Raw genomic sequence first — 278015 nt, 5'->3', positions numbered from 1 at the left:
ATTTTTGTATTTATTCATATTTTTGCTCATTATGAGAGGATAATTAAACATAAAGTGGGACACTGTGAGACTCAATCAAATCCAATTTGTTGGCAATACCTCTGAGATTAATTTTAGGTTCTACTTGTGATTGCAATACAAATACATTCCACTAGAGGGCAAGTGACACAGAAAGTGCATAGCATAGATGCTATATTGAACGACTAGCTTTAACCTTTAAATCTTTAACTTAACATTAACCGAAATGACTGAAGAACTATAACTGTCATCCTCACAGATCAGGTTAAGCTTAAGAAAAAAAATATTATTTTCTATTATGAATGTCCCCTGTTAGACTGCCCCCCTGAACAAAGTTTGTCTGTAGCCTACTGTGTAATCTTCCTCTTTGAGTGTCTTCATTTGGCACGGTCAAATTTGATTAAACTGTCAGTGCTCTTTGTTCTGGCTTCTGGACTGTGAATAGTGTAGGCTATAGACAAGTTGTCCAGGCTGAATGCATGTGCTTATGACGTGTGACCTCTTGGGATGATGGCTAGACCGCCAACTGTGTGAAGTATTTCTCTAGACAATGTCTGAAAGAGAACTTCTCCAGATTAGTGTGTCTTGCTTTTGTGCTACAATAGGGTAAAACAATATGAGACAACTAGTGAAAGTGCTTTTGTTTTTGTTTTGTTTTGTGTTATATATAGGATATGGCCTAAAATTAACACGAAGTGCCTAATGCAAGTACAAATAGGCATGGTCAATTTAAATATTAAAGCGCAATAAGACGCAAAAGGGAACTCAATTACCCACTTGCTGTGTGGGAAGTTTCCGAGACAGGGTACAGGTCGGAGTAATGGGCGTGACAAAAGGTGCTTCAACAGAAATTAGCCCCGAACCCTAAACCCCACATCCTGACAGACAGATTTTGCGACCAAATAAAGAACTTTCGCCATGCCCCAATCTTTCGCCACGCCCATTACTCCATTACTACGAGTTTAAATCTCGCAATTCTGGCTTTTGTTCTCAGAATTGCTTGATATAACTCGCAATTGAGACATACATTCTTAAAAATATATTTTTTTCTTTATTGGCATTAATGGTTTCATGAAGAACCTGTAATACCATGAAACCTTTCCATTCCACAAAAGTTTCTTTATAGTGGTATTAAAATTTTCTTTAGGCTACAATAAGAAAAACATGGTTCTTTTGAGTGCGTTTCACTAAAAGTTTCTTTGGGGAACCAAAAATGGTTCTTCCATGGCATCACTGCAAAAAAACTATTTTGGAACCTTTATTTTTAAAGTCGTCATGAAATCAGAATTTACCCTATTTACTTTGTTAGTGCTCGTTATTAGTCTTGTGGTCAACAATTAAACCGTGTAAATTAATTCACACAGAAAGAAGAAAAAAACATTTTAATCATGGAAAATTTTTGTCATGGAATTTATATTTTTTGTCAGTGTAGATTTTTTTCTTCAGAATTGCGAATTGTGACTCAATTGTGAGTTATAAAGTCAGAATTGTGAGATATGAACTCGCAATTCTGAGAATTTTTTTTTTTCTCAGAATGGGACTTTATAACTCGCAATCGCAAGTTTATATCTCACAATTCTGAGAAAAGAAGTCAGAATTGTTAGTTTATATCTCGCAATTATGACTTTATTTCTCACCATTTATATCAAGCAGTTATCCCGCAATTCGGACTTTATAAATTGCAATTGCTATTTATAGCCTACAAACTTGCAATTGCGAGTTATAAAGTTGTAAACTCAGTTGCAGTTGCAGTTATATGTCAAATTGTTTTATTCTGTGACTGAAACAAGCTTCCATAGATACCCACACTTGGAGAATTCTATGCGCAAATATCTGAAGTGTGCACCCAGACAGTACAAACAACGTCTTCATGCGTTTGAGAGGACAAATTCACACAAAGTTATGACAAAAAATGCCCGTCTTGGCGAGTATCCTTGTAAACAGTTGGTTGTGTCTTAACTGAACATAAACAGATGACAAATAAAACGCATTTGTATTAGTATATTGGATCTGTGCAGGTCTTAAAGTGACAGCAGCCTAATATTCCTGCTGCTGTCTGTGTCATTAATGTTAATACAACAACAAAAGATAAAATCACTCCCTGCTCTTGTCTGAATAACGTTTGTAACTTTGAGAATTAATCTATATTTAATTTATACAGGGAAGACCATTCAGTGTTATTTTACATTTGATTACTTTATTGAATTTCTGTCTCTGAAAACTAGGCCACTGTTAGACCTGAAAAACATTGTTTATTTCATTTTGTATCTTTGTTCCATTTGTTTGTGCTACTGCTTGTAATTCGATTTTTTGTTCTTATTTTATTACTGACTGTTTACTTGTCTTTAATGTTTAATGACGGTTTCAGCAGTTTAAAAGGCTGCTATACTGTATCTAGGCTTTTTAGTTGACACATGATGTAAAGTGTCAATTGAATGCACACTGCCATAGCAAGTTTAGATCAATCATAGCTCTTAGCTAAAACACGAGACATGATCAATTTGTATTTGTGCTAGTAACGCAGTTATGAGACAGGAACAAAGCTGTAGTCTCCCTGTATAAGTTCAGCCTGGGTCTTCTCACTCATCATTCAGTCAACGAATTTATGTTAAGGCCACTCAAAACTCAGAATATGATTAACACACTGAAAATATATGTTGATTCTATAGATGCCTTAAGGATAGTGGGTATCCTCAAAAGATACTCTCACTTTCTCCTCAGTGTTGTAAACTGCGTCATGAGATCTTCTGAGGCCTAATAAACACTTTCTGGTCAAGTATGCAGCTAAATGTGATTAATCCTGTTCTGTTCAGACAGAGTTTAAATTACTAGTTTGAACTAATATTGTAAATTGCAATTTCAGGACGACTCCTGTATTCTGTACAAACAATGTTCAAAATATTTTTAGTTAACTGCTACATTTAAAGGCTGTCGTCATCAAGACCTTGGTGTGTGTATGTGACCTCCTCTTGAGATAATTACTTATACTCCACGATTGGCTCCAATTTGACATGGACTCTGTCATTTTTGGACCATAAGTTTATTATTCAGAGGTCTGTTTAGAAATCAAGAACAAATATTGTCATCCCTGCTGTTTTTAGATGGGATAATATAGAACTTGGACTATTTTAGTGTAAGAAAACACCTGAAATAGATCCACAAACAAAGCAACCTTTATATGGTCAAATAAATCAGTTGTCGCTTGCACAGAAGTTTGCACTGAATCTGAGAGGGAAAGTACTGATTTATTTTTATAGTCAGTGTTTATTCTCGTTCAACTGCTCCTTCTGTCAGGTTGGATTTGCTCACACTCTCAACCCCATGAATGATCTCTTCTACTTGTTATCCATAACAACATGATTCATCAACTTTAAACTCCTTAGTGTTATAATCTAAACGTGAAAACCTATATGGGATAGCAGATCATTACTATAAGAGTAAGATCATTGAATAGCAAAAGAGATGGTCATTTAGATTTCTGTGAGTAGAAGCACCTTGTGTTAGTGTAAGGACATAAATCGGGTTTGGGTTTTATTCCAAAACCATTTAAGTTGAAGAAAGGTCTTTCTGTCAGTGCTTGACACAATCCCAATGCTTGTAATACCTGAAATATCACATATTGCATTTTTTAGAGCATTACCTTTCGCTTGGATAAAGAGCTATTTTTTCACACATTTGTGTAGTAGGTTTGGTTTAAAAAAATCTGAAGAGAGAATTAATATTTATGTAAGTTTTTGGCTGATCTTAAATTATAAGATTATCTCCATTCTGGGCTTCATTCAAAAATAAATTCTTTCATTCATTCATTTAGAATTTTTATACTGTATGTCACATTAGAACTGCCCTGAAAACTTTTTATCATGCTTTTTTTATAAACTGACAGTGCAACTGACAGTGTATTAAAGGGGTCATATAATGGTACATGCACTTTTACAAGTTGATTGCACTGAAATGTCTGTTGGCAGTGCCTGTACACAACCATCCTATCATGATAAAAATCCATCCAGTGGTTTTGTTTTAATCTCCTTATGTTTGACCATCTCTGAAATCAAGCCGTTCGATATTGTGACGTCATAAGATCGTACGCCCCTCCCGCTATTGTGATTGACAGCCGTGTTTCGTTTCAACACAAGACCCGCCCTGAGCAAGCTGTGACAGCCGTCGTCATAGTAGTCCGCCATTGTTGATATGCTGGAGTAGAATGGCGTCTAAGCGATTGTGGTGTTCTGTTCTTAGATGTAATAAGGAACACAGCGACAGCAGTCATTTGGATGTTCCTAAATCCGAGCCGTTGAAGAAGCAGTGGCTGAGTTTTGTTTTTGAAGCAAATGCCCAAAGGATTGACGCGGGGATTCCCTCACGGGGATTCCCCACGATCGTCTGTGCTTTCATGTTTGCGCGAATCATTTCACACCAGACAGCTTCACAAACGAGAAAAAACGGATCGGTACCTGTTCCTGCTGAACCTCCAGAAGATGTGAGTGTAATGTTTTATTAACCTTTATATTAGTATTTATATTAATCTTTGCGAAATTTGCAAACCTTGCTGCAGGCTTCACGATGAATGCGTCTAAGGTTTACATTCAGGGTACATTACGGCATGTTTTCTATGTACGACGTTCTCAATATAATTCATAATCCCACGTTTATAACGAATAACACGTGGTTATTGTGTTAGATACGGTCAGAGAATGTCTAATACGGTGTACCCACAGAACAGAGGGGCGGGGTGAGCAAAGCTCATTATCATTTAAAGACACATGCATTGAAACGGCGTGCTGAAAACAGAGCTGTTTTTGACCAGGTAAAATAAGTGTTTTCTTACAATACTAATGAGAATTTTTAATTAAAGTATATTACAAACTTTTAATTTAGACCCTAAAGAATCATATTAGCTTGTACAAAAATGGCATTATATGACCCCTGTAAAGGCTTTTACATTGTTAAAAATAAATTCTTTATCATAACATGGTTGAATTACATTTAAAATATATTAATATAAAAATTGCAATAATGTTTCACAATATTACTGTTTTTTATAATCTATTTTGATCAAATAAATGCAGCTTTGAGGATAAGAGACTTCCTTCAAAAACTATTTTATATATAACTTGTCCTAAATTGTCCTTGAAACAATACATAATATCATAAAATTTCAAAAAAACATAATATTTTTATTATGTGGATTGTGCATTTACATTAACAAAGCTTGGTGCACAAACTCTACTATTGTTGGGAGACATTGTTCAGCTAACCTTGAGTTTCTCATGGTTAAATGTACCGTTTTATCTACCACGGGAGTTCACTTCCACTATTATAACTGCAGCCTATATTCCCCCGGATGCTGATGCCAAGTTTGCTATGAAAGAACTTCACGCAGCCATCAGTAAACAACAGACCGTTCACCCGGAAGCTGCGTTTATTGTTGCGGGTGATTTTAATCATTCAAACTTAAAGTCAGTGCTACCGAAATTTCACCAGCATGTTTCCTGTCACACCAGAAGAAACAAAACCTCAGACCATGTTTACACAAACATGGCTGGAGCTTACGTCGCGACACCCCTCCCCCACCTGGGACAGTCAGATCACCTTTCTTTGTTCCTCACCCCCAAATATGCACCTCTCATCAATCGCGTGAAGCCATCAGTGAAGACCATCAAGGTGTGGCCTGCGGGGGCAGATTTCTCACTCCAGGAAAGGTTTCTACACACAGACTGGAGTATGTTTGCTTCTCAAGCCACCAGTGGCTCTCACACGGACATTGACTGCTACACCTCCTCTGTACTGGATTATATTAATACCACCATTGACAGTGTTACAACCCAGAAGCAGATCACCACATACCCAAATCAGAAGCCATGGATGAACGGGGAAGTGCGACTCCTATTGAAGACACGCAATACTGCCTTCAGATCAGGAGATGCACAAGCCTAGCACATCCAGAGCAAATCTGAAAAGGGGCATCAAAGAGGCCAAGCACTGCTACAAGCTTAAGATAGAGGGACACTTTTCCAACGCTGACCCTCGGCGCATGTGGCAGGGCATTCAGGCCATCAGTGACTACAAACCCACTCACTCCACCCCCGCAGCCACTGATGTCAACTTCCTGAACGAGCTAAATTACTTTTATGCTCGCTTTGAAAGAGACAACAGAGAAACTGCCACCAAGCTCAAATCCTCAGCTGACCACCCGCCGATCACACTCTCCTCCACAGATGTCTGCAATGCACTGAGCAGGATCAGCGCGCACAAGGCTGCTGGACCAGACAACATCCCTGGACGCGTACTCAGGGCATGTGCGGAGCAGCTCGCTGGGGTTTTTACAGACATTTTCAACCTGTCTCTTGCCCAAGCAGCTGTACCAACATGCTTTAAATGCACTTCCATTGTGCCAGTGCCAAAACACTCCAGCCCGAAGTGCCTTAACGACTACCGCCCTGTAGCACTCACACCCATCGTAATGAAGTGCTTTGAGCGGCTGGTCATGGCACACCTAAAAGACTCTCTACCATCCACATTGGACTCACACCAGTTTGCCTACCGTAGCAATAGGAGCACAGAGGATGCAATTTCCATGGCACTGCACTCTGTGCTCACACATCTGGACAATAAGAACACTTATGCACGCATGCTGTTTGTTGACTTCAGCTCAGCATTCAACACTGTCATCCCAACTAAGTTAATAGCCAAACTTGGAGACCTGGGCATTAACACCTCCATGTGGAACTGGATTTTGGACTTTTTGACCAACAGACCCCAGAATGTTCGATCAGGCTCCAACTGCTCCACGTCCATCACACTCAACACTGGTGTACCACAGGGCTGTGTGCTAAGCCCGTTTCTCTACTCCCTCTTCACCTCCGACTGCAAGCCTGTGTACGGATCTAATTCCATCGTCAAGTTTGCGGACGACACTACGGTGATTGGTCTCATCAGCAACAATGATGAGACTGCCTATAGGGAGGAGATCAAGCACCTGGCCACATGGTGCACTGAAAATAACCAGCTCCTCAACACCACCAAAACGAAGGAGCTCATCGTGGACTTCAGAAAAGTGTCAAGAGGCACACACGACACCATCCACATCAATGGAATGGCTGTTGAGCGTGTCTCCAGTTTCAAGTTCCTGGGGACCCACATCTCGGCGGACATGTCCTGGACAACCAACACCTCCTGCCTGGTCAAGAAGGCTCACCAGCGCCTTTTCTTCCCGAGGACACTGAGGAAGAATCAGCTTTCCTCGACTATCCTGGTGAACTTCTATCGCTGTGCAATAGAAAGCATCCTGACCAACTATGCTACAGTGTGGTATGGGAGCTGTTCTGTTGCAGAGCGCAAGGCACTGCAGCGGGTGGTGAAAACCGCCCAGCGCATCACTGGGACTCCACTACCTGCCATCGAGCACATCCAGAGGAAACGCTGTCTGCATCGAGCTCGCAGCATCCTTAAGGACTCCTCTCACCCAGCCCACAGACTGTTTTCTCTCCTGCCCTCCAGCAGGCGTTTCAGGTGCCTCCGGACCAGGACCAGCAGACTAAAGAACAGTTTTTTCCCCAGAGCTGTCTCTTTATTAAACTCTAACCCTCATTGATCCCACTCCCCTCATATACTGATTGACTCTCCTTTCCCTCCTCACACCTGCCTCCATTTTGTTATTTGCAATACTATAATGTTCATTTGCACTGCTGACTGTTACTATAGTAACAACTGTTTACATATGCATCTTGCACTACTTACCTAGACTGGAATATGCTCAATTTGCACTGCCGACTGTTATTTACAGTACCAATTGTTTACATATACATTTGCAATACCGTACTTTAACTGTAATATGCAATTACTTTCCACTGCACTTTTACTCGGATAGCTTCTGTCCAAACTTTATTTGCACTACTTTAATTCCATTGTTATACTGCTCATCTTAGCCTAACTTATTACATATATCTATCTGTAAAAATCTGTTTATAGTAATAACCATCTATATATTATGCTCACATTCTGTTTATAGTAACAGCCATCTGTATATATATGCATAGTACATATTCGCCTGTATACTCTGTTTATAGTAATAACCATCTGTATATTATGTTCACTGTACATATCTATCTGTAAAAATTCTGTTTATAGTAATAGCCATCTGTATATTATATTCAGTACATATCTAGCTGTAAATTCTGTTCACAGTAATAGTTATCTGTATATTATATTCATAGGACAAATCTATCTGTAAAATTCTGTTTATAATAGTATTTAACTCTATATTTATTCAGTACATATCCATGTCCTGCACTTATGGAACCACTGTATATCCTGCACTTGCTGCTATTGCACTTCTGGTTAGACCTAAACTGCATTGTGTTGCCTTGTACCTGTACTTGTGTAATGACAATAAAGTTTAATCTAATCTAATCTAATAAAATTTCAAAAAAACATAATATTTTTATTCAGCCTCATTTCCAATCAAGTTGTTAAATTATTCAAAAAGCATAAATTTATTAAGCATAGTTTTATGTGTATTTACATACAGTAACCATATATAAACATTACATGAAATGCTAGAAATGAAATGTACCTTTGCATGGCAAAACAGTTTCTACATCAAAATGCTTAAGCACAGCACATTTGAAATGTGGTAGAAAATTCATAGTGGGAATTTCCCTTTTTACAAAAAAAAAAAAAAAAAAAATCATAATTACTTAGTGCCCATAGTTGAAGAAACACTCATATGCACATTGTTCAAATCTTTTTCTGTAATGACTATAATGCAGGCAATATTTCTTTGCCGATAGAATCAAATAAATAAATAGGCGTATAGTGACCTAGAAATCACATAACAATTAAGGACGAGGATCAAACAGACATGTCCACAGGTGTTGTGTGTTTTCAGTGTCTCTGGCCACTCATACTGTACGCTCTGCTGCCCCAGAGTCCAGCGGTGGGAACAACTGGAGCAGGACAGTAGGCGAGGCTTGGGGGTGGTTGTTGTGTGCCCCAGATTGCCTCTTCCTGAAAGGGAGGGGGTTTATCATATTCTAAAATGGGGTCAGCTGAAAATACATGTGTTACTGAACGTGCAGCTGCAACATTTAGAATGTGAGAATAATTTGGCTAAATGTTGTGCTTTTTTGCAAATATATAGTGGAGCTTTCTGACTGTAGGCAGACATAATCTGTCGAAATGATATGGATGGATGGATGGATGGATGGATGGATGGATGGATGACAATGATATACAAAGATAACAAAGATATAATGCATAATGTATATTATGATAATCTATTTAATACATTGTACATAAATGCTGTTACCATCTTTTGGTTTGTTGATTAAATTGCTGCAATACAACCCACATTACTTCCCCAATGGTTATACCACAAAGCATTTGTCATGATCAGAACAAAGTCTAGCCATCACACTCGATAGATGCCATTCTGCATTGATTGGTAATCTTACTTTACTCATTGTCAGACAGAATAAGTATAAATACATGATCACACCGACTCTCGTAACACATGCTGGTTCTCGCCTGCTGCAGTCCATAATTATTGACAGGTTTGATGTGCTCATTGAGTGGAAAGTATGGGAGAATTGGAGTTGCACAGAGTGTGTGTGTGTGACTAACTCCCACCATCCCACCCTCAGGCCCATTGCTCTGTAATGGAAAGATTAAAAGCAGAGCACCAACCCAAAAAACACCATCCTCTCTCTCTTTCTCTGTTTCTGTCCATCTCACTCTCTCCCTAGCTTTACCTCTCTCCCGCCCTTATACTATAGTCCCCTCCCTCTCTCATGTTAAATAGATTACAGAGGATTCACTTATTTAAAGACTTCGACAAAAAGCTGCGCATGCATATTTTGGGTACGGCTCAGAGCAATTACACCCACACACTGTGAGCACCTAACTGGAGGAATCTAATTTCAACCAACCACAAAGCCAAGCCCAGCCTATCGTCTACAGTCTGGAGTCTGGACCGCACATTGCCTTCAACGAAAGAGTTCCTGAGAAGCTCCAGGACAACATCAGCAGCAGCAGCAGGAAAAGCAGCCACGTCTGACCTAGCTGGATCATCTTATTACGCCGGCTGCACCCTGCTCCGTTTTTTCTTTCCAGGAGACAGGAGCCTCACAGAGAGCTCCACAGACCAGCTCTCACGCTGTCTCTTCGGCTGCTTCCCGCCATCCTTATGGACAATGAGGAGGACGATGATGGGAACTTCACCAAGTGGATGAGCAGTTACTGGGGGCACGGGGAGGAGCACGACAAAGAAAGAAAGAGGAGCTTCAGGAGGCCCTCCCGGAACAGAGTTGACCGCCGTGCCTCTTTGCCCTGCATGGTAAGGTAGTGATCACACGTGGAATCACGTTAAGGGAATGGGATTGCTCATGAATGAAGCCTATGTTACTAAACAATTCCCACATTGGATTTTGGTATAAAATGGATAATTTCAACTTTAAATTCTGATTTGAAATGTTCAAAGTCATTGTAAAATGAGCCAACTGTTAGGATTATGAACTATATCTCTTGGCGGAGAATATTGTTGAATATTATTGAATGTTATTTAATTTAACTTGTTTTTATAAATACAACATCCAACTTATTTTGCAATAAGGTACTTTATGTGAACGTGCAAGACTCATGATCCATTAGCCACTGTATAAATTCTCAGCTCATTATATTTTGTTTCTTTTTTGCATTGGCTTTTTTGGGGGTTATACTTCCAAATTTTGAGATAACTTTTTATTTTATTTTGTCAATTCAAATACATTGGACAAACACCAATCTGCATTGGACAAACACTACAGTCAACACAGAATAACAAAACTAATTGTGCATGTAGGCTAACTACAATAAAAAAATAATTATATATATATAATGTATTGTCGTAATTACAAACACAATGGTTATATATATAGAACCAGTGTGTTTGTAATTACGACAATACATTAGAATAATATGATGAAAAATAATAACTTTCAATATCAAGCAGCTGTTTTGTACAGTTAAAAAAGGAACTGGAAATGAAGGAGACCGGAAGCCAAACAATTTACATACAGTATGGCCGTGCCCGCTCTTACATTAAAAATAAGGTATATAATATAATATAATCATAAACTATACATATTTTATAATTATAAATGTATAGTATAAAAATAATAAAAATGTAACACACAAATGTAATATTATTTATAATGATTAACTTTATTTTTATACTAATGATTTTTAAAAATATAATTATAAAAATTCTATTGTTTAGAATCATTATGCTGGTGTATTTTAGTGTTGTTGGTGCCATTTTTTAAAAGGAGTAAGCTAGTGATTTTACCATAAATAAAATAAGAGCAACCCTAATCATGGTAAAATCACTGTAATGCAGCCTCACACCTTATTTCTTTAATGCTTCTGGGAGCAAGTGAATCTATTGACAAAGTCCAGTCTAGAAGTCCAATTGGGGACTATTTTTGTGTGAATATGGCTTATGGAAGGATTTTCACTGTGTTTTGACATGCAGTCGATCTTGAAAACAAAGCTGGGCAAAATATTGCATAATGGGTTTTGGAAGAGAACCTCTGTGAAAACAGGAAAGTGTGCTCTGATTAGAGGTGGGGACCCAGCAGAAATGTGTTCTCTTCCCCCACAAATCAGTGGATCACACGCTCTTTCTCATGCCTCACAGCCTCCTTAAGTAAACAATGTACAGCAAGACTGTGTTTATAAGTCAGGAGAGAAGAATGTTAAAAGAAAATGTGTGATGGCTGCCTAGATTACTGCTAATTTAAAATAAAAACAGATGAAAATTAATGATCTAATGATTTAATGATTCTAAAAAGAACACGTTTTACTGGTGAGCGAGATAGATTTAAACCAGAACCTATTATTTAAGTGGAATATCCTTTACTTTTTCCTGCATGTAGTTAGATTTAAATATCCTAATTTACGTAAACAGTCAAATAAATGTTACGTAAAGAAAATAAATTTGAGGCCGACTTGTTACGGCACTTTGTGCAGCGTGGTTTGTCATTTCATAAATGTAATTTATTCCCGCTAACTTTTATAAAAACTGAGAGTGGACATCATCATTTACATCTGGATATGCATCTAAATTTTGTTCTGAATTTAAATGTAATCACTGTAAAAAAATGATATTATCAATAAGTTATGACAACGTATTTTGTACATTGCTTTAACTCAAAATAAGTTAAGCAATTTTCAACTTTTTTATAAGTTAAAATGACCTTAACATACAAGTTGATTGTACTAAATTTAAGGCAGCCCGTGTGCTTGCAATATTTATTACACTTAAGCCCACGTGCATGCTTGTATTGCAAGACAAATTTCCATGTACACGGACAATAAAGTGCTATCAATCAATGCAATATATGTTAACCTTCTGCACATTGTCTAATAATACACACACCACTTTAAAATGTGCAAACAAACAATAATCATTAATGAAAGCATTACTAAATTAGCTTTTAAAGTTTCTGATTATTTGAATATGTAGCTTATCACTTCCTATCCCATCCATATGTCATGGTTTTTCTCCCTTTCTTTCGGTCTTGGTTTCTGTACTGAAAAGTCTCAGCTAGAAGCCATGCAGTTGAGCCATCTCCATGCTAATAACATGGCCCCTGCCCACCTAAAGAGCCGTGAGGAGAAGGAGGTGCGTTCTCACCCTCATGCCCGTCGTGTGTCTTCAGACGAAAACAGCCGAACCAAAGCAGGGGGACCTGAATGTCACATCACCACCATTCCAGAGCTCTCTGAGTGCTTAGAGAAGAGGCTGCGTTTCCACAACCAGAAGGTGATATCAATGGTGGGTAAGAGGCCAGATCATATGTCACATACAATGGACCAAAAAGGTTTTGAAAATGTTATACTTAATGTGAAAACAGCATACCCACCAAAACAAGGTCCAAACCATTAAGTGTCACAGTGTGGTTATCTCAGGAACAGACTGAAGACTCAGATTAAAGATGCAAAGTTTACTTAAACTTTAATAACTCTCCGGAACAAGTTGACAGGCAGGGAAAACGTACATTAACGCAACAGAGACCAGGCAAAGACTGAAAGCAAGGGTGCATCTTAAATAGCAATCAGAAACAAGATAATTAATCAGACACAGCTGGGACAAATGAACTAATGACAGTGACCATAGAAACAAAGGAGTGGTTGGAAACAAATGAACGGTTGGAAACAAATGAACTAATCAAATATACAAACAGAAAGTCCACACCCAAACTGAATCGTGACATTACTCCCCAAAAGGTACATCCTCACGCCACAGACTGGGGTGGGAGCCCTGGAGGCTGTCCAGGGGCAGCTTAGGGTTAACAGACAGCCACTAGGGCAGCACCGGCAGTTCAGGGCACCAGTGTGGAGCCGGCAGCTCGGGAGACCAGAGCGGAGCCGGCAGCTCGGGAGACCAGGGTTGAGCCGGCAGCTCGGGAGACCAGGGCGGATCGGCCTTGCCGATGTAGCCAGGCTCGGCCACTATGGCCAGGGACGTATAGCCCCCTCCCTAAAATTTTCCTGGGGAGAGCTATGGGTTTCTGAGCTGGAGAGGACTCAGGGACTGGAGCCACCTCTGGGCTGAGCTCGGAGACTGAAGGCCACTCTGGACGGGGACTGGAGACTCGAGACTGTCGCGGCAGTGGCGGCCGCCATCTTGGCAGAGGGCTCCATGGTGGCCATGACGGGACAAGACTCGGAATGGCGGCTATAATGGAACGAGGCTCTGGAGTCGGCTGTTTTCTGGATCGGGGGGTACATGTCTTCCAGACACTTGAGAATGCTGTTGCTCCAGGGAAGTCCTCAGTTGTCTGGGAGTTCAACTGGGTGGTAGTAGTTGGCCCAGATCCAATAGAGTTCTGAGGGTTTCGTCAACATAGGGATAGAGGATGGCAAGACAGCAGAACTCCACGGAGTAATCTACAAAGTTGAGACCCTTTTGTGCCAAAGCAGCGAACTGCACTGCTATATCCATTTTAATGGTCCAGTCTTCTGTCACAGTGTGATTATCTCAGGAACTGACTGAAGACACCAATTAAAGCTGCAAACTCAAACTTTAATAATAACTCTCTGGAACACACTGACAGGCAGAGAAAACACACACTAACACAACAGAGACCCAACAAATACTGAAAGCAAGGGTGCATCTTAAATAGTAAACAGAAACGAGATAATTAATCAGACATAGCTGGGACAAATGAACTCATAATGACAGTAACCATTGAAACAAAGGAGTGGTGGGAAACAGAACAAATGAACACAGGAACTGATAAAAAATATAAACAGAAAGTCCACACACAAAAAGAAACATGACATTAATGGCGCGTTTCCACCGAGCGGTACGGTACGGTACGGGTCGGTACCCTTTTATTTGCGTTTCCACTGCCAAAAGTTGAGAATGGTACCAAAAAGCCGAACCGTACCGTACCACTTTTTGGGTACCCTTCCGTTGGGGTACCTAGCACAGTGGTACGGTACTAAAAGGTGGAGCTAGACTCACTGCAGGACGTTGATTGGTTGACAGAGAATCGTCACTTGCGCGTGCTACGAGGGGAATGACAACATAAGAAGCGCCATTTTTTAATATACAGTTTAATATAATACTACTGTTAATGTGTCACGAAATGTAATTTTAAGAGTTTTTCAGGCGAGAATGTAGTTGTTTAAAGCTCAAATCTGTGGTTTATTTATAAAGATGATTAGTTTTTCCCCGGTTGTGAGATCCATGCGATCAGCGGGCGCTCGGCGCTCATGTTTCCCAGCTGGATGAGCCTTTCCTCGGCTAAGTTAGTTCTTCTGACGTTCGCCGATGACTCCGACGGTAGTGGTTAAACATGAGATATAATTCGTCTTGTGTAGACCTAACGGGCGATCTTTGGTCTCGTGAATATATAATTCGTTCCCTGTCAATCGTTTTGGCTGAGGGCTAAGTTTAGTTTCATATTATAGGCTATTTGTATTTAACTTTACTGTTGTAATGTTAGACTAGAGCGCAGCATTTGGACATTTGACTGAATTGTTTGCTTTATTTCTTATTGTATAGCTTCTTGTACCTTTTACTTAAACTTTTATATTGGCTATTATTGATAAAACTGAAATTTTACAAAAAGAAATATGGTTTCTTGTCATTTTCTTATTACAAGATTATCACTTATGTTTATTGCAACATTTGTACAGATGCATATATTGCCTGTAATATGTGTAATTTTTTTTATTATTAAAACGAAAAGAGGTAACGTTAGGGTTGTGTTTTAATTTTTCGTTTTGTTATAAATAGAATAACGTATAACGTTGTGCTTAGGGCACCCAAATGGCTAGCGCCCGCCCCCTTGCGCATGAACCACATTTGTGTCCCTATAATGTTTAATTTATTTAAATGAAAACGAAAAGAGGCAGAGTAGTGTTTTATAATATATTTCGTTGTATTGTTGCTTAAAATGTACATAGTAACAGATATAACCGGAGTAGCAGATCGCGAGCTGAGTGACGCTTTTAAGAACGCGCTGTAGGCTACCATTTGCATGTAGAGTCGCACATGGCAAGTACAAACTTTGCTTACTTAATATTGAGAAAAGCCTAATGTCGGCGCTTGTCTTCTTGTGACAAGCATGTCGAGGAGCAAGAACAAGATCTGCTGTATATGTCATCCATTGTAGTTTACTATGTTCTTCTTCGCGCGAAAATGACGTCGATCGAAACACCACGCCTATCAAGTAAGGGTACTGTTGGCAGTGGAAACCTGAAACGCTAGCCAGATCATGGTTAACAGACCCGAACCGTACCGTACTGTACCGTACCGTACCGTACTGTACTGCTCAGTGGAAACGAGCCATAAGGCAGATATCATTTTTTTCAGAAATACTTTTTGTTATACAGGTTGAAACTCTCTTCACATCCCGATAGCAATCAATAATAGAAGTGGTCTAAATATAAAAAATGTACATACACCTTCTGTGGAAGGACAAAAAAAAAAAGTTCATCCAATCTTTGCATTCAGTCCATACCTGCCTGTCAATCTTCTCAATCAGAAGATTCAATTCATCTCAATTCATCCTCTGAAGGCTGCATATCTCATACCACGTCATCAAACTCTGTCAAAGGATGTTTCAGTTTAAAGGATCCTTGGAAGGCAATCTTCATTTCGCATCCTTCATTCGGCTCATTTTGAAGGATGCATCAAGTGTATCCTTTGCAGCCTTCAATCACCCACAATCCATTGTACACATTCCAATTCACAAAAAATAACTGATGGAAAACGAGTCGGCACTGAGCTCTTCTGAGTTCATTATGAAATGTAAGACAAAAATAATGTTTTTCGCAGATAACATACATATTATCTGTGATGAATGTTCTCTTTTGTTTTGTTGTAAATTAATTAAATTAAGCCACTGGGAAACCACAGACGAGTTATTCACTGTATTGCATTAATAGAAGGCCAGTTGATATAAAGATTTTTTTAATACAAAGTATCTTTCCAAAATGAAGTTTTAATAGTATTTTCATGCCGTGACTGTGGGGGCAGGAACGTGTGTGATGAAGCCATGCGCACTTACTATAGCGTTTCATTCTAGCCTTTAATTGTGAGGTGGACTCCGAAGGACTGGACTTGGACACAGCCTCACTGGGATGCAGCCTTCCGTCTGAGAAGCACCTGTAGACAAACAGTCACTGAGCACCACAAACAAACAGCAGCCCCCTTTTACAGTTCCTCCTGAACCCAAACAACCGGTGACATTCTACCAGGAGATGTTCACGCGTTCATGCATTTCTATATCGACGCTATCAGCACCAAAATTAATCTGCAGCATTCAGGTGGTGCAAGTCAGAGCTCTAAGTTGTTTATGTTCATTATTATTGTAAAGTTATGTGTTTGAGACATGAAGTAATTTAATGCTGTCTCTCATGTCATGACGCTTTGCAGACTCTGCTCTGGCTGTCAAGTCAAGTCAAGTCATCTTCATTTATATAGCGCTTTTAACAATGTAGATTGTTCCAAAGCGGCTTTACATTGATAATAGGAAATTAAAGTAACAGAGATTGTTTTGGCTTTATAGCAGCTCTAGTATAAAATTATTGTCCAGCTAAAGTTAGTTTTGATTGATTCACTTCCGTCGCAATAATCATTAGTTATTAACTTAGGGGCCGCTAACACGACACCGTTTTAACAGAAAACTCTTAAGCTCTCTCTGCGCAAACTTTAAATGGATACTCCACTTTTTTTTGGAAATAGGCTCATTTTACAGCTCCCCCAGAGTTAAACGGTTGAGTTTTACCGTTTTCGAATCCATTCAGCCGATCTCCGGGTCTGGCGGTACCACTTTTAGCATAGCTTAGCATAGATCATTGAATCGTACAAGACCATTAGCATCTCTCTCAAAAAAATTACCAAAGAGTTTCGATATTTTTCCTTTTTTTAAAGGTTTAAAACTTGACTCTTCTGTAGTTATATCGTGTACTAAGACCGATGGAAAATGAAAAGTTGCGATTTTCTAGGCTGATATGGCTAGGAACTATACTCTCATTCCTGCGTAATAATCAAGAAACTTTGCTGCCGTACCATGGGTCCAGGAGGCGTAATGATATGATGCAGCGCCTGAAAATAGTCGACCCTATAGTCTACCGAGCTGGGGATTTTCAGGCGCTGCGTCATATCATTACGCCTGCTGGACCCATGGACCCACTTGTTTTCCGTCGGTCTTAGTACACGATGTAACTACAGAAGAGTCAAGTTTTAAATAGGAAAAATATCGAAACTCTTTGGTAATTTTTTTGAGAGAGATGCTAATGGTCTTGTCCGATTCAATGATCTATGCTAAGCTATGCTAAAAGTGGTACCGCCTGACCCGGAGATCGGCTGAATGGATTCAAAACGGTAAAACTCAACTGTTTAACTCTGGGTATATACACCACATTTGTATCAGGGATACTCCACATTTCCAAAAAAGTGGAGTATCCCTTTAAAAACACGAACCTGTGAGAACGCTGATGGCGTTGCGTGCACATGCGTATTACAAGTTTAGTCTTTAGGTATGCGCTTTTGAATATATATGCACAGGCGTGTAGTGCGCAGGCGTGTAGTCCTTCCCTACAAACCAACCCTCAACAAACTACTTGTCTGGCCTTAAAATTTATAATACAGAATTTGTATTGCTTCCGTGTAGCCACGCGAACCGGAAGTAACCCGACAACGCTTTATAGAGAGGGGAGGGGAGGGGAGGGGACTCATACATTTTGGGGCATCTCGCCCGGGGGGCGGGGTTACGTCCTGCGTCACATCTCTCATGCGGGTTCTCGTCGACCAGGGTCAGCGCGCACCATAGCGCACACAGGCAGGCCTAGCTAGCGAACCTAGGTCTTAAATCTAATAAGTTATGTTTTTTACCACACGTTTTTTGATGGAAAAGTGATGTTTAATTTCCATAGTCTTTGTTTAGTGAACGAAAGCGAAATCAGGAATTGCGGTCTTTCAGTTTGTTTATCGTTACAGCTACCAAGGGTTTAAGTTGTACAAGATGTGCTGTAGCCTTAATTACAATGGCCAAGTCGCGTTTCATATTAACAGATGAATAGGCTTCGCTCAGTTTATTAAATACATACAACCTGAAATGTCTCTTACAAACTATGAAGGGACAATGAATCAATACACTGACATGTCAATGCTAGACAGAAAGCCTACTTTGTTTGCACAGTCCTACCGTGATTTTGTCACTCTTCTCTCCACTCCTAGACCTACGTCTGGTGACAGCGGGGAAACTTTTACCTCGATAAAGTTAGGCCTACTTATTGTATTGCAGAAAAGAAAAGTAAACTTCCAGTAAACTCCAGTTAACCAGTTCATATGTTTCTTCTTTAGGTGATTCAAGCAGTAACGACTAATTAGACTCAATATTGCTATTACAGGTGGAATTATGAAATAGAAACAGGCCTTAATGCAAGATTTTAATCATGTCAATACACAATAAATAGAACATTTAATTAATAAATTAATCAATAAGTCAGGACAGCCCATTCATGCAGGTAGTGAAATAGTTAAATCAAATACAAATACACAGTAAAAAAAAAAAAGGTTGTTAACCTTAACCCGTTATCAAGTCAATTAAAAAAAATATTTCATGGTGTGTTAATTGTTTGTGTATGGTGTGTATGTGTTTTTTTTGTTGTTTTTTTGTAATGCAATGTTTTCAACATAGGGAAATATATACAGCATTTGTCAAATTTTCCCTTAAATAAATCCTGTTCTTTTGAACTTTCTATTCATCAAATAATCCTGAAAAAGAAAGTATCACGGTTTCCACAAACATACTGTATTAAGCAGCAAAATATTTTGAAGATAAGAAGAGATGTTTCTACCAAATCAGCATATTATAAAGATTTCTGAAGAATCACGTGACACTGAAGACTGGAGTAATGGCTATTCAAAATTCAGCTTTGCCAGAAATAAATTACATTTTAAAAATATATTCAGATACAAAATTGTTATTTTAGATTGTAACATATTTAACTCTGTAACTCTTTTTACTGTTTTTGATCAAAAATCTTACCGACATCAATTTTTTTAACGGTATAGTGTTAGTGTATTCTGCAATACAGTACAGTTACATGTATTAGACAAAGTGCATCAATGCCCTATAATAATTATATTTTAAGATGATTTTGGCTGCTTTATTTGTAGGGTAATGCAGATAGCATATGTCTTGTTTGCCATGAAGAACTGCGGAATGGAAGGGGTGGCATCCAAGAGCTTCCCTGCAGCCATCATTCTCATAAAAAGGTAAACACATCCAGCATCAATTCTCTCCTCTATTGCCTGCTAACAGCGCCAAATCCATCCCATCAACATTTGTACAGCACACCCATAGCGCTTGATCATTATCTCGCATTATTCCCTCCTCCTCAACATACAGGTGGGGTTCAAAGTGTAACCTCATTAGTGTGTGGAGTCCAGACACCCCATGTTAATTTAAGTGGTGGGTTAATGGATATAGAGGTTTACGCGTGACACCAAATGAACGTTTTCAAAATTCCCCCTTGCATGCATGTTTATCTTGTTTTCTGCTCTTGTATCAGCTGTGACACTGAATATTCTGTCTCTGGTTGAAGATTGGGCAGGCAAAATGGCCAGAGCAGCGTCCACGTCCACGTAGTGGGAGTTCTGCACCTGCGTGTGAACGAGGGAAGGAGACACCGTTCTGCCCTGGACAAGAGGAATATTGCTTGCCCCGTCGTCAACTGTCTTTACGCAGACAGCGTTGATTGTTTCCAGTGAAAAATACCATGGTACCAATAGTAGTTCAACTAAACAGTAATCACTCAGTGTATTATCAAAATCATGTTCATTTGAAATTGTCAATTTTGGTTTGTGTTTATCTCCACAGTCCTTTTGCTTAAAAATGTACCTTGTGAATCTCTTGTTTGGAGGAAAAAGCAAAGAATTAGATACTTGTTTTTATTTTTTATTCCAAGTCATATACATTTAAATATTACAATTAAAAATGTCTCAAATACTTTTTGTCATTTTTCTTTAGTTATAATGATATGAACCGTAATATGGTTATGCGTATTAGTGAACTTTCAATCAAATTTTTTTTTTTCAGTGAATAATACACAGCTATTTTGGATAGAAAACTAAGCTGTGAATATAAACGATTAGGGTTATTTTGGTGCTAGACTGGATGAATTATGGATGCTGAAACTGGTATCCTGAATTTGCAGGTCAGGAGTTGCAGTTGTGAAGATACAGTAGCTTGTTAAATGCACATGCTGGAAATAAGCTGGTGGCTAATCTCACCCCTGTAATGGAAATCAATAGTGGGCCACGGTTTTGCCCCTCAAAGGTCAACAGATCTGTTTTTCATGCATGCAGTTGTCATGCAGGTTCCATCATGCCTCCATTATGGCTCTTGTAAACTGCTCAGTCATAGAAAATTGTATGGGTAAAGATTTATATATAAAAAGTTCTATTCTTTTCTTTGGTGGAGAATAAACTTATAAACAGAGAATAAACATTTCATTTAACATTGTTTTCTTTAGCATTTATGTCACACACTACCAGTCTATTTGTTTTAGTAATGTTCTGTATATTTGTCAGTCAAAAATCAACAACAACAAAATATTCTAAACATTTAATTAAAAATAAAGGTTTCAATGGGTTTCTTCAGTGATGCCATGGAAGAACCTTTTTATTTTTTCAGTGTGAAGAATATTTTAATATTCTGAAGAACCTTTTTCCACAATAAAGAACCGTTGGCTTTGGCAGAGACAGTCATGTCCCACCTGTCGAGGTCATGTGACCATGTTTGAGCCCCTCTACTGGTCCTCTGCTCCTGTCCAGTTTCCCTGACAATGTCCATATTTCTTCCCTTTCCATGTCTGCCTGCTGGTCCACTGATTTAGTGTGTTTATATGTAAATAAAAACAAAACAAGACCATCATCTCTGGGTGGAGGCATGGGTTTAAGACTTAAATTAAGTACCGGCGAGTGTGTGTAGCAATCCTGCATGATTATATGGTCTGTTACTAGCACACGCTGTCTATGAGTATTGGATGCACATCTTTATATGACTCTCAAGAGCCTCAGCTCTATACATTCCTTACCCTCCTTTTCTGTCTTTCTTGCTTATTTTCCTTTGTGGTGTCATGAGGACATATTTGACTAGGCTGAAAACAGTGGATGCTAAATGTATGACCTTTTTGTTTTCACTTTTTCCATCTCTCCACTTTTGTGTTTTGCACAAAATGCACATCTGCATTACCCATTAACGTACATGCCAAATTCAAAGGCAGACTCTGTCCAATGTATTGTGATGTTTAAATGTAAATATAGGCTCCAAAGATGTAGAATATGTTGTTTGTACAACCATACTTTTAATTAAATATTTCTAATTTAATTTAAGAATTCACACAAATTAAGAAATACCTAGCCAATATTGTTGCAAAGTTTTGATATAGTGCTGTTATTTTGACATTATTGTTTCGTATGTGTCATTACTTTGTTTTTACAAAACAGATTGAATTTATAGATGTGTAGGATGTTATTTAGTTTGCATTCAATTTCTATGTAAGTGAGTGCCACGTTATAAACTGTGAAATAAAAAATGAATATACAGATGAGATGATGTTATTCTCTCCGTTGCCTCGAGGGACCGTGCTTTTGTGCACGTAGGCTATGTGTCCCGCCCTACTGTACAATTATAAAAGAAACAATAACTGTAAACCCAATTCAACTCTGTGAATACTGTTCTTATAAAACAGTATGTCAGCTAAATATTATTCAACTTTTGTACCAAAGCATTAGTAAAACGTTAGTGTTTAGCAAGCGTAGCCTATATATTTTCTTGCAAAGTACCAAATTTGACCGAAATTGTGGTCTATCTATTCACAATAATTGATTTGTCAATGTTTTCAAAATATGTAAAAACCGTAAAAACATAGCAAAATAATAATAATACACTTATATTTTTTTAATAACTAGCCTACTTTTAGTTTCTTAAACCACTGGACTCAAATTTCGGTCTGAGAAAAAATGCACACGTGGAAAAGAGACCAAGTGTTGATTGACAGGTGAACTAACCAATCAAATTCGAAAACAATGACGTTTAGTGGCTTCATGAACGAATCGTTGATGGAATGGGAGGTTCCCTTAGGAAGACGCTCTGAAAAAGATAAACCCCACAAATCTGGTTGCGAAACAGCTGGAAAAGTGGAAAAGAAGTCGATACGCGAATTTCTGATGGAAAAAAGTGATGATGGTCAAGAGGGACTAAAATGAACCGTGTGAGGATGTTTGAACATTTTTAGAGAACTGTTACAGAATCAAATGCAGACACTCGAGAAAAACGTCGACTGTGAGGTTCCTTCTTATTTTTTTCAAGACTATCCTAATTATTTGGTCAATCGATAAGGTAAGAACTCTTAAATCATATTTCAGACCACTACTGTGCCTAAATGAAGTTATTATTTCCACTTTTGTTTCTTAATGAAATAACGGACCCAGAAGGCTTTTTCTCTAAAGCCCAATAAAAAGTGAAATCACAGAGACCTTTTTCCAATAAACATTATAGGTAAAGTTGTTAAAGCCATTACGGTGTAATGCGGTGTTTTTCAGGTAAGGTTTTAAACTATTTTAAAAAGCCTATTTGTTTTTGTCATCTTTTCGTGAAACCTGCTGGATAAGCTATTATGCCATGTATTTTTAGATCCTATTGTGTGTGTGTGTACAGTGTGTGTGTGTGTGTGTGTGTGTGTGTGTGTGTGTGTGTGTGTGTAGCCTAAAAGTGCACTGCGGCTTCAATTTTAATTTTTTAATTTTTTTTGGTTCAGACAAAAATGACTTTGTTTTTATGTACAATTCCAAATAATGTCGTCCTTATGTTGTCATAAATACATGAAAGGATCGGGCCTCTTCACTGGAGAGACTCTTAAAGCTTTAGTTTGTCTCTATGGTAACAGCAGAGCATCCTGAAAAACAGTGTGTTTAGATGATAGATCAAAGCTGCAGAGATGCTATTCATTGCCTTGATTTTCATAAAGTCATATAGTGCATAATAAAATAAAAATGTTCTCACCCTCATGTCTGTATGAATTTCTTTCCTTACTCTCAAAAGGTGAATTGGTTTGGAACAACATGAGGGTGAGAAAATTATGACAGAAATGTAATTTTAAGACCAACATTTGAGACTCTGTTGAAATATGTATTGCGGATGCATAAAGTCTATGCAGTATAATTGCATAGCCTCCTTTTCACGTGTTTGATTTCTTTCTGAAAGCAATTGTAAACCGGAGACTTTTATCTGATAAAAGGTATTGGTCTCATGGACACACATCTGATAATGGCAGTGATGACCACCTTCCTTTTGATTGTCATGGGACCTGAATGACATTGAGGCCAAGTAATGATCAGCCTGTTGATTAAATATTACTCAGAAATCATCCTCTACAAGAGAAAAGGAGGAACATGCCATTCCTATAATTTCCTTATGTACTGCTTTGATTACTTTCAGTGATAAAAAATAAAATAGTTGACTTTATTGATCGTTAAAGTTAAATGTTAAACACAAAATTAACGTTCAGTCAAGTACAAATCAACTTGCCATTTAGCCTGCTTTTTTGTAGTTTTATACTTCCAAGATTAACAGTGTAGACTTTGTGATTTGGATTGGTTTTGGGCTTTAAATCAAATGATCTATCCTCACATTGCTGTTTAATATAACTCATTGCTAAATATAGTGTGTGGAATTGTTTGTTCAGGAAGGCAATTATATGACATCCTGGCGTAACGAAATCTGTTTTTACTTTACAATAAGGTTTCATTAGTTAACATTAGTATAACTACTTTAGTTAAGATGAATTAAGAATGAACAAGACTTCTACAGAATTTTTTTATCTAAATTAATGTTAATTTGAACATTTACTAATGCATTATTAAATTCAAAAGTTGTGTTTGTTAACATTAGATAATGCACTGTGAACTAACATGAACAAACAATGAACAGCTGTATTTTTGACTAACATTAACAAAGATGAATAAATACTGTAACAAATGTTTTGTTCAATGTTAGTTAATGTTAGTTAATACATTAACTAATGAGACATTATTGTAAATGTAAAACGTTATCACAAAATAACACAAATATAATATCACACCTGTAAAATGTGAGATCTTGTATTGATATGCCAGTCCCGAGGATGAAAAAGTGTGGCGTATCAATACGACGTCAATCATTTTATCTTTTTATATATATATATACTTATTATCATTATGAGGTATTTTGGTTTTGTAGTTTTTATTTCTTTATTATTTATAAATAAAATTGTTATTCTTATTTCCAGGAAATCATGGGAAGTTTTAAAGGCCATGCATTGCCTGGAAGTTTCTTCCTGATCACTGGTTTCTGGTGGGCAGCGAAGCAGACCTTTTTGTACGCCACCCGCAGGAACAAAAGTGCTGGTGCGGGCAGACTTGCATCTCGAGCTACACAACGCCGCATAGAAATCATAGAAGGAGCTGTCATTTTATCATTTTCTATTATTGGTGAGTTGCTGCCATGCCTTCATCAATATAATGTGTGGTTTCATTATAGATGTAGACAAATAAATGTTGTCAAATGTGTATTTAAATCACCTTAAGTTCAACAAAGAAATACATTTGGTTTTAAGAACCTTTCTTTTTTGCTATAAAGGGTTCTTAACTTGACTGAATGGTGTAAAAAACAAAAAAGAGTTTTCTGTTAAATTATAGGTTTTTACAATAAAGCCAGTGATTCTCAACCTTTTTGACTCCAAGGCCCCCATTGTCAACAACAATATTCGAAGGCTCCATAACTTTTCCAGTTGTATGTGTACTGGATAAGGATTAAGGATAAAGATTTATAAAAATATTTTCTACAAAACTGTCCATTGAGTTATTAATTTACATTTATAATTTTTTTCCACGTCTAAATATCACACTTTTATAATATGGCTTGGCTTCCTCATATATTCAGGTTTTTCAAGAAGTGGGAACCCTGATTCTTCAAAGACAAAATACAGTTGTTGAGGGGGTCAATTGAAAGTTTGTCTTATTTACTTATTTTACAGTTTTGTCTTATTTTACTTAAATTGCTCCCCCGTGAGCAATCTTATGAAAGCATGTTTATTAGGGGCCAAGTACCGAAGGTGCATAGGCACCTATTGTACCCGTTGTTGTTGTTTTTGTTGTTGTTGTTCTGGTTCTTCTTCTTCCTTTTGCTCTTGAAGTCTATGGCAGCCCATAGAACCGTATGGTAAAAAGTTGTGACATTTGGCACACAGATAGTGGACAGTCTGAATATTAACCACAGCAATTTTGGAGTCTCTAACCCAATCCCTCTAGCGCCACCAACTTCCCAAAATTTCACTTACGTTGATGCTAATAACTTTTCATCTTCATCACTTCATACTCTTCAGACCACGCCGACAAAAAACTTGGAAATCAAGTTGATTTGTCAAACTGTTCTTGAATAGCGTGCAAGCGAATTTAACAAAGAGCATGCCAAAATGGACGCGAGACTATATCTCTGCAACGCTTTAGCATATTCTGACTTGGTGTGTGTTATGGTTATGACAACCATGACCTCAGGGTACCTGTACAGTTTTGGCACAGTGCCACCTAGTGGTCACGAAATATGAAAAAAATGAAATAATTTGCTTGTAACTTTTGAACAGTTTGACCAAAAAATCAAAAAAAATATGTCCTCCAACATTGACCTCACCAGATCAATTTGGTGTCAGTGCCACCTATTGGTCAAAAGTAATTAGGTCACATTACAAGCGATTGTATTTATTGGCTTTCAACCATTTTGATTAAAATGTCTCCAAATGTGTTTACTCATTTTCTGCCTTGATTACTAGCTCATCATTCTGTCTATGTGGTGCTTGGCCCCGTAATTGCTGCTTATTATATTTATTTTTCTTCTGCCATTTACACAGGTATGTTAGCAGAGCAGCTTCTAGCAGGTGGGCCCAAGTTTCAACTGTATGATTCTTCCACTCAGCACTGGGAGCAGCTGATGAACTGGCAGCACACCACCATGTACCTGTTCTTTGCCATCGCAGGGGCAATATCTCTCACTGTCCACAGCACAGACATCGCCCCTTTGGCTTTAGACCGAATGCTGTTGGGTCTTGCTTTCTTTAATGAGGGTATATTGATTTCAAATTGATTTCATGCATTTTTAATGTTGGAGAATGTGTGAATTTTTACCTAAATTGAGGTACTCAATTTGTTACTCTTGAAATTCCTAATTTTCTGTTTTTGGGATTATTCAACACATAAAATTGAAAGTACATGTCTGCCTCTTGCAGGATTTCTGTTCCTTTATCATCTCCATGGTAGAGACCTGCTTGATGTCCATGTGCACACTCTTCTCCTTTATGCCATCTTCGGACAAGCTTTCATCTGCCTTCTGGAGGTTTTCCACAGGGGGAATATTCTACTAGAACTGTTCAGAGCCACTCTCACCATACTGCAGGGCAGCTGGTTTTGGCAGGTCAGTGTGTGTGCCTATGTGTACGTGCGTAAGTGCATACATAATGTGTGCGTATTTAAGTCATTTTGAGGCTGTTTACACCTGGCCACTTCATGCGTTTTCTCAGATCGGATAGCTATCTGATTTATCAAAACAATTCCATTTACACCTGGTCACATAAATGTGTTTTTGCAAAACGGATTTAAATCCGATCTTCAATTCCCGCGCTATATGCAGATTTAATGGAGTGCACGTCACTGAAAGCAACAGATATGAGCTGCATTGTATTGATCATCAGCTAAATTGTCAAAATCAAAGACCGCAATAAGAGAGAACGGCAACAGCCCTGGTAAGATCATTTCGTTTCTTTACTTTTAATGATGATGACTGTGTGTTAAGCGTCTGCGACTGACTTTCACTTTGATTTGCGATAGTTTGCGCGTTGGCTTGATGAATAGATGCTTAGCTTCTCATCTGCGGTGATATGACTGCAGTAGCGTCGTCATATCTGTCTATAATGTTATATATAGCCTATAACACGCTCTCACACGTTTTTTTTTTTTTTTTGCATTTTTGGGAGGAGTACAATTTACATATGTGGTTTCAACCAGCAGATGTATTTACACTTGTCCAGTTTCGTCTTGAATGTGGCCCAGACCTCCTCCTGAAGTGGTTTGAGCGATCGGATTCCAATCTGTCTCGAATGCATTTCAGAGGGCATTTACACCAGGTCTTATCACGATTGGATAGTTATCCGATCACAGAAAACGCATGAAGTGGCCAGGTGTAAACAGCCCCTTTGACTCAACACTGTTTAACTATTTTTTCTTGTATTTTTCTAGATTGGCTTCGTGCTGTACCCACCCAGTCAAGTGAAATGGGATCTGACAGACCATGGCAATGTTATGTTTGTCACATTATGCTACTGCTGGCACCTCGCGTTTGCATTGTTCACTGTAGCTGTACAGTACTGGTCTGTTCTATGGTGAGCACAACATATTCTATCTATTCTAACATGAAATACACAAACCTACATTAGATCTAAAGGAACATAAAATGCCTTTTTAAAAGATTAGGGTCAGTACTTTAAAAAATTTGTTATACTTTTATTCAACAAGGATGCATTAAACTGAGACAAGTAAGTACATCTACAGTATGTTACAAAAGATTTATATTTTTAAATAAATTCTGTTCTTTTGATCTTTCTATTCATCAAAGATGAAAAAAATATATCATGTGCATTTCCACAACAACATTAAGCAGCACAACTGCTTTTTCAACACTGACAATAATAAGAAATGTTACTTGAGCACCAAATCAGTATATTAGACTGAAGACTGGATTAATGGCTGCTAAAAATTCAGCTTTGCCATCATAGGAATGAATTACTTTTTTAAATGTAAAAATGTAAATGTAAATAGAAAACAATTATTTTAAATTGTAATCATTTTTCACAACATTGCTGTTTTTTCTGTATTTTTGATTGAATAAATGCAGCCTTGGTGAGCATAAAAAAAACACACCGACCCCAAACTTTTGTAGTGTATGTATACTGCATATGAAATCATATTTATTTATGGAATTTCCTTTCTGTATGTTAGATTTATTGAATTCCTTTTCATTTTCCTTCATTGTTCTCCCTCCAGTGCTGTGCGTTCCAGACTGAGGAGGATGCCACCCATGGAAATGGGGCTTTTGAAACCAAGGGACAAGGAAGTAGAGTCTGAAGACGAGATTTTATGAGTCTTTATCATCTTCACATGTTCAACCCTGCATCCCAATTCATTTGGGCCTCAGACCAAAGATAAATATGGAGACAGAGAGAGAGAGATAGATAGTAACAGTCGAGGCATTGTCACTAAATATTAGCTTTGTCTTAATTTCCTGAAGAGCAGATGAGAGATGACAAACAGTGACTGTCTTGCCTCTCAAGATTTTTTTCATCAAATTGCAAAGTGACTCTGAGTAAATCACAAGAGCCATAGTGTTAAATCTCTTGCATGTTCCCAGTATGATCACTCCAGTTACAACAGTCTTATCTTTTTGTGGTCATTCCTTTTTATTTCATTATCTTACTTCCACTTAATTTCTCTGATGCACCTCAGGACCAACCCCTGAGAAGTTAGTTCAAACTTGATTCTTTTCTATACAAGTTTGGATTAAGTCAATCAAAAATGATCTATTGATTATTCTTGGGTCATTACGTAGATTATTTGTTGGCATTACATCATTTTCTCTTTGACACATTACTGTGTATATTTGAGTATTTTCTTTGTGTGCCTTGTCAGTATTTCATATGTTGTCACTCAAGGGAATATCATATTTTAATCATATTGTTTGTAATGGTACTATAAGATCTACATGCTGAAATAATTATGTTTTAATGCCCCTAGGATTTTGGGGGTTTTAAGTCACTTTTCAGTCGCCAAATAATGATACTTTTGTATTTTCTTGACAATTCTTGACAGCCATTACAATTTCTCTGTTAGTCTTTTGTGTTTGTTTATTCCTCAGTTAGTCTTTTGTGTTTGTTCCATGGTATTCTTTGGAAAAGACAAGGGAGAAGAAAAAAAACAGGATTGACCATTGTATGTGGAATCTTGACATTATAGTATTTTATCACATGCATTTATTGATTAATTTAATTTGACTTGATACATACATTTTCTAAAAACAAAACTTTTTCCAATAAAATATTTTATTAGTCTATTACAGTGTGCAGTGACTGTATTTATATTAATTGCTATGTATTTGGCATGTGCTGGTATTCACATATTTTTCCATATATTTCTCTTTCTGAATTGTTCAAAGACCCAACTAAAGATAGATAGATAGATAGATAGATAGATAGATAGATAGATAGATAGATAGATAGATAGATAGATAGATAGATAGATAGATAGACAGACAGACAGACAGACAGACAGACTGATAGATAGATAGATAGATAGATAGATAGATAGATAGATAGATAGATAGATAGATAGATAGATAGATAGATAGATAGATAGATAGATAGATAGATAGATAGATAGATAGATAGATAGACGAATGAAAGAAATTGTCTCTCAATAAGTGTTCCAGTAACACGAAAAACCACTGACTATCATCATTCATACTCTATGCTAAGCTACTTTTAGTGCACTTGAGAAGGTAGGTGGCGTGCTTGAGCAAAATGTGATCATGTTCATTGAAGGGAGCCCAGAAGGCAAAGGTGAGCACGGGTGATGTCAAGTGAGTGCCAGCTGGACGATGTTACAACAAATTCTCTGGGATTTATTGTGAATTGATTCATTTAATACAGAGAATTGAATGTTCAGTCATGGACAAACTCAGAGCGGTTCTGGGTGGTCGTGATGGAAACAATGACAACACAAATATACTGCAGGTGAGGAACTGCTCTGATATAAATCTTCATTAAGATCTTTTATATTTAAACTAAAATATAAACGTTAAATTATGACGCTAATTTGCACATATTGACATTCAATTCCAACTTCACATTTTGAAAGTTTTTATTCTGAAGGGGAAAAAAAACATGTAGCCTAAATCTCAGTTGTCTGTTCCATTGACTCAAGGCGGCGAATGAAGCGTCCACGCTGGGATGGGGGTCGCGCCTGAAAGGATTCCTCGCCTGTATGGTCATCGGAGTAGTGTGCACGATCCTGGTCAGTGACTTAAACTTTAATCAACCTTATTATTTTTATTATCATCGAGATTTTATACACAGGTAACTTCCTTTATATTGAGAAGGGATAGGCGATGAGTTGGAGAAATGTTTAGAAGCAGGGCTGTGTCACCGGTTTGACCTGCTCTCAGGAATGTGTATTGCGTTGAAATACCATTTCGCTGTGTAGGCTACATCCAAGAATTTTGAGTGAGAAGTTTAGGAAAGAAACTAGTTTTATTTGGTAGGCTATAACTTTGTGACTATTAAGTATCATTATATTAATAACTAGCTTTTTCTTTCTATCTTTTATCAGGGAGTATGTTGCCTATTTATTCCCAAAATAGGACTGATTCTGTTCATTGTGTTTTACACCTTGGGCAACATATGCTCCTTAATAAGGTAGGTTAACAAGCTATAGCAAGTTAAATGCACTAACTTTGTGTTATTTTATTTTAATTTTCTCTTTGAGACAATACTGACTTCTCTGTTTAATTTGAATCCACCCCCACAGCACAATGTTTTTGATGGGACCATTAAAACAGCTGAAACGCATGTGTGACAAGACCAGAGCCTTTGCTACTGTTGTTATGATAGTGAGTTATTCCTTTTTTCCTCATATAAAACTAAAAAATGAGAATCTAATTGTGAAAATAATGCTGACATGTTAGAAGAGTCTTTGAATTTGCAGAATATTCGGACTGTTTTTGTATAGGGCCTACAAACATGTTTAAAATTTACTTTTTTTTTTTTTTTTACCTTTTAATGCATGTTCTTGGTGTTATTGTAAACAGTTCATCTGTGCACATTTAAAATTTGTTTATCCTTGTAATATTTTAACTAAAAAAGTTTTTCCATCTGAAACAACAAACTTTTTTTAGACAATGTCACCAAGAGGGGAGTATGGTGATAATAAATGTTCATGCTGCATTCTGTTTTCTCATTAATATCCTGTTTAATATGGATATAGGCGACCTCTCATTTTGAAAGTTTATTTTTTATTTTTTTTATAACTCCTAGAATTATTGCCATATCTCAAAAACAAATCAGATGCACTAGAAAAAAATATTATTTTAGTTTATGTGCAGCCTTTAGATATATACCATTTACAGCAAATTCAGATTTGGATTACAGATACAGTATTTTTGACCAAGCATTAAGACTTCCACTTTTCATTTTTTGGTCTATAGACATGTCTGGTTCTCACACTCTGTGCAGCTTTTTGGGTGAGTTCTAATCCATCTATATTGTATATTTCAAACCAACTCTGAATCAAATACAGTATTATTTGAACTTTTTATTAACATTAATCTCTGTACCACAGTGGAAGATATTTGCACTCACTCTGCTGTTTGTCATTCTGCAAATCCTTGCATTTGCATGGTAAGTTTCCATTGACACAGCATTCAATATTTTAAGTATATTTTTAAACCAGTAGCACAGCATCCAGTGTTTATTATTGTACTAAAATACTTTTTTTTATCAATTAACATTTTTCTTCTCTATAGGTATAGCCTGTCTTACATTCCTTTTGCAAGGTTAGTCTGAAATTGCACAGTATTAGATATTAACAGATTGACATTGACAAATGTGTATTTTTTTTATTTATTTTTTTATTCTGTTATAAATGAATTATTTTGCAATAGGTAGATCTGGTAAATGACAGCAGTAATCATGCACAGGCTTTTTTTGGACCTGGCTGCTTTAGAATATTGAGTCTGTTAGAAATCTTTTAAAAGACCTTACATTCTCTTTTCCTTCACCAGAGATGCCATCCTGAAGTTTTTCTCCATGCTGTTCACCACATGTGTGAAATGACAAGGCTGAGGTTTTGCCTTTCACCACTCCAGATACTTTCTGGTCAAGTATTCTGTGATTCCCGGATCATCAAAACATCATTGACAGAATGGCACAATGGGACACTGCTAGTTTTAATGGCAATTTCTTAACTCTGAACATAAATAATAAGACTTATTTTTACTGAAGGTGTTTTATTTTAAATATGCTGTTGAACAGTTAGGAAAGATTGTAAGATACCTGAAAAGGGATATTTATAAAAGCAAATATTTTGGGGGTGGCTTCTGAAAGTTGCACTTTCTATTTTTCTCTGCCTTTTATTGTATAATGATATTATCCTGTAAATAAAGAAAAGTTTTATCAGATAATTTTAGTTATTTTGTTTCCTTTTATGCAGTTTATCTAAAAAAATGTGTTTTATAATTTTTTATTTCTCTTTTAACACTGGCGCCTTTAAAGTAGACTGTACGTAATTGCATTGCCGACTACTCATTGGACTACGTCTGTCTTGTACACGCCCACTCGCTGTTGCAGGAAGTAGTTCACGTCAAACTCCTCTGTCGCGCGCAACCTAACATAACTTTAATATTCGACTAAAGTGTCGAAAGTTAGAGAGCTTAAGAAAAACGTAATTAAACCACAACAATGTCAATATTTCTTCAAGCAGTCAGAAGCAACATACCAGAAAAGGACAAATCGGAACTAACTGAGAGTGACCTGAAAAAATGGGGACTAGGAGGTGGGGGAATGAAAAGCTATTATGTTTAAAAGAAACACGGAAAAGTATTTGTGAATTTAAGATTCAATGCATGAATATATTTCACAAACGACGTGTAATATAAATAAAAAATATTTTTATGGAGTAAAGTTACGTCTATAGATTTATATATTGCAGTGTCTCAACCTAATTAGGTGGATCCCTAATGTAAGTTCTTGAGCACAATTGAGTGCTGAATACTTGTATATTTCCAGCACATGACTTCACTTGAGTCAAGTAAATTATACTTTTTATTTCTCAAATTTAATTTAATACATTTATGCAGTTAATCATGACTCCATGTTACCTCGTCTTGTCTATTATAATGATACTGAAATTACACCAATGGCAATTCCAATGGAATCCATTTCATGTTTAGGCGTGATTAGCTTTTCATGTGTCTCATTAATTTGACCAGTGAGAAAAAAGGCTTTGAATGTCCATTTTATGGTTTGAAAATTTTCTTTGGAACTTTGGAAGTTTTCTTAGAAACAACACTACAATACTTTATCTTCTTCCTAACAGCTATTAATCTGAGGTCGTATCAGGTGGATGGAGTTAGATGGCTGTCACAGTGCATGGAGATCCAGGAGGGCTGCATCCTTGGTGATGAGATGGGTCTGGGCAAGACTTGTCAGGTTAGTAATGTTATGGAATGAAAATCTTGCTTATATTGCTTGCTTTTAAGCCAAAGATTTATTCCAAGATGTCAGATATCAGATAAGTGAGATGTCATCCTCTGCTGTAGACCATCTCTTTGCTGGCATATGCTCGAGGATGTCTTAAGATGAACGGACCATTCCTTGTGCTTTGTCCCTTATCAGTTTTGGATAACTGGAGACAAGAGTTGGAACGGTAAGGGATACTAATGTATGATCAGACTTGTGTGGTCGGTGTATTAAAGTCACTGCATGAAATCAAAATATGTGACAAACTGTCACTCACATGAGATCACAGCAATAGCAAACTACAACCATCCAATCAATTCCCTATAGACAAAATCAAGACCCAAGCTATTTTTTTTTCCATGTTAGAAAAGCCTCTTAGATATGCATCACAATAGAGAAGAAAAGACTATCAACTTCCGTTTCATGATGACTTTAAACATTTTGATTTGTTACTTTATTGGGACTATGAAACATGTGCTATTCAATGAATGTGTAAATAATCCAGCATGAACTGATTTGACCTGAAAGACAATATGTTGTCACTGTCACTAGATGGAGACAGTAGCATATAAACTCTGGATTAGTATCTACCTACCTTGAATGCAATATAAGCTTCACATGTAAGATTATTTAAGGTTCTCTTACTTTCCTTTTTCATTCAGCTTCTGTCCCAGCCTTTCTGTGCTCTATTACACTGGGGATAAAGAGAGAAGGGCAGAGCTCCGGGAAGAGCTTAAGAATGGCAAAAACTTCCATGTTCTTCTCACCACCTATGAGGTTAGTGCCCCTGTTTTCAGAGGATAAATGCACGATTACTACATTCAAAAGGTTGCTTTCAAAGTTTTTGCACTGTTTTTAATGTGAAATCTTTCTCGTATTTAATAGATGTGCCTCAAGGATGCCAGATTCCTGAAAAGGTGATCTATGTTGGTGAACAGATATATTATGAAACTTTATAAAAAATACAGTCTATTTACACAATTCTGCTACACAGACATTTTACGTGTAATTCAATTACCATATTGATACCATATCGATTATTGGGTGATATTAAAGCTTTTTTATTTTTCGTTATCTGCCATAATTGGAGATACTAGTATATTGGTCGATTTTGGATATTAAATGTTTAATTGTTCATGCTCATTTGCCCTATTTTTATTTTTAAAATGATCTTTGCTGTCATCTAATACTTAAAGTTAATCTTTTTGAAACCTAATTAGTAATAATTGTTTTTGTAGTGGTTTTTTTAATGTTTTTTTTCTTTTACATAACATTTTTTTTGTGACATTTATCAGTTATTGGCCATAACATAAAAATAATTATCAGCTTATCGGTATCAGTGACGGTATCAAATTTTGATCCAAATTCAACTGTCCACTCCACTCTCTTCTCACAGTTGGAAATGGAAGATTTTAGTTGTTGATGAGGCTCACAGGCTGAAGAACCAGGAATCATTGCTGCACCAAACCCTCAAACAGGTTATACGATTGTATTTTAATATAGGCATGCTTTAATGTTTTATTGTCACTGTCAGTGTGTAAAACCCCTGATAATAAACTGAGCACTGTCTGTCAATTTTTCAGCTTTCCCCTGATATAAACTGCCATCTGATGTCTGCTTTTTCTCAGTTTACAGTGGGTTTTCGAGTCCTGTTGACAGGCACTCCCATTCAGAATAACTTGCAAGAAGTCTATTCCCTTCTCACCTTCATCCAGCCCAGTCTGTTTCTCCCTGAAGATGTTGAGGACTTTGTTAGGGCCTATGCAGACGTACAGACTGAACCTGCCCTTGGTATGGCATCACCAACCTTTGCTGTTTCAGTTTGAAAACCAAACTGTTTGCGCCGAAAGACAACTTATCTCTTCCACCACCCTTATTAGCACTTAAAGTCACCATGAAATCAAAACTGACAATTCTTGTTTTTTAATAGAATACTGTGGTATTTATTATAAATGATTTATCCGTGCACATCATATTTTTTTCAAAATGCATATACCCTTGTAATTTTTTATCAAAACAACTTCCCCTCTCTCTTACACTGACATCTCTTCTTTCCTCGTGTTTTTAGCCGCAAGGGCAGGACAACCTGTCACTCACTGTACGCTTTTCGCCTTCATACCAAACTTCATACCGACAAAGTTTAAATCCTGTCTGGCTAGCGCGCTTCCCATAATGTTTACTCAATAAATTAGTAGGCGGAGAGAAGGCGGTCTTTTGTGGCATTTCGAACGCATTCGACCACACGAGCGCTTAAAAATGCGTTTTCGACTACCTCTGGAACTGGTTGAAAGTGAACAAGCTCAAAACGTTTTAGACCCCGTTTACACATGTATTTAGCTTCATCCACTTGTGATCCGATCGACCAAAATGCATCTTAATACCAGGTGTAAACAGGGCCATATGAGATAACAGCAATAGCAAACCACAATGATCCTATCAATTCCCGATGAACAAAATCAAGTCCCACCCTCCTTTTTCTTTTGTTTAAGGAGCCGTTTCATTCGGATACACATCACAATAGGGAAGAAAAGACTATCGCAACTTCTGTTTCGTGACGACTTTAAGGTTGTTGGAATATCAAAATGTTGAATATCCAAATGTTAAATATCCAAAATAACTGCCATCATTGACCTTGAGGGCTTTAGTTAAGCAATCATGTTTTTAATATCCCTTTTCTTTCACTGGTAGAGATTTAATTGAAAGTGAAAGTGAAAAAGTGAAAGTGAAAGTGAAAGTGAAAGTGACACGTGATGGCCAAGTATGGTAACCCATACTTGGAATTTGACCTCTGCATTTAACCCATCCAAGTAAATGCACACACATTAGGAGCAGAGTAGTGAGTAGTTAACACACATACACTGCAAACGTGGATACACACACCCAGAGCAGCGGGCAGCCTTTGTGTGGCGCCCGGGGAGCGATTAGGGGTTAGGTGCCTTGCTCAAGAGCACCTCAGTCATTTCCCACCAGCTCTGGAATTGAACCAGCAACCTTTGGGTTACCAGTTCAACTCCCTAACCACTAGGCCATGACTGCCCCTTGCTGTTTATGGTGAAAATTACTGTGCCATGACTCCCTCCCAAAACCAATTTGTTCTGCTCATCAAAAGAGCACGGATATAACTATTCTGGGACACAGAAAAATTTGACAGATCTGGTGCCAAACTGAACACATCAGATAACTCACAAACTTGGCAGAGCACAAAAAAGATGTCAGAATAGATGATCTCTCCTTGACTCACCAGTCAGATTTGCCAGTGGCTATTAGAGGATATAGATCATAAATTCATATTTGTTTGTACTCTGGTGACCTTGTGTGGAAGTTTGTAACATTGTTGTTCTTGTCTGCAGCTGATGAGCTTCATCGAGTGCTCCAGCCTTTTTTGCTACGCAGAGTTAAAGCAGAGGTGGCAGCTGAACTGCCCAAGAAGACAGAACTTGTTGTTTTTCATGGGCTGTCTGCTCTTCAGAAGAGATACTATAAAGCCATTCTGACGAGAGACCTTGGTAAGACTGCCCTTAGTCATGTCACAACAGGCAAAATTGAATACTTTAGCAACAAAAGGATGAGTGTTCATTCTAGTGTTAAATAATTTCAGATGCCTTCAGGACAGAACAAAGCACTAAGACACGACTTTTGAACATTTTAATGCAGCTCAGGAAATGTGTGGATCATCCCTACTTGTTTGATGGTAATCACTTTATCACTTTCTGTGATTTTCTATGGGAAACACATTTATTTATCCAACTAATTGTCTTTATTCCACACCATTTCCATGTAAGGTGTGGAACCAGAACCGTTTGAGATGGGGGAGCATTTAGTGGAGGCCAGTGGAAAGCTCTCTTTGTTGGACACAATGCTGGCGTATCTTCAGGAGGGGTTTGTCTTGTTGACCTAAAGTCTAGCTTCCTTCCAAAAGCAAACTGATCTGGTCTATTGTAGATATTGAGATTTTGTTATTGTAGATATTGAGATCATAATCAATTGATGGTGAAACAGAACTTTCTGAACTTTTTTAGTCATATTTGGCCTGCAGCAATGTAAAATACCTTCCAAACTGTTTTAGAATCATATCATTTATTTATTTATTTATTTATTATTATTTTAATTTTTTTATAAAAAAATTACAAAATGTAATGATAGAATGGCACCAAAAAAAAAAAAATCTTCCAAATACACTGTCGGAATGATTATATGTAATTTGCCAGTGTGTCACCATATCCGTACACTGAGAAAAGTAGCTCAGACTGTGGGTAGTTTCAAGCTGAAAGTTTGATGTCACAACAAACAAGAAAAAAATGATGGTTCATTCAAAACGGCAAACCTCAGGTTGTAAAAACAAAGTTGTCTTGTATCCATGTGTACACCAGTGCCTTGAACCACATTCATCTAAGCAGAGGAGCATAGCTAAAGCACAACTAAAGATGCATGCAGTTTTATTTTTTAAGCTGCCAGAAGGCCAAAAGATACAATTGTGTAGCTTTAAATGTGTTTTATTGATTTGGTGATATAAAATATATGTTTTTGTCACTGTTTTCAGGGGCCATCGTGTTCTTCTGTTCTCTCAAATGACCAGGATGCTGGATATTCTGCAAGATTACTTGGAGCACAGAGGTACTAAGACACACTTTGACTTTATCAGAGCCTTCACCTTTACTTATTTACCTGTGATCTGACTATGTGCATGAAAGTAAGAAGTGCTTACTGCTTGCTTTTTTTTTTTTTTTTATAGACTCAAGGCAGAAAAAAAAAAAAATCGTCTAAACAGACTTTAAATGATGAAATTAAAGTGAAATCACAAACCACGTAATGTTACCACAATGTGCTTCCTCAGGCTTTTTAATTTTAAAATGAATGTGTATTAGCTTTGTGTTTGTAAAACAGTGTACGTTTCTTTTCGATTTGGAACATTTATGTAACCGTACCCTACATATTCTTCTAGTAATCTAGCCCTCTGATCTAGAGCAGTTCATGTGGGTTTAGTATCACATCCTGTGTTTGCTGCTTTGTGTCTTATTGTGCTACTGGCCGTGTAACTGCCAGCCCTCCCACTTCTCCGCAGGTTACAGTTATGAACGTCTGGATGGTTCAGTCCGGGGAGAGGAACGTAACCTAGCTATTAAAAACTTCAGCACCAAAGATGTTTTTATATTCCTCCTCAGCACCAAAGCTGGTGAGTTCACAGTCAGGGAAAGCCAATCTGAAATTCACACTATCACACTCTATAATCAACAGCAGTGCAAATCCATTTTTTTATTAGTTACTTTATATAATATTTAGAGTGTTATATTTAAATACCGTTCAAGGTTGCAATATTGGCCTTATGTGTTTGATGCGAATCTTATTTGCATCTTTTAGACAGACACAATTAATTGAAAGCCGAAAGTCGTGACAAGATAATGCATAAATATTGTGAACATGCACAGTCTCTGTATGAGATGGTAGTGCAAAACCTGTGTGACGTAGAGAGAGATTCAGTTCATCTTGTGCCTTTTTTTTCCAGAGCTGCTCATATTATAATTGCAGCCTCACTTTCACTCTAACATTTTATTTAAACTCTTCACACACTTCCGTTCAAAATTGTGAGGTCATCAAGATTTTTTACTTGACAGTAAAAAGACTTTACTTTATATTGATACATATATACATATATATTACATATTACATATAAAATCCTCGAAAAGGTATCACGGTTTCCACAAAAATATTAAGCAAGCACAACTGTTTTCAACTGTGAAAATAATAATAATAATAATGTGAACTTGAGAACCAGGGTTATTATAGTTAACTGAAACTAAAACTAAAACTATAAAAAAAAATTAAATAAGCTTGAAATAAATCAAACGTTAGGTGAAATAAAATAAAATATTAAAAACTTAAACTTATTTTATTTTATTTCAGCTCGTTGCCAATGCACCATTTCTAATTTTCATTTAGTTTAACTTCATGTACTGAAATAAATAAAAATAAAAATAAAAAATAAACTATATAGACATAAAAAAAAAACTTCTTACAAAATTACTAAAACAATATTGTTGAGAACAAATCAGCATATTAGAATGATTTCTGAAGGATCATGTGACACTGAAGACTTGAGTAATGGCTGTTGGAAATTTGGCTTTGCCATCACCGAAATAAACTACATTTTTAAAATAAATTAAAGTAGTTATTTTAAATTGTAATATTTCACAATATTACGGTTTAACTGTATTTTGGATTAAATAAATGCAGTCTTAGTGAGTATAAGAGACTTTCTGGGCCCTTTTAAATGGTAGTGTACCTGTATTTGCTGACTGTGCGGCACCTTGGCTTACAACAGAGTCTTTGTTTTTAGGAGGGGTAGGAATGAACCTAACAGCAGCAGATACTGTGATATTTGTGGACAGTGATTTCAACCCACAGAATGACCTACAAGCAGCAGCCAGAGCCCACAGGATTGGCCAAACAAGGTACTCCACTGGAAAAATGCATATTATATGTTGTTCCAGCAAGTTTTGAAGTGTCAAGAATAAAAAAGGAATAAGTGCCACAAAAGTGGTTCATGTGATGGTTTTGTGTGAGGACCAGACCAAAATGTCATGTGGACATTGGTGTTTTTTGTCCTGTTTGAACACGCTTTAATTTGTCCTGTTTGAACACGCTTTAAATGTTCTCTGTTAAGGGCATTTTACTTGACCATGTAGATAAATTCTCATCTTTTATTTGTGTGCAGGCCTGTTAAAGTGATCCGGCTCCTCGGTAGAGACACTGTAGAAGAGATCATCTATTCCCGCGCTGTGTCTAAACTACGTCTCACAGACACAGTGATTGAGGAGGGACGTTTTTCTCTGCTGGACCAGGCTCAATCCGCAGCTTCTGGCCTTCAGGTAGAAAGAGTCCTCTGACTCTCTTCGTCTTATCTCTTAAGCTCATTTCTGTGCACTGTTTCCTGGTTCATATCTTTGTGCACTTGTGGTTTTGCTTATTGTGAAACTGCACACGTTTACAGTTTCTCAGTATGCTGTTTTTTTATATCCCCACCAATCTAGTTGAGTGAGATCCTGAAGTTTGGTGTGGATAAACTGCTGTCGTCAGAGGAGAGCTCTATTCAAGATGTGGACCTCAGGCTGATCCTAGGGCAGTCTCGAGATGGGCAATGGCTAACGGATGAAGAGCATGTCAAGCTTAATGAGAGTGATTATGAGGACATGGAGGGTCAAAGTACAACACTTAGCTTCTTTCCAGAAATCTTGTAATAACTCGCACTTGAAAATGAGAATGAAATGAACTGTTAATGTGTTTCCTGACTTCCAGACCACATGTACTACTTCGAGGGGAAGGACTACTCTAAAGACCCCAGTGCAGAGGATGAGAAGACCTTTGAACTGTTACTTGAGGAACAGTTAGTTGATCTAGAGGATGCTGGGAAGGAGGGCCGCGCACTTCGTAACAAAGCTGGGGTAACTTACATCTTAACACACATCTTAAAGATCAAATTTCTTCCACACCTATTTAAATGAAATAATTTGGGGTCTGTATTTATTTTTTATTTTTTTGGAAAGAAATTATTACTTGTATTTTTATTCAGCATCAGCAAGGACGTTACATTGAAGACTTTTACACTGTTACAAATATATATATATATATATATATATATACTGTGTGTATATATATATATATATATATATATAATTATTATTATTATTATTATTATTTCAAATAAATGCTATTTATTTTAATATTTTGAACTTGCCATTCATCAAAGAATCCTGAAATGATCATGGTTTCCACAAAAATATTAGTCAGTGCAACTGTTTTCAACATTGATAAGAAATGTTGCTTGAGTAACAAATCAGCATATTACAATAATTTCTGAAGGATCGTGTGAAACTGAAGACTGGAGTAATGATGCTAAAAATTCAGCTTTGCCATCACAAGAATAAATTACGTTAAGATATATTAAAATGGAAAACAGTTATTTAAGTTGTAATAATATTTCACAATAGTGCTGTTTTTGCTGTATTTTTGATGAAATAAATGCAGCCTTGGTGAGCATAGAGACTTTTTAATTAATTCACACTGTTTAATGTGAATTTAACTGTTTAATTTGTTGTCATTCTTTTTCTTTCATTATAGCTAATGATTAAGATTTAAGATTGTTTTTATTATATTTAATCATGTACTTAATTGGAACTAAAGCAAACAAACTAAAATCAAAACAAACATCTGTCACTGCCTATCAGGTGTCCCTGACTGGACCCTTGATTGACCCAGGGAGGAAGAAGAGACCTCTTACAGAATCAGAGTTAGAACAAAGACGTCAAAAGAGACAAGAAGGTGCTGCAAAGAGGGCAAGGCTACAAGAGGAAAGGAAGAAACAGCAGGAAGAACTAAATTACAAGAAGAAGTAAAAAAATTCACATTTTTGACCAGTATATAGTATATTTATTTTATGTTCCTATGTATGTCTATTTAATTGCCTGTGTGTATGTGTATCTCTGTTTGTTTTTCAATGGCAGGATGGCATGGTGGGACTCGTGTGGCTACAGATCGCTGTGCTTGCCAAGTGTCGACAGTGAGGGTGAGGAAATGGAGTCTGATGAAGATGATGATGTCAGCTGGAGCTCCACTAATTCGGAACACAAAGCCATTCGCTATGTGCTGGGGGATGTGACTCGCCCTCAGACTGATCGAGAAGATGCCATCATTGTGCACTGTGTTGGTACGTCACTATTAAAAACTGTAGTTGTGGCCCATTTTGCCATAGGTGAAGTACCCCTATGTGTGATTAACTGTATTTGATGTAGATGACTCTGGATATTGGGGCAGAGGAGGATTGTTCACCGCACTGGAGCTCAGATCAGATGAGCCGAGGAAACAGTATGAGTTGGCTGGTGACATGAAAGGTGACAAACCTTTTTTGTTTGCTGTGACAGGTCTAAGGGGCCGATCACACCTGACGTGTTTTTGCAGTGAGAGGCACCTATTTTCAATTGGTTTCCTATGGCAGCGAGCGTTCTGCGCGCTGTTTATGCACCTGCTGCCCCTCTCGTTTTACCGCCTGCTGCACCTCGCGTTTTCGAACCTGAAAAATGCGTTAGGTGTGATCAGGGCCTAATTCATGCTCTGCCATTACAAACATTCCATTCTGATGTCGGGATCCAGTTCACACAGTTCACTATGTTGCTTGCAAGCTGATTTTCCATTAAACTGTCAGAATTGATTTAATACCCATAATTATTGTGTTGTTTTAAAGTTGTGTCTTTCACAAAGTTTGTGGTATCAGAACTATAAAACTGGTATTTACACTTTAGGTAGAACAGTTTACTGTGTACTTTCACATAATAATGTAGTTCTGTTCTGTAGTTCTGTTCTACACTGGGGTGATTGTAGACATTTGTAAGCCCGTTTTCTTGTACATTTTAGCAGTTTAATCATACAAAAGTAATCCACTGATATTAAAATTCTGGTACAAATAAGCCAATAATTATTTTCATGTTATTATGATAAATTCTACATTGACTAAATAACATATAAAACACTCAAATTATAATAACTAATTTTAAAATACAAGTAGATCACAAAATTATAATGTATAGTATAAAAAAGATATTAATTATGAGATTTGATAAAGATTACACTACTGTTAAAATGTAAGTTCACCAAGGAAGTATTTATTTGATTAAAAAACAGTAAAAACAGTAATATTTTGATATATACACCATGATTTTAGTTTTTCTAGGATTATTTGATGAATAGAAAGTTTAAAAGAATAACATTTATTTGAATTATAAATCTTTACACAATTCAATATCCAATATCAGTATATTTTATTGAATATTGACCAATACCAATAAATTAAAAATGAAATTAAATAAATACCATTTGAAATGACAGCTTACTCAACAGACATAGATTCCATTCCATAACTGATTGGGTCAAAATTGAAGGGCAATGAACAAAATATATAAATGATAAAGTGATAATTGTGTGTTGCAGACTTAGAACTTGGGAATGTTCTGCTTTTTCCTATTGATGATAAACAGTCAAGGCTCAGTGGAAGAGACTACGTAAGTCAGCAAGCTGTTTATGTCTTTAATCTACTGCTGTTAATTATTTTAAATCATTAATTTATTTAATAATTTTATACCTCCTGTCTCTCTAGCTGGCACTCATAGTTGCCCAGCAGAGGGATAAAGCCAACAAGTTGTCAGGCATTCGGCTCACTGCCTTGGATGAGGGCCTCAAGAAGATATACAAAGATGCCAAACAAAAGAAGGGTACTCGGCACTCATTTGTGAAACTATTGAGCTAGTTGCAATGAAATGGCGTCATAAATTCACTTTTAAACAAATGACTTGGGTTGATAATCTATTAATGCGGCTATTACAGCTGAATTACACCATCTGTGCTGCAAACCTGTCTTAAAACCCAAGTTTACTGCATGGTGCACATACCTTTTAGTATTATAGAGGTTTGATTGGGATTGTTTCCAAGAGGTAGATTCATTTCAAACTCTTTTTCTATGTAAACACTAGATCAGAGCTAGGCAACTCTGGCCCTCGAGATCCACTTTCCTGAAGAGTTTAGCTCCAACCTTGTTTAAACTCAGCTGTAGCTTTCTAGTAATCCTAAAGACTTTTGATTAGCTTGTTCATATGTGTTTTATTAGGGTTGGAGCTAAACTCTGCAGGAAAGTCAATCTCGAGAGCTAGAGCTGCCCACCCCCTGCGCTAGATGGATGTGTTTGACCATTGACACACCGTTCTAAAAATGTGTTTGACCATTGACACACCGTTCTATTCTGTGTGAATGCCCGGTTAATGTTGTCTTTAACCTCTGATATTAAACCTTTTCTGTGTTATCTTAAATAGCAAGTGTCCATCTACCTCGGATTGGTCACTCCACTAAAGGCTTCAATTGGTACGGTACAGAAAGACTCATTCGCAAGCACCTGGCCACCAAAGGCATCTCCACATCTATGTATCCTATTCCAGAAGTCCTAATTTTTCACAAAAACTGCTTATCTATCAATTAACTATCAATCTTAAGTTTGGACCACATCAAATGTGGCAAGTGTGAAAGACCCCTAAATGAATACACTTATTAATTAGAAGTACTTTAGAAGTAATGGATTTGATATCCGCATTAGAAACAGGAATATTCCTTGACTTGTTTTTCAGCTACTATTATAAACGAGCCGCTTCACACTCTTCTACAGTTTCTTCCACCACATGCACAGCTACTCCATCAACCTCAGACCATGCAGCATCAGCAGCAGGTTCCCCACACTCCTCCAGGCCTCTTGGTAACAACAAAACAAAAATCTCCACTATGTCACATGAAAGTCAGGACACACCTGGGTTGGCTGACTTCATGAGAGGTGTTCATGTCTACTTCTACAACATGGCTGCTACAGAAAAGAAGAAGCTCACCCGCTACCTTATCACATATCCTTTCACGTCCCTCCATTACCCACACATTTCCTATGCATGAAACAATAGTGAACAAAGGCGTTTAACCATTAGACTACATCAACACGTATGTCTTTATCACATTTATGATAATAAATCGTGTTGAGCTGATAGTTTACTCCTTAACATTTCTGCACATATGATGGTGATGAAGAGGATCTCATGAGCTCACACGTCACTCATATCATAGGAGAGGTAGAAAGTCCTGTCCATGCAAAGGTAGTACCATCAAAACATTTAACTTTTTAAAGAGGTATTAAAGAGGACCTGTTATGCCCTTTTTCAAAGTCTTGATTTTGTTTTTGCGGTCTATTAGAATAGGTTTTCATGCTTGACTTATATGACGCTCTATGAAGCCCCTCCTTCTAAAAAGTGCAATTTGCTATGATTGGTCGGCTGGACCAGTGTTTTGTGATTAATTTTTGGAAATGTCACGCCCCTTTAAATGAACAGTGAGTTTCAACACACTATTAAAGTCCCCCTGTAGTCAATAATTATATCCCTTAAAACTTTTTTCCCTTGAAAAAAATCTTCATGCCTTAAAATGGCATGAATGTACAGTGGGGAGAACAAGTATTTGATACACTGCCGATTTTGCAGGTTTTCCTTCTTACAAAGTATGTAGAAGTCTGTAATTTTTATCATAGGTTCTCTTCAACTGTGAGTGACGGAATCTAAAACAAAAATCCAGAAAATCACATTGTATGATTTTTAAGTAATTAATTTGCATTTTATTGCATGACATAAGTATTTGATACATCAGAAAAGCAGAACTTAATTTTTGGTACAGAAACCTTTGTTTGCAATTACAGAGATCATACGTTTCCTGTAGTTCTTGACCAGGTTTGCACACACTGCAGCAGAGATTTTGGCCCACTCCTCCATACAGACCTTCTCCAGATCCTTCAGGTTTCGGGGCTGTCGCTGGGCAATATGGACTTTCAGCTCCCTCCAAAGATTTTCTATTGGGTTCAGGTCTGGAGACTGGCTAGGCCACTCCAGGACCTTGAGATGCTTCTTACGGAGCCACTCCTTAGTTACCCTGGCTGTGTGATTCGGGTCGTTGTCATGCTGAAAGACCCAGCCACGACCCATCTTCAATGCTCTTACTGAGGGAAGGAGGTTGTTGGCCAAGATCTCGCGATACATGGCCCCATCCATCCTCCCCTCAATATGGTGCAGTCGTCCATGCTTCATGGTTGGGATGGTGTTCTTGGGGTTGTACTCATCCTTCTTCTTCCTCCAAACACGGCGAGTGGAGTTTAGACCAAAAAGCTCTATTTTTGTCTCCTCAGACCACATGACCTTTTCCCATTCCTCCTCTGGATCATCCAGATGGTCATTGGCAAACTTCAGACGGGCCTGGACATGCGCTGGCTTGAGCAGGGGGACCTTGCGTGCGCTGCAGGATTTTAATCCATGACGGCGTAGTGTGTTACTAATGGTTTTCTTTGAGACTGTGGTCCCAGCTCTCTTCAGGTCATTGACCAGGTCCTGCCGTGTAGTTCTGGGCTGATCCCTCACCTTCCTCATGATCATTGATGCCCCACGAGGTGAGATCTTGCATGGTGCCCCAGACCGAGGGAGATTGACCGTCATCTTAAACTTCTTCCATTTTCTAATAATTGCGCCAACAGTTGTTGCCTTCTCACCAAGCTGCTTGCCTATTGTCCTGTAGCCCATCCCAGCCTTGTGCAGGTCTACAATTTTATCCCTGATGTCCTTCACATCTCTCTGGTCTTGGCCATTGTGGAGAGGTTGGAGTCTGTTTGATTAGTGTGTGGACAGGTGTCTTTTATACAGGTAACGAGTTCAAACAGGTGCAGTTAATACAGGTAATGAGTGGAGAACAGGAGGGCTTCTTAAAGAAAAACTAACAGGTCTGTGAGAGCCGGAATTCTTACTGGTTGGTAGGTGATCAAATACTTATGTCACGCAATAAAATGCAAATTAATTATTTAAAAATCATACAATGTGATTTTCTGGATTTTAGATTCCGTCTCTCACAGTTGAAGTGTACCTATGATAAAAATGACAGACCTCTACATGCTTTGTAAGTAGGAAAACCTGCAAAATCGGGAGAGTATCAAATACTTGTTCTCCCCACTGTCTCTACACCCTTGCCTCATTTAGTATACACGGTTCTATGAATATGCAAATTAGCCTCGCCTCCGCTCACTTACACCAGCTCAGAGATCCACTTGTTGACGATCACACGTTGACGTGATTGGTCACAAGGTAGTTTGTGACGTCAGAAACACCAGCGATTTCTAAACGTGTTTTTGAGACTGTCTTCGTTGAAACTGCAGTTCACTGCAGTTTTAAGGAAATACTCAGCAATGGTGTTGACTTCTGAATTTCTTACATGGTTTTTCTTACAGCATATTAAAAACACCACATAGACATATAAACAACATTAAAAGCTTGATTTCCACCACAAGGGGACTTTAACACAACTCAACCAGGCCTCGTCCCTTTTTTGCATATGCCTTGGGCAGGAATTATTTAAATGAGGAATATTGTGACGTACATTCCTGTAAGAAAGTTTAAGACTACAATCATGCTGTTTCAGGGGGTTCAGAAACGGTGCTTACGGATATAGAGAATAACTCCCTATGTAGTGATTGTGCTTCGTGACTCACATAGCAACATTACACACTAAAGAAAGTTGAAAATGTACAAATGCATAATAGGACCCCTTCAATATGCATTATGCTAATTAGATTAATATTATTAATACAAATATTTTGGTATTAGATTTAGTAACAGAAATATACTTTGCATTATTCTCCTTTTTTTTTTTTCAGGAACTGCAAGATCTATTGCATCAGTACCCTCAGGCTCTCCTTGTAAATAAAAAGTGGCTGGAATCCTGCTTTGCTAACCAAAGGAAAGTCAATGTGTCCACATATGTTATTAGGTTAAGTTGACAAAGCTCCTCCTGCATTCCTTAGAAGTGACTGATCAAATCAGTTTGCCTTTGGCTAATCTGCAATCACATCTATTTTCTGTTCAGGGTTTGAAATTAACTGGTCTGTCGCTGTATATCATCCAGTTACGGCTAAATTACATCAGAAGGTTTGTCATAGTATGATTTAAATAATGAAGCATTGCTTTCTGTTTAAAGAGAAACAACACACCCAGGAGAGACTTCACAGTAAAAAACACTAATGTATTTACTCTATGCTCTTATCTGTGTTAGATTGATTGCATGTAAAACATTTACATTATTTGACATTTTCCTAAATTTCACATGATAACCAGTGCTTTGGTTTAAAACGTCACCATTTTTTAATTATGTTAACTTAATAAATAAGCTCATATCTGTTACATACCTATAAAAAGATGTTCATGGCACTAAATATGTAATTGAGCAAATTAATAAAATTGCAAAAAGACACCAATACAGCAAATCTACTTTACATACTGTTAATAAAGCAAAGTCACAGATAAAGGTGTAAAAGCTGTTAGTTCAGAGTCAGATCTCGAATGTCGGTTTTACTCAGAAATGTATAGCTCTAAAAACCACAGATGTCTATGATAATGTACTTATGTTTCTGGAAAGTGATTCTCATTGGCCATTTTTAGTAATAAAAAGTAACCCCCAAAATACTGCTCTGAGTTGTTTATCCTTTTTGTTTTAAACAACTAATATATAATAGTCCTAGAGTATATATATATATATATATATATATATATATATATATATATATATATATATATATATATATATATATATAAACGCCCATGCTTAGGCTATAGTTATTTTAGTAGAACTCTTGTTCATTTAGTCCTTCCTGTTTGTTCAAAGATGTCACTCAGAAATGTGCACAGATATTCTTGTGTGGCAATTTAACTTTCATTTTTAGTGAAATTGCCGCATATCTAAATACGGTTGAAATGATGTGTTGTTGTTCAAACAGTATTGACAAAATTAACAATATTGTAGCCAATAATATTAACTAATATTATTCAATTATTATTAATCATATTACTTATTGTCAGTATCCTTGCAATTTAGTTCCCATTTCACAGTTTTGCTCTCAAAGTCAACCCTTAGTTTAATGTCAAGTGGTTTACAAACACTGTGCGAATCGGTTCGTCAGAATCTTTAAAAAGAATCGGCTCATAAGAACGATTTTTGATGAAGGCAGATAAGCAAGTACTAGGAGGATGTGCTTTCTGGGAAGTGGGGGGAGTTTGTGTTGTGAAAACAGGCAGGTGTTCAGAAACTTCCAGGCAGTATGTATCTTTTGTTCGAGTGCTACAGCTCGTGCGGTCTGGAATGTCCAGCGATTAGAGACTGATCGGAATTAAATCATTCACGTCACCAAATCTGCTGGTCAGTTTACAGGTATGGACGTGTTTCATGTGACGTTATACGCCAAATATGTCGAATAGGTGAAATTGAAAGAGTCGTATAAGACCAGAGTCTAAGTTTTATACGTTTTTAAAGTATTTAAGCTGTTAATCTTTTCTAAGATTTAATTTTGGAAGGTGTTACTTTTATAGTACTAACAGTTACGTTACGAAGCTAGAAATATGAAAAACTTAATATGCGGTTCCGGTTCTTGTACAATGTTCACCTGAGTACGTTAATGCATGTTATGAAACCCGCGGCAGTGACAGTTTTATAGCGTGAACACGGAAAGCGGAACACAACGAAAATGTCCAAAATAGCCTACTAATTTTTTTTTTTTATTTTTTTTTTTTTTTTTTTACAGTAAACACAATTCTTATTGTTACAATTATTATTATTATTATTTTTATATAAAATAAGCGTCTGCTCGCAGATCCCATTATTTTGATAATATACAGTATTTTGATTTTGAGTGTTGTGGTAATGGAAGTTATTGTATTGGTATCCTCTCTGCCTCATTTGTGCTTGAGGTTGATGGCCTTAGTTACTTGTGAATTCCCATGTCTCATGTTGGTTTCCACTGCATATTGAGGTGTTTTCCGCTGTTTATGTAAAGTGCATTGAAATGTCATACAGTAGAGAGAGAGAGAGAGAGAGAGAGAGAAACCCTTGGCATAATTGTGGGTTCCTGTGTTTCAGTAGCCAAAGGTTGTTCATTTTCTCAAATACAACTTTTTCACAGGGTGATCAAGCAGTCAAGGCTTCCTGTATTCATATCTTATTAACCACGTTACAGATTTTTGTGCTGACTGGGGATATGAAATGGCTGCAGCTCTTTTGTATTAGGCACAAGGATGATGCCTGCTCAGCACTGCTTACAATATAGGTAAAATATACCTCCCATAATGACACAAATTTGATCAAGATACTTATTTTTACTTATGGCTAGTAGATTAAGAATTTATAAACATAATATAAAATATGGTATGCAATATATAGTAACATAAACCAACAGCTCACACTGGCACTGGGCTGTCTTTATTTGTGTGCCCTGTTTATTCAAAAAAAAGTTGTCTGACGGCCGCCTTCTGGCATCTGGGAACCAGTTGTTACGTTTTCAAAATGCATGAAGAAGGTTGTTTGATTGAAACATTGCTGTTTGAATAAATATTAAAAAGTCTGCAAGCTACAGCAATATTCTCAATCTATTGCAGTGTCATTGTGTATTGTCACTCTTCAAATGTTGATTTTCCATTTCTTTTCAAGTAGGGCCTACTCTTTACCTGAATTTTTCAGGTCTTACGTATTCTTTCTCAATAACTAGGAATCTTTCTCCATTTGGCCACTACAGTTTACAATCCCTCAACTTTCCAGAAGAGAACGACGAGACTATGGATAAAATCATTACTGAGGACGGCATCTGTGACTCAGACTCCACCGATTCCCAGCTCTTCCACGCTGACTGTTGCATTTCTGAGAATGAGTCTATGAGCGCACAGGCTGACTTCACGGATATCTGCCGAGACAGAAAGACCAACTACAGATCCACACAGTCCAGCTACAGACCTTACCAGCCCCCGCTAGGTCTACCCTCCGGCTACAGTCCCCAGACGCCCTTTCCCAGTCAGACGGAAGCATGTCTGAGCACCCTAGAGCCACACAACGGAGACCTGCTCCACTCGAGTTCAGTTGGCAGAAGTTCAGTTGAATACCCTAGTGGCAACCTTCCCTCTTGCTTGGTGTCTGGAAATTACTCCAGTTATCCTGGTGATTCCTGCTACTCTTGCTCTCCAGACAGGCACAGTCTGGGAGAGGGGAGCCTAGAACAGCCACGTTCACTGCACTCTATCCCAACTGCGTTCCCGCCTCACAGCTACTGCATGCCAGCGCAACCCTGCGCGTCCCGTGGGCCGCCCTGCTGTAGTCAGCACCCTGTGGATGTGTATCAAATGGATCATGGCTGTCATTACAGACCACATTACCAGATGCCCTGTTGGCCTTCACGTAAGTCTCGGTTCTTTGTAAAAATTCAATGCCTGTTATGATTGAGTCATAAGTGAGTTTTTGGGTTTTTTTTACGTGAAACTTGTAAAATTGTCAATCAAGACCATAAACAGTGATGAATAATACCAGCTTTTAAAACAAGCCCATTGTCTTTAAAATGACTTCATAATTGTACGCCGTCTTTATCACGGATCGTTATCAAGCCTACGGCAAATCCAGCCTGTGCCAAATCAAATTTATGCAATTTAGTTGAGCAGCAAGTTTCCATTTCACTCAACTTACTGTCAGAAGGTTAAATATGACTTTTATGTGCGGTATGTCAATTCCCACCTACATTTTATTCACTGAGCACCAATCAACAATATAGTTTAGACAAATGTTGAATGTACTGAAATACTGTAGCTGAACCATATTTAAATGAAGTAATTGTAGCCCTTTTTGTTTAAATGCATAATTTCTGAAGTGGCTGACTGGCTGTGTTTGCAACATCTTCCATTGCATTACAATCGACACACATATATAAACTTCCCACTTTAATAAATGTATAATATATACTACTGTTCAGTGATAGTCCATCTGACATGCCTAAAAGCTGAAAGTCTAACAACTCTAAAGCTGATTGGTTGCACAGACAAGTGAACTGAACAATAGCTTTTTTTTCATCTTAATTGACAAATGGATAAAGAAAAGAAGCTGACAAATGTCTTTTTGAAATATAGTTTACAATGTGCATTTGAAAATGACTTTTAATTCAATATTTTATTGTTTTATTTAACCACATTTTTAACCACAAATTAAATAGTCAGTTTATTTGATTTTTCCAATTAAAAATGCTTCTTTTTTTTTTTAAACTACATTGTAAGATATTAATTAAAATAAACATTTAAAGTCTGTTGATTAGACCATTTTAAAAAAAAAGTGATTATTTCCATTTTATGTTTCAAACTTATTGCTTAATTTTTATTTTAAATATTTGTCTGGCACAGTTAAAGGTACAATATGTAAGAATTTTGCATTAAAATATCCCAAAATCTCAAGGCCAATGTTATATATTTTGTTAAGTTGATTACTTACAATATCCCAAATGTTTCCAACTATTTTTAAATAATGAGAAAATTGCGATTTTAACCAAGGAAACGGGGCGTTAGAGCAGGGGGGAGCTGGGAGTCGCCAGTCAATTGTCAATACTGGACAAATGCGGAAGTTGTAGGCCTAGTTGTAGCGTCTATCAAGCTACAAACGTTAGCTTGTTTCGTGCTGTCGTTATGGAACACAATTATTATTTACTGATTGCAGCTGGTTCTGTCGACAAAGCATGCTTAATTTTATATTTTCCAAATGTAGCATTCGGTAATAGTTATGTTTATGCAAGGAAAGTATTATTGCTTTAGGTTTGTGTTTAACGTTAGTTTATTGACATTGTTTATCACGTCTGGTGTTTATGGCCATGTAAATAAATATAGCATGTGTTATACATAAAGATTAATCAGTATTTTGGCAAATGATGTGGGCATGTTCGAATGTACTTTTACAACAATAGCAATCTTTGACCGTGACGTCACGACGCGGTTACGTGCGCTCTGGTTGGCAGAAGAAAAGTAATGGTCGCTTGCTGCGCAGCGCAAACACTTGCTACTTAAGAAGTAATTCACTTGAATACAAGTATAGCCTACTGAAAAATAATATGACAAGTAAGAGTAACTTATGATGTTCCAAGAAATCCCTTATATGGACACAGGCATCCAGATTTTGACCACATCCCAAAGACTTTCAATGAATTTAAGGTCTGGACTCAGAGGAGCCGATTCACGAGTGAAAATTATTCTTCATGCTCCCTCCCAACTATTCTTTCACAATTTGAGCCTAATGAATCTTGACATTGTCACCCTGGAGCTCAAGTAAAAGTAGCACAATTTAGTTATACTCAAAAAGATTTTTAAAGAGAATGAAAAAAGTACACAAGTACTGTAACGACTTGTAATTACCTTTCAACCTGTTTATTTTATTGTAGCCTAAATATTGTACAATTTTTGTACAACCAGGTACAGAATTGGACATCAGTACTTTAATATAATTCTAGACCTGGTCAGTTTTGGTGGTGCTGCGCTGTATAATCTCGATGTCTTCAGTGCAGATGAAGCCATTGATCTGGAGATTGTCTGGGCTTTTGCTCCAATTCTCACTCAGGTGATATGGATCAGGCAGAGAACATGAACCCTGGTTATATAAAAGATTAACCTTATATCTCCTTTTAGCTTCTTCGGACAAAGAATTAGCATATGCTGACAAAACACGGGTAGACTGCTGCGACCATAGGGCTGCGACATGTTTTGGTTCAACTTCTTTCTGCCAACCAGTTCGCGCCCACGCCCATATCGTGACGTCACATTTGACTCCGGCGAACATCGCTATAGTTTAGAACACGTAAAACTGCGCAGCGTTATCACAACAATGAATTCGACAAATACAGTAACATCTATGATAACCAATTTAGTATTAAACCTTACTTTTCTTGCTGTTAATTCATTTTAATGAAATAAAAGTGTGATGAGGTTCAAGAGTCAGGAAGAAGACGGGTCGGCGTGACTGGGACTCGTACTTTATTAAAATAAAACAAAACAAACAAAAGTCGCGCACAACGCGCATTCACCGTGGCGACGGCACAAAACAGTTCAAAAATGAGAGCTCGGATCCACCGGGTTTTTTTCTCTTCTTCCAATTTTCTCTCCAGTCTCTGATTCCAGCACGGTCTCTCCACGCCAATAATACTGCAAAAAGACACAGGTGTTCGTCATTTGCACTTGACCTACTTACGTCCCGCTCGTCTTGTTTCTATCTCTCCCGTTACAGACCGCGCTGAACCACGCCCCCCCTCGCCACAAAAAGCATGTCATTAAACGCAACATTTATAAAAATAGAACATCCATGAACATGATTTTTCGATTCCCGTCTGACTGATTTACATCCACGGTGGAGTTGAAAACAACAGTTCCCATCATTCTACGCTCCTTTACATCATCATCAAGCTACGCCGTTGTTGTTGTTTGGAATGTAGCGCCCTCTAGCGGCAGAAAATGTTGCATATTGTACCTTTAAACATTGAGCTATTACTGCAGGCGGTAAACGTAATATTAATAAAATGAGATGTTTGTGTGCATTTGTATTGATCATGCCAGCAGAAATTCATCAAATGATGGAAAAGCATGTTATAAATCGGCAAGTATTCATAATAAAAGTTTTTTTTTTATTTGATCTGACTGACAAGTAACTCAATTTATCAGGCGGATCTAATCATATTAAATAATATTTTGGTTTCAATATAACCTATATGTTAGGTTACCAGATAAAAGCATTTTTACAGTGTATGCAGATTACTCACTTAATCTCTCACTCAGTCTCACTCACTTTCATCTCCAACAGGCCTTGAAAACAGCAGACAATCAGCCTCAGAGTTCACTCATAGGTAATGTATAATAGTGGTGGGACTGTGGGTCTTGTGTTGATTGTAGGTGATTTTACAGATTGCTGGTTTTCAATGATCAATTTTCTGAGGTCTTTATACAATTCTCTGATCTCTCACAGTGGCCACACCTCTCCCCATCCTCGAGCTAAACTAACTCCAAGCACAGCCCCTCTGTCCCTGGAGCAAAGTGAGTGTACACACTGATGTTGAGCAACACTGAAAGAATGTGGAATTTGAATAAGATGTGTGTGCCAGTAGCCTCAAATTATAATAAAGAAACAATTTAAACTTGATCATATCTGTTCTTCTTCAGAGTCACCTGATTATAAGGTGATTGTGTTAAAGATGCTATATGTAAATTACATTTAGTTAATGGTACTTTAAATCAAATTCCCCAAAAATATATTTTTTCAAAAATTAATTTCCCAAAAGGACTAATAATATAATATAATAATATGTAAGGGATAATGTACATCCAGCCGGCTGTTATCGCAAAATAAACCTAGACAGAGTGATCAGGATGCGAAGCGGAGGGGTCTTGCATCACTCTGAAGGGGTTTCTTCAAAGGAATAATCTACAATTATGATTTTTGTCATAATCGTGCAGCCCTAACGTGTAATTAATAAATCGATTAATTGCATCTAACAAAACATTTCTTTGTTTATAATATATGTGTGTGTATATATATGTGTGTGTGTATATACACAAATATGTATGTATGTATGTGTATATATATGTATATATATATGCAAACATATATGGGTGTGTACACACACACATATAATAATAATATATATATATATACACACACACATATATATATATATATATATATATATATATATATATATATATATATTATATAAACAAAAACTTTTATGTTACATGCGATTAATCACGATTAATCGATTTGACAGCACTAAATAGAATAGAATATCTTGAATTATAATTCTGGAAGGATCTATTAAATGTTCTTTTTCACTCTTCATTATTGCAGGGAAGGTGTTTGTTACTTATGAAGCAGACAGTGAAAAACATGTCAAAGAGATCATCAACTTTGTTGCCTTACTGAGACACAATGGCTTCTACACTCACGTAAGACATGCAACCTGTGCCAAACACTGCCTTGCAGCCATGCTTGTCACCTGATACTGGGTCTGTCAGGGATCATGTTCAGTCCGTTTGTTCTTTTTGCACAGATTGACATGTTTGAACAACAGTTCAAGAGCATAAGCAAGATTGACTTCATGGAAAGATACATCAGCGAAGTAAGTAGACCTCCTAGTATTTCAGAGTGTGTTTTTTATAGTTTGACTTGCACAGCACAAGTTCTAGACCACATTGCAGCTTATTTTGGCCAAGAATCACCTACAGGGTAATATTGTAAGACCGAAAACTGTAAAGCATCCAAACCATTTTTGTTTTTACAGGCGATTCAGGAGCAGTTTTTTTGGAAAGAGATCCTATTTCACAATATAGATTAATAGCATCATATTTCACAATAATTGACAAAGTGAATTTTTAAAAAATATAAATTTGTATATAAAACACCCGAAAAAGAGACCATAAGACAATTTTGCATAGTGATGTGTTAAATATGACTTCAAGATGGTTTTTATCACTCAATAGCCTAAATCATGTGTGGATGACTGTAGTGCTTCTACTCTGTATACATACATTTTCATCTGTGATCATTCTTTTTTATTATTATTTATGAATAGGCCATAGGTCATTTGTGAAGGTCTGTCTATGAAGTTTTGGCTTCTTAAATAAACAACCAAATTCTAATGCATCATCAAGGACATGAGATGTATGTAACCTCTTAAGCTAGGAGAACTTGTTCAATGGTTGCATTTATAAAACAATGCTTACTATTGAATTGCAAGCAGTGGGAGAACTAATATCGCTGTTTATAATCAACACATTGAGCCTATTGGTGGGTGCTCTCCTTTGTTGAGGATGTCTTCAGTTCTTACAAATCTCAAAAAATTGTATCACTGATGTGATATGTCTGATGAAATGTCACTGTTTAACCTTATAAACCGTATAAATGCCAAGGATTGATCCCTGACACATAGTTGACCTTACAATAACATTTTCCCTTTAAAATGATTGTCTACAAGTAGTAGTTTTATGATGCCCAGGTATTCTTATTTTGCATTAATCTGAATGGCATGAACAATCTTGGCACTAACAAATCCAGCAAAACTTTTAATTGTATGCATTTTTAGACCATCTAATAAAAAAACATGTAACCCTGAAACAAGTAGTTCTAATTAATTTAATTCAGACCTCAAGTGGGGGAGGACATATTTCTAGCATATTTCTGAACAATAAACCCTGCTTTTCTAGTTTCAGCATTTACAGAGCGAACAAACCTTTTTAATTATTATGTGAAGTAGGCCTAATTGCTACTTTCTGTCCATAAAGTTGTCTTATTTTGTGTTTGTTTTTTTAAATGCACAGAAAGACTATCTGATCATCATAGTCATTAGTCCAAAGTACCACGAGATTGTGACCAGTGCCTCGTTTTACATGGAAAACGATGAAACACTCAACACTGTCTACATACACAAGCAGGTACAACTTACAAATAATTAGTGGAAATAGCTTTTTCCTTATTTTTCTTGTCAATTGACTTAAAATCTTTGTATTTTAGTTACAAAACGAATTCATTCAGAATGGGGCCAGGAATTATAGATTCATCCCCATTTTGTTTCCTGGTGCCAAGAAGGTAAAACTGTCTATCTTTTCAGCAACTGATTAAACCTATTTAAAACCCATAGTTCACCCAAAATATGAAAATTGTCATCATTTACTCTTCCTCAAGTTTTCCAAACCTGTATGAATGAACCTTTCTTCTGCTGAACACAAAAGAAGATATTTTGAAGAATGTCAGTAACCAAACAGTTGATGGACCCCATTGACTTAGTATTTTTAGTATTTACAATGGTATTTTTTTCCTACTATGTTAGTCAATAGGGCCCATTAACTGTTTGGTTAACCATATTCTTCAAAATATATTTGATTTATGTTCACCAGAAGAAATACATTTATGCAGGTTTGGAACAACTTCAGAATTTTCATTTTTGGGTGAACTATCCCTTTAATGAAAATGATATTTTTGTTTAAACAAGTACTCGCTCAAAGAGCCAAAATCCTCATTTGTGATGAACTATTGTGATAACAGCAATAGACATCTGTGGTTGTTTGTACAATGCTCTGGTAACACCTAAAGGATTACTCCAATATATTCCTCTTAAATCCAGTTCAGATGTAATGATGCCTCTGCGTTAGTTTACAACATTTCTGTCTGCTTTTCAGTGCCATGTCCCTTCATGGCTTCAAAGCACGCAAATCTTCACCTGGCCCAGGGACCGAGATGACATTCTTCGTCGACTCATGCGTGTTGAGAAGTACAACCCTCCGCCCATTGGAGAGCTGCCCACTATCGTCTCCATCCCCATTTAGCCTGTGATCCATTTGAAGTTTATTTGCCCCTCTGAACTGCTAGATGACTGTTTAGTATGTTAAAACCCCTGAAGCTTGTGTCATAGTTTGTAATATTTGAATAAAACTCCTGTCATTTAATTAATATTTCACCACTCATGACTGTTGAATAAATCAGAATCCCTACTAGTGCTGTCAAATCGATTCATCGTGAATAATCGATTATAAAATAAAAGTGTGTTTATATAATGTATGTGTGTGTGTGTGTATATATATATACCGCATTACCACCGTGATTCATCGTGAATAATCGATTCTAAAATAAAAGTGTGTTTATATAATGTATGTGTGTGTGTGTGTATATATATATACCGCATTACCACCTCGGGTGTGCATTATTTTTCTAATAATTTAACGGCCTGTCGTCAATTATTCCTTACATATATATATATGTATATATATATGTATATATGTGTGTGTGTGTCTGTATATATCCATCTTTGAAGTTAAATTTTTTTTTATAAACTGTGACGTTTTGCCAAAATTTCACCATTGTCTATTGTTAACAGTGTAGAAATGTATGAAGCAAAACTCACACAGAATTTATTTTCAAACTAAGCAGCTTTCTATTGGTCAATGCCGCAAATCCGTTGCGAAATCTGCGTAGGGAAATCTTTCGCCCTCACACAATGTACCTGACCTTGTGGATTCTTATTGAAATGACTGGATTTTGAAAATTCATAAACAGTGGAAGTTTTTCTGTAATAATAGCTATAGAAGAACATTTTTAACCTTGACTCACTGTAGCAGACCAGGAACTTTTAAAGACATGTATCCTTTTCATTACGCTTCTTTGCTGTTGGATGAACCTGAAATAGATGGAGGACAGAATTTACCTTTAGACCTGGTACTATAATATCTTCACACACACTGTAGAGAGTTTATTATAACAGACTACTTGTGCTTTGTGCCATAGAATTTTTCTTAGTACACCAGACACAAACATTTAGATTAATTTCAGTTAGCAGGTTTCCACAGTTCATGCTCTGCCAGTGTCATGCTGAGATTTCATGATATTTCATGTTCCTAAAATGCTGACTTGTTTTTATCAGCATTTCCCTTTTATTGAACGAAAAAAAAATTGGTTTGTTAGTACAACTTATTGATCAAATTAAATGTCAGAATCAGGGACATTATTAGTACAGTTTAACGTACCGTGTTTTTGAGTTGTTTCAAGAAACTGAATAGAAAATACTAGTGGAAGATCCTTGGGATTTTATTTTTTAGATGAATGGATGTGTGTATGAGCACATATTTATGTAATTGCAGTCATGCTATGTGTTTTGCCATAAAAATGTCATGGGGTGCAGAACAATACCTGCTCTAGAGACTCAAAATGAGTAACTACTCAACACTGGCTTAACAAACAAGTTTTTTGAACTGATAAAATGTTTATCTTGAAATGCAATGTCACTTTGGATAAAAGTATATCAGGCCATGGCTATCAAGCAGAATATTCAGGCAAAATTTTCAGTCAATAACTTAAATATCTGTCTGTTCCCCACACAATTCTATTTTAGGGTCACCTTTTTGCAGTTTTATCAGCTTTGGTCCCCCATCCACTTTTTGTTTTATGTAAGAGAGTATAATGTCTTGTATTGGAATGACCTGAGTAAATGATATCAGAATTAAAAAATTTGAGCAAACCATTCGCTGAAGCTTCTGAACCCTGTTGAACATAACAAACCTGTCAAACATCTGTCATGCATGGAATCTCCGAGAGCTCAACCCAGTTAGTTAGTGTCTTCAAGGAGTTACTGAAGGTTAATTAAGCCCCATTAAACAAACTAACCCCTTCTATTGAGGCTTATCAGGAATTAATTATTATAAATCAGCCGTAACAATATAATCAAGGGGATTTGGTCATAGAGAGACTGACATTATCCTCATTTGAAACAATATTAGCAGTATCCAAAAATGATTTGCTGAGGAAAAATGGTTATCAGGTTGTAATTAAAATGAGACGAGAAACAGAATGATTGATTACTCGACGCAGTGACAGAAAAGGTTATGGGAACAGGATCTCTAAAGTAGTCTTTTTATAGCTGGTTAATTTCTAGATGAAACAAGTTAATTCCAGGAATATGTCATCCATCAACTGCACCACGGCTCTGTGAAATATTGTGAAGTCTTGTCACTGACAATAGGAAGTGACAGTGTTTTAACACCTTTACATTCATTTAGTAAATCCACAATGCATTAGAGATGCATCAGTCATCATCTGCAGGACAGAGCTGCTGTTCATTGCTTTGTTGTGCCTTAAGATGGCACTGTTCACATGTGTTATTACTGTAAATAGCAACATTTTGAGTTCATTGAAATAAATTTAAAAAAATTAGTTGATACGATAAAGGAGATTGGTTTAATAAATAGACAATTTAAAACATTATGTTATCTGAACCACATTAATTATCTAAGTTGATTTGACAAAAGATAAAAAAGTTGTGATAAATCCTGGAAAAGGTTTTTTGCAGTGTGCCAATAAATAGTCCACATACTATAATGGTTTCTTAAAGAACTCTTTATGCCAAAAAGGCCAAATAAAACATCTTAAATTATTGCATAAAACTTTCATGTGTAATTAGCTATTTAATTATAATATTTTTCTTGGGATAAAGCAAATTTTTTGAGCTGTTTAATTTATACAATTTAATAAAACAAAATAATGAATCGCCTGTCAGATCCCTTTAAGGTTATATTCTTGTAAGAGTGCATCTTCAATTAGTTAGATATACATTAAAATATGAATATATATATTGAATATGAAAATCTTTAAAATAATGTTCAGTGACTTGTAATTTTTAGTTTTTTTTAAATATGTTAAACACTATTTAATGTTATAATGTTTCTACAAAATATTATTATTGAAGTTTATTATAAAAATGTATTTTAGTAGAGGTAATGTCTGCAATTTGTTTTCCAATTAGGTAGTAAAATTAAATATATTATTCAGGTTTTTCTACATGTCCTAGTTACACTGTACGTTTAAAATAATCTGAAACAAATGAGGTAATATTGAATTTGTCTTTCTAATAACAGGATACTGCTGGGGAAAAAATGTCCGTTTCTGTACATTAACATTCTGACCTAATTAGAAAAGAATCCATGATAAAACATGATCTGCATTGCTGTTGCAGTCCTGTAGGGGGCAGTATCTCATCAGCACTTTGTTTCAGATAGTTTTTCAGTTCCACCCAGAATTGAAGGTTTCACACATTCTATTTTTACACTGCTGAATAATTCAATACAGAGCCATATATGATCAGTGACATTTCCTCTTTTCTAGCAGTCTGACAATGGGGTTGCATCACTTGATCCTCGATGTGGAGTCTAGAAAGTGATACAGCTGTGAAACTATGAATATCTTTGTTCTAGAACAGAAAATGACATTAATAAATATACACAATGACCTAAAAACCACCCTCAATTTTCAACTTCAATTGATTCTCTGTTTACAGAAAGGATATAATGATGCGAAACGAGGCTGCCATAATAGATTTCTTTGAGCATGCTCTGTAATGGTCCGTTGCCATGCTTCTGAACCCCCACTAGATCAGTGACACAGTATTTCATCATTAAATTCCAATTTAATATGTTCTTTATGGCAAATAAGGACAGGAATATCAAAGAAGGAAATGAACTCCCATAGGAAGAAAAAGAAGTGTTCAAATCACATTTTTGATGCTTCCGAAGGCCCTGTATTTCTTTCATTTTGATTGCATTTTGTGGGAACGTTTTATAGGAGTTACTTCAGGAAGTATCGAGGGAGTAATTCTACGCATGAAATCTTGGCTTCTGTTTCGTTCCTGCAAGGGGAAGCCGGGGTGATTCTTAAACTTGTAAAGTGTTGTTGCCATGGTAACATCACAGTTCATCAAGGTTCCGTGTAATAAAATGAGTCAAAGTTTAAATGGCATTTATGGACTGATGCAATAAGAACATGCGATAATATACATGCTGATATTCATCAAAAATGGTAATGAAATCACATTAATACTAAATTTCACCTCTGAAAGATTTTGCCTGTGGTGACACTTTCTAGCCGTTATTCAAGTAAACATTGTTAGTACTGTAATTATTAGGCCTATATCCAGTTCTCCACCAAGAAGTGAGTTGGGAAAAGCAACCAACACTCACATTTTCTAATTGTGCCTGTTATCATTCTCACTATGTGGAGCTCATTTTGGTCAGGAATTCAAATGTGTGTTGGTCGCAGCAGGTGAGATACGTCTAAGAAAACTAAATATGCGGTCGGCACATGCATCCAAGAAACGCCTCCGGCTCATTTGCCTGAGTATTTTTGTGACTCACAAAGGAGAAGGCATTACAACTCTATAACAACTGATAAAGAAGCTTTACCTCCATTACATCAATGCAGTCAGGCTCAAAACTCAATGCTTAGGTCAGTTCTGTGTTCAAGGGCCTCCTCCACAAAAATAACTGAGTCTACAGCAGCAGTCTTTTGGGAAAAGCCTTCATCTCTTGCCCTGTGGGAAACAATGAAAGCTGAAATGAGACAAAAATCAAAGTAGTCATCTTCCCAGACCTGCTCTTCACTCAAGAGCAGAACGAGTCCTGACAAAAACGATTGAACTGGTAAAATGTGTCTTTCTGTACTACTTGAAGTTGTGACTGTCGGATATTTCTGTCCTGAAATGATTACTTTCTAATATTTTTTTGGTATTGAGATACTGCAGTGTGTCGACAATAATTAAACCTGGAACATGGGAAGTAACTCTAACCAAGGAAATCCCATTTTAAATCAAATTAATTCCAGTTTATGAATCATTCCAGATTCCCCAGAAACAAACCCTCAGAACCACTCAATCTCTTTCTGAAGCCATGTTTCACGGTTTATTTTAAACTTTCAGTTTTTTAAGAGCTGCGAAGGGGAAGGAAGAGGCAGAGCTTTTCTGGGAATGAAAACAAGTCACTGTCATTAACAAGGATTACTTTCAGCTATAGGCTAATATTGCATTTTTATGTTTAGCAACATGAGCATGAATGTCTGGTATTCAGACATTTGGATATTTTATACAAGTTCAATAAACAAGAAGCTTCATAACTAACATTTTACTGACATATTGCCAGTTACCTCATACATTTTTACCCCAAATATATGTTTCACAAACAAGGCTTAGCATAGTTCCAGACTAAATGCATGTTTGAGCTGTTTATATCTTAAAATATGTCAGTGCCGTTGTTTTGTCTCAAGATGCACATTAGTAATGTTTTTTTTCTAAGGTATGTTCATAAAAGCTATTTAAATGCTCTAATTGAACTAAGGCCCAATCCTGGCTTAATCTAAGCCCTGTCTATGAAACCAGGCCATAGAGTCTTAAATCGACACTTAATTAAATTTGAGGGGGTTGAAGAAAATATATCCCATGGTTCCAACTAAGCAGTAAGCATCAAAATAGATCTATTGAGTTTCTGATTTATTAAAAATATGATTGAATATAAGCTCTCAATTCTATAACTAAAACATATCTCAAACTTTATTACAATGTCCTTATTCATGTCTTCCTGTGCCCTAAGGCTAGGAATTGACATGAATGGCTGTCCATTATAAATGAGCATAGTATGGAAAACTGGGTCAGTGAGTGGAAGGTGAAGGATTCCATACATATTTTGCTCATGTGATGGAATGCCAAAAGAACCATTAAAATCTATCTATCTATCTATCTATCTATCTATCTATCTATCTATCTATCTATCTATCTATCTATCTATCTATCTATCTATCTATCTATCCACCCATCCATCAAACCACCCACCCATCCATCCGCTGTCTTTATATTCTTAAACTGGAGCCCACAATAAATCCTGTATTTTTCTAACATAAGGCATGAGTATCACACCAACCTCTGGCTCTTCTTTCCAGCTGAAAAAGGTACATTTAAAATAGCAGAAAAACACTCATGCCCTACCGTGACCCCGTCCTCTTATAAAGAGATGAAAGAGAGAGAGAGAGAGAGATAGAGAGAGAGAGAGAGAGAGAGAGAGAAAGAAACGAGGAAGATGGATTAATTACCACAGTCAGTTTCCACTGTCTGTCCAGGGGAATCTCTATAGGAATGTGGGTCCACCCAGACCCCTGCTGCTCTCTCCATCTGTTCAGCACTGCTCACTCCCTCAACAGTAGGCATATCAAAAGGTGCATCGTTTCTGATGTGCCTTAATTTCAGGGAGAGTAGAGTGTCAAGGATGTAGGGAGGTTGTCTTCTGGCGTCGAGATCAATCATTTCGGTACCATACGCTTTACTTTCACATCGGTTGCTTTTGCTCATTTATATAATGTTTCCATTTAATGTTTATTTTTTCACAATAGACTGCGTTGTAATGTCTCAAACATTTGTAAAGGCTGGTTTCAGTCTGTCGTCAATTTAATTTCACCTTCCGCACACAATTCACAGAAGGGATGAGATCAGGAGATCAACTGTACCAGCGAGCCCTGTAAGGATGTGGGCATTTTCTTTATAAAACCGCATCACAAGTCATTTCCAAGTATTTGCAGAATGTCATTTTAGATGGAAACTTGTGGAGACACCGTGTTACAAATCTGCAGAATCTGAAAATGAGACATTCGAACTGCAGGTGGCCTCCAAAGATGACTGAACGTGGTGACACTACAAGGTGACATATTTCCAGGTCATTGCTTTGATGAAGTAGATGGGGAAAATGAAGGTGTTGATCATAACTACAGCAAAAACATATTTTATGACCGGAAAGTTGTTCTCTAAGCGGCTATACTGTATATTGAATACAGTTGGATGAAAAAAGAGAAGAAAAAAAAGGAGAGAGATTTAAGTCGTATCGGCAAATGTGCTCAAGATGTAGAGCTCATAATCTAACATCCAATGATGTGTAACGAGCAGACTTTGCTAAAAAAGGATTTTATGACAGCATCTCTATTTATCTCAAGTTAAATGTGATGCTAATTTGGAATTAAATAATTCAATGTGAAGAAAACTATTTGCAGTTTGCCCTTGTGAATCCTCTATGCTAACTTTTTCAGTATGTACATGATTGATGGACCTCTATGTGCCAGCTGAATGAGAACTTTTGATCATTTGGAACAGAAATAGGAACATTTGCACACATGAATGATCAAACTAAAAGGAGACCCCCTTCCTTTTTTTTTAAGTACATACACCGGGAGCTAAATGTTTTTCCACATCATTTTAACCTAAATCAGTAGAATAATGAATTTTACAATCCACTGCCTTTTTCCTCTTCCTTCTAACAGTTCCTAGGCGTGTGCTATCATTGACTGGCAAGCAGAAATCTCTTGGGATTACAGTACTTTGTTTAATAAATGTAGTATATAATAGAATCACAATCTATATTGAGATGCACAATATGAAGTATACATCTAGCGGTTTAATATTCATGATCTTCAAGATGATGGTTTTAAATATTTATAATATTTTGAATATCGTCGAATATCATCAGTATTCAGAGAAGTAAGTCAGCCGAGCCCCAGCAGTAATCACCTGGCTGAGAGGTTTAGGTTATAACTTTATGATAACAGAATAGGTCATTTAGCAGTTCTTTGTAATTCCCTGTGGTCATTATATGCAATATATTAAAAGGAGCTCTAACCGAAGGTGATGTGGGCTTTGACATAAATGTATTTGAAAAAAAAGAGAAAAAATGAACGCAGTTATTGGAGAAGACAGCGAGCAGCTTGAAAAGATTAACAATTTGATGCAGATCCTGTCATAAATAGGACGTTGGTAAATTTGTTGTCTTGAATGCAATGTGACCCAGGTTAACACGAGACCTTTGTTGTCACGTTATCCGTGAACCTGCGAACAAACGAATGCAGCCCAGACAACACTAATACACAGAGGAGACGTCGAATGGTATTCTTAAAACAATACCAGGCACGCAAGTAGAGAGTTGACTATGAATTGTGTGCTTGGAATATCAGGCCTTATTGTAATGCAAGCAGCAATTCGTGTTTTGAAAAAAGAGAAAAGAATTACTACTATAGAAGGAGGACAAAAGTACCAAATCAAATCTTATCCCCGGCGCTTGTTTTCATATGAGCGAGGTGTGATCACAAAAAGCATGTTGAATATGAAACATTCAAACCTTCATTCAAAGGCCGTCCCAGAGGGCACATAACTGCCTGTGTCATCTTCGAGTATCTTTGAATCGCACTAAGACGCCGAGGTCCCCCTGCAGAGGAAAAAAGAAAACCTGGTTGAAATGCATCAGCTGCATTTAAATGAAGCCAAAGTAAGGAAATCAATTCAGGTGGTAAACTGAATTTACCACATGGAAACACCAGCATACATTTAAATTGGCAAGTAAAAATTCAGTGCATCTCCTGAACCGGCTCAGTGAAGATGAAATGGACTCCAACCGGCTCTTCAACTATAGCACTATATGGCTATTTACTTATGCTCTGCTTGTGTGTCTGCAGATATTGGGTCCTTACCACAGGGACCCCACTGGAATTGGATAGCATTTCTCCTCACACAAACATGTTCACCTCCATTGCTTCTGCTCCGCAGTGGCTCGCGGAAATTGTCAGGGACTACAAATAAAAGCTTGTGCTTATGTGGCAAGAGAAGCGGCGGACAAAAACAACATGGGTGGATAAAGAGTTCTCCTGAACGTGAGGTGCGAATCGTCAATGTGCCCACCTTTAAACGGCTTTCAGCATGCCTGGAGGCCTTTTATCTGGCCTGTCTGCCTTGCCCCATCACTTCTCATTATCTTCTGCTGAATATCACAATCTAGCCAATTCCAGACTGAATAAGTTGCTTCCTGCTTTCTCCTAGGGTTTATTTGCCAGCCACAGGAGCGAGAAGGGAAGAGTCTAGATATTGCTGGTCATTTCCTGAACTACTCACAGCCCTCAGATGTATTTTATTTCCCGTTTTAATGAGCCCCTTGACAGCTACCGCCAAAAATGCTTGCAGTGTGAGCTCTGGCTTGGTCACTGTGTATCTCTGTATAAAATGGAAAGCAAACTTCTAATAAAATGTATGATCTTGCACAGAGAGCTACTTCGTTTTTTTTTTTTAATCTGTGGACTTATCGATCTGAATTAGGTATTCTGAAATGATCAGGCAGCACAAAAGACCTCTGAAAGTATTCGAAAAGACTGCTGGAGGGCAGTCCTTCTCGTCTTTGAATGTGAGAAGGTCACCACATTCATATGAATATATTGATCTTTGCTAAATGTGTGACATGGCCTCTTTAAATAGCTTCCTCCTCCCTATTCACAGAGTGCCAAAGTTGGTAGAAACGTACAGTAAGACGGTGAATATTCGTTCAAATGCGGGACAACATTAGTGAAATTTCCAACCTTATCTCACGATAAATGTAGTGATTTTGTATTAATTCGTACTATGTGAATCATACAAAAATTTACAATTATTAGAAAAAATGGTAAGCATGAAGATCCACCCCACTCCCCAAACGTAAACGGATTACAAAACTGTGCGAGATCATATGAACATATGATCATATTCGCTTAAATGTAAAATAGTTACGAATTAACATGAGATTGTGTTGAAATTTCAGTGAAATTTTGTCGCAAAAAAAGGTTAGCTGTGTATTTGTAAATAATGTAGCCTACAGCTCACACAAACCAAGCAGCTTTCTGTTGGTCAACACGGCGAATCCGTTTGAACAACTCGAACCCCTTAACGTTACTATGTTGGGAAACTTTTCACTCTCAGGCAAAGTTTTCTATTGCGTGGATAAAATGACTGAAAAATAGGCTATTTTTGTTAATCTACCTGAGTCAAACATTCGTGTAAAAGCATAATTAGAATGGAAACGCCACTTTTAAGATTGACCGTATTTTCGTTTTCGGTCAAAATGCCTTTTGAATGGGAGTGTTAAGGGGCACTACAATTATAGCATCAAAATCGCTATTTTTAAAACACTAAGGAGGCTCGACACAACATGAAACTGCTTGAACTTGAAGTATCACCAGTGGCTCTACAAATGGACTTGAGCATTGACAACATTGTTTGTGTACACAAAGTTTACTAAAAAGAAAGGTTTTGTACAACTCACTTTATCAGTTAGTGTTTTCCAGTGGCTGGAATTTTGTCTGTCAAAAGTAGTTGATCTCCGAATGCAACGTAACATGAGGAGAGTAAAGCTCTTTCCATCTTTTCATCACAAATATACACATACAAAATAAACATAATATTAACTTAAGATCCACACAAAATGAATTTAACCTGAACTTCACCTAGTATAGTCAATATCTAGTTAAAATATATAAATGTATAAAAAAAAATCATCAAATGTTTTTAATTTTGCACTTTTATTTTCATTGGCTAAAATTACATAATTTTAGATTGAGCAAAACTGACTAAAATTAACAGAAACATTTGTCATCAATGCATTTATGTGTGTATATATAGGCAAGTTTATTTATATAGCACATTTCATACACAATGGTAATTCAAAGTGCTTTACATAGAATAGGAATTCAAATAATCATAAAATAATCACAACACATACAAAATAAAAATATCATGCATAAGAATGGGGGAGCCAGAGAGCTTTGGTTTGGTCCAGAGAGCTTTGGTTCGCGAGGCACACTAGTTTCACTATATTTAGGGGCGTAACAATACATCGATATGGATCGATGCATCGATGCCACACACAAAATATCGATATACGGTATCTTTATTTTGACACTCTCCACTTCCTTACGTAACTTTTCTCGGCTGAAATAGACGTCTGACATGATTGACTGAACCCTAAACACGTTTTGTCACAAAAGCCGGTATTGTCTACTGTCAAGGCATCGCGAGTTCATGTTTTACACACTGATCTATATAATGACATTGTACAATGTGTACAATGTCATTCTATATAGATCAGTGGTTTTACAGCAGAAATGTTTACAGTCTATGGAAGAAAACCGACAAAAACCGTTGTTTGTGACCATAGACTGGTTTGTGACACAACCTGAAAAGTCAGTTTTAGCGAATCAGCGCGCAGTATTCAGGTCAGGTGACAAGGCTGAGTCACTTGGAAAAGACGCGCTAGCTCAGCTGAGAGGAGTTTCGTCGAAGCTGACTAAAAGTGATCGAGGATGGATCATTTATTTTAAACGAACTTGATAATCGCGTAATATAGATACAGACGGTTGGTCTGGGAACGCCCCCGGGAACTCCCCGTCACGTGATGTGAATTTAGCCCGTGGGGGAAAACATTGCCTTGGCGCTCATTGAAATACACGGGGCAATCATGCCGAAGAGTTGCTGTGTCGTTTTCTGTACCGCCAATAAACAAACAAATTATGAATTGATGTTCTACATCCTTCCTAATAAACACATTTTTAAATATTACTGTGTGAGTAGATCCCTGTGTGATATAGTAGTGGGTGTTAAACTCGTATTAGGCAGTGGTGGGCTAGTTTTGTCTACATCCCTTACGAAAAAGAACTATAGTAATCCTATAAGATTTCTATAGTAGTGTATAATACTTATGTGATGTTCTGTAATACCTCTATAGTACTTCTATAGTATGTCCCAGAATACTATAGTATTCCTATAGGATTACTATAATATTTTGTCCCAAAATACTACAAGATTCCTATAGTTGTTTTTCATAAGGGATGTCTCATTCACATTAGCGTTATCAGCTGAAGGCTCATGACGCGAGCCGTGAAACTATGGAGTAGACTGCAGTCTGTGAGTTACTAGAGGACTTTATAACTCCTTAAGTGATCACCGTTTTACAAAAGGATTAATAGTTTGGAGTGAAGCATACGTAGGCCTACAATTGGTAAGTGACAAGGTTTTATGGAGTTATAGCATGCAACATAAGTTGATTGAGTTATAGGCTAATGTTACCGCTACAGCTGCCGCGATGTCTTGGAGATTCAACCAGATAACAAAATTGGCTAGCAGACCCCACCCCACCTGCTGTTAGCATCCCATTGACTCCCATTCATTTTGGCGTCACTTTGACAGCGAATAACTTTACATCTGAGGCGTTTAAAGACTCCATTTGTCCATCATTTATTTCTAAAGAAACACGAAAATGTATAAAAGGCTCCATTACCTTGTAGCTTCCGTTATGGCCCTGTAGAAGCAATTTTTGTAAAAATAGGCTAACGATTGCGTCATAACCACGCGACTCTCTGTCGCACAGTAGAGAATTACCGTATGGACAGGAGGAGAAGCTCGCGGGGACGTGGAGGCAAAATGACAAAATAATTAATCAGAATACATAGCAAAAGTTTCTCCTGCTCCTAGCTCATGGACACCTCCACTCACACTCTCCGTCTCTGCAAGTTTCGGAAGGGAATGATTTAGATTTCTCTTGGCACAGCTACTAAAAGACAGACGGGTTGCTCACGTCACATCTACGTCGTCAAGCTCAGTTTGAGTCTGCGCAGTATGCTCGACCCCCAGGAAGTAAGAGCTTCTAACTGACTTCACTTGTCTCCGTTGAATCCAATGGGGTCGCTGTGTCCAGTTTATATACTGTCTATGGTAATTAGCCTAGAAATCTAGACGCACCCTAGCGGCAGCAAAATGTATTTTGCAGCCAGGGTAGTCTAGCAACTCTCCGTTGACTTTCGGAGCTGTAAAACCTAAATTGGGTCAGGCCAGAGAATGTCTAATAGGAAGAGAATTGGCACTCTCTGCTTACTTCCGGTTTCTGGACTGGCTGCAGTAACACGTCTCTGTCCACGCGGGGGTGCTCGCAGGCGAGTGCAGAATGAGTGGAGGTCTATGGCGCTATACCCATCAAAATCCACTTCTCTCAGGATATAATTTTTTGTCTAGTAATTTGAATGTTGTATTCGAAAGGAGATGCAAAGAAATTACACATTGCTTGGTGTTAGATTTTTTAGAGTCACTTATTTGCTTTAAAAAGTCTTTTAAAATGTCAATGACGTCATACACATCGTACGACCAGAGATACTGCTTTACGGCAATCCTTCAGTCACTTTGGTGCTTTCGTGCTCTGTACTTTCTTTTCTCTCGAGGCATCGACAACACAGCTGACACAGGTAAATACACGTGCTAGAAGAGTTTTTGTTTTGTTTGTTTCTGGTCCCGCTTCGGATGCCACGATGCCATCAAGCGGTATCTCTGGTTGTAATCAGTCCTTCACTGACCAATCAGCGTTCATTAGCAGAATGCTAGCGTGTTACGGGCAACAACAACTCAGCCTGTAAGAAATCGAAAGGACATAAGTACTCGTTCATTCAATTTTCGACCTATAACCCATGTTGAACTTGCAAAACCTACAATAAAATTTGAGATTTCTCAACGGCAATCAGGTGAAAGAGACACATTTAGCCGTCTAGCCCCATAGACTCCCATTCAGTCTGCACTCGCCCGCGATCACCTCCAGTGGAATTCTAATGGAACTGCAACCAAGATCGATACAATGGGGCTAATAGGAAGTGCCAAGGCTCTCCGTAGACGGGCTCTGGTCAGGCCAATCACATCGTGTATAGAGTAGGCGGGGCGGGCTTAACATAATGACGACAGAGTTGCGATGGTTCCCTGCTACTTGAAAACAAAGAATGGCGGCTGCTGGCGAACAGTCTTTCGAATCGGCTTTGGCCGCGACTCTGGAGGACTTGGAGTTAAGTTTTTCTTTGAGCAAAGAACATTAAGTCATTCTTAAAAAAGGAAGATGTGTTCGTAGTTTTGCCCGCCAGATTCAAAAGTTGAATCTATCGACTAACGTTAGCTCCGCTGTTGGGAAAACGCTCTGGTTGGTTGAAGTGCTGTCCTATTGCGTGCAGAGGGAATTTGAAAGACAGCCGTTTATCCTGCCCCTCGGATTGAGCCGTGTCTATGGTGAGTTGCCAGACCTAACATCTTGATGTAGGTCTGGCTTGCCAGGCTAGCGTGTAATCACTAGCCTATGTAATCACAACCATATCTATGATCACAACAACAAAGTTTGTCATGGGTCAGTTATGTATGCTGAGGAGATTAACATTACAAAGATTAACCGAGTGTTTTATTATGTATCATAGCAATTACTTGGTTTTGTTTAACTCTGAAACATGAAATGTGGAGTTATCTGCTTTTGCCACACACACACACACACACACACACACACACACACACACACACACACACACACACACACACACACACACACACACACACACACACACACACACACAAAAATTTATATATATTGTTGGAGCCTTTGCAAATTAACTCTTCTATTGTAAACGTCACAATTGGGAGAGGGTGTGCAATTTTCAAAGAGTTTAATTACATGTTCATGTTATATATTTTTGTTGCATTTGTGAGTTAATAAACGTAACTGGTTGTGTAAACTTGGCACATTATATCTAAATATCGATAAATCAATCCCTATAGCCCTGAATCGAATCGTAATCGTATCGCAGATTTTTTTGAGGTATCGGCAAATATTGTATCGCTGGCTGAGAGAATCGATATCGTACCGTGATGAACTGTCTGTTTTACTGATATATATATATATATATATATATATCAGTAATATATAATATCGTATACACACACATATATTATATATTTACAAACTTTTATATTAGATGTGATTAATTGTGATTAGGCTAATCGATTTGACAGCGCTAATAAAAATAACATAAAAAATGAAATAAAATGAGTTCTAACATTAGCATACTGAAAGTCTGTTTGCTTTGTAACTCACCAAGACCTTATAGGCTACTCGTTGTTTCAGTATTGTATTAGTATGGACATTCAGCTCAAGGCAATGGATCTAAATTGCATTTAGGCTGAGCTCTGATAAAGCCATTCGAGGTCTAAGTGCACTGTGGGTAGTCTACCTTTCCACGTGAGAGGGTCAGGCAGATTAAAACCTGCTTTGAAAATCCCAGTCTTCCGCAGCACTATCTGCAGGGGAAACTCAGCCTCTCTGATCACTGGCTTTAAATGAGATGTAAAATTAACTTCCAGTCTGGCATATGAAGGTCAGACTCTTGAAGTGGTTCTTTCACTGAAACACTGTCTATTTTCATTGGAAAGATTTCCCTCAGTGTTGTAATTTAGAGAAGGAATCTGACAGACAGTGTAGTTTTCAGCATTTTTTGTTGTGTTAAAAAAATTGAGGCTAGAGATAATTGATCAACGACAAAAAAAAAAACTACAAATGGTTAATAGGAATATAATAGAATTCTCTTTTATTTTATTTTTTGAAATCAAAAGTCTTCCAAGTTTATACTTTGCAGTCACAAAAGATCCAGTGTATTTGTAAAGTTTTTAATGTTTAAATCAAAGAACTGCAAGACTCCAATTGTGTTTGTGGTGGGCAATATCCTGTTGGCTTCCACTGTCACTCTCTTTGATGATGCCAATTGAGCATAATGAAGGATAGAATTTTCTTTTTCATTTTGGCAGAACAATAACTTTTCAGTGTGGTGGATATTTTGCATGGATAACTAAATTCATCCCAATCTTCCTCCTGTAGACCATCTCTGTTTACAGAAATGAAGCCTTTTGATGAACATATTAACGTTCTGAATACATCTTTAAACTACTCTCATTATGCATTAATTATATCTTGCCTGCCATGTCTCCATCTACTAATCAAAAGTGAAAATGTCATCAAAATGCCACCTTGATAATCAAAAAAGTTATATCATTCTTGTTTATCTTAGCTGTAAACAATAAAAATAAGTTCATGTTTTTATTGCAGCATTTACTAAGGGCAGAATCCTTAAGTCCTCTGAAACTAATATAATTCGACTCAAATAACTTCAGTCGTTCTTGACTTGGTATTTTACAGTTTCAAATTTTGTTATGCATTTATTTGCCAAACAGCATAGGCCCCTATCTACAAAGAATAATACCTGAAATGGATTTCACCAACCACATCAACCAGTCAACATGCAATGTTTAAGAGAAGGTTATCTCTAATGACCCCATTTGTCACTGTTTGATGCATCTTAAAGGTCATTCTTGGATCTTGAGATTAAATGAAGGTATAAATCAAATACTTCAAAGCTTGCAGGCCATGATTTCTACCATGGAAAACATAATACTACTTCTTTACAAATAACAAATTATTACAAATAATTACATTTTTGTATGTGTGATTATTAACATAACAAGGCTGTAAAAGAGGACTAGTGCATAGACGAGTTTAACTTTTCGATGTGATGGCGTTTAATATCCCTGAAAATGTATTTAGCAACTTGTTAGCAACTGCCTTCAAGACACGTAAAAGAGCGGGACTGGCACTCATTTTTTTTATTTAGATTTAGATTTATAATAACTTTTGGGGTGATAACCTTTTGATATACAGTAAGTGTGAAGGGAGTGGATTCTGGAATCCACTGCTGCTTCAATGTATAACTAATGAGTGATTATAATCAAGGTATTAATCAATATTTTTCCTTCTAAATATCAAATGAGTTGGATGACTTCTCTAAGCTTATGAGATTTTTTTTTTAGTTATAGAAGTTACTAGTGCCATTACTGAAATGTTCTTTCATGTATTCTCTAATGTCTGTATTTGATATCTGAGAGGTGACTGAGGGTCTGGCCCATGCAGGAATGCAGTAACAGCCTGGCTTCCAGAGATTAAATATGGACTCGTTTTGTTTGAGAAAGGTCTTCAACATGTGTTAAAACATATATCTGTTCTTCTAGCTCACCATGACAACTATAGGTCACAAGGGTCATTGGAACCAATAGTTTGAGTGACCATTTCTTAGTTAAAGCATTTACTTTACTGTTCTATATTAAAGTGCACTCTCACTGAGAGAAATAACATGGATGTTTGGGAAGAGTCTCCTGGTTACAGTTAGAGCCCGACCAAATCCAACCTTGAAGAAGCTGTGTGTGTGTGTGTGTGTGTGTGCGTGCGTGCGTGCGTGCGTGCGTGCGTGCGTGCGTGCGTGCGTGCGTGTGTGTGTTAGTATTCTTGGTTACAGGTTAAGGAACAAGTGGCATTATTGGCGACTGACTGACTTGTTTTCTTCGACATGTTGGCGACTAGACACACAGTCCTGTGACCTCGGAGGGACACTCCTAACTCAGGGTCCTGCTGGCAGCCGTACAGACTATGGAGATGTGCTACTGCCCATCAGTCCATGTGTGGAAATGTATTTCTTAGCCAATCAGAATCATTCAACCTGAAGCAATGACGTAGTTTAGACCTTGGTGAAGGGTATAACTGCTGTGATCTTTGTAACTGTAAGCGGGACGGCCTACGAACTCCTTGTGAGTCTTGAAGCTGACTTCTGCCTGATGAAACTGCAAACTATCTTCAGTAAAAAAAATTATTCAATTTATTATAATTCTGACTCTTGTCTTAAATTGACTGCACTTCTAACTCCTGGTCTTCATTAATCATATCTAGTCCTTGGGTCTTTAAAGCAGCACTCAGTAGCTTCGGGACTTCTTCGCTGTATTCTCGCTTTTTGCTCACAGGTTTCTCTCTAGAGCTCCCCCCACAGCTTCGGAATAGATATTTGACAACACTGTTGTAAAAACTCGTTGTTGATTCTCAGACACCAGAGGCTATAGATCAACGACATCAGAGCAGATGGGACGTTCTTTAAAGCGTCTTCTTCATTCGGGTTCGGACAGCGTGAGGGAGCGCAATAATGACAGCATTTTAGCAGATTTCTTTTGGCCGTAAAGCAATTGTTTACATCGCGAGACCTGATATCACGCGAGACTTCCTGACGCAGCGGCCGGCGGCCCGCCGGCTCAAAGTTGCAAGTGCGTATTTTCCGCTCACGGGCACCAGGGGGGTGCGAAACGACCCCCATTCAACCCGAAATAAGTAATATAACCATTCCAATGACTCCGAAGCTGTTCAGTTAAGGTAAAAAAAGTTACTTAGTTCACCTTTAACTGTAAATTTCCTTAACAAGTGCAATAATTCCAAACAAATGTCCACAAAATAAATCAAATAAAAAATTAAATATCTCTCTTTCTTGCCGCCCTATAGTTCGCCTATAGGCACGCGCCGGCCCTGAATGTCCTCTGACTACATAACATCACATTTATTGTTGAGTTCACTGCTTATTCTTGGACTGCTCATGTCAAGCATGTAACCGATGTCATGCAAGTGTGAGGGGAAAAAAATGCTGTGATATAAGCCTTCAGCCATGCAGGCTTACTTTTGGTAGCTAGTGCAAGAAGAGATGAAAGTTTCCCTGACTAACATTGTACGTTATTCTTTGAATCGTTCACATTCTTTTAGTGATACAGCTTGTTTAATACACGGGGGTAAAATAATAAGGACTATGGAATCAAAATGTGCTTTTTTTTTCTTATAAAGGTTTTGGCAAGACAGCACAAAACAAAAGACCCTGCCACTGAGGTAGAATCCTGGGCGTCATTTATCTTGTCCATTATTTCAGGTGCTGCATTGTGTAAAAGTGTGAAAAGCTCCCATTTCCCTCACATCTTCACAGAACTGTGTTGAGGATGGGGAGTAATAATAATCACAGCTTTCATGCATGAGCAGGTAGACTCAGTTGTGTGTGCTTGAGAGAATTTCAAAAGTCATTCTAGTTATTAAGTGAGGGTTTTGCTGTATTGTTTTGTTGGGTGACTCAAACCTGTTACCTCAGCCGTTGAGACTGGGGGCAATTGTAATTTTGGGCAATTCATTGTGACACCAAATATCTTCAATCAAAATATAAGAGTGATGACACTTGCTCTGCAAAGTTCTCTCTCTATCTGAGATTAATTAATTAATTTCTACTACAATCTAACAGTTGGTTGAATTCAAACGAATATCTTTTCCATCTCTCAGTTGTTGATTAAAAGTTAATATTAACCACACTGTTGTTATTCATTATTTACAACTAACAAAAAAATCACTGAATCTAAAAATGGAATACCTAGAATATGTAATGAACATTATTAAGTAGTTGAATAAAAGCAATAACAGTCCCTCAAGGTGAAAACTATTTCAAAATATGAATAATGTAAAAGCACTGATATTATTATTTTGCTCTTATTTGAGATACATTGGATTGATATATTTAATTTTCAAGTTACAGATGTTCCCAACTACTATAATTGGGCGAGTGCAATATAATCTTATATATGATTAAGTCTAGTTATTTTGGCACACATAAATGTTTCGTATGCCAAAAGATGGCAAGCAGTAGTCTGAGAGTTATGAAGGAAAATATAAAACATTATAATTGGCCCCAGCCTCTCACAGCAGGTGACAAAATACCAACATGATTGCATTTATTTTCTTTTTAACATCTGGTTTATATTTTTCTCTCTCCGTTATTCTCAATAACCCATTAAACCGACATCCCATTGTCAATATTATCAATATAGTTGTTACTTTTCCAAAAAAAAGTGTGTATTTAACACACAAGTGAAGTGTGTTTAATATGCATGTATTCTTGCCCTATTGGAGGCATGATGCTAGAATTACCTAGTAATGAGTGTTTGGCTTTTGGCAGCATAAATGATTAGCACAGACCAACTATGCCAGTTCAATTTAGATACAGAATGGAATGAAGGGACTTTGGTTGCCATTAACGCTAATGACATTCAGGCAATTATATCCAAACCGTGTCTTTCCCAATTAAAAGGCAAATACGCAACAGGAGCAGGTTCAAAATGCTTTTATCAGAGCCGTTTTACAAATGGCCCAACCATGTAAGTGAGTCAACAGTAAATATATTCCGTATTAGATAAATCCATTAGTTGCATGATGCACAATCTATAAAAAAAAAAGCATGAATACTCTAAATGTGCTGATAGACGCTGACATGTAGTACCTTATCCACATCTAAAGAGAAACCTTTGGCTCCACTGACATTGAGTGTTGTGCGATTGTACAGTACATTCAGTGTATTATTAAAAAGAAAGAAGGCAGTACCACAGAAAGCAGAGAGAGAGAGCAGTAACAATGAAAATATATATTTTTAAAAGGAAACAAAAAGAATACCAGCGAGAGGAAAGGAAATCAAAGGAGTGGTCATCATCATGAGAAGAAAATGGAAGAAAAACTATATTCCATATCAAAGCATGTCTGTGCACCAGAAGATTATTCAACAACCTGCACATCATCCTCATCAAAGAGAGGCGAATGTGAGCAAGCATACAAGTTGCTGCTGTGCAAAGTGCAGTGTTTCAAATGGCGCCAAATAAAAAAGGAAAAACTTGCGATGAGTGCAAGAAATTCCCCTAGCTTATTAGTGAAAATGCTGATCTGGACCTCACTTTATGTTTTAAACTATACTAGCTGTATTGTACTCTACAGTGACTCCTAAAACCAAACATGCTTTTCGTCTTAAAGAGAGGCTATAGAGGAAAAGCACTGGCGATTATAGCCTTGAGCAGCATGGGAAAAAAGAAAAATGTAGGTTACTTTAATGAAAGATTTTGTTGTAGCCTATAGCTTCTATTGTGGGAACTGTCGACCATTATTTAGCTGTGAATGATTTTTCCTTCAAGCACTTTTTCCTTTGTTCTAGCAGTGGCTTTCTCAACTGAAGTGCCGCAAGTCTGTAGTGATTGGGTCACGGACAGCAGGGAAAAAATTCTAAATGAATATAACAAAATGAAAATAAATAGACTAATTGTGTGTATTGATTGCCAATAATAAACTAGTTTATCCTCATTCGAAAGGCAGAAAATGCTTCCATATCTTTTGTTGTTGACATACAATGTCATTTAAGACCCAGAAACTACCACTGTAAACTACCACTTCGATGCTTCAAAAGGTTCATAAAGAGATCATAAAACTAATCCATATGAATTGATCAGTTTAGTCCAAATTTTCTGACGAGACTCGATCACTTCATATGATGAACAGAATTGAATTTAGGCTTTTATTCACATGCAGGTTTACGATAGTTTTACAATATGAACTTTTTGAAGCGTCAAGGTGGTAGTTGCGTAGGCTGTCAATTTTCGATGTAAAGCTTTAAAGGGATACTCCACCGTTTTTTCATATTAAACTATGTTATTCCCTTAACTAAGATGAGTTGATACATACCTCTCTCGTCTCAGTGCGTGCGCTCAACCGCTCTGTCTTGCGGCGAAACTTTGTTAGCACTTAGCTTAGCCCAGTTCATTCAATATGGGCCAAGCAGAGAAGCTACCAAACACCTCCACGTTTTCCCTATTTAAATACAGTTACTCGCGTAGTGTAACTCGACCTAGGACGGTGACACAAAACAAAACGTTGCGCTTTTCTAAGCGTGTAAAATGGATAACTATATTGTATGGCGGAATACCATAGCAAGTGCTTGTAAGCACTTCGACTTGGCGTAGTAATATCTTCACTCGTGAAAAATCCTCTCACCGGCCCCCGCTCCCTCTAGTGAAGATATTACTGCGCCAAGTCGAAGTGCTTACAAGCACTTGCTATGGTATTCCGCCATACAATATAGTTATCCATTTTACACGCTTAGAAAAGCGCAACGTTTTGTTTTGTGTCACCGTCCTAGGTCGAGTTACACTACGCGAGTAACTGTATTTAAATAGGGAAAACGTGGAGGTGTTTGGTAGCTTCTCTGCTTGGCCCATATTGAATGAACTGGGCTAAGCTAAGTGCTAACAAAGTTTCGCCGCAAGACAGAGCGGTTGAGCGCACGCACTGAGGCAACCACAGGCGGCCTGTTTTTTTTTTTTTTTTTTGTAACAAGACAGGTTTTTTTTTTTTTTTTACAGTGTGGGCTTAGCTATTTTTAGTGTTATGTAATATCAATATCATATAGGCCTGTATGAAATGTTTCATTTAAGGACATTTTTGTTTAAATTTGAAGCCAAAAACCAAAGAGAACTATGAAATATGTCAAGCTAGCCTGCTGATAATGAATAGCAGCCTATTGCAGGGCTGCACGGGCCACTGATGACACAAACAAGACCTGACCCCTGTCATTTTAAATCTCGCCCTTTTCAATGACTCGTTTTCGAGACGTTACACGCAATAGGCTAATCCTAAAACAAAGTGCGTGTTTGCAGGAGGACGTCTTGAGGTTGCAGGACGTTAAACCTCGGGTGGTCAAAACTCACTCTTTTTTTTTAAATAGTATTGCCGTATCAAGAATAAGCACCCGCTTAACTGCTCCATCACGAGCTACAGGGAACAGGTTGCCTGGGAAACGGCCGCATGGCAACAGGATCAGAGCCGGGGGGTTGTCTGCTGCTAGCTCTGCTCCCGTTTCCCATTTCCTCACTAGATGGTGTGCAAGCCACTGGAGAGTCGACTTCCTCCCGCGGTCTGGTTCCGATCAAAACAAATCTGGAAAACTACACGGAACGCCATTTCTCGGGGTTTTCGCGGAGGATTAATATATTTTCATCCAGATATTTGTAGCCTATTTGTATTTTTGATAACGGCGCGGATCGTACTCCATTCGGCGGTGATGGACATAATGATTGCAGTGCAGGATGCGTGCGTCTCCGGTCAGTGGCTCACCGCTATAATTCTTAGTCTTTGCTGCTTTTTACCATCGTGTTTGCCCGCAGGACAAACTGTGGACTATGCGTCCAGCGAGAGTGTGGTCAGCAGACAGGGGGACACCGCGCTGCTCAGGTAGGAGACTCAAGTCACTGTAGAAGTGTTCAAACTAAACTTGCCTGGCACCTGCATCGGTCGCTCTGCTCTCAGTTTTGTAAACAACACTCGGCAGATTCCCTCAGTGCCGCTCCGTCACTTTTATTTGGGTCACAATCCCTGCTGGTTCCCATACTGACCAGAACAGGTTGGGACTATGATGGGGGTTTTTTTTTTTGTTGTTTTTTTTTTTTTGATTTTTTGAACCGAGATAGGCATATACATATATTTTAGTTTGGGAGATGCACTGGCTTAATCATAGAAATTGAAGTGTAGGGTGCAGATTGTCTCTATAAGGGGTTGCATAAGGAGCTGGGGAAGGGGGTAGAGTTTTGTAAACCCCGCCAAGCGGAACACTTTGCACAATTACAATGAAGTCATTCATGATTCCCACCGTCCGAATGAGCCTCGCGGATGTTTGCGTCCTGGAGAAAAATAAAGATAGAGAAGTTGCACACGGTTTTTAAATTATGAATTTGAGTCACACGTTGTGATTAAAACATGTTATAAAGAAATTTAACCCGTCCACGTTGATTGAAATATTTTTTTCATGGGTGTGTCTGACGGTATTGATGCAAGTGTCTGACTCTTAAGTTTTTATTTTATTTTTTAAGTTTCATATGTCCATTCTCGTCGTTTTCTGCTTGATATTATGCTCTAATTTAAACAAAATGGCTATTCACAATATCAGAAATTGACTGATTCCCCCATTGATCATTGTCCATTTGCCTTCTTAAGAACTGATCCAAACGTCGTTCACATATTGCTACAACTGCAAAACCATTTAAAATATTTTGCGTCAGAATATATTTCTGATGTAATTTTGACTCGCTTTGCATATTTATTTTGTCTCCATTTTTATTTCCAAATATATTTTAGCACACATATTTTTAGCACAGGACCACTAGTGGTGGGAAAAGTGATGGGAAGTCCGACTCATTTCTGCGAATCGGCTCTTTTGAATCAGTTTCAGTGATCCTGTTCAAAAAGTCAATTTAGCAATACTTTATGTAGGCTAAGTTCGTAATCACGTTGTTCTCGGCACGTTGCGCGCGCTAAAACGTTCCAAAAAGTACATGTTGCTCTTTAAAAAACAATTCATTGAAAAGATCCGACTCAAAAGAACAATTGGTTCATAAATTGTTCATAAACCCTTTATACACACCTTTATCTGGTCCATTCGATATTTCAGTTAGGCAGCCTAAAGGTTTTCGTATTATCTGTGTTGATTGCCTCAAGCTGTGGCAAAATAGTTATGGTCCAGCAGCCTTTGTTAACCTCTTGCCATAAAATTGTTTGCTTGGCTTAAGTAATGGTCAACTTCCTCAATTGGTTAGGCTGTGTTTACAAGGCTATTCATGCATCAGTTTTGCACCTTGCTGTTTTTCTTTTCTTTTCCATAAAGCCTTGATTGTTACCTTAGATTTTTCGCTTTAACTAAAGTACACCCTAGAATGTTTCTTGTATTGTTGTTACATTTTCAGAAGTGAAGGCACTTATGCCAAGTAATTTCAATGTGACAACATTATTGTATCTCAGAATTGGGTAAAAAAAAAAATGCAATGGGAGGCTATTGTGTACTGTGAATAGGGCTGTCATCATGACTGTCCCAGATGTCCAGAGAATGTCAGTTGGTGGTCTGTGAATGCTTAGTGCCTGTACTTTAACCAACATCAGTGCTTCTTGGAGCCGTGGGTGGGAACCTGTTCCTTTTCTCCTCAGGCCACACCTCTTACTGTCAGTGATGATTAATCCCAAGGATGTTACCAAGGATGTGACGTTTTCCCCTATGTTATCTCCTCTGTTTTATTATTGACTTGAACTGCAACTCTCTAAAATATTTAATGGATGTGGTAGAAATATTGCTGTTTTGCTGATGTACAGCTAGTTATTTCAGATGAATTGTATCAATCATGTGGGAGTAGTATAGGCCTACCGTATCGGTAGATCCCATAGATAGATAGAAAAATATATTTACAAGCAACTCCTTTGCTCACAAATTTAATCATGTATTAAGGAGAGTGTTTTGGATTTAAAATGTTAATGGCTTCTTAGAGTGGATCTAATCTGTCTTTATCCTTGACATTGTTGTTCTCCTGAGCTAAAGAGCATAAATTATGACTGTGATCTTCCTTAAATGGTTCTTGAATTTGTGCCAATGATCCTACATTTAATATTTGCAATTTGGCTGCAATAATATATTAACATATTCTACAGATATGATGACAGTGAAATTGAGTTAAGTAAAGAATAGCTCATGATAATAGATTATTAGCTTCAATATTTATTTTGCCAAGGAGTCAAACTAAATTCTGCGTAGTGGTTCACTGAGAGTTTTTTTTTTTTTTTAATGACCGATGCCAATATCTTAGAGAGAGAAGGGTGGCAGATGGCTGATATACATGTTTATATTTATTTTATTTAATATTTAATACATTTTAAATAAATAATTAGAAAATGTATTCAAAATAAATAAACAGTCTTATACTTTAGATGGCAACTTCTTAATTCTGTAAGATTCTTAATTCATCCTATTACAGTATTTTTCATAAAAATAAATTGGTTAAAAAAATATGAATAAAAAGAAAGTAAGCTGTTACCAACAGGGAACTCAGTTATATCTGGTAAGTTTGTGCACTCTGGGAATCTTATTTTTTCAAATAAAGACAAGTTAACACTCATTTTTACATACAGCATATACAGTAAAAATGACATGAATATGACAACTGAATATAGCGCAGCATTGCTTGAAGTCAAGGTTTTAAAGTTTGCTTGTGCGTGACAGCTGTACTCCAGTCATGCAAAGAATACAGGCGATCATGCAGGTTACACATGCACACTTCAGAAGATTTCACAGCTGGATTCAACACGAGCCTGCAAGGTTTTTAATAGATATAGCCTACTTAAAGATTTGTTTTAAATTATATAAATGCGTATTTGCTGAATAATGACAGTAAATTAGAAAGTATTACAGTGTTTGCCTATCAATTATTAATAATATAAAAGAAAACGCTATAATACTTTTTCGTGTACCATTTACTTTCTATTTAACAGTTCTATCTAACAACCTATTAGAAAAAAACTGTTAAACAGAGAGAGCAAACTAATGAAGATGGAGAATGGGAGCGCGGTGCACTCATGTGCTGGCGTTCTCGGCACCTTCAAAATAAAAGTCCCACTTCCGACACATCAGCCGAACAGAAAAATGTACAAAAATGCCAAATGTCGGCCGAGGCAGTTTTTTATACAGCAGTTTTTACCGCTGATCTATGACAGTTTTCCAGCATCCCTCCACCACCCCATCTCCTTACTAGTCCTATCCCAAACCTGGGATGGGGGATTACTCTGGGTTCGGGCCAAATATGCATATCCTTTACTCTATCTAATTGTAAGTGTGAACTCGTGAAATGCTGCTCTTATAATAGAGAGAGCCCTGGATATTAAAGGTGATAAAGTTATTAAACCAGAACTTAACATCAGGTATCTGACAATTAGCAGCCACGAATACCAGAAGGCAAGATATAATATTGTAATATTCATGTTTTTTTTTCAATGTTGAAGGCACTGAAGGAATTTAGTAAATATGAAAAAAAATTGTTTAGCTGTTACATTGCGACAGAGTAAATGTGTATATGTATGTATGTGTATATACAGTATATATATATATATATATATATATGTATATATATATAATGTATGTATATGCAACAATTTAATGGAATATTCCTAAAGAAGCCCCCTTTCCCAGTTGTGGGAGAAGTCATGAGTCTATGAGATAAAATATGCAGAAAAAAATAATCATTGCTACCAGATAATGGTTATATTCAAAGCAATTATACCTGAAGCACTTCTGAAAAAAAAACAGTAGTGCCTTTTAAGTAGATTTAACCTCCCTTCTCCTCAACCTGTCACTGATTTTCATGGCTTTTGATGAAGCAGGCTCACTAGACACCAGATAAGCTTCTTTGTCCCTCAGGTGCTAGACACCCACTCTACTCTCAAACTGGAGAGCATACAGACCTGCGCAGTTCACCTTAACAGTAATCCTATCATCAGTCCTCACCATTCACTGTTAATATTGAAGGCTCATTTCTCATTGGGGGATGTGCACACAATAACTTTTTTAACATTTCTCATTGGCTCCATACTATATGGCTAAGTATTGAGTTTCAGCTGTAGACATCTATCTATCTATCTATCTATCTATCTATCCATTCATCCATTCATCCATCCATCCGTCCGTCTATCATATGTCTAACTGTCTGTCGACAAATGGTTTAAATGTTTGTAATGTTCTCTGTTCAGCATTAAAAGGAAATTGTCTCTCAATTCAATTGTGCACAGTGCATTGCCTTGGCTGCAGGTTTTTAAATGGAGTCATGTAAGCAAGCCTTAAATTAGTCCCTGTCATTTGCATAATGAATCAATGTGTGTGGATTGCACGTGGCTGTAAATGTTAAGTAGAGCCGAGTAATTGGAGGGACTGCATTGGTAATTATTAGTGAATGGAATACAAAGCAGTGAAGCAGATCAATAGCATTTAGGCTTTCTTTCCCCCTCTGAGAGCTTAATGTGACATATCACTATGTTTGCCAACAAAGAAATCAAAAATTGCTTGATGTAAGGCAATGTTGATTGCAGTTTCCCTTGTATACTGGAAAAAATGTAATATTCTGGATGATTGGGCCCTTTTATAGGGATTATTTATTTAACAGATTCCTATTTCACCTACCAAATGGTTGTATTTTGATTTTTGTATTTGGTTTAGCAATCTCAGGTATAAGTACAAGCTTGATAGTCAGTGCAATTTTCCAAGAATGAATTGTATTTATTTTGCAGGCGCTTTTATCTGAAACTACTTCCAGTGTATTCAAGGTAAACTTTTAATCAGCATGTGTGTTTCCTGCAAACCCGAACCCATTTAACTTAGTTTATAGCACAATACTTTAACAATTTAGCCTGTAAAGCTCCTTAGAGTTCTTGTAGTTCAAATGTCTTAGACAGATTAGAAGGTCATGTTTTAAAATATATTAAATATCTGATTGTGTGTTGTTAGCTTTCTGCTAAGAAGATTGGCAAAGCTTCACACTGAGTCTGGTAGTGTTTTAAAATTTTGAATAGCCATTGACCACTTTAGTGTTACATAACAGATTTGTCTGGCTGGTTGGATGGCTGTTGCAGTTTTACTTTGTTAGTGTCTGTGAAAAGCATAGGGCTGTATCATGTTGAAAACACTAGATCTTCCAGAAACTGTTTTCAAATCTGAATTGACAATGCTTTATCAATTTATATATATATAGCTTAATCTGTTTTACTTGAATCTTATCAGATAAAAACATAATTAGCATGTGATTCGAACTAATCAAACAAGCAAAAGTAGATCATGTGATTTTTGTCTTCTGGGACTCATTAGGAACAAAAACATCTATTTCACCATTTTCAACCTAACTATACTTTAAATGAACTGTCACCCGCAAGCTTGATCAAAACATCAAAATTGGAAATTTCTCAGAAATTACATGCCTGACACAGGTTTCTTCAACAGCCTCTGCAGTGCGAGTGACACCTTACCAGCATGACAGTTTTGGACGTTCATAAATTGAACCAATACTGGACAGTTATCAGTGGCTAATTTAGTGGACCACAGTCTCAGAGAAGGAATTTGCAAGGTTGTCCAATTAGCAGTGAAAAGTGTTGGGTTGTGAGTGCATGTCAGCAGGGAAGAGAGGGCCAGTGGAGGCGTGTCATCAATCATCTCAACAGCTTTGCCTCTGCATTCTTGGCAGACTGAAGGCCTTGCTCCGACTGGGAACGCCACACCATCATCACTGACAGTCAGCTGCTAAGATGCTCGTCAGTTCTTCCAAACGTTTTTCTTTTTTCATGCGTTGCATATCTCGTATTGTTTTCGCGCTGCCTAATAGGTCGCGTAATGTTGTATTTTCCATTTGTCAGAACCAGAGAGGATTGGCATTATGACACAATATTAGCTGATGGGAAGTGAGCTTATTTATGAAATTAAAGCAGTTGCCTCTTGAGAGATGGCAGCGCCTGGTTTCCTTCAAGAACATGAGAATTTTAATTGCAGCTGTCAAAACCCAACCAACATGAACAATGCCATTTAATTTGTACTAGCTCTCTACTTTTAACTTTTTGGATCACCCAACTTTTCTTTGTTGTCAGTTCTCTAATGCTTTAAAGGTGTTTGGTACCTCTATAAACAGCTTGAGACTCTTTTAAAGGCCATTAATGAAATTGTGCTAAAAGCAGTGTACTCAAACTGCAATTATTTAAGTGCTGTGCTGAGATTATGGTTTAGTCATAAAAACAAACTCACAATGCTTGCCATTTTTCACACATTGTGGATAGTGTAAAAGGCTTCTATTGTGTCAGTTGGATGACGCTTGTGTGCTACATGAATTTCTCGGATAATGGGATAGTTCACCCAAAAATGATAATTCTGTCATCGTTTACTCTCTCTCATTCTAAACCTGTAAGACTTACATTCTTCTGTGGAACACAAAAGCATGTAATGTTTCAGTTGTTTTTGTCCGTACAATAGAAGTCATTTTTAGGAATTGCGATTCTACAAGTATTGCGATTCGATATTGCTATTGTGATTTTTAGTTTGCTTTTATACTGTAAACCATGGGGAAAAGTTGAATACATTTATACATGATGGTGCAGGTCGTATATTCCTTGAAGTCTCCATTCTACGTCCGCCATTTTTCACTCTCTCGTGTCCAAGTAAGAGATATGACGTCATGTAATACTCAGCGCCCTCTCAGGACTTTCTCTGGATTTTTTTCTACTGTGGCCCCACCACAAAAAAGAATAAATAAATAACATAGGCCTAGTTATTTGTTCCTTGTTTTTGACCCATAACCTTAATAAATAAGGTTGTGACACCAAAAACTACTGGCCTAACTAAATGAAATATATTTCAAATATTGTTAAAGACAAGTAAACTGTCAGTAATAAAATAATCAAATTACGAGCAATAGCACAAATACAATAGAACAAACATACAAATAAAATAAACAATGCTTTTCATGTTGTTTCAGGTATAAGTCTATAACAGTAATTTTTAGGTAGAGAAAATTAATAATCAAATGTGAAATAACACTGCATAGACTTCACTGTATATGAAATATAGATTACTGTAATCCTTCTTAAGTTACAAAAGTTATTCAGTCAAAAGCAGTGAGTGATTTTTTTTCTTTGACCGTTGCGCTCGAGTCTCACATCTTTTGCTGCGTCTCTTGCATGAAACGACTTTCTAAAAATGCGGCACTCAAGTTAAAATAAGTTCAACTTTTTAAAAACGCATCTCAAGACCTTGCGCTTTCCCCCCATTCCACTGCCCACGTCTTTTTTCTGTTTTTCAAAGCAAAACAACTTTCTGTGTGAACCAGCACTAAGAAGCAGAAATGGCCAAATGCGTATTTCCATGCAAATACAGCTGTACCTTAATTCCAGTAAGATAACCATCTCATGTAAATGAGGCCACACATGTTAGACCACACTGAGCAGAAAACGGGAAGAAAAAACCCCCAAATAGCCTAGCATATCTAGCCCACAAATAGACGTACATTTGTCAGAGTAGAAGTAAACTAAATGTCTGGTCTGCATAGAACACATGAATATGAGTATATGATATTAAAAGATGCAATAGACAAAAAGCATAAATGGATCAATACAAGAATAATGTTTGAAAGGATTAATCATAGAAATAAGCATAAAAGAATAATCATACGCATATTTTTTTCTTTTTTTTTTATAAACCACATGTTTAATAATATATAATTTTTAATTTGAATGACTATGAATGAATATTTTTTACTTTTAAGTTGCATTTGTTTGGTTCTTTGTTAAATCTCAAACAATTATTTTATTTTTATTATTAAGAGGTTTGCACAAGAGTTAACTGTAAACTGCAAACATTAAACTTAAATGTCTTTAACTGGAAGTGTTCTGTTAACTCTGCATAACCATAATTAACTAAATTATATATTCATATATAAAAACTAAATATAAATGTGTTCACAAAATAAACACTAAACTAAAACTAACAAAACCATTAATGAAACTAACTTAAATTAAACTGAAATAACTTTGAAAATGATATTAAAATAAAAACTATTTTAAAAATGCAAAACTATAAGAACCTTGCTTGTGACCAGCGTCAGTTGCATCGCTACAATGCCATTCATAAATCCTCTCATGTGGCCTCATGGGATAGTAAAGTGAAATGCGCACTTCAGAATCTCGCCACAAGTAATAAGTCATTCGGGTAGGCCTACTTTTTGTCTAATGAATTTCGAATACTATAGATTCTGACATTCTACTCTTACTACTGACTACTACATAGGCCTAGTAGGGAACAAGTTCGCAGTACAAGTTCCAGTGAAAAATCTTCACAATCCTCTATGATGCCTTTAATTGAGTTTAGATTTACAGTGTGTCTCTTCCATTTGTTTACGTAAAAATAGTTGTTTACGAAGGCTAAAAGTAGCATAAGTGGACAGGATATGAGCCCTTCACAATGTCAAAAGGAAAAAGTGATATAAAGTCATAGGATAGCTTTAATGTTGTTTTTAGGGCTGTCGTTAATTTAATTATTTAGTTATGGAAAAATGATGTGTTGAAATAATTAAGGCACCACCCCAGACCTACGTAGTTCATCTTGCATTTTGTATAGTTGATTGGTGATGAACATGATGCAGGGCAACAACTCACTGGGTGATATAGGCTATAGCCTATAGAATGCAGTTAGAATGCCCCTAAAAGGTATCAGGGTAATCATGGTCCCCCCTGTATGAGTTTTTGTCTCATACATAGGCCTGTGATGTGATATATCACACAAGTAATAAGCACAATATCACACAAGTGCTGTTTTTATCCTGAATAGCATGAGTGCAAATGTGATATTGATTGGTAGGAAACCATTTACAAGACAGTGAGGTGGCTTTGACAGTTACAGATTTGAAAAACAAAAAGGCGGGAATAAAGAACCCTAAACTCTAACACAAAAAATCATTTGCTCATAAAAAACAGTTTTTTCAGGACGATATGGTTCTAAGTAGAACTGCTACTACGTGTAAAGTTTGGCACAACATGAGGGTAAGTTAATGATGACCAAATTGTTATATTCAAGTGGACTGTTCCTTGTTATGTAAATGCCTACCAAGGTGTTTGAACTAGTGTTAGATAGCAGAGGCTATCTAGTGCATGTCCATAGGGTGTGTTGCCATGGTTACTTTGGCCGGGTGTCATTTTCTGTATCGGGAACACAAGTGCTAAGAAGAAACCAGTGACAGTGTCTCTAATGTACATCATGTTGCTCACTGTTTCTTAAAGACATCTTAGCATGGACGCATTTTTAACGGATCTTCCTTTGATTCAGCCTCCCTTCTCTGCAGCATTTCAATTTTCCCCTATTGCAGCATCACAGCACCTATCATAGTCCCTTTAAAGAAAATGGTCCCCCCTGTTGACTCTCATCTAGTATTGAAATGCTCTGCAATTGTTTTCCTATTTGACTGTCAGCATGGTGGAATATTTTCCCCCCTTCTTTGCCACTATGCTATTACAGCGTAGCCGGGTTGTTGTTGAAATGCTTTTGTATGTGAACGCATTAATGTTTTAATCACACTGATTACATTTTAGTGTTTCTAATCCCTTTGCTCTGTAGCTGTATCTGATTAAAGCGTTCTCACATGCACTAGTTACTCGATGAATGTAAGTGTGCTTTCAAATCTCTGTTATGAATCAGAGACCTTTGTGGGACGGACGTTAAGCTGGGCATAATCTCTGCCAAATGGTCTCTGAAAAAGCTTACCCAAGGAGGTTCAGCCCCTGCCAAAAATGCAGCGTTTGTGAGGGTGGAACACTCATTAAATTTCCTTATTCATCTACCTTCCATCCCAGTCAAATGAAGGGGTCTTAACACACACGCCTTCATGTTGTACGTCTTCCTCTTGCTATAAACGGCAACCTAGTACATATCTGTTGGTAGTTTGTTATGTCATGATCCATCATTGAGGATGATTTTTCTGACAGTTAGCACCTTCAATACTGGCACAGAAACAACAAAGAACGGGTTTCCTTCACTCGCTGCGTCTTCTTTTGAAGCACTGAGATGATATCTCCCAGCGCAAAGAAAACATCAGGGGTGAATGATCGAGATTTTCTATAGCCTAGTTCTTCCACTACATTAGGTGGCAAAGGGTGTGCTGGCTTGCGAGAAATATGTCACTTAAGGAAGGCGGTGTGCAGAATTAGGTCATGCAAAATATGGCAGGGTCCCAGTGGGCCCGAACAGACATAATTTATCCAGTATTTGTTGTATAGGAATTAGAATTAGGCCCAAAATTGAGAGACACTTGCCCATCTCTGTTGATTTATGCACATACTGTTAGTCTCAACAGGGGTCGAGTCGTAGTACAGTGCTGAACGCTCCTTGTTCACATATGCTGTTTGTCATGTTCGATTCAATTCAGTGATATTTGTATGGCGCTTGTCATAATTCGAATCATTTCAAAGCAGCTTTACAAAGAATTCAATTCAAATCATCCTGAGCAGGACCACTTGTGTATAATCATTGGAATGATAGCTTGTATAATAGCTTTTTAGGGTGTAATTAAAAGGCCTAGCTCTATTTAACTCCATATAAAGAACAGACTGTTGCATCTCTTCCACTTTGACAATGTGGCGCTCCGACACTTTTAACCTGGTATCTGAGAGATTGGCACAAACCCTGAGATTATGGAAAAGCTGCACCTTCTAAAGGGAGAAAAAGCTGCCTAGTTGAACACACGTGAAACCTGATGATAGACTGGAGCTACAACAAAATGACATAAAAGGCTAAATACAGAATTTGCGCTCCTCAGTTATATTGTGTACCTTATACAGAGAAGCCTAAATCTCTTAAATTAGTGTGCAGGTAATACAAGTCATATTTTTTATAATTTTTTACTGAGCACTTGTATTATATTGTATTACATTTTTTATCCTTTTGAATATAAATTTACTCTGAAATGGGTTAACAACCCTCTACATTGTAAGTAATCACTTTAGAGGCTAAACAAAAGTTAAGCACAGATATATTTTGACTGTTGCATCCCATACGACTTCTTTACTTTAAAACATGGGTTAGGTATTAGGGTTAGGGTTAGGTTGGGTTAGAAAAAGGCAGGTTAGTCAGCTGTTTTTGTCAATTGTAAGTTTTAATTTAAAATGTTTGTGATTTTAACCTTTTAACCTTAACCACATCACCTACAGCCCCTGATTATTGTTGTTCAACATTCACTGCACATTAACCCCTCTTCAGGCAACCCCCATTTTGGCAAGGGGGGCATAAATGACATACCCAAAATAAAGAGGTTGCTTCTCAAAAGTCATTCTAGAGACAAAACCAACATATAGGCTAGGCCAAGGCTAGACACAGAACCAACATATATTTAGAAAGCCAACACTTGAGAGTTTACATACTGTGAATTCCTCAGACTGTAATTAATATGGAGATATATAAGCTCAAAGATAAAAACAAAAATACAAATATTAAGAATATTATTTTTAAATGGATACAAATATATTAGTATGTGGCTGTGTTGTAGCAACTTATGAAGCTGAAGCCACAAGTATGCTCATGCTTCTTTTTTAATCTTGAGGATGTTATCTCTAAAATTATTAATATTATTAAACATTTTCTAAGATCATGTCGTGTGTTTTTAGAGAATGCTAATAAAAGGCTAATGAAAAAATGTATTGCCCCCTTTAAGCTCACTTGCAGTCTATTGTCCGTGTATGGTGTGGCAAACTGCCCCATTCATGTTTCTATTGTTTCCTCTCGACAAACGTTTCACACCTCTGTCGGGTATGAGACCTAATCTTTATTAGCCTATTCTTTTGTTTTTATTCACAGGCTATTAGCCATTATTCTGGCATTATGGCTTTCCCATCCATATCGGTTTGATTTCAATACATTTATCCACCTATTATAAATAGTCTTTCTAGAAAACAAAACAAAAAATTTTCTTAAGAACTTACAAGAATTCTTTTGACAAAATACATTATGTATAACTGCACCTGTGTAGCAGATGCATGAGAGCTACAATCAGCAACAAGCTACATAAGACAATTACAATTAATAATATGCTTTACTCAAAACTCACTTTAAACCACCAAGGAGTGTTTGTAATAACTTCTGATTGTGATCTAATGTGGATTTTAGTCATATCATTTTGTTGAAATATGGGTTACACTTTATTTTAAGGTGTCATTGTTAGAGTGTAATTATATATTTAAGTACTGAGTAATATTAATTAACTACATGTACTTACTATAGGGTTAGGGTAGGATTAGGGTTAATTGCATGTATTTATGCATAATTTACTGTTATTACTATGGTAAGTACATGAAAAGTGTAACAAGGACACTGTAAAATAAAGAGTTACAGAAACATGTTATGTATAGCGTTTTATAAGCAGCTAATCGCTACACCTGCTTAGCATTTATAATCTAAACATCCATTATTGATATGAAAATACCCCAAATCGCATGAAAATCACACAGAAATCATATACTATCGTAATTGTGTGTTTATTAGCTTCTTGTTTCATGTGTAGACATGTCTCTGGGTTTTTTTTTCGTGCTGAACTACTACTCATACAGGTCACTTTATTTGACAAATTAGAATTGTGAGGTAACGCAGGTCTGTTTTACTTCGTCAAAACAATCATACTAAAATACATTTGAGTGTGTTGAAAGTTATGACATTATTCTGTGCATTAGCTCGGTGGCTGGTATGAGACGCTTGTAAGCTAGATAGGTATTAGAATATTATATTAATAAAAGTTGGATGAGTAATGCTGTATTACTGTTTCTACAAATAAAGATCTTTCTAATTATGCCATGTCACTTGGCAAAATAGTGTTGTTTGATTTAATTTTTGGATACAAACGTTACTCGCTGTACATCAAGAAAAAGAGTATAAATCTAACTAATAAGATAACAATGATTAGTCTTTTGTCATTAAAGATATCCAAACAGTTGCTTACCTGTCTGATAGAACACGTGCATAATTACAAATTACAACCATACATAATTACGTGGAAACATATTCCACATGAGGGAAATCATTGTGGTGTCCATGTGAATTTTTTTTTATAGATCTAGCTTACACATTTACCAAAATTATTATGTTTAACCTAAGCTTATTTGGGTGGGTTTCTCCCATCCCCATACAGTGTCACTTCTCTGTGTTTTACGGCCCCGACGAGAACGTCGGTCTCCTCGGCTGTGAACCGCTCCTAGCGTGCGCCTGGCAAATCCGCCGTTATAATAGCAACCCGCCATGGAACAAGCGCGCCTGCTCTTAAAGGGAATGTGAGATGATGCTCTGATTGGTTTATTTCACGTTACGCCCAAACCACACCTATGAGTAATGTAGCTACTTCAGACCAACCCATTTTAGATTTGCGTCGGGCGCAAGGGTAATTTATCCCGCCGGTATAATAGCAACAGCGCCCGAGATCCGCCCACAAAGTTATTTGCGTTTCGCGTTTGATACTTGCGTTTCAGATCGTTAAAATAGGGCCCAAGATGTTATACTAAATTCACACAAGCTGATTTCTTTGGATTTAATCATTGTTGGAAACATTTGGGATAATGTAGGTACACAAGTCAACAAAATATATAACATTGTTCTATATTTTTTTTGATTAATTGAATCCAAAGAATTTAGGCCTACATATTGGGCCTTTCAGATTAGATTTTAATCTGTTTATTAAACAGCTTCATACATAGCAGTGGTACTAGTCATTATAAATTAATTTAATTGTTGAAATCTGGAAGCCATAGAAAGAATACTTAAGAAAAATGTTTTATTAAAATATATATTTCACATTCATTAAAAAACGTTATATCATCATTAGGCACACAGCAGTCATAAACCATTACAATTCAAGTCTAATTTATTTGTTGAAACCTGGAAGCCATAGAGAGAACACATTTGATTTATTTATTTTTATTAAACAACATACAATATAAAACAATATGTATAATTAAATTATCCATTTTCTTTTTATTCATTTAAAATGCATTATATCAACATCATAGGTAGGCTATGGCAGTTATAGTCATTACAATTCAACTCTTATTTTAATTGGCAAACTTGAAAGCCATATTTTCTTTAGACAATATACAATATCACATTATATTACAAACATCTATTATTAAACAGTACAATGCCGCAAATGAGTCCTAGCTTTCACAACATTCTCTACTCTACCTTCTCTTATAAAATAACATTTTATCATACAATTTACATAGTTCCCAACAAAAGTATTGTTTAGTGTAAACATGTTGGGTCCTAAAATGCCTTTTTACGAAGTCTTGAGTTTGTTTTTGGGGTGTACTAGAACAGGTTTTAATGCTTGATTGTTCAGAAAACATAATTTTTCACATATATGACATTATTGGAAGCTGTCATCCATAAAATGTGCAGCACAGATAGATGTTGGGGTTATAATATTAAGGAACAGTGTTTACCAACTGTTTTCTAAGTTTGTCCGTGCACCTTAGGAAGGCAAAACAAAGGGGTTTTGGTCTCTCGCTCAGCTCAACCATCGCCCTTTTTTGGCATTATTGAAATGAGTCACATTGTGACTTCACGACAATCCGAAGACTTTCACGAGATCCGGAAGAAGCGCGTTGTAGTCCCAACGAGCCATTTGTTGTAGGCCTAGTTTTTGAAAAATGTTTTCTGTTAAAGAGAATATCTCCCTTTGGAATGGACTTTGAGCTTTGTAACCTTGCAGATGTTTTTTATGCCCAAACAGCAACATCAGCTAACTAAAGCTGAAAAAGTGGAAAAACCATAATAGGACCCTTTTAAATAAGCTATTTCCTCAAAAAACGGCCACTGGTCTCCTTCCCTGCAGCGTTAAAAGGCGTTATGCTTCTTCTTTTTTTTTGCTAACCTCGCAGACTTGCCTTAAAGTGGCTTTGGTTGCATCTTTACTGTGCACTATTGCCGATGAAATCAATGCAGTGTGCGGGATTAGTGTGGTAACCCCATTCCCCGCTTATTAAACATGTCCATGTTTTGATTTTAGCAATTAATATTAATATTCATGAGTCCAGCAGCCTATCAGACTCTTATTTCAGAATTATTGTTAGTCTTTTTAACAGAAACATTGAATGAGCACCAACACCAGCCCAAAATGCTCTCTCTCTAGTGTGTTGGGCGATCTTCTCCATGTCTTCTGATGTCGATGGAAGCAATAATCAAAATAAAATTTCAAACATAATTTGACAGTTTTATTCAAGCCATGCAACATTGTGTAGGTAACTATAAAGTTTACACTGGTCTTCTCTCAGTTCACCAGCCACTTTCATGTGTTTGGGAAGAAGTGGATGAATATAGACCTATCTGTAAATCTGACCAGAATTACGTGTAATTTGAGTCCAGGGGCCTCATGTATAAAACTTTCCATAGTTCATTTAAAAAGTGTGAGCGTACACACAAAAGCTATATTTTGCATACGCACAACAGTTTTCAGATTTATAAAATCCTGTGCACGCCAGAACCTGCGCAACCAGTCAGCTGAAGATTGTGCATACATGCATCTCAACCCCGTCTCCTCCCCGAAATAACCATATATGGAGCTTACAATGCCTAGTTTTACTATGCATAATCCTCATTTTACTAGCCAATGGTGATTCTGTTGCCAATCTGTGCTTAAAATGATTTTTTTTTTCAGTCGTAATTTTGACCAAACAGCTTTTTTTGCCAAATAGATTCAGAATGTTTTAAAAATCTAGATAATGTCAATGCATGTTTGTAGTAAACACAGGGAAAAGTTACAATTATTTCATATGCTCCAATAATTATTGGTAGTAAGTAGTAATTGCTGTCTATTGCTAAAACATTTTAAAACATGAAAAATGTCACATTCAGTCAGTTTACTACTACATTGACACTATATAAAAAACAAAACATCTCTGCACTATCTGCAGTTATGCTTCCATCACAAGTCACAAGGAAGGTTTGAGAAACGAATCGAATAACACTCTTTAGGAAACATAATGGCCAGATTAAAAGTGCATTAAAATCATTGCTATATTTATAATAAGGTTGGCAGTACATTATGGCCCAATTAAATAAGCCTGTGTCTTAATATATATACAAACCCAAAACTTTTTGTCCGTTTATTTTAAAAAAAATTGTTGGATTTCATGATTTCTGTTACATTTAGTTTGGCTACTTTAAAAAAAAGAAAATTATGCTTTTTATATCCTTTTATGCATCCTGTTAATTTACTTTCATTTTCTATTAATCAAGCTATAATTAATACTGTTAAAGTTTAATTGATAAAGTTTAACTTCTTTCTTAAAATAGTACACAAGCATATTTTCTTCTCTTGTTTTTTGAAAGTTCAAAAGGTACTGCATAATTGAAATGACTTGCAAAATGTTATATTTAGCACAAAAATATACAATACTCCGGCCAGCCTTAATTATTACAGTTTTTTTTGTTTTGTTTTTTTTTTGTTAGAGAGAGAACAGGATCTCACCATGAAATTAATAGTAATTGGAGCGATGAACTTGTCTTGCATAAAACCAAACTCAGCCAAAATGCCTTTAGGCAAATAGCAATAAATGATTTATTGAGAAAATGTGACATAATTGATGATTGATGATATAGGATTTCGGCAAATTTTAGATTTAATGAAAATATGGCTCACCATAATGCTCTGCTCCCTGACTTTAATGTAAAATGAATAAAACACAAAATACACAAGTCAAACAGAGTAAAGACATATTCAGAACAAATCACGTTGACAGGAGAATATTGTTATTATCTTGCAAAAGCTTGTTAGGTGAGTGGAATCTGAACATGATGTAAATCCAAATGGAAACTTTAAATTCGTCCTTTGAGAGGTAACACCGTAATAACCATAACTATTAGCTGTCTGATGGTTTGGACTGGAGCACAGATGGCTAGGGGAGGCTGAGATCCCTAGTGGATTACTTGATGTATTTTTGCCGGTTTTGAATGGGTAATTTTGACACAGGAGATACAGTGTTCATTTGAAATAGCAGATGTTGAGATAATATTGTGCATGCATGTGAAAGTATGTGTATGTGAGTGAGGGAGGTAGAGGTAAATGGTAGTTAGCTGCAATATAATGTGCATTTTACTTCATTTATTAAAACTGCATAAAAAGAACTCTGTCCTTTAGAAATGAGAGCCTATGTGCACTTAGGCAGCATTTTAATAGCTTCTCCACATTCAGTGATCTTCATTAGTTTTGGCCATTGTTTGGCATTTGGCAGCCAATAGCCTCTGTTTCCATGTCCACGTACATCCAGATGTAATTATCATCATTTCTCATTGCTAAGGGCACTTATGGGAATGTTGCCAGGTGGTTTTCAACACATTACAGACAATATTATAGCTTGGCTTTGACATTTAATCTGGTGTTGAGAACTTGTGGCACATTGTGAGACAAGATTTGTTGGCTGGGATCAACTTAATCTTATTTTAATCCTTGGTCTTCACAAAAGAGTACCTCTCTTGCTTTAGCTCTTTGGCACACGCAAAATCAACAGTGGGGTCAACAACAGGCAGGCACATATGTCTTATGAAAGAAAAAAAAGACACAAATAGTGTGTGTGTGTGTGGGGGGGGAAATCCTCCTTTGGGGTTTGAGGAGGATGCTGCAATCCCAGTGACATTCTGTGCTTGAATCCCTGTGATGTTTGATCTAAATGCCTCTTGTAATACAAATTGCTCTAGTGATGCGATTCTCATGGTATGTAGGTATTTTCAAAATTGACCCTTACTTGTTCCTGCTCTTATTGTGGCCGATTCATCTGTGCATGTCTTTGTAATCTTTAAACAAAACGTAATAACATGCTTCGTCTCTGAAACGACTTCTCATTTCGCCTAACATCATCATGATCAGCAGGGAAAAATAACATGCTTCAAATACTGTCTGCTAGCTAGCTGCAGCCACCATATGAAACTAGCGTAGCGAACACAGATATGGCTGGAAGGTGCGTTTTCAGCTTTTTCCCTCCCAAAACTCTGTTCCCTATTCCCACTCCCAAACTAGCCTGGATGTGTGCCTGCTGGCTTGAATTGTTCCACTTTGAAGAAGGAAGAATATCACTGAGTTTGTGGTTTAGTTTGAGGCATTTCACTCCTGAATGCTTCCACAATATGTGTGTGTGTGTGTGTGTGTGTGTGTGTGTGTGTGTGTGTGTGTGTGTGTGTGTGTGTGTGTGTGTGTGTGTGTGTGTGTGTGTGTGTGTGTGTGTGTGTGTGTGTGTGCGCGTGCCCACAAATATAATATTACTAGCTACTAGTAATTTTTGACCTTGTGGGGACATGTTTTGGTCCCTATGGGGAAAACAACTTATAAATCATACTAAATTATGTTTTTTGAAAATGTACAAATGTAGAAAGTTTTCTCTGAGGGTTGTGTTTAGGGGTAGGGTTATAGGGGATAGAATATAAAACAACTTTTTGTGCAAACTGTATAAAACGTTTTTTTTCCAGGATTATTTGAAATAACATATAACATTATAAATGTCTTTACTGTCACGTTTGATCAATTTAATGCATCTTTGCTGAATAAAATGATTAATTTATCTAAAAAAATAAATGACTGACCCCAAACCTTTGAATGGTAGAAGGGAGAAGGAAAATAAACACATTTATTCTGGTAAACGCATTTATTTTTTTTATAAAATGCACATCTTTCTTAAATAAACACACCGTGTGTTCAGAGTTCTTTAAACCTTAATGGAATCTATCTCAAAGGCTTTGCCAGGAAACATACCTTAAGTGAATCATTCAGCTGGAAAGAGGGATCAGAAGAACAAAAAAAAAAATCTGGGTCAATCTGAAATGAAAACAAAATCCAGTTTAGATTACAGAAAACACCCTGTACTGTAAAAGCAACTGTAATTGGTGGAGCTCAACGTAGTCAGTGTTTAAAGGATATCAGTGTGTGTAACTTATGTTGGCACGATTCTTTAGATGCGTCAAATCCGAAAACGTGCACTTCAAGCCAAAAAAAGACAAAGGCCTCATGAATCTGCTTTTCAGAAAGCATGTTTTGAATCAGAATAAACCAGATGAAGACCTAATCAGTGTTTCACAATGTGTAAAGCCTCTGTGGATTTTGAAGAGATCATGAGATGAAAAATCCCACCAGTGAAGAGGTTTGCCCTTATGAGCTTCATAGAGCAATGCTTTGAAGGGATGAATAAGGATGATTAAGGGAAATTTCAGGGAGAGAGGAGGAACAAACATGACTTGATTACAGTCTCTTCTCTCTGCTGTTTTGAGACTTTGAGAGCACATGCTTATTTAAATTAGTAACAATGCGAATTGGCCTGGAAATACAAATCTGGATGCAAAATATATAGGGCTGCAGTGGTTTTGGGATAGAGGAGAGTGGGGTAAGATGCGACAGTGGGTAAGCTGGCATTTTTACATAGACAGCTGCCTGTGATTGAGAGATATTCATGAAAAAATATATATTTTAATTGAGGTTTTTTTCATGATACAATCTACTTTGCATGTCAAAGTAAGTTTTCTACATGGAAGGTAAGATGTCAAAAAATTTTTTTTTAAATCCAGGTCTAAAATATATCATATACATATCACAAATGTAAAACCAGGCCAAACCTTGGCTAAAATTAGCCATGAATTGTTAATGAAAGTTATAGTGAGCATATGGTTTATTATCTTTTAGTTAAAAGGCTTCCTTCTGCATTTCCATTAAATCAATATAGTTGTGCTGGTATTTCTGTACTTTAATATCACATTAGGCCTATATTTTTTAAGCATTAGAAGCACAATTCACATTATATGTAACAATAACAGTAACATTATTTGAACCCGTTCAACCCATAAGAAGCTAAATAATCTCATTCTGTTTTATTATTGAGTGTTTACTGCATTTTTCAAGTTCAAGTTAAAGTATTGTAAGATAAAATAATCTTTAATTATTTATTTTAATTATTTTACTACAAACCAAACTAGCTAGCCCCTAGTGAGTTATAGTGTGCACACACACAGAAGTCCCAAGGTTCAAAGACTAGGCTAACACATGCTAGTAGGTGCATGAAATCGCCTTTGAACCTCTTCCACTTGTTTCTTTCAGGTGGCACAAAGGAAATATAGCACACATGGAGGTCCGTACTCTTTCCTTCACAGTATCCTACACCTCAGTGGGAACTACTTACACCTTTGTGTGGAGGTATGGTGGGCTTTGTCCGAGTAGATCTTTGCGGTGCTTTAACACCAGTCATCCTGCTTTTTCAGGGGTTAGAATTGGTGATGAAACCTTCACTGTCAGGGATGTAGGGAGTCTGCCTGAGGAGCTTAAGAAGATCAAAGAGTTTAGTTTTTACCAAATAATCAGACAGTTTTTATCAAATAATTTATAAGTGATTGTGGTAGATTTTTCCCTAAACCTAACTATCTGGGGCGTCTCCAAATCGACACCCAATTAAGCTTATTAACTGAGGCGTCTCCAAATCAAAACCAATACCTTTATCTGGGGCGTCTCCAAATCGACACCCAATTCCTTAAACTGGGGCGTCTACTAATCGACACCCAATTCGCTCCGTGCACAATATGGTGACCGTTGACGTTCGAACTTGAGTGTGTGGGCCAGTACTTCCGGTGAAAACTTCCGGTGATCTGACAGCGAGAGCGGGAGACAGCGAGAGGAGCGAGAGACAACAGCGACCGAGTTCCATTACCACAGAGATATTTTTTCACAATGAGTGTTTTTAGGATTTAAGAGAGGTGACTTGCCTTTCAGAGGGTGACAGCCTCAGCACTTCATCGTTGTGTGCCGTTATGTACCATTTCGTCACGTTACAACAGAGAAGTCAGCTTTCATGCACTCCCCGTTGACGCTGCATTACGGGCTGAGTGGATACAGAAGATCCGGAGGGATGACTTCAACCCGACCAAATTTTTAAATGCAAATAATTTTCAGTGTATTTCACCTGTGCGTTTATATGCTTTCTATTACTGCATTTATTTTGTGCAAGTGAGATGAGTAAAGATCTGTTTCATAAATCATTATCTGTCTGGTGTTTATAAGCAGCACAGTATTGTACTACGTGTAAAATATACACAAACTTATCTATATTAAATTGTTTGTGGTACCTACAGTTAAAAATGTAAATATGTGATGATAATATTGATCGCAGAAAAATATATGCGCAGAATTGAGAAAATAGTATTTATGGAGATAAATTGTAGCCTATCACAGGGCAAACGTGAATGATCACGGTGCATTTTATGCAAACCACTCGTATCTAATCGTACTAATCGTAGTTGTAACTCTATATTTACAGTAGGCGTAATTGTCATTGCGTATGTGTATGCAGCATGAGTCAAATACAATCTTCTGTTCGTGAACAGTTGTATTTCATTCATTAATCTGACTATGCATCCGTGCATTTAATTGCCATTGGCTCGTGTGATAGTAATATGGATCTTAGTAGTATTTTAAGTGATAATTGATTCTATAAACAACTATAAAAGATAATTTTCGTCTTTCTCCGGCTCCCTGCACCGGGCGTAATGCGAAACCGGAAGTGTCTAAGCACACACTCGCTGATCTGAAATCCAAAATGGCGGCCACGTGCAACTAGCCTAACCTTTATACTCTAGCTCTTGTGTCTTCAGTCGACAACTGGCCGAGTCTTACTCTAACTAACTTGCTCCCCTAAACTAGCTTACTTCCTGCGCAGGAATAATCGACAAACAGACTTAAGCAAATGTCCTTCAAATGCTTTAATCACGGCCGGGAGATCTTCCCGAGCAGTTCTCAGGGAATCTCTCCCAAGAAGCAAGGCCGGAGGATCTCAGACAAATTCCATTGAGAATCCCACCAGAAAACACGGATACAACAGTTTTTATAGAATCGAGAAAACAAATAAGAATAACATGTCACCTTCAATATGATTGGTTCAAAAGCCCCAACCTTTTCCCTCTGTCACTGGCACTAGCAAACTCTGTTTTTGTGATTACTTATCACAAGGTTTGAGAACTAGTCATCTAGTTTCACTTCCCCTATTTGTTATTTACACACACACACACACACGCAATCAAAGTCACAAGTTTTCCCCAAAGAGTTTGGAAACATTTAAAAGCATATGAATGTCGTTCCTGCAAGAAAAACAAATGTTAGTTTATTAATTAAAGTTGATTAATTAAAAAATCCATCACATGATCTAACATTGCAAATCACACTCTTAAAGGGATAGTACACTACTAGGAAATTCAAAATTGTCATTATTTACTCGGCTTCATGTCTATCAAAACCCTTGTAACTTTCTTACAAATTTTTTTTGTAATATCTCAAATAGTAGCGAAATAACATGAAAATAGTCTGATAATACTGGCATGAAATATGGAAATTACATAAGATGTTAAAATCATGTCAATCAAAACCCTTGTGACTTTCTTTCTTCAAAATGTTTTTGTAATATCTCAAATAATAGCGAAATAACATGAAAATAATCTGATAATACTGGCATGAAATATGGAAATTACATAAGATGTTAAAAGCCCCTGTGGTGAAAATCAAGTTTTTAATGTTGTTTATATGTCTATGTGGTGTTTTTAATATGCTTTATGTGCAAATTCAACAGTCAAACCATTTCTTAGTATTTTCTTCTGAAAACTGCAGTGTATTGAAGTCAGTCTCAAAAACGCAGTTTGGAACCACCCGTTTCCTACCATCACAGACATGTAACCAGTACCGACAACGTGTGGGGCGGGGCTTTTCCACAGTGAGCACAAGAACACCTTTAAGAAGGGACTGGAAAAATCGGGTACATATAGCAATATAGCTGGTGAATTATGTATATGATGTCACAGACTTTCTTAATGTTCAAAGCGTTTCTAAGGATGCTGATATTTAGAAGGCAGTTGTCTGACTTTGAGGTGGCGAAAGGAACATGTAACATTAGCAACACGTAATTAGCTGTTTGATTACGTAGTCAAGCCAAAGGCTAATCATATTAATTACCATTATGTGTCCGACATTGTAGAGAGCGATACATAAAATGCATTACCATTCTGATACATCGATTTGTAGATGACAGTTTATAATTCACTCTTCCATTTCTTCTTCTAAATCATGTTTCCTTTTCAAACATATATGGCTGAATTAAACCAGTATTTCCACTTGCTATGTGTAGCGTTTACTACAGTTGACCGAGTGGATCAGGTAGTCTGAGCTGGTGTGATTGATTGGAGGCGGGACTAATTTGCATATTAATGGTTCCGTGCATGCTAAATGTAGAAAGGGTGTAGTAGAGTTACATTCAAGCTATTTAAAGGCATGGAGAAATTATTTTCACAGGAAAAAGATATTTAAATATGTCATTTTGATGATCAAAGATGAGTTTTAAGGGATATAATTATTGACTGCAGGGGGATTCCAGAAGAAGAAGAATTATGGCTTTTGTAAGAACAAGTTGAGCATTGACATTTTCCAGACCCTAGGAATGTGCTTAAGACGTGTTATTCCATGTTCTGCAGTCACTTGTAGATGTGCATGCTTGGTTGAACACTTAATGTGAAGTTATGGCTATATACTGTATGCATGCTCATTTAGCACAAGTTTTTATTTATTTGGATAATTATTTATTTAAGTGTAAAAACTGTTGCAGTGTCTCATATCTATTATGACATTAATGCTAATGTGAAGGCTATATCATCTGTATTGAAATTAATTAGTTATGCTTATGAATCTAAGCCTACATAAGTTATACCCTATTATCTGTCATTGAAATTCAGGGATGTGGCAAGCATAAGCTCTGGGCAAAATATGATCACTAATATTTTAGATGGTTTTTCATACATTTCAGATTTAAGATGGTACTAATGGTACTAATAAAAGCAACAATTAATGTTTTAGTTGTTACTTTTATTGGATTTATGATGCTGTACACAGTTTGCAATTTGACATTATGAAATGTTTTTAATTTAGGAGGCTGTATTCTAGAAGCAGCAATACATTTTTTAATAAGATCTGCTCTAAATCACATTCTCCAGTGGGCTTTTCTCATGCATAATGGTAACTCAACTGTGTCATTTTAAATCTTGTCTTATCATTGTGTGTACACTTTTTAACAAGCCCTAGTAAAACAAAAGTTAAATCCCGTTTCATAACATCAGCCTTTTTTTTTTTTCTTTTTTTTTGTGGCATGGGAACATGTCCATCACATTTGAGAAATATCCATTCAACTTCGAGGAAGTTAGCTGAGCCCCTCAAGGTACTGACGGATATGTTGACTCCCATCTCACCTGTAACCTCAAGAGTATCCTGTGTGAATAACTCTCATCACTGCTGCTGACAAACAACAAATATGTTAGACGTGCTACCAGATTAAAGTTCCAAGCTGCATCTTTTTTTGTTTGTTTGGTTTACGTTTTCGAAGTCTTGTGTTTCAAGGACAGGACTGTCAATTTGAAGATGTCATGTTTAAATGAATGAGGGCGAGTAATTATGGCAGAATTTAAAGTTTTGGGTTAAATTTTGCATACCAATCTCTGTTCAGGTTTAGGATAACAGTAAAATAACGTACAACATAAGATGATGTTAAAAGGATAGGTCCCCCTTCCTCCCCCACTCCTCAATTATGACAAAGAATTGTCATAATTTACTCTCATGTCTTTCCAAACCTGTGTGACTGACTTTCTTCACAATTTTTTTCTACAATCTTAAATAGTGTATCTCCCCAACATGAAAATAGCCTGATAATACTGCCATGGAATATGGAAATTACTTGCGATTTAAAAACATTAAATATGTGTGTGTTGTGTTTTGAAATCAGAACTGTCAATTTGAAAATGTTTAAACATATACAGAAGATAGAAATCCAGAATCAAAAACAAAACAGGATGACCTTGAAATTACAAAACAAAAACATGTTTTTTGAGGAAGAAGGAATGTCTTGCAACCTGTCCATGTTAGGATCTGCATAATGTGGCTTCTACGAAGTGACAGTTGGATTTGCACCAAAATACTGTTGGTTTTAATTGGGCTGCGTGGCTTTTGACATCAACAGCAAAAGATATGGGAACCACTTTCTCCTTCCTTTAAAAAGTTGATAAGCCTATTTAATTTGCTCTCCTAAATGGATGATTATACACTTAGTTGCATTTTAGTTTGCATTTAACATTGTTTTGTGTTTTTTAGAACAGACGTGTGACCCATTTTTGGGTCTCGACCCACCAGCTGGGAGCTACTGCTTAAATATTAAATAGTTATTTTGTTGTTGTTGTTTTTGACAGTTTCTTTTGTGCACACCAGGGACTGATGTCGTTTGTATGAATTGCACATGGTATTTATTAAACAGTCAGAATGACTTTTCCCACTGTCTAAAATAAAATACTTTTTTTATTTTTTATTTTTTTATCCTAGTCAGTTTGGAGTGTTCCGCGTGGAAAGACGCATTGTGTTTTGCAAAAATGGAAACAGTCTTCAGCTAGTAAATCATGTTCTTGGTCAATATGTTCTGTGTAAATCTGCAATTTCATTCATAGAGGCAGAATTACTAACAGCTTGCTCCAGTGCAAACCCTCTTTTGGCGTTTAAAAACTACTGACAGGATTTACTAAAGATACGCAGTGAAAAACTAGCGCTAAAAAGGCGTGGACACAGTTATTTTTACGGCTGACATTATTGCATATGTAGGCTATTTGTAGGAGTTTCCCTTTCAGACGCAAAATTTATGGGAGGAGAGTTTTTAAATGAATAATGCAAGGTGATTTATTAAGGTTTGTGAATTTCTGCTAGTCAATATACTGGTATTTGCGCCCATTATTTAAACCAGTCTTAAACCAGACTCTAATTTGCGCTGCTCTCGGTACATTGAGTTGGTCATTATGGAAATGATCTGGCTGATGTTGTAATATCTGTCGTCCAGGTCCTTAGTTTTGAAATGTCTGCCTTCATTCTGATTTCAGATGCTACCTGTTGGATGGGATCTCAAAAGGAGCATGGTTGAACCGTTCCAGTATCATTTACGCAGGGAATGACAAGTGGTCAGGGGATCCTCGTGTGTCCATCGTATCGAATGTGGGGGATAAACATGAATACAGCTTACAGATACAGAAAGTGGATGTAACGGACGAGGGCTTGTACACCTGCTCGATACAGAGTGAACGTAACCTACGCCCAAAGCTCATTCAGTTAATTGTAAAAGGTGAGTGTTTCATCAGATTTCATATCAACTACTTTTTTTATTATGGTTTGCCATGTTTTTCATTGGTAAATAACTACTTTAGCGATGTATTACTAAACTAGTTTGGTTTTTAGGGGTGAGGGTGGCTTTGAACTGCATTGCATTAACAATATTTTTCCTCTTTGCTGACTATATTTATTAAAATAATCGATACATTTGTGTTGAACTTGCATCCATATTCATGAAAGTATATTTTGACTTCAAAGGGCCCAAAATGTCAAACAAAATTTTAATTAAAGCTTAGAGTCGTTTTTCATACATGTATGTTTGCAGTCTTACTGAAAATATGGAATGAATGTGTTACTAATGACTATGAAATCATCAAACGTTGGTGAAAACCTTTTACATTTCATTATGTAAATTGGGATTCTAGTTCTACATGTGTGTTCCCCTTTTAAAAAAATAGCCTATAGGCTATAGATAGCAGTTGGAGTGTAGGATATAGTATGAGATTTTATGTTTCGTAAAAACATGATTAAATACTGCCAAATTCAAGTGGATCTAAATATATATTTTATGGGGTTTGATTGTTAATTTTTATATGTATTGATGAATTTTCTTTTTAACGTTGGGCAAATAAGTCAAAAGTAAATTAGACTGTCTTTAGAGGAGTGGCTCCATTTATGGTCCAAATTTATGCTGAAAAAAATAGGGAGAAAATGGGAGACCAATCGAGCCCATCAACTGTTTGGTTACCCATATTCTACAAAATATATTCTTTTGTGTTCAGCAAAAGAAATCCATTTATACAGGTTTGGAACAACTTGAAGGTGAGTAAATAATGACAGAATTTTCATGAGGTGCCACCTGGGATGCTTTTTAATTTCTATTGAAGGAGTTCCCATGTGTGCTGGTTCCCATGTTGGCTGCTTTTCCTTTACTATCTGTTCCAACTCTTTCATTTTTTTTTTTTTAGCTCATTTAAATTGATTACAATTTTAGCTTTATAAAGAAGTTCATATTTAGGCATATAAATATGATATCCATTTTTACAAATATTGAATTATTCTTTTGAGCTGTTGTATAGATAGCTGCTTTGTTTATTGGCTTCCCCTCACATTCCAGTCATTAGGAGATAGTTGCATGATGAATAAGTCTAAATTCTCTGGTAGGCTGTTATTGTGTGTTTCTCCGGCAAAGTAAACTTGGTGTTTATGGTTGACACCTCAGTAGGAGGTGCTGACTCTCAGCAGCGGCAAATATGCTTATTTTCTATGCGCACTGTTTTCTAAGTCCACTGTCTATAATTAACTAGAGAAAGATCACTGTAAGGACCCTAACCCTCTTTGAGATAAAGCAAACTAATACAGACCATTCATATCTGAAGATGTGTAGTTAGAGGCTGTAACCTGTAGCCCATCACTGAGTCTCTTCTGTGTAATTATAATCAACAAAATGAATGTCCTTCTTTTTCACTCTCTTAGCCGAGGGCTGTTTCATGATCATGATGGATCTTTTGTCCTTAGAATACATTACTTGCATGTATCTCTGCATGATCTAGGATAATTAATAAGTACTGCTAAGAAAATATACAAGCACTGTTGGGGTTACGACAAAAACTAAAGAGAGAGAGGAGAAACGACAGGAAACACATGATGAACAGCAATCTTGTAATAGGAATCGGTGAGTGGTAAATTTAATCTCCTGCAGAATTGTATCAAAAATGAAATTGCTAGATTGACTCTTACAGTGGCACAAATCCTGGAACCCCAAATCGTACGTAATGCGATTAAAATGTCTTATTTGTCCTTTATGGGAAATTTGAACAGACTGTACTTGCGGGCTCTTCGAGCTATCTTGATGTATCCTGAACATTTGTGTGGACGAAACAGTTTTGCTAGGCCATTCTTTCTAGCCGACGGGTCAATACTGGGCATCATCAGAGAATGAGTGTGCTTGTTTGTTTTGTAGGGATCGAATGAGGATAGCCCACACACATTTTTTGGAGAATAATCACCTATCTTCTCCACCACTTAAATCTTAGCCTTGTTTACCAGACAGTACCATTTGTCAAAGTCCTTGGTGAGTCACCATTAAATAGAGCAGTTTGAGACCACCACATTATTGTTTTATAGATGTGCTCAGTTAGTGAATGACAGATAAAATGTATTGCTATTCTGCGCATAGACCCTATATATCTAACTTAGGTAAATATTAGGAGCGATGGTCTGCTTGTCATCAGCAACCACCATTTTGTTTATTGATCAAGAAGAAAAAAGGCAGCCTGGCATTGCATACTTTCCAGTATAGCGGCAACAGTAAGACTGAATAGAAAGGACTTTACTGTTTCTATGACTTTACTGTTCATGACTAATATGGAAGAAGTTCAGTCATGATATATTGATTGATCTAAATTTCAAGGGCTTCTAAAGTCATACAATAGTTTTGTAGACAAACAGACTGAAATTTAAGACGTTATTCAGAGAACATGATCTCTCCGTGGCCTCTCTCAAATGCCATTCCCTGTTTCACATTGCCAAACTGGTCTGTCATGTTCAGTTACATCAGTGGCTTCAACTTGGCTTGATTGTGTCACTGACATCAAACTAGGGGTCGGTGATATACCAGTCGGCATGATAAACCAAAAGAAATTTGTAGAGATTTTGGACTATCGTCTCTATCGCGGTTACGCTGAAGTGACGTTGCTGTGCTGTGCAGTCACGAAAGCTTATCATTTGCATTCGTTTTTAGGCAAAAAGCCTCGTAAACAGTAATTTATGTCTTAAGTGAATGAAAACAATTGAGAAAGAAAACACACCTTTAACAGTATACTGGATCCATGTAGTCTTAAAGTGACAGCAGCCTAATATACCTGCTGCCGTGTGTGTCATTACTGTTAATCAAACAACAAAAATGAGAAAATCTCTCAATGCTCTTGACTAAATCACTTTTGTCATTTTAATAAGAATAAATGTATATTTAATTTACACAGTAAAGACTGCAGTGTTTTTTTGATTAATTTATACAATTTATGTAGTTCTAGTTATTTCTAGTGCTTGTAGTTTTCAGGTAAATCTATTTAATTTTTGTCTTTGTTCTATTGTAGATTGGTGTCCTTTTGCTGGTAATTAGTTTCTTTGTTCTTATTTTATCACTGACAGTTTACTTGTCTTCAGTAAGCTTGAGAGTTTTTTTTAAACTTTTTTATTTAATTTAATTTTTTACTTATGCTAGTATTAGTTCTTTGTGATATTGAAATTGGTAACAAGACTTATAAAATGTCAATGGTATAAAAAATGTTGATATTATAAAAACGTATTTAAAGAAAAAAAAGATAAATATTGTTATTGTGACATTAAATTATCGTAATGTAAGATTTTGATCATATCGCCCACCCCTTCAACATGGTGCAATTGTAATTGGTTACTTCAGTGATAATTAAAAAAAAAAATTCGTGTAGAAGTTCTACACTTAAATTCTCTTTGATTTCTTCCTCCCCCACTGAATAGTTCACACTTATGGTAAATGGTAAATGGACTGCATTTATATAGCGCTTTCACAGACCTATGGCCACCAAAGCGCTTTACATAGCCTCACATTCACCCATTCACTCACTCATTCACACACCGACGGCGGTGTCAGCCATGCAAGGCGCCATCCAGCTCGTCGGGAGCAGCTGGGGTTAGGTGTCTTGCTCATGGACACCTCGACACTTGGTCAGGTGGAACCGGGGATTGAACCACCAACCTTTTGGTTTGTAGACAATCTACATGAACCACTGAGCCACTGCCGCCCCCTATGTTTGGAATTTACTGGAATAATTATTGGACAGAAGATTTTTAACTGAAATTATTGTTATTTTTGCTTCTGCATTATCCAGTAGCATAGTTAACAGTTTTTCTTTTTTCAAAGGCTACACAAATATATTTTTTTTTCTGATCTACTGCTGTTTTGACATTTAAATTTCTGCATTTTTACAAAAAAAAATTTTTTTTACTTGTATTTATTTATTTTTACAAATGAGGACATCCATGAAAGTAGTTTTAGTCATTTTAGGTCACTTCTGGGTACAGATTTGTCCCCAAAATAATTATGGCTAAGAAGGCGCGTGCACACACACATGCAAAGTTTTCTATTCATATATTTTAAAATGTAATTTATTTCTGTGATGGCAAAGCTGAATTTTCAGCAGCCATTACTCCAGTCTTCAGTGTCACATGAAATCATGTGAGCCTATCAGAATGAGTACATTTCAATATACATTTATTAGAATGAGTACATTATTATTTATGTGTTTAAAAAACAAGAAGAAAACAATCAGAATATTGTACCTGGTGGGAAGTGCCCAATGTTAACATTACCTATATTGCCATTAACTATATTGTTATACAGTGCTGCAGAGGCCCTTCATAATGCAGAGGGTAACTGCAATGGCCCTATAGTATGTAGTGTTTAATAAACTATATTAGTGCAGACCCGTATCATACTGTATATCGTGGCCTGTGTATCGTATCATGACATTGTTGCTGATACACAGCCCTAATATGTATGTATATATGTATGTGTGTGTGTATGTGTGTATGTATGTATGTATGTATGTATGTATGTATGTATGTATGTAAATGTATTAAATGCATTTATGTATGTAAATGCATTCATTGCATTTAAAATGTTTTAAAATATTGGCCATACCAAAAGAATGGGAATGATATTAGTTGGCTTAATTAGTTTAGCAAATAGATATTTCCTTCAGTTATTTTGTCTTTCATTTAATAACACTGCGCATATATAGAGATTCTCCAGCAAGGCTCAAATCTAAGGATTTTTTCTACTGGCCAGTAGGCCCAGTGGTTTAATTTTTTAGAGACCCAGTGAAATATCACAATTCTCTAGTCCAATGTAGACACTACTGCAAAAAACTATTAGCATAACTGATATAAATTTAAAACATTATTGTGTGTATGTATTGGCATATATAATTATTCTGAATTGATCAAGCAAAAAAACAACACTGGTATCACAGTCATTAGTCCTCAATTTTGCTGGAACATTGTTAAGCTAGGTTAAGATGTTTTGAACTTCATCTAAAATGTCATGAAATATTAAGCCTCATTTTAGATTCTGTACCAGTGAGTCTGCACCTCACAGCAACTCTGCAAAGTCTTTAATGTGAAAGTTGATCCTTTCATGAATACCTAATATTCCTCTCCCTGATATCTCTGTTCATACTGTAAGCACTCTTGCCTATGATACAGTGTGCTGGGGAACAAAGCAGTGTGTCTATGTCAGAATGTTACTTGTATACCTTTTATATTGTATTAATATCTAAAATGAGACATAAATAAATGACGAGGAGAATATTTCGAAATATCAATGGAATATTAGAAATACATCATTTTTTACTAATTTCATTTAATCAAAGTACTACATTTCAATTAACTCTTCAAATGGACACGTTGTACCAAGAGAGCTCATGTACTGGGTCGTGCACAACCTCACTGTCTCACGTTCCGTGGCATTACCAACTGAAGAAATCCCTGTGGGTTGAGCAGCCTGTCAGAGGGTTTGTGTTTTGTTTCTGTCTATGACAACTAATTAGGGATCTAAGTTGGTTGGTTTTAGCAGCCTTCAGGTTGTATGGGGAATTGGGAACCGCTATGAATGAATGTGAAATCTGGCAGTTTTGCAAGTGTAGCGTATTTCCACTTCCAGCCACATGAGTATATTTAAAATACATGTGCATATTTGTACTACAATATAGTCTCTGGATCAAAATATTCAGTATTCCCTGTAAGGGTGTGTGTGCATGGATGAATCATAAGGAGTATTCCCAGTATGCACTCTGTTTTAAATCATGTTACGCTTTCTATTAAGGATGCATCCTAACTGATTTGGAATGCTTTACATTTGCAGCAACTCTGCATCATACAAATAGCAAGACTACAAAAAAGAGACTAATTTGGTGTTAGCATGTTGCTAGGCTAACAAAATTATACTGTTAGCATAAAAATACATACAGTAGTGCATAAATTATATTTTAGAATATATTCGCTGTCTCAGAGCAATTAGGAAGTTGATTCTCTTGTGAAGAATACCTGTGACGGTGGATTATAATTAGGTTATTTCTTCTGTTTTTCTTTCCTTTTCTTGTTCTTTTGGTTTACATTATTATCCTAGAAGGCAGCAAAATCATGCTTTCTACCTTTTGGAACAGCCGTAGCATTGGGTTTGCGCCTAGGATTTCTTCAAGTGCTGCCTATGTTGGCAGCTCTCTAGCTTTTGGAAAAGAGCCGCATTGTGAATCACATTGGATGCTCAGGACACAGAAGTTTATTATTATGTTCAAAGTTGTTACTGACCCTCTGCCTTCCTGATCTCACCGTCTCTTTATAGAGAAGTCAGTGTGAGCTTGATGCAGTGAATGCAATGTCCTTCCTAACATTTCGTAACTGAAATCCTAATATATTTTTTTGTCAAGTGATTTATGGCAGGATTTTCAGACTGAAGACCCAATTGCATTTAAACCAACTGTACACAGGAAACATACCTTTTTTCAGGCAGACTCTGATATGGTTTGATGTGCACACACCAAACAACTTTAAAAGGTTTACCTTTTGTACCCTAAAGGGTGCATATTAGTACCTTAAACGTACATATATTAGTACATAAAAGGTGCATATCAGTACCTAAATTGTACATATATTACTTTTACCACCCCAGTAAAAGCTTTTATAGCTTTTTTTCTGAGAGTTCACTATAAGTTCATGAAAAAAATGTCTTTCCACTGACCAAATGAACTAAAAGCTCTTGTGCGAAAACTCATAAACTCTGCTGGCTTCAACAGTAATAACATACAAGTTCATTTTATTATACATCCGTGTTAGCTTGTTTTTTTCATAATTTTTTTCAGCCAGAAGACAACAACTAGATAAGACTGCATCTGATTTCTGTGCCTGTCTCTCATTGGCTCTTTGCCTATGCTAGTCTGCATCATGACAGGAGCCCACTTTTCCCTCAGCTCTGTAATTGGAATGTGGGCTGGCAGTGTGTGAAGCAATGGGGTCTTGGAATTGGGTGGCAACAGTCAGCCCTGGAGAACCTGTCAGAATTTATAGAAAGGCAAGCCATGTACTCCACTTTATTCAGAGGAAGCTCTGCATTTTAATAGCTGTAAGCGTTTCAGTAATTCAAGGTGGCGTCATTAGAGGCTTATTTATTCACTCTGGGGCTGAGAGACAGAAAATGCCTCCCCCATCAGCTGTGGCAGCTCCATCTCAGTGCCTCCCGCCGAGGAGAGGAGGAAGAATTAGAGTTGAATGGGCAAACATGACAATCGTGCAACAGTTAATGAATTAAATGGAAAACAAAGCATCAGGTTGTCTTGAATGGGGCCTTGGGGTAGGGCTTTAGCATTGTCTTGTTTTTCTCTTGTCATCATTACCTTACCAATTGAACAGACATAGTGGAAATAAACTGGTTAAAAATAACTATGGCCAAAAGCATTGAGGGTGACAATCGGAATGGATTCATAGAAGTCAAATTGTGGTTAGACCTTGAGATTAAATAACACGTGCTTTCATTATGAATTTAGTGATAGTTAAAAGAGCATGCTGGGATAGGTTGTTGACCTTTACATCTGTTTATGTTGCCATTTCAGTGGAGTGCCGAGGCATACCAGTCCTCTCTGCTTTTTTAAGCTACTTGAAAATACAGAGAGGTTTTCATTTCATCTGATAATATACTCTGTATTCACAGGTGGTACACACAAGACCAGTAATGAAAGTCAAAACTGTCTCAGGCTGTAATGAGAGATATTCCTTCAATGCACCAAATCCTCTAGACTTTTTCACTGCCAACTTATAAGCTCAAAAAGCTCAATTGTTTCAACACAATTTTGCTATTATTGCATTGTAATAGTAAAGAAGTGTGTGGGGGGGAGGGGGGACACACAATAATAAAAGACTTCAAATCTGATGGTGCGCCTTCACAGAGAAAGTTCTAGGATATATGGCAAGATGTTTCTTCGAACATGTTCAGCTTAAAGATCTGCAAAGGCCCCATATCTCATTTAAAGGGCCGGTACCCTGACTCCTCAGGCATTGACTAATAGGCTCTTGACCCTGTTGAAGGCAGATATGATCAGTAGACGAATGCAACATTTTGCCTTTGTGCTATCAGTGATTGTGGACATTTGTCAACAGTGGGAGGAAGTTCAAGTAAACCTGCCGTGGAGAGCATGACCGTCAGATCAGTGCTTTCAAACAATGAAACGGTTCATTGGAATTTCAACCATCTATTTAGTGCCAACAGATTACAAAAACCATGATAAGAAAGACTTAAACTGGAGATCAAATTGTGTAGGAGTGAATGATGTTGCTGTTCGTTTGCAAGGTACAAATTCCTGAATGTTTGATTTCCTTTTGCTTGGAAGTAGCGGCATTTCATTGAAAACTTGAATGTCCGCTCATTATTTCAGTCCAGTATGTTTTAAAGGGTCTTATTTTGATTCTGTCAGTGTCTTGTTTTCTTCTAATTGATTTCCCCCAGATGAGTATTGCTTATTCTATAATAGCATAATTCATGAATATATATATATATATATATATATATATATTGCAGCTGGTTATACATGGATGCATTGGGAGGATAACTTTTAAGTGACGTACAATAAAATACAAATTAATTACAATTCAATTTACTGTTTGAGAAGAACAAATATCTCTTGAGAAAGATCGGCCATTATACATGCATCTCCAGTAAATGCATGGTGTTTAGAATATTATATTGGAGGAAGAGAGGGAAAGGATCAGAACTGGTCTAGTTAAATGCTAAGCACTTCAAACAACCTGAATCATAGCCGGACCTCAAAAAAATGAACAAAGGGAATAGCTGATTTTGCAGACTCCTGACAATTTATTGCCTTGTTATGTAGGAAAGCAAAACCAGGAGGTTAGGCATTAATTCATAAACCCCTTGACAACTGACGTGTTTTTTAGAAAGAGTGAAGGCCATGTGTGATGATAGGTGTAAGGGACTAAGGGTAAAGAAAGATTTACATCTAAACTTATTTTTTTAGTTATTCATCTGCCAGAAAACCATCACTTTAATTTTAGCACCAAAATGTTACCTAAGATTCCTTGAAGAATTCCAAATCAGATGTTTTATTGAACACATTAAATATTACATATACGACGTATGTAATATAATGTATTTCCATCACAGGTTTGGTCTTAAATTTCACACAAGGTGGTATTAAAAAGATCTTAAAAGTCTTACATTTAACTTGTTTATATCTGTAGACACCCTGTATTCGAAAATGCCTGACAATACCAATTAATTTCTTCTTTCCTATATTTTTGGGGGTCCAGTCATACAATTCTGAGAATTCTATTATTTTTTGTCAGCATTGTTACTGTATACTTTTTCTGCCTTACAATGAAATATACTGAACAACATAAAAAAATATTAAAAAATCTCCTTCATTGTATTAACAACATTTTTTATTTCATTGAACTCAAAATTTTAAGGCAACCAGGTTGGTTACTTTTTAAGTTTTTACAGGGTAGATAGTAGAAATAGGGAATAAATTAATCTGATGTCGCAATAGTTTTTAGTTTTATTTAATCATATTACCCTTAGGCTTTATAATTGTGAAGTAATCCTAGGATTTTCACCCTGTCAGAATGAAACCATGGAAGATGATTTTCTGGTCTCCAAATGTCAATAATTATCAAAAACAAGTTGATATTCAAAATGAATGAGTGATCATGGATATATCAGGTGTAGTCTAATGTAAATGGTTGTATCTCCTTAATTAAAATGACAGATTTTCACAGAATTTGACACACATACGTAGAGCATCTTTCTAAGTGAGAGGTCATATTCTGCGGTGGGACCCTTGCAAAACCAAATAGGCTTATCTATTCTAAACTATATGGCTACTTTTAGCCATCAACAATAATTACAATGTTAACAATGTCCAACAAAAAGATTAGAGCAGAACAGTTATTCTTTTAAAATATGAATGACAGACCTATGACCTTGTTGGGATAAAGTGGTATTGTGTTTGGACCTCTATAATTGCTGCTTGCTGCTATATTGACTCTTGTTGTTGTTTATGCTTGACATTCTAGATCCAAGCATTTGGCATTGAGCTCATTTGCAGCTTTGTTTATCTAACTGTTTGTTTTGTTTCACAGTTCCTCCCAAAATCTATGACATTTCATCGGACATTACAGTAAACGAAGGCAGCAATGTTTCACTCATCTGCACAGCCAGTGGGAAACCAGAGCCCAAAATCTTTTGGAGACACATCACCCCATCAGGTGAGTTCAAAGCAGTTACTGTAAAATATGTCACAATAGGGCTTTTCACACTGCGCTTAACCCCAGGTTCTCGTCGTTGTAAACCTAGTTTCAGACTTAGTCATTTAGAAGTGAGATTAGCAGGGATAGCACCGCTTTTGTGGTGTTAACCCTGCATTGCGGTGTTAAACTATAGTGTGAAATGATGTAGTGTTAGAATGGTACACCAGATGCTTAGCAACAGACAACGAATTGCGTGTCTCATATTCATGTGCTTTGAACAGTCTCGAAAACACAGAACGTTGAATAAACAGTCGTTTAAGCATTTGAGGAGAAAAATGTCAAATGGTGACAAGAAAATGTGAGGAAGACACTATTTCATTCTTGCCTTTATAGTTTGAGAAGCCCGTTCAGGATAAACTTGGTAGTACAGTCAGCAATATATAATATGAGGATGCACAATGCTAGAGCCTGTATGTAAACATATCGTGTGTAGCGTTCATCAAATCTGTGACACTGCAAATGTGTAAATAGGGACGTTAACTTGGGGTTCAGGAATGTCCAGTGTGAAACGTCAACTTATGAATACCCAGGATTAATGGTTAACCCCGGGTAAATTATGAGCAGTGTGAAACGTGAAGCAAGATAACCCAGGATTACGTTTACCCAGGGTTTACAATGACCTAGGGTTAACTGTTTAAGTGTGAGACACCCTAATATGTTAGACAGAATTTCACATCGTCTTTAAAACAGAGTAGAAATGTCTGTCCCTGTTGTTCAATGTGGTGGAGTTTGAGGCTCAGAAGATTAAGGTGATGAAACTAACATGTTTCCGTTTCTAAACCCTCCATAATTGAGTTTAGGGAAGGCTTTTAATCAATTATCGCTTCATTTTTCTGTTGCTCTCACAAAGATGTCTTAGTTATCACTCTGTTGCAGCGTAAACAACATGTTGAGGAAAAAGATCAACCTCATCTTTACCTTTTATAGTTTGTATTCAGCTGTTAAAGCATAAATTCTGGCACATTTTCAAAGCAAATTGAAAATTCAGTACAACATCAGTATTTTTGAGTGGTTGTGAATTTTATTGAAGTCGGCTACACTTATCTTTGGACTGCCATATTCATTTCATTCTCCAGTGTATTTTGCGATTGAACCGCTTTTTGAGATTCTGATCAAAAGAATCATAAAACCCACTTCTTAACAAAGGTAGGATACTTCAAATTATAGAAACATAGAAATTCTGTCATAATTTACTCACCCTCAAGTTGTTCCAACCCTGTATTCATTTATTTCTTCTGTTGAACACAAAAGAAGATATTTTGAAGAATGTCAATAACCAAACAGTTGATAGGCCCCATTGACTTCCATAGTATTTATTCCATACTATGGAAGTCACTAGGGCCCTGGGCCTGTTTGGTTACTGACATTCTTCTGAATATCTTCTTTTGTGTTCAGCAGAAGAAAGAAATTCATACAGGTTTGAAGCAACTTGAGGGTGAGTAAATGATGACAGAATTTTCATTTTTGGGTGAACTATCCCTTTAACTCCATATTCAGACATCTGTCCTGCATATGGTGAACTTTTACTTTTGATCAACAGATTCAGTCTGGCTCAGATGTGACTGAAAGCCATTTGTCAAAACTATTCTTCTTCTGGCTAATTAACGTCTGGGTGGGAAGAGAGGATGACAATGAGCGAGAGCCAGTGAGAATAGAAACTTTTTAAAAATACTACTGCTTCTGCCACTGAAGGTTGTTCTTTACTAAAAAGATTCATTTATAATATTTAAACGGCTCAAACAAATATGCATGAAACTGATGGTTGTACGAGGCTACAAAAATACCTGGAAAAATGCTAAAGGCTCAGCCTTAAAGTAGACATTTTTCCTTTGAACAAGCCAACATTATGTTCAAACTGATATCAGTATCTACCATCAAGTATAACAGTATTTGATGCATATATGGCAGCACTGTAGTAATAGTGCAGAGCTGTAATCACAGAAGGCTGTGGGCTGTGATTTCCAGTAGTTCTCGAATGACGCTGCAGGAGGCTGAACCTTCAACCTAGAGCCACTAGATTTAATTGCCGAAATACTCTAAATGCAATTAGCCTCATTCGTTTTTGTGTGTGTGTCATCAGACCTTTGACTTCTGTGCTTCTAATTATTGCTTGGCATATAGTCTTTTCATTGATAAACCTAAGAGTTAATTACTCTTAAAGACCTTTTAAAGACATTGTGCGTTGAAGACCTCTTAAAGACCTTTCACTTATAACGATGAACAGCTTTCCATCTGATTCAAAGGTTTGGTCCACAAGAAGTATTTGTTATCAATGGTAGTTGACTGAGTGCATTATTATGCTCAAGTATTCACAACGTTATAGATTTTAGACTAAAACGTACAATATGGATGTATTCACATCATCTAAAATATGAATGTATTTACAAATTTAGAAATGTTAGAATTTTACTGTGTGAATCGTTTTGTATTATAAATAAATTTGTATAGTTATTTTTTACTATGGTATAAATATTTTGATTAATGGAACATTTGAATAAAACAGAACAGAATGAAACTGTTGTAACGAAAGATTACATAATGCATTCATTAAATATGTGATGCTATTGAAAAAATTTTTTTTAATGTCATTGATTAAATACAATAAAATCGACCTATTAATGCATGAATTCAAAGATTTTTTGAAGATTTGTCAATTTCTAAAGCTTTTCATATGCAAAATGTGTATGTTTTAGATGCTGTAAATAACTTGCACTTCAGTTACTAAAACTAGAACCACACTACACGCAAACACTTGCAATCATGTTGGACTGACTTTCAAGTATGCAGCACACTCTCTCCAGCGCTGCAGATTTTGAATGATTACTGAAGAACTTTAAATGAGCACTTCCTTGTCTAAGCTTTAAATCACACTCTGTATTTTAATACTTTCAGTACTCAGGGCATTGAAAATTGCCTTATAGACATGATTTCAAATGCTGTATGCTAGATGATGAAAGTGAGCCCTATATAGGGGCGTATTGAGGCTGCAGGGCGGCCTCATGCTCTTCGTACAGCCTGGCCCAGCACGCTTGATCCCAAACATGCTTTCATAAGCTTTTTCCATTGTGATTTAAGGCCTCGGGATATAAGGAACTCTGACCTTTCAAATAGCTGACTATAACACTTCAGATTTTATTTTTTTTCTCATATGATAAGGCTACAGTGAAGCGTTCAATTGTCCTTTTGTCAATCCTTTGTTCGTGCCTCAGCCTCCAAAAATTGTCTTTACTCTGGTTTATTGTTTCCCGAACAATAGCTCTGTACTCGGCACTGACAGTCTGTCTAAACATCGCCAAATGGTTTCAATACAAAGACAAGCTCTTAAAAAGTGCTCGGACCGATATTCAGCAATTGTTTTGGGGCACTTTGGGACAATGAGGAGGCTATCGGGGTTAAAGTGAGATACCGGGAATGGAAAAGTGGAGGCGGTTCATGTGCATGTGCGTTTTGTGTGTGAGAGAGCCAGAGAGCGAGTATGTGTGGCGGTTGAATGATGGTTGATGGTTCATTGCTGACAACTCAATGAATGCCTGGGGGAAGACTCTCATAATGCAACATTTGGGCTGCCGCAGTGTTCTCTCACAGGTTAAGGGAAGGGATGTACAGAGAACTGCCACCTTAGCCCATAATGTATTCTTCACCAGCGCTCATCATATCAGCAGCAGGCAGACCTTAAGGAAATGTACTTTGTGCTCTCCACACAATGTGGGAAAGTGCTTACTGTGACTGCACTTAACACAGAGCAATGTGGAATCCTAGATTAACCTTGCTATGATTTGGCTAATTTGGCTGGAGTGACATTTCCCAGAGGCTATACGACGAGTCTCTCTTGAGCTTTTCAAATAACTCTCAACATGCACAATTCGGCAGCCAGCCGAGATTGCGGATGATAAGGGGCAAGTTTACATTTGAATACGTTTCTGGCACATAATCAGTGTCCCTTGAGCCTTTAAAATGCTCCAGTGTGTGTTTTTTATGTAGTATAGCAAACAAGTTGGTTGATGCATCAAAGGTTGATTTCACAAAGGATCCATTCTTTATTAAATGTCACCAAACTTTGGTAATTTCCTCTTTTGGTGTAATCAGTAAGATAAATGATAGTTCATTGTGAAGTCTCTGTTAGGAAAAAGAAAATAAATCACTGAACTAAGGGAATTATGGAGTGAGTTAATCACTGATAATGATCCCTCTGGTTTTTAGCTGGAGGAAGAAATATGGTAGGTTATAGTCAATGTTTGTTCATTTTGTAAGTTCGCCTCTTACCTGAGAACAGTTGTTTTAATAATGTGATGATTGTCACTGCTGTTATTGAGATCTATTGAGTATTTGAATGTATTTTACGTTAAGTGTACGACACATACATTTACTTGCGTTTCCATAGACACTGAAATGTACAATATTGATGTATTTACAGGACTAAAACGTAAATTATTTTCATATTACCAACTTTTTAATATTAAAGGTTTAGTTCACCCCCCCAAAACATTTTTTTGTCATAAATTACTCACCCTTATGTCGTTCCATACCCGTAAGACCTTTATTCATCTTCAGAACACAAATGAAGATATTTTTTATGAAATCTGAGCGCTTTCTGACCCCCCATAGACTGCAACGTTATAACTACTTTAAAAGCCCGAAAAGGTAATAAAGACATTGTTAAAATAGTCCATTTGACTACAGTGATTGAAACGTAATGTTATGAAGCGACGAGAATACTTTTTGTAAGGTTTTTTTTTATTTTGTATGTCACATAACATTTATTTAGCTTAAGTTTATTTTAGTTTAGTAATATTAGAACTTCAACTTAAGCTTATTTTCAGTTAGTTGCCAAGGCAACAGTTGTATTTTTTTTTCATCTTATATTTTATTTTATTTCAGATCTATTTCAGTTAATGAAAACAATTTTAAATAGTTTTAGTTAACAATAACAGATGGATTTAGTTAATCTTTTAAACATTTTACATACCGAATACTTTCTTTGAAAAGCATGCATTATGTCCTGCTTGGCTTAAATCTTTAATTTGTGCTCGGTCAATGGCTGTTAGATGTCATGCTATACAACATGTAGTTTTTATGGTAAAAGAAACAAACATTCCTTAAGTTTTGGGTGAGCAATCTCATACTATAATGTTTACTTCCTCTGATTTCCTATTTTTCTTTTCATCTTTGTACATTTGAATATGGGTTGTTTTTGCATGAATACGTTTGATACAATTTATCCTGTTTTACAGTCTTTGCCTCTATTCATTTGTAAAGCATTGGGAGCCAAATAGCACCTTGTCAGCTCAGATACACGTCTTTGTCAGTTTCTTGATAACCCCAAAGCAAACTATTTTGTTCAATTTTTCAGTTTGTTACCTACTATACAGATGTAATTGTTTTCATGCAACACACAAATATTTATGCAAATTACACAAGGATTGAATTTCTTGTATTTCTATTGGTGTTGTACCAGCTAGTCAGAATAATGTTTTTTTTTTTTTTTTTTGTGAGGAGCAGTTCGAAATGTACGTTTATGAGAGATGTAATGTCTGATTTGTAAAAAAAAAAAAAAAAAATCATTGGCTGTTTCTCAATATGCGTTCTTCAGTGATCTTGTGTCCTTGTGTTCTCGTACTACGTCATCATCAACCGTCGAAGTTCAATTCCAATACTCAAGAACGCAAGTACAGAGGACGCATGAAGTGCCCGGATGTGTCCTTGATATCGAGGATGCATCAAATGCAGACTTGAGAGAATCGAACCGCTAAAAATCCCAGAAGACGTTGCGGGCAGTCGACGTACGGAATTCCGGAATTCAAGGCTGTAAGCTTTAAACTTCTCGTTCTCACTTAAGAGATTCCCACTGCAAGCTCGAAATACGTGACAGCTCGTGAAAGTTTACATTTGGCGGTCTCTTTTGCTTCATTTTAATAAAGTGATAAAGACCTTAAGAAAGCGGCAGTATTTGTATTGGCATATTAAAAAGAATCTTAACATTGACAAAACATAGGTAACACATAGGCTACTCATAAATACACATGGTCAAATAAAAAAGATATAAACTATGAAAACAATGTCTATAATAATATGAAAGAAATGTTTAAAAGGTTGTGACATATGTTTGTGGTGATGTGTTGTATTTGCCGAGATGGTCAGTTAAGCAGCAATATCGCAGCACATCTCAATTCTCATAAAGATGCGTTCTGTGTTCTCGCGTCCTTCTGAGTTCGTTCTTTCAAGGTCGCCTGGCAAGACCAGTCTCAAAGAGAACGCAAGTCTGTTCTTTGCGTTCTTGGAATTGAGAAACAGCCATTGTTTTCAGTCAGATCCTTTCAGTGAATCAGTGCTCCAGTTTACAAAACTGATCTGAATGATTCTTTCTTGACTCAGACTGATTTTCTGTTAAATTAACTCCAACTTCATTTAACTTTAATAATTTTGTCTCAGCTGTTAACAGCTCACTGGACAATCAATGTCAAATATCAAATCAAATCAAATATCAGTGACCCTATCCCTAACCCTAACCAACCTAAATATCTATCATATATTTGTCATAAAAACATTGTTTCCCATTAATTATTAAAATATTTTTAAACCTCATAATAACATAAAAATGTTTTATGCCATTGCTTTGGCAAAGCATCTGCTAGACATTCAAATTGATCATAATGATTACGATATATAGAACATTTGGCAGTTGTTGTGTATGTTTATTCAGAGTTGGTGTCATCTCTTCACAGGTGTTGGGTCATCTGAAATCTTTGTAAGAGGCTGGATCTAAACTGGAGATGGCATAATAGATGGGCATCCTGAGATAGAAACAGACAAGCAAATGGAAAATAATTAGTGTAGCTGCTGTACGTAACATTACAAGCAATAGATAGTCATGCACATTTGATCTGATATAACTGGAGTGCAAGGTGATGCGAATGCTTGGCTAAAGTAATGTGTCTTTAATCTAGATTTAAACTGGGAGTGTTTCTATTTCTATGTTCCGTAGCCCAGCAGTGTTTCTGAGGTGAAAGGCTGTTTTTGTAACATATGAAATATGATTTGAATATGAAGTTGCTGTCTAATATAACACCCAGGTATTTAACTGTAGTGGATGAAGTAACAGTACATCCTTCTAGATGCAAATTGTAATCTAAGAGATTGTGTGTGCAGGTTCTTGGTCCAGTAAGTAATACCTCGGTCTTATCCGAATTTAATAGAAGAACATTACTGGTCATCCAATATTTTTATTCTGACACCTGAATGTGTTATTTTGAATCTTTAACACACATTGTCGACTTTGATCATTTAGGGATTTCATCTGGTTGTGATTAAATAAATGATTGAGAATCCTCGGTATAACAGTGGAAATTACCAAGGGGCATCATGTTTATTGAAAATAGCAGAGGGCCAAAAACAGACCCTTGCGGCACTCCGAAATGTACTGATGTTAACTTGGATAATTCCCCATTTAAATAAACAAAATGGTAACCTAGGTAGGTATGATCTAAACCACCTTAATGCCTTTTTCCTGAATACTGTGTAATTTTGCAATCGATCTAAGAGTATACTATAGTGTTGAACGCAACACTAAGATCAAGTAAAACTAGTTTTGGTCAAAGGCTAGAAGCAAGTATTTTGTCATTTTAACAAGTGCAGTTTCTGTGCTATGATGGGGCTTAAATTCTGACTAAAATTGTTCATAGATATAAAAAAAATTTTTTTAAGGAGGATCACAATTGAAGTGAAGAAGTGAAGAAACTGACTTTGAAATATTCTTTGAAATAGAATTTGAAACATTCAAAACCTTTCTAAACGGCCAGAGGCCCACCATAGTTTCACAAAATCCTGTGGAAAACACTGCAGAGCAATCTTACGGCTAGTGCATGAACCATTTTAACATACTTGTTTTTATACCTTCTTTTGTGTCCTTTTTGGAACTTGAAAACTCTGATCCCTATTCATTTTAATTGTATGGAAAAGAGTGACAAAAACACTATACAGGACAGGTTTGGAAAAATATAAGGGTGAGTAAATGATGACAAAGTTTTCATGTTTGTCTGAAATATCCCTTTAAAGCTTTTAGATGTCAGATCTTGAATCACTTTGATGCTTTACGTCACGAAGCACTTGGTAAAAACACATCCCCCCAAAGCCTCGCAATTCTCTCTTTTTTTGCATCGCTCTCCTCGCTTTTTTTTTATTCTGTGGGTTTTTTGCTGAGTCAAAGGCTCCTCTTCCGTATGCCAGTGCAGGATTTACCTCTCTGTGCCATGAGACAGATTCACCTCACTGTAAAGTAGGGTATAAATAGGTTTCACTGAGGAATATTACAATAAGGTTGGATCCTGGTCTGGGGAACCCTGGGAGGTTTTTAGTCCAATAGAAGCATGGCCGCCTCATGCTGTGCTTTATTGCCTCTCATTACTCAAGGACCTCAAGTCATATTTGTCATATTGGCACAGTTCTGATTTCCTCACAGTATTTGACACCAATAATATTCCTCCCTGTGTGAATACGGCTCATTGGGGAGATGCTTCCCACTGGATGTCTTGCCAACAAAGCAATTATGTGCCTTAAACCTTTTTTTTCTTTTTTTTCTGGGTGCACTTGGGTTTCTTTTACTGTTGTTTGTACTGTACCTTTAAGCATTTAGCCATGAATTAGTACTTGGTTGTGGAAGAACTCTTCTGAAGGATTGTGCTTGTTTATTTTCTTATGTTCACAGCCAGGAAGTACGAAAGTGGGGAGTATTTAAATATCACAGGCATCACTCGGGATCAAGCAGGGGACTATGAGTGCGGCGCCGAAAACGACATTGCTTCACCTGACACTAAGACCGTGAGAGTCACAGTCAACTGTGAGTACCAAATACTTATTTTGTTTATGTTTGTTTACTGTCAGACAGTGTAGAATCACATGCACAATGACATTGAGTCTTTTCCCCCTCTCTTACTGGAGATACTTACTGGAGCTCTGTACTGAAACCTAGTGAGGCTGTCAACTGTCTACTGCATCCTAACTGAAATGGGACATTGTAAGTGACCGATTTGGAAAGCTCTACATGAGCAGAAACTCTATGTATTATAAAATAGCAGAAATCTTGCAAAGCACACAGGAAATGTGCCTCACATTTGATTTAAATGGAGTGTGGTGCTAGCATGTTGATAAGCTAACGGGACAATAACCTAATAAAATCTGATGGAATAGGCTAGTCTTATTTAATTACACTGAACTATTTTATCGATCCTGAATAGTTTTTTTTATGATTTAGTTTATAATTTTACCTTTTATTATAATATGTTTTTTATACATAATACTATGTACTTATAGTAATTGCAATAACTAGGTAATAACTGGTACTAACCCTGAACTTACCCCTAAACCTAACCTTAACCCATGTAGTTACCTTATATCACCCAGTACTTTCTTACACTGTAAGTCCACGTAAGTGCATATACTGTAAAATAAAGTACAACTATTATTATTTTAATAATATATGGTCAGACTTTAACTAATTACTTACATCAAAAGATATATACCGGTAGGTGCAATGTACTTATTGTGCTCATGTTGTATTGCAAAACACTTCTGCTTCTATTGATGTGGGATATGGGGTAAGGTTAGGGACAGGTTTGGTGGTATGGTTAGGTTTAAGGGTGAATTAAGGTAGAAGGGAAGGGTCAACAGTGTAAGTTTTATAGAAATTAATTACAGCTGTAATTACAATCAATGTAAAAACATGTATGTATACAATAATTGCATTGTATTAAATGATTCATTTAAATGTTACTACATAGTAGATAAAGAAAGTTCATTTAAAGTGGGACCTAATATAATATTCTATATTATTATAATTATGTAATATAATATTATAATATATAATCCACATTTCGGTCATCTGCCATCTTAAATTCCATTTCAGCTCCTTGTTGTGGCATCTGGCTGCTCACTAGATTTTGAAACAAAGCTACGGTCTTACTTCTGTATCTCCAAGGCCGACCAGGATGGAAATTAGAATAGAATTCGTGGTACTGGAGTTCCTTAATATTTAACGAAAGAATTCCCTTTTTTGTCTGGGATGGAATGATTAATTTTCAGTGAGGAATGGTCTCAGTGTTATACGGAGTCTTCTATTATGCAGGTAATGAGTCTCTCAAAGTGTGAAAAGACAGTAATGAGCACTCCAAGCATTAATGAATTATACTGACTTTACCCATCATGCTCATAGTGAGGCACTGCCTCCCACCATATACAAGGGGAAGGACACTTGACAGTTTCTCTTCCTCCTCTGTTCTCTTTTAAGTCATTTTGTCTCATCTGCGGTCACAGGGATCATTAATCTCTTTGTCTCTGTATATACCATATGCTGAATCATGGCACAGCGAGAGCACATAAATCAGATAGCCCGACACTCACACCAGAATAAATGTGGCGTTCAGACCATCAAACGCCAGCTCTCTTTACTATCATGCAAACACAGACTAATGGGCAGATAACCACTTGGAAATGTCAAGATTTGAGCGGGAATGGCTAGATGACAAGGATGAAGTCATAAGTCATATCACATCTCCTCCCCGTCGATTGTATTGACACTCTCTAATGAGGAGTGAAGCTGAGAAGATAGAGGAACAGATCAGTGCTGAGTCTGCTGGTCCGCAATTTCTTCAGCTTAATGACCATTTTCAATGTGCAATTCCTTCATTTTATACCCACTCTTTTTTACACTATTCTACATGCTACATACCGGTTTCTTGGGTTGGATGGTGGCAAGGGGTCAGGGTTTGTTGGGACATTTGAGACATTCTTGTGGTGCCATCAGCCAATCACCATTGTACTGACATTTTCCTGTGGCTCAAGAGAGTTTAGTCACGTGCATTTACACTAATGGATGGCTTTTTCCAGGCATTATAGACCTCCCTGGAACCAAGAGGTTGATGTTTCGGTTGATTCACAGTGATTTACAGTGACATCTAATGGAAGCAGTAACAACTGATCTTGTTCCCTTCGAAACATTTTGCTTTTGAGCAGGAAAAGGGATAGACATAATCCCAATGTATCAATCAAAGCACTTTAACCCACTAGAGCTGGGTAAAGAATTAGCTGGAATGGAGGCACCAATGCTTGATTTAGAAGAGAAGTGTTATCTCACCATTATGTCCCAAAATAAAAGTGAGAAGGATGCGAGAGGACTACTCTGCTAGTGCCCATTCCCTTGCTCAAAGAAATCCTTGATGTGAAATGTGCAGAGCTAATATGTTTTTATTCAACCACTCAACAGTAAAAAGAAGAAAAATCTCTGCATCAGAGTATGGTAATGTATGCTGTACTGTATCTGAGGATATTACCAGTGTAATGTGGTGGGCATGGTTTCAATGTGTATTGCAGGTTGTATCATTCTGTATGAATTTAGGTTACCAATTCATTTCAAGTAGGCTAGTTAATTTACACAAAATCTGGTAAAAAAAAAAAAATGTTTAAATGTTACATGGCCAGAACAACTGATGATGTGACATCTGTGACACCTTTCTTTGTTTTTGTAGTTTTATTAGCCTAACACGACTGCAGATAGTGTGACTCGACTCTGACATTTCAAGGGTAATCAGTGTAATTAAATACACGCGAAAATAATCCGGTTTGAAAATAATTACGGCTTTTAGGTATGTGCAGAACTGACCTTCAGGTTAATTGCAGATTATGACCACTAATTGAAATAAGCTAATTTATTAGATGAAACCTAATTCTGTGTTTTAATGCATTTAACACATGTATATGTTAGTTGTAACTTCATTGAAGCCACATGGACTTTTGTAGAAATTTATGAATAGGACAGGTTTTTTTTTACTTTTCAGCCATTTACACCATAATAATATCTAAATGAAGACCTACAGGTCAATGTCAAGAATCTTCTGATAAGTATAGACCTGCGTAAATAATAAAATCCCAACTGACCCACGTGTGACAAACACCTTGAATAATTTACTGTTGTTGTTACTCGTTCCCCTGTGAATCCTCAGATAGTCTTCTGTCAGCATTCTGTGAAAGTCATATTAGATCACTCAGCTAACTGAAATAATGTTAACACTTTAAATGCCCATGATGACCTCCACATGTAACCACTCATGCAAAAAAAAAAGAAAAAAAAGTTATTGTTTCGGTTGGTGTGCAGTGTTTGTATCTCTGAGTAAGCATACTAATTCCTAACATGCTGAAATTCGGCCCAGACCTGGTGCTCAGTTCCAGCCATATCAAACATTCACACACAAAAAACAAAACAAAAAAAGTTTAAAAAAAAAAAAGCAAAAAAGAAAAGCTGCCTGGTCCCCACAATGTAGTTGATCTCAGGTTTTACTATCCTTGTGAAGGATAGTATATTAGTATATTATATTTTAGTATATTAGTATATTATAATGTAATAGTATATTACATTTGGTCCCCACAATGTAATATAAACCTGTACACACACACACACACACACACACACACACACACACACACACACACATATATATATATATATATATATATATATATATATATATATATATATATATATATATATATATGAGAAACAACTATTGCATTTTAAATTTGCACTGTTTTGATTTGAAATGAGATGTCATGAAACTCATTTTGTCTTGTCTAACTATATGCCACAGCGTTGTCTTATTTTCCTGTTGGAATTCGCACCAGATGTTTAGTTTTAAGTTCCAGTGCCTCTAAAGACATCAAGCTATAGAAATATATAAATAAGACAGATTAGGTGATGTCATGTAGCTCACAGATGTTGGAATGTTTATGCAAAATGCAATTGTTAGAGCTTTCGAGCGGCAATGTAATGCCTTTACTTCGTGTGTCATTTTGTCAAGTCACATTTTGAGCTAATGTGTCCTGGAACAACCACTTTGTTCTGCAAATTACGAAGAAAGACAGTCTGTTTACATTCAGATTTCACCTTCCTTAAACCTCCTAGTGTTTTATAGGAATTTATAGTCAGAGAGGGATTGGTGTTATTGTGTTGCATAAGAGATTGATTTAAGCTCTATAGCTGCATTAATGATTAGTAGAATATTAATCTTTGATGGATGTTTTATCTTGAGCTGGTTAAGGTCATATACTTTTATGCATGCAATTTGTTTTGTACATTTTATGCATGATGCTATACATAAAATCTCGGTATAGACTGTATGTATAAAAATTTGCTTCAAACTTTATTTTAGTTAAAATAATCAATCATGAAATCCATTGATTCCATGGAATCAAAATTGACCTTATTTACTACTTTTTTTTGTAATTTAATACAATTCTCATGTCATATACGTAATTGTCTATGTCTCTAAAGCCCCTTTTACACAGCGTGATGATCCCGGGAAATTGCCGGGAAATTGCCAGAACGCCTTCTGTGTGAACGCAAACACGACCCGGGATTGATGCCGGCATCGATGCCGGGTTGGGGACCTAGTAACATTGCCGTGTTCAGTCCCGGAACGCGCGCTGTGTGAACAAAAGCCGTAATAATGCCATGTCGTAGTGATGACGCTGAAGCCGGGATCGTTCTCCAGCTGATTCCGGATAATCACTGGCAGTGTGAATGAACCAAAATCAAACAAACCCGGGTCACTTTATCCGTGTATTTTCCGGAATCTCTGTGTGAAAGGGGCTAAATAGATGTGTTTACATGACGGTTTCCTGTTATTGCCTAATGAGGCCAAGAGTCCACTTCTGCACTCGGTGTAAACATAGTCATTTACTAAGAGGTTATAGTGCAGCTTAAACTTCAACTATAATTTGAGGTTATTTAAACAATCTGTGAACAATGTTGCAATTACAGTCCCCTTTTCATACATTCTTTCGATTTTAAAGCAATTTAATTTTAGCCATTTGCTTTTCGAGTTTGTTGCTGAAGTTTCTCAACTTGAGGACCAAAGACGTGTCAGTTCTGATAAAGCATGTTGTCATTAAGCCGAGCAGCAGGATAAACTGATCAGAGGCAAAGCAGGTACTATATGTCCAAATCACCAGTTTGAAAAACACAGAACAGGGGAAAAAAGAAGTGCTTGTGATCCAAAGCATACCACCCTATTTGTGAGACATGGCTGTGTGCTATGCCCCAGGCATGTGTGGCTAATTCTGTCTCCCTTGACTTTAGTGATGTGATTGCTTATTAATGTAATGTGAGCTGTAATGGAGATGAATGCTGCTAATGCAACCAAGGAGTTTTTCAGAACCCAGTAGACGAATGGTATTGACTCTTGACCAACCAAATCATTCCCTAATCCAGTTGTGCATGCTTTTCACTCGCTGAAGACAACTAAAGATGGCTTTCACATGCCCAAAACAAACTAAATCACCATGGTCCTATGGGCAAGATTTCAGACACTCATTGAATGCTGGGGATTTACTGCTAAGTATGTAATAACGGGACTTCACTCCAGGGTTTTAGTTATTATATTTACCTAAAACCATAATTTTCATTACTTAAAATAAAAGAAACTCCTACTGAAATAGAATAAAATCTCAAAAAAGATAAACAAAAAAACTTTATGAAAATTATAAAAAAAAAAAAAAATTCAAAATATTAATAAAAGCTAGGCTATAAATGGACATCTTTTTTATATTAAGATCTGTAATTCTTTCAAGGTTCATCCTTTTTGGAAATAAATACTCTTAAATTAAAGCTGTGTCATGTATGTTGTTGGTCTTGTTCATGCTTTCATATATTTTATTTAGAAATTTGTCTTAGTCTTGTTTTCTGGTTTGTCATGTGATTCCCTTGCCCCTCTTGTGATCATGGCTGTGTCTGAAATTGCATACTCTCGAGTAGGTGTTTATTTTGAATAAGCAATTACTTCATGACTGCTAAAAAAGTATGTTTCATAGTATAAATGTGTGTAATACAAATGTAATCTGGACGTACTACATTCGCCATGTTGTCATTATCATATGACCTACCAGCGTCAGTTATGTCGCTGCACTGCCATTTATAAATCCTCTCCCGTGGCCTCATGGCATAGTAAAGTGTACATCATATGCACACTTCAGAATCTCGCCGGAAGGCCTTCATTCGCTCATTAGTGGTCAGCTGCTGCAGAGCGTGCCAAAATCTAAATTGCTGATGAGATGTAGAGGAAAATATCTAGTGGAAAATGAGAATGTTACGTTACCCCCCAATCATCGTCCATCGCGATGTATCTCTGTAGACATCGTCTGATGCCAAATTGGTAGACATCGCCCAACCCTAGTCACAGCTTTGAAATTAGATGGAAAAATCAACCAGGTCATACGTAATTGTCCATGTCTCTAAAGCCCCTTTCACACAGCGCGATGATCCAGGCAAATTGCCGGGAAATTGCCAGAACGCCTTCTGTGTGAACGCAAACACGACCCGGGATTGATGCCGGTGTTGTGCCGAATATCGACCCCCTGCCAAATTATTACCCCCCTTGTTGAAGTCAGTACCTGATTGCCTAATCCTAACCCCACCCTTAATCCTAACCCCTCCCCCACAACTAATCCTAAACCTACCAATACTAGGGCGGTAATAATTTGGCGGGGGTCGAAATTCGGCACAACACCGGCATCGATGCCGGGTTGGGGCCCTAGTAACATCGCCATGTTCAGTCCCGGAACGCGCGCTGTGTGAACAAAAGCCGTAATAATGCCGTGTCGTAGTGATGACGCTGAAGCCCGGGATCGTTCGCCAGCTAGTGAAACGATACGTAATGTGCAAGTTTATGATCGAATCAGAGAAAAAAATGCACAAGCATAGTTTCACAGCTCATAAGCAAACTTAAGACGCTGCTGACACATTACAAGTCACATCGATGTCACGTGTCTTTACGGGATTTTTACGGATTGTGTGTGAACAATCTGATTCCGGAAAATCACTGGCAGTGTGAATGTTTCACTTTATTTGCCTAATGATTCCTATTATTGTCTAATGAGGCCAAGAGTCCACTTCTGCACTCTGTGTAAACATAGGCCTAGTCATTTACTAAAAGGTTATAGTGCAGCTTAAACTTCAACTATAATTTGAGGTTATTTAAACAATATGTGAACAATGTTGCAATTACCGTCCCTTTTTCATACATTCTTTCGATTTTAAATTGGCTGTTCAGCCAGTTGCTTTTGGCCAAACTTATGTGGTTGCATTTTTCATGCACAAGAAAGCTGTCAGAAAGCAGCTTCATTTTAGCCATTTGCATTTCGAATTTGTTGCTGAAGTTTCTCAACTTGAGGACCAAAGACGTGTCAGTTCTGATAAAGCATGTTGTCATTAAGCCGAGCAGCAGGATAAACTGATCAGAGGCAAAGCAGGTACTATATGTCCAAATCACCAGTTTGAAAAACACAGAACAGGGGAAAAAAGAAGTGCTTGTGATCCAAAGCATACCACCCTATTTGTGAGACATGGCTGTGTGCTATGCCCCAGGCATGTGTGGCTAATTCTGTCTCCCTTGACTTTAGTGATGTGATTGCTTATTAATGTAATGTGAGCTGTAATGGAGATGAATGCTGCTAATGCAACCAAGGAGTTTTTCAGAACCCAGTAGACGAATGGTATTGACTCTTGACCAATCAAATCATTCCCTAATCCAGTTGTGCATGCTTTTCACTCGCTGAAGACAACTAAAGATGGCTTTCACATGCCCAAAACAAACTAAATCACCATGGTCCTATGGGCAAGATTTCAGACACTCATTGAATGCTGGGGATTTACTGCTAAGTATGTAATAACGGGACTTCACTCCAGGGTTTTAGTTATTATATTTACCTAAAACCATAATTTTCATTACTTAAAAGAAAATAAACTCCTACTGAAAAAGAATAAAATCTCAAAAAAGATTAACAAAAAACTTAATGAAAATTATAAAAATAAAACATTATTCAAAATATTAATAAAAGCTAGGCTATAAATGGACATCTTTTTTATATTAAGGTCTGTAATTCTTTCAAGGTTCATCGTTTTTGGAAATAAATACTCTTAAATTAAAGCTGTATCATGTATGTTGTTGGTCTTGTTCATGTTTGCATATCTTTTATTTTGAAATTTGTCTTAGTCTTGTTTTCTGGTTTGTCATGTGACTCCCTTGCCCCTCTTGTGATCATGGCTGTGTCTGAAATCGCATACTCTCTCGAGTAGGTGTTTATTTTGAATAAGCAATTACCTCATGACTTCATGACAAGCAATTACTTTGTTCCCTAAAAAAGTATGTTTCATATAGTATAAATGTGTTTAGTACAAATGTAATCTGGACGTACTACATTCGCCATGTTGTCATTATCATATGACCTACCAGCGTCAGTTATGTCACTGCACTGCCATTTATAAATCCTCTCCCGTGGCCTCATGGCATAGTAAAGTGTACATCATATGCACACTTCAGAATCTCGCCGGAAGGCCTTCCGGGTACTTTTTATCTACTCTTTTATGAGTACTGTGAATTCGGACATACTTCTTTTGTCACATACTGTTTTTCGCCTACTATATAGTAGGAAAGTATGTGATTTTGGATGCAGCCAATGTCTTGTGCTTCCCCTATCTAATGTGTCATATTCTGATTGGTTTATCGTCTTGATTGTTCACAGGTATTCCTTGTTAGTCATAGGCCCATGTATTTAAGCCCTCATGTTTGCCCTGTTACTTTGTTGGGTATTGAAGTAAGTTGCTGTCTTATGTTTCATGTGTCAGGTCATAGTCTATAGTCAAGGATTATGATTATGGTTTATTAAGTTTTGTGTATAGTTTGTTTCATGCTTTGGATTTTGGATTTTCCCCACATTAAATAAACTGCACTTGGGTTCATTACATCATCGTCCTGTTACAAGCTGACTGTATGCACTTTAGTCTTATGGTGATTCTAGATGGGTCATAACAATAATCGATAGTTTTATATGCACATGGTCTGTCAGTGATAAACCATCAACAAAATGGCCCTGTTTGTCCCTTCATGTCCCCACATGGCGATGCATTGTGTGCTTTTTTTATTTTTTTTATTTAAACCAATCAGTGTCAAGATGCAGCCCATATAGATGATGACGACAGGACGCAAGTACGTCATGTAAAGTTATTTAGTGCGCTCACATAATTGAAATGTTAAACCAAACCAAAACTAACCGAATGTATACAATGTATCAAAACATGAACTTTGGTTCAGACCTTGGTGCGGACTTTCAGGTGTGAAAACGCCCTGAGTGAGCACAGCGCAGGACCAGAGACAGAGAGGGTTGAAGAAAGCAGCGGAGCTTAAGTAGCGTTTTCTCGGAGTTCCCTGAATCGTCGCGCTTATTCATTTGTGGATGTTAACTGAATCTGTAAGTTAGCTACAATGTTTATTTCTGAATATTATGCGCTTAACGTTATCGCTACTGTGTAATTGTAGTCTATGCTATTCCCCACCTAAACATATCCTATTCAATGCGCTCACAGTCTCTTTCGCGGCCATCATTTGTAGTAGCCTATTCACAAACTGTTTGCTCAAGTGTAGCGTTTTTATCGGAGTTCACTATGTAGCCTGCTCCATCAATCGTGTAGTTCAATTTTCCATATTTATTGTATGTCATTATTTCAGTTGCATCAGTATTTGCTTTCTACCATGCACAAATAAAAATGTCACTGAACTTTTGCTGTGTAATTGTAACAATGAGCACTCAAACACACTGAACCAATAATTACTAAAACACACACAAAAACTGATTTTGCACGGGCACTTTGCACTAGTATTTAAAAAGTCCCAGCTAGGGTTGGGCCGATAGATGATACCATCATCCATCGCGATGGGTGACAGACATCACGATGTTTAGCCGGTGTTGTATCGCGATTCAGTTTTCTGTCAACTTTATACACTCACCTAAAGGATTATTAGGAACACCATACTAATACTGTGTTTGACCCCCTTTCTCCTTCAGAACTGCCTTAATTCTACGTGGCATTGATTCAACAAGGTGCTGAAAGCTTTCTTTTAGAAATGTTGGCCCATATTGATAGGATAGCATCTTGCAGTTGATGGAGATTTGTGGGATGCACATCCAGGGCACGAAGCTCCCGTTCCACCACATGCCAAAGATGCTCTATTGGGTTGAGATCTGGTGACTGTGGGGGCCATTTTAGTACAGTGAACTCATTGTCATGTTCAAGAAACCAGTTTGAAATGATTCGAGCTTTGTGACATGGTGCATTATCCTGCTGGAAGTAGCCATCAGAGGATGGGTACATGGTGGTCATAAAGGGATGGACATGGTCAGAAACAATGCTCAGGTAGGCCGTGGCATTTAAACGATGCCCAATTGGCACTAAGGGGCCTAAAGTGTGCCAAGAAAACATCCCCCACACCATTACACCACCACCACCAGCCTGCACAGTGGTAACAAGGCATGATGGATCCATGTTCTCATTCTGTTTACGCCAAATTCTGACTCTACCATCTGAATGTCTCAACAGAAATCGAGACTCATCAGACCAGGCAACATTTTTCCAGTCTTCAACTGTCCAATTTTGGTGAGCTCGTGCAAATTGTAGCCTCTTTTTCCTATTTGTAGTGGAGATGAATGGTACCCGGTGGGGTCTTCTGCTGTTGTAGCCCATCTGCCTCAAGGTTGTGCGTGTTGTGGCTTCACAAATGCTTTGCTGCATACCCTTGGTTGTAACGAGTGGTTATTTCAGTCAAAGTTGCTCTTCTATCAGCTTGAATCAGTCGGCCCATTCTCCTCTGACCTCTAGCATCAACAAGGCATTTTCGCCCACAGGACTGCCGCATACTGGATGTTTTTCCCTTTTCACACCATTCTTTGTAAACCCTAGAAATGGTTGTGCGTGAAAATCCCAGTAACTGAGCAGATTGTGAAATACTCAGACCGGCCCGTCTGGCACCAACAACCATGCCACGCTCAAAATTGCTTAAATCACCTTTCTTTCCCATTCTGACATTCAGTTTGGAGTTCAGGAGATTGTCTTGACCAGGACCACACCCCTAAATGCATTGAAGCAACTGCCATGTGATTGGTTGATTAGATAATTGCATTAATGAGAAATTGAACAGGTGTTCCTAATAATCCTTTCGGTGAGTGTATACTTACGCTGTGTATCTGATATGAATAAAACACGTCGGCAAATATATTTGAATGGATTGTTATTGCTGCTTCTATAGACACCAACCATTGTGTATTTTACAAACTATAAATGTATTGTTTTGCTATAAATGATATGTATTTAAAATGTCTGAAACCTAAAATAAACATTATGTGGTTAAAAACACTGAATAGTTGTGATATGACAAGCGCTGAGCGCGTCCGTCTTTGGCTCAACGCCAGCCATAGCGTGAAAGCACAGTTTGAATCTGGCAGTTTTGTCACGTCACTGTACATTCGCTCATTAGTGGTCAGCTGCTGCAGAGCGTGCCAAAATCGAAATTTTTGATGAGATGTAGAGGAAAATATCTTGTGGAAAATGAGAATGTTACGTTACCCCCCTGTCATCGTCCATCGCGATGCTAGTCACAGCTTCATCAGGGTTGTCCTGATTTGTATTCACATTATTTGTGGTATTTGTAAATGCAATTAAAGACTTTATCCTGTTACTGGCTTGACATTTTACTCTAATGATTATATTCATTCACGGACACATGCATTTATGATTTGACATATTAATGTCACTGAAAGAATTTCCAACTTTTACAGCTGTATTCATTGGGCTGTGCAGTACATTGCAGCCAACCAAGCATATGCAAAAAGCAAGGCTTGATTTTATGGAACATTGAGATTTATCAGAGAAGAAATGCACTGTTACTTGGCACAGTCCAACAGTAACCCATTATTTTTGTATGATTTGAAGTGTGACTGAAAGTGTAGCAGGTTTCCCAGTCAAGAAACAGCAAATGTAGATATACTAAAATTCCTGAACATTGTAATGCAATGAAAGAGCCTTTATGTCTGCAAGACTGGATAAGAAGGATGTGGAGGAGGCCTTTGGATGGCATTCAGTGTCATTTTACTTCAGTAGAAACCTAGAATAAAAACTAGCAAGAAGAAGTCAATCTTAGCAGTTGTCCAGGGCTTACAATAGGCTTTTGAAATCAATGAATGACATTAGTTCTGTTCCAAAACCTACTGAACTGCCTTGCTGCCTACTGCCTACATAAGCAGCAATTGATTTCAATAGTGCTAACTGTTAACATGTTGCTAAGGTAATGGCACAACACTATAATAAGCATAAAATATGATATTTTTAATTACAATGAACGTTTCATCAATATATGTTCTATATTGTGCTGCGTAGTTCTCAAGAACCACATAGTATTTTAAATGGCTGCGTCCGAAAGCTTAAAAATGCTGCCTTCTGAGGATGCATTCCAAGGTAGGAATCCAATGTTAGCTTCACTTCCTGTCTCCCAAGATACCTTCATCTGATCGATTTTTGAAGGCAGCATAGATGTATCCTTTGCTGCTTTTGATGTCCCACTATCCTGTGAGCTCCATTCTGTGACATTTGAGCTAAAAAAAATAAAGATGACATCTGAATGTTGCATGTGAGTTTGTGTGTAATGTACTGTATGTATGTATTTTGCCAACGTTTATTTACTTGGTTATCATCAAAGCTCTCTCTATTTTGTTGCATTAAACCATTATGTTGCCTCAGAAGTCTGTCTCAAATCAGTTTTGTGAGGTACCTTTGTGTTGTTGTCTGATAGGGCAGCGAAGCAACAAGTCAGCTGCCTATAGGCTTTCAGACGCAGCCGATGTCTGTCTTTAAAGGGGTGGTTGATTATGATTTCACTTTTCTAACTTTAGTTAGTGTGTAATGTTGCTGTTTGAGCATAAACAACATCTGCAAAGTTACAATGCTCAAAGTTCAAAGCAAAGGGAGATATTTGCTTTTAAAGAAATTCCTTTTTAAGACTACAACGGCTGGTAGGGACTACATGACATTTCTCCTGGGTTAGTGACATCACCAACCCTAGAATTTACATAAACCCCGCCCCCTGAACACGATTTATAGATTATCATGACAGGATATGCTAATCAATGACTAGAAAATAACTACACATAAGCTACATAAATTCATCAACTAACCATACAGAAATGTCCCGTTGCTTCTACATTTTGTCACTTCTTCTTGAGTTTCTCGATCATTGTCGGACTCCGGTTTGAAAATAAAAGGCTTTACGTTTTTTAAATTTTCAGTGCATGTCGATGTGAGGTAAAAGGACATGAGCTTTTGAAGCTCCGCCCCCTGTGCTGGGACCAGCAGCTCATTTGCATTTAAAGGAACAGACACAAAACGGTGCGTTTTTGCTCACCCTCAAAAAGTGACAATTTTAGCATGCTATATAAAAATATATTTGGGGTATTTTGAGCTAAAACTTCACATACACACTCTGCGGACATCATAGACTTATTTTACATATTGTGAAAACGGCATTATACCACCCCTTTAATGTAATTCTGGCATGCACTGGATGCACATTATGCTTTGTCCTTCGTCATTTTCTGTGATGTAAATGTAGGTTTTGAAACTAGAAGTAATGAAAGGCCTCACTGATTGAACCACTTGCTCCCCGAAACTGCAAACTATGTAACTCTGGCGCACATACTAACAAAAGGCTGCAATACATTTTCATAAATTACTCTATGAATAATGCCCCTTTGATATTATAAGGCTTCACAGATAAATAACTGATTGTCTGGAGTGCCCATCTTCCCTGCACAGTACAATATGGCTCCTATTCTTCAGCATGATAGGCTAAAAGCCCATTTGTCTATTTACATAGATTTGTGACACTGTGGTTAATGATTTCATTCAACTCAATACTTTTCTCCACAGCGCATATTCTCTATGGGGCACACAAAGCCTATGTTCCCTTAGCATGAATGTTATTTATAAGGATTGGATGTGTTAGAGAAAGAACATGATGTTATTCTTGAATTTTAAATGGAAAACTTAATGAATTAATAAATCCTGGCTGCTAAACCCAGTGCTGGCGAACAGAATAGGACAATGAGGTGGAGACAGCAATTGGAGCAGTCTCTCTGTTTATAAGCTGATAAGTCATGGACTGATGATTCCATTCCTTAATTGTGAAGAAAACTCATTTTAGCCTCTGGCTGAAGAGGTGGGTTATTAATTGATCTTGTAATTAAAATAACATGTTATACTTGTTGGGAGGATAAAGGTGCAAGACTATATAAATCATCCCTTCCTCCAAAGCATCTTTGTTACATGTGATAAATTAATTATTGTTGGACTGGAGATGTGCCAGTTAGTCATCCTGTACATCCACCCGACACCAACATCAGTGAACTTTAAAGTCAGACATGCTGTGATGTTATAAAACCTATTAAGAGGAAAAATAATCAACTGGATTACCATGCCGTTTCAGTTAACCCATTAACCCCTGGCTCCAGTGTGATAATACAAAATCCTATTTCACTTTAGATTTGTTTTCCCCTTGAAAGACCAGGTTATACCAAGCCAAGATTTATCCCAACAATAGAAATAGTATTCAATAGCAGTCTATTTTGAATTAGTCAACCTGCTTTTTTGTATGTGTCAAATCTGTGCATGAAAGAAAAATCACAAAGGCGCTTAACCCTAGGGAACCTTGTTTGGCATATATTGATGTATTCACTGATTTGTGAGGTGCTGTGTTCACAGGTATTCTCAAACATAATCTCTACCTTGTCATTTTAATTTGCGTTTGTGATCAAGCCGCAACTGGCAAATTTGTCAAACAGTAAGCCCCGCAGCATTCATTTTTCATGCCAACTTTGCTATTTTCAGACCCTCCCATCTGGTACAAGCTTAGAAACTCACCAATGATTTACAGTTGCAATCTTTTGTTATGAAGCCTGTAAATGACTAGGATTGTAGGGCTTTTGTGGTTTTTACACCGTGATTTTACATTAGCGAATGCTGGTATGTGATTGGTATAATGAGAGCTCATTAAAAGACTAATGTAATTGTATCTTGGAAGCTCTGAATAGCTGAATAGCTGTGAGAAGCAGATTTTTGTTATAAAAACAGAAAATGGTCTTTATTCACAATTAGTCAAATGAGAATTTTGTCATTTGGCATAAGTTCTGAATTGATTTACTTATTTATTTTTGACCAAATATAGTTTGTTTGTTAGTTTTCCCCCCAAAATGTATTCAGTAACTCGCTAAAACATTCACTTCTTTTTTACTATAAAATATATTTTTGATGTTTGAAATTAGATGACTTGCATGAATTCTGTCCCTCCGGACCCTTTATCACTGCAGTATATGTGCTCAAACGATTTTAATTAATATGAAAAGTTGTGGTTGCAGTTGTGGCTAATGCTTTGTTTTCCTCCCTGGGTAGTTCTTGCTAATGCAGCTTTATAATGAACTGGATCATCCCTCAGTGAGGACAGATGCAGTGGTTTGTTAGATACGAGAAGTTAGCTGTGTGGATATATATCAGAGCCAGCTTCTCTTGTGCTATTAGGCAGCCTGCCAAGGCATGCCAATAGCTTACAATACAGCACAAATCTCAGTGATGAATGACACAGAGAGATACATACCATATCTCACCCTCAGCAGATTTCAGCCGCTCTCAAATCTCTGTTTTTATGTGCAAAACACATAAGCTGAATTAACTTGAAATCCACTTGTGTAACCTCCAATATGGAGGTGTTTTTGCAGATTTGAAGCATGTACACACATAACAGACGCATAGATGTTTCTAGTAAAAGCACTCTTGGATTCTCTCGCGTTGGCTCTATATGCAGAGAATTTTCTGATTCTGCCTCTGAATGCCGTATTATAGCATCCAAATCCATTTACAGTAAGCTCACACTGATTAACGGGCCAGAGAAGGTGTGAAATTTTGCGACTACATCCCAACTGAAATGTCAGGTAGTGTGGCAAATGTTTGAAGTGAACAGAGCTAGATATTCTGTTTTCTGTTAAAAATGAACTTGCCATCACAAATCCAAACACTTTCATACCACCTGACTGACACTGATTTGAATTGCCAAAATTATTTTTGTCTGCAGAGACTGGCGGTTCTAAATATGCATTCGCATAATGAATTGCTTTTGACACCTGATGCAAAGTTACTACATGTACATATGTATATGTTACTTGGTATATAAAAAAACTTTATATCATGTGCCCAGTTTTCACTATCTAACACCCATTCCTTCCTCTTCTTTTCTTTGAATATCATGTTTCACTCAGACATACTGTACAGGTACATCAGATTACGGGAGTAAAATGGGTTGCGAACAACATTTTTATTTTTATTTATCTGTATTCTCAGCCTTGTCCTTTGGGCTCAGAAGTCATTTGTCCTCATGTTTGTCATCAGCAATGTGTTCCTTTAATCTCTTATTTTATCTTATCCTTATATTTTATGCTAGCGTGCTTCTGTGATGCTCAAGTTATGTAATGCTCCCTAGGCATTTTCATGGGCTGATGCCTGTACTGTAAATGCATGATCCAGCCAAAGCACAAGATTCATCCGTTGCCACTTTTTTGGATCAGACAGACTTCTCTTCCAATATATGCCAAAAAATCTGCATTCAAGCAGTGTTGGTGTGTCACATTGCTATTTTCATTCCTTCCCAGGAGATTGTGGAATGAAGAAATGATGAGCAGCACAGTATCACAGAACAAAATATCTCAATGCAGTGATTATAGTGATGGATATCCATATTCTTTATACACAGTTCTCACAGCCATGAAAACTTGGATATTTGAACATTTTGATTTCTTGGCCTGAGTAAAAAAAAATATTAACATTTATTTAGTGAATATTATTTAGCCTAATTTAAGTCATTGATACCTAATATACAAATAGGAATCCCTGTTAAAAATTCATTATCTAAAATGAGTTCATTTTGATATTAATTATGATATAAACAAATGTTTTTGGAAATACTATACAGTTTTCTGTCTATTCTAATCTTCAGTGACTAATGTTTCTCCCTCACACTGAGTCATCAACCATAAAAATAGTGAGTTCCCTTCGTCAGCTCACTGTGACGTGAGTCAGAAGTGATTCTGACGAATGGGGAAAGCTTGCGAGAGCCTATCTACTTTGAGAGAAACTAAACGAGCCAATGCACATTGGCATGCGATAATTGCACCAGCTGCCGTGCACCGGGGCGCAAGCATTTAATGAGCAGCAGGTGCCTCGCATCCTTGTCTTTCGCTTCGTAGCCAGACGGTGTATGCTGTTCTTATCTCCTGCAAAGATTTTCTGAGTGTCTTCGAGTCTCTACCAAGAAGAATCTCTGGTTTGTGGTGTTGGTGTGACGGCGCTGACAGTGAGGGTAGCAATCTCTCTGCGTCTTCTCTCTCAGCATAAACAGCTGTTTTCATAGCTTTGTCGGTTCGGTGGGCGTAACAATTGAGAGTGGGGTTGCATCACACTGGGTTGCATTCCTGGTGTGTAGGGCTATCTCCCTGTGTGTTTCAGCACCTCATAGCACTTCTGAAAGAGCTAATACGATCTGTCAGTGTCTTTTTCAAGATAGTAGAAGTAATTCAGATCGTGTGTTTCTGGATGCGGCCAATGTTTGACTCCGGCTGACGGGCATGATCGCTGTATCACATGCTTGGGCTATAGGCACGCTGAAATGGCGCTCATGGATGACTCATGTTCTCATTGCGGGAACATGACCATTGCGGCGTTATGGTCGAGACTCCGTTACCTCGAAAGAGGTGGAGCCCCTTCACTTATTCCCCGATCTAGCGCTTCTTCTACCCAGCAGAAGAGGCCTACTTCTGTAAATAGCCTCGGTGACCTGAGGATCACAGTGAGAGGTAACCCGCTGAGCCAGTTGGCTGGGCCGTACACAACGGTCCCAGTCGTTTCTTTTGGAGCTCTACTGGATGATCAAATGTCGGTCGCTGCATCGGAGGGTGAGCTAATGTCCTCTGGGGATGAAGACTCTGCTGCGCTGCCTCCTTCGGGTGTGCCAGCGTTGTCCGAGTCAGACCCAGAGCTAACGGCTATGCTTTCCCGGGCCACCGCAAGTGAGGCCACCGCAAGTGTCGGGCTCGAGTAGAACCCTCCAACCTCCCTCACTACCCTCGATGGCAGAGCGGCGAAGGGTTACGTGGGGATCCCCCCGGTGGAGCGGTCTGTGGCGATGCAGCTGTGTCCCAAGACTGCTACCTCCTGGCGGGGAAATCCCAAGAGTCACAAGAGGGCTCGGATTGCATTGAGCGACTCTCCCATGCCATGCCACTCCTTTCCTACTCTTCCATCGCCAACGGGCAGCAATGTGCGGCTCGGGGACGCCATCAAGCTTTCCCACAGACCCTCTGCCCCACCCTGGAAACAGGTAAGAGTGACACAACACACTCAGACTCCACTTCGGGCCGTCTCAGTGCCTCCCGAGCCGCCCCAGTGAGGAGACTGAATCCGCCTCGCCCCCCCTCTATACCCTCTTGGGACCTGTCTCTGGTGCTCAGTGCACTTCAGAGACCTCCCTTTGAACCACTGCAGTCAACTAAGTTAAAGATCTTGTCACTAAAGACAGTGCTCCTGACTGCCCTGGCTTCCATCAAGAGGAGGAGTCAGACTCAGCCCTAGCTTTTCTCTGTACCGTCCGCTCTTTGCGTTTATACGTGGACAGAACGCAAAGTTTCAGGACCTCAGATCAGCTCTTCGTCTGTTACGGAGGCCAGCAGAAAGGGAAGGCTGCCTCCAAGCAGAGGATGCCATCCACTGTCCACTACATCCACTACGAAGCTGCGGGCTGGGCTGCGGGCTGGGCGACACATAACACGTTCGCTAGATTCTATAGCCTCCGTGTAGAGCCGGTATCTTCCCGTATACTCGCCAACAGTGGCCAGTAGCGCAAGGGACCCCTTTCTTAGTGTCGGCTTGCAACGCCACTCCCGCCCCCATAGGCTGGATACGTGCATCTATTGCCCCAGTAGGGTTCCCAAGAAATGGCTAACTCTGTGAGTTCCTCCGTCACCCCTTCGGCAGTCAGACGTTGCTTAGCGGCTGACACCAGGCCTACACTTGCATGCATTGTGGAACCTGTGTTAGGCTGTCCATATGTAGTGGTCCCTGTGCGACCCCATATGTGTATTCCTCCACAATCAGCTCCTCTGAGGACAATCCTGTGTCTTTCCCTAGACAGAGCCCGCTCTGTCGTCTGTGCTGGTGTTCTTTCCCCCCTATAACTAGGCTGCAACCACCTCAGAGACTGCCGTATGTCATACTACCCTGCTTGGCTAGTCCATATGTGTAACCGTCACAGTGCCTCCCTCCGGGGAAGGATGTGGCTTCCGCAGCGTTCCCTTCCCCAAGGGCACGCTTTCCCAGCGTTATCCAATAAGTCACACTGAGTGGGTCTTGCGGAACAGCAGTGACTGGCCTTCTCTGCTTAGAGCTCCTACTTCTGCCCAACTCTCAGGCCAGGAGGGTCAAGCAGAGCGCTGGAAGGGCTGTCAGCCACGGCGTTTTGGTAGATATCCCCATTCATCAGAATCACTTCTGACTCACGTCATAGTGTAGCCTGGCAAGCCAGACCTACATCATCAAGATGTTAGGTCTGGCAACTCTCCATAGACACGGCTCAGTCTGAGGGGTGGGATAAACGGCTGTCTTTCAGATTCCCTCTGCACGCAATAGGACAGCGCTTCAACCAACCAGAGCGTTTTCCCAACAGCGGAGCTAACGTTAGTTGAAAGATTCAACTTTTGAATCTGGCCGGCAAAACTACGAACACATCTTCCTTTTTTAAGAATGACTTAAGTGCCGTTCTTTGCTCTTTTCTCAAAGAAAAACTTAACTCCAAGTCCTCCAGAGTCGCGGCCAAAGCCGATTCGAAAGACTGTTCTCCAGCAGCAGCAGCCATTCTTTGTTTTCAAGTAGCAGGGAACCGTCACAACTCTGTCATCATTATGTTAAGCCCGCCCCACCTACTCTAAACACGATGTGATTGGCCTGACCCAATTTAGGTTTTTACAGCTCCGAAAGTCAACGGAGAGTTGCTAGACTACCCTGGCTGCAAAATGCATTTAGCTGCCGCTAGGGTGCGTCTAGATTTCTAGGCTAGTCATAGTGAGCTGACGAAGGGAAACGTCTCGGTTACGAATGGTAACCCTCGTTCCCCGAGGAGGGAACGGAGATGTGAGTCCCCTCACCACAGTTGATGAGCTTCCGCTGTACAGCCGAGTCACAGGTCCGGCTCCTCAGTGGATAAACAAGGATGTGAGGCACCTGCTGCTCATTATATGCTCGCGCCGCGATGCACGGCAGCTGGGGGAATTATCGCATGCCGATGTGCATTGGCTCGTTTAGTTTCACCCTAAGTAAATCGCAAGCGATCCCCATTCGTCAGAATCACTTCTCAGGGAACGAGGGTTACCATACGTAACCAAGACGTTTGTTTCCCTCTCATACTTACTGTTTGAAGGTTTTGTTAAATTTTTTTTATTTATTTTTTTATTAGTTTTCCCCTAACACTTACTGGTAGATGCTTTGATTTTTTAAATGTTGCAAATTAGTTTTCCTGATATGTAAAATGAGAAAAACTCTCACTTTCTTGTACAGTGTAGGGAAGCTCATGACTTCATATTTGTTAAATGATGTGACATATCTGTGTGAAGTAACAATGGAGCCCAAAATCTAAGAACATCATTTGTTACTGTTATCACCACAATAGTGGAATTTCTTTTTCAGCTCTCAGATAACATGAAACGTATAACACAGAAGGCCTGGAGAACTTCATACCTTCAACTGTGGGGCTATAGAAGAGAATGTCAAAAATTCAATCAGGAAAAAATTGTCTGAACACAGACCTCAATAACTTGCAGGTGATTTTCAAAGAACGAGTTGCCTGGAATATAAATGTCCCCCACTCAAATTCAGACATAGCAAGTAATTTAACGCTAGCTAGAAAGACATAAGTGGATCACCTGCTTGAAGGGAGTTATTTTCTTTTTTTATATATATATCGTGTTCAACTTAGTATTCTGTTCAGGCCTGCTTTATTTGTGTGTATATTAAGTATGGTGTCATTTCTTTCATAGCCTTTTTCTATATGTCCTTTTGAGTTTGATCACATGTCATTCTAGTTGCTTACTCTGTTTACTCGTGCTATAAGAAATAATATACAATAAAGGTTTATGTATGATAAACATTTCTTTTTTCCCACTGAGAGAGGTTATTGCTTCTTGACTAAAAATTCAGCCTGTAGTTAAAGCTTGCTCACCGACGGCGCTAGAGAGATTTACACTGCATTTGTGAACATGAAAGGACCCTCATTTTACATGCACATATTCAGAGAACCTTCCTCAGCTCCACAGCCTTTGAACAGCCATTAAACAATTTATCACTGAGCAGTTAATTTCTTTTCTCTAACCCTTGGGACAAACGTTTTTTCTCAGCATTGCACCCATAAGATTTACACGAATTGACCACTCTGAATCTTGTTGCTAATTCATTTCTGCCTCTTTTCACATGACTGTAAATGAAAACTTTGCTTCTTTTTTTTTTTAAGGCCTTTCCTCTCAGGCTTGAAGGGTTAGTTTATTTGAGTTTGCTTATGTGTGTTCACTCTTGTCCTAAATCACGTTGGTTTTTATTTTCTTTCTGTAGTTCCTCCAGCAATCCATGAGATGAAAAGTCACGGGGTTCGACCCGGTCACATTGCCCTGCTGAGATGTGAGGCAGCAGCTGTCCCCTCTCCAGTCTTTGAGTGGTACAAGGGAGAGAAAAGGTAAAACCAAGAGTGATAGACGATAAAATCATTCATTTCATTAGCTTAGCTGTACAGTGATCATTTATCATACATTATGCATGTTAAGTGAGTTTATTTGTGATTCAGAATGCTCACTACGGAGAATAATGATGGTCGAGTCTGCCTTTGGTGGCAAGTGTGCCTTTGCAAAAAGATGTAATATTCTGATCAGTATTCATTTGCAGTCACTACATTTGTTGAATCCACAGAATAATTACTGTACAATCAAACTGTACACCAGTTTTGAGAATTTTGCCTAAGGTTTAATCACTGAAAGTTGATCTAAAGCTGAATTACAGTCTTTAGTAGTGTTAGTTTAATAGCTATGGATCTGCAGCTTATCAAATATTACAAAGTGTCTTATTAAAGAGTCTTAATTTCAAAAGATAGTGACTCTTGGCACAGCATAAGCTCATGAAAATCACTTTTGCAACTTAACCATCATTTTTAACTTTTAATTAAAGTCATCCACTTCTGGCAAAAATAGTCTAACTTTCTAAAAGAGCTCTGAGTCAAACGGTAACATTTCAGCAATACAAAAAGATGTCTTGACTGATCAGTCAGCATTATGTATTATTTTAAGAGTTGGTATAAATAAAATAACAATTTATCAGTCTTTAGTGGTTTTGGAGGGCAGTAGGGCACAATTCATTTTTAATGCCCAAAAAAGTGCTAAAATGAGGACCCTCCAGAAGGAAATACTAGTGTTTACAAGACATTGAATGAATAGTTTTAGGTATGCTTTGGTTCTATGGAAATTAAATGTCAAATCACATCTTTAACTCTTCAGTTGTCATGACAGTCTAGTCAACTGTGGACAAGTATCCACACATTATGTGACTTTCCCTTTTTGCAGTATAATGATGGCTACAGATGGTTAACTAGATGTAAGAGAGATAAGACCAATCACAATTCAATATGCAAATGAATGCAAGAAAGAATGCCAATCGCAATTAAGTATGCAAATATTCATCACTGCAAGCACACTGAAAAACACTGGCACACTGCTAACTGTTCCAATTTATTGCCTTTTCGACCTTTCTCTGGAAGTGTCAGTGTTTTATTTCTTTTTAGGATTTTTGTCATTTTCTGTAAACATTTTGTGGCTATGCACCAGCATTTTTTTCTACTGTATTGTAGATGTGAATAAAAAAAATGTCTACATCTCCAATTCTTTCACAGTTGGAGACTTTCAGAATTGAATTAAAAATTTCATAAAGTATACTTCTACAAAAACAAAAAATAGAGAGCACACTTAAGGCACAAACAGTTTTTTGTATGGAGTCTAGCTGAATAAATAGCAGAGAATTAAAAAAGTTTTGAGGAATGATTCTATGATTCACTATAACATTTGATTGTTTACAAACAGCCAAATTAATGAAATGTGATGGAATGAGATCAGAGCTTTGCTCAAAAGAGTCATCTTATATAATTTCCTTTGATACAAGTCTACTTCTGAATAATGTATACAGTCACGTTAAACTAGAAATGGGTATAAACCTACAGTATGTTAGGAAGATCTGTTATACTATCTTAACCCTACATTTAATTGTATGTTTGTATAACCTCATTACTAGTAAAGAACATTCCAAGTCTTCGCACCAATCCGTGATGACTCAAGTGGTGGTTCTTGAATTTAAATACCAAATTACCCCATTACCCGTCATTTACCCACTCTTGCTGAGTACGATCTGAATCAGCAGTTCACACTGTGCTAATTGTAATTATAGGCTTCACTCGATTTATTCAAATTGAAAAGGAGGCTTATTGGCATTGGGTCTGTACTCTGCTTAATCTAAGGCTTTACATTGAACATTGTTGCTAAACTGTCTGGTTTACTGTATTTTTCTGAACTAACGGTAGTGAGGTGCAGGAAAATAGTGAAAGAGAAACCATTCAAGTAATATTGAGCCATTCAAGTAATATTGAGGAAACCAACAGGAATAATGCAGAGAAATCATGAACTACTTAAAAAAAATTAAATAAAAAAAAGATAATCATGAAAAGTGATAATCATATTTTTATGAGGTATATAAATATAAAGGTAGTTGGGTCTCGAAATGATGTTCCTTTGTGATGGAAAACGCTTGCTAAATTAAATTGCAACTCCCAAAAACATTCCACTTCCCAGTTGCAATATGTAATTGCTTGTAAGTAGGGATGCACAGATGTATAAAATCCTGTCAGTCAAAAGGGCGCGGAAAAACGTGTCAGACTGCAACTCATACTGTGGCTGCATCCGAAATCGCATACTTCCCTACTATATAGTAAAACAGTATGTGACAAAAAAAAAAAAAAGTCTGTCGGAATTCACAATACTCATAAAAGAGTAGGCAAAAATGACCCGTATGACCTACTACTTCCGGCGAGTGCTCTGAACTGTGCAGATGATGGACTCTTTACTATTTTATGAGGCCACAGGAGAGGATTTATGAATGGCAGTGAAGCGACACAACTGACACTGATAGGTCACATGATAATGACAACATGGCGAATGTAGTACGTCCAGATTACATTTGAACTACACACATTCATAGACAGAACATACTTTTTTAGCGGTCGTGTGAAGTAATTACTTCAATATTAATTCAAAATAAGTACCTATACTCGAGAGTATGCGATTTCAAATGCAGCACTCATGTGAAGAAAATGTCTTGTGTTAAATTTAGGACTGTCAAAGTTAATGCCACAATAACACATGAACAGTTAAAAAAAGTAAAGCAGGCTCTATTTGACCCTATGAATCACCTGCAGAGCCGGCCTGTCCATTAGGCGATATAGGCGGTCGCCTAGGACCCCGCTTTGTATAGAGGGGCCCCTCAACCTTGAGACTATTATAATAAATAATTTGTTGATTGCTGATTTTTACCGGAAGTTCGGGTGCGCGCATCTCCATACTTATAATTGGGATATGAAGAAGTATTGCATGGACCTAACTAAACATGATACAGTTCACAAAGTTTACACAAATTCACAAATATTACCCAGACCCACTACATACATCAAAAGGATAGCTCTGTATAGTTCATACATGACAAATTTCCGAAAAAGATAATAAATACATAACAATAGAATGAATAAAATACGAAAACATAAGAAATAGACACAGTAGCGAGTCACACACTAATTTGCATAATACCGCCCGCGACATAGTGGGAGACCTCGAGTACCGTAATTATCACAGTATTCACACACACTGATTCCACCACACTTCTCTCCAAAATGCTCACGGTTTAGAAACAGGAGACAATTTTTTTTATTTTTTTTTATTTGTGGCGCTCTTACTCTTTAGTAATGCTTAATTGATTAGGCCTATATTAGGCATTTTGCATGACAGAAAATGTGCTGTCAAAAATAAAATACCACATATTATAATCCCTATGGTAATATTGACTTCACATATTTGGATTGCCTCTTGTCTGTAATAATGTCACGAAGTCTCGTCAGAGTCGTAGTCATACAGCAATGCTATTTTTAGTTAATTGAAATAAGAATAGATGTTAAGCTGTGGTAGAAATGGCATGAAAAAAGGAAGAGAAGAATGGTTGAGGAAGAAAGACAAGCTCAAAGTAAAGGTATGTTCTTCTGACTTCTATAAATAGTGCGTTATTTATTGCTGTATTATTAGTTTTAATAATAATAAATGTAACAATGCCCATGATCGCAGACAGACAGACCTGGAAAAATTTGGCCACATTCGTGTGTTAAGAATTATCTACCCATGCATTTTGTATAGATTTTTACCCTCTGATGAAGTTATCGTAGTTGTTTAAATTAAGGCGGGCCATCTCAGGCGTAGGTGAAGGGTAGGTTGTAAAGAGCATGCAAAACGGCCGTTTTACCCCTTTCATATGCTAATTATGCAATTAATTTAATTAATTTGTTTTCATATGTATGTTGAATGCTACACTTAATACATATTTATAAACTTAAATTTTGAAATTGTCGTCTCATTTGCTTTCTCTTCCTTCATAAAATTATGACAGTTTTTTACTCCAATTTTCATGACCTTGCCTAGGGCCCCACAACCCCACGGGCCAGCACTGATCACCTGTTGTTTTTCCTACACCAAACATTATTTGTATCATGCCTACCATTCAATAATTGCAAAGAGCTTTGTGCATTGTTACTTCTGATAAGAAACAAAGTGTCAGCTTTTAAATTCTGTCCATTTTATCACGGAATTCAAATTCTGTCATTGATTACTCACCCTCATATCGTTCCAAACCAGTGAGACCTTCGTTCATCTTTGGAGCACAAATTAAGATATTTTTGATGAAATCTGAGAGCTTTCTGTCCCTCCATAGACTGCTCCTCCATGTCAATGTGCTAAAACAGACTGACATGGAGGAGAAGAGATTCTTGAATAAAGTCTTATTTGGGAGGGGGTCGTTATTCTTGTCGCTTCATAACATTAGATTGAACCACTGTAGTCACATGGACTATTTTAACAATGTCTACCTTTCCAGGCCTTGAAAGTGGTAATAACGTTGCAGTCTATGGGGGGACAGAAAGCTCTCGGATTTCATAAAAAGTATCTTCATTTGTGTTCCGACGATGAACGAAGGTCTTGCGGGTTTGGAACGACACGAGGGTGAGTAATTATTTAAATAAAAATTTTGGGTGAACTGGCCCTTTAAATGTGACGCGACAGATCGCTGTAGTGGAAGCGCGAGTCTTTTCAGCCACTTTAATACAAGTTACGAAAAAGCATGCATGAACATAAAAATCTATGTTGAAAGATACATTACAACTTGAAATGTATCATGTCTCACATAATCGCTCGATTGTGTTTCAACCACAGAAAGACGTCAATAAGCTTGTGAACAATCTCACATAACGCTGCATTTACCTCAGGAAAGTTACCAATGTTCACAGTTCGTTAGTTAGCTGTAAAAAACACTAGAAGGAGAGCTTATTTATGTTTGAATAATTTTGTCATTAAAATTTTTATGAAAGCTACTTTATGTGCAACTGAGCTGTACATTTTAGTTTTTTTTTTTTTTTCAATTCAGCAAAAAAAAAATGTCGGGCCTCACAGATAATGTTCCATAGTAAAAAAAAAAAAATATATATATATATATATACATAATAACCCCCCCAAAAAAGTGTAGGCTGAAGCCTATGCTTATTACAGTATACCTACCCTTTATACATAATTATTTAATGAGTGTCACTTTCCTCTCTGGATTTGATTCATACAAAATAAACAAACAGTTACCAAAATTTCAGTCAATTTCCAAAATGTGTGTATATTTGAGCGTATTATATCTGAAAATAAATAGCAGTTGAATATAATGGCTCTTTTGTTAATTTAAACCTTTAATAGTATAGTAATCTACTAAATGAGAGGTTTCAATGTAGTATTAGAAGAGAAAATCAAACTATTGGTATTGGCAGAGAAATTTTGTATCTGTTCATCTCCACTTGTAAGTAAAAACAGATTGATATATCGGTACAATCTTTTTCTTTTTTTTTTACTATGTCCTATAACACTCAGATACAGTGGTAGCAAAGGCCTTTTGTTTTAAGAAAAGTTTTTGTTCAAGTAAGTGTCAGCAGGAGACAAGCTATTGGAGAGTTGGGGGACAAAAGGTCAGCACATTTACCTGTGAGAGTAACATGGATGACCCAGAGTCAGGACTCTCAAGAGCAACTGCTGCTGATCTTAAGACCTCGACAAAGCTACAAGCCATGTGCAAATTTTTCTGCTTCTGATTTTCCTTTTGGCAATTCCCTCAGGATTAGGGACAATTGTAACATATTTTTACATTTTCCTTCTTAACTCACATCCTACCATATTTCTACCTGCCATCTTTTGGTGTAAGAAACATTAATATGTGTCAAAAACAGAAAACTTAGACGGGTAACGTGAAAGACATTCACAAGAAATCAGTGTGTTATCATCCTCCATAACAGTGACTCCTCAAAGGAACAATATTACTTTTTTAAATATTTATCTTTGAATAGATTTCACCTTTTTAGCAATTATTCATGTTTATCCCACATGTTCTGACTTTATTGTCTTTCTGTTTGAGGTTCCACACTGAGAGAAAATAATATTTTAGTCAAATAGTAATAACAATAAAACATAGTATAAAACAAAAAAATACTGCAAAGTAAAGTAGAAAAAAATAGATTTAAAAAAATCTAAATAGATAAATGGTTTATATCTACAGTACAGTATGTAAACCTATATCTAAGCATACAGTATATGGTTCTTAAGCTGAAATTTGTTTAGTCAATTAATCCCTTTATGTTTAAATATATACTACCGTTTAAAAGTTTGGGGTCAGTAAAATTTCAAATGTGTCACGGGGACACACAGGAAAGTACGTAGATCCAAATGCAGTATGGCAGTAGTTGTGTAATAAAGTGTAATCCATCTCGTAGTCATCCAGGCAAGGTTCAAAATCCATGATAGCTAAGGATGGCTGACGCGTAACAGTCGATCCGAAGCTTTGCAAGATCCCGAAGCGCAGATGTTTCGAAACACTGATCCGAAGCGTGATTCAAAACACCTATGTCACGTGACTATGGCCAAACGAAGCCTCGAAGTGTTTCACTAAGTGTTTCATCAGGTGTGGTCCGCCGAATCAGCCTTTGATTGACACGGTCGGGAACAGACCACACAGTCGCACATCTGTATAAAAGTGAAATCAACGCATATTGACCTCGTGGGTTTTTGTGAGAGGAGTTTGATTTTGAGATAGCGGATTTTTGGTGATATAGTGACATAGTGCGATTTGATTAGTTATAGGCTATTTAGGCTTGCATTTAAATTTAACTGGAATTTAAATGAAACTGGAAAGAGATAGCAGTAATCTTTCCTCATTTGTATGTCCTAGCTAAAAAAAATATCTCCGCCGTCTGCGTCAATGGCCTCGTGGTCAGTGCCGCCGACATGTAGCGTTTTTGCACTCGGGCGTCCCGAGTTCGAGTCCCGGCTCGTGGACCTTTCCCTCCTCGTTTTTTTGTCATCTCTCTACTGTCCTGTCACAATAAAAGGAAAATCACCAAAACAATATATATATATATATATATATATCTTTGCATGCCAGCAACAAGTGTCCCTTGTGAGAGGATTTTTTCAAAGGCTGGAGAAATTATCTGTAAAAAAAGAAGTAGTCTAAGTCCTTCCACAGCATAGAAATTAATATTTTTGAATAAAAATCTCTAAAAAAGTCATTGTGACATTGTGGCTTGATTTCTTTTATTAATATTCATTTTGCAAGACCAAAATAACATTATGCACAGTGAGGAGCCTATAGGTTACAATCTTCACATATTAGAAAATTATAATAATAAAAAAACAACACATTTTTTTAATGGCTCGTCAAGGTTGTTTCAGATCAACACCTGCAAGTGACCACTAGGTGTCACCGTTGAGACGGGTGTCGGATTGATTCGAAGCCTCGAAACAATATGGCACATTTGGTTCAACTGTTTCATTGCTTCACGAGGCCTCGATCTGGCCATCACTAATGATAGCAAACCAAAATACAAATACAAAAAACAAGAAACAGGCAAGAACTCAGACCAGAAGTGTAGTGACAATTAACAATGACTCCGTGACAAGGACTAAAACAGACACAGATTTTTTATTTATACACAGAAACTAAACAATGTAATGGGAAACAGCTGCATGCAATGATGAGTGATGAGAACAGACAAAGCATTATGGGAATTGCGGTTCCAGAGTGAATGGTGACAGGAAGGGAAAGAGACCTCTAGTGGACACCCGGGGAAACACAAACCAGACACTGTGACAAAATGTTTTTGAAAAAAACTCGTGCTCAAAAATACAGTAAAATAATATAATGTTTATTTACGTATTTAATTTTATTCATGTATTGGCTAAGCTACATTTGGTGCTCAAGACACATTTCTTATTATTATCAATATTGAAAATGTTGTGCTGCTTTTTTCCGAATCTTTTATAACAATACAAAAGTTCTACTGTCACTTCTGATCAATGTAATGCATCCTTGCTGAATAAGAGTGTTTTAAAAAATCCCCAAACATTTGAGACACTGAAATATTAGTAAACAATTTTCACATTTAGAAATTGCTAGTAAAATTTTACAAATCATTACAAAGGAATGGCAAGCAACACATTGAAATAAAGATGCAATTTTGAAGTAGCAATCATTTTTACAGTGTAGGGTTTCTCTTGCACAATTTTAATCAATCTTTTTTTTTTTTCAGTTCGCTTCAAATGAATTTTTAAAAGTACATATATTCCGTGTAGTCTCTCGCCATGTATAAATGAAAAGAGAAAGTGCTGTTAAAATAGTTTTTGATGGATGGATTGTTAGCATGTCACACTGCAGCACACCGTTGTCACTGCTTGACATGTCATGTCAACTGATGGTCTTATTTCCAGGATTAACATGGGCCAAGGAATAGACATCAAGAACCTCAACTCCAGATCAGTTCTCACAGTCAAGAACATGACACAGGATCGCTATGGCAACTACACCTGTGTGGCTGTCAACAGGTTGGGAACAGCCAACGCCAGTGTGCCTCTGATTCGTAAGTAACAATCATTACTCTCCCCTGGTTAACTGTTGTCGTGCCGATAGTTTTCATACATGCTGTTACAGTCGTCGTAGAGCTCCGCCGAAAAAACAGTTTTCACCCATCTTTAAAACAAATGTTGCAGAGGAAATATGAGAAGATGGTACTCAAATAGGTCATTGATTTGGAGCCTGAAGTTTTTCTGTGAAGCATTTTCAAAGAGCTATCGCTCTTAAAATGAGATGCAATTGCTTTGAGCAGTCTGTTTGAAATGCTTAGTGTTTTTCTGTTTCAGTGGTCGCTGAGTCAATAATAAAAGTGGGCTAACAAGATAAACAAATGAGGAAAAAAAACAATAACAAAAAATAGTGATAGTCTTAAAAGTGGCAGATGGAAAAGTTGAGTCCCTTGCTTTTAAATGAAGCATATCAAAGGCCCAGCTGAGATGAAAATTCCAGCATCTTTCACGTTCTACTGAAGACCGACAGTCTGTGATGCGGGAAACCCAGAATAGACCAGAAAGCTGCATCTTCTCCTCCCACCAGAGTTACTTCGTTCTTATTTTCCTCATTGCTAATGAAAAGGAAACCTACCCTACTGTGCTCCTAATGAGAAATGGCAAGCAATTCCTCCACAACACGCACATCTCCACATCTGTAGAGATTGCAAATGCAAGAACTGGTCATCATTGCCTGGGCCTAAATTGCTGTTATAATATTGGTCAATAACTATTGATGAAGCAAAGGTGGATTCAGGGACACATTAATATTTAATGGAGGACCTCAACCTCAGAGACAAGGTGTGGAGTACTAATCAAAGTGCAGTGTTTGATTTTCTCCTCAGCATGAAGAAACCTATCATTTCGCTCTATTTTTAGCCTAGCGTATGATTTCCTCCCTCATATTTTATAACTAGAATCAATTGAAAGTGTTTCTTAGATTATTCCCACAGATTTGTTTTGTTGTCTCTGCATCCTAGACATGCAGTATCCCTAGTCGACCATTGTAGTCACAGAATTAACTACTTCCCCCCTATGGAACCGGCTGGGTCATTTACTGTACTGTACGTCTGCCAACATCAAGGTGATTGAGTGCTTTTGGCATCTACAAAGGGTATTTAGCATAGTGAAATGCTCTTTAATAGCAGCTCCCATTAAAGGTCCTCTGTGGCAAGGTGAAAGTAAAGGAGGTAAAGGCCATTATTCCATTTCGCTAGACATTTAGGTAGGACTTGCATGTCAAAATTCATTGTTGTTGTTTTTTGGGACGAAATGAGGGATTGATTTTGAAGTATTTGCTAGCATTTCTTAAAGGGATAGTTCACCCAAAACCAAAACTTTGGTCATTTTCTCACCTAAGTTTGTTCCAAACTGTATGCATTTATTTCTTCTGTGAAAGACAAGATTATTTGTCCCTACAGTAAAACTCATTGCGATCCAATGTTGTTTTGGACTCCAATGACTTTCTTTATAGGGATAAAAACATTTGAAAATTGCTACAAAATATCTTCTTTTGTATTCTGCTGAAGACAAAATATTTAACAAGTCTGGGATGACATGAGGATGAATGCATAATGACAGAATTTTTGGATGAACTTTCTCCAAAATTAGCCCTCAAAACAGGTGTTTTCATTGTCACTATCTGCACTGGCCCAGTTTTCCCACTAGAAGAGAGCTGGCACACTAGTCTCAACTCCATTAGTTCTTTATTGGCCTGAATATTTTATTTCTCATTGTTTTATGCTTCACGTAAAGTGTATGTTTGAATGTAATCCTTAACCTCAGAATTAGAATATTAACTGACATTATGCTTAAGAGATGAAATTTTCATTAAGAAAAAGTGCACTTTCATGAAACGTTGGCGTTGGCATGCACTCTGCTAATGACGTTAGAGTCAGATACACTCAGAGATCGAACCACATGTTTAAAACTGCATTATTTAAGCCTTTCCAATTGCCAAATGACCCCAATATAGCTAATGGCCTTGGTTGCAATAGTCAGAGACAAATTCTCTTCTGTAGATATAAAAAATGCATGTCAAAGCATCACACTCAGTCAGTCTTTGTTTTCCCAATGTCTCAATGGGAATTCATTAGTGTGAAAGATATTAACTCTTAAGGATGTGTTTAGCACTTATTAGTAATTGACTATAATGAAAATAATCTCACAGAATGTTGATATTTAGTGCATACAACTGGGACAAATGATTGCGTGAATTGATAAACAGCCATGAGTTTCTCAGCTTCGTGCTATGCTGTCACTGTATAGTAGTTGATATTTTTCCTTCAGTGAGCACACACCTGAAACGTGACAATGCAAACTTGCGGTTTTGTGAGGTAACAAATGTCTGGCAGTTAGTGTGTCTCTTTTGTTTAATTTCTAAAACCTTCCTGACCATTGTCTGCGAACACCAGTTCACTGAACAGTCTCTTTTGGAAAGCAAAAATCTGCTGGCACTGGGCAAAGGTGATCAATTTAACAAACGGGTGTGTTTTTTTATTACATTTTTTTATTCTTTTTTATGTTGCTTTGAGAAAAATTGGTGATGCGAATTAGATTGACTTGACATTTACGTGGCTCTTTCTCCATTACTTACTGTCATCACATTTGATTGGACTTTTGACCCCTTTGCACCTGGCATTAAAGTGCGTTTTCGGTGATCGGATCACAATCGGATAGCATTTGACCTTATTGAATACACCCAGGACACATTGTGATCGTATCACTGAAACCACATTTTGAATATGGTCAGGGACAGCTATAACTACAGTATGCAAGACAAGTAGTGTGAGAAACATATGTTGTTTGATCATTTTAATATAACATTCATATCACAAAAACGCCTGTGGCAAAAGCTCTTTTTGTCTTACCAAGTGTTGTGTTTTGGCTTCTTGTCTTGTTTTTTATTCTGTTTCACTCTGTGGTCTTACGATTTGGTCACCCAATTTAATGAACAATATCCAATGAATTGTTCCACTGCACTACACTTGAAATCTTTCATTTCTCTCCCCAAATCCTTACTCTCTCCTGGTCTGTTTTCATGTGGGTGCTTTAAAACTTTATTTCCCACCCTTTTCTTCACTTCTTATCCCTATTAGCATCCTTTACTCTTGGAATGTTTCAAACGCAGCCAAATGGAATAGACCAAATTACTTTTTTTTTTAATCTGCGAGCATTTTGATTTATCCATGTTTCACAAATTTGGTGGATGACAGAAAAAATTGCAGTTAACACAACCTCTCTAATGTGATGCACTGTACAAATGCCGTTCATACTATCCGGATACCATTGATAACGGCAGGTGTAAAAGGGGCCAATGCGTCCTTTATTTTGCGTTTATGAGGTTCTACATATTTTTTTGATATGTAGGTGAACAACCAACTGTTAACTTTGAATTTGCTGTTTTGCTTTATGTTTGTTGATCTGAAAAGATGTTCATGTTATGTATATTAATAAATGCAGCATATTTTTATAGAAACAATGAAATGTAAATACATTAACACAGCCAAGCTTTCTCTTGTAAAAAAATTGTTCAGCAAGGTATATTGTGAACCTGCTTTTTTTAAATAACTGGTGTGTTTTCCTGTCTGAGCTTTTCTGCAACTCTTTCTTCTACATTTTGCTGTCCCGACTGTAAGGCGCAATGCTGAGAAGCAAAGATTTTGTTGTCCTTAATTGGCAGATTTCGTCTGCTCTGTAATCCAAGCTATCTTTCCCCCCTCATTTTTGCTTATAGCACAGTGTAGGCTTTGCCGAATAATCTCCTCCAACCTGTCATTGGAGTATGACTAAAACACTCATAGCCCGAAGAAGCTCTTAGCCTTTCTTGATAAAGCCTCCACATCTTCAGCCGGCACCAGCTAATGGAAGCCTTGTTCATTTGCCATGCCTATCAATCATAACCTCAGTGTCATCTTTTCATATCTCGCCGTTTCTTGTTGTCCCGGTTTTCTTTTACCGCTCTTACAGAGTTGTGCCGGATGGTGTTGTCGTGGTTACTATAATGTGACCCTGTTTGAGTCACGGGGTGGAGGCATAAAAAAGGATGAAATGGAAGGTGAACTAGAACAGAAGATATGATGTCAATTTTTTCTCATGAATATCGTTTTTCTCCAGGCTGGGAAACTTGTGCATTTGTCTTGCCATTCAACCAGCCCTCCTGATCCTATTCTTATTTCCCCATCAATCATATATCAGGTTGCCTTCCCCCACAAGCACCTTTACATGCACTGTAAAGAACCGCCGAATACAGACTGTGCACAGTTTATGCTGATACATTTAAGTGCTGTGTTAAGTGCCCATGGATTATGAATCTGATTGGCTGGTATATGCACCATGTTATTCCAGTTCTTCCGAATAGGCTACATTTCAAACGAACTTATAGACAACACTAATGTAGTCTTACATAGCCAAACCTTTGACTATGATGTAAAGTCTGGTCCACATTGCAACTATTCTGGAGAGCACTGGCATGTAAAGTGACTTTTTTTTTTCTTTTCTTTTTTACGCTGTTTGTAACATTCTCCTTAATAGCTAAAAAAGTTAACCAAAAAAAGCGAAAAATGGAGGCAAATTATGGGATCAGCCTGGTCAAAAATAATGATTATTTCACAGACATAGCTAGAAAATAAGCTCAGTATACAGTTGAACTCATGGATAAGTTTACTTGCTGCTAAGTGCCTCAAACAAAACTCTGGAATATCTTTCAGTTTTGATGCCAGTAGCTTTGCAAACTTTGTTAAATCCGGTGATTTGATCTTCCTAAAAAGCGCTTATTGTCTCAGCCTTGTAGACTCAACTTTGTGCCCTTAGTCCCAGAAGCTGCATAAAACCAGCCAATCAGATTAGAGCTTGCCAGACAGAGAAAGTGCTTTCCAGTTTTTTTGTGCTTATGCATCAGACAGTCGGTGAACGAAGTGGACTGTGGATTTGCAGGCTGAGGCCAAGACTACAAATGCTATTACATTAACCCATTTTGTTGCTGTTTTCTTGATGCACATACTGTATGAAAGATTAATGTTATACTGCATTTTCTTGTTGAGGTTGCATTTTGTTGTCTTCATTTGCAGTGGTTTTGAAGTCCTAATGAAATTCAGTCCCGTTCTGAAAAGGACCGCTGAACAGATGGACTGACATTTGTCTTTCTCATTGACTTTTATCTTGTATTACAACAGTCATCATTTTGACGTCTTAAAGGGTGCCGCCTCGCCATTTGCACGCTGAATGTGCGGCGAGCAAGTCCTTGAAAAATAAGGTGTTTGTGATGCAAAGAGTCTGTTTTGGCTATAAAACACCTCCTGTCCAATCATTAACGGAGACAGCGGTTAAAACCGCCTGGAGAAATAGGCAGTCCTTACGATGCGTCTGACCATGCATGAAAGATAGAAGGTTTAGCCGTTCAAGGATGCAGCCAAAGTTTTTCATCATCAGTATTGTGCAGTTAAGGGGATGCCGTAAAATAAATGAATTAATGCACAGCTCATAGTCTTGTTTTACTCTCAAAATGATCTAACAACGCACAGCAGAGAGCGCTCCACTTGTATCTTGGCAATTTACATTTCTGTGAATTGTATAGAAGCTGTTTCTATACAGCTTCTATACAATGTTTCTCTCTTTGTGCATTTTAAAGGAAAAAATAAGATGTTATTATAGAATGAAATGCAATTCCTTCCACCACGATGATGTTTTTTTTTTTTTGTTTTTTTTTTTTTGCAAGTGTAAAGAGAGGTCATACAGTGTACACATCATCAGCTTTTATGTGGATGTAATGCAGGCTACTCCATTGTCCTATACAGTACCTGAAGATTACACGTCATGCAATGCTGTAATATAAAGACTGAGAGCTCCACATGGAAAGAAATCTCACAAATTGCATTAAGGTGTTCGTCCAGTATTAACAGAGGGAGAAGAAATCTTTTTATGGTTTTAGTAAAACTAAGAATATAATTAGTAACATGATCTTTGTTTTAGCAAAACCATTTGAACCAAAAGCAAAACCATTTTAGCAAAACTAAAGGCAAAACTATAAGAACCATTGTTTGAGCAAAACTAAAACTATTTAGTTGGGATTCTCAACTAAAATTGCAATTTAGGCCAAGTTTGCTAAGAATGAGAAACATTATATTTACATTAAAAAATTAACCAAATATGAATGATTCAAATATCTGAAAGGAAGCCAAGTATTTGTACCCAGATACTAAAGTATTGATACTAAAGATTTAGATGTTTTAAAGAAACAAGGATTTTTTCTGATTATTTAGTTATGTAGTTATTTATTTAGTTATCTTAAACTGAAATCTAGGAAAGTCCAAATTAAAAATAATGTAATATTCTGCATAAATAAAATTATGAAATAAAATTATGAATAAAATTATATAATCAAAAATTACAACCATCTGTAATCACACAAGTTGTAATTCTAAAGTTAGTGTAGTTCTGTACCAAGGAGACAACAGTGTCAGTGAAGAGCATGCTTGAGGTATGCGTAAGGTAAATATGACTTTTTTTTTATTGTCTCTCAGTTGTAATCAAGCTGTAATATTGTCAAATTATGCATAAAAATAATTGTAATTGTGTGTGTAGGAAGCATAAAATGCTAGCTATGAATGTTGTTGGCCATTTCATAGCAAAAATATCCATTCATCTATTATTTTTTACAACTGCTTGTCCAATTAGCAAAAAACATCAATGTAATTTCCCATAAAGAATAAATTTGGCTTTGAGATGTGGTGGAAATAATATGTATGGATGGGAGATAATTAAAATGAAAGAATTGTCCTGTGGTATATGTATGTATATACAGTCTTGGACATATCTACAAAGTAGATAAACTAGCGAAAGTGTGTTTTACGGGATTTTAATTTCTGAAATTCCACAGGGCCAGAAGTAGAAAGTAAAAAGAAAGTCAAGTCAAGTTTATTTGTATAGCGCTTTTCACAATACAGATTGTATCAAAGCAGCTTCACAGTATTAAATTAAAATAATACAACAAAGTTTGTTTCAAGAGGAATTGATTGATTGATCAAATTAAATTAAATATCCCCAAAATATCCCCAAGAAACTCCTGGATATACAAACCAAGGATAACCTATATGTATGTGCATGCAATACATCTATGAATAAATAAGTATTTGTTCATAATCTTTAAAACGTAACTCCTTAGATAAACCTGGTTGTATACCCTTTGATTTACTTTGAAAAGTTAGTTTATTCCCAAAGTGTGCATTGTGCTGTCAGTGGTGATGATTGCTCTAGGTTGCATGTCTGTACACTTAACACAAATGTCAGCTGAAAGCGGTAACCTGTGTTTTTGCTTCATACACACACACTCTGTCTCAACACTGGCAACGTCTCGACTCAATTTAGCAAAGGGCTTACCAGAGAGAAGCCTCTGTTGAGGTCATTACACCCCTTAATCACAAAGTCATTCTTACTGTAACGGAGTCACTGTAATGTTGATTTGAACAACAAAAGAGAAAACACGGATCCTTTTTTCCTTCAGTTCATCTCTACTGTCACAAAGGATTTTGGAAGGGAATGATAATTCTTTTGACAAATGTCCAGATGGTTTGTTTGTGACTTAGTTTGAGTCTTTTCCTTCTTAAAAAGCAAATGACCAGTGTCTGTCATGCAACCCCTTGTATGTTGTCATATGTTATTCATTCATTATTCATTAATAAAGGCTCATTAAAGTTGATAAGGCAAGCAGAAGTACACCAAACTATAATAACACATTTGGTCGCTTTTAGTATTTGAATGTCATTGCATGAGATGGCAAACAATTGAACCAAGTGGAAATTTGAAGAAAAATAACACAGACCTTTTTAAGCAAAACATTTCACAAAAGGAATTTTGCCTGGTTTTAAACTATAATAGAAAGACTGATCAAAATTAAGATACAGAGAATTAGGGCAATTTTGGTTGACATAACGGGATAGTTCTTTCACACACACACACACACACACACACACACACACACACACACAAAAAAAAAAAACCCGACATATATATATATACTGTATATTGACATCGTTTATTCATTGTTCCAAACCTGTGTGCATTTTTCTTCTGTGAAACACAAAATAATATATTTTGAAGAACATTGGGCTCCATTGGATTACATTGGGTTACATTGGACCTAATGACTTTAATTATATGGACAAAAACAAAATACTGAGAAATATCTTCTTTTGTGTTCCAAAACTGAAAATTCTGTCTTTTCTTAATTTACTCACTGTTTCAAGCCTTTATGCTTTTCTTTCTTCTGTAGACCATAAAAAGAGAAATTTTTGATATTTTGTTTGTTTGTTTGTTTTTCTCTCCATACAATGTCAATTGGTCATTGGTAACCAAAACTGTTTGGTTCTTCAGAATATCTTCTTTTGTGTTCTGCGGAAGAAAGAAAGTCATACTGGTTCGGAACAGCATGAGCGTGAGTAAATGATCACAAAATATGCATTAATGGGTAAACTATCCCGTCAGGCTAAAGTTTGTGTTTCATTCAACTCCATTTAAACGCAAGTCAGCGTGGAAGACTTGAAACGCAAGCACATGCAGAGAGTTCACCTTTTGATGTGTGCCCAAATCCAAGTTTGGTGAACTCTGACCTATGAATTCGCATAAAGCAAGTAGATCTAAACTGATTAATAAACATCTAGGCTCAATACAAATAATACAGACTTCAAAGCTGCGTGTTATGCTTTATGCGTTGTTGCAGGAAAGTGGAGTAAATGGTATATTTTAACAATGTATTCACACTTAATGTGATGAACTACACCTGTGGTAACTACAAGGGCATTTGTGTGAACTTAAGCAGAATTCACCTTAAGAAAAAATTACCTTGAGACCAGCTGGTTAACAGGAATATCAAAAATGGCTAGGAAATTTTAAGTTGGCCACTTTTGTTAGCAGATGCCACTTGACTTGATATTTTGTATAATGCAATGACATTCACCCCTTTTTAAGTGTCCAAATACTTTTGCTTTGCATTCGGCATGGATCCATTTTGTATTTTTTATATTTTACTTTATCAGCAGATGGAAAATGTGGAAGACAGAGGTGTTTCTGTATATCTCCCCCCAGATCTTGACGTTAGGTTTTAATTACCATCAGTTAAGTAACTCGCTGGAAAATATTGAGCATATATGAGATTAAAAATGGATTGACATTAAAGTCCTGCTTTTAACATTTCCCAAAAAGGGAGCTGAGGCAATTGAGAGAGTATGATATCTATTAATAATATGAAAACTATATTACATCGTCATGATTAAACGACTGTCTGCTAGGTGCAAATTTAATTTCATGTGTTAATTGAACTGAGCTTCATTCCGGTCCATTGAATTGAGTGATGCTTAGAAGCTTCTAATTTGGAGTATCAAAGATCAGCGATCATAATAAGATTTGAAACCGACTCCGTCAAAACCCCTCTGAACATAAAAACCGAACAAGAACTGATTGAACGTTACATTTTGATCAAGATGATCAACCTCAGCAGGGATTTGTTTTATTTTGTGGTGTGAAGGGCCCTTTTATTGCCCGCTGACCACAGAAGCGTTTTCACACCACTCTCTCCAGTCTTTGCATGTTTTTGTTCTCTTTTCCCTTCTTTTGGGTCTTCATTATGTTAATAATATATAAATGTCCTCTTTTCCCTCTCCTTTTCTTTTCCTGTAGCAATTATTGAACCCACAACAACTAGTGCTGTCTCCAGTCCAGGTCAGTATATGTCACATGCTGTTCGCAGCTCAGTAAGGGATCCGAAATGCTGCACTAACCAAAAATGACCTCTTCCTCATTGCAATTTCTCCTTCTCTCGATTGGCCAGGATGCCTGCTGGCGTTCAGCTTTGTGTGTCGTCACTTTATTTATTTTTCTAGGGCTGTCAATCGGTTGTTGTTGTTTTTATCATATTATTTACATTATGTTGATTAATTCATCACATATGAATGTTTGCTGAGAAAGCAGTTGTAGCCATGATTTAGCTTCTAAAAAAGTCATTTAGAACCTAAATATAAATTTGCATTTACATTAAACAATGCTACAATTACATATAATGTTTTTTCGTATTTTAATACAACGCTATTTATTAAACCAACACTACCGTTCAAAAGTTTGGGGTCGGTAAGATTTTAAAATGTTTTTGAAATAAGTCCTCTTCTGCTCGCCAAGTCTGCATTTATTTGATCAAAATATGAAGTGTAATATTATGAAATATTAGTACAATTTAAAAGAACTGTTTTCTATTTTAATATTTTTTAAATATAATTCATTTCTACAATGGTAATGCTGAATTTTCAGCATGTAGTTACTATAGTAAGAACTTTTAATTATGCATAATTACTGAACATGCAACTAGACCAAACCATAATCCTAATAGTAAGTACATGTAGTTAATTAGTATTACTCAGTACTTAAATGTATAATTACACTGTAACAGGGACACTTTAAAATAAATTGTAACCAACATTTCTTATTATTAACACTGTTGAAAACCATTGTGCTGATTAATGAAAATGAAACCATCATGTTGTTTTTATGACTGTTTTTCTTTAATAAACAGAACAACATTTATTTTAAATACAGTAGAATTCTTTTATATTATACATTTGTTTACTTTTGATCAATTTAATGCATCCTTGCTGAATAAAAGTATAATTTTCTTCTTTTAAAAAAAATCTTTTGAACAGTAGTGTAAATGTATTTCTAGTATGTATTATTATAGGGGCTTTCGCACCAGATAGTTCAAGGAACTTAGTTCTTGGAACTAGCCACCAGAATGGTTCCCCCGAGAACTAATGGTTCCCATAGGAACGTTTTCCTGGTTGCATTCGCACCGCCAGTAGGAACTCTGAAGTGACGTAAGGCATGCTTGTTGTTGTGATTTTTATATTTATTTCAAACAAACAGTGCTCGCATTCTCCGTGTTCATTAGTTTACGATCTGTCTAACACGATATTAGAGAGAAATGTTACACATAGAAAGTACACAGTAATGTAAGTAAAGGTTAAGAAGTCCATCTGTCACTGTTTTCTATCTTCGAGTTAGTTTCTGGAGTAAATATATAGTCTATATTCTGTGTATAATCACAGTTGTTGTTTTTTTTTAAAAAGGCGGGTGCCAAGATGGCGACGGTCGGCCACGCCCACTTTAGGCTTCAAAAACGGTCTTCAGAAACCTACGGGTGACGTCACGGACACTACGTCCATATTTTTTTTACAGTCTATGGTTTAGACCCTATTCTAAAGTAGGAGCTAAACTAGTTCCTCCAAAAGGAGTTCCTAGAACTAAAATCGTTCCTAGTGCCTGCGGTGTGAACACGCCAAAAACCGGAAACTTCCGCCAATAGTTCTAGGAACTATGAAAGGTTCCTCCGGTGCGAAAGCCCCTTATTTAACATTTTTGGCTGTTTAAATTGTTGACCCTGTCAGTCAAATTCTTGGTTCACTCCGAATGCTCTTACTTTCAGCTCACTCATTGGTTCGCACTGTCTGACATGTCCAAAACAGATGGTTCTCGTTTTCATGAGTTGTAGACTCGAGAACCACCTGGACTTGATTCAGTTTTGTGAACCAGTTTAAATGAATCTTTTAAAATCTTGCAAAATAATAGCAAATTAGACTACTAAAAAGTAAAAAAAAAAAAAAGTAAAAAAAGATGCTTTTAGTTCGTTATTTTTTTTGCGTTATTTTCTTTATGCGTTAATCACTTTAAATTAAAAACTGTTAAATTGACAGCCCTAAATTTTCACTTTCTTTCTTTGTGTTTCTTTGTGTATTATTTCTTGAACTTGTGGCATTGCACAGTACAGCACTGACACCCCTCTGAGCGAGCACTGTGGCGTTATGGTGGGCACTGTCATGTGTAGCGCTGGGGCGAGTGGCTTTCCTAAACGCTGACTGCTTCTCTCTGGCTTCCTCATTCTCTGCTTTAGCGCGGCTGCATGAAGGGCAGGATATTGATAATACGCCTCCTCGACATCCCTCTTTTATTTGTTGTCTGCCATTTTCTCTTCTCCTGAGCAGCAACTGATTCCGCCGTCTCTGAACGTCTCTCACTATCTATAGCGTCGCTGTGTTTTCACTGTTGTGCTACTTACTGAAATCACAGACCATGATATTCTCTGTCTGGGGAAATGTGGAGTGTGTGTGTGTGGAGTTGGGAGGAGGAGGGGGAGGGGGACGGGTTCAAGGTAAAATGTGTAGTTCACCCAAAAATGACAATTCTGTCATTATTTACCCACCTTCATGTTGTTTCAAACACATGACATTCTTATAACACAAAAGGAAAAAATTCAAAGAATTGTACTGACCGTTGTTGGATATAAATAACCGGATATCGGATATGCCCATTTCTTCTATTTTCACATTTAGATTACCTTTGCCATTATCGAATGTTCACTTTGTTTTCTTTAAAATCACTAATTTATTTACACTAGCTATGGACACCTTTTGTTTAAACTGGAATGAAATCATTTCAATTGATGAATCCAAACATAGTGTTTACGTGTTTCAACATTCCAGATTCGGTTTTCAATCTGATCAAGTGTTTACATGTACTATTGAACGGATTAGAAAAGGTTTAAACCATCATATACAGTACAATCCGAAATGAAATTTAAATCCGATTGACGTGATTACATATGACTTTTTTTATTCTGACTGTGCAACTAGTCCGATTACAGTCGGATTATTAGGGTCCTTGTCAGGCCCAGCCCCACAAGTGGGCAAAAGGGGACATTGCCCCCTCAGTTTCAATTTGTACCTCCACTCCCAAAACACATCAACTTTAACCCTTTGACGTGAACGATCACACCAAAGTGATTAGAACTTTCAGTGCATCACATAATCAACTGCTCAATTCAAATGTGCTTTGGCTGGCGCTGATCCAGAAATAAACTAGGTAACTATAGTTTACTCAATTCTTCTCTTAGTTCACTGGCCACCATAGCCGCAGGGACATATTTTATCATGGGGGGTGCTTAGGGCGGGACTTGATGTTACAGTGCGATGCCGTGTTGGAGGATTTAAATAAAATCCTAATATTAAACAGCTCAAACAACACTTACAAATGAACAAACAAATGAATGAGGACAGAGTTATGTGAGAATGCACAGAACTCATGATTAAATAAGCAAAATTTAAAAAACACTGCATTTTCACTACACTTGATAACCTTTCACAGGTGAGAATATGTTGGCTGATGTTTTATATATTAACTCAATATTACAGGTTTTATACTATGGTAACGTTTTAATGTTGTGTTAGCTGACGCCTTTGTCTTGTGGTATTGTGCAAAATCATCTGAAGTCTATGGCAGGTATAGATATTCAGACATGCGTCTAACTATGGTTGCTGACACACAGTCATCTTGCTCTTGAGTGTTTATGGACTGGTGTTTTGAGCATTCCGGGCGGCCCATAGAAACAGCCACTAATGAGGCATCTATGTATATCAATGTTCAGAACAACCAGTAGATTCTTCACAATTTCTCCTTTTGTGTTCCACAGAATACATAAAGTCCTTCGGGTTTAGACCAATATGAATGTGTATAAATGATAACAAAGTTTTTATTTTTGGTTGAACTATTCTTTTAAGACATGTCTTTTGAAAGCCAGTGTGAAAATGTAATCTCTAAAATGGGATACATTACTTCTCCTTATGCTTTCTCTTTAACACATAAACTGACATACACGGACACAATGCACACACTAACAGCGTGTGTGATGTGTTGTATTGCATGGCTGCTCTTAGTAACCACAATGAGTATCATTCAACGTTACAGATCTTAATGCATTTTCATACTCCATTCAGATATGCCACTGTATTAGTAGGTATACCATTTGTATGGAATGGATATAATTAGCCATGGGGTCCTCTCACTGCCAGAGTTTAGACCTTTGCCAGTGTGTAGCCCTTAACTTTCATTTGATGCAACGCTTGCAGAACAAATGACAATTTCATGGTCCACTGCAGTAGCGGCAGTATCAATCGCTGAGATAAACTGTCTCGACGTCCCACTGTTCTTGTTTTGTTCCAAGTTCCAAATTGTATTTCTATCTAGTTAATTTTGTGATGTCCTAGTTGAGCGACTTGGCCGAGAGAGGACAGTTTGAATTCTTCACAACAGGTGCACTACTTATTTGACAAATACTATAAATGAATTGATAAATGCTAATTATGTTTTGACATCTCTTCACAGGAGGGTTGGATTATGGGTATTCAGAAAGAAGCAATACATACGGTATGCAAATGCAATGATATATAGAAATGTATATGAGTATGCACAAGGGAAGACCGAGGCAATTGGTTTTCAAATGGCTTTCGAGACGAGGGTATTTTCTTGTAAATGTCAGGTGTTACATGACTTATGTATGTTGTAATTTTAATTTATTAATTACAACATTTGTTGATAATTTTGTTTTTCATAATTGTTTTATTGATTCTTTTTTCTTTAAAAAAACCTATAATGGCGGGTTCTATTGTGACAGCTTATTGCCTCTGCTGTAGGGGCATGTTACATGCCCCAGTTTGATAGCTTTTTTGTAAGAATTTAAGATATGTGTCTGCAAAAGAAATTGGACCCACCTTTCTTTAAAAAGTGTGACTATTAGCCCCAGTCTTCCCTGTATATGTATAAAATTAAAACATTGCTCAATAGCTATTAAATCCATTCTTTACTTTGTATGTGTGAGATATTTCATACTTGCCAGAATGGAAACAGGAGGGGATGTTAGATCTTTGCCGACCAGATGCTTGTCAATACCTATTCATAGTTCCCTTGCATGATTTTGAAACATTTTGGCCTTTCTTTACACATTTACAACTGCGCTAAAAATGGCTATAATTGACTGTGAAAATCAATCCCTACTTCACACACAGTATGCGCTTTTCTCCAAACACACTGCCAACACTTTTGTGTTTCTCTGCATGTTGGCTGAAATAGCAGCTGCATTCAGACATGCTTTTGATTCCACTGAAAACCAACCTGTCTCTTATCGGTAACCATTCTGACAAATAGTTCAGACAGCTTCCACACAAAGTGAGATTTATGAAGCATTTGTGCTATTGGGATTTATTCGTTGAAATAGAGTGTGCTTCATTTTTTTTTATATATTTTTTTATATATATATTGAGAGCTCAGGCCACAACACTGAAGTTATGATTTATGTTCCCCTTGATGTTTTGTCAAATAGATTGTACTGAAGTTGTTCTTTAGAAGAAAGTGCAACCTTAAATGATTTGACTTTTTGTTTCTATACATTGAGGTACCCTATAGGTATATACAGTATATATAATCATAACCTGATTCTTGGTTGGTAGATTAAGCGCTTTTATGATGTGACTTTTACAAAAAAGAAATTCAAGTAAATATCCAAAATAAAATATTTCAAACAAAAATCCTTTCACAATTTGACACTGTCCACATTCAATTGTCTTCTCATGATCTCATTCTTCATACCTCCAAATTAGCTTAGTTACAGGGCTTTTTTAGAGCATAATCATGTTTAAGAGCATAACTATAGCTCTAATATCCTGCCCAACTGTGTCTCATTCACCATATCAACAAATGAGGTTATTAGTTGGATGTCATTAGTTTGACATTGCTTTTTTTTTCTTCCTCTGAGACTCTCATTCCTAATTTTTTGTGTCTACAAAACAAAGCAATTACCGCTGTCAGCAGATCAAGATACTAGTTTTTTTGTCTTTCCAGCACCACGAATGAAACTCATTTTTATCTCCAATGTGAACTAATCTGGCAAATGTGATGGAATAGTGTTGTCAGTGTTTTTCTTGTGAACTGTTACAACGCTGCGTTCCGAATCCTTGCAGTGGATTCCAAGCATATGGGAGAACATATGCCAAGCATGCATGGTGCATGAATACTGATTATTATCGCAAACAGGGCCTTTTTGACCAAAATTAGCATCAGCGTGAGAGAGAGAGTTATTGCCCATGGACATGTGCTTGCTTAGAATGGAAATGGTTATAATTAGGTTGTTTACCTCAAATATGTTCTGCAATGAAATTATGAAGATATATTTTTATAATCCATATTTATTTTTTATTTTCAGTTGTACATGTCTGCATTTTTGTGTCAGGGCTGGGTTTTCAAAATAAATGCACTGTGCCATTTTATTTCTGGTTCATATAGAATTTTTATTGCATTAAAATGCTGATGTGCTGTTATAGGCTTTGTCAAAAGGTTTAGCGTGTTCTAGTGTCCTCAAAAGTCATCTTAACCTGCTTAACCAGCTAATCATCCAGTCAGTCAATGAAGAATACGTCAGCTTTTTTATGGCATAGATGTCGTTTTTTTACGAAAACACAAAATGGTGTGGCAAAAGCATAAAAGATTACATACACTACCATTCAAAAGTTTGGGGTTGTCTTTTATGCTCACCAATAAGTATTTCATGCTCACCAAGGCTGTATTTATTTAATAAAAAATATAATTTTTCTATTTTAATATATTTTAAAAATTTAATTTACTCTTGTGATTGCAAAGCTGAAATTTCAGGAGACATTACTCACCTGATTCTTTAGAAATATATAATGAAAAACATAATTTCATTATCAATATTGAAAACAGTTGTGCTATGTAATATTCTTGTGGAAACCCTTTTTCTTTTTTTCAGGACTTTTTTTGATGAATATAAAGTGTATTACTGTACTATAGTGTATAATTTCATGCATCTAGACCTCTTGAGTTCAAATTAATCCAAAAAAAAATGTATTTACTTCATTTAATACTCTTAAACTTTCTAAAGACTCTTTATTCACTTAAAAAGTGCCTCTTAAGCATTAAAATCCAAGTAATTTATCCTCCCATTTTATCTATGCCTTGCAGAAATGCGCTATTTTTGTGGAGAGGTCCCACACATTTGGAATCTCCTCTTGTAGTGTTTTATAGTGTGCCAGACTTGACTAGAACCCTTTAAATGAGACTGTCACTTACAGCCATTAAAACATTTTGACATAATCTACTCATCCTCATATCATGCGTATGATATATTTCTGTGGAATATAAAATGAACTATCAAACAAAAAATATGTGGCTTCTTTTCAAACAAATTTTTCATACAAAATTGGGTGATGACCAGTGGCTGTCAAGCTCCTAAAGGACATAAAATCCTATGATTGTCAGTATATAACATTTTACATTCTGTTCTGTTCCTTATACAATGCTATTATATGGCTCTAAAGGATTTGGAATACAGCACATGAGTGACATGGTACTTATTGTTTTTGGAGTGTGAGTTGATGATGAAGGAATTTTCATTTTTTAAAGATGTCCCTTTAGCATGTTTAATTACATTGGTAAATGCTGTCAAAAATGTTACATTGATAATGTTCAATAAAAGATTACATATTTGGGCAACTCCTTCTCTCAGTACTAATTGTCCAGCATCACATAGTTTATTCCCATGTGTCAATTATTTTGAAAGAAGTGCCACTCTATATATAATATAATCCTTTAATGAGAATCAAGTCCAGAGTGTACAAGATTCATATCATCTCAGGTTTGTCAAGATAGTCAGTCATTTCAGTCTAGTGATGTTATCATTTTCACTACAGGATTTCACTATTTTTCATTAGATTTTCAAGCGTAAGCCCTGGTGTAATTTTATTTAATTGTATTGTTTTGGAAAAAAAAATTAACACCTCATTTTACAATAATGTTTAGGTTTTTAACCTTAAGCACTGCTTTACATACATATACAAACATACATACATAGTAAGGATGCATTTAATTGATCAATAGTGACAAAATAATATTTTCGAATAAATGCTGTTCTTTTGAACTTTCTAGGCCTAAAAGAATCCTAAAAGAAAATATATCATGGTTTCCACAAAAATATTAAGCTGCAGACATGTTTTTGATCAAATAAATAAAGCCATTTAAACAGCAATATATACATACACACACATCAAGTTTTCATATAAAAATGTGTAATGGTTGGTACGTCCCACATGAAGGGCACAGTATGCTTCAGGCTTGCCATAGAATTTGGAATTATATTTGGTATTAAAATTCACCTGGTCCAAAGTTCAATATTAATGAGTTCAGTTTTTTAGCTTACCATAGCTGTCGTTCAGCCTCTATCCTTTTTTATTTGTATAATCCTTCAGGCTTGTGGTCTCCTGGCACTCCGTGAACTCTCTCAGAATGGACCGCATGGGGCATAGTGGCCTATCGGGGAATAATCCTGTTTAGCGATTCTTTCAGGTGCACTTATCAGATTTATGCTGCATCAGGAAGGCTGAGATCAACGGAGGGATAGACCCCTCGTATAGACGTGATGTGGTGCTACCTGACCTTCATTTTGCTTCGTGTTATGAAAAAACGGCACCATTTCTGGTTGTGGATGATAAGCATGTGGCATGTCATAAATCTTTCTTGACCTCTAGATTCTAAACGGGCATGGCTAGAGCAATAATGCTTGTATTCAATATGGTTCAACTGGAGTCTCATGTGTGCTTTTGTGGAAGACATCCCCATTCTAAATGATCCTGTGTTTACATGAGCCCTCGGAATAGCTCAAAAATCAATACTGCACCCTGTTCTGCATACTGATGCGCTCTGCTTTGATCTCGCATTCAGGGGCATACAGTGAATCGCTTTAATTGTACATCACAGAAAAGCCTTCTGCTGTGTTTCACTATGTTGCTCTCTTTTTAGTTCTTATGCACCAATGGATGAACCCCCTGATCAAATTGTGTAGCAGTAATACTCTGTGGAAGATTTCTTGTAAAATCAATGTCTCTCAGCCTTAATTATTTTAGTTGCAATGCATATATGCATTTTTTCGTATCAGAATGAGTTTTGGTTGAAGTTCATCCACACAAGGAATTTGAATTGATAACAGAAACTTGCTGTAATTGCAGTCTGATTAACAGAAGACAAATTTATTTACAGATTATTTTAAGTGGTATGTCTACACTGAGTAGTATGTCTACAGAGAGTTGCTATATATAGGTTTGTGAAGCAGAGAATGAGTATTTGTAGAGCAGATGGATCTGTACAGCTAGTATGAGTATAAAGATATAGAAATGTCAAATAAAAGTAAAAAATACAGAATTTGCATATCGCACAGATGGACTTGTACAGGTAGCATGTATAAATAGAAATTTACATATTGCACATTAATTGTATCACTCACTAGAGATGTGCCCGAATATTCAGCTGTGCAGGGTTCCAAATTAACACTTGTTGAGCACCAATTGCAAGTAAAAATTGGCTTTGCAGAGTAAATAAAGCAAATTTCTATGCCAGTTTGCTGGGGTTTTTTTTTTTTTTTTTTTTGATCCCCATGTGGTAACACATATGTGAAATATTCCTCATATTAGGCCACTGTCGTGGAAATATTGAATACGAATATAACCAATTCAATCTGACTTCTTAATACAATACTTCCCTGAAGTATGGTGACGGTATCCTGTCAAAAATCTACTATCACTACCTTAATCGCACATGAGCTGTTTCTTTTGTTGTCTTTTGAGTGTAGAATCTTTAGTATTTCTATTCACCTCAATCACTCATAGATGTTCTGTTGTTGTCTTTTGAGCGTAGAATCTATTTCTCAGCTGTGCAGCATATACCTGACACTACTCCCAAGTTGCTCTTTGTAGAAATTAAGTTTTATTCACGGCCGGGAGATCACTGGCCACAACAACCAAGTGAGTCTCCTGAATAGAAAGATACATGTACATTTAAATCATACAGTTGAGTAAAAATCATTGTCACTCAAGTCTTCTTCACTGTGATTTGTTCTGGTGATTGGTTTGTAATGATCTAAGCTAATCATATGACTGTTAGTTCTACTGTGTTTAGCACTTTTTGATTAAGTATATATGGCTTTGACCTGAGCATCCTTAGTCTGCATTTCTCTGTACATTTAATGTTGAAAATACCCATTACATAAAATATTTATATCACATTCCTCCCTCTGATAGTTTTTACACGATCATATTCTCAATAAAATGACCTACTTTTGACCTTCATCTTCCCCTACTTAGTTTCTTTCTAAAATTCTCTGACGTCAACATTTCTCTCTGCTCTCTAAATATCAAAGACATTTTTCTCCAACTGAATAATTTGTACACACACACTGTCCTTCTTGCTTGCTTAACACTTCTTAACTTTCTCATTAGTGCATGAATACATATAGCAGTATATACAACTGCTATGATAAGCAGAGTAAGTAACAAAGGCATGAAACGAACTTTAGAAGAAAATTTAGATAATCAAAATGACTTATAGACTATTGTTGTCACATTAATCAGAATCATTTGCTGGCCCACGGTTGATCTCAGACCCCATGCTTGTCTGGCCAGTCCCACAGATGTCTCAGCATTTTCTTCCTCCAAGATGTTGTGATTTCTTTTCGGCTGGTGTATTTCCTCGATTCAGTTTGCGTGCCGTCAGGTTGGGGAGGTTTGCAGTGCGACACGTGAATTCAGATATCACGCTCGCCATCCTTGATGGCAGTGTTGGTTGTCAGGATGATCTCATGGCCCCAACCACCTTGAACAATGCCACGCCTTCCTCAGGAAGTCTTTGACCCAGATCCACTGTCCTGACTCGTAGGAATGTTGGGGTTCATCACCTAAAACCGGCAAAGCAGCTTTCACCTGCGATTGGATACATTTAAAAGTTTTAAAGACATCATATATTTTCTCAATTGTTCATCGACCGCCGCAAGGTCCTCCTGGGGAGGAGGCTTGATTCCCACTCCCATAGGCCAACCTGTAAAAATGTAATGTGGGCTGAGATCTGTCCTGATCCCTTTTCGGGCTCTCATGGCCATCAAGTCTATTTGGTTTTTACAGTCTGATTTGCCCTTTCCACTGAGCCTCCACTTTGTGGATGAGTTTTCAAATTTATTCTCAATCCGCTCGCCAATTTTGTGATTATTTTATTTACAAAATGTGTCCCATTATCACTGGACAATCTTTTTGGTACTCCCCATCTTGGGATAACTTTTCCAATTAAAGCTTTTGCTACAGCCGTAGAATCAGCTTTTCTATTTGGTAAACACTCAACCCACTTTGAAAACAAGTCAACAATTACAAGACAATACATATATCTTCGGCATGGTGTCAACTTGAAGAAATCCATCATGATGTGCTGAAAAGGAAGTTCTTGTGTGGGGTGGCCGGAGTAAGTTTGTGGCTTACTTCGTCTTCCCACGTTATTCGCTGCGCAGATGTAACAGTTTTGTGGCAGTTCTCTGCCACAACTGTAAATCATGGGGCCTCCCAGGAAGTTCCAATTTGATCATTCAATGCCAATTGAGATGTGGTCTGCCTCGTGAGACCACTTTGTGAAATTTGGATACAATTGTTTTGGCAGGGAAGGCTTTTTGTTTTTGCATCTTTCCATACCAATTGAGATGTGGTCTGCCTCGTTGATGTTTTCTTTACATTTTACACCCCCCTCTGACCAACGTTTTCTCTCCTGATCGGTAGTCATATTTTAAATTTCGATCAACGTTGGTGGGAGCTGAACATAATCGGGCGCCAGAGATGTGAATGCGGTTAACACGATTGGCTGTTGATGTTTAAGTGCAGCATCCTTTGCTGTTCATTGCTTTTTCTTGTGTGGCTTATTTACAGATTTTAATTTCTGAAGAAAGTTCTAGGTTTTTGAGCAATATAATTAATTTTGAATGTGTTCTACAGTCATGAGGATCTCCGTCATCCTCAGTAGGTACTGTAGCAGTGTGAATGGATTTAGTATGGTGCACTATTTCAGTGTGACATTGGACATTATCAGCGAGACGTTCTGCCAGTGCAGCGAACGGGTAGCAGTTAAATGAGCCGTTCGTGACTGCATTAGCAGAGCATGCACTGCATGTGGAATAAACACAGTTAAGGCGAGACACGGCAGGCAAAAACATTGATTTTTCATGCAGTGGTCAATTTTGAGATTTTGGGCTAGTTTACTCCTTCAATATGTGTTCTTTAAAGCTGCTATAAAGAAAACGTTGAACATATACATTAAGATGTTTATTTGATTACATTTTGTTAACTTGCGGCAGTAAGTTTCTCCCAAATTTACCAGGAAGTTAGCATTCCAACGCGACATGCCGAGATCCGTCTGTTCACTGAAGTCTGTCATGACCGGGATCGTTGTAAAGCTCTGAGTCTCCTGCACAACGCTATGTAACCCAAATATGGGCATTTCCTTTCTATCAGTAACCAATCGTGAATGTCCAAAGGGGGATTTAAAGCTAACGACGATTTCTCATTTAGAGCTATTTAAATCTTTAACTGCCGTTTTCTCAATTTGTTTTTTGTCATTCTCCAGTAGAAACATCTCAGCCTATGTAGCACCTGTGTACACCAAACTCTCCAGTTATACACTTAGCAGTATTCTGAAGATATTTTCAGAAGGATTTGTTAATAAATCGTTCCTGGCCTGATTTATGTGACATTTTAATTAAAAAAAATATGGCGAAAATCAATTTTTTATGGCTATGGACAGTATATTTTGATTCCCTAGGTAATGAAAGCATATATCCTGAAATCCCTCTGAGTTTTTATTTTCATCTTGTGTGTAAACAAAATGAAAAAGAATTTTGCACCTGGCTTTATCATATGTTCAGATCTATCTACCGAAAATATATGCAAAATCGTGCATATTTAATGAGATAATGCCCAATTTGCATAATTAAACATACAAATTTCTAAAACTTGTAATACATTTTTTATATATACTTGTGTAAGTAATCAACTGAGGAAGTTTCATGGTGATATCTATTATTTTAAAATTGTACCCTATTCACCTGTAGTGTCTCGCCTTAAAAGGTGGAATGCCACCAAAACCGAGCACGCTAAAAGCATTTAAACTCCTTTAAATGCAAATGAGCTGCTGCTCCCGACATAGGGTGGAGTTTCAAGAGCTCATGTCCTTTTACCTCACACAGACATGCACTGAAAATTTCTAAAACTTTTAGCCTTTTATATTCAAACCGGAGTCAGAAAGATGGAGAGACTCAAGAAGAAGTGACAACATGTAGACCACATTTCTGAATGGTTAGTTGGTGAATTTATTTAGCTTATGTGTAGTTATCTTCTAGTCATTGATTAGCATAGTCTGTCTTGATAATCTATAAATTGATGTTCAAAAAATTACACAAAAATTTTCCGGGGGCGGGGTTTATGTAAATATTAGGGATGGTGATGTCACTAACCCGGGGGGAGGCTTGTGTATTCCCTACCAGCCATTTGTTGTAGTCCTTAAAAAGCAATTTATTTAAAAGAAAATATCTCCCATTGCTTTGAACTTTGAGCGTTGTAACTTTGCAGATGTTGTTTATGCTCAAACAGCAACATTACACACTAACTAAAGTTAGAAAGTGAAATCATATTCAACCACCCCTTTAACAGAGAATGCAGGGTATTGCTGGGCTACCAATAAAATCAAGATCCAATTTTTTCCTTGGTAGTTTTTCTAAATCTGGCAACATTTGTTGATAAGCAGAGATGGATCAAAGGAAAGAGTTAAAGCCCAACTATAATACCAGTTTGGTGTAATTTGCATAAAAGCACCTCCGGAATTGAACACTTCAATACCATCCATCCATCCATCCATCTTCTTCCGCTTATCCGGGGCCGGGTCACAGGGGCAGCAGTCTAAGCAGGGACGCCCAGACATCCCTCTCCCTAGACACTTCCTTCAGCTCTTCCGGGGGGATACCGAGGCATTCCCAGGCCAGCCGGGAGACATAATACCTCCAGCGTGTCCTAGGTCTTCCCCGGGGTTTCCTCCCGGTGGGACGCGTCCGGAACACCTCCCCAGTAAGGCATCCAGGAGGAGGCATCCGTAACAGATGCCAGAGCCACCTCAGCAGGCTCCTATCGATGTGGAGGAGCAGTGGTTCTACTCTGAGCTCCTCCCGAGTGACCGAGCTCCTCACCCTATCTCTAAGGGAGCACCCAGCCACCCTGCGGAGAAAACTCATTTTGGCCGCCTGTATCCGGGATCTTGTCCTTCAGGTCATGACCCACAGCTCATGACAATAGGTGAGAGCTTCCATACCATCATTTGAAATAAAAATGATCAATTCCAATTTGGACAATATATCACTAGCCATTCAATTTACAGGGCATGTTTCAGAAACCAGGAAAGAATGGGTCACTTGTTTCAGCTTGTTTGTTACCCTCAATGGCATAGTCAACTTATCAACCAATGGTATGCCAGATGAACCAGTTGTTTTAGAGCGGTCTCTGCAGTGATCAAAGGAAACCTGTGTCCACCAAAAAGGTAATGAAAGTCCTTTATCCTATTTATGGTTTCTCACATTTGATGGAAACCAAGAGCTGTTAGAGGAAAGAGGAGATGGTAATTTTGTGAGGAGTAGATGGTTCATGTGTGAGATCTTGTTTCCTCTCACTTGGACAATCCTTGGCCCAGTATCTTTTTCAACACAGACGCGACATGGTTCTGCAGCAGTTTTCCACTGATATAATGCCCCTTAACAGCCTCCTGGAGATGGCACACTCTAGTGGTCTTCTTGATGGTTGGTGACCTCCTCTATAGCTGCTTTGTGTGTGATTGCTCACTAATCAACCTCATTCTGGCACTCATCCTGTTCCAAGCAGTCTGCCACCCTGGAGTGTCAGTTCCATCTGAACCTGCATCAGCATTTATTCTTATATTTCTTGGGTTAAAAACATCTTAACCAGTTCCACGTACTTCAGTCCATTTCAAACCGAGCTTGTTGCTGAAAATAGCTTCCCAGTCTCGTCCTGTGGGTTTGAATGTGGCATCGATTGTTCTCCACTGCTCTGATAAACCGTTTCATCCCTTTTTCTGGGTCTGGAAGTGTGGCAGCCTCATTTCGGAGTTCCTCTAAGTTCCAAGGTTGCTTCACCCATATGGGCCCTCCTTCTCCAGGAAAACTGAAGCTTTAGCAGGTTGAGGGCTTCTTGACTCTCCAGTCTGGCCTTGGATCTTGATGTTATATTTCTCATCAAGGTTCCTCACTGTGACACCTTTTTATCTGAAAGGAATGGATAAAACAAACGTCTCTTTGAATTTTCTCTTACAATTTGAAACAATTTGTTTACCTCCCTCCATAGCAATGCTAGTGTCTCATCAGTCTCTGTGTAATTGTCATCAGGTTTAATCTTTTCCTCATCATGGATTGGGCAGAAGGGACATTTGCTTCCTCAGTTGCAGCTGCCTAGACACTTTGATCAGTCAAAATTCTGTAGGGAGGGTGCAATGACTTGTGCAGGCCTTATCTTCCTCTTCCTGTTTTTGCTTTGTAGTTTATACAGCATTAAGGGCTGCAGGTTCTGTGGCAGATTTTCTTTGCTGTTTTTGTTGCTCTGCCCCTCTCTCCCACTTGTTGAACAGGATCCAGTCTACCTGCTTTTGCTTCTTCAAAGGCAACTGCTCCAACTGTTTTCTGTTTTCTTCTAGAATTGAAACACTCAGAGAACCGCATGAGTCAAATACCCTTTCGTCAATTTTGACCACCATTGTATCTGTTCAATGTGTTCATTACTCAAATTCCCAGTTTTTTTTTTTGTTTTTTTTCAAAGGCCCCCTCGATTCAGGGACCGCGTCTGGTTTACCACAGCAATTCCCCATTCTATTTAAACAAATCTTCTTTGCAGAAAGGAAAAAGATAGAAACTCACAATACATTTTTGTCCACAGTGTGAGAGTAAGCAAGTTGTTCTTTGCAAGATGCAAAATAGAAAAATACTCACAATTATAGAATGATTGTGAAATCAAGCAACTTCTGTTTTGCAAAATGTAGAAAAAAAAACTTTGCAATACTAATAATTAAAAGCAAGTTCTTTGCAGAAAAACAGTAGTGATTGTGATATTCATTTAATTAATATAATTTTATTCCTGAGATCTCAGTTATTATTATTATTATTATTATTATTACTATTTCATTCAAATAAAGAGCAAGTTGTAGTCTATCTTACCTTACAAGTTCTTCGAGGCTGTGAAAGGATTTGTCCCTCCTCTGGTGGGTTTTTGGTCATTGTGAGGAAAATTTCTCCTCTTATGATTTTAAATAAATGATAAAAGGGGAAGAAAAACTTCCCGTTCCTGCCGATGAAGGGAGGAGATCCTCAGGCCTCCTGACTACAGTGAGCAGTAAACAGTAAACATTTACAGTGAGCTCACAGTCACACACATGACATGGTCTGTCTCTGTATTGTTCTGCCTGTGTAGTTGAAGTAATACCGTCTAATATTGAATGTAAACTGCGGCTGAACCCTAGTATGCTGCTGTTCTTGAATTCATACAAGTTATTGCTTAGCTTCAACACTAGTCTGTTTTTTTCCCCCTCCGGTCTCGACTTGGTCTCGGTCTTGGTCTCGACTTGGTCTTGGTCTTGATTTGGTCTGTCTTGGTCTTGGTCTTGGTCTTGTCTTGGTCTCGATACCCTCTGGTCTTGGTAGTGTCTTGGTCTCGGTTTAGGCGGTCTTGACTACAAGTCTACCTCAATCACGCATGAGCTGTTCCCTATCAGTCGTTCACGTTCGACGTAACGTCGACGTGACAACGTAATTGGGATCAATTCAGGGAGCCCTATCATCTTCGAGTGTCTACAGAACGACTCTTGACTTCATGAGTGCTGCAAGAAGAGACTCTACAAGTTGGAAAAGTCTTCTAACTCTGTTCCAGCTTTGGTGTGACGGCGCAATCAGCTGTGGCTGCGAGCTTGTAGCTCACAACTGCTGTTCTCACAGCATTAAACTGTGTGTGTGTCGGTATTGGTGGGCGTTCCCGGAGTTTATACTCACTACAGCCGCGGCTACCCCTGGGTGCCTTAGCGCGGAAAGATTTTTATTTTCTCTTTTTTGTTTTCAACTGAAAGAGCAACAGAAGCGTGACCATGCGTCCTTTTCAGGATGTCATTCCGGGCCTGCTCAACCATGCAGCCGACGAACTCTCACGGCAACAGGTGTTTCCGGGAGAATTGCAACTCCACCCCAGGTGGTCGAGCTGATTTGGAGGCGCTTCGGGACCGCACATATAGATCTTTTTGCCGCCCCGGACATGTTGCGCTGCCAGCTGTTTTGCTCCCTGACCAAGGGGACCCTCGGCTCGGACGGACTGGCACACAACTGGCCCTATGCACAACCTACGCAAATATGCGTTTCTCCCTGTGAGCCTTCTTGCACAGACCCTGTGCAAAGTAAGGAAGGATGAGGAGCAGGTCTTGCTTGTTGCGCCGTATTGGCCCAACCGGACCTGGTTCCCGGGACTAGGGCTCCTCGCGACAGCCCCTCCCTGGCCCATTCCTCTGGGAGAGGACCTGCTCTCTCAGAGACGGGACAACCTATGGCACCTGCGTCCAGACCTCTGGAAATTCCATGTCTGGTCCCTGGACGGGATGCGGAGGTTCTATGTGACCTACCCCAGGCGGTAGTTGACACCATCACTTCCACTAGAGCCCCCTCTATGAGGCGCCTCTATGTGTTGAAGTGAAACCTGTTCTTTGATTGGTGTTCTTTTCATGAGGAGAACCCCCGAACTTGCTCGATCAGAGCTGTGCTTTCCTTCCTGCAAGATGGGTTGGAGCGAAGGCTGTCTCCCTCCACCCTTGGTGCCGCTATCGCCGCACATCACAATGCAGTTGAGGGTAAGTCGCTGGGAAAGCACAACCTGATCGTCAGGTTCCTGAGGGGGGCGAGGAGACTAAATCCGCCTTGTCCGCTCTCTATACCCTCTTGGGATTTGTCTCTGGTACTTTCGGCACTTTAGAGACCACCCTTTGAGCCTTTGCAGTCAGCGGAGTTAAAAATGCTGCCCTGTAAAACAGTACTCCTGGTTGCATTGGCCTTCATCAAGAGGGTAGGGGACCTGAATGCATTTTCGGTCGACTAATCGTGCCTAAAATTCGGCCCGGCTAACTCTCACGTGATCCTGAGACCCCGGCCCGGATATGTGCCCAAGGTTCCTACCACTCCCTTCTGGGACCAGGTGGTGAACCTGCAAGCGCTGCCTTCGGAGGAGGCAAACCCAGCCCTGGCTTTTCTCTGTACCGTTCGCGCTCTGTGTCTATACGTGGACAGAACGCAAAGCATCAGGACCTCAGATTAGCTCTTCATCTGTTACGGAGGCCAGCAGAAGGGAAAGGCTGTCTCCAAGCAGAGGATGGCCCACTGGATAGTGGATGCCATCGCCTTGGCTTACGAAGCCCAAGGCGTGCCCTGCCCTCCCGGGTTGAGAGCCCACTCCACTTGGAGTGTCGCTTCTTCTTGGGCGCTGGCACACGGCGCCTTGCTGACAAACATCTGTAGAGCTGCGGGCTGGGCGACAACTAACATGTTCGCTAGGTTTTATAGCCTACGTGTTGAGCCGGTTTCTTCCTGTGTGCTCGCTTCAACCAGCCAGTAACACCGAAGTTCCCGCTCTAGTGTCGGCTTGCTGCGCCACTCCCCTCCACATAGAGGGGATACGTGCGCTTTTCTGCTCCAGTCGAGTTCCCCACTTAGCCGAACCCTGTTGAGTACTTCCGCACCCCTTCTGCAGTCAGACGTTGTAGAGCGTCTGACGCCAGGCCTAGTACTCTTATGCTTGTGTAAATTGTGCTAGGATGGGGGTTCCATATGTGGTGATCCCTGCGGCGATCACATATGCGTATTCTTCCACGACCCTGCGGTGAGCCCGTGTCTTTCCCTTGGCAGAGTCCGCTCTGCCGTCACTGTCCGGTGTAGCCTCCACCTTCTCAGGCTGGAGCCACCCCAGTGACATTCCATATGTTGCACTGCCCCTAACCGGCCAATCCATATGTGTATTCTCCAGCATATACCTGAAACGACTCCCAAGTTGCTCTTTGTAGAAATTAAGTTTTATTCACGGCCGGGAGATCACTGGCCACAACAACCAAGTGAGTCTCCTGAATAGAAAGATACATGTACATTTAAATCATACAACATGTCCATAATCAATGTGAAGAGCTAATTATCTGCTCTGATTGGCCACCAAAACAAAAATATGAGAAACACAATGTTTCAGAATCACAATGTAACAATGTTAAAGGCTCAGGGAAGGAGGCGGGAACTGGCAAACAATCAACGCAACTTTGATGACAAGATAAACATAAACAACAAGAAAAAAGTAAAGTAGCAGCCCCTCACAGATGACTGCCGCATATAAACATATTAACACAACATAATTGTCCCATGCCTGGTCCTCTCTCATCTTGCACTGTCATCACTCCCCCTTTTATCCTTCCCGATTCTTGGCCCCACCCTGCTTGCTACACACAACTTTTGTGTTTTGCATGTTTTATGTGGAGATGGAGAGTTGTAGAGCTGTAGACAACCAAACTACAGTACAAGTGTGAACACCTCCTAAATCGTCAGAGCCCCAGCAAAAGAAATCATAGATTTGTTAATGGAAATTAGTAGTATGTTATATATATTCCTTAAAACCCTCACTCAAAATTGTTAACAATTTCAGAATACTACAGTTAAGTGAGTAGGTTTTGAATCTGAGTGATTTTATTCAGTGAAGGATCTTTCAGACTGATTCAAAGCAATAACTCATCTACTCATCATAACTCAGCTTTTCATCCAGAGAAGCGACTCATAAGTGTCATTAGTTTGGGAATTGGAATACACTGGTCAGGAGTGTTGTATGTTTGTTTTTATGTGCTGCCCACAAGGACAACTCAATAGAATGATTCTTGCTATTATTTCATGCTACACAGATTTTATTGCATCACATTCAATACAGACTACGATCTTGCATTCACAACTCAGGTAAAATGTTAATGTTTTTCTTTTTTTTCTTTTGCTGTTGCACTGACGATTTAGTTATGTTTGTCACAAATATGCAAGGGGGAAAAAAACAGCTTAAAACCCCTTTATTACAGACAAAAATAGGCCTGTATATTAATAGAAAATAATGCAAGATCCATTTTCATGGCCGGTAAACAATATTTATGACAAAACATTTTCTTCCATTGCCAGGTGTGGCAAAAAAGTCGATTTTGGACTCTGGTTATGCTTATGTGTGTGTTGTTTTGCCACTAATGTTGCTTTCATCATTTTCCACATGCATAAATTAGAATCTAAGCACACACAAAACTCAACGAACTGTCCTCGCAAAAGTATTCAAGCTTCTGTAAGCCAGAGCTGGTCTTTTTTTTCCTACCTACACTAAACACAAAAACGAAAACATGCATTTTTCATGGGCTAAAATCTTCTACCAGGGGCAAAAATGCACTCTTCCTCTTGTGAAGATTAATCTTTAGCCTTGAGCTCTGTACCCTCTCTGAGATGTCATGTTCCGCCATAAATGGGCAATAGCAAATGATCACTCGCATCCAGTCCATTCTCCTATACTGAATCACCCCCACCTTTCCTTCCCATCTCTCTCTCTCTCCCTCTCCTACGCTCAATTATCTGTGCTTCTCCTACATGCACTCTCGGCCTGATTATCTCACCCACTCTGGGGCTCCTTCACTGGGCTGTCCATTAAATGGTATCCGTAGCTTCTCTCTCCCTTCCCCCCACACACACTAGCACCAACTCTGCACAAAAGCATCAAGGCCCAAACAAGCGCCTGGATGCAGAGGATGAGCAGGTTAATGTTCAAGTATAAATGCAAAAGTTTTGTACAAAAGAATCAGCAGAGGTAATTTTGCAGTGAAATCTCTCATGCATCCATTTAGTCTGTAATACCTTAACATTGCATTTTTGGAAGGGCTTCAGAGGAAAATGGGTATGCTTGCACATGCTCAGGATTGACAAGATGTTGCATGGAACTTCCTTTGTTTTGACATGCAGTGTCCCATCTCTTCTCTTTCTTATCTCTTAATTCTCCTCCCTCCCTTCCTCTCTACTCTTGATCTCAAAGAAAAGCTTTTATCTTGTCAGTCCTATTTCAGTCACATCTTGAATATTACCTGTCGTCCTTTCTGTCTGTGTAATACTTAATGCCACATACACAGACATGGGTGTTCACTCTATATATCCACTACTATATGTGTACATTTTTATCTATTTAGTTTTTTCCATGGGCACTTTTGCTCCAAATTTATTTTATTGATCGATTGATTGATTTACAGTTTTTTTTTATTCGCTTTGGTACTATTTTCACAAGTTAGGTGTACATTTTCAAAACTCTTAGTGCTAATATCACAGCAGATCATCAAAAGTGCACTTTTTTCAAACATTTCATTATGTTTTCAATTGTGTTAGCACAATACACAAAATCACAAAGTATCCTTTTCACAACACAAAATAAGTGTTTCGTCTACATACATGTTTCATTCACAGTAACTGCCTTTCATAAAGCTCTTACTATCAAACTTTTGATTTGCATCTCTTCTTGTTCAGTTTAATACATGTGTCTATTATTTAATCCAACTGATCTTAATGGTTAATCAATGAATCATTTGGTACACCTATAGATTTGTATAGATATTGATTATACAGTTTCTATAGAACTTGTTTGCAATTTCCGATATGGATAACCAAATTAATTATTTTTACATAAGTGATTTATAGATAATAACCACCGCTATGTTCAAAGTGTGTGTGTGTGTGTGTGTGTGTGTGTGTGTGTGTGTGTGTGTGTGTGTGTGTGTGTGTGTGTGTGTGTGTGTGTGTGTGAGAGAGAGAGAGAGAGAGAGAAAGATACAGAGAAATTTGCCATTTGTGAAAATACTGTAAAGCAGAATAGAGTATAAGGGAGAGGAAACAGTCAATGACTGTAAAACATCAGATTGATCAGAGATGCATCAGTAGAAGGACAGACAGACGGCATCAAATACAGCCTTTTACATTACAGTATGTATGCCATGTGATACTGTAAACATGGTAGAGACATGGTAGTTACATTACTGTAACTCAACCTTCATCTGTAAAGGTACAGTATATTCAGTCAAATAGTCAAAATCATTTACTGTATTCATTGCCAGCAAACTCTGTTCTAGCACAGAACCTCATGGCTGTGCTTCATCACACCTTTTGATAACACACTGGATAGATACTATTACAAACATTATGGATTCAATTACATAAGTTAGGTTATGCACGTGTATTTTCTAATGTGGCATAGCCTGTATTACTGTAATTAATTCAGCAACAACTGTGATTTGAAACATGTATCTTGCATTGTTTTCTGTTGAATGAACTGATTGTTAAAATTACTAAATGAAAGAAGCTTAATTAGTTGTGGTACAGATGATTCCATGGCTGAGGGACAGTCATAATTTTTGTGAAAATGTATATACATACTTTTTATATAATGAACTGAAATGGTTTATGTTTATTTCACATAATTTAAATTAGTGCAGTTTTAAAATGTAATTTATCATGTTGTTTTATGGATTTTAACATTGAAAGAAATAAGTGATAAATGTATGGAAAATATTTTTCCAAATTTCATTGTTCTTTATAACAAATAGAAAAGCTAAAATATGTTTGTTTTAAGAAAAGAACGTCTGGTACATAAAAGTGCCTGAAGTTGAAGAAAAACTCATTATTATACCACATGCCTACAGCAAAAGGCCATGGTCTGTGTTCCTTCCTTCTCGACATTTGAACGTTATTCAAATTCATACTAACGATGGCTTACTAATTTAAGATGCACATGGGATTGTCTTTAAATGATAATGTCATAGGGAGTGTCATTAGGAAGTTGGTTTTCATTGCTCTTTCATGTGGCTAAGCTAAAGGGGGAAATAATGTTCTTTCAGCGTGATTTCAAGCCGCAAACTAATGGATCTCACTTGGAGGGTGTTTTACATTTTTCTTTTTCCTTTTTTTCTGGAGTGCAAAAACCTCTGATGAGTCAATAACTCTCAATCTGTTTCTCACTGACACAGTTTACAATATGTGTGTAATGGTTTTTATGACATGAGAATGATAGTGTCAGTGGATAGCTCTTTGTTGATGATACAGTAGTTATGCTGTGAAGATACATAATCGCTCCTGTCATTCTTGCCAGAAAGCATTTTTTGTTCAGCCATCTAAACGCAGCCTGTATTTACCGATCAGAGCTTTTTAACTATACTAAGAACAAACTTAATTTTTTATGCAAAAGATTATTCCTTTAGCCACTAATGGCAATGCCATTCTCAGAGAGAAAAAATGCTTTCAAGGTTTTGTGGATGAACAATTCACAGTTCTCATGTTAGTGAGGTTAGCAGAGCAGTAAAGTTGCATCATAAAGCTATTGTCCTTCTTACTACAGTTGCATCTGCTCCTCACTGGGGCTCATTAAATTACCATTTCAGCGCATGGAAAATGACAGCTAAAGCGCTGAAGAGAATTTGATTGAAAGGAAATTCTAAACTGACCTCAATGAAAATATATGAATAAGTCACTTTGTTTTAGGAAATACACAATTGAGTGCCTGCATCCAGTGAAAAAAAAGCTGTTTTAGATGCAGTAACAAAAGAAATCCTCCGTAGTTCACAAGGCAACTTCTGAGAATTAGGGAAAAATGTATGTGAAAGTAAAAAGCACGATTATTGCAAATAAGCTTCTGTTTAGCCATACTGTGACATTTGTTTGTTTCTAATGTTACTAATGAGCCATTTTGGTAAAGCAAAGATGATTTATCACAAAGACGTGATATTTGTAATATACTAGCTAGATCTAGATCATTCTTCACTGACATGACTTGCATTAAAATATTCCAGACTGCGTAAACTTTCATTACACAGACTTGTACAGTCTTATTAAAGTCAAACTTCTTTCTAGTCATTATAATATGAGAATTTCACTCTCCTCTGGAATAATCTCTGGCTAGATTTTTTTCTTATACCATCCAATTATCTCTGAATCCCAGTGTGGCAGGTTGTGCTCTCACCTGAATGTGGCAAAACCCCTGTCACTCTTCACCTTTTCCCCATCTCTCTCTCTCTCTCTCTCTCTCTCTCTCTCTCTCTCTCTCTCTCTCTCTCTCTCTCTCTCTCTCTCTCTGCCAGTTGCCCCAGCCACCCCAGCCTTCCGTGCTCACTCACCATTGCAAAACTGAAATCCTGTTCACTTTACCTGAACCACAAACAAGCCTTGTTAAAACATGCTTTACAGCCATGTTGTGCCCAGAATAGATTTCGTTAAAGCAAAAGTTCACCCAAAATTGAAAATTCTTGCATTATTTAGTCACCCTCAAAACCTGAATGAATTTCTTTTTTCATTGGATGTAGTCAGGTCTAGTCAGATAGTTTCAAAGCAGCTTTACAGTGAGAAACAGGAAAATAATAATTCAGTGATGCAAGCATTCAATGATGAAAAACTAAAGTTATTTTTTTTTCTCCATATAGTGAAAGTTATTGGGGTCCAAACAACACTGGCCCCACTCACCTTCAGTCACAGACCAACATTCTGTAAAAAAAAAAAAAAAAAAAAATTTGTTTTAGCTGTTCTAAGGAACGGAATATTTGGTTGAACTGTTTCTTTTAAAAACCAAAGTATACTTCAGTTTTTAAAACATATACAAGGGTACAGTATGTCTACAGTGCATGTGACATTAATTGCGTCATAAGCATAGTACGTATGGAGGTAGATTTTTTGAATCACACACTCTTTACTCTCAGCTCGCACATGTGCTTTTAATTATTATTATTTTTTACAATAATCAGATGGCAACGTTGCCCCTTCCCATTGTTTGAGAGTCCAAAAAGATACTGAAGAGATGTAAGTACACTTTGAAAGTCTATGCATTTGGCTGTATGCGTACGCTAAGCGTTCGTGTCAACGCTGATACTTTGTGCTTTTTTGCCTTGGAGAACGACAGAAAAATGTATAGAGATATAGCTAGAATGGCATTTCTACATAATGTACAAATGTACATTTCTGTGAGCACAGCTTCTTTTAAATGCCAAGAGCACAGCCAGGCACATATGTTTTTTTAACATGATTATGAACGTTAATGTAATTTTACAGGCAGCTGTTCCCATTTAAAAGGTGATATGTGTAATTGTTTTGATGTTAAAATACTTTCTCCTATCCCAGCTTAATATGGAAGGACAACTATAAGTAAGCCGTTTATCGGTTGATTTCCTTGAAAAGTGTAAACACTGTAGCATTATCAAAACACTGGCTCAACCAATGTTGTGAGTTTGGGGCGTGGCTAACTGTTTGACTGACCAATGTCATACATGTGGGTATGTTTTGGTAACCAGTATTTCTGCAACTCTACAAAAGATAATCTTCAACATGCAAATGATATTACCACAATAATACGCTTAAGTAATAAATATTGGAAGATGTTTTGTGTTGTAAGCTTTACCACTGTAGGTACTGATCTAATTTCTTCATCAAACCAATTACCTCTCGCTCTTTCTCTCTCTCTCTCTCTCTCTCTCTCTCTCTCTCTCTCTCTCTCTCTCTCTCTCTCTCTCTCTCTCTCTCTCTCTCTCTCTCTCTCTCTCTTTCCATCAGATGGAACTTCTTTAATCAGATCTCTTTAATCACAGATATGAACTTTATCATCATAAGCTCTAAACATATTTTATTTTTAACTTCAAATTAAGAAATATGCCTCCCAAAGGGCTCATCATTTTCATTTTCTAAACACCTCAGATTACATCAAGACTACACGCAGGCATGTAAAAATCTCCTTGGGATGTGTCATTTTCTCTTTCTGTGCTGTGCGAAAGATTAAGGTCAGTTAGCAGTGTGATCTCTTTGACAAGAGATCTGAAGGTGCGATTCCCAAGACCATGTTGCCTCGGAAGTTCCAAACACTTTTTTTGAGGATCCCGCCAGAACGAGACTAGTCAAACAATCGACATTAATAAGTCCCGTCTTACATCTTGTCCACACTAACAACACTAATTTGTATGCGAGGGATTGGCAGACACTTTTGTCTGAGCTGCTTTGAGAAAAGAGGATTAGTGAGTTTGCTCTGCTTTAATTTTTCTAGTGTTTTACTGTTGAAAGACTGGAGGAACTGGAAGAACTCTCTTGCTATATTACCATCCCTATTCGAGACACGATACCTGAATTCACCCAAAAATCTATATGGTTTAATATCAACAATTATCATACAGTATTATACATGTTTGGTATCATTTGAAATGTCTCAGTGCGACTGGTACAAAGGTCTCATTCCCACCGAAGTAAACCCAAAAGGTAATAAAGTGTAGACACTTTAGAGATATCTTGTTAACTGCTGTTGGTATACCCCCATGTAAATCAACTCCTGTCCCTAGTAAGTCTGGGACGGTGATTAATGCAAATTCCCACTGTGAACTCATGTTTACATTTGAAAAGAGGTTTCTGCCTAGTATTTAGGGAGATGCTGAAGAAGGCTCGTGGCGATTTGTAGCTCAAATTAGCCCGTGATGCTGAGAGTGGCCGAGACTCTCATCATCATGCATTTTCTTATGTCAGGTTTGCATCTTTTCTCTTTATTCCAGAGCATTTGATTATCTTTGAACTGATTATGAAATTGACATGATACATTTACCTGACATAATAAATTGTTACATTTGATTTTATTCTGACTTGCTCTAAAATTGTTTTCCCAAGTAGATTAAACGGAATCGTATGTTACCGCAAAATCTGTGTCAGATTAGTGACGACTAATATTTGGCACTAATTCAAGTGTACTTGGTTTGTAAAGACAAGAAATAGGTTTCCGTTTAGATCAGCAAAATGCTGCTTGACCAACCTACATTTGGGTGTGTCTTACCTCTGTTTTATGTAATGTTACTCTAGTCAAGTGTACAGGGGAAACCACGGCATGACCAAACCAAAGCTACTATCAGAGAAGTAATGTTGGTCGACGTATATCTGTAGTAGTGGTCATGACCTCTGTCTAAAGAAAATGTTACTTTAATTCAAGTGTATACAACCAAGGGGGCTATACAAAAATATCTTTGATTTTGTAAGCGTGAATGCGAGGTGTATATACCATCTCAGGTATATAGCCAATTACCTCTGTTTAGTGACCGAAACTGGCAAGTTTGTGATCGTGAGACCCGCGCTAAACAGAAAAGGCGTGAGGACCTCAAAGCGACATAGTTTCCTAATATGAACGGGTAAAATATAAGTCAAGAGTTAAAAAGAATAACCAAACATTCGCTCACTTTTAATAATGCTCAGATATCATTAAAACCTTTTTCATTTATGGAGTCAGATGAAATAACAATGTAATACATATGAGAAAATGTATTTCATTTAATCTTGTTGTGTTGCGTAAAAGGAAAGACAGTAACGCGCAAAAACCTTCCCCGTATTATTGGAGACCGCCATTTGGACCGATAAACAGGCTTACACTGTCACAGAACCTTTAGAGCGTTACAGCGTTACCCTGGTGTTTCTCTCTCGTCAAAGTGAAACAGAGGAGTATTAAAACCTTGACTTCCCTCACCAAAGTGTGTTTTGAGGTTCTTGTGGGGGGACTTTTTTATTATTATTTCCTGAGATATGTTTGTTACCCTGGGTTGTTTATTTCTAACGGCTGTACATGTTTCCAATAAGATTAGTTTTTGATGGTGTGTCCTTTCTTTTCTTTGTTGACATTTCGATGATTGAAGTGGGTTTATTCTTTGGATGAATAGCAGGTCTTTTGGAGCGCTGAGGCAGAGGTGTCGCTCACTGTCTGGGGAAAGAAGAAGGAAAACAGTTTTGCTTAGGAGACTATTTTACAAACAGATATCAGATATTGTTTGGTGCCAGTATAAACTCGCAATCTATTGATACAAAGAGCGTGGCATTTTGACTGCAGCCGCATTTACACTTTTGGCACCTCCAAGGGTTAATCTCAATCACAGTTATTCAAATAACTATAATTGGATTTTTCAATCAACCTGAGAGAAGAGCATCGTTTGTTTTTGTCTTGTATCGGTTTCTTTCGATGTCTTTAATGAAGAACCCTGTGGGTGGTGGGTTTGTTTGGATGCCTCATTCATGCTCTCTCTTCAGCAATAATATGTAACTATTAGCTGAGTTTTTTCTTCATGGCCATGCCACAAATAAGACCAACGAGAGGCTTTATTGTCTCACAATTAGCTGAATTTCTCTTGACCAGGAAAAAAAAAGGTTGAAATGAAGACAGACTTGGAGTTCTTGAAGTGTTAAAGGTATATTTATTTTATGGTTTAGTTTTAAAGAAGTGTAATTTTAGACTGTGAATTAATGTGTGATTGAGTGTGAGATTTGGTGTTTTATTCTGCAGGACAAATTATAAGACTTAGTCAATGTTATTTTACAGATCAAGAAAAGATTTTAATCATAAGAAAAGATCTGTGGAAGTACCTCACTTTTTTATTCGATTGTCTTTTTGAGGACAATGAATATTTAAAAATTGGTAAATTTCAATATTGGCTTGCATTGAATTAATAATTCAACAATCTTTGTACATTGTAAATGTACAATAAATACAATGTATGTAGCATTAGTATTTTTAATGGTGTTTATATGTATACTATAATCGTATACTGTGTGTGTTGACCTCATATCATTTTCGTGTTCAGAAAGACATATTATTATATTATAAAGAAAGATTTATAATATTTCTTGACTTTGGTATATTTTTATATTTAATTATTCTTAAATACTATTCAAAGCACTTTGTGGTTTGACTCATCCTTATTTTTATAATTAGTTATGGTGTAACCACTAACAATATAGACCTTATGTCAAATACAGAGACGTGGAAAGTTTAGTCTCAATTTTGAAGCATCTTTATAAATCGTTACTGCCATTAAAATAAACAGAATTCTTTTTTAAGAGAGGATGGCTGAATTTTACACAATTGCCTGACAATCTGACAAGAGAAAGGTGCTGTCGAATACCTAGAAGGTTTACCTTCCTCCGTTTTGAAAGAGCATATTAATTGACAGTGAACCACCACAAAATTGGATTTTCATTATGATGGGAAAACTGACACTTTCAAAAATGCTTGTGAACATTTCATCATTAGCTTTTTGTCAGAAGGCAATTTGGCTGCTCGCTGGAGATTAACAATACCTCAAACACCACAAATCTTATTCATGAACATAACTTATTCGAAGGGCTTTGTCAGCTCCATAATGTGGGAATAAGACTCTAAGCGGAGAGGAGTGGGACAAGCAGATGAATACTGGAAAAACACTGAATTTCATGACTTTACACGTAAGAGAATCTGTTATAATGATGACTTTAAGGTACTTGTCGCTGTGATCAAGGGGTCAGGGTTTTTCTGGTTAGCATGGCCCTCTCAGCCCCTGCTGGTAGATGCCATCAAAATCTGTGATTTCTGACAGAATAAAAACAGATACAGAATGTTACGTTACGATTATGTTACGATGTTATGCAGGGTCAGAAATTAACTTTTCTACTAAGGGGCAATATTTGCCCCCTGGAAGTGATTTGCTGGAGCATTTTCTGCCTTTGTATGGGAATTTTTTATAGTTTCCTTATTACATGTATTTGTGTTTTTTTTAATGTCAAATATCAATCAGTCAATCAATCAGACTGCTGTAGTCTGTTCCCTGTAAAATTTACTCAACATCAACGAAAGACATAGTTACAAAAAAAAGCCAAGGTGACACAGAAGCTGCCTCTGACATGGCATGTTTATTTACACTTACACAGACTGTTTAATGCTGTTTAAACATGGTATAAAGATATTTACACAACAATTGCATAATGTTATGAGATTAATGTAATTTTAAATAGCCTACATAAAGTTTTTAAATAATTAAATTTAACAATTAAGAACTCATTATAAAGCTGCCATATGACAAATAATTATTGATGATTATTGGCCTTGATTTTAGTACTGAATATTAATGTCGATTAATGGATATATATTAGGGACAAAAGGCACATATCCTAGGCTTGCTTTAGTTTAATTGTGCAGGGGCTTTTTTTGCCCCAGTGGCTTGAATTTGGGGGGCATTTTTGTCTATTTTGGTGGCATTTTTTTGCCCCAGTATGGCAGTATCTTGAATTTGTGCTGCATTTTTTTGTCTACTAACACTTTCTGTTTCTACTCTATTTCTTTTCTATTTATAAAAAAAAAAAACTTACTATGTGCACTGTGCTCTAGAGTCTAGACTAACTGGGACTTGTCACAGCACTTACATATTGTTGCCCTTTTGTTGGTTTAGCTGCTTTTATTGTTCTCCTCATTTGCAAGTTGCTTTGGATAAAAGCATCTGCTAAATGAAGATAGCATTTTTGTCTGTTTTGGTGGCATTTTTATGTTATGTTATGTTATGTTATGTTATGTTATGTTATGTTATGTTATGTTATGTTATGTTATGTTATGTTATGTTATGTTACGTTACGCTACATTACCTATATGTTATGTTCACATATTTCTAGAAGACTAGGTACTAGCTAAGCAAAAGCTTTTTTTAAGTGTTTTAGTATTTTAGACCTCCTTGGCTGTGATAATCCACGACGAATCATTCTTAACACACATTTTAGTTCTTTCTAAGCGTTCTTTCATGCAAGGTTTATGTACAGCTTGCGAGCTTAAATGTTTTCACCCACAGAATTGCCTCGTGTAAAGGGCCTCTGTGTTGTTTCTCGTCTTGATTTTTCCCAGCAGTGGATGTATTTCTGACAGGACTGCAATGTAATTTGCACCGCGGCTGCCAGAGGGGGTCGTAGATAGGGTCAATATCCCAGCCTAATTTGTCAGGAATCATCAAGTAAGGCTGATCAATAATTTTTGACCCCTTCCAGAAAGGCTCAAACACAAAGGTATAAAGCACTTCCTGGCCTGAAGCGATGGGAGTTTGACAGCATCCATATCAAGCTAAAGTGCATGTGTCACTGTGGGGAGTTTGGTATTTATGCAGTGCTGTAAGTCCCACAGATAGTGTCAGAGTGCCTGAAAGGATCGAGCAATGGAAGAAAGGATAGACTGGATTTGACGGTGATAACATTTGAAGGTTTGTGTGCGTGGAAGTGCTTGTTTGTTAGAGTCATTGTAGTTGTTGTAGAGACTGTCTGGTGCTAGCAGTCCTGTCAATCAATATGGCCTACAGGCCCGGCTACATGAATTTTGAATAAAAACAAACAGCTTCAGAAATAGATAACTCTAACATACCACGTTTCATCTTTCTTGAGATACAGTGTCTGAACCAAAAGCTTCCAAACACTCTAATGGTCCGATATCAGATAAAAACACGAGAAAACCACTAGGCAAATGTATAGCAAATAATGTAACTTCTAGCTTATCTTGAGCATACAGTTTGTTTGCCTGTGGTAATGGTTTGTTGCATTAGGTGGCTAAAAGCACCATTTCCCCGTGCTGCCTTGCAGCGGTGAGAATTGTTTGCAAAAACCATCCTGAGTGGAGGAGAATAATAGAAATGAATAATACATATATTAAATAGATTTTTAGTATTGTGCTGGTGATCTTTGCTCTCTTAGAAGTGCATAACACAACCAGTGCACTGACTGAATATAGCTTACTCGTGGACACTATGGCTTTCATCCGTGTTTTCCCAGGGCTGTGCACAATAGGGTCCTGAGTTTCATCCTCATGTAATTTACTCATATTTCATGTGTTGGAGTTTGAAGTATCTAATGATAAGAAAGCAATGATCAGGCCCACAGACAGGGCTTAAAGGGGCTGCTGCTGTTTAAAAACATGCTAATTAGTGAATCCCCTACCAACAATGCATATGTTAACTTCAGTCACCATAAATAAAACATAATTTATTATCTGGGCTTAGTGCATGACTGTGCTTAGGGAAATTTTATATTGCATATTAAATGCTTTATATTACAGTACATGTTGCTTTAAATGTTATGCTGCTTTTATTTTTATAAACAAAAAAAAGTATTTATATAAAATGGTAGTTGAAATGTCAAGCAGTGACAGGAGTGTCATCTACTCTGACATTACATATATATAAACTGTTCAAAAGTTTGGGGTCAGCAAGATTTTTTTATGTTTTTGAAAGTCTCACCAAGGCTGCATTTATTTGATAAAAAATACAGTAAAAACAGTAACATTGAGAAAAAATATTAAAATTTTCAGCAGCCATTACCCCAGTCTTCAGTGTCACATGATTCTTCAGCTGATTTGGTGCTTATGAAACATTTCTTGTTATTATTATTGGTGTTGGAAACAGTTGTTCTGCTTAATATTTTAATGGAAACTATGATACTTTAATTTTCATTTTTCAGTATTCTTTGATGAATAGAAAGTTCAAAAGAACAGATTTTTTTTTAAATAGTAATCTTTTGTTACATTATAAATGTCTTTGCTGTCACTTGATTATTTTAATGAATCCTTGCTAAATAAAATAATTAATTTAATAAATAAAAATCATAGGGTAAATCTGTCACAATTACACACACATACACACGCACACACACACACACACACACACACACACACACACACACTTAATCTAAAACCATTTAAACAACATTTTCTAATTTGTGCATAATTATTTGATTTTGATTATTTTTTTGACCTCATCATTTTTTTAAACACTACATGGAATTTTTGTACTTTTAAAAATTGTCACAAATGTTTAAGTGAACTGCAAAAAAAAGATGTGGTTAAAAATGGTGAAAAGCTAATGGACATGTTATTTGTAACCAAGTACAGTAGCATACAGCATGATTGAGAAGTGAAGATGTATTACAGAGAATCACACACAGTTGCAGGGTTTTTTTATTAGTTGTCTCTAGTTACATGATGAGGAGGGGGAAGAATGGACAAATCGACAGATTATACCAGCACTGGCTGATTCAGCAGCGAAGCCTTGTGTTACTGCTCCAATTCATGGAACTCATTATTTACGCCACCCATGGGATGCTTGTTGATGAAGGAGGCAAAGACACTGAATCTCCCATGTTTACTCCACAACAGATGTGTTTCCTTTTTGTTTTTCCTGAGGATTCTAAAAGAGCTTGATGACGTCTTTAGCACACTGCGATCTAATAAAAACCCAGTAGGCATAATTATGTGCTGGAAATAGTGGCGTTTAAAATGCAGCACAATGATCAATCGATACATTGGGTCAATTACAGGCAATAACTTCACGCTTCCCTGCTCTGAACAGGCAAGGCTGAGGATGAAACGTGCTTTGAGGGGAAAGAATGTTTAGAATCATTGAGATTTCAAAAGTAGACTAGACTGCACATGGGTATCACACAAAATATGTCTCTTTTTTTAAGAAAGTCCACTGTGCTGAAAAGTGCATCACAAGGGAAGCAAAATTAAATGTCTTTTTGTTGTTTATGCGTTGTCTGCTGCAGTCTTGTATCAAAAAGAGTTCCTGTTGTGTTGGTGGTGTTCAGGTGAAGCTCAAGGCCAGAAAGAGACACAGTCGAGTCTTATTCACTTCCAGCATGTCAGATGAACTCCTTCTGTGTACAATATTGAAATGAGCGTTTACTCAGCACAGAATCAAAAATGAGCTAATTTTTATCTCATCAGACCATCACACATAGTGTTAGGCTCTATTTATGATAATGCATTCTTGGGATTTCAAACCCATTATCATTATCACAGCAGAAACATGATAAACATTTGTGAAAAATAACAAACTCCCTCAGTACCTCAAGTTGTAGCAAGGTGATTAACTCAAAACTGATCAGACAGTTACACAGACACTTGACTTTCTCCAAGTGCTATTCAATTTTGACTCAAAGTGGCAGCTCTTTCACCATGTGTTTGTTCTGCCAATTGCTGTTCACATTGTAATTACAGGCGTAGAGTTTTTATTATATGCACAAAATTATTTATTCTCATTGTTAGAAACTCTTTGTACAGTTTTCTTATTGTTTGTTTCTTTCACTTTCTTTCAAAAAATGCCATGCCACTAAATACCATGTTTTATGGACATGGTATTTTTTGAAGTACCTCGTAAATACCATCATAAATTAATAATAGAGTGATTGATTAAAATTCACAAAATGACCAGGTCCAGGACCAGGCCAGGTCCCATGGCTTGAAAATTTCACTTTATGAGTTTTTTTAACATTAATATGAGTTCCCCTAGCCTGCCTATGGTCCCCCAGTGGCTAGAAATGGCGATAGGTGTAAACCAAGCCCTGAGTATCCTTCTCCGCCTTTGAGAAAATGAAAGCTCAGATGGGCCAATCTGTAATCTTCCCTATATGTCGTCATACGGGGAAAGGTTACCTCCCCTTTCTCTGCTTTGCCCGCCCAGAGAATTTAGCCCGCCCATGAGAAAATGAGCTACGACCGTGCGAGCGCGATATTGGTTTTTCCTCGAGAGACATCATGGCTTGCAAATGAGCGAAGCATGGCAGTTGCTCAGTGTTTGGATGTACAAATGAACACAAAAGTATTTTTTTAGTTCCTTCATCTGAGCCTCTGAAGAACCAGTGGGTTAAGTTTATTTTCTCTGTAAATGCGCCGACACAACTTCCCAAAGTTTTGTATGGTAAGTGTCATTTTTAGGCACAATTAATAATGGCAGAGGTCTGACTAATATAGTGGTGCTGGTTAGTGTCTATAGCTGATATTATTTATAGATAGATAGATAGATAGATAGATAGATAGATAGATAGATAGATAGATAGATAGATAGATAGATAGATAGATAGATAGATAGATAGATAGATAGATAGATAGATAGATAGATAGATAGATAGATAGATAGAGACAGAGTGGACAAGCAGGTGTTGAGTAAATCTTAAGGAGTAAATCATGGGTTATGTGTAACATGACTTCGGTATACGTGGACATGGAGAACCTTGTCTTTAAAAATGAGCCAGAGTACAGTCTTCTCTAAACTACAAAGATTACTGATATAGATGCTAATACAGCTTTAGAACGATAGCAAATCAGAGCAACATGAAAAGCCAACAACGTAAGCTAGCATTATCTACATGATAATAACTGTAACAGCATACATAAGAACTAAAGTAACGTATCCAGAGACAATATTTTAAACTAACCATTCGGAGACGTCCTGCTGTAGCCGCTGAGTTGCAACTTCTTCAGGTGCTTCTCAATCCGGATCAGATTCTGGGTCAAACTGGAAAGCTTGAACGACTGCGTGTCTACGAGTCATTGCGATACATCCACTGTAAACATTAGCACAGGGTACCGTGGCCTGGTCAAGGCCACACCCCCACCCTCCACCTTGCCTCGCCTCTCTCCTCCTCATTAGCATTTAAAGCTACAGACACAGAAATGGCACGTCCTAAGGAAAGCTCATTGTTGGACTGGCTCGTAGTGGCTGTAATTCTGCACCAAGGCTAAATTTCAGGAAAGAGACTTCAGATACAGTATTAGGGGACCACTAAGGCCTATATAAAAGCATCCAAAAAGCAGCATGTCATAGGACCTTTAAACAAATGAGTTGCATGATATTCTGATTAATTAATCAAATTGTATAACAATGTAATTGGAATAAACATGTGTCTGTGTGAGAAAAGCCACTAAACGGAGGAAATTCAGTGAAGTTTAGAAGTGGTTACTATATCACCACTTGTTTGTTTTATTTGCTTATCATTGAACATAAGCCTATAACTTGCCTTAAGTCCACAGCAATCCATATTTGCACGTTCCGTCCATCCTGTTTTTTTATTGTTGGTCTACATACATGAGTCAGATTGGCATCTTTATCTGTCATGTCTTGTCTTGCTGTTCAGACTGTTAAGTTCAAATTAATTCAGTTTGGAAAAACATGTCTCGAGACCCCTGCGTTCTATTCCATTTTGTTTGCGCTCTTTCCAGCTGTTTTTGAATTCAATAACGGTGTGAACACCCCCTTACTTATTCTGTGCAGCTTAATTATACTAAATTAATGTGTTAAATTGACAGCCCTAATGAATAAATGAAGAAATCTTTCTCTCTTTCTCATACTGTTTCATTGCAAAATGCTGATTTCATGGATAAACAAAAAGAACTTTGTGCATTGCATTTATTTTACTCCAGTACCACATAAAAACCAAAGTATATGAATTAGGGTTGTCAGTCGATAATTTTTCAAATCAAATTTACTACATGATATTCATATTAATATAATTCATATTAATAAACCTGATTATATAACAGCATATTGACATACATGATAATATCACATGTATCAATATTACCTAAAAATAAATAAAAGCAAGACCAACATGAACAGGGTCATATTGTACTCCTAATGTGCTGCTTAATTGTGCTAAATTAATCTATTAAATTAACTACTAATACATATATAAAGCTTTCCTTCCTTTGAGTTAAGGATAGTTTTCTAACCTCCAAGTACACTCATCGCAATAATGATGCCAACCGACTCAATGTTTGTGCGAAAGCAAGCCGAGGAAAACAAAACGTTTTTCATGTTTGTTCTATTATGAGGCAGGGAATTAGGTAGTTTATCATATGGAGAGCAGAAACACTGAAAGAGGACTTAAAGGGAATATTTGTCAAATCCAAGATTGGAGATGTGGGATTTACACCAGTTTGCCAAGGACTCGGCAGAAGCTTAGGCCTGCGTGGAGAGGCTTTCTCTGGAGGCAGTAGAGGGAACAATAGGCCACTGATTGATGGTCAAGGACATTGAACCCTTCTCTCGAAGCCAGAGAAGACTAGCCTCCAGGGAGAAGGGCTGCAGCCAGCCGTCGTCTGTGCAGATTACCTGGAGATATGGCCACCCTCACATAACCGCCAATGAGATGATTGCTTTCATTTAATCATGTAAACTGCTGCCAGTGCTGTGTTAGGGAGTGATGATTCTGAATTTTCACAACAGTACACATCAAAACCAGTTGACTTTACGTTTGTCGAATATGGTTTATTTTATTTAATAATAAACCAACATTAATGATGCTAAGGGCCATCAGGTTTGTGCAAAATTCTGAATTTAAGAATTGCCTCTCTTTCAGTTCATGAGTTTGAATTTGAATGAAATTGGTCATGCTTCACAGAAAGTTAAATGGAATTTGAGTTGAAATGACATGATGTGGAATTTGCTAAATTACATCTCACAGAAAATTAAACATAATGGCATCTTTGAAAAGTTAAGTGTTCTTTCACCCTGGTCCATAAATATGTCTGTCTGTAAGGCCTATAAATCCTTATAGAAACTTTTTTGCAAACTACGAACAAGGCTTTCAATCCAACATTTAAAGCTTAATTAATCCAAGACTATTTGACTTATTCATTTAGAGTTGGTAACATTTATTAAGTCTCATATGCTCACCAAACACAATAAACGCAGTAATATTGTATTTATTATTATTATTGTATTATTATTGTATTATTATTATTATTATTACAATTTAAAATAACTGCTCTGTGAAAAAGTATTGTTGGTTTTACTTAAAGTAAGTGACCTGGTTGCCTTCAAATTTTTAGTTCATTGAAATAAAAAATGTAAAATTGTTAATCCAATGAAGGAGATTGGTTTAATAAATAAAAACTACAAATATTATGTTATTTGAACCACGTTATCTAAGTTGATTTGACAAAAGATAAAAAGTTGTGATAGCAAATCATGAAAATGATTTCTATTTTAATATATTTTAAAATGTAATTTATTCCTTTGATGATAAAGCTGAATTTTCAGCATCCTTACTCATTACTTCAGTGTCACATGATCTTTCAGAAATCATTCTAATATAATATACTGATTTTGTGCTCAAAAAAAATTTTGAATTAGTATTAATGTTGAAAATGGTTGTGCTGCTTAATCATTTTGGCATAACCATAATACTTTTTGGGGGATTCTTCGATGAATAGGAAGTTCAAAAGAACATAATTTACTGTATTTAAAATAGAAATCTTTTGTAACATTATAAATGTCTTTACTGTCACTTTTGTTCAGTTGTGTCATGGTGGTTGCAGGAAGGCAAACACAGACCAAGATAAGAAATCCCAAATGACAGGTTTAATGGTAATTCTGGCAAACAGACAATCAGGTAGCAACACACACTAACCAAGACAGTGAACAGACAAGAAGTGACTGAAAAGGAAGAACTTAAAGGAACACAAACTAGGTAACGAGCAACACAGCTGAACAGAATTAGGCTAACTCATAATGAGGTGATCATGGTAACTAAGAAATGGCGGGAATACAAACAAAGGAAGGCATGTGACGTGAAAACAAACAATGTCCATGATAACTGAAAGAGAAGGAATAGAGGGAAGATGGAGGTGGTTTGGGAGGAGGACGAGGATGTGGCAAGGGGCAGGTAGAAGGGGCAGACAGACAGATGGAGGATGACGACCAGGGCGGGACAGAAGGAGGTAGCATCCATTGTGGTGACGTGGGTAGGAGTGGCCAGGTGGAAATGACCCAGAGCTCAGCCATGCCAAATGCCCAAGGCGGAGTCGACGGCAGTAGGAATCTTGATGGTGATGGATTCAGGGCGAGGATCGACGGCGACGCAGACAGAAGTCCGAGGCAGTGATGGTGCGCTGATGACCTGGGCGGCCACGACAGAGCCATAGCGACAGAGCCACAGCGACGACCCCTCGAGGTGGAGATCCAGAGTGCAGAGGATGAGCTGGTGCGACCGAGGGTGGAGGTGGAGCCTGAGGGAGGGTGGAGCTTGCCGAAGCCAAAGGGGTGGAGGGCCGCAAAGGACGGCCCGCAAGTCCATAGCTGAGGCTTGGCAATATCCGACCCAGGTGGAGCCGACGGTCCAAGGGAGTCCGGTGAGGCCGAATGCTCGATGGTCGACGCTGTAGTCGAGGGAGGAAGGAGCGTAGGTGCAGGAGCCAGGTCGATGGGTCGAGGCGGGACAGAGCGCAACTAGGCTGGAGGCGGAACCACGGCTCAAATGTTCTTGATGGCAATTAGTAGAGGTGGCGGGAGAGGGAGGATGGGTGGGATTAATAGGACTGATGAAGATTCAGATACAGGTTCAGTTCCAGGGATAAAGGGAATTGATCTCACCACACTCAATTAAACTGTCCAATAAGTCCAGCCGGTGCTCACTCTCAGTGGCGGGAGGGTGGGTGGGGCTCGCTTCCATGCCTTCGAACTCCCCGAGGACTTCCACGGCGATGGACGGCGACGTCAGCTCACACCCCTGGTCGGACTCTCCATGGTGCTTCGGCTCTGGGGGGACGTTATGTTCCGCCTTCCCATCCTCGGGTATAGGCTCACTCGTCGCGGCAGGCGGAAGCTTCCAGTCTGCAGGGGGCTTAGGCGTCGTCGAACGGGCTGGGCTCTGGGTCTGGCTGGGTTCTGGATCGGGGACCGTATGCACTCCAGACACCTCACGACGGCTTCCCTCCAAGTCAGTCCGGTGGTGTCTGGGAGGTGGGTGTGTTGTGGAAGTTCGCCCCAATCCAGAACAGGGTCTTGAGGGTTTCGTCCTCCAGAGAGCAGTTGCTGGCCAAAAAAATAAAATTCTTAATAAATGAAAAATAATCAGAGCTTTCTTGAGCCATGATGATAAATGTAGCCCTATCGTCATTACTAGTTCCTGTTTGCTACCTCTAATTAAATTCAAATGTAGGAATTGACTAATCAGAAGCCAGAACCAAACTATCCATTTTATATTAATACAGTAATAATGGAAACTGTGGAAATAGTCGTATTATAACTGTAACTTGTTTTATCACAGCATAAGAGCGGCACAATGAGGGAGAGTGTTGAATGGAAGGATGAAATTCATTAAGCAGCTTAACGATGGGTCTTGTGCCAGTTAAAAGGAATGGTGGAACTCAAACTAGCAGCTGATTATAGGGTGACAGACCCTCTTTTTATTCTGCACTGTCACACCAACAACATTATGCCTTAAAAATCTTAATCTGTAAACTAAATCAACCAAAACAAATGCACAATTGAGGACAGAGGAAGAGCTCTCATTTAATTGGAGTCGAGGACATTTTTACATAGGCTTTGAGGAAACTTCTGTCCGCGTGTCCTCGGCGATCATTATGAAGGATTATAATACGTGTACTCTTCATAATCATACGAGGCGTTTTGTGTGCTTTAGATAGAGTGTATAACCATGATTTAGACGCGCATGACTGATTACCTCCTGATCCGAAATTAATGAGGAAATTGATGCTCTTGTATCTCAAGATATGCCGTCTTTAGATGGTTAATCCACCGATTGTTTTTTGGTGCGAAATGTCATCTCAGTCTTAATACCTGCACTAACTTCACTCATATGTCTCTGGGACCGCCATGTTGTTGCAAAAGCCACCGCAATAACCCCTTTTCTTACTGTATTTACACACTTTAGACCTAAAGCAGAGTAATCACAAGGAAGCCAGTGTCTGGGTGGGGAGGGTTTGAGTTAATTAAAATGGCAAGTGCAGTAACAACCTGCACTGTCACAACAACAGACTGATTTAGACGCAGTGGGATATTAAACAGCTCCCTAACTCACACAACGCAGCCAGGCAGGTAATATTGGTGCTTTTCTTAATTGCTTCTAGTGCCAGATGATAGGATGTTTCTGGCACAACCCTGAATCATCGCTGACGTTACAGTAGCTATAAGTCCGATGTGGGCGGTGGAAAGAAATATACTGTAGGGACAAAGCCTTTCATCCTTTTCCATTCACAGGCCATATGGCTTTGTTTGTTTTTTGACAAAGGGTGCTTACAGTTAGATACTGCAGCAGGTGCCTATAGCCCAAATGATTCTGTTCCACTGGTAGCGTGCACACTCTGTGGCTCTGGCAAAGGGGCCAATGCAGGATGTGAGCTGTTTCCATGGTTACCGGCTCCACTCTCTCTGCCTAGCAAAAACTGTGTCATTATCCGGTGCTTTGGATGGAGGCAGAATGAAGCCGCAGTGTACAGGGCAGTTCGCTCTTCTCGTTTCCTCCCCGGCCTGACCATGCATCTCACGCTCATCATCACAATTTGCATCATTTTCTATCTCATATAGCCATTTCTGATATTCTAGGCTTCCCATTGCACGTGGCTGTAATTTTTTGGTATAATATTTTTAAGCAACACTGGTAATTTAAAGCCATAAAAGCTGGAATGGAAGCGAAAATGGATGTGCGGCTTTTCATCTGAGCTTCGTGCTCCCATTTTTTGCAATTCGGGAGAGGACTTGTCTCAAAGCAATTATTTTATCAACCTTCCATGCACAAACATACTTATTACTGTCAGATGTGCCATTTGATGCTGTGATTCAGCCTTATTGTGGTTTTGAATGCGGGAAAACAGTTCCCACAAATGAATCCATATCATAATGACTCTATTAGATGTGTATTTGCAAACAACAAAAGCATTGGAAAAATTGCTGGATGTAAAAGAAAGTCAGTAGTTCCAGCCAGGACACATAATCTCGTGTGTGTGTGTGTGTGTGTGTGTGTGTGTGTGTGTGTGTGTGTGTGTGTGTGTGTGTGTGTGTGTGTGTGTGTGTGTGTGTGTGTGTGTGTGTGTGTGTGTGTGTGTGTGTGTGTGATGTACTAATCTCCTTAGGTAGGCCAGTGTCTGTCATTAACAAAGCTGTGAAATAAAAACTCTCATGAAGATGAATGCCTGTACACTCTCACACCTGTTCTGAAGCGCCTCTCCTGAGTACTAGACTCAAGTTGTTTTGCTTCGGGGACAGACCTGAAGGCTTTCTGCCATTGAGATCGGTTTTGACTGTGAAAATATGAGCATACCTAACGTCAGCACAGGCATATCTGTGCCGTTTGCTAAGGCAAGCATCACTATTACTATTGCTCATACTTGGAGATAAAATTTTGCCTCGTACCATGCTTCGGACATGAATAATACTTTTATTTATTTTTACTATCGACCATTGAGCAACTGTATAGCAACATACAAAGAACCACCCAGAATACCTTAGCAGCTGCATAGCAACTCCCTGGCAACCACCCAGAACAGTGGCGTGCACGGGGGGGCTTGAGCCCCTGCCTCTTTAATCGCTCGTATAAAATCATATTGCAGTGATATCCCGAACCGCGGTTTCAACCGAGGGCAACTACCTCACCCATTCCCACACCTCCCGGAACACAATATCAACCGAGGGAGAACAACTCCCCCATCCCCCGGAGGGCAATTTCACCCCTGCCCTAGCGGAGGTCTGTGTACGCCAATGGCATAGCCACATGCAAAGAATCCACTCAGAACATCTTAGCAAAACCTCAGAAACCTCCCTTGTAACCACGTAGCAATGTGCCAAAAACCACTAAACAACTGCATAGCAACACCCTGGCAACCACATACTGTAGCAATGTGTTAAATATCATTCAAAGTACCTTAGCAACACCTCAGCAACCTCCCAGAACACCCTTGCACCCACATAGCAACGTGCCAGTATCCACTTGGTGCACCTTTGCATCTGCATAGCAATGCCCTGGCAACTACCTAGAACACCTAGCAAAGGATACAGCAAGTTGCTAATAACAGAGCATCTTAGCAGCTACATAGCAATTCCCTGGTAACCACCCAGAACACCCTTGATAAGGCATAGCAACATGCTAAGAAATTAAAGTACTTTGGTGACCATCCAAAATACCCTTGCAACCACATAGCAATGTGCCAGTAACGACTAGGTGCACCTTAGCATCTGCATAGCAATGCCCTGGCAACTACCTAGAACACCCTAGCAAAGGACGCAGTAATGTGTAAGAACCACTCAGCACAGCTTAGCAACTGCATAACAACCACCCAGAACAACCTAGAAGCATTATGTCAGCAAGTTTTTGCATATATTTTAAAATAAATCTCATGCAAATTTATTTTCCTAATAGATAAAACAGATTTGATGTGCTCTAGGCTCAAAGGTAATACTATCAAGTCTTTGAGATGAATTGTTATGCCCTCTTATTTTTAAGTACCCAACGTGGTTTTAAAACAAGGCGTCTTATTGAAGGACTCCTTCGGGCATCCGAGCTTGTCGTGAGTCTTGATTTGAGAGTGTGAAGGCAGGCAGCGTGAGCTCCGCTCGTATGAAAAGGGAGGAGGTACTGCTTGACTGAGACTATGACTTGCTGCCAGTAGTGAGAGAGAATCTGCTAATCAGCATGTGTCTCTGCTCTGTTGTTTACAGCACCCAACACCGCTCCGTATGGAAGTAAAGGATGCGCTGAAGTCCTGCTGGCCTGCCGGTACCTGATCCTGGCTCTCTCATCTCTCGTCAGCGTTTACTAGCCCTGAGGACGGCCATACACAATGACTGTAAAGAACCCTTTTGAGCATTTACAGATCCTTTGACATTGCTGATGGCTGGATCCAATCTGGTACAGTGTGTTTGGAAAGCAGCAAGGGATTTTAATCAGCATTGCTTATGTTGGGATGGTAATTTTCTTCTGTGGTGTTTGTCATCATGTAAATACATGCGGTTTTAGGGGGTTTGTTTTCTTTCTTTTGTCTTCTTTTCTTTTCTTGATTTCCCACTTTGTGAATCGGCACACATCGTCCCCTTCAAACATTCTCAAATTAGCTAAAATCACGCTTTGGAAAAGTGAAGGTGTGTGACATTAGTGTCTTTGTTATTGAAAAAGGAAAGACACCCTAGTGTGCCACCTTGCTCTCCATGCTGGTACATCATTCACACACCCATAAAGCGGGCAAAGTGTTTAAATAATACGTTTTTTTGGTGAGCTCATTTAAATCCAGTGAACCAAGAAACATTGTTTAAGATTACACAAAGGTAGATATATTGAAATTGATATCAAAAGTAATACAATCAGAGGTGAAGTGAACAACTGAAGACCAGCTTTAGTTTAATACGCTAATGTGCATGGTTTTTCCACTGACAATGAAATATGATTATTCATTTTCTGGACCAAAACTGCAGGCATACCTCAATGGTTTAGACCTCTGGGCTAGAGACCCCAATTGCATTTAACTGAATTATGCAGAGTAAGATCATAAGCCTTTCTAGTTATTCTAGAAATACATGATTTAGTTGTTTTACTGCAGGAAAAAAAAAATCATAGATTGCACTCTCGAGATTAAAATATGCATGTAGTATGAGATAAATTTACAATTTAAATTTACATCTTGTAAAATTATTTGTGAGCTTAATTGTAAAATTAAAATGAGACGCATAAAGTGGCCAAAAGGTTATAAAGTGAATTAATATGTCCCTTCTGCCCTGGGGGTCTTAAAAATCAGAGCTATACTATGAAAAAGGAATAGGAAAAAATTCAGTGTTGCATTTGATGCTATATTAAATAAGATATCAAATAACAATAGCGCATAAAAGACATTAAGCAGTTGGCAGCTTGCAAAATAATGTAATGGGCCGATCCAAAGTCCATACTGGATGGGAAAGACAGCAGAAAGTGGGTCATATTTGATGTGCACTTCGATTAAATGAGGAAATTATGGACAGTGTCTAATGGAACTTATCTGATGATGATTCATTGTTGTTGTTGTTTTTTTTGTTTTTTTGAAGATTGTTTTATGGTTGGATTCATTTGAACAGGATTTTTATAATGAACATATTACCTGCTTTGCTTCTGTCAGTGTGAAATAGTTTTGAATAGGGAAGCAGAAAAAAAAGAATATGCACTTCCCTTGTCGGGACAATATGAAACTTACAAGTGTGGATCCAAACATGTGAATTTACAAAATACGTATGCAGTATGGCATAGTTTACAATGTTGTCTTTCATTTTAGATGCCACAACTGTTGATGATTCTTGTCAAACGAGTAGAAGTTGGAAAAAAGAACCATTTGTAATCAAATAATCTACTTTTAACTCAGAGGGTGTGAACCAGTCATACGGTATAATAGAAAACGAGTCACGTGTGTGTATATTCGAAGAAAGTAGAATTCATTTTATCTTATTGGTAGAGCCAGTGTCTAGGTTTAGTTTAACCTCTACCCTAGTTCCCACACACTTGTTGTATACTAAGATGTGCAGAAATTATAAATGTGCTGCATGTCAAGTTAATATGTATGTTAAGGTGGCCACTTACCATAAATTGATCATTTGAGAACAAAACCAGTTTTCGAGGCTGCTTTGACTTAATGAAATGTGTTCCACACTACTGGACATCACGAGGCCTGTCTGTTGAGCTATGATGAAATGTTCTTTTCATGTGAAAGTCATCACAGAATCATTTCTGCTCAGTGCGCAATATTGGGTCCTTTCCTATGGGCTATATTTAGGCTATTTGGTTAATGCGTGACAAGCTTACATTCTTTTTGTCTATTATTTCTTGCACAAAATACATTTTGAAGGACAGGAAAAGTCATCAGACTATTTCATGTACACATACAACAGATATATTCTCTAAAGAGTCTTTATTATGAGGTATCAGACACAGTATCATATAGGTTTCACCTAATGTCCCTTTGCTTATTACAGACCTGAAAGCCTCAAAGATCAAACGGAGGGACGTTTAAATATTCATCGCTGTGTCATCACACCAAGGCCTGGCTCTTGCCGTTGTGATGTAAATAGTAACATTGCACTTGCTTGTCATAACCACAAACCTTCATAATCACAGATTAATATCAGTAGCTTTGAACAGTAAATACGCTGCATTTCATATCGACGTAAACTTCATTTTGAGTCCACTTTAGAAGCAAGTACTGTATAAAATGTGCCTTTAAAAGTATTAATTGATATGATCTGTTGCCATTCCATGTCAAACGCCATGTCTAAGCCTCATGCATTTGCCATTCATAACTAGCATACCAGACAAATATCAGTGTTGCGCAGTATTTCTTGCTTCCTATTTGATTATTTCAGTCCAAACTAATAACTGATAATTTTTTTTAAACGTTTGCCAATTTTGAGTTCTGTAAAGATGTAGAAGTAGCACATGCTCTTTTAATTAATATTGAGAATTAAACATCAACAAAGAGCTCATTAAAGCATCATTAAAACTGCGTAAGTGGATATCAAGATAAAAAGGCTAAAAAAAAGCAGACAAGAGGCATTCATGCATGCATAATTCTCCTGAAAGTTACAGCCTTTCAAAAGAGTCTGTAAATAACAGGCAAATGTGCTGCAAATTTCCACTCTGAACATCTAATGACTTGATAATCACATTCCTGGACATGCATTAATATTCAATGATGAGTTTCAAAATGGCTCACGTCAGGCAAGCGCTAGTTGTTGACAGATCTCGCATGGTGCCGGTGGTCATGAAAACCCAATAGACAGATGCTATTTTCGAATGGGTTCAAATTACTGCAAGCAACACAGTAGGCCTATGTTGTGGCCTGAGGAGACCCCTTGAGTTCCAACACCTTCCTGGATCCCTCACAGTGTGGTATCAGGTAGAAATTTCGATTTTTTTTTTCATATATATATATATATATATATAAATCCTATGAGCACATGTCAGTGTAGAAAAGTTTTCGGTGTTGTGTAACCACACGTGTACAGTCCAAAAAGCCAAACATTTAAGATACTTCATCTCCTATCTTGAGCGGAGCTGCTGGCGAGACAGAATGAGGGTGGTAGGCGGTATTTCAATGATTAAAAACCTGTCAGCTCCATCTCTGTCTTGGCCAGACTCTTTTGAAAGTCGGTTTGAGAGTGCTGTGTGTGCGGTCAGGGGAGGTGATTCTTCTGACCTGGCAGTTAATAAAATTCTTCCTGTGCCTTTGTCAGTTTCTGGAGGATGATTTTGTGGAGTGCTGGAGGGTGCTGCATTAACCAGCTGTGAGCGCTCACTCTCCCAGCAGCACTCTGGCAGGGCTGACAGTAATCTACATAAACCTCTGTCCTTTTCAAAATGCTTGCCAGTAATTGCAGTTTTGCAGTATTCTAATTGACTTCACGGAGCACCGTAAAGAACAAAAACCTATAATCCTTACCGCAGCCCATTTGGTTCGCGGCTATTGTGTTAAACCTTCAAATGATATGAAACTGATGACAAATGAACCGGCCGCCATGACTGTACTTAGCCTGTAGAAACATTCCTTGGCAAAATATTTGTCTGGATAATAAAGTAGCTGCCAAAACAAGAATGAGTGAATTCTAAAGCTTTTTTTTTTTCTCACCATGAAGTGTTTTGTCAACCCCCTCGCTCATTATTTTCACTGAGCTGGAAAATAAGTTAGCCAAGCACTGATGCAGTGGTTTTGATAATGCTAAGGTTTTAACACAGCTGTCTTTTGCTAAGCTCTGTTTGAAACTGGCAATTGAGTCTCACCGGGAGAAGCGTTTACGTAAAAAGTAAGGGATCAATTTAGAACGCAAGTCTAGGGTTTTATAAAAACACACTATTCTCTTGAATTCACTGTTATGTCTCATTAGATGTCGGTTGGCCTGGTAATTTGTTGCTAGCTGTTTTGAATGGCATGGGTTATTTGTGTTGGAACCGTTCATATCTTAAGCAGTTATTTTGTGAAGTGGAGTAAGTCCACCAGTGAAACCACCGGTTTACTACTGAGTAATTGAGCACAGATTGAGGACACCCGCCAGAATGATCCAAATTTACACTAATGCTTTTTAGAAATATTTTGTGAGCTTTGGTTTCTTTTGTATACATGTTTATTTGATTTTGGTATATTTTATTTGGTTTTGTTCAATTTGGTGTGAAATAGACATTGTAACCATATTGGGATGGCTGTACTTTTATTTCCTCAACTCTTGAAGCTGAAATTTCTGTGATGAGAAATTTGAAATGGTCATCTTTACTTACATGTGTATGGAGATACTTTAGCCACCAGGGATATAGTTGTATATTTTAGGCTCTAGATCACTGGAATGACATATATGGCTTTAAGTGGCATTGATATATATTGATATTTGTCAAGAAAAAAAAAGAATCATATACTTTAATTACTTTAAAGCTTACATTGTGTATAGCACGTATGCAAGTTCATTTTCATCATGTTTGATGTAATTTTGTAGCAGTGGTTTGATACTAATAAAGTTGGAAGTTGGTGATGGAACCGTGAAATGTGCTTTACATGATACTTAATGAAATGTTATTTTAAAACACTGTACCTGAAATAGTCATCTGCATATGATATAATTAAGCAAGAACATGAGATGGTGTGTTTTATTGCATATGAAATAAATATGAATAAATTTAAGATAAATAAAATGAATCTATAGAGTTGTATGCCAAAATACTACGTCCCACAGTGAACAATAATGCACCTTAATAAAATGCAAGCAACTATTCAAGCACTATATAGACCCTTTAAAGTGCATTTACACCCTTATGCTGGTCTATAGTTGACAATTTCCTCAAATTTTCTCTCTGGCTTTCATAGTTTAGTACTTTCATTCCTCATGCTATAGCAGTATTTTTTCTGTCTTTCATGCTAGCCATCCTCGTTTGGTTTCTCATCAGGAACATAATGTACTGGGGAGTCTGTTGAAGTTTAAAGAGTTAATCCCTGTCTATTTGAGTTTCCATGTCAGTGGTCTATGACCTGCTACACTAGAGTGCCTCATGGGAGACAGCGTTTTATGTGTGCTGGGAACAAGCTGATCTCCTGCTGCACTAGATGAAAACCCCAAATTGCCAAAAAAAAGACCATTCCACAGTGACTACATTTGGTTACATCGTGTACAATTCATGTTTATAGAGTGCATTCTACACAAAAAACCCAAACCTTTCACCTTTCGTGGTGAAAAACACATTGTGTGAAAGCGGTCACGGAGTGAATCATACTCAGAGTTTAGTGGAAATGATTTAGTACTCTGGGTCTGTCAGCCTCCTCCCACATCCCCATGACAGATGTCCACACTGCAGCATATTTATCTTTCATTTGGAGATCAGGCCAGGTCATTTTCAATGGCCCTCTTAAAGCCTCAGTTAATGGCCCACATCACAGTGTTCTTTCAACTTCAAGAAAATGCTTCACTGAATAGAGAACACCAGTTAGAGGAGCTGTAATGCTGCAGTGATTTTGTTTTGTTTTTGTTTAAAAACAAATTGCACTGTGTTTCAAATTTTGCTGTTGTATTTCAAATTTTGCTGTAGTATTTCTATATTTATCTGCTACAAATTAAAGTGCAAATATTCTCCTTGATATCCCGTTACTAGGGCAAGTTGTAACACTAAGAGCAAACATATAAACCAGTTTAAACTGTGTACATGAATTGTAAAATATATGTATTTATATAAATAATTATTTAAGTTATTAAATTAACTAATTATGATTAGATCAAAATGGTAAAACATAGAAATCACTAATTCAAAAATACTCATGAGAATGGTGGTCATCATGTGTGACAGTGATTTCGCCCCTGTAGCTCATTTCTAATTGGCTAAACTGATGGTGTTACAACTTACCTGGTGTGAAAACACTCCTCGGTCTCCCCTACTAAGTACAGCTCCAAACCTACAGTAGACATAGATCAGTGATCCTCTGCTGTATTTAAAATCAATAATGGACTTATTTGTTTTTTGACACTGAGTATGAAATTGTGTTCAACTCATTGCCTGTGTTCTGTCAGAGGGGGTGAACAGAGGACTAAAATCCAGAGGATTTTTGAACACAGTTTATTAAACTTTGGTAAAAAACAACAACAACAACCTCCAAAGTAGCGACCCATATGAACAAAAATGAGAAGAATTGTCTGGGAGCTCCAGCGCTGTCCATACAGTGCTCAGTAGACAGCATAGACTGTGGAGACCACCAGAGATGCAGCGCCCACACAGAACGAGAAATGAGACGAGACCGAGAGAACAGCAAGGGCACCGATCAGCTGTCACTCCTTGTCTAAGCGTCCTGGGCACAGCAACAAGCAGAGGTAAGACATAGATCACACACAGAACAATGCCACAATACATGAGACGAAGCACGAAAAGATCTAATGACAACAAGGGGCAGACACAGCAGAGATTATAAGAGTAGTGGGAACAAGCAACAGGTGAGAGAAATCAGCTCGTGATCTGTGCGCACCCTTGCTGCAAAATCAGCGCTGATTGCTCAGGTCATGAGCTGCAGAAAAAGACAGGACAACACAGAAAACAGGGGGAAGCCGATGATGCACCCTGAACCATGACAGTGCAACCCCCCCCCCCTCCCACCAACACACACACACACACTCCCTCAGGGACGCCTCCTGACTCACCATGATGGCGATGGAATTGGTCAATGAGAGTGCGATCCAGAATGTCACGAGCCGGAACCCAGCATCTCTCCTCCGGACCATAGCCCTCCCAGTCTACCGGGTACTGATGACCTCTACCCCTTCGTCTCACATTAAGGAGCTGACGTACCATATAAGCCAGCGACGCCTCGATGAGTCTAGGAGGCGGAGCGGAAGAGGTCTGGGGCTAAAGGGGGGAACAAATGACGGGCTTGATCTTAGAGACATGAAAAACCGGGTGGATATTCTTAAACTGGGGGGTTAATTTGAGGTGAATATTCTGCAGACGCCACACAGCGCAAGACCCTCTTCAGATCCTGGTTAGCACGCTTAGCCTGACCATTAGTCTGTGGGTGATACCCGGAGGATAGACTCACAGTCGCTCCCAGCTATCGACAGAACTCTGTCCAAAACTTAGACACAAATTGGGGACTGTCAGAGACCACATTCACTAGGAGGCCATGAATACGGAAAACGTGATCTAAGGCAACAGTCGCTGTCTCCCTCGCTGAAGGCAATTTGGGGAGGGGAATAAAATGGGCCGCCTTCAAGAACCTGTCCACCACAGTGATGACTACCGTGTTACCACTAGACGGGGGTAGGCCAGTGACAAAATCCACAGCTATGTGCGACCAGGGCCGCGAAGGGACAGGCAGCGGCTGGAGTAGCCCTGCTGGGGGTCGATTGGAGCTCTTGACCGCAGCACAAATCGAACAGGTTGACATGAACTGACGAGCTTCCATCGCCATGGACGGCCACCAAAACCGCTGCTTGGTTAACATACAAGTACGAGTCGCTCCTGGATGGCAAGCTAGTTCGGATGAGTGACCCCACTGTAGGATGCTAATTCGGATCGATTCGGGCACAAACAACAGGCTCTCTGGGCACCCCGCAGGAACCATGATGTTGCGCAGTGCCGTGCGGACTCTGGACTCCACCCCCCAGGTGACCACCGCCACCACCCGATCGGGAGGCAGAATAGTCACAGGGAGGGTGGATCTTGCCTCTGCCTAAAAAATCAGAGACTGATCAGAGACTCAGACCACACCCTACTTGGGTGGTAGGAGATGTTAAACCTGAAACAACTGAAAAACAGTGCCTAGCGAGAATTTAGCTTTTAAGCAGTGCGGATGTATTTTAGGTTTTTATGATAATCCCAAATGATAAAAGGGATCCCTGTGGCCTCTAACCAGTGGCGCCACTCCTCCAGCACCAACTTAACAGCCAGTAACTTCCTATTCCTGATGTCGTAATTCTGTTCCGAGGGGGTTAAAGATGAGGAAAAAAAGGCGCAGGGATGTATTCTGCCGTCCAAAGGTGATCTCTGAGACAAAGTTTCCCCCACTCCCACCTCCACAATGAACTGACGAGATGGGTCAGGAGTAGCAAGGATGGGAGCACAAACAAAGCAACTCTTTAAGTTTGTAAATGCAGACTGGGCCTGCGGTGACCAACAGAAACGATTTGGAGTGGAGGTGAGATCAGTCAGAGGAAGGGCAACTGGCTAAAATTCCGAATGAACCGCCTGTAAAAATTGGCGAACCCCAGTAATCACTGGACTGCTCAACGACTATCTGGGGTGGGCCAATCAGCAGCCGTTTTTATCCATTCTTATTCCCTCGGGTGAAAGAATAAATCCCAGGAAAGGAACCGAGCATGTGTGAAACTCGCACTTCTCCACCTTGGCGAATAAACGATTCTCAAGCAGCCACTGGAGCACTCACCTGACGTGCTGGACATGGTGACACTCATTCTGGGTGAAGATCAGGATGTCGTCAAGGTAAACAAATACAAACCGGTCAACCATGTCTCTGAGCATGTCATTGATGAGTGCCTGGAAGACCTTCGGGGAGTTTGGAAGCCTAAAAGGCATGACCAAATATTCAAACTGCCCCGTGGGGGTGTTAAAGGCGGTCAGAAAACAGGGAAAAGCCGATGATGCACCCTGAACCGTGACATTTTTGGGCAATGTAGAAATACTTTTTCTGGCCTTAGTTTCCAATGTTATGATTAATGATTAATTCATGTTTAAATTTGTTTGATCTAATGTGAAACCAACCTGATCTCATCAGAATATTATATTGTATTAATTTGTACAATGTCATTTGTATGGAAATTTTGAAATGATGGAATGATTGAAATGATTGAAATGGAATGATTTTTCGAGAAAAATCAAGCATGAAGGTCCACCCCACCCCTAAACATAACCATATTCTGAAGCATAAGCAGCTGGTAACGTATGAATGAGATCGTACAAATTCATTTTAATTAGCCAGCAATTCGCCAAAAAGTAAAATAGTTATGAACTGCCATGAAAGTATTTTTCTATAAATGTAAATGTTAGCTGAAAAAGTATATTTATTTTAAATAATTTACATTTATTTGCAGTAATTTATTTTATATAATTTTAATATTTTTATTAGAATTTGCTAATTAAATTTAGATATTTATATATAATATATATTTCTATAATTTATTTATAAGAAGGCTATATATTAGTACTGTCAAATTGATTGATTGATTGCGATTAATCGCGTCTTAACATAAAAGCTTGTGTTCTCTTAAAAAAGTATATGTTTATATATTTTATATATACGTCTGTGTGAGTGTGTATACTGTATATATACACACACACATTTATACACATATACAGTACTGTGCAAAAGTCTTATCAATCAATATAAATCAATATATGGTGTAACGACCCTTTGCGTTTAAAACGGCTTTTGTCCTGGTACACTTGCGCATAGTTTTTCAGGTAGCTTTGCAGGAAGGTTTCTTCAACCATCTTGGAGACGTTCCCGCAGTTCTTCTGGATTTAGTCTGTCTCAGTTTTTTCTGTTTCTTCATGTAATCACAGACGGACTCGATGATGGTTAGATCAGATAATACCGGCTGTTGTCAGAGTCCTTGTGCATACACAAATCTCACTGGATTATTACAATTAATGGCAAAGAATGTTTGGAAATGTAAACTGATATTTCCTACTGTTCGTACTGTATTAACATGCCTAAGACTTTTGCACAGTACTGTATATAGTCTTGGGGGGGGAAATCTGGTTACCCTACTCTTGATCATCTCATGCATTGTAGTAAAACTGACATTAGCATATGTCAGCCTAATTTAGAATTTGGGTTGTCCCTCAAATTGTAGTGACATTATAAATAATGACTTGGAGCTTGAAGAAAATGTGCTGAAAACAAACCTGAGAAAGTCTCTTGGAAACATCTTTCATTGGTCTCTAAGCACAGAAGATAACACATTCACACAAGAGTTCCACTGGTTTGCACAATTTCCTGATATCTTTGTGTTTCAGAGTCTCGTGCTCCTCTTATCTACAGCTGTCCTCTACTGGAGGTTCTTACAGGGATGTTATTTCTGTAGAGGACTAATAAGATTGAATTGGTGTAAGTTTGCTTCTCGTCGATCTTCTCCATGTGCAGACGGAGGGGGAGAGAGTGGCAGGAGAACACCTGCGAGCGGATTAATGAGGGAGAGACTGCTCTCCGAGCTGCCCATATACTCTCGCTAATTAATCCTGCTGGTCATTAGCACTAACGGTTAGCTTCATTCAAATACCAAGCATTTTATGTTATCTCTATAATGAAACTTGCACAGTAAAACTGCCTTGATTAACATATAGGCTGAAATTATGAGGGTAAAGGTTGCTCTTAAATATACAGTTTACCCAAAAATACATATGACATTATTTATTTATTAGTTTTACCTGATTTACTCTGCTATTTTACACTTCTTGGGGGAAAAACAAAGCTGCATAAAAATTCAGGTAATTCAGTTAACAAAAAACACAAAAGTGGTCTTCTAATGCCATATGATAGCTTTGTGTGAGAAAGTGACCAAATTTAAGTCTTTATTCAATTAACTTCACTTCAAGTGAGCCGTTAACTCAAGAACATCTTCAAATGAATCAATGATTCAGTGAGTTGACTTGACAACTGAATCAGAGAAAAAATCATTGCTTTGTGCCTTCCTTTTGAATGAACTGGTTGATATGGTTCACAAATTGGACTGAACGGTTCATCAATGAATTGTTGGACTGATTCATTCATGAATCAGCGTTTACTCAATTATCTAGCTGCTGCAGTTCTCAATTTAACTGTTCACTGTGGGGAATTTGTCTGCGAACAAATACTTTAAGCTTTGTATAAGCTAACTTTGCATTTTTTACATTTTCAACTTTCTTTAGTATGTTATGTTGCTGTTTGAGCATTAACATGTCTGCAAAGATGCAAAGAAGGGAGTTATTCCAACGCTATCTCACGACCAATTCGTACGAGTGAGTACGAGGTGGCTAATTCGTACGACCACTGTCTAAACCCCAGTGATGGGTAAGTTTAGGGGCTGGGTCAGGGGTAGGTTATTCGTACGAATTCATACGAATTGGGTAACTATGTACAGATGGTGGACAACCAGAATGCCTATTACCGCCGCGCCAGCTGCCGCGGCGAAATCACCGCGGCGAAAATAAACCAGCCGCATTTCAAAGTCGTTCCCGAAATGACCGCCAGGTGGCGCAAATGGACATTGTGCAAAACAGCAGCAATTGCCGTATTTTAAAATGTAAGTGGGTTAAATATAAAACCCTAAGCCTAATAGGCATATTTTTCATATATATAAATAGGCCTATTAGGCTACAACAGAATAGAACCAAAGATAGAATCAATTTTAGAACTGAAAAAATAGAATCAAAAGTTAAAAATAGAGACGATATTAGGAGCAATGACGCTGAATATTTTTACTATTCTATTGAGGAATTGGATAAATGAAGAGCTCTCGTGAGCGATACAATTGCATAGTAATTTATAGTGATTTCAAAAGCAGTCCTTAAAAAATAAATAAATGGAGTAGTGTGGCATAATTTTTGAGAGATAACGCGGAACGCGTTTTAGTTAAGATCCTAGTTTCAATACCCTTAATGTATGGCTAGGCTACTGCTTTAAAAAAAATGTCACAACGCGTTTTGAGATTGTTTTGAATTAAACACTGAAGTTTAAAATGTAGTGTTTTGGCACACCAGGCCGAGTGGCGTTACGCATTGTTCAAAAATCAGGTTTTATTCTGGCATGTTGAATTGGCGTTAGAATTTTTTTTTAGATTTATTAGATTTAGATTTTAGATTTCGTTAGATTTATTTTTCTCATAACAGCTAAAAAAACTTAATATATGCCTTAATATGACCTACTTAATATAGGCAATAGGCATATAATAGCCTATATAATAAATTAGCAAAACTTGGCCACTAAATATTTTAATTTAATTATTTTAATTATCACAATTAAAGTTTTAATTTTATTAAATTGAACAAGCGCAACAATCAAATATTCTAAAAGATGTATTATTAATAATAATGTTATTTCAACATAATATTTCGTTTTTTTCGACATAATATGTGTGCGTGCAACAAGCAAGATGTGTATTTGTAAATCCGGTGATGCGTGCATTGATTTTTATCAATAAACCAGTGTTTTCTGACAGTGTCGACTGCAAAGATGAAGTTGACGATCGCCATATTTGTAGTGAACGCACCTAGAGAGAAATGCACATAAAGACATAATCAGAGAGTAGCCTTTTTCTTTTCGTTTTGAATTATTTCGTTTGAAGACATTTCAAGCTTTGTGTATTTGATGTATTTCTCATGTCTGTGTGAGGCATACACTGAGTTTCGTTAAGTTAGGAGGACGAGATGCGCTCCAGCTGACGTGCAATGCAAGTGACCGCGCGGGCGCCTCCATGATTAGTGTCTGTTATATTTGCTTCTCTTACTTATTAAATCCAGCAATTGGTTGATGAAAAATTGATTAAAATTAAGATACAATTTATAGAAAACGAAATTCACTTTAAAGAAAGGTTTTCTACTAAACAACACTTAATGAAGTGGTCAAAATCATGTCTGACCCACTCCATATCCATCTCTCGATATAATCTTACTCGTGCTGTTCACTTTTCATATTCAACATAGATGGAAAAAAAATAACATTATAATATTTTAACAAATATGATACTAAATGAGATTATTTAATGGCTACAACAGTAAAGTAGGCCTATAGACTCTATTTGTACAAATTGCTGCACATTAATTTAATTAAATAAAACCTTGTAACGAATTCACACTGTAGGGTAGACTGTGTACAGTTGAGACACCGTAAATTACTTGCGTTAGCAGCAAGCACAAGTTGTGATTTTTGCTGTGAACTTGCATATTAGTGTCAGCTGGGAAGGAAATATAGAAACCAGACCTCTTGGAACTTTAATTTAATACATAGCGTTGGTAAAGCATACTGAAATTACATCCCTACAAATGTATTAGGCCCATAGAGATTAGGCCCTACTGAAAATAAATGTATCGAATTTAAGCAAAGTAGCCTAAATGTTAAGACTGTAAGCCCTTTGCTTTTTTATGTAGCCTATAAAGGACTCTTATAGCCGACTTTGTGTTAATTTAATTTGTAGAGGATTTTTTAAACTCAAACATTAACACTGAAATAAATGAAACTAAATGATTGTACATTTTTTGGCACACCACGACGAGTGGCGCTATGCATTGTTCTAAAGCCAGGTTTTATTCTGGCATGTTGAATTAGTGTTCGACAAACGCGGCGGCGCGTTCATTTGAATGAAGAGCGCTTCTCGCTCGTGTGAGCGAACACACACTGGAACGTTAGGCCATGTCGCAACGAGTGAATCGTGGCCGAGTGGTTGAATTTACATTACGATCATTTAGATGACACGGGTTCGAATCCCGAACTAACTTGGACTACTGATATTTTTATATTAGCCTATTAATGCATTTTATAGTCTATTGTTGATGCAGAGAGATTTGTCTAGTTCTAAAACATATATATATATATATAGCCTATATATATATATATATATATATATATATATATATATATATATATATATATATATATATGACGTTTAAACGACAAACAATAAAATCAGAACCAGTATTCTGTTGCGTTCATGGTTCCAGTGGCAGTAATGCATCCACGGCTTTTCAAAATGTCACAAAGCGTTTTGAGATTGTTTTGAATGAAATATTGAAGTTAATAATTAAGTGTTTTGGCACACCACGACGAGTGGCAAACTCTTTGTTTTGTTTTGCAAACTCAGCTAGCCTGTGGGGGGTTTGGAGAAGGCAATAGTAGCTTTATCGTGGGGGTGCAGGAGAGAGGTGTTAATGTTCCGTCTTTCATATGGAGAGTGATCGGAGCCAGCCTGATGAGAAGGCAAAGGCAAAATTATTTTAAGGATTAATCTCAAAATCTCCAAAAGTCCATAGCCTATGTACATTAGGCCCTTTATCTTATTAAATTATATATTGTAGTTTTATTTGTTTTTAAAGGTTTTCTACACACAATTTCAATTTAGCAGATACAGAGCTCTTTAATTCGCGACCCACCTCGTTTTATTGTAAGGTGAATTCAGCAAGGCATGTTGTATCTTTGAAGGAACAAAAGCTATTTGTTACAGTTTTTTCTTTCGTGATTTGTGTGGATGACACACAGCGACATACTGAAATGCTTAATTTCGAGAGAGACCCGCGCGCGCAGTGAGGGAGACCAAACTTACTAAAAAAATATCCAGCGCGAGAGAGGCAAAGAAAACCGCCTGTTCTTAATTTATGTTGCTTTGAACTTTTTTCGTTTTGTACAGTTTTAATTTAGCTGCAATTTCTTTGACAATAGAAATGTAAAATGTTGCAAGAATAAGAGTCTGTGTTTCTTATTTTGCATCACAAAGGGAATAAACTCTATCGATGCAACCCTGTTTAAATAAAAAAACTGTCCCGACACTTTATTCATACCTTGAAATGTGCGATGGGTTTTCAAACTTAATTAATTTTCTTTTTCTTTTACATTTTCATTGTTTATTTTTTAATTGAAAGCAATACTGTATTGAAAGTATTTTTCTGATTTGTTCGATCTGTTTTGAAAAATGTCTTCCGTTGCTATGGCCGGGTATAACTGTCAGTCATCTCAATCTCGTGAATGATTCACACACACACACAAAAAAATTATTGAGCAGATTAAAGACGAGCTTCATCATCTTCATTTTCTGGTGCGATCGGCTGACAGTCTTCCTTCATCAGATGTGTCGTCTTTGCAGCGGCTCAACTGGAATGTAGCAAATTTATGTTGTAATGTACAATTGATAATTAAACAAGATGATTGACTTTAATAAACAGATGCATATTTAAGCATCAAGAACGGAAAAACATAAACACTGTCGGCTACACTGAGATTCGATCTCAGATCGCTTGAAGCTCCGAGAGGCTATTGTTAATGCATTGACCACAGAGCTATCGACTGAGCTATCATCTGAGCTATCGCTCCCTAAAAGTCTTTTTTTTTTTTATTATTATTATTTTTAAATAAACAGATAGGAAACTTACCTTTTAAAATGCCGCAGTTGCTGCTGTTTTGCCCTGTCACTTGCGCCACCCGGTATAGCCATTTCGCGAACGACTTTGAAATTCGACTGGTTTATTTTTGCTGCGGCAGTAATAGGCATTGTGGTTGATTATTTATTAAAGAATTCAATTGATAATCATAACAACATGTAAGCCTATTTAATTCTGAATATAACAAAGAATGCTTCAACCAACTAACATCGGTTAGTAACTGCAAGTCCTGAAAATGTTTTAATTTTACGGTAAATTATTTTAATTTATTTCACTGTTATGTTTCAGTTAATAAATCTACAAACACATTAAAATAACACGAAGTAAATGACAAGTAACCTATTGACATAGCCTTTCTAAATTATAGAAAAACTGGGCACACAATGTTAACGTGTGTCTACTTTGTTTAAATTGAATGAATTTGATTCGTTTAACCACAATATTTATCTTGAATTTATCTGTGACCTCAGCTCAGATTACTGCCGCGGCAGATTACGTCATAAAGAGAATAAACTGACACTTTTCAAAGTCTGTGATTACAGCGCCACTCAGCGGTAAAAGGCAGCAAATACACATCCCAATTTTGCCGCCGCGGGAACGGCGGCGGTAAAAGTCTCATTCTGGTTGTCCACCATCTGTACTAAAATACTAAAATATGTACGATTTAGCAAAAATCGTACGAGTGAGGTCTGAGGGAAACCTATTCTATTCTATTCAAAATCAAGACTTTGTAAAAGGGCATAATATAGCCTCTTTTTGGGGGTTGAACTATCAAGGGATTTATAAAGGGATTATGGGAGTTATCTGAATGTGAAAAACATGGTTATTTTTGTGAGTGTGCATGTGTACACATTAGGATTTAAAAAGATCTCACCCTGCTACACACAGACATATACACACTTTCTGTCTTTCCCTATATGGTTGCCTTATTGCAATGCTCATGGCAGATGAGAAGCAACTATACACAGAAGAGCAAGAATGAGAAAGGACGTGTGAGGGAGAAACTGAAGTGGTGAGGGGGGGAGCCGTCACACAGAGCGCTTCCTAAAATCATGTTACTGTGTCATTATCCCACCTCTGCTCTCTTCCCAGCAATCATATTTGGAGAACATCTTTCAGGAGCTCTCAGTGCCACAACAACTGGTAAGCATGGCTAATGGAAATTTAATCAGTGACAAGAGTGGAGAATCAGTCATAATGCATGTCAAACTGAATGCACCCCGATAAGGAATAACAGAGAGATGCAAATAGTGGTTAAGGGAGGCTTCGCTGACAGACTGAAAATGCCCTCATTCTTCCTGCAGCAAGCGCCGATGGCTGTTTCTTGTTTGTGAGTGTTTTATTTAAAGCCTGATTTATGAATGTTTTTTCATTGATTTTAATGCCACAAAAATGAGCACTCCAGCAAAACCATAAGGCACAAGGATGCAAATAGCCCTGTTTATGTTTTTTCATTATAGCAATAAGAGCAAATCTAATTAGGACGTCAAGATTTTAAGCAGTTATTTCTTGGCTCCTTGTTTGTTTGTTTGGTTTTCATTTTTCATACTTTCTCCAGGCAGAACCTTGTAAGATTAAACCAATAAATGGCTTGCAAAACTTGGGGTTAAATTGACTACACATGACAAAACCTATACAAATCCCTCTTATCCCATTTCAACTTCCCCACTGGTAAACAGAGCGCTATCTTGTTCCACCAAAGAACTGCCATGAGCAAGACGGCGTATAAAACCGCAATCTACAAAGGAACAAAACTGGGATGCTCCACCAGCCCACCACGCATCCTCCGTGCTTCAACTTACCCATGAAACGGATTTCTTAAGGCTAGAAGCATGCAAACACTTCATACGAGTTTCAAATCAAGCTTGCATGATTGGCATTTAACCCTCTCTGTTCTAATGCTTTGGTCTTGTGAGTCGTGGCCTGTATATCCAATAGGTTTCGTTTGGACAATAATTTGCAATATGTTAATCGCATTAATGTTTATGTTTGCCTGTAACTTATGTCATGATGTAGTACTGCCTGTTAAAATATATGGATATCAGATGTGTTTAAAGTTTTGGGATATTTCTGCTTTACTGGAGTATTTATGTTAACTTTCACTATTACTTCAGTTTTGAAAATACAATTAATAGGCCCTAAACTCTTTTTTGAGACCCACCCATTTTCAACAGCGAACTGCAAAAAAATCACAGTGTAAATTGTATATTTTGATCAATTTGATTATTTTGAATCTGAATACCTGTTCACAAAGAACAAGTCTGAATTATTCATTTCACGAATCACAAACACACACTGGACAACGTATCACTCAACATATCTCTAAACTTGATGTCATTGGAAAATGTCACTATTTTACGAGGTGACTATTTAGTAGTTCATATGATGTGAATCATACAAAGACATACTGTGGCAAGTAGGGCGGGCCGAGAGCCGTGGGAACGGAGTGAGGGTTGTGGCACAAGTGTTAATGAGTACCACCTGCGCCACACTGGTCTCGAGTCCCATGGAGATCTGGAAGGATAAAAGGACGAGTGACGAGTTGTTGTTTTTGTCGTCAGCAGTCGTCTGTGAGGGGCTGCCGCTTTACTTTCGTTTTGTTATATTTATTTTGTGAATAAAGTTATGTTGTCTTCCCTGAACACAAACCTTTGCTACACATATATTTTTAGAAAAGAAGTTAGAATGAAGCTCAACCCCTAAACATAACTATCACTGTGGTATGGCAGGCCATTTTAGCTTAAAATTTTACAACCGTTACTTGTCGTAATTGCATTTTTACTAGTAAAAAATTTAGTTTGAGATCTTTACAATTCTGTTCTTACTAGTAACAATTACAATTAGAGAGCTCTCTAGTTCTAGCCTGACTACGTTAGACTTCGTACTTCCGCTCAATTTCAGTTCGCTTCTGTACTCAGTCTGATATAGCGACCTATCTCACAGTTTTCCTCCGGCCTCAAAACAGCCGGCCAATCAACGAACAGAGGGCGGGCTGAGCGCCGAGTTTAAGATTGTAGTTTAGGTTAGGGAAATCGAAAACGACGGGATGCAATTCGCTCTGTTGTGGAGAATATTCCCGGCATTTGCAAACTGAAGCCGAAAAAAAAGTGACGGAAAACAAATGCTGATTTAAAATTTTGTAGATTTGCAAACAGGTAAAAGTACTGGACCTATTTCAAACCTAGCATTGTAGTGTTTAACCCACCTCGGTGACACTGCTCCGTGATGGCAAGTCCATGGCCTTCCTCGGCTTTTTTATGGTCCTTGGAGTTTTAGAGGGTGTATCTCGGTCTCTTTTATCTGTCGAGCTCGAACTGGCACCCTTTTGACAGGTCAGTGTCTCCTTTCTTTTCCAGTCCTTAAATATTGCCATGTCATGCTGTAATCTTGCAATTAAGTTGCAGCATTTCCGACAGACTCAAGATGAACAAAGAGCTGTGTTTAACAGAACTAATCCTAACTTTGACAGTTGGCGGCAAATATTTCAACGCATTCTCATCCTAGGGCGTCATATACTGACGCTTTTGACATTTCGTCTACATCGAACGCACATGGCACCCTTTAGCGTCAATATGACACGCACAGAGCTTTGTTCGGTTATGGGTAGGTTTAGGTCTGGGTTAGGGTTAGACCGCTAGGAGGCGCCTTCTGGCCCATATCTATCTGCGTCTCATATTGACGCTAAAGGGTGCCATGTGCGTTCGATGTAGATGAAATGTCAAAAGCGTCAGTATATGACGCCTTGGGATGAGAACGGGCTTGTTTCTCTCTACTGTCAAATATTAGTTTAGAGGCCCTGATTGTACCGTGGATGCATAGATTTACTTCACATAATCTGCAAAAGTCGTTCACAGCCATGTTCACTCCGGTATTTCGCTCGATGGTTTTGTTTTCGCATCATACATGTGTTTACAGTGGAAGTTCGATGCGGCTGAGCCGGCGCATAAAACACCATAACCAAACGTTATGTGTTTGGCTTACGGGTAACCAATGATTTTAAACTTCAGACAAGCGTAGATTTGTGAAGTAAATCTACGCATCCACGGTACAATCAGGGCCTCTAAACTACTATTTGACAGTAGAGAGAAACAAGCCCGTTCTCATCCCAAGGCGTCATATACTACAATTGAATTTTTATTAGTAAAAATTCCAATTAGAGAGCTCTACAATTGAATACTTGCTAGTTACAATTACTAGTAGAGAGCTTTCTAAATCAATTATTACTGTAAGAATTTGAAGCTATTTAACCCTTCTGCTCACGTCTTCATCTCACGACTCTCTACTCTTGGTATTTCTGGAACTGCCCTATCCTGGTTCACTTCCTACCTGTCTGACCGTCAGCATTACATCTCTATTCGCCAGCTAATTCCACTACTGCCCCTGTCTCACATGGTGTTCCCCAGGGTTCTGTTCTTGGACCTCTACTCTTCATCATCTACATACTTCCTTTAGGTAACATTATCCGTCATCAGGGGTCAGAGAAACAAGAAGCAAAAGGATATGTTTTAAGGTGAGTTTTGAAATCATTTAATGATTGGAGGTCGTGAATGTGTTGGGGAATAGAATTCCGGAGAGTGGGGGCAGCGATACAAAATGCTCTTCCACCAAACGATGCTTGTGTTATGGGATCAACAACAGACATGTATCAGAAGAACTGGGGAGTAGGTATGGATGAGATCAGAAATGTACAGGTGCGCAAAACCATGGAGTGCTTTGAATGTGATAATTAGTATCTTGTATTGAATATGAAAGCGAACGGGTAGCCAGTGGAGTCTGCATAGAATAGGAGTTTTGCGGGAAGATTTATTTGTAAATGTGAGGACGGACTCTAGTTGCGAAGTTCTGAATGTATTGGATCTTATTTATTGTTGTGTTGGGTAAGCCATAGAAAAGATAATTATAGTAGTCAAGCTGTGAAGTGATGAAAGTGTGAACCAGGGTCTTAGCATCACTGACATTTAAAAACGGATGTAAACGAATGATATTACAGAGGTGAAAGAAGACAGACTTAGTGAGTGAGGAAATGTGAGGAAGGAAAGAGAGAAGAATCCAAGATTATACCAAGGTTTTTTAACAGTGGTTGAAGGTTGAGCCAAGACTCCAGCAATAACATTGTCAACACAGAAACGGGATGTAATTTGAGGTGAACCAACAAGTAGTATATCTTTTATCTGTGTTGAGTTTGAGGAAATTACTGGTCATCCAAGCATTTATATCATCAATACAAGCTGATATAGAGTTGGTGGGGAAATGAACATTGAGTTGAGAACGGATGTGAAGTTGGGTGTCATCTGCGTAGCTATGGAACATTAAAGCCATGACTTTATGATCTGATTCATGTTATGTACTGTATGTTATGTTATCTATCTCCGTTTATTATGTTACCTATCTCAGTTTATCTGTTTTGGGTCTTTGTCGGCTGTCATGTTTATTTGTTATAATATTGTAAAGCGACCTTAAGTTTGCAGAAAGGTTCTATATAAAATAAACATTATTATTATTATTATTCCGCATGTAAGTTTTAAATATTCTAGCTAAGACAAGAGCTAACTCTAGCTGAGTTTTATCAACTTATTATATACATGGCGATATATTGACATTATTGTGCCCTATAAACTTTTGCCATGGTACTTCTGTAACAATGGAAGTGTCTGTGACATATAAACACATCATGTGCCTGTAAACACTGTTTGAGTAGCTTGTTGTGCCACATGTGGGACCGTACCACTCAAATGGTAATATAATTTTCACTTGTTACAGTTAGATAGCTCTCTAATTAAATTTTTGTAGTAATTTTAGTAGTAACTCTGGGAGCATTTTAAAGACAAAAGGAAATTGATAGTCTATCAAGTATATAAATAAATATATATAGGCCTATAAATAGGCTAATAATTAAAATATAGCCTTAAAATAGCCTAATATATTTTCATTTTGTATATAATGTTCTTGCCCAGTGTTTCCCAATACGTTTTGTCTTATTTACCTTCACTGCGCTTTCAATAATACTCAAGTACCCCTTCATCGGCATCAAAAAAGAAGTGTGTTCCTCTTAAAAGGGTGTTATATTTTATATCATTCGCCATTTACATTAATTTTCTTTGAGTAGCCATTATTACAATTATTCACCTTTAAACTTAATGCAGTCGGCACTGTGGGAGATAAAACAAACTAAGGAAGTTGATTCCTATCCCTTTAATGAGACACCTGAGCTTAAATGTCTATTCCAAGCTTTGTCAGTTCTGAGGGCAATCACTTTCTTTAGAAAGACCTAACAACCAGCTTAAGTACTCTCTGGGGTACATGTACCCCTGATTGGGAATCACAGCTTTAGCCCGAAAAAAGAGTGTGCAGACTATGCCTGATCTTCATTATAATTAGATGCTACCCCAACTCATAAGGATGGCAAACTATGCTGTGTACATTATCCCACACAAATCATCTGCAGCAAATAGGAAAATGTGGTGTCGAGAAATTGGGAGAAGGGTCTGCACTGTGGCAGAGGAGGAGACCCATTAGACCCAATCTGGTATTGGCTCCTCCAAACAAAGCTCTTTGATGCAGGGTATGTTTGAGTTCCTATTTTTTTTAATTGAGGCTGTGGCTGACTGTGTGAGTGTTATCTGCAGTTCAGGAAATGATGAGATGTTGGTGGCAGTACACACACATATGGATTCCCATACTGAGGTCAGTGGCTGGCCAGCAGACAGTGCACAGTGAATGAATCATAACCTGCTATTGGCAGTATTTTAATTGCATGGCCTTATTTGGTTATTAGAGTGACCTTGTATATTTTTCCTGCAATGTGAAAAGCAATGAAGACTTAATTGGTATACCAGTGTGGTTTTATTGAACTTTAAGTGCAATACTATATGATGATGATGGCACCTCTAACAGCTGCTCCAGTTTTGTTGTCGGGGCTAATGGGATCAGCCAATGTCTGGATGTCAGATTAGTCAAAGACAAACGAGCTGTATGTAGGCCTACCTCTACATTGAGACTGTAAGGAGCTGAAAGTTTCTGTTAACATAATCATCAGTGATATCAGTGTATTAATCCACTTTACCAGCTATTTCCAAGCACTTTTTTGAAGCCATCCTTTACTATATATATACACCAGGGATGGGCAACTTTGGTCATGATGAGGGCCAGCATTTTTTCTCCATTATACTAAGGGACCAGATTACTAATCCGCACTCACACATTTTACAACATTTTACTCAATTTCCTCTACTGAGGGAACCAGTGTGCAATTAATGCAATGTGTTTTTAAAGAGTTTACTAACTATAAAACTTGTGCAATTATGTTAATTCAAATGGGCAACTTCATTGTCAGTTAACAAGCAAATGTAAACATCCCAACTGCATTGTCTGTAAATTTGCATCAAACTAATTAACAAATGCCCTATTTTTGATTAGTAGCCTATAAGAGAACATTCTCAACCCACACTCAGAGAACAGTTAAAAAGTGCTTATTAAAAAAATAGTTATTAAAAAATAAATGAATATAAGAACAATTCAGTGCATAAATTTCCATACCAGACCACCCCCAAAACACATTTACCGTTCAGGTCAGACAACATTCTCACTATCAAAAAGTCTTAAAATGAGAAACTGCTGGTGTCCGACTGAATCAATGTCAATCTGAAAGTTTGTACAGCCAACTTGCAGTAGCTGAAAGAGAGTGTCATCTGTCAGCCTGTTTCTCTCTTTTGATTTGATGTGATTCATTGTTTAGAAACTACTTTCACAGATAATAAGTGTTAGCTGCCAAACATGCTTAGCATTAACAGTGCAGATTTCTTTGAGGAGGGGAAAATGGGACCCAGGTAGCCGTTTCCAAAATTCAAGCCTTCTCTCGTTGCGACATGCCTGAAAAAAGGGGCCTGACTGAAGAGTTGTAGCTGCATCTCTCAAGGCTGCTCATTGACAGCCACGGTCAGAGGGTCTGCGACGAGGTCTGTGCGAGGCTGCATGACATGAAGGTCCTGGAATTGAATTTTTAATTGCTCTTGTAGACTTTCTTGATTTCTTTTCTGTACTTGGCAAAAAACTTCTCGCATTTAGGAGCATCTTTCTCATCTCCTCGATCGTTCATAAGCGCCTAGAGGTCTGAAACAATCTGAGACAGTCCTAGTTGTAACTGTGTTCAGATTATTCAGATGCACGGCCATATCTGTGAGGAAAGCCATGATGCAACTAAATTCTGGATCCCGTAGTTTGCTGCAGTAAGCGCTTGTGTCTGATTTGATATTGTCCTCCAAAAACACAGGAATTTCAATGCGCAGTGCAAAGAATCTTTCCTGATACTTCCCACGGCTCATCCATCTGATGTCAGTGTGCATCAGTAAATGCCCATAAGCAGCACTGACATAATCAAAAAAGACTTTCGTCACTTCTTTCATGAAATGGCTGAATCTGGAAATGGGAAAAAGTCCAGAATCTTCGTACACAGGGCCTCCTGTAACAAAGAAAATTACGGATCACGTCACATAACGAAATAAAAAATAAGCCAACTAACCTGATGTAGTGCAGTAGTGGACAGTTAATGGCACTCTTCTGAAGAAGCCCAGCGAATCCAGATTATGTTTATTACATTGCTGATGCTCCATCAGTAACAATAGCGGACGATTTAGCAAAGACTCTGCTCATTTACTACATTCTCAACAGCTTTGAAAATATCCTCTACCTTCGTGGTGCCATGTAATGAAGCCAACTCTAACAACTCCTCTTGAACATCAAAGTCCTCGCAAAGATCAGGAGCTGACTGACATCTGTCACAACTGTGCTTTCATGCTGTACATATAAGCATGCTGTAAAGTATTTGCAATTGTTAATTGCATGTTTAAGCTTTTCTTGGACTTGACATTGAATGTCAGAAATTTGACGTGTTACTATTCGGCGGGACAAAGATAGAGATTCAATGTTCTTGGCCATTTTCTTGTCTCCAAATGGTTTAGTCATCTCAATCGCATATTGCTTTACAATTTCGCCCTCTAATAACGTCTTTTCCACTTTCACAGGCACAAGTGAAACCGCATAAGATGCCTTTCTTGCACCATCATGCATTTGGCAAAAAGGTTTTGTTGACAATGTATTTTACCTTATAAGAGCAATTTTGGCATCACTGGTGTATCTTTCATACTCCTCTTTGTGAGCAGCAATGTAATTGCAATTTCAGTTAAAATCCTTCATTACAGATCCAAACAAACCAAACAAATGGGTGTCCCCTTGAACTCTGTAAAAAGATAATCTGTTTCCCATCTTGACTGTAAAACACGATTTTCATTGTCAATTTTTCTTTTCTTTTTGCCCATTTTGGTTCACATAAGTGAGTACATCCTACTAGGCTTTTATTACTATTGTGATCGGCAGGAATGAGCGCCCTCTCCTGATTGGGTTAAGAATTAACATCCTAATCTGAAAGCAATCTTTTTATTTTTCAAATATATTAAAATTTCTTACGATCAGTGGGCCGTATTTAAAGATACTGCGGGCTGCCAGTTGTCCATCCTTGATATACACTCAGTGGCCACTTTATTAGGTACACCTGTTCAACTGCTCGTTAATGTAAATATACAATCAATCACATGGCAACAACTCATGGTCAAGACAATCTGCTGAAGTGGATGGGGAAGAAAGGTGATTTAAGAGACTTTGAACATGGCAGACAGGCTGATCTACTGGGATTTCCAAGCACAACCATCTCTAGGGTATCAGAGAATGGTCTGAAAAAAAGTGATAATATCCAGTAAGTGGCAGTTCTTGGGTGAAAATGCCGTGTTGAGAATGGCCAGACTGGTTCGAGCTGATAGAAAGGCAACAGTAACTCAAATACACTCGTTACAACAATGGTTTGTAGAAGAGGATCTCTGAACTCACAACACGTCAAACCTTGAAGCAGATGGGCTACAGCAGCAGAAGACACACCGGGTGCCACTCCTGTCAGTTAAGAACAGGAAACTGAGGCTACAATTCACATGGGCTCACCAAAAGTGGAAAATAGAACATTGGAAAAAATTGAGGCATCATGGAAGTGCAGCTGTAAAATCAGCAGCAAGTTGCTATCATGTCAATATGGACCAAAATCTCTGAGGAATGTTTCCAGCACGTTGTTGAATCAATGCCACAAAGAAGTTCCGAAGGCAAAAATGGATCCAACCTATTGGCAAGGTGTACCTAATAAAGTGTACGTTCAAAAGCTTGCGGCCAGTAGTTTTTTGTTTTTGTTTTTGTTTTGTTTGTTTCAAGAAATGTATACTTTTTTCAGCAAGAATAAATTAAAACAGAAAACAGTTATTTTAAATTGTTTTTAATGTTATTATTTGATTAAAACTACAGTGAAAACAGTAATACTGTGAAAAATGATTACCCTTTACCATAAGGTACATTAGTTAATGCATTAACTAATATTAACTAACAATTTGTAACAGTATTTATAAATGTTCTTTGTTATTATTAGTTGATAAACAAACATGTTAATTGTTAGTTCATGTTAGCTCAGATCAATTAAATAATAGTAACAACTAAAAACATTTTATTTTTATAATGCATTAAATGTTTAAATTAGCATTAACTAAGATTAATAAATGCTTTAGAAGTATTTTTCTTGATAACTTTCATGATAGTGTTCTTACTCTTACTGACTCAGAAACAAAAGTGTGTATATTAATAATAATAAAAAACATCAGAATTTGCTTCTTTTTGTTTTTACACTTTCATCACACTGAAAATCAAAAGCTGGCTCAAACTGAATTTAGGATTACCCAGGCAGCCACTTAAACCTGCTTCGTGATAATGTGTTTGAATATATACCAAAAGAGTTTCAACCCTGCACTCTACACTGAAATGAGCCTCAATTTCAGGTTGATTATGTCTCTTCTCTTGATATATGCAGAATCTTCCCATGTAGTCACCGTATGGCCATTGAGCAGGGATGCCCTCCACATTAGAAGTAATTCACACTTCAACTTCAGTCAAGCACCATCAGCGGCTAAAACCCTGGATTGCTTGTGAATAAAATCATGACAGCTGTGCAAAATGTCGCCTCAGAAACATTAAGCGGTATTCATAATTCTTTCAAACAAGTGCACTGCTTACAGATTCAGAATGTGTTTAACTCAGCTCTGTAAACTGTCAGCGGCTGGATTGCAACAGATCCACGATGTTCAGTTGTGTGTGGAAATGGGACAGCATTAAACAACACAATATTATAAGGTATTTAAAGGGGTAGTTTTTACATTAAGGATTATGGAGTCTGGATCAAACCAAATGTATCCCTCACTGTGACTTAATCTAGGTTTGTTCAATAAAGGTAACATGGTATTTTCCAAACATAATCTTCTGGCCTTTTGTTTAACCACAGTCTCTGAGGAGAAGGTCATAGGATAAATCTGATAGTTCCTGAGAGGCTCTGATCACTGGCATTTTTTAGCTGATAACTTGAGCCATAAATGCCATTGTGAATCACTCAGGAGAAGCTGGAAAATGTATATTATATTATATTATATTATATTATATTATATTATATTATATTATATTATATTATATTATATTATATTATCCAGCCAAAACTTGACTCTTTGGTTTCCACATCACCAAAGAGCTTATTGCATTAAATTACATGTTGCATAAAAGTGATCTTATAGTGAGATAAAGTGACTCGAAGTCTCTAACATGGAGAATACCTATTTAGAATCAAATGCTCTCTTCAGAAGCGACTGTTGATGTTATTTCCCAGGTATAGTTGTTTCAGGGAGTATCACACACTGTCATTAGCACTAATGGAGCTGTCACACTGACTGCAAAAGTGGCCCTGAAGTCAGTAGGCTGTTCAATGCATACCTCTAAGGCCTGTCTGACTTTTATTGTCTATTTTGTTGCTGACATACAATTACTTACCGACTTCCCGTCAAGAGATGTGTACATGTTTACAGAATTGCGTCTGTGGTGTCACGATAGCATCAATAATCTATAGTTGCTTTCTTTCCCCACAAAAAAAGCTACAACAGCTTGTTTTCTCATGCAGTATGTTGGATTTGCCAACCTTTCCTTCAACACACACAGACAAACTGTTTTTTTCTTTATTTCTTTATATTTCCTACCTTCTGGCTCTAAACTAATTTCATCCTCAATGCAGACCAAATTGATTTATGTCAACAATATGGATGGGGATTCTCCAGTCATAATCTTGCTCTCGTTCTGGGGAAAACTCAAGGTTTCCCTTATTCCAGGAAGTCTTGTAACAGATTTGATTCATAACTTGGCTCATCTGATTTGCCAACATGCACTCATTTATCTCCCTTTATTAATATAAGGGCAGAGATATGGCCAGTTTGACACTGAAATATTTAAATAAGATGAATATCCCAGCAACCCATAGTGACTTGAACATTATTCAGCTAGAAACAATCACTCCCATACGGAAGTCCTGCTGGAATAAGCTAAAATGAATGTTTTTGTTTGTTTGTTTTTGTACCAACATATGTTTTTTTGTTCTGAAAAACGTATGTGAAATAATCTTGTTGATCACATGAAACTCTTCATCTAGAAATGTATTGTGCTTTTGCTGTGATTTTGTGTTTGCTTCAAAACTATTATAGGTAGTTTAATAATCAACATACCCCATTAAGTGTAAACAAAAGGTCAAACTTTTTTGTCTTTGGAAATCAATAGTTCAATCAAAAAAGTTCAATAGCTTATTTGTAGCCTTGACTTGAAGGTATGGGCCTGTACAAAAATTGAAATATTCAGCGGAGTAAAATGTGTAACAATTAGCCCCCACCCCCGTCTCCTTCACTATATGAGGTAAATGTGTATGAACATAAATTCTCAACGCTTTAAATCATTATAAGGATGTAGAGAATTTAAATTAGCCAGCATAATAAATATACCTGATAAAATATGCTCAGTTTCTTAGTCTCAAGACTTGAGACTGATATTTTGAAAGAATTTTTCAATCAAGCCTTCAGGTACATCTGCCATCCGTTTCAGCAACAGTGCAAAAAAAAACAAAAATGAAAACAAGAAAAGAAACATTTTTGTTAATTTATTTCAGGAATGTCCCCAGGGAGATCTGAAAATGACTACATTTCCTCTTTGTTACCAAAGGCTCTGTATATTGGAAAGTCATCCATTTCAATGGCTTTATTTTCCCAGTGTTAACTCAGGCCATCCGTATGCAGGAAAACACTCTGCGAAATAAATGTCACACTTTAATGAAAGATAAAGGCTTAAAGTAGTGAAACAATAAGATCCATCATTGTGACAGATGAGAGACAGAGAGATTAACATTCTTCGCCAAGAGATTACATCACAATGAATGAACCCACAGTGGTGTTTTTGTTTTGTTGTTTTTTTTTGCTGCTGCTGCACAATAAAAATGTGTATAGGGACCAGTGCATACAGAAAAGAGTTTAGGGCAAGTTCCATCACATAACAGACATTGATTTGTGGTGAATTCAATACCGTTATCATTTTTCTCTGTTTAATCTCGGTCTGGAGTGGCCGATAGACATCTGAAGCACTTTCAAACAAATCCGAATGTATCCTCTCATCTCTATGGATATTTCCCAAGGTCATCGTTCCTCAGACGCCACCCAGCATTTCCGAAAACACCTGCTGTTGAAAATATTAATGCAGCCACACTATAATAAAAGTACATTCAAATCTGCTGTCCATTCTTATTCAGTATAGTAATGGGTTTGACTTATCTTTTTGAAACCATACCACCTGATCCAATTACTCACTGAAACCCTGCTATTCCTTTTTATCCAACCGCATTGTGAAGGACTAAACCCTTTGTTTATTTTAAAAAAAAATAGTTTATATATATACACACGTCTGAATGCAAAATCGAGCACGGACGACGGCGACCATCCTAATATTCTCACTGCATTAACTGGACTATAAATGATACTTATGGGAATAAATTGGATTTCAGCTCTGCTAACACAAATGAGAAACAATTCATTTCCATGCACATATTTTCCACAATTTACATAGTTTGTGCAACAAGGTCTGTCTAGCCTTAATTTTAATGTAAGCAAAAACAATAAGAAAACATGCAGAGGTAGTATAGCGGGCATAAATCAGTGCACAAGGTGATGATCAAACATACAACACTTCCTGAAATAGACTTTTTATCTCAGCAAGCTTCTGCTGCCCTCAGAGGTAAAGCCTGGCACTTAAATCAGACCATATGTATATTATGTAACTGATGTTATGGTCTTAAAATTCACTTTATCCTGTGACTCTAACCGCTCAAGCCCATATGCTTACTCAGCATGGATGAGTCATTATTCCTCAACCTCCATTATCATGAAAAGAGGATTTGTGGTTGCATTCGTTGCATGTGTGTTTCATCTCAGGCACTACTAGGCACTTTTCACGAAGAGAGCTGAAAAAGCTGACTTGATTTTTCTTTTCTTTTTTTTTTTTAAAACAAATGGTCAGATAATGGGGTGCTTAACCTTCAGAAAATGATCGTCAACCTCAGGAGATTAAACTAAATATTATATGAGGTGTTTTATTTTCTATTAATTTTAAATGTTTGCCACATAGGCAACACTGTTATCAAAATTTGTGACTACAGTCTAAATACAGTCTTCATCTGATCTCAAAGATGAAGCCACACAGGTGTGAACAGAAGAACTGATACTTGCAATACTGACATTATAGAGAGAATCTATCTTCATATGAAAATATTGTTTTCTAGACTAAATGTTTTAATTAGGCATTTTATTACTTATTTAGCATGAACATTGTTGTGTAAAATAATCATAAGACATCTCTCATTCAAGCAGGAAAGTGGATTGAGTAATGGCAGAGAAACATCTGGAGTTATTTCTCATAAATAAAAGCAAAGTTAAATGAGATTTATTATTATGGGTTTATGAGATGATTGTAAGTAAACTGACACTGAAATGTATTGTTGTTAATGATAAACAATAACAAAAGTCTGATCATTTGCAGTTAATTAAATGTTGCTATTATTAGTCATTTTATCCTCAATTTAACAAATGTATTGACATTGGCAATATTAGCCTTGATTGTTAGTTAGTAAAAAATATACAATTAAACAAATACTATGTAAAATGTATTTCCTTTATAGACACTACATTAATTTGGAGATTAATTGTTTAAATTCTGTATAAGTAATCGTGATTATTCACAGAAATGTATACGAAGAATTAGTTAAAATTGTTTAAAACTATACTTTTCATGCTAGGTTAATTTTACATAATACACCGTTTTGTCAGTTCAACTTAGAAAATTAACTTTATGGGGTGACATCTACAATTATTTTCCACCTTAATGTAAATAGCTGAAGGAATTTTTACACACAGTATAATTTAGTTCATTAAAAATGAATCAGTTTAGTTAAGCCAACTCAATTTAGTTTACATAGTAATGCATACATTAACTTCATTACATTAGTTAATTTTTTTTTTTATGTTGGACCAAACTCATTTTTAAAATTAATTTACTGAAACTTCATTTTCAAACAAGTAGTGTCATTCATCATTATACACACAATGTATAAAATGAACCACTAAAAAAAGACTGGTGTCAGTACTGACATTAGCATAGAATTTCCACAAGCGCTACTCTTCAGCACAATGATAATCACAAAATTCAATAACAGAAACAACTCTAAATGTCCAACAAAACTAAACATTAAACATTAACATAAACTACCTACTTATTTCCCTTTACTGAAAAATAATACTTAAACAACTTAACTATTTTAATAACACTTAATCCCTAAATTGTATCTCCTAATGCAGTCCCTTGCGAAGCATGCTGGGAACTACAGATCCACTGACCTGTTAGTTTAACACAAATGAATTAAGTACACTTCACTTTTAAATACTGTTTATTAGGTTGATTGAACTCAATAAATTAAGTTGTGGCAAAATTAAAAGTTAAATTATGTTCCTTTAGCACATTTTAGTTAATTAAACAGAACAGAACATTTTTTTAATTTTTGTGTGTATATTTGTTTTATAATGTCAATTATGATTTTTACTTTGATACACCATTATGTGTATAATAACCTCAAATCACAATTTCACAATGAAGCAAAATTTCCTTGCATTCCCTTGTTTTATCTTACATAAACCTGATTAAATTATGTAACAACAACAACATTTTGTAGGTAGAATCAGTTAGAAACATGTTGCCTTTTTACAGTGTTCATAATAGTTTACCAAACATTTTCTAGATTTCACAAAAAATAAAAAAAAATAAAGAAAAACAAGGTATTTGTTTTTGTTTTTATAAAGGTCAAAGGATAGCAGTGTATTATATCTGTGGAAAGTGCTATAGCTGCGATTTAGATCTAGTGAAATGTATTAAAAATAGCTGAGACAAAGATCTTGAAAAGATACAACTGTATACAGTTTGTGCATCTTCACTAATGGCGTTCTTCATGTATTCTTGGAGGATAAGCAAATCTGTACTACCCCTACAAATGAACTCTCTCTAAAAATGCCCCTTGAGGAAATAAACATGCTAAACATGATTTAATTTCAGTTGGTGCTATTGTTGTGGCCTCTCTTAACTGAAATGATATAGACAATGCTCTTCACCTTTCAAGACATTGCCCATCTAAAATCTACCGACAGAGAGTCAAGCCCTAAGGCTAACACGCCATCACTAAACAAGCCAAAACTTCATTCCCCTTTTCGGCTGACTCTTGTCCTTTCTTCCATTTTTCACAGCTGTGCCATCTCAACATCACAGAACTTGACATTTGCACAGGTAATATAATGAGACCTGTTCCCGTTATTTGGAAACTAATGCATTTTGAGCTTGGGCTATTTTTCACTTGACATTTACATACATTAATACCTGATTAGCTCTCGTTTTCAATGGCAGCTTGCATTTTGAGCCCGTATGGAAATAGCATTTAATTTTTTGCTATGCTTTTACATTCTTTTTTTTTAATTACTCCAGCACAAAATCAAATGCAAAGAGTTTACAGCATGAGTATTTAGAAGGTTCTTGCAGGGGGAGATTAGCTTTGCCGAATTACAGATCAAGCAATCTGAACCCTGATCTCTGTTTATGAGCTAGCAGCGCTTTATGTCTGATGTTTTTTAAGATGGAGGGCTGATAGTGATCAGATTCTTACTCTGTCGTGCTGGCTCTTAAAAACATCAAGGCCATATCAGTTATCATATCACCTCATATTTTTAAAAGCAATTTAATTTCATAAGAAATGCGTCAGCGCTGCATTTTTGTCAGATCTGTGCTAAATTCCTTCAGTCTTGTGTCTTGCGAACGATATAATAACGTAATGTTTGCCAAATGGTTTAAGAAAAGCATCTTCTATTGGCATCCTTCAAAGTCAGTTAAATGTCAGGCTCTTCGGTGACATTTCCATTTTTTACACTTCTTCAGTAACATTCTGCAAATATTTTACCTATCTGGATCAATTAGCCTTCAAACCCAAGTACCTACAAGATGCAAGTGCACCTTGATTGATAGTTGAATACATTTTCAACAATCTCTCAGGCAACTAATCCTATCAAATGTATTATTTTCCTCCTTGTATGAGCCCAATGCACAGATCTTTTTTAATTAGTCAGTAATTGGTGCTTAATGTGTTGTAGTAAGAGAGCCATTGAATGCAGCACCATGAGGGGACGGCAGCATAGATTCCATTGTGCATGAATGAATAACGCCATTGCTCCGTCAGACTTGTGACAGGCAGTCGGCTTGGGCAAGAGAGTTAAAAGCATGTTTGTATGCCAATCGTCTGTACATAAGCCTGGCTTGTAATCAGGTGGAATCTAATTAACCTTTTCTCCGATTGCTAAAGTGACTCTCATGACAAAGGCTTTCAGAGGATACTCACAGACAACCGTGTGGCCACTTTTGAACTGCGAAGGTCCTGGTGAAGTATCTGAGGGTTGGGTAACGTATATGAGCCAGTGACTGTTAAATCTCTCGCCACTTGGAAACAGTGGTGAGTGAAAATCATTGACTTAAATGCTAATTTACTGCTTCAAATGATTAATTCGCCTCACGAACGGAGCGTAGAGACACTCTGCGGTCATCAGTCATGCTTAGTTCTTTTAGTCAGTCTGAGTTTATCTACACAAACAACTTGTAATGACATTTAATGGAATAGAATAATGCTGGCGTAAGAGGAGTATTCTTGATCCAATTCAACTGATTCACTTCATAAGTATAGATTATTGCTTGTAAATGCTTGCTTTGTGATATCCCCTTATTCATATTCGCAATAACTGGGGCAAATTCTCAAAGCCTACGATAATGATTTGAACATGAGAAGAGGATAATGACGGCCTGTGGCACATGATTTGACTACCTTAGAGTGATTTCCTTTAATAAGAGGCAAATCTGTGTTCCTCACTTCCAATCTGTCTCGAACATAGATGACCTGTCGAATCTCTCAGATTCCGCAGTCTGACAATATAATTTATACCTTGGAACAGTAATTTCTTCGATGCATTTGCGAGTCTGAAACACAAATTAGAAGCAGGCGTGCGATTAACTCCAATCACAAGCACTTGTGCTAGGCCATCTGAAGTAAAAATCCTTCCCTCGGTAATCAAACCAAATAACCTCCTACACGACACAATAGGCACCTCCTTGCTTTCGTTAACCCTAAACAGTGAAGAAATGACAGGTGAAATCGAAATGCGCTAACTAGTCATTAGCATACGCTGAGAGTGAATTTGCAAAGTCTCTCTTGTGTGCTGTTGATTCGCCTGCTCCATCTGCCCGCTTCCGTCTCAGCTGCTTTAATGGCTGTATAAAAGTATGAAAAAGAGCACAGTGACAGTTCCAAAGTAGATCCCCCACCCTTCTTCCCCCCTCAGAGCGATTAAAGAGCGAATGTGAGGTGGTGACAGCTCTGGCTTTTGATCATGTTGCCTGTCAGTGGAGTGTTGACTGGTGGGGAGTCTGGCCAGGTAGTAGTCTTATAAAGGGGTAAATCGTGAGGCAAGGAGAAAAAAGGACTGTGGCAAATCAATGCTTTCAGTTCGTTGAGAGTGAAGACAATGGGTACTCTCTGAGTTTTGGTTTATGTTTAGCCGGATTTTATTCATTTAGCTAATATTCAGCACATTCTAACATCCGGGTTGAAAGGCAGTGTAATGCAATATATAATGGTATATTGTTTGTCGCACGGGTTCGGAATACCTAGTAGTTGTGTTCGGTTTCATGAATTGGAAGACATAAATCATACCTAATCCTTTCATAATATGTGACACTAAGCTGAGAAAGTAAATACAAATGAGAGGATGTAGCCAGCATGGGTGGCTGCTGGATTCAGGTACTCATTATAATATCAATGTGAAAGGAAATTCAATGTGGTAATAAAAAGTAGACAGAGAAAAATAATAGTATTCCAGAATGAATAATTGATGTGTGCTACAAAGATTCTGTAATGCGTTTGCTTTAAAAACATTTTTTTTTTAAAAAGGTCTGCACTATGGGCTAAACTGCAAAAAAAGAATGGTAAAACAAATATTTTATGTGACATTCATTGTCTTATTATTAATAACTTTTTTGTCCGCATACAATATGTGAGAATAACATACTCTGAGCTATGCGAAGTGTGCATGACGTAATAAATAATTACACATCTCATTTTTGAATATCAGTTACTGTTCTGATAGCAGAAAACAATGCTATGCTAATAATGCAATTCAACTAGCCATATGATAATGCTGAGATACTGTACAATAGCAAAATAAATAAAGAAAACATGCTTCATTTCTTTTTGTTGTTGACCAATCAAACTTTACAACAAGGGTCTTCAACCGGGGGTCTTCAGCGGTAGCCTACTGCAGGGGGTCCGCCAATTAATGTTTGATCACAAATATTTTTTTGTTAAACATGGGTAAAAAAAACAACAAAAAAAAAACATCACAACGTAAATTTAAATATAAGCACCCTGAAACAAAAGCAAGACCACCCTAAGTTGATACTGTAATAATATAATATTATTGGCGAAACAGATTTGGCAAACTCTCCATTGAATTTTTGAGTTTGCGCTCTGGAGCATAGACATCATATAGATAGGCGCCCTATCAACCGCTACTGCCTACTGGCGCGGTCAGGCCGTGGGGCCGCCATCTTAGACCGGTCACCCGCTCCACTCATTGTAATCTGTATGGCAGGTGCAATGAGCTGTCAGCGCATTTAATTAATCATACCTCGCTGAATACCGAACTGATTTTCACGCGGGTTTTTTTTCTGCAAAGGTCATTCATGTAGCTATACAGGACACATGGTTCGGCGTATTTTAATATTCATAGTAGGCTTAACAGTAATATAATATTCTGATATAAGATATAAAGTGACCAGACGTCCAAAATCAAAATATGTGATGTAGGATATAAGGTATTTTATAAATCACACACTATAAATATGATAAAGAAGCTTAGCTAAGCTATAAGCTAAGATATTTTAATAAGTTGAAGAAACGTGTATGGATTACATTGCTTCCTGATATCACGTGCGCAAACACAAATAACCTATATTTATATATATATATATAAAACAGTTATGTCCGGTCGAACAAAAGATTTTTCCAAAAGATTGAGACTGTATTCATTTACTTTGGAGTAACTGTAATTATGTAATTAATAATGACTGTATAATGAGCTATGGCAATTGAAATGTGATTTTTATATTTTATATTATACCCAGAGAGTGGTAATATTTTGTACATAGAAGAGCTTATATTGTTATATTGTTATGTTGTTATGTTTAGTGTTTATGTGTGTGTGTGTGTGTGTGTGTGTGTGTGTGTGTGTGTGTGTGTGTGTGTGTGTGTGTGTGTGTGTGTGTGTGTGTGTGTGTGTGTGTGTGTGTGTGTGTGTGTGTGTGTGTGTGTGTGTGTGTGTGTGTGTGTGTGTGTGTGTGTGTGTGTGCGTGTGAGTTAGACGACTTAGATGATGTTGTGTGCACTTCTGTATTTGTCTTCATTGTTGTACAGCTTTGATGTTAATATTTTGGTAAAAATTGTTAAGACCCCAGGAAGAATAGCTGCTGCTTAATGGAGTAGCTAATGGGGATCTAAATAATAAACAAAAATAAACAAACAAAAGTAAGTTTCGTGCCTCTAACAAGTGCTTTCAAACTTCTTTCTGATCTGAATGGTATGTGGAAAACACTTGAGTTGAGGGAGGGAGAAAACACTTGGGGGAGACTTCTCCCAGTGTCTAGAACGCAACTGAATGCCTTTTCAAGTCTCAATACTTGAAAAACCACAGGAAACTACTTTTAAACACGAAATTACTTTATTTACAGAGGGTCTATTCGCACGTCTATTAATATAAACGTTACCTGAGGTAATTTTCCCGGACCTTTTTACAGAAGGTAAAAGTCGCCGTAATCTTTACTGACATTGTCCATAATGATTACTGAGATAGCACATTCGGACGGGACTAAAATAACCGAGAAGCTCTTGTAGTTATTACTTTAACGTTACCCCACCTCTCCATGTCGGGTGAACACCGGCTGGTGCAGTAAACATAGCCTAGCTAACGTTAGCTGGCTACGATTTCAGTACAGTAATATCAAAGATCCTTGCTCCTTCTCAATTATCTGGTAATATTCTATTCACAAAATACAACCAATAGTACGGTAATGTTAAAAGTAATCCCCCGGGCCCTATTTGCAATGGTCCGCCGATTAGAACAGGAAAATGCTCCACAGTGCTCTAGCATCTTAAACGAAACTAGGAATACGACCGGTTTAAGATGGCGGCCACATTTCTCAGTGCCCAGCAGCCAATACATAGACAGTAAAAGAAATGGACACAGCGACCCCATTGGATTCAAGGGAGAAAAGTGAAGTCAATTAGAAGCACTCACTTCCTGATGGCTGAGCGTACTGCGCAGACTCAAACTGAGCTTGACGACGTAGATGTGACGTGAGCAACCCGTCTGTCTTCTAGTAGCTGTGTCAAGAGAAATCTGAATCATTCCCTTCCAAAACTTGCCGAGACGGAGAGTGTGAGTAGGAGGTGTCCATGAGCTAGAAGCAGGAGAAACTTTTGCTAAGTATTCTGATTAATTATTTTGTCATTTTGCCTCCACGTCCCCCCGATTGCCCGCGAGCTTCTCCTCCTGTCCATACGGTCATTTCTCTTCTGTGCGACAGAGAGTCGCGTGGTTATGACCCAATCGTTAGCCTATTTTTACAAAAACTGCTTCTACAGGGCCATAACGTAAGATACAAGGTAATGGAGCCTTTTATACATTTTGGTGTTTCTTTAGAAATAAATAATGGACAAATGGAGTCTTTAAACGCCTCAGATGTTATTCGCTGTCAAAGTGACGCCAAAATGAATGGGAGTCAATGGAATGCTAACAGCAGGTGATGGTCTGCTAATCAATGGCGGCCCCCGGGGAAGCTTCAGTTTTGGCTGAAAGATTACCCCCTTGGGCCAATAGGGCATCTAGTCTCTATATAATATCTGTGCTCTGGAGAACGTAAAATGTTCCTGTTTACAGCATGTTTTTGCAGCGGTGAAAAATGTAGCCAATCACAGACATGTTTGTTGATCTCTTTAACGTAATGGCCAATCTGAGGTGTTTAAGTTAGAATCCAGTCACCGCTCAAAACACCGGAGTTTTTGTTCAAGTGCTGAGTTCTGCTCGCTCTCGCGAATCCTCTCATTAACAAAGAAAGACACGATGTAAGAGATTCATTATCAGTGTAGACAACGTTACTGATTTTAATGGAACGTTGTGAGATCGTGAACTGAGATGAATGACGGCTTAATTGTGATTGTAAAGTGAGCGCTGTTTCGTGCTTTCTAGGCTGTATATAGCTACTAATCAATCCATTGAATACAAGTACAGTGTTGGGGAAAGTTACTTTTAAAAGTAATGCATTACAATATTGCATTACTTCCTGAAAAAGTAACTAAGTGATTTACATAGTTACTTTTTATGAAAAGTAATGTGTTACGTTATTTTTGCGTTACTTTTTCTTATCTGGGCTGGATCTTATCTTTATAAGCTGAAGATATATCCTATGAAAACATTTCAAGGTTTACATACAACGTCAGGTAAGAGACCTTTTGTGCTCTTGCCTTAAAAAAATCCTAATTTCATCTCTTATTATTTTGAAGAAAATGGCCAAACAAAATTATACCTCACACAAAAGCTCAGATGTAAAATGCAGGACTCCTATTCTGACTGCTTTTTCATCCCATTCATTTGGGGTTCTTTTCATTCAATCTGCAGAAATCAGCTAATGTGTCTGGAATTCACCTTTTCTTTCACAGAGGTTGAGAAAACCTCCATATAAAAAGGGGAAGAAAAAGTCTCCTGCCATGTCTAAACTAGCTAAAAGCATGTATTTAATGTGTTTAATTTCCTTCTGAAATGAAAGAAAGTGAGAGGTAAAAGACTGTCTCCAAAGGTCACACTTGTTTTAGCAATTTTCAAAGAGATTAAAACTATGTCACTTATTGTACTAAAACTCTATTATATTACGCCATCATTGCAACACCTCATTAATCTCAAGCATTAAGCTCTCTATAAATGCGAGATGTTGTGCTGTTAGAGCATCTTTACCATAGCACAAGGTACTTTACAACTCTCGTCTGAACATGTTCCCCATAACTATCAAGGCATGAAAGAGACAATAAACCTGCACATCACAAGTTGAATGAAGATGATAAAACACCACTGTTTAGTGTGATGGGATTTAAAAATTGCATTCTGACACAAGCCCCTTTGTACTCTGGTGGGTAATTAGAAAGTGTGCAGTACAGTCGCGCAAATTAAAAAATAAATAAATAAATGAAGGCTAGAAGCTTGGCATGATTCCCCAGGGCATCCATTAAAGGATGTTTTCTTGAATTGAGGTTAGGTGCATTGATCTCTGTCGAGACTGGCGAAGCTGGGAGTTAGCGTTCCTGGCTGCAAGCATGACTCATTTCATACATTATTCCAATTAAAGTGCTATGAATCATGGCCTCTTGGGCTGGGAATGCACCAAACTCATCACAATGGCCCCTGTCACTTTCTGGTCTCATATTAGAAAGAAAAGACAGTTGAGTATATTAAAATGAGCAGAAAGAAAAATGCTTTCCCTATTCTTTTTTAAAACATCTTTGTCATCTTATCATATCTCACCCCACAAAAATGTCCTCTTGGATTTTGTACAAGCATCAGCTTTGTCTTGATGGATGGTATACTGTGTAAAACAGACATGTAATTTGTAATGTGTGATGCAACAAGGTTATTTAGCTAGTAATACTATGTGCTATGTGGTGTGTTGCTGTAACAACAGTGAGTTATTAGGTGAAGGACATTCAAGACTGATTCTCAAGCTATTCATGGAGATATCATTCATCTTTTTTCAGTTAATTACAAATTATATAATCTGAGGCATTTGTATATATTTGTCTCTAAAACATCTGATTGCCTCGTGGAGGACTCAACCTGGTTAAAATCAATTGCTTTTATGGCATATTTTCAACACTACGCCAAATATATGCCAATTTCACAGAAAACTGCCTTGGCTAGCATTTATTTACAGCAAATCGGAGCACCTGTCCTCTGGAGATAAGTGCCAATATGTTTTTATTTTTTTTATCCTTAAGCATTTGTAAAACATGTCGGACTACATTTTTCTATTTTCTTCTGTGTAGTTAAACAAACTATTTGCCCTTTCACCCTTGTGTTTCTTATCTTTTAGTGAAATATGATGACTGAATATGGATACTTCGCTCTCAGAGAGTTTGTCCATTTTTAAATTCATGATCGTTAACCTGAACATATATCCTGGTATGATATCAAGCATCAATTTGATAAGAGATCTAATTTAAATGATTGTAAATGTAAATGTAAGAAGAATGTTAATATGACTGATAAAGCCTATTGCAGTGGATATTAAATAAAAAATATAAAAAGATTGACACCAAGCAAGCCTTCATTTACCCAATTGTTATATAATAAATAAAAAAGCTAATTGGCTAAAATGAAGACTAACTTAGAGTCAAAAGTTCATATACAGACCCTTTCCAAAAAATTTGAATATCATGGAAAAGTTTATTTATTTCCATAATTCCATTCAAAACGTTAAACTTCCATAGATTATAGATTCAGGGCCCACAACTTAAACGATTTCAAGTATTTAGTTGTTTATTTGCACATAATTTGGGCTTCCAGCTCATAAAACCCACGAAAACAGGATTTCAAAAAATTTGAATATTACATGAAATCACACAGTAATTACACAGTGATACCATGGTTATTGAACCAGGTTTTGGTTCTTTTGGCAGTGTGGGCAGGTGCAAATCCTGCTGGAAAATGAAGGAAGCATGAAGTGCTCTGAAAATGTCCTGGTAGACGGCTGCGTTGACTCTGGATTTAATAAAGCACAGTGCACCAAAGTCCTCTTTTCTGATGAGAGCAAATTTTGCATCTCATTTGGAAACCAAGGTCCCAGAGTCTGGAGGAAGAATGGAGAGGCACACAATCCAAGATGCTTGAAGTCCAGTGTGAAGTTTCCACAGTCTGTGTTGGTTTGGGGAGCCATGTCATCGGCTGGTGTTGGTCCACTGTACTGTCCACTCAACGCAGCCGTCTACCAGGACATTTTCAGAGCACTTCATGCTTCCTTCAGCAGACAAGCTTTATGGAGATGCTGACTTCATTTTCCAGCAGGATTTGCACCTGCCCACACTGCCAAAAGAACCAAAACCTGGTTCAATAACCATGGTATCACTGTGTAATTACTGTGTGATTTCATGTAATATTCAAATTTTTTGAAATCCTGTTTTCGTGGGTTTTATGAGCTGGAAGCCCAAATTATATACAAATAAACAACTAAATACTTGAAATCGTTTAAGTTGTGGGCCCTGAATCTATAATCTATAGAAGTTTAACGTTTTGAATGGAATTATGGAAATAAATAAACTTTTCCATGATATTCAAATTTTTTGGAAAGGATCGGTATATATATATACAGTGCCCTCCACTAATATTGGCAACCTTGGTGAATATGAACAAAGGCGGCTGTGAAAATAAATCTGCATTATTTATCCTTTTGATCTTTCAAAATTCTAACATTTCATTGAAGTAAAACACTTAAACGTGGGGGGAAACTCACATTATGTCATTATTGGCATCTTTTTCCCAAGATAACAGCTCTAGAGTCTTCTTCTATAATGCCTGATAAGTTTGGAGAACACCTGACAAGAGATCAGAGACAATTTCTCCATAAAGAATCTCTCCAGATCCTTCAGATTCCCAGCTCCATGTTGGTGCTTCTTCTCTTCAGTTCTTCATCCCACTCATTTTATATGGGGTTTAGGTGACTGGGATGGTCATGGCAGAAGCTTCATTTTGTGCTCAGTGACACATTTTTTGTGTTGATTTGTTTGTTTTGGATCATTGTCCTGAATGGAAGATCTATCCACGGCCCATTATAAGATTCCTAGCAGAAGCTGTCAGGTTTTGATTTTTAATCGGTTGGTATTTGTTAGAATCCATGATGCCATGTATCTGCACAAGATGTCCACCTCCAGCAAAAAAATAGGACCTCATCATTAAAGATCCAGCAGTATATTTTACCGCGGGCATATAGGGTAGGATCCATCTGGTAGCTCATCATAGTTTCATCAGACCATAGAAGCAGGTCGCTTTTGAAGTTCCAGTCCGAGTTTGAGTGATTTTTCTTGAAACCCTACCAAACAACATGTGGTGATAGGTAGGTAGTTAGGTAGTTACAACAATAGGTAGTTACTATTTGATAAAAAAAATAATCTTTAGGCTTTCTGACGCCAAGACTCAACAAATTTTCTGAAATTCATCATCTGTGATCTTTGGAGATTCTTTGGCCTCTCAAACTCTCCTCCTCACCGGACATTAGGATGTTATAGACACATATCCTCTTCCAGGTAGATTCGTAACATCTTTAGTTGATTGGAACTATTGCCCTGGGCCGGGTTTCCCGATAACGATGTATCTTAGCTCTTAAGAGCGCTTTCTACGTGCAAGGTTACGAACGCTCGCAGCAATTCCACGAGCGTTTCCCAAAAATGCACTTAACATGAACGCGCGAGAATGCGCTCTACGTGCTACTTAAGAGTCGCTGTCCATTCGTGAAGTGCTGAAACATAACCTTATATGGAACGTTTAACCTAATAATTGTCATCTGTTGTGGATTAGCAATCAAGACAAGTCTATATAAAGCACCTACAGGCGGAGGCACTGACAAAATAGCTAAAAAAAAATAAATAAAAAAAGATTCCTTTCAAAAAGATGAAATTAATGTCCTTTTAGAGGAGATAGAGTGAAACAAAGATGTAATTTTTAACAGATTAAAAGGATTTCTTTTATTTATTTTTTGTTCATTCATTTAATTTTGATTAAAATTATTAGATTAAATTATTTCTATTTTTTGTTTTGTTTTCTGACCTTTTTAATTATTTAATTTATACATTAATTTAACCAACAACAAAAAAAGAACAATAAAGTACAATCAAACCTTATATTATAATCACATTGCATTTGAATAAAGTTAAAGGTGTAATCTGCCGGTTGTCCTGCAGGTGTCCTCATAAATCTGGCTTCTTACGATGAACTTGGTGATGTACGATTACTTCAGAGCACTCGTAGATCTACGAAGATTTTCAAGTGCTACTTAAGCTACGATGCTTTTGGGAAACAGACCGTAATATTAAGATCAGTCGTACGATCGTTTTTACGATCAATTTAGGCTTACGATGCTTTTGGGAAACGCAGCCCTGATGGGAATGGGGATTTTCAATGCTTTAGCTATTTTCTTACAGCCAGTTTCTATTTTGTGAAGCTCAACAATATTTTGCTGCGCATCAGAACTATATTCTTTGTTTTTACTCATCACAATGAATAAATGATTAAGGATGATTAAGGGAATTTGGCCTTTGTCTCTCCTCATATTTACTTCTGTGGAACAGTTAGTCATGGCTGGACAATTTCATGGTCCTAGTCACCTTGGTATGCAAAAAAAAAAAAAAAAAAAATTTAATGGGAATATACTTCAGAGATATTTTACTCATAAGAATTTCTAGTGGAGCCAAGAATTGTGCCGGAGAAAAACATTTGTTTCATAATGTGAGTTTTCCCCCACTTTCAAATGTTTTACTTTAATGAACGGTTAGAATTTTTATGCATTTTGTTAATGAAATATCAAAAGGATAATATATATATATATATATATATATATATATATATATATAGAGAGAGAGAGAGAGAGAGAATGGTTTGAAAGCTGTCAATTTTGTCTTCCTCTAAGACGTGCTAATCAGACAGCCACAGTTGTACATGCAAAAAAAATCCATGACATTTAAAATGCTAGTTTTGTGCTGAGGTGCTGTAATTTTGCCATCCAAACCACTCTAACACTGATTAAATACACTAACAGTGAACAGAAACCTGAATACCACATTGTAATTCTTTTTATTTAGCCTGGTTAAAGTGTGGGATACATTTTATTTTAATTTAGCATTTCCATTCAGTTATATTTTCCTTTATTCTACGGCATTAAAACCTGGCACATCGTTACTCACCAAAAAATGTAAATGTTTACACCAAGTACATTTACATAGTAATTCAATCTATCCTTCTCCCAAAGTATACTTCGTTGTTTGTTTTTGTTTTTTTTGACGAACACGTAGCCTTTCAATGTAGCCTATATAGCCAATATAGCGAGCAGGTGGTTGACACAAAATTAGCTATTTTTTTCCAGAAGTTCTGACCGATAAAAAATGTGCGTTCACGCCATGTTGTAATTACCATAATTACTTGTAAAAAGCGTTCACGTTGCTGCAGATTCATTTAGGCGTTGATTGTGTTGCCATAGAAATGCATAATTCCCAGTCTGAGGACATACAGCTCCGAATTAAACGTCACCTAGAGACTATGGTCATTACGACATGTCTTGAATGTAGCTAGTATCTAGGTTTATTTTTGAAGGGTCAGTTTTTCTATTGGTACATACCTTGGCTATAAAAACCATATTGAACATTTCCATCATTATTGCCCATGAAAACAGACAGAGTTAATTTAACACAGGTTAACATTTTGTGAAAACATTCCTCAATAGCAGAGAATGTTGTCGTACTTAATGGGGTAAGTTGTCACAGTGCTATTAAGCTGCCTATAGGCTTTTCAGCTAAACTGAAAGAGTAAAACAATCATGAAACAAAATAACTCAAATATCAGAAATATCAAACTAAAGATCTCGTAATCACTATAAATATGTTAATGAATAAACATGTGTGATACCAATTTCAATCATTTCAGAATGATTAGAATTTTAAGCCTATAGATGATTCCATTTGTCTTGGGTTAGAAGGGTCACTGTATTTTGCATGCAAAATTGGAGATTCTCCTACAACACATCATCTGAGCAAATCTCAAGGGTATATTTATGCATTCCAAAATGCAAATGGCCTCTGCCAATTTAGTAGAACTGAAGATTATTCGACATGGCTGTAATTTTTTGAGCTCATCTCATCAGATAAAACTCTCTTTTTTTAAGGTAGCAGGGGACAAAATACATTTTGCTAACAAGCTATTTATAAATGCTCTTTGCCAGGTCTCAATGGTGGCAAGTGTTCCTTACAGTTTCTCACATCTATCGATTGTCTGGCTGACGAAGACATCAAGATCAGGGTGTCTGAGGAGGCCATCCTGTTTTCTGTCAGTGTAAGCAGGTCTTTGCATTCTCAGCCAGTGCTCATGTGTGTGCAAGTTCCCTAATGATGCCCCGCTCCTGTCACACAAACATTTAAAACAAACCTCTCCGAGCAAAGGAGTGCAACTCAACACAGCTGCTCTTCTCATCTCTGATTGGCCCTTCTGCTGTTACTTGGGGAGAAACTAAATGTCACGGCCGAAAGGTGGAGAATAAATGATACAGAGGTGTCAGGAGCACCTGCACTCCAAAAGAACCTTCAAATTGTCCACAGGGATACCAAAGATTTATTTGCCAAGGCATGTTTCACCACGGTTTCTTTTTTCATTCCACATTTTTATTAATAAGAGGATAACAGCTCCCATATGATGCCTTAGAACTGTTTAACCATTTGAATAATGTCAGTGGCAGAATTTTTGAATTCATCACCCAAACTGCCTTTCTGTTTTAATTATCCACTCAAGGACCTTGCAACCAGGCTATCTAATAAAATTCACAATGGATCTCTAAAGGACGACAATCCATTTTAATCCTACATGTAATTAAGACCAGGGGTTATGGGGTCAGAGATGTTGTTGACAGGCAGAGAGAAAGCCATTTCAGCACAGCTTCCTATGCAAAGTTTATGTGTCATGCTATCACACACACACACACACACACACACACACACACACACACAAATCAGACCAAGAATCAAATCTAATAGTAAATTATCATGTTTTTATATACTATTTCAGGCACACAAAATCTGTTGAACAATACAATCATGACACTGCTGTGCACTGTAAAACATTTCTAACCTCTCCAAGTAAAAATTTTCTAGTGACTGGTCACATCTAAATTTTTTAATTGGCCCAAGTGCAATTCTTGTTGCAATAGTCTGTTAACTGCTCAATGAGAAATAATATGTCAGACTAATTGAAAAATTTAGATGTTATCAGTCACTAGAAATTTTTGACTTGGGGATGTATTTTTTTTTTACAGTGTGAGCAATTAGGACATGCTGCTGCTGTATAATATAGTGTACATAAATTACTTGTAGCAGATCTATACAGGTGGAGCTGGGGAAGGTGGAGGGTTTCTGAAAGCACGCTGCACTGCTAAGGCAAATGCTAACCAGTATTTGAAGGTTGAGCAGCGAGCTCATTGGCTACTGATACAGCAGGAACCAATCAGCTGTGCCCTATAGAGAATATTATTGCAAGCATTTGAGTAAAGGACATATTAGCCTGCGCCGTCCAGAACTTTGTATTTAGTATTGTCTTAAGTGGACCATCGAAATAAGGTGTAACCATCAATTGTGTAAAAAGAGATCTTAGTGGACGTATTTATTAATATAACTTTAATACTGTTGCAGTGTTAGGCTTTGTTGCTAAGCTGATTGTTTTGTACATTGTAAAGAGTTTTTTTTTTTGTCTTGGCAGAAGCTTTAGGATTTAGGTAAAGTTAAAAAATAATTTTAGCCCCAATCCATTGTTCATGTCCACGTATTTATGTATTCAGACTGTTTATTTTGTGATAATTGACTGTATGCTTTAGTTATAACTAAGGGCGTTTAAAGCAGACAAATACAGTATTTTCTGTGTATAGTAGCCTATTTGTTATTGCCTCCTGTGCTGTGTTGTGTAGATCAGAGAGAGAGAGAGCTATGTTGAACAAAAAAAATAAGCCAGTACAGTTATGTGTAATTATTTCCATTGATCATCTCTATTTCAAAATTCATCGAAAAGCCATTAGTTAAAAAAAAATAAAAAAATCTCTCTTCCCATTTCTCTCCATTCTTCAGCACTCCCTTTAAGGAGCCATGGTCTGTATCCTAGCAACAAGGCTCACACTCTCATAGATCTGCAATGTCTGTGGAAAAGGGTGAGTGCATAGTTACCATCTCATTTCACTGACATGTCACTCGCATGCTTATAAAATACAGCTCGGAAAAAAAACGTATCCTTGCACTCTACTAGTCAAAAATTGTCCAGTTGCTCAAAGATTGTTGGTAATTGGTAAAAAAAAAAAAAAAAAAAAAAAAATCTTTTTCAGATGCTCTTACAAACTTTTTTATTTCATAGAATGCATTGTTCTGTTTAAAATAGTATTTTGTAATAACGCAATAAAATATCATTTTTGTGAGTTAAGGGAACTGAAATAATACATAATAAGTAATCATTATAGGGTGGCTGCCAGATATAATGAATATGAAAATATCGCTCTAGAGAGTATTAATCCTGAAATTGTTTCTCAGAGAAAAATCCCATAACCACAATCAAAATTAATTATGGGATTGATGTATGATTTGTACAAATAAGAAATTCATTCACTCAGTAGTTATCAAGAGTGGCATAGAAGGTCCTCTGTTGCCGTTTCAATAAGATAAATCATATTGTGAAATAGTTCTCTGTGGTTTCCACCAACAAATGAGTTTTCAGACAACCACGCAGCACTCGAAGAAAAGCCCATCAGGCCATGCGGTGTAACGGCAAACCCTTCCAGGCATGGAGCTGACCCTTCACTGCTGGCTTTTGTGTTCACACTCCTGTCGAACTCACCGGGGAAGAAAGACCAGGTCAGTCTGACAGTGCAAATGACACTTCAGTCTCTGTTGATTGCAACAGTGAAAGAACGTTTCAAGGATTAATGATGTCTCCCAGTGAGACAGGAGTAGCCTTAGAATATGGAGTGGGAAAATCATGGTCAGTCTCATTCATGTTTTGCATTACTAAGACAAAAATCAGGCTTGGGCTAAAATTTGATAGAAAAAGTTTATAAATTTACTCCTTTTCAGTTCATAAGTCAGAATTTTTATTTGCCACGCCTTGCATCATGTGGAATTAAAGGGATAGTTCATCCAAAAATGAACATTCTGTCATCATTTACTCACCCTAATATCGTTTAAAACTCATATGACTTTTCTTCTTCTTTGGAACACAAAAGGATAATTGTACTGGTTGCTCTTATTCCCCATGGGGGCTGAAGCTTTCAAGCCTCCAAAAAGGACTCAAAAGCACCATGAAAGGGTCCATAAGACTCTTGCTCTATAGCCCAAGCCTTCTGGAGGCTAAAATTACTGAATTGTAATTCAGATCAATCTTTTACGCCTGCTTCAGTTTGTTTGGCTCTGCGAATTTGAAGAACTGAGGGGTAAATTAAAGCATTCTTCGAAATGATGTGTTTGTCCTTGTGAAAGTTCATTTATGAAAATACCCCATATGTTGTGTGTATATGGTGATGTTTTTCCAACTGAGAAATTAAATGTTTTACAATTTTGCATATACTGTTTGCTACATCATATCAAAGTTTTGGAATTTAAACAGCATTTTAGGGTGTGTTCACACTTGACAGGTTTGGTTCGATTAAAAATCTGGTCTGGTGCGATTGCTCTGTAAGTGCGGTTTGATTAAGTGTGAACACTGCTGCCCACCGAATAAGCAGACTGAAACAGCAGAAAAGATGGGTCTCTGTCCGCTTTCAAACAAACTCTGGTGTGATTCGACTGAAATATGAACGCAACACGGACAAAGACGTCTAAACGAACCAAAAAGAGGACATGATGTCACAAGATGCGACCCAAAAGGACAGAATGCTTAAGCATACCTGTTTTTTCTTGTTATAGGAGCTATACGTTGCCCATTACAATTCGGTACAGGCGTCAGAAACGGCATCTCCTCGCAGCAGATATTTGTTTGTATGCAACGGAGGGATTCCTGCTGCTTTTATATTTTAAGCTCTTCAGGAATTCTCATCTGGTCAAAATACCATCATGTACGCACATACAACGAGTGCATTTTGCCCAGAACACAGCATTGGTTTGGATGGTTGGTTGGTTGGTCTTAAGAATGAGAGTGTGAACGCTAAGCGAACCAGGACTAAATGTATTATTTTCTTTTTTTGGTTCGGACCAAAAGAGCCAAAAGAACCAAGAGAACTGAACTACAAGTGTAAACACAACCTTAATCTCAATTCAATTCTTAAAGGCATGTTATTTTGAATATGGTATATTACTGTAAATATGGTAATCCTTCAGCACCATTAGTAGCCTATACATAAAAGTACTGTGGTATTACAGTAGGTACTGCAAGCGATATAAGGTTAGGTTCATTTTAGAAATAGCCCTTTTGTGACATTGTCCTTTATACTTTATTCCTTTTTTTTGAAAAATATAAAACAGGCGTTTTACCAAGGGCGAAACCTATCATTTGTAGCATGTTGCAGTGGCAAAATACCAAAGCAGCAATTGACCTCCTTATTGGATTTGTTCTTTGTTTATGCAAAAGGATTTGTTTAATCCTGCATATTTTTCTCTTTCATCGTTGTGTTTGCAATGACATGAGGCACCATGTTTTTCTTGAACACAAACAATTATTTGCGGGTTTCTGGTTTTATGTTTTTCTTACCACACAATCATGACTAATATGGCTAAACTTCAGGACTGACTTCATAGCATTTATATTTAGAGCAGAATTAGCATTTCCAACACTTGTTTTTAGCATTAAAGCTTTCAGATGCACTGTGAAAGACAATGTTATTGTAGCAAAGAAACAAATACAATCACCTTAAACTACCTTCTGGCTGTTTTGAATGTAGTGGGTGGTGTTTTCTCCAAGAACTAACTGTTGCTATTTATATATTGTTTGTAAGTGTTGCTTCAGTCATAATCTTGTCTAAGTTTACATAGACGTTATAATTTAATTGTTTTTATTTCTATTGTCAGTTACAAAATAACCTTGGTTATTAACTCAATGTGTCAGTGGTTTCAGGAAGAAAATGGATTTGTGAAGACTGAATCAGTATCCTAGTGTTTGAATTACGCTGTGTGAAGCAGTGTACGACTAGGGCAGGAAACAGCTGCCCTCCCTCTGGCTTCATTGATCTGAAATTTCACCCCTAGATTGAAGAGCAACTTTTATTATTTAGTTTTAATTACCCCTTCAACCCTCACTCTCACAGGTTAGTGTAGAGACATAATCCCCCAGAGGGTCAGCAGCCAACTGGAGCTCCCGGGACCCGCACATACTGACTGTGAAGGACAGCGAAATAGACCTGTCAGGCACGGCTTAAAGCTTGCCAAAAGCTCTGAAAGAAGGAGGAATAGTAGAGAATGAATGTGAACCGGGTGCTTGAGATTATACAGTGCTCATTCCGCGAGTGAACGAAAGCATTTGACAACGGATCAAATTTATCTGATGTATGTAGGTGATGGTACTTCAGCTATGAAGACAACAGTGCCACTTCCTGGCTTTCCATTCCTCCAGGTACCCTTTCAGAGACACAGGCTAGTAAATGATCTAATGGAGTACAATTATAACTCTGGAATTATGCATCCATTAGTGGATGAAATGGCTATTTGAATTTAATTTATAGGAGAGACGTTAAGATCATTACCGCCTCCTTTTTACACACCGGGGCCAATTTCGCCATTGCTCAAACATCCGCTGCTGCCTTATTTACTCTTTCAGCCTCCTTTCATAGACTCTTATGAGGAATAAAAAGACACAAATAATTCCCCGAACATTAGTGACCGAGTACTGCGGTGCCTTGTGATGTAATTGTAGACATTTTTAAGCAGGACATACACAGGGTGCATCTCTTTCATAAATCAGAGCTTTATTAGATTATGATTTTAAGGAATTTGTTCATTTGAATCGAAGGGTGTGATCCTTGCAATGTACAGCCGTTGTGTTATTAAATTGCACATTTGCTGCTTGTTTTGTAGCAGGCTTTATCCCCATGACAGAAATCTAGGAAAGTATTAAAGGGTGGAGAGAGAAAAATAGCTGCACACAATCCTGGCTGCATCTCCAAGCAGTAATAATTTGGCAATAATAGGCAATTCATTGCTTCATTCTTTGATGTATTTCCGACTTAATAATCTAAAAGCAAGGCTGAACCTCAAAGGATTTTACAGACTGCATAGAAAAGCCAGCTTTTTATGGCTGCCTACTCATATCAGCAAGCTCTCTTTGTTTCCTTCCCTGACAAAAAAGATCATATTGAATTCAATTATAGCCAACCTCTATGGCCAAAGTTGGCTGTTTACTTGTGGCTCAATAATACCGCCGCACAGTCACATTGTCCATCTGATTAAAAATGTCAGCGGAGTCTCATAAGTGACAGATGGACTTAGATATTGCTCCTTGATATTTTTAGTGCAGAAACAGGTGTGTGTTTCCAGGGAGCACTGCGAGATTCGGTCTTGGTCTGTTAGCAATGAGAGGCGCTCGTGAGTGACCGGAGCCTTGCCCCCCTTGTCGAAAACAGGATGGTGTCCGCCGGTCATTTTTGTCAGGGAACAGCCTGATTTGCCAGCCGTGATTGTCGAAAGCTGCTGTCGACACAAGTGTGAGGTGTTATGGAGGCACCAATCAGGCTGACAGATCTGAGCGTGGTGAGGGAACTGCCTGAGCTCATTTTCAAACATCAGGAGAATGAGCAGACAAGAGGGTGTCTTTGACTTTGCCAAACCCCTCAGTGAGGTGAAACGGCTTTGCGACTGAAGTGTTTCTGAAGCCCCCTGAAGACCTTTTCCATCTGTTCCCCCCGGCCTCTCTACTCCCACTTGTCATTCACAGAGTAAACAAACAATCTAGAGCTTATTTATCCTAGACACTGCAGGCCACCAGATACCAAAATCTTACACTGCCTCCATGCCATTTCATCGGCCTGTAAGGAGTCCCAGATCAATGACAGACACGGATTTCATAGATCCATGTGGTGAAAGTGACTCTTTAAGTCTTCCAAAGATACATCATGAATATTCCAACAGATTTTTAAGCCAAGTAAATTTGAATACATTGCCAACAATAATAATTTTTTGTTTTTAAATCACTGGCTGTCAAATTTTGTTGCAATTTATTACTTATTTAAAAAAAATATATATATATATAAATACATTTAATTAATGTATATTTTTAATATATTATTATCATCATTATTATTGTACATACCATTCAAAGTTTTTTAAAGAAATTAATACTTTTATTTATCAAGGATGCATTCAGTTGTTCAAAAGGGACAGTAAAGACATTTATAATGTTACAAAACATTTCTATTTCAAATAAAAAGTGTTCTTTTAAACTTTCTATTCTGAAAAAGAAATGTATCCAAAATAAAGCATATTCATGTTCAGCTTTGCCATCACAGGAATAAATTGCATTTTAAAATATATCAAACTAGAAAACAGTTTTTTTAAATTGTAATGATATTTCACACTATGACTGTTTTTACTGTATTTTTTTATCAGAAAACAATGCATGACGGCCCTAGTCATCCACATGGTAACCCTTGTAGCCTGAAAAAGAGAATACAATTTCAGATTTATCTGTCAGAAGTGTGAGAGAGCGTGAAGAGTTCGAATTTTAACAGGCCTTTGGTCGTGTTTTAATATAGATGTGCAAGTGTAGTCGAACTGTCTACCTTAGGCAAATGTTTCTATTCTAGAAAAGTGTTGTCACAGTATATTCAGAGATGGAATTAAAGGTTTTCATGTAGGCAATTTCTAATCTCATTTAATGTATATAGTATATGATTGTCCTGCATGATTGCTATTATTAAAGTTCAATGTAAAATGGCTTTTCAGTTATTATGATGATGAATCTTAAAGACATTGTTAGAAAAAAAAAAGGGCAGTGTGTTCAAGAAGGAAGGATAGCAACCATGCATTAGGCAATTACTTGAAATCAATTGGATGTAAATTGAAAAAGAAAAGCTTGTTTCCACACACCGGTTCCTTGTAATTTCCTGTCTGTCTGTCTATCTATTAGTTGATTTGTGGTTCAGCACCTCAGCGCATCACATGTTGTTGTGAAATTCTCCACCATCTGAATCGACTCCCACCCACAGTCTCGCAGTCTCACTCTTAAATCCTTTCACTAATATTTGTTTTTTGTGATCCCTGCATCCTCTCCCCCCTCAGGCCATTGCCAATCCTCTAGCACTTCATCAAGGATTGATATCAACACTCAATTGGTACTTGGAGAGGTGTGCTTGTAGGATAGTGAAGCAGTGCCTTAAGGACTCCACAGCTGAAAGTATAGAGAAAGCCTGAGGGGGTTTCAGTACATCTGTAAAACATGTTTCTATCTGAGCTTAGAAGATCATCAGGGACAATGATTGGCCAAGATTACACAAAACCTGCTTGTTCTTCATAGGCTGGAATCTTGTAAAACCATAGGTGGGAGTTGTTATTGTATTCTTGTGTAAAATGAAGGGCAAGACCAAAAACAAACATGCAAGCATATATTCAGCTCGCTGTGATATTTCCAGCAGAGCAGCGTCTTGTTTTTCCGAAAGAGAGTCTGCTGTCCTTAATCATAAAGAGAGCTTGCTGACAAAAACAGATGCTATCCAGACAAAAAGATGACCTAGTCATTTCACTGTAGGAATGGGGATGCACTTGTTTTGGGAAATCCGTTTTGAAAATGTGGAGCATCAGAAGGGGACGGATAATCTCAGATTATTTCCACATGGATTGCTTGAAGTGCAAGCAGTCAAATCTGCAGATTGAACTGAAGCACAAATAACTTGAATTAATATTCTTGTGAAGGAATACCCCTTGGAACGTGGCCTAGACTCTATCCCATTCCAAAGTGCTTAAGGAAAAATGAGTTCACAAATACTTAGACTTCACTTTCATTGCCCCTCACTTAATTTATTTGCTGCTTTTTGCAGAGTAAGCAAAAAAAAACTATGCCATCCATTTTAAACACAAACAGTTTGGCATCACTGCACTACAATATATGAGCAGACATGCTGTTGTACTAAATATCAGACACATCAATGCTGATATTTCAGGGGAAAAAACTAATTGTTACTGATTTTATACAACTATTCAATAAATAGTACATTAATATTGAGAAACTTACATAGGTGCAGTTACTTTCTCTTTTCTTGCTCTGCAAATGAAAATAGTTTCATTCAAAGCCAAAGCACATTCAAACGTTCTGCATCTCAGAGCGACACACACCTCAGTGGTGTTGCTTAAAGAATCATTTGAGTGAATGATTCAATCACTCACTTATAAACACATTCTCTCTGAGTAGGTACTTAGTAAAGTGTCCATTAGATGGACACTTCATAATCTCGCTGGAAGTAGTAGGTCATCCGGGTTCTTTCTTTGCCTACTGTTTTATAAATACTGGGACTCTCCTAATCTTTCACACACTTTTTTTTTCGCCTACTATATAGTAGGGAAGTCGGTATATTTGGATTCATCCATTCACTTGTTCAGCTCCAAAATGAATCAGTGTTTTTGAATAAATTGATTGAATGAATGTGTCAAAGATTCACTCATAAAGACTCGCCATACTTGCCGCCACCTAATTGTAACTTGTAGAAAGAGTGACTGAAAAAATCCCTATCAATAATGCCCAGATTTACAGTTTTTCTTGAATGTGCAAACACAAGCAAGCAGAGTGATAACCTACAAACGAAACTTAATGTACAAGCTGTTAAACTGTTTTATTAAATATCATCGCTCTTGGAAAGCCAACCTTGGCCAATCAGATGAGACCGGTTCTATAGACTAAATTATAAATTTCTTGACATCAAGGGAGGCAACGGCATCAATGAAAGCTCCTGTCAAACTAGATGAGTTCGAATCACTTTTGAGCGACACCACAGGAAGCACCGAGGCTCTTGTAGCTGACACAATCATTTGAAAACTTGAGCGTGACATCCTCATCAAAGGATAGAGCTCTCAGTATTGGCATGAGAGACTCTTCCGTTTGTTTTATTATGTTTTTATGTCTTGTTATCACAGAAACAGACATGCACCAAGAGCCAACGCCCTGCTCATCCTGAAAAAAATGATTTTTTTTTGTTCCAAGACAGTATCTCTCAAAGTCACCAGGTATATGGTAGCCCCGATAGCTTTGTTGTTGCTGGGAGTTCTTTACCATGGTGACGGCATGTCAACTGTTCCTCTCTGCACTAAGGCACTTGGGGCAGAGAGCATTCATGAGGTCTTTTTTTTCTCTTATGAAGTGAGCATGACAACAAAAGAGAAATGGTTTGCCATTAGAACAGGGTGAGAAGTGGGTCACTGACCTATTATACTGAGGTTGGTGCACAATCTGGGATGAGTGAACTCATTCTGTTGCACCGAGAGATAGCAACATATTTATATTTTGTCTTAAAAAGCATTAGTGTAATTTACCAGTCTAACAAAAGTCACTGAACAACTTCATAAAATAAAGACCCACGTACATTGTAGCTCACATTCTGCTGAACCCCTTTTTTAAAACTAGCAGTCACAATTATATTGTTTCACAAGAATCTTTTCAACAGAATGACTGGCATGACAGAGCTGAATGTAAATAGTGCATTAAGATTGATGTCATCATCATCAAACCTGCTTAGGATAGAGCGTTTGTGTGTGTCATTCTCAAATTAACTCTCACACATTATCAAATCATATATTAAAGCTTAGTTGGAGATGAAAAGGGGTGGTTCCCCAGTAGAGAGGGGATGATCAATACTGGGTGCATCAATAGTGCCCCCTAGTGAAACCATTTATTTATTTAGCTTTTGGATTTGGGCCTGCATCTGTTAAAAGGGGAATTCTATACTCACCCTCTTCTAAACACCTCTTCTTTCATTATTTCTGTGGAACTTAAAACCTGAATTTTTAAAGAATATAAGACTCACAAGCTCCAAAATGACCAAAGGGATTATCACAAAAGTGGTCCAAATGAATAATATTCCAGGTCTTCTGCAGTCATTCCAATGTTTTGTGTGAAAGACTGAAAATCTGACTGAAATTCATCTAAAAATCCTTAATCTTTTCAATGAGTCACTCAATTCAAACATTTGAGTCATTCATGGATTGGATGATCTGGTTCTCAAGTTCAGCTCGATGATCCAGTTACAATGACTAAGAAATAACTGGAAAATTATCAGTAAATTATTTCAATTTAGGTTTGTTCATCACTCAAAGCTATTATACAACCCAAAGAAATACTTTAAATGTAGAGCATGATTCATATGGACTATTCATTTGGATTATTTTTTAAGCCTATAATCTCCAGCCCCCATAATTGTAAAAGAGTGATCAACACATATAAAGTAAGTCATACAGGTTTGGGATTTTAAAATGTTTTGAATGAACTAATCATTTAATTAAAAATTTTGGTCACACTTTAGTTTAGGGTCCAATTCCCAGTATTAACTTATTAACTACGACTTTTGCCTCAATAAACTCATAATTACTGCTTATTAATAGTTCTAGGTAAGGTATTTGTTAAGTTTAGGCATTGGATTAAGGGATGAAGAATATGGTCATGCAGAATAAGTTAATATGTGCTTTATAAGTACTAATAAACAGCCAATATCTTAGTAATATGCATGTTAATAAGCAACTAGTTAATAGTGAGAATTGGACCCTAAACTAAACTAAACTGTTACCAAAAGGTTTTTTTTATTTTTTTTTATTTTTTTTATTGCAAACATTGAACTTTAAATGGAGGCTAGAGAGTAAACCTTATACCTATGAGGTTCATTAAGTCAGGATGTTATTGGTATCTGTAGGTTTTGATGATTTCCATCATCACCTCGAGCAGTCACTCTAATGGAATGTGGGTGGAAGGGTTCGTCATCAAAAACGACCTTGCGTGCTCATTACATGTTGCACCACAGACTGTGTGACTGAAGGTCTGAAGACGCTTTCTGGCTTAGAAAGAGGAATTAATTTTTCCAGCGGGGGAGTTTTGTCACGCAGAAGAAAACCTCAAAGCAAGACACAAAACTGCAACTTCCAACACAGTTGCAGCAACACAGTCTTCATTGATTTTTAAACGAGACAAAAAGCATGTGCTTTCTGCTCTCTGAACTTGCCTTTGAATAAAACACCCATTCTACTAATGACAAGAATTGCTTCTTATGAAAAGAATGTCTTTGAATTTTAAAAGGGTTCCTATTAAGAACTTTACTGTAGAAGATGTTACTGAGGATAAATCCATAATACAGTTTTATGCAAAAGTTTTGGCATCCCTGATCATTTCAGTTTATAATCTGCTAGGCTTTCGAAGCAGCAACTTCATTTGGATATAATTTATACCTTATGGAAACACTAAGATTTCAGTTCTGAAAAAACATTTATTGAATCAACAGAAACAACACAAAGTGAGTCATAACAAAAACAGACAGGTCCAAAAATGTGGGCACCCCAATGGAATTACCACATCAATATTTAGTAGAGCCTCCTTTTGCTGAAATAACAGCCTGTAGTCACTTCTTAAAGCCAATGATAAGTCCCAGAATTCTGGCTGCAGGAATTTTGGACCATTCTTCCTTGCAAAATGTCTCCAGTTCAGTCAGGTTTGATGGTTTCCGAGTGTCAAATCATTCCATAGATTTTCGATGATGTTCAAGTCTGGGGACTGTGATGGCCATTCTAAAACATTGTATCTGTGTCTGTGCATGAATTCCTTGGTAGATTTGGAACAATGCTTTGGATCATTGTCCTACTGAAACAACCAACCCCGGCGTAACTTCAACCTCTTGACTGATTCTTGAACATTGTTCTTAAGAATCTGCTGAATCCATGCGACCCTCAACTTTTCCAAGGTTTCCAGTACCTGTGCTTGCCACAGAGCCCCATAGCATGATGGACCCTCCAACAAATTTACAGTAGGGAGCAGGTTCTTCTCCTGGAACGCTGTGTTCTTTTTCCACCAAACAAAGCGCTTCTGGTTGTGACCAAATAACTCTATCTTAGTTTCATCTGTCCACAGCACATTATTCCAAAATATTTCTGGCTTGTCCAGGTGAGCCTTTGCATGCCTCAAACGACTCTGCTTGTTGGCAGTATGCAGAAAAGGCTTTTTCCGCTGTAAGGCGGGTGCCACCTGGGCTACCCCTCGAGAAAACAAAGGCTCTCCTGAGAATTAACATTTGAACTCTCTCTTGCATATGTAACAGCAACATCCGCGACGCACCACAGAGTGCATCTCACACCTCACTTTTACAGTCTCACCATCTCCCCCTGCTTCCCCTCTTCTCCTCCTCACTTAAAGCTCACTAAAAACCTTTGCAATGTTAAATGTACAAAAAGTAACTATACATGTTTGGTACCATTTAAAGTGTCTCAGTGCGCCTGGTAAAATGGTCTCATTCTTCCAGCCATAATGAAAAGCTAAAAGAAGTTATAAAATATGAGAAATGTGGTGTGCCCCTTAAAGGTGTTCCCTCCCCCAGATCCTCCATTCAAACTACCTCCTGTATGTAAAACAAGAACCCATTCAATTACAAATTCTGATCTCACAGTTGTGAACCCCTCAGTAGGGGACCAAAATCTAATTATAATGACCATTTGATAAGCATATTGAATTATCTGGGTTTATAAGGAAAATGGGCAAAAGTTTCAGGGAGTCTGTAGGTAGACTTCCCACACGATCGCTGTGTGTAGTTTTTCGTTGCCAGGTAATATTTCTATAATTCATAGATTTCCGAATTGTTGTTATTTTGATTGACCGATGATTTTATTCTATGAATTGGATTTTGAATTATTGTTCTATTACCTGGTCAATAAATTGTAAACATTCGATTTTATTCTGACTGACTCTGAAATAGTTTTTCCCAAGTAGATTAAACTGATTCGTATGTTCCCGCAAATTTTGCGTCAGATTAGTGTCGACTAATATTTGGCATCAATTCAAGTGTACTTGGTTTGCAAAGACAAGAAGTGCATTTCCGTTTAGAACAGCAAATGCTGCTTGACCAATCTAAATTTGGGTGTGTCTTACCTCTGTTTTAATTTAATGTTACTTTAGATAAGTGTACGTGGGAAACCAGGGCATGGCCAATTCAAAGCTATTATTGGAGAAGTAATGTTGGTTAAATCTGTAATAGTGGTCATTCCTCTACTGAAGTAAAATCGTTAAGTTAGATTAAAGTGTATGCAATTCCATGGTGGCTATACCAAAGTATCTTTGATTGTGTAAACGTGAATGTGACCGATCTCAGGTATATAGCATTTACCTCTGTTTGGTGACCAAAACTGATGAGCTTGTGTACGTTAGACCCGCAGAAGACGTGAGGACCTCTGAGCAACATAGTTTCCTTATCTGGAACGGCTAAAATATACTTAAAGAGTTAAAAAGAATAACCAAATGTTCACTCACTTTTAATGATGCTCAGATGTCATTAAAACCTTTTTCAGATGAATAACGAGGCAATACATATGAGAAAATGTATTTCATTGAATCTTGTTGTGTTGCGTAAAAGGAAAGACAGTAACGCCCAGAAACCTTCCCCGTATTGTTCGAGACCGCCATTGGACAACCTTTTTTTTTTTACATTTGATTTGATTTCATACAACTCAATACTGATACATTAAGAAATTTTGTCTGAAAAACATCACATTATCCAGCTTTCTCTAGAAACTGAAAGGCATATAACTATGATCTTTTTTTAAAAGACAGAGCAAATTATCATGCAACCTCAGAGGGGTGCCCAACCTTGTGCATAAAACTGTATATTAATACATAATAAATATTTTAGATACCATACTGTGGCGAGCAGGACGAGGCAGAGGGCCGTGAGAGAGCGGCGCGAGGCCGGTGGCGTGATTAAAGATGAGCGACACCTGCACGACGCACCGGTCTCGTATCTCTCACGGAGGAGCGCAAGCATAAAAGGAGGAGCGACGACAGTGGAGAGCGAGAGAAGACTAGGCCTGGACTTATGTTGTGTTTTGTTTTATTATATTATATGTGACAGACAGCAGTCGTCCGTGAGAGGCTGTGGTCTTTTACTTTACTTTCGTTTTGTATTTGTTTTATTTTTGGTATTAAAATGTGTGTTAACGTTCGCCGGTTCCCGCCTTCTTCTTCCCACAACGTCTAACCTCGTTACACATACAACAGCCTTTGTATTTGCATACTAATATTTTGAAGTTTTTAAGTTATTTGGATGTTGCTGAAAATATCAAACTGTTTTAAAATATGATCTTTTTTTCAAACTAAATGCATTTATGAGCATCATAATCATATTTTGAATCTCCCTCCTGAATCTATTCCTTCCATTTTTGCTTCCAACTGCATTAGAATAATTGATTTTACTTTTCTGCTGATGATACTGATGCATTGTACAAACATCCATGGCAGCTTTTATGTTAAGTGTGGTTTTCAAAAAGTGTACAAGATGAATAAAGACATGATTCTGCATGGGTGATGACATGTTCTTTACTTCCATGTAACCATGTATGTGTCATCCCTCTTTACCTAGAGCTGCAAATCACAGGAAAAATGACCTTTACATTACAACCTGCCATTTGAAGATTGCCTTCCCCCAACTCATCTGGTTGCTTTGATCAAGGTAACTTACGTTTCAGACGTCCGTGTAAACACAGCTATCTAATTCCTAACAAAGACTGCTCTACACTGCACATGTCGGGACAAACATGTCTGTATACACATCAGTGATGCGCGGGTTGATCCGAAATGAGCGGGTGCCTGCGGTCACCCGCGGTTACCCGCGGTTACGAGTCATCCAAAAATATTTTTAATGATATTCGGGTCGCGGTCGGTCGGGTCGTTTGAAATAAAGATGCCAATTAAACCTTTGTAATTTATATAGTACTAGAGAGCATATGAGCGGAGTGGAGCGGTGAGAATCTCCGCTCATCGCTCACGGAACTGTCCACCCCTCCGTTCCCCCGCTCAAACATCAGGCCGCTCCGCTCATTATCGCTCAGCGCTCAACGCAGTTTGCTCCGCGCTCCACCAAAATCGCCCCCCGCTCGCTCCAAAAAAGGAAAAAAAATCTACATGTATATCACTGTTAGCTTAGACCACAGCCTTACCTCCTAAAGAACTAATGAGCAACAACAACATTTTTCAAATAGAAATGTTTTATTTCAAATTAGGCCTAGGCTATAAGGAATATAGCCTACACAAAGTCCTGTAAAATTTAACGAATAAATGGGCCTAATAATATAAATAACAATTATATAAACAAAAATATAGCCTACATACATTTCTTTTAAATAAATGTAGCCTACTATTAGGCCAGAATTTTGATAAATTAACTTTTGCGCAACGCGCACGATTAAAATTTAAATGGGCTTATATCCATTGTACACATAAACTGCTGTAAAATAAAACGAATAAATGGGCCTAATAATATAAATAAAATTTATATAAACAAAAATATAAAAAAATATACATAAACGTTTTAAAAGTTGGCTAAATTAACTATTAGGCCAACATTCTTATAACTGAACTTTTGCGCAGCGCGCAGGATTAAAATTGAAATGGGCTTGTATCAATTGTTTGAATATTACGCTATATTTAATTTACACTTTGTTACAAGTTACCGTAGGCCATTCAATTTGCTAACCTTTTGCTTTCTTCCCAGCGTGTTCAGATAGCACACTGCATGTTTTCGAGAGATGTGTCTTTTTAGATTCCAAAATGAATCTTTACTGACTGAAACGATGTCTCCACATTCGTTTTCTTCTACCACATTATAGTTAGTTTTATATTATAGTGTAGCCTACCTGTATGACTTCTTATTTTCCTTTTTGAAGTAGCCTACTTTTTGAACTCCATTATTGAGCCATTATTGAGCATGCTTCAGAATCGTGGTGTGCGCGGAGCGAAATTGGAGCGGGAAATAGGGCGACGCTCCATCCTTTTAAAAATGCCGCTCTGCGCTCTGTCCAAGATCCGCCCGCTCGGTCCCGCTCCACTCCGCTCACATGCAATTTTCTATGAAATACATAGGCCTGCTACACTTTATTGGCTGAATAACTGGCGCGAAGGCACGAGCTCAGTCTGCAGGTAGAGATGGAGGCGGCAAGAGAAAAGGTGAAGACTGGGGAGTGGAAGCTCCGCAAATACAAAAAACAGAAAGAGCAAAATGTGGGAGACATTTGCCGAAATAATGAAAGATGATGACCAAAGTGCTGGCTTTGTCATGTGTACTTCTTGCTATGCATTTACTACTTTTAAAAAATGCGGGTCAGGAAGCGGGTCGGGTACAATATTTTCTTCTTTTTTTTTTTGCGGTCCGAGTTGCGGGCGGGTTAGTTGAAAACGTCGGTCGGGTGCGGGTTGTTTATACATTGACCCGCGCATTACTGATACACATGCACTGACAAGCAAGGAGGCACCCACAGGCCGTGCAAGGTGCATGCTGGGATATCAAGTGTTGAATAGATGCATTATCTAAAGATTCTGTCATATATTATTCACAAGAGTCACAGAAGTACCATTTTCGTATTAGTTGATATAATTAGTACAGAATTATGCATTTCCTTAAGATGCAAGAACTGTATGATGCTGAATATTGGTGATGCTTGATTCATCGTCTTTTATTGTTCGCTAGTTTTGTTCAATAACGGGTGTGAAATCCGGATAAAGAGGGTACTCGTGTCTACAACTTAATTTGCATCCAAACATGTCCATATATACAGTATCTCTGGCTTTCCATACAACCTCGTAGTGATGGAAAGTCTCATTTATTTCTAAGAATCTGTTCATCCAAACAGGTAATTTCAATGAACTTGTTAAAAAAATCCATTCAGTGATTCTTTAAGCAATTGAGATGAGTCATTGACTCAACAGCCACTCAGAATGATTCACTAACTGGTTCAAATGATTAATTGAATAGATCAGTCTCAAAAGAACAATTTGTTGACAATTTGTGCATCACTTCAATCTTGCCCCTCTCTCTCTCTCTCTCAAAAATAATGTAATAATCATTCTTCTGACTCAACTTGATTCACCATTCAACCAGTTTAACCATTCAAGATTTGCTCTTGCCTTTTTTGATCCACCAACTAGACCAGCACTAAACCAGTGTGGTCCAGCATGGGAATTCATGGCCTATAGACTTGTCAGAAGGGTATATCTGCACTGGTTTAATACAGTGTCAGTGCATACATACAGTAATGGCATTGATGCTGTTAACCACACAGAAGGCATTGTGTATGTGTCATGTGTCCTTCACGTCCAGGAGCTACAGAGAATGTGTCGAGGGCATAAGATCTCTTAACAACAGCTGTATAAGATGACAAGGAACAGAACACTGATGGCTCTATCGAGCCAGCTGTCCCTCAAAATCTTCCAGCATCAATCACAATGATGCACTGTTATATATCCTCCGCCGCGGCGTCTTCAGGGGTCAACACGCTCAACTGCACCCGCGGTGCTTTATCCTGCTTAGTAAGGCTAACGTAATGTTTTCACTGTTTAACAGTCTACAAAATTGATGATGTTATCGCTAAGAAGCAATTGGGTATCGCTCTCAGGGAATATTAATTAGATATATGAAGATATTTATCAAAAGTTTAAAAAGTGTTTTAATTCTGTGATTTTCTTCAAAGCAATTACCCGACACTATCCAAGTATGATATCGATAAGCATCTTGGTTGTTGAATGTATTAACTCTATGGGTGTCTTGCATTCAAAGCAGGAGTGAAGGATTTATTCTACCAACACAGAGGAATCAATTTGCTGCCAGATTCATCCATTACGTTAATATGTTCAAGTGGTCATTTGGTCTTCAGTAGCGATAGCATACAAGGAGGAGACTGGCAGACTGACGCCAGTGCTGGATAACCAGACCGTTGTCTGCCTCCATGCCCCATCCGCAGGGTAAAAGCTGCTGGATACGGGGGAAGGTGGCTTAACTGTCTCCAATTTAACGCCTCATTATGCAAATTGATCATCTCAATTGACCATCACTCTGATAATGGCAGGGCCAGACTGCAGGGGAGTTGAGATATTCCTCCAGAAAACATCAGTTAAATGTCCTGAGAGCTAAAAATAAGATTTGGATGTGAATTGAAGGAGACACTCTAGATGGTTTTCAATGGGGCATGACTATGCAGAGTGGCAATGAAGCTAAGAGTTACCTCAGTGACCTGATGGTCAGACACCCTGAAATGTCAACTGTAATTTGGTTTTAAAGGACAGCTATGACAGAAACTCAGCACATTACTACGGCACGTCTCAGGGGTGAGTTAGATGTTGGCACTCTTAAAACGGTGTTTGGTGTTAACCTGTTGCTGCAAATTAAGATGATGTGCAAATAACGATTATTTGCATGCCATTGCAAGCACCATGTGGATGAGCTGGCTCAGTCAGGGCTTAATTGCATTGATTGGGCTGGCCAGCTCTTCCTAATCTAGGATTATTATGATACATTAACAGCTGTGACTTGTTGTTTACAAGGCATTTATCAAGTGTTGTCAGTATAATGGGACAAATTCCTACCTATCACGTTTATCACGGACTGAATCAGCCCTGTCAGATCCAGATGACGAACCAATCTGGGAAAAGGGCTAAATGGGAGCCTTCAGACGATGCTACATCACCCTAAAAATATCCATTTTAAATTGGGAAAACAATCAAATTGTTTGTCCTATTTGATTGAAGCGAGACAATGATTTTATGTATGGTTTACATAATTGATGAGGACGCATGCACTGAACTGACTGTTCAATATATAATGTGCGGTACAGAAAGTAATTCAGGTTAATGTGCTCGCTGAACCTTTCATGCCAAAATGGACGTTGGGTTTGTACTTGAAGAGTTCAGGAAAGACATATAATGTTGCCATGTTCCTCATGCAAAATGACAGTAAATTAATTTGAGACGACTATACTGTTGCTAAATGACACTAGCCTCTGAGTGTCGGTGTAATATTCCTTATCAGTGAATCATTTAACTGAACACTCATTAAAACAGACCTGAGGATTTGACAAACATATGTTGCTCTAGACGGAGAAAGAGAAGAGAGCGATGGATGAAGAGAGAAGGAGAGAAGGAGGTTGCGATGAGTCAGTATGTTTTCCCCCTAGTTGTCTGAGTGAGGATGCTTCATATTCCACCGTATCGATTTCCGCTTCTTTTTGAAGTGGTTCCCGAAAGTGAATCATTCCAATTACACAAGAACTTGTGTGACAGCTCTGACAGAAACATTTGAATTATGACTGCAGTCGATCCATTGGCCTTGTTTGGGAACGAGGGGTTTGGATATTGCATTTTGCTCTGTCTCGCCGGCACGAGGGCACATGTTGTCATTGGAGATTGCCTTTCAATCTGTAAAATGCTTTATCTGTGCAACACTAGATCTGATTGTACAACAATAGCTTTATACAGGTGGGAGCGTTCTTTTCACATTATATTTTTCTAGCCATCAAGTGGGGATAGATTTTACAGGGGAGGTGTTGTGAAAAAAAAACAGCAAAAATATATTTTAATGAAAAGGGGTTGTAGTTTCATAGAGATATGACGTGATTAACTTTTAATATAACAGAAAATCAAGTTTAGCGAAACATATGTTCATCAAAACCCTTTCTTTTCATTATAATAAAAGTAAATTGTGTGTTATGCAGTGTGTTTATTGTGTGTTATAAAAAAGATGTTATGCGAACTGAAGACTTTTTTATTCAGAAGGGCTTTTATGTGCTGACTGTTTTTATTATTTTGTAGTTACTGTCGTTCTCCTGTGTAGCACTTTGAGATTCTTCGGAATGAAAAGTGCGTTTTAAATCTTTTATTATTATTATTAAATAAGGACTAGGGATGTTAAGCTCCAAAATGACCCCAAAAAAACACTATAAAAATAGCACAAATACTTGCCCACAAGTGTTCTGAGGCCATACGATAGTGATTTACACACCAAAATGTTGTTGTTTTTTTAGTCCGATCTTTTTAATTGAATCAGTTTTGACAAGTCTGGCCTGAAGGATTCATTCATGATTCAGACTGATCCGATTCAAATGTTAGATTCAATATTTCAATATAACAGTGAAGGAGAAGAGGGGTTTTCTTGATTGAATAGAGATTTACATATTTAATAGCACTTCTGCATCCTTTTTGAAGTTTGAAGAGAGCTCAAGTCCCTGTTAATTGTAAGTAAATAAAAAATGACAAATAAATAATCACAAAAGTTGCATTTTTTAGGTGAACTATTTCTTTGTGTCCTCATCACGCCCTGTTTTTGAATATGATATCTTAATGAATGGTATCTCACTTTTTTTTTTCTTTTTTTTTTTTACTTCACCCTCCCTGAATAATTACTGTTATGACATGGGACAGGCCATTTTCTCACCTCACTAGCATCACTTTAAAGCAGGATGTTATGCGATGTCACTTTACGTTACACTGTACATAACATTATTATCCGTTCAGCTTTCGAGCATGAGGTCACCTCTGAGAAGAGAAATGAAGACATGATAGCACTCATCTAGATGAGAATATTTATCTAGTGTCGCTGTCCTCCCTCCGACTTATTCAACGTACAAAAATCCATTGCAATGGAGCCCCACTGCGGATGACCTTCTGAATGAGAAGTGCTCCCATGCATTGACAATGAATATGCATTAGAGAGATTACAATGAGGTGACAAGGCAGGAGCTCTCATCCAAATACCAGCACAGCTGGCAGCCAGCTTTCCTGAGCTACTCCTCACCTCTTACATAAGAGCACAGCAAGCTGACAACAACTCACCATCCGTTCATGCAAACCAAAAGATCTCTGTCGCTGTTCTCGCCTGTCTCGCTTTTGATTCAACAAGAGCAGCTGCAAGAACAACTTCCTTGCACAAGGAAGGAAATCATTGTATTAGTGCGTGGGGGAATACAAGCTTCTGTTATTAGCTCATTATGATGAAGTGTCAAAGTAACAACTCTCTTCCTATCAGGAAAAGCTTCCACCATCTGTCAGACCCTGAAATCCCAATCCCAATCTCTTTTGGTTGCCCTTCACTGTCAAAAAAGCACCTGAGTGGAACATCCCAAGGATGACCAAGCACTGGACGGGGACATTAGCAAGCCCAAAAACTCATTTGCACCCATGATCGATTATTGCTGTTAGTTGTTGCATCAATGATTGCTTATAAGTGCGAGGTGAGAGGAGGCATGAGGATGCAGAGAAGTCTTGCAGGACTATTTTGAATAGTAAAAATAAATAAATAAATAAATAAATAAATAAATCCACTCACAGAAGAGTGTTCTTTCTCATGATTCTACTGATAAAGAAATGTATTATTCATAAAGTTCTTGTTTTCATTTCAATGAGCTCCTGCTGAAATGTGTATTTGTATTTTTATGCACATACACAAACATGGTAGAAGGGAAGGCTAATCTTAATATATTTACATAAGCTTTCTTGGCTGACGCTGTTTTATCGAAGACAATTTAATAAAAAGGTGCAAGCTAAAAAGCATAAATGTAAAATAAAATCTGTCATTAAGTCTTTGTCATTTACATCACTCTTCAATATTTAACATTTATATGTAACATTCATCAAAAGACTGTCCATCCAAAAATGTGTTTATGTAAATGGTCACGGCAAAATGTGGGCATCAGATATTTTTAAACACTTCTACTTGAAAAACAATGTGGGCACCCTGACTCATAAGCAATGCACCAGCTGTGCGAGAGACCTCTGAAACAGTGTGAGTTTGGCAGAGAATGGAGGACAGGCTTAGCTTGGTGAGCACCAACAAGGATGGGTCCTATCTAAGTCCCTGCAGGACTGAGAACTCGCAGTGGGAGGAATGTCTCAGCTCCATCTGGCCCAGCAACGTGTGTGCCTTCATGCCGAACCGAACCAAGGTCTGCAAAATGTTGGCACAACGTGTGAGACATTGCATAAGGATAACATTTGAAAGGAAAGATTCAGAGATATGTCACCATATGTCTGTGGAAATCTGCATGTTCCTCACATATGGTAATGGCATGTAGGTCTGTGATTTTTACTCTTTTCTGTGATGCATGTGTAAATGTTAGCATGGGAACAAGCCTGTAGTGAGCACAGACATTGCTGCCAAATGTAGCCTCTAGAGCAGGCTGTTGTGTGGTGAACACAATCTGCCATCTAGTGGACACATTTAAAGCACAAGTGCGAAAGTTAAAACAAATAGATATTAAATATAACCTGAATATTTTATGAACTTATACCTTTGAATTTTGAGGATTGGAAAAATAAAATGTTTTGCATTTGTTGTATCTGGTGAATGCAGGTAAACTGGGCCGATTTTTGTAAAACTTGTCATTTAGATAGCCTG

At 37.5% G+C, this 278015-nt stretch overlaps 6 protein-coding genes across 10 annotated transcripts; all 6 read left to right on the top strand.

Moving 5' to 3' along the window:
- Positions 1-9861: 9861 nt before the first annotated feature.
- On the top strand, positions 9862-22105 carry lnp1 (leukemia NUP98 fusion partner 1). The gene is made up of 4 exons (XM_082190327.1): positions 9862-10351; positions 12596-12832; positions 19700-19798; positions 20128-22105. The coding sequence occupies exons 1-4, from the start codon at positions 10202-10204 to the stop codon at positions 20278-20280; spliced, it is 639 nt and encodes a 212-aa protein (XP_082046453.1). The 5' UTR covers positions 9862-10201; the 3' UTR covers positions 20281-22105.
- A 560-nt stretch (positions 22106-22665) lies between these two features.
- On the top strand, positions 22666-29720 carry tmem45a (transmembrane protein 45a). The gene is made up of 6 exons (XM_082190029.1): positions 22666-22928; positions 24856-25057; positions 26473-26685; positions 26848-27032; positions 27854-27996; positions 28658-29720. The coding sequence occupies exons 2-6, from the start codon at positions 24862-24864 to the stop codon at positions 28752-28754; spliced, it is 834 nt and encodes a 277-aa protein (XP_082046155.1). The 5' UTR covers positions 22666-22928; positions 24856-24861; the 3' UTR covers positions 28755-29720.
- Positions 29721-30196: 476 nt separating this feature from the next.
- Positions 30197-32843, top strand: sft2d2a (SFT2 domain containing 2a). Its single transcript, XM_082189731.1, has 8 exons — positions 30197-30399; positions 30590-30679; positions 30995-31080; positions 31193-31274; positions 31869-31904; positions 32003-32061; positions 32187-32216; positions 32445-32843. Exons 1-8 carry the CDS (start codon positions 30334-30336, stop codon positions 32494-32496), a joined length of 501 nt encoding a protein of 166 aa, XP_082045857.1. The 5' UTR covers positions 30197-30333; the 3' UTR covers positions 32497-32843.
- Positions 32844-32984: 141 nt separating this feature from the next.
- Positions 32985-48965, top strand: chd1l (chromodomain helicase DNA binding protein 1-like). Its single transcript, XM_082189730.1, has 25 exons — positions 32985-33214; positions 33758-33870; positions 33981-34087; positions 34563-34677; positions 34786-34817; positions 35297-35378; positions 35529-35691; positions 37251-37406; positions 37499-37591; positions 37683-37779; positions 38441-38514; positions 38963-39073; positions 40235-40349; positions 40613-40766; positions 40929-41100; positions 41194-41339; positions 42123-42286; positions 42399-42601; positions 42687-42785; positions 43879-43949; positions 44045-44159; positions 44754-44862; positions 45063-45333; positions 45495-45572; positions 48161-48965. Exons 1-25 carry the CDS (start codon positions 33121-33123, stop codon positions 48281-48283), a joined length of 3057 nt encoding a protein of 1018 aa, XP_082045856.1. The 5' UTR covers positions 32985-33120; the 3' UTR covers positions 48284-48965.
- A 512-nt stretch (positions 48966-49477) lies between these two features.
- On the top strand, positions 49478-58880 carry traf3ip2l (TRAF3 interacting protein 2-like). 4 transcript variants are annotated; one of them, XM_082189700.1, is made up of 10 exons: positions 49478-49707; positions 50510-50599; positions 51038-51717; positions 55138-55180; positions 55300-55367; positions 56179-56276; positions 56381-56449; positions 57648-57761; positions 57841-57915; positions 58506-58880. In XM_082189700.1, the coding sequence occupies exons 2-10, from the start codon at positions 50568-50570 to the stop codon at positions 58650-58652; spliced, it is 1326 nt and encodes a 441-aa protein (XP_082045826.1). In that variant the 5' UTR covers positions 49478-49707; positions 50510-50567; the 3' UTR covers positions 58653-58880. The 4 variants fall into 4 exon arrangements, with proteins under 4 accessions (XP_082045826.1, XP_082045827.1, XP_082045829.1 ...); XM_082189701.1 differs by having other exon boundaries at positions 49481-49707; positions 51065-51717; XM_082189703.1 differs by lacking the exon at positions 50510-50599 and having other exon boundaries at positions 49502-49707.
- A 21846-nt stretch (positions 58881-80726) lies between these two features.
- Positions 80727-214736, top strand: negr1 (neuronal growth regulator 1). Of its 2 annotated transcripts, XM_082137405.1 has the most exons (9): positions 80727-81200; positions 107248-107486; positions 117665-117790; positions 126534-126665; positions 148392-148512; positions 156920-157068; positions 166724-166765; positions 171248-171289; positions 209912-214736. In XM_082137405.1, exons 1-9 carry the CDS (start codon positions 80845-80847, stop codon positions 210010-210012), a joined length of 1308 nt encoding a protein of 435 aa, XP_081993531.1. In that variant the 5' UTR covers positions 80727-80844; the 3' UTR covers positions 210013-214736. The 2 variants fall into 2 exon arrangements, with proteins under 2 accessions (XP_081993531.1, XP_081993532.1); XM_082137406.1 differs by lacking the exons at positions 166724-166765; positions 171248-171289 and having other exon boundaries at positions 80762-81200.
- Positions 214737-278015: the final 63279 nt, after the last annotated feature.

The sequence above is a fragment of the Leuciscus leuciscus genome (genome assembly GCF_965113295.1).
Source record: "Leuciscus leuciscus genome assembly, chromosome: 14".
NCBI classification, from domain to species: domain Eukaryota; kingdom Metazoa; phylum Chordata; class Actinopteri; order Cypriniformes; family Leuciscidae; genus Leuciscus; species Leuciscus leuciscus.
The sequence above is the reverse complement of the archived record's forward strand: the minus strand, read 5'-3'. Positions and strand labels throughout refer to the sequence as shown.

Excerpts from the sequence above, each read along its gene's own strand:
- lnp1 (XM_082190327.1), top strand. The coding sequence starts at position 10,202 with ATGGACAATGAGGAGGACGATGATGGGAACTTCACCAAGTGGATGAGC. Across the intron at positions 10,352-12,595 it reads GTGCCTCTTTGCCCTGCATG|TCTCAGCTAGAAGCCATGCA; the intron begins GTAAGGTAGTGA and ends TGTACTGAAAAG. Across the intron at positions 19,799-20,127 it reads GCCATCATTCTCATAAAAAG|ATTGGGCAGGCAAAATGGCC; the intron begins GTAAACACATCC and ends CTCTGGTTGAAG.
- tmem45a (XM_082190029.1), top strand. The coding sequence starts at position 24,862 with ATGGGAAGTTTTAAAGGCCATGCATTGCCTGGAAGTTTCTTCCTGATC. Across the intron at positions 26,686-26,847 it reads TCTTGCTTTCTTTAATGAGG|GATTTCTGTTCCTTTATCAT; the intron begins GTATATTGATTT and ends TGCCTCTTGCAG. Across the intron at positions 27,997-28,657 it reads CAGTACTGGTCTGTTCTATG|TGCTGTGCGTTCCAGACTGA; the intron begins GTGAGCACAACA and ends TTCTCCCTCCAG.
- sft2d2a (XM_082189731.1), top strand. The coding sequence starts at position 30,334 with ATGGACAAACTCAGAGCGGTTCTGGGTGGTCGTGATGGAAACAATGAC. Across the intron at positions 31,081-31,192 it reads AACATATGCTCCTTAATAAG|CACAATGTTTTTGATGGGAC; the intron begins GTAGGTTAACAA and ends CCACCCCCACAG. Across the intron at positions 31,905-32,002 it reads CACTCTGTGCAGCTTTTTGG|TGGAAGATATTTGCACTCAC; the intron begins GTGAGTTCTAAT and ends TCTGTACCACAG.
- chd1l (XM_082189730.1), top strand. The coding sequence starts at position 33,121 with ATGTCAATATTTCTTCAAGCAGTCAGAAGCAACATACCAGAAAAGGAC. Across the intron at positions 43,950-44,044 it reads GGCTCAGTGGAAGAGACTAC|CTGGCACTCATAGTTGCCCA; the intron begins GTAAGTCAGCAA and ends CTGTCTCTCTAG. Across the intron at positions 44,160-44,753 it reads AGATGCCAAACAAAAGAAGG|CAAGTGTCCATCTACCTCGG; the intron begins GTACTCGGCACT and ends TATCTTAAATAG.
- traf3ip2l (XM_082189700.1), top strand. The coding sequence starts at position 50,568 with ATGATGCCTGCTCAGCACTGCTTACAATATAG. Across the intron at positions 50,600-51,037 it reads CAGCACTGCTTACAATATAG|GAATCTTTCTCCATTTGGCC; the intron begins GTAAAATATACC and ends CTCAATAACTAG. Across the intron at positions 55,181-55,299 it reads GCCTCAGAGTTCACTCATAG|TGGCCACACCTCTCCCCATC; the intron begins GTAATGTATAAT and ends GATCTCTCACAG.
- negr1 (XM_082137405.1), top strand. The coding sequence starts at position 80,845 with ATGGTGTGCAAGCCACTGGAGAGTCGACTTCCTCCCGCGGTCTGGTTC. Across the intron at positions 148,513-156,919 it reads TGGTACAAGGGAGAGAAAAG|GATTAACATGGGCCAAGGAA; the intron begins GTAAAACCAAGA and ends TCTTATTTCCAG. Across the intron at positions 171,290-209,911 it reads AGAAAGAAGCAATACATACG|CACCCAACACCGCTCCGTAT; the intron begins GTATGCAAATGC and ends TGTTGTTTACAG.